We start from the raw sequence: 254,264 nt of genomic DNA, 5'->3' as shown, positions 1-254,264 counted from the left end.
AGTTGTGTTCCTGTTTCTCTCCGTGCAGTTGTGTTCCTGTTTCTTCTCCATGCAGTGTGGTCTGTCATGGTGTGGTTCCTGTTTCTCTCCATGCAGCTGTGGTTCCTGTTTCTTCCTCCATGCAGCTGTGGTTCCTGTTTCTCTCCGTGCAGCTGTGGTTCCTGTTTCTCCCATGCAGCTGTGGTTCCTGTTTCATCTCCATGCAGCTGTGTCCCTGTTTCTCTCCATGCAGCTGTGGTTCCTGTTTCTCTCCATGCAGTTGTGTTCCCGTTTCTCTCCATGCAGCTGTGGTTCCTGTTTCTCTCCAGTGCAGCTGTGTTCCTGTTTCTCTCCATGCAGTTGTGTTCCTGTTTCTCTCCGTGCAGTTGTGGTCCTTGTTTCTCTCCATGCAGTTGTGTTCCTGTTTTCTCTCCGTGCAGTTGTGTTCCTGTTTCTCTCCATGCAGTTGCACAGTCGTGTGTGGCTGTGCCAGTCCATTCACGCCCCCAGTGTCACTGTGCATCGCTCCGTGCTGAGATGTCACTCCTGTTTGTCCAGCCTGCACTGCTGGGTCCCGCTAGCTCCAGGGGCTCCTGGGGAGGTGGCAGCGCTGTGCTGAGCACACCTGGGCCCACCCCGAGCCACCTGGGCAGGGCAGCTGGGGCAGGTGTGGGAGCAGCGTGGGGAGCTGCAGCCAACAGCCAGCAGTGCCCGTACCCTGTGCAGGTGACACCGAGGGGACAGGGACCTGCCCCACGGGGAAACACCTTGAACACAGGGCACGAGCAAGTGACCAGCTGCAGGATTTGAACATCCCCACACAACAGGCCCAACACTGACTGCAATGCAGCTCTGGGAGCCCCAGCAAGGACAGAGGCTCCCAGCAAACTTCTGAAACAACGCAGTTTAAAAAGCCAGAGGAATGTGTCCAGCATCCAATGTAGGGCTTTCAAAAATGCCTGAGCCACAAGGGATTTAATTTTTTCTGAAGTTACTGGTTTTTTCATAAACACCCTCAGAGCTTTCTGAGTCACGTGGACCCTGCTGGACAGCCCTGCCACACTTCCCAGGCAACAGCACAGGAAAAGCAACGACAAATTACAAGAGACACCAGAACCAAAGTAGGAAATTAATGGGGTTGACATCAGCTGGAAATAAATCTTTTTTTTTTTAAGGACAGTCACATGTATCACATACCTGCTCATTTCAAAGCTACAGGAGTTAGAAATTCCACTCTGATCCTGCCATAAATGTGCATCCAGTCATTTCTGTGTCCCCTCTGCACCCAGGCATGATCTCCAGGCCAAGCCCCATGGCAGCTCACACGCCTCTGGGGCACAGCAGACACTTCCAGAGGAAAGGAAAGGAAAGGAAAGGAAAGGAAAGGAAAGGAAAGGAAAAGGAAAGGGAAAGGAAAGGAAAGGAAAGAAAGGAAAGGAAAGGAAAGGAAAGGAAAGGAAAGGAAAGGAAAGGAAGAAAGGAAAGGAAAAGGAAAGGGAAAGGAAGAAGGAAAGGAAAGGAAAGGAAAGGAAAAGGAAAGGAAAGGAAAGGAAAGGAAAGGAAAGGGAAGGAAAGGAAAGGAAAGGAAAGGAAAGGAAAGGAAGAAAGGAAAGGAAAGGAAAGGAAAGGAAAGGAAAGGAAAGGAAAGGAAAGGAAAGGAAAGGAAAGGAAAGGAAAGGAAAGGAAAGGAAGAAGGAAAGGAAAGGAAAGGAAAGGAAAGGAAAGGAAAGGAAAGGAAAGGAAAGGAAAGGAAAGGAAAGGAAAGGAAAGGAAAGGAAAGAGAAAGGAAAGGAAAAGGAAAGGAAAGGAAAGGAAGAAGGAAAGGAAAGGAAAGGAAAGGAAAGGAAAGGAAAGGAAAGGAAGGAAAGGAAAGGAAAGGAAAGGAAAGGAAAGGAAGGAAAGGAAAGGAAAGAAAGGAAAGGAAAGGAAAGGAAAGGAAAGGAAAGGAAAGGAAAGGAAAGGAAAGAAGAAAGGAAAGGAAAGGAAAGGAAGGAAAGGAAAGGAAAGGAAAGGAAAGGAAAGGAAAGGAAAGGAAAGGAAAGGAAAGGAAAGGAAAGGAAAGGAAAGGAAAGGAAAGGAAAGGAAAGGAAAGGAAAGGAAAGGAAAGGAAAGGAAAGGAAAGGAAAGGAAAGGAAAGGAAAGGAAAGGAAAGGAAAGGAAAGGAAAGGAAAGGAAAGGAAAGGAAAGGAAAGGAAAGGAAAGGAAAGGAAAGGAAAGGAAGGAAAGGAAAAGGAAAGGAAAGGAAAGGAAAGGAAAGGAAAGGAAAGGAAAGGAAAGGAAAGGAAAGGAAAGGAAAGGAAAGAAGGAAAGGAAAGGAAAGGAAAGGAAAGGAAAGGAAAGGAAAAGGAAAGGAAAGGAAAGGAAAGGAAAGGAAAGGAAAGGAAAGGAAAAGGAAAGGAAAGGAAAGGAAAGGAAAGGAAAGGAAAGGAAAGGAAAGGAAAGGAAGGAAAGGAAAGGAAAGGGAAAGGAAGGAAACTGAAGGAAAGCCTGCCCCTCCCGCCCTGCCAGGAAAGGAAGAAAGGAAAGGAAAGGAAGAACGGAAGAAGAAGGAAAGGAAAGGAAGGAAAGGGACCTCCAGGAAAGGAAAGGAAAGCCCAAGGAAAGGAAAGAAAGGCAAGGAAGAAAGGAAGGAAAGGAAAGGAAAGGGTAAGGAAAGGTAAGGAAAGAAAGCTTCCGTCCTTCCTTCGCCTTCTGCCTCCTTCCCTTCCCTTCCCTTCCCTTCCCGTGCCCCCTTCCCTTCCCTTTCCCTTCCCTTCCCTTCCCTTCCCGTCCCTTCCCTTCCCTTCCCTTCCCTTCCCATTAAATTCCCTGCACCCCTACCCATGCCAAGGCTGGCAACCGCAGGAGGGAGCTGATAATTTTTAAACTCTGTCCAAGCATCTGCTGGTCAGACCCGAAGCACAGTGGAGGCTCCCCTTGCCTCACCTGCTGTGCAGCAGCCAGCAGGCAGCCTCGCCTCCTGGCTGCAGAGCAGCCACAGAAAATTAATTTCCAGCAATTCTTTGTGCTCTGGCCCAAGACCTCGAGTGTGAAGCAGCCCGAGGAAAGCTCCAGGAGACCTACATCTGCTGCTCCAACCTGCATTCATGGGCCCAGGAAATCTTATTCAAACCCCTCTCACTCCAAGCACCTCAAAAGCAACAAAAAGCCATTTCTGAGGGGCTGTGCCTGCAGCAGCAGCCCTGGGCAGGCACAGGCTGCCCAGTGCCCAGCGCTCCCCAGGCTGGGTGCTCCCAGCTCCCCCCCCAGCCTCACAGGCTCCTCACTTGCAGAGGACACATCCTGTGTCCTGTCAGACACTGATTTGCAGGGCTGTATTGCTTTTCTGCTAAGTCAAGATTCTTTTTCCAAGCAGGTGTCAGGTTAGGGTTGGGTTAACAGCCTGATCTGGGGAGTGGAAGAATTACGGCTTTAAACACAACAAAAAAACAAGCAAACAAAAAAGATAGGGTAGAATCAGTGCTCAGCATTTGGGCAGTATTGCTGGCCCCAGGGGCTCTGGAGGGCACATCAGCCAGATTATCCCACACGAGAGCCCTCGGCCACTGCCCAGGGCCACACAAACACTGCAAGGCTGGGGGGCTGCTCAGAGCCCAGACCCTGCAGGTCACCTCGCCCTCATGCCCCCCATCCTGCCAACAGCCAGCCTGCCCAGCAGGGACCAGAGGAGCCCACTCTGAGCAGTTACCTGCAGGGCAGCACAACCCACCCCGGACCAGGAGCAGGGGAAGGGCCCAGCTTCTCCTTACCAGCAGCTTCTCTAATTCTCAAAAAAGCCATCTGAGGAAAAGGGATCCTTTGAAACAAGACAAACCACAGCAAAGCATGAGGGTTTTACAACTCGACTAAATTACCTCTCTTACAATTTCAGGAATTACACTCTGGCACATTGCAAGTCTCCAGTAAGTAATCCCCAAATGCAAACCTGATGAGGGAAGAGAATCAGAAGGGAAGAGCCACAGCAGCATATATTACCATTTTTTAAATAAAAACAAAGAATTGGAAGACTTTACAACACAGCAAATACAAGCAGAAGTGCTGGCAAATTACAGAGCACTTGGGGAAGATTTCTTTTTTTTTTTCTTTTAAGCATAACCCCGTGCTGGTGCTGCTTTGCCAGCGGGCTGTAAGGGGGCTGTCATGGGCCTCAGGAGGGCACCTGGACCCAGCACTGCCAGGCAGGCCCCTGAGCCAGCCAGGGGACGAGCATGGCACTGACATGGCACTGAGAGCCCCCTGCAGCAGTGCCAGTGCCAGGCTGTGTGGGGACAGGACCCCTCCCTCAGCCCGGGCAGGGTCTGGCAGGGCCCCCGCAGACCCCCACTCCTGGCAGGGACGGGTGGACAGTGACTGGGGGGAGAAAAGCTCAGGGGACCGAGTGAGCAGCCCAGCACACAGACTGAGCTCTGGCTCCATCCCAGCACACAGCCCAGCACACAGACTGAGCTCTGGCTCCATCCTGCTCCATCCCAGCACACAGACTGAGCCCTGGCTCCATCCCAGCACACAGACTGAGCCCTGGCTCCATCCCAGCACACAGCCCAGCACACAGACTGAGCCCTGGCTCCATCCTGCCCCAGCCCAGCACACAGACTGAGCTCTGGCTCCATCCCAGCACACAGCCCAGCACACAGACTGAGCTCTGGCTCCATCCTGCTCCATCCCAGCACACAGACTGAGCCCTGGCTCCATCCTGCTCCATCCCAGCACACAGACTGAGCCCTGGCTCCATCCTGCTCCAGCCCAGCACACAGACTGAGCCCTGGCTCCATCCTGCCCCAGCCCAGCTGCTCCCAGGCTCGTTCTCCAGGCAGCCAGCACACACAACTGTGCCTGGGGTTTACAGCCCATCCCTGTCTCATCACACACTTTTTTCTGTTGAGTTGGACTCAGTGACAAGGACAAAACTATCTATTAGGAAACAAATTACAGTTATTTAGTACTTCTAAAAAACGGCTGGCTTTTAGAATCACTTTGCCTTTTAATATTTAATGACCCAGATCAAGAACAGAACGCTCCCGGAGGAGCAGCCAGCTGGCAGGCAGCCCAGGGGAAAGAATTCTCTGGGATCATGGAGCACCTTCTCCAACAGCTGCGTTTGGTGGGATCTGGGGAGCGAAACTTCACTGGCTTTGGTTTCTGAGCTGGGGCAAGCACTTCACGTGGATAACATGGAGCCCTCCCTAAGCAGAGAGCAGAGGAGTGTGAGAGCAGCTCCGTGACCTGCAGAGAAGGGCAGCCCTGCCGTGGGGCTCTTGGCAGCATCTCACCCACCAACAGCACATACCTGGCACCAGAAACCACCACCAAACCAAAACACATCTCTAGCTGCATGGCAAAGAATTTACGGGCTAAAACTCTGGGGATTAAAGCATTGGGGACTAAAAATATAATGCCTGAGAGCTGCTGTTTCATCCAAAATGAGTATTTGATTGCAGTTCCTGTAGGAGGAAGAAAGTGGGTTGTTTCCCCACCAGGTCCTACGGCGCTTGTTTCCCACGTTAATTCATCCTAGACATGGCATAGGCTGCTGCAGGGCACCATCCTGTGTAAGAAAAGTGTGCACAGAACAGGACTGCTGAGGAAGAACCTCTGCCTGGGAGAGTACAAAACTGTGGCCAGGAATGAAACACAGAAGGGACCTGACTCCCCATGGCAAAAGACAATCAACATTCACCTGGATGACAAAGTGCATTGTAAAGCACAAGATAATTCAGTGATCTCAGATAATACCAGAACATTACTGCGACTTCCATACTAATACGAGTGCCAGGCTAAAGAAATACTGCCATCAACCTGGTATGAAAGAAAACACAAAGCTTTAGGCAGGGAAATTGCATTTTAAGGCTAACAGAGTTATCTAGTACAATTATGATGTGCAATCACAGGTGCTCCTAAACTCTGATATAACAAAATTCTGATGTAAAAGGAACCTTGTGTTCTAAGCTAAAAAGGTTGACAACTCCTGAAAAAAACTGTTCAACAAACCTAGCCCTTCTAGTTTTTCCTGTTGCAGAACACAAGTTGATTCAAAAAGCACAAGATTTTCAAGGCCTGCTCTGTACCAAAATTGGAGGCTTCTCCACTGCGTGCTGCTTTGAAATGGCAGTAGGGGCATAATTACATTATCGATGTAACTTGCTCTCTCCGAGGCCCAATCGTGTGAAACAAAGAGCCATTTACATAAATCTTTCACTAAATAGCAGGTTCTATTACCCAGGATTTAAACAGAAATAGACTCAATTTCCCACACGTAAGAGTGAAAGAAATAACACAGCAAGTCTGCGAGCAGATGTAATAATGGCTGGGAGAGGCAAAGAGCCCCAGAACCGGTGTGCAGCCAGGCACGGCCACCTGCAGGGTCCCTTCCCCGGGTGGGACGGCCTGTCCCCCTGTCCGTGCGTTCCGGGGCTCGGCAGGCAGCACAGCCCCGTGCCCGTGCCCGGCGGTGCCGGTGCTGCTGCCCCGGGCGGGCTCGGGGCTGGCACAGCCGGAGCCTCAGAGCCCCGGGCCCCCCGACCCCGGCCCGCTGGCCCCGCTGTCCCTCTGTCCCGCTGTCCCTCTGTCCCGCTGTCCCTCTGTCCCGCTGTCCCCCGGCACCTCCCGGGCAGTGGCTCCACCGTGTGGCCATCCCGCAGCGCCCGCGGGGGACCCGGGAGAGACCCGGGAGAGGGACACCCCGGGGAGAGGGACAGCCCGGCTGGCAGCAGCACACAGCCCAACACGCCATCCCACAGAATGCCAAAGGCTGGGAAATGGGGACAGGTATCCCAACACTTCTCCTAAAATCGTCATTGAGCTCCTGTAATGAATTTCTTTCCAGAATGATTTGTTTATTCCAAGGAGTTTTCTCCTCTGTCACACTGACTGGACCTAAAGCAACCACAGAGCTGACTTTGCCTGTAACCCACCCATGGTTCCAAAGGATTTTTCCCACCCCACTGTTGTCTTTGAGTGCTTCCAGAAATCCTCAGCACCTCAGCCCAGGGGTCCCGGGGGTTCCAGGTCCATCCCTCGCATTGCTGCAACCAGAACCAGCCGTTCCCCACTTGCAAAAACCCAGCAAATAAAACAACACCAGGAATTCCTGTGCCCTCAGCCATCATCCAGCAGATGCACGGACAGTTTTCCACTAACACCAGGCAGAATGGGTCGCGTTGGCCATTATTCCCAATCCAAGGAGTTCTGACCCCACGTACCTTCGCTGGCTGAACGTGTGCCACGTTTCCAGAAGCAGCAGGTACCAGCAGCATTTCTCAAAGTTGTTGCAGGGCAATCACCAGGCTGCACAGAGTTCTGCAGCACACAGACATCACTGCAGCTCACACGGAGCACTTCGTATAAAATCAAAAGATTTCAAAGCAATGAAGGGCTGCGTTTACATGTAGATCAAATGTAGCCCACATAAATCAAAACTACAGCCTCAAAGACTTGCAAAAATAATAATGTTTAAATTCATAAATATTCCAATTCTTTCCTTTTTAACTGCAGGGAAATAAGGCAAAGATATTGCAAATTCAGCTAAAGCTTTCCAGATTCCTCCACTTGTTTTCTGCTTTGGAAGGGTGGTGGCTGTGAATAAATGTAAATTAAAAACCCACTGCACAGATTAGTCACTGTGATAAAGATTGATAAATACAAAACCCTTTCACATAGGGACGTGCATATTTTAAATACAGGTCAATCCATCACACCTGAACAAAGTGTTTTGTTCCCAGGTCACAGACTCACTTTAAAACGACCCTGCAATCAATTAAAGGCCACCCAAAAAAACCCAAACCCCACAGTGGTGCTTTCCACTGTCCAAGGGACCTCTGTGCTCCATCCCCATGGACCACAAGTTGCAGCTGATACACAAAACCCCCAGCTGAGGCCACACGTGGGATTTCTGTGGGCCAGGAGGTGTTTTGGCACTGACATGGCCTTGAAGAACCCCAAGAGCTTTGGCTCTGGTGTCTCTGAGAGCCTGTCTGGTCGCACCTTCCCACCCTGATTTGCAGCACAGCAACATTCCAAGGCTCCACCTGCAGAGTCACAACAGAGAGAACCAGGGCAGGAGCCCTCCAGTCAACTTTAACCAAGGCATTTATTAGTAACTCTGGGAATCACCTCTTCAATGCCACTGCGTTCTGGGTTAGAGCCCTGCACCACCTACAAACACTCCCCACCAACAGGGATGATTTAACCTCCAGTTAAATTACTGAACCCCCCAGCTCTGCTCTCCTGCTGCTGCCAGCCCCACTGCCCCTCTCCTGCTTTGGCTCAAACCTTCAGAGCACCAACTCCGCTTCTCCTTGCACCTCGAACTGCCCAGCACTCAACAAAGTCAGCAAGAGGCGGCCCCAAGTTCTCTTTTCCAAGTTTGCTCCAAGTTTTCCCACGCCTTTCAGAGCACATCCATCGGTTCGCCATGGTGTGGCAGCCAACAACAGTGAGTGAATGAGGCTGCCCGAGCCTGCCAGAGCAGCTCTGGAGTTCTGCAGCAGGGCATGAGAAGAAATGGTTGCTTTTTTGCTCTTGAGTTTGTTTTTTTCTTCAGAGAAATGCTTAAACGCCTTTTTGTGTGCTCCTGTTCTAAGGCAAAACAAGAACAGCTGTAGAAGGTTAACAAAAAACATGAGAAACAGACTCTAGATTAAGCATCTTTACCTGTATTTACTGTTCAAAGTCCTGGCAGCTGCAGAGATATTTGGGTTTTTCCTTTGTAAAAGCATATCATACACAGCACAGTTTGGGTTTTGGTACAGGGCACATCACCACTCCAGGGGTCTGCTTCTATTACTGAGCCATTAAACACCAGAGCAATAATAGGTGCTTAGCTAAACCAAATCCACATTTTTAGAGACTCCTGTATTCCATCCACCATTCTCACCAGAGACACTTCAGCTGACCCCGCTGAGATCATTACAGGAGCCTGGTGAGTTCAGCAAGTCCAGTGTCATCTTTCCAGGCTTTCAGCAAACAGGAAAAACTTGTTATTTTTCAGCAGCAGTGCAACACGTCATCTTCCACTCCTACCCTGACCCATAAAGCAATCCAGTCTGTGAAGTTCTGACAGTTTTTGCTGGAAGGGCAGCAGCAGAGCTGACTGCCCAGCTGCAGGGTGGCAGCAGCAGCAGCCAGGCTGCACAGGGCAGGTCACGGTGGCACTGCAGGGGCACGGTGCCACACTGCAGGGGCTCTGCCCATCAGGGCTGGGCCATGGCCAGAGCCACATCTGTGCTGCTGAGCTGGTGACAGGAGCAGGGCAGCGCTGGGCTCGGCCTGTGCCCCCCACCCCGTGCCACCAGCCCAGGGGGTGCAGGGAGGGATGGGGCTCTGGGTGCAGCAGAAATGACACCAGCAGCACGGGACAAGTTGCCCTTTGCCTCGGCAGTCAGCTCACCTGGATGCTGTAGGAAAAGTCAAACTTTTGCCGTGTGAAATAAGAACATTTATTGGGTAAATCAAGCCAGCGTATTACCAAAAATGAAAGGAGTGCATTGGAGGCTGGGGAAGCAAATCCTTGCTCTGTTTGGTCCACAGTCCCCAGGAATCCGTGGGATAGGACTGAGCAAGGGCAGAGCTCAGCTCCTGGCTGCAGGCATCGCCCCTGTGACATGTGTACATGATGGGAACAGCTGACACAGCCAGGAGGAGTGACAGTGGTTGAGAAACATTATAATTACCAAAGAACAATAAATATTGATATTATAAGTGCACATTTGTGTCTAGTTTTATTGTAAACACTATCAGGCAATTTTGCCTGGTTACTTTTTTCTTATCTGAAGCCAGCAAACTCTCCAGCAAGCCCAACAAACTGAGATCAAACAGATCGTATTTGAGGGAAGGGATCTGCCTGACAGCAGTTTCTGATTTGGGAAGTCTCACCTGCCCTCAGTGATACCCCAAGGACAACATTTTTTGACATTGCAGATACTGATATGATGAGTGAAGCCAATCAAGTATCTCCTGTAGATTGATGTACTTTTAAAAAAAGAAACCCTCAGTTCCCACAGCACAATTTCAGCAGAAGACGTGGAAGTGTAGGAGCTAGAGCAGTATTACTTTGAATAATTTCAGTATTGCAGAGAAACCTTGTAACTACCACAGGAAAAGAGGAACTTGGCCATAAATTACCCTGCCTGGGCTTGCAGCCTCAGCGTGAAGCACATGTGGGCAGCCTCTAGCTCGTCAGGGTCTCAGGGGCAATACGGGAGTTAAGGCTGCACTGACACCACTCCTGAATATAAAAAGTAATAAATTAATGCTTTAGAGAAAAAATACCATTTCCCCTGTTTGCCTCAGGCTCTCACAGCACAGCCTCTGTGCTCTGTGCGAGGATCCCCATCGTTGCTTCATCTCACTAATTAGAGTTTACCTGCTGCAGATTACAACACGGGATTAGTGTTAAGCAAGAGCTGTCCTGCTCGCCCTCAGCCTGGTCCTGAGAAGTGCTGAGCAGCATCCAGGGGAGTGTTAATTCAGCCCTGCCTTGTAGGGAGGCTCAAGCTTAATAACTTCTATTCAGAATAATAAATTCACATACTTTTTTTTATACCTCCAGGTTTGGGAAGGGTTTTCAATTTCCCCATAAATCAGACCCCAAAGGAATCCCTGTGTCACTGAGGCAGGTGTCAGATCAGCAAAACCTGGGGAAATGCTTGTGACCCTGCAGGGCTCAGAGAGAGAGCTGCAACAGCAGTGCCACTGTTGGTGTTCAGCAAGTTAAACCCAGAGAGGACTGCTGGGACCAACGGAGCACAGAGCTGGGAATCCACTGGCACCAGAACCCCCGTGCACCTGCACTGGTACCGGCTGGCACCAGTAGTGACTGTGCACCTGCACTGGTACAGACTGGTCCAGTACTGACTGCAGCTGCATTGGTACCGCCTGCACAGCTGTGCTGACATCACCTGCACTCCTGCGCTGGTACCACCTGCACTGATACTGCCTGCACTCCTGCACTGGTACCACCTGCACTGGTACTGCCTACACTGGTATCACCTGCACTCCTGCACTGCTGTCACCTGCACTGGTACCGCCTGCACTGGTATCACCTGCACTGGTACCGCCTACACTGGTATCACCTGCACACCTGCACTGGTACCACCTGCACTGGTACCGCCTACACTGGTATCACCTGCACTCCTGCACTGGTACCACCTGCACTGATACTGCCTGCACTCCTGCACTGGTATCACCTGCACTGGTACCGCCTACACTGGTATCACCTGCACACCTGCACTTGTACCGCCTGCACAGGTACAGACTGGTCCCAGTACTGACTGCAGCTGCACTGGTACCACCTGCACACCTGCATTGATATCACCTGCACTGATATCACCTGCACTGCTGTCACCTGCACTCCTGCACTGCTGTCACCTGCACGCCTGCCAGGGCTGCCTGCCCCTCTCCTGCTGGAGCTCCCCATGGTCAGCACCAGCACCCAGGGGAGGAAGGGCAGTGCCAGCAGCACGGGCTCCATCCTGGCCGAGTCCCAGCTGCAGGAACACCTGCACGGGTGCTTTGGCTCCGAGCACTCCTCGGCTCAGGGGTACCCCGGGGGTGCCGTGCCCTGGGGTGGGGGGCACGCTCACCCAGCCCAGCCCGGCCCAGCCCGGCCCAGCCCGGCCCCAGGGCAGCCCGGAGCGCTCGGGGAGCAGAGCAGCAGCTCCCTGCTGGCGGTGGGATGTGCCCAGAGCGCCTCTGCCGTGTGTCCCCGTGTGTCCCCGTGTGTCCCCGGGGTCCCTGTGTGTCCCCCTGTGTCCCCCTGTGTCCCCGGGTCCCCGCGTGTCCGCTCAGGCCGCGCACACCCGGCACGGCTGCAGCCCGCTCTCGTCGCACGCCGGACAGCGCAGCGCCCGGTAGGACTCCCGGAATCGGTTCGCCAGCATCGAGAACTTGCTGCCGTGGCACAGCGAGCAGGGAGCGCAGCCCGAGCCCTTGCACTGGGAGCAGCCGTGCTCAGCATCGCCCTCCTGAAGCTGACAGCAGAAAAAAATTGTTAGTGGGTGTGAGGTACCGAAGTCGGGAACATTCCTGAGAGAGGGAAAGTTCCTGTCCCAGTCTTTGCCATCACGTTGCTCCTGACACACCACTGTGCCCATGACAATCAGTTCTCCACAGCAAGGACTTGGACAAAAAGGCTCCCAAAGGCTTGGGGACAATTTGTGGCTACTGCTAGAAAATGAGAAGTTAATGTGACTGGGCTTATAACACAAAACTCCAAACTCATCCTTCTCCTCTGCACAGCTCCATCCATCCTCCTGTCATTTCTTATCACACCATTCCCACTCTGTAGCCTCAGGTTTGGGCCACACTTCATTTCTTCAGGGGTTGCTCGTCACCCTCTCTGCCCAAATCCCTCATCACCACCATGGACACTTTCTTTTGAGCTGTCCTTTGTGCCTGCCTCTCTCCACTGTGCCAGGCAGCATCTTTCAAATCCCACCCTGAAATTCCTGGGAGCAGAAGGACTGCGGTGACCCACGCTCAGTTCCATGAAACTCTATCAGCTCCACGTGGCAGCACTAGGTTTTGTGGGAGCAAATCATGGTCAGACTAATTGGGATTCTGGCCAACAAAGACTCCCCCGTGAGAAAGCAAATGTAAGGCACAACCTTATTTCAGCTGATACTAAAATTTTAGCCTGAAGCAGTCTCAGCCACAGAGCAGCTGTGTTTAGCCTTGTCAGGCTGGAGAAACTCTGGCCTGCCCTTATCCCACTGGGAGGGGTGACAAGGGATGGAGCCCAGCCAAGCTCTGTAATGCCAGCCGTCTCCAGGGGAGGAATCAGTGGGAGATGTGAGCAGCACCGCTGCCCCCAGAGCAGGATCTCAGCAGTGCTGGTCGCTATCTCCTGAGGGAAACGAGGAATGGTGCTTTTACCCAAACTTAGCCAGCAGCCAGATACAGAGATGGATGGGGCCTGGGTGGTTTGACCAGGGCTAAGGGGAAAAAGCACTTTCCATTTTCTCTTACCTGCACATGCTGGTTGCAAGCGACCTTATTCTCCACATCTCTTTTATATCCACCACTAAGTCGTTCTTTCTTCTCCCGGTACACGAACGTCCAGTCATTTATTCCCTCAGTCTGGATGATTCTTCTCATGAGCTCTTTCTGGTCCATCGGTGCACGCACGATTTTCAGGTTATTGGTGTAGATGATGATCTTGCCAAAATCTACAACTGGGGAAGTCTGAAGAAGGAAGTTGCCAGTGTCTCACCAGTATGAATTCACTCTGCAAGCACTGATGGTCCCTGAGCTTCCAGAAGAGTGTCCCCTCCACCAGGCCAGCTCCCCTGACCACCCCCAGAGCATCCAGCAAATTGGTGGAGGTACAGCCCTTCTGGGTAAATTTGTATTTTTTTCCAGCCCTTTTAAAGCTAAACTTGGTCAAACATGTCCCTGAGGGCAGCACTTGGCTGACCTGGTCCCTCCCCCTGGTGTCATATGGAGTTACTGGGGCCTATTGCTTTACACACTCGTCATATTTCACTCCGAGTGTCTGTGTCAAGAGGCCTTGGTCAAGAGGCCCTGCAAAAGGAGACACTCTCCTGAGAGATGCCTCAGTCACATCAGCTGCTGTGGCGGCTGGTGCTCTCCTGGCAGTGGGGCTCCTGCTTCCCTGTGGGGGGAACACGAGGGGAGGCAGGTGAGCACGAGTGCTGCCCACCTGCAGCAGGTGAGAGCCTGTGTGTGCTGCACAGACACGGCGTCTCCAAGCACCAAGGGCAGCACAAGCTGGTACTGGACAGTGTGGTTACCCCAGGTATCTGTGGCTGGGGACACTGGGGAGGGCGAGGAGCCTTACCCAGGAATGCAAAACAAATTAACGGGCTGGATAAGATCACAGCAGTGCACTGTCCTTGGGCAGGGGAGATTCATTGTGGTCTGATGTTTTCAGGCAAACTGCATGTCCAGTGTGTCAGCAGGTCAAGTATCAGCCAGATGGGTTTCCCACACACAGCTTTGATGAGCACCAGGAATTAACAGACTTTCTGTGTGCTCAGATCAAGGCCATAAAATGTTTTACACATATTGTGCGTGTACTGCCTCTTTATAAGGACTAAAGAAGCACTTCTCTATCAGTGGCATTAATTATACGTTAAGAAAATAGCCAGTGAAACTAAGCTGTGGTTGTCAAAGTAGTCAAAGAGGAATTCTGGCTGCCAGAGGATGCAGACACCTGGTACCCTGATGGCAGCACTGGCTTCCTGCCAGCCAAAGTCACACAACTTTAATATTTTAAATATATCTCATTAACTTGACATCCTCCTTACATTTGACTGATCTAGATGCAGTAGGATTCCCATGTACAGATATCAATATGTATGGAAATGTTTTCTTTTACTCTGCCCAATGGACAGATGCAGACCAGGACCAGGAGGAGCCAGAGCACAGCTGGAGCACAGCTGGCAGATGCTGTTCCCTCCTGCAGACCCTGCCACGTGTGGCATTTTCAGCACACAAGATTCCCGGAGCAATGGCTGGAGATTCACAACCCCCCTTCTCAAGCCTGGCCTGACAGAACAGTTTTATGTGGATGAGGCTGCGGTGTGAGGCTCCTGTCACCATGTCCCACGAGCAGGATGTGGCTGGAGCTGTGCCCAGAGCGGGGACAGCCAGGGGCAGCACTTACCCTGCAGAGCAGGACTTGTCCCAGAGCTATGCCCAAAGGGGCACGGCCAAGGGTAAGGGCAGCACTTATCCTGCAGAGCAGCATTTAGCTCAGAGCTGTGCCCAGAGGGGACAGCCAAGGGTAAGGGCAGCACTTATCCTGCAGAGCAGCATTTAGCTCAGAGCTGTGCCCAGAGGGGTGAGGGCAGCACTTAGCCTGCAGAGCAGGATTTGACCCAGAGCTGTGCCAAGAGGAGGAAGGGCATCACCCTGCAGATCAGAATTTAGCCCAGAGCTGTGCCCAAAGGGGCACGGCCAAGGGTAGGGGCATCACTTACCCTGCAGAGCAGAATTTAGCCCAGAGCTGTGCCCAGAGGGGCACAGCCAAGGGCAGCACTTAGCCTGCAGAGCAGGATTTGTCCCAGAGCTGTGCCCAGGGGGTGAGGGCAGCACTTACCCTGCCGAGGCTGGCGCCGGGCTGGCAGTGGCTGAGCAGGGGCGCGCTGCCCAGGTGCCCGTGCTGCGGCTGCTCCTCGCGCAGGACGCTGATCCTGCGGGCGGTCAGGGCCGTGGGCCAGCAGCAGCTGCCCCGGGGCAGCTCTCCGGGCGCGCAGAGGGGCTCCTCTGGCTCGAAGCTGTGGCGCAGGAAGCGCCGCGAGTGCTCCTTGGCCGGGGGCTCCAGCTCCTGCCCGTCCTCGTAGACCTGCTTCAGCACGCGGCCGCTGTAGGCCGAGCAGATCTTGAACCTCACCTTGCGGGGCCGGCCCTCGTGCCGGTGGCCGGGTTTCATCTGGGGCTCATCCATCACTGGGACCGCAAGCTGCAGGTCCTGGAGATCAGCCCCGAGAGCTCTGGGTCCAAAAGAAGACACTTCCAGCCTCCCCCGCCGCATGATGTATAATTCAAGGTTTCTAGTAGTTGCTCTCATCTTACAGCAAAACTGACACCGCTGTATTAAATATTGATAGAAATTCACCAAGAGAAAATATCGCTGGTGGTGAAGTCAAGAGCAGGTTGGTGGGTGGGGGCCAGGCTGGACACCGCAGCAGGAAAGGAGTTAACCTGGAAGGAGAGGATTAAATGGGAAACTCTGCCCATGTTTCTGAAACCATGGAAATGCCTCTGCCACGTGCTGTGAGAAGAACTACCCCAAATACATCATCCCAGTAGCTTTTCATAATTTTCTGACAAGGTAAAAAGTTAAAAAGACAAATTCAGAGAAAAAGCAATCCAGCCTCACAAATTGCAAATGTGAATAATTCCTCTCCCATTCTCGCACTGAAACCCTCAGAGCACAAAGCTCAGTTTCATTTTAATCGAATGTGTTCCTCTACAGGTTGTGAGATCTAATTAAGATATTCTCTCGTTAGTGCTCAATCCCTATTTGTAATTCTTGATGCCTTTTAGGGCCTTTTGGACCATTCTGGGTTTGGTTTTCATTTTTAGGAGACAGTCACTGATGCAGCCCCAGCTGAGGAACTTCTTTTCCCCAGCACTGCCAATCATCCATCTGCAGGCAGCCATCCAAGCCAGACACCTCCCGGGACAGCCCATCCTCAGAGATCCCCCAGAGGTCACGCAGAGCTGGGACCTCACTGGGCTGGTCTGTCACAGAGGGTTTGGTTCCTGTGCCCTCCCTGCCTGGGCACCTCGAGCTCCTCTGACCTTTCGAGGGCTAAAACAAAGAGCACATGTGGTACCAAACACATCTACAGGTAACTGCTCTCCCAACACCTACTTGAATCATGTAGGTCCCCAACAGAAGTTAAAATCTCTCTCTCTCTCTTTGAGTTCCAAGATTTTAGTACAGATCCACATCAAGGGGGACTCTGCCTTGGCAGGATGTAGGCAGAGGGCTTCATTTAACTTCTTTCAGCCCAAACCCAGCACTGTTAAAGCTTAAAGCTCTCAACAGGTTAATTCTTTGTGTCTTTTGAAAGTTTGTTCCTGAAGTCCCAGGATGACACCTTAGAAGCTGCCTGCTGATAACTCCACTGCACAGCCCTTCCACCACCAAAGAGCCACCACGAGCAGTTTCTGTCACGACAGACGCCGCCCTGAGGGTCCCTTGGGCTGTGGCAGCCCCATCACGAGCAAACGTAGAAAATGTTTCCTGCACCAAGCGAGCAGGCCTGAACAGGCCCGGGCAAGCGCCCAGCACGGAGCCGCCCCTGGCATCCCGCAGCAGCGCTGCTGCCAGGCTCCTTCTGCTGCACGGCAGAGCCTCACCTGTGTGAGAGCTGGGATTTGCAGGGGCCACACTCGGCTCTTGCTGCATTCCCTGGGAAGCCAGATCCAGCCCTTGCCCCATGAACCCTACTGAATCTGGCTCAGACTGCTGCTTTTGAGAGGGTCCCCAGGGCCAGAACCTGACACAAATCGCACTGTGAGACACCTCAGCTGGAGTTCGCTTTCTTTTGACCGAGGGAACAACCAGGCAGGGAAGGCAGTTCAAAGCAGCAATGCAGCACAGAGCAGGAGCAGCGCTGCGAGCCGAGCAGCGCCGCTGCACAGCTGCTCACAGGTGTGCCACAGCTCAGAGCCACGCCGTGCTGCTGGCACAGCCCGTGCCCGGCCTCCTGCCACCCAGAGCCCTGCAGGACAGCTCCCGGGTCACCCCCGGCCCCAGAGCCACACGCTTCTCCATGTCTGTGCACTGACAGCTCCTGCACAGTTCCCCAAAGGGCCGGTCTGCACTGCTCAGCTGTTCTGAGCACCCCGAGTCAGTAAAATCCGAACGGGGACTTCCCGGTGCTGTTTGATGAGGCCATCCCCAGCGCCACCCGGGAGCGTGCGGGGCTGGCACGGCTGGGTGCGGGATGGAGGGGCCCTGGCACGGGTGGGTGCGGGAGCCCTGGCACGGGTGGGTGCGGGAGCCCTGGCAGGGGTAGGTGCGGGTGTGGGATGCGGGAGCCCTGGCACGGGTGGGTGCGGGATGCAGGAGCCCTGGCACGGGTAGGGGTGGGTGCGGGATGCGGGAGCCCTGGCACGGGTACGTGCGGGATGCAGGAGCCCTGGCACGGGTGGGTGCGGGATGCAGGAGCCCTGGCACGGGTAGGGGTGGGTGCGGGATGCGGGAGCCCTGGCACGGGTACGTGCGGGATGCAGGAGCCCCCGCCGCCCGCACAGCTCCCGGGGCCAGCGGGGGTTTTTTTCCCCACAGCCCGCACGAGCCTTACTAAAAATGCAACAAAAATAATTTAGCATTCAACAGTGAAATCATTAAGCTGCACGACCCAGATCATCACAGCACTATATTTGACTGCAGACTCCGCTCCGCTGCATTTTAATGGCATCTGTCTTCCGAGCGTGGGCCTGTGCCCCGCAGCAGGGAGCACGGGGCAGCCGGAGGCGCCGCAGAGCAAAGAGCAGCCCTCGCCCCCAGCAGCACAGCCGGGGCTCTGCGGAGCGGGGCCCGAAGAACAGCCACGGGGAGCTGGACTTTGAAGCGTGTTTCCACCTGCAAGTTTGGCTGGGAAACGCTTTGATGTGCTGTGCTTGCTCAGAGCAAGCCCTGCTGCCCTCCTCGCCCTGCACGGAGCAGCAGGATGGGGTTCAGCTGCAGCAGTGCCCTGCTCGCATCACCACGGGCACACAGCATCCGAGGATGTGTCCCAACGCCCCGTGTGACACAGAGCAAGGCCTGGCGGGGCATTCACAGCACAGCCACCACTCCCTCTGGCCTGGCAGCCTGCGCCTGGATTTCATCACTCCTTGTGCCAGGAGATACTGGCATCTGCAGAAGAGAACCTCAAAAAGTGCAAGTATTCTGCTAACAACTGCTCGGGAGTTTCCTATTCAGCAGCACTGAGACAGCCTCAGCTGGCACTCTTTTACAAACTGTCCACATGAGCCAAGACAGAGGTCTGCTTCCAGCTGTCTCCAATTGATATCTGCCAGCAGCTCAGAACATCTGTAATCTTTTATCTGACATTAAATAATACATTTTTTTAAATGAACAGTTTTAAAAGGGTGTAGAAGTTTTAAAATATGAGCTGCCCCAGCCAGACCTGACGGGTCATGCAGTGCTCAGGGCTGGCTGTGCCATGTTCAGGGTTTGGTTTGGGATCCCCAGGGTGGGAGGGCCCTCAGAGGTACCTAATGCAGGCCCCCCAAATCAGCCTGGTCAGTGTTCCTGCTCCTACAGAGATGTACTGGATCTGTTGAGTGTCATCTGCAGGAAAGAGGCACAAAAGAGCAGCACACAGAGCTGCAGTGGGTGGCACTGCACAAGCAGCCCTGGCACTGATGGCCCTAACTACAGCACAACTATTTCCAAACCATGGAAATCATTGCAGGATTGGCTCAGGTGTCAGCTCTGATGTTCAGAGCAGGAGACACTAGTTTGTCTCCAGGGGAAGCAGCCTGACCCACACCAAGCGTTTTTGGCATTCCTGGCCATCATCATCCTCTGCCAGGACTTACACAGACAGCTTGAAGCACCGGCCAGGTGGGTGGTTCCTGCTGTGAAACACAGGGGCAGGCACAGATCCTGTGAAAATCCGAGGAGCTGAAGCAGGAGTTCTCTTCCCTCCCAGTCAGAGCACAGCCTGGCTCCCACAGCCAAGGGACGGCTTGGCTGCTGCAGAGGGAGGTGGGTGGTACAGCCCGGCTCCCCCAGAGCTCTTCTTCTTCTCTGAGCTCCTGCAGCATCAGCAATCAGAGGCTGGTTGCTCACTGTCAGCCCTGGGTCAGCAACCCCCACCGCCGGCGTTCCCAAACATCCCTCTCGTGCCCAAATTCCAAAGAGGAATTGTTCCAAAGAGGGCTGAAGGCTGGGGCTGGGGCCGGCAGCGCTGCAGGGAGCAGCAGCCCCGTGCCCACAGCAGCACGGGCTGAGCCTCTGATGCAGACACCTCACAGCTCCTCGGGAGTCCTGAGCCTAATTAAGCTGAGAGTGATGTCATGCTGCATCACCTGCCCCCACGAGGGGCTGACACGGCTCGCTTTTGTGCTCAGCCTGCTGTTCCCACAAAAACGCCAAAGTCACGGGTTATTTAAAACTCCGGATGCTTTAACACTGCACCGAGCTGGATTCACAAGGCATGAGGGTGCACAGAGCCACACGCACACACCTTCACACACGCCGTGAGCCCACGGGACTCCATTTTCCAGCAATCCAAGGTAAGGTTTCCCGGAGCCGGCAGAAGGCAGGGCCCGCTGCACATTCCTGGAGGCTGAAGTCAGCGGGAGTGGAGGACGCCCAGCACCTCCGGGAGGGCAGGCAGGCTCCGTGATGAAAGCCAGCTTACTCTGCACCTGCCTCAGTAAGCACAAAAATCCTGAAGTCACAAAGAAACAAAGGAGAAAACAGGAAAAGGCGCTTCAAAGAGGGAAATTCCCAGGTGCTGAGTTTTATCTGTGGGCACAGCTCTGCCTGGGCTTCTCCTGAGAGCAGCAGCACAGCCTGGGACCAGAGCCCAGGAAAACACATGTGCAGTAGGCAAGGAACAGCCAGGGCACAGGGAAACGGTGCTTTGCTGGATAAACCCACCTGGTGATGGAGGTGAGCCCCCAAGAGCCTGCTCTGCCCTGCAGACATGCAAACTGCTCTGCCAGCCCAGGGCAGCTCCAGCACCAGGGCTCCAGCCCTGTGTGTGCTCAGCAGGCTCAGGAGCAGCCTGGTCTGCTCCCCAGACCTCCTCCCACAGGCAGCTCTGCTCTCTGAGTGGGAGAACCCAATTCAAACTGAGCCCCAGAGCTCACAAGCCCCAGGGCAAGCAGCTGAACCAGCCCCTCCTGCACCCGGTAAAGCAGCAGCACACCTGCAGTGCTTGGGTCAGTGCTCACCTCTCCAAGCTGCCCCTCTTGCTCTGCACCATCCCCTCCCGGAGCCGGGGGTGCAGAGCAGCAGGATTTATAGCCTGCTCCTGCCTGCAGCACTCGCTGGGGTCACGAGCACCTGGGAGCAGCGAGGGTGATGCAAGCAGCATCAAGGGCCGTTTCCATGTGTTTAATCAGGTAACTGCAGCCTGCTGTTTCTGCTGTCAAACATACATGGCCCCCTCTGGGGCCTGTGTTCAGGTCCATGCTACTTGGAAACCCTGAATTCTTGTCTTGGGGGATTAAACCTGCACCCCTGCGGGTTCAGCAGTGATGGGGCAGATCCCAGAGAAGCAGGATGCTGTGCTGGTGTTCGTGGTTCTGCTCTGCACTGCAGGGGAAAGGACAGTGTAGCAGAAAGCCCAGAGCAGGTGGGGGGCACTGGGCACTGCCTGCTGGGGGCTCACAGGCAGCTTCAGCTCCCAGCAGAGCGGGGGGCTGCCCTCTGCCCCCCTCTCCCTGGGGAAGCTCCAGCCCTGGGCCATGCCAGAGGTATCCGAGCTGGTTTTGTGTCTGCCCCACAGGCTCACAGGCCCGGTGTCAGCTGTAATCACATTCCTGCTAGGTGCAGGGACCAGGCAGCAGGAGGAGGAAGAGGAGGAGGAGCAGAAGGAGGTGGCCTGGGCGACCTCCCCAGTCACAGGAAGGACACGTCCATCCTCTCGCTGCTGCTCAGCCTGGTTCCACCGCCAACTACTCCTAATGACACTTCAACAAACACACAACAATCTGTCTTCATGAAAATCAGTGAATAAATTTAATTTAAAAATACTTTTCTATTTCTGGACAGGCACCACTCTGCTCCAGCTACTTCAGAATCAGCTGAAGCCTGCACAGTGCCCAACAGCCAGACTGCTCAAGGCTGTAATGGCAAAACAGAGCATTCAGCCCTCTGTGAGCTTAACGAACAGCTCCCCAAACCCCTCCTCTTTAGGAAGTGTACATGGGGTCTCAGTGTTTGCCTTCTGTCCTCCAGCTGATGTGTATGCACCTCGTGAAGGGGAAAAAAGGAGAAGAAAGCCTGAACCATGCAGGGTTTGTCCCCGTGGGGCCCTGGGGCTGCGGGGCTGGGGCAGGGCAGGGGTGGCCACTGGCTGCTCTGCTGCCCAGCACAGGACACCAGGCATTGGTTTGAGAGGTGGAGAATTTCAGAGAGGCTTTCTCTGCTGGCTGCAGGTCCCCACAGTCTGCACATCCCTGCAGAGTCACGCTGGCCTAATTTCGTCTTCAGGCAAACACAACTTATTTACCGAGTGTGCTGGGTCCTGCCGCCCCGCCGCGCGTTCAGAGCCCACGGCCGGCACACACTGCCCACAGGGCCGGCCATCCGTGCCAGGAGGGCACTCCCAGCCCGCCCTGGGGGGCTGGAGACACAGGCAGGCCCTGCCACTCGCCCCTTCCAGCACAGCGCTGGGCGCCGAGTTTGTGGGTGGGTGGGAGGGCGAGCTGCCAGCTCAGATCTATAATCTGTAGCAGCTTGGAAGAGGCACCCCCTCTCCCTGCCCTCCAGGAGCTAAAAACAGCCTGAAAGGTCCCCCTTCCCCCGGGAAGGAGGCATGTGGCATCCACTTGCATGGTGCAGAGTGGCTGAGGTTTTTGTCGGCCCTGGGGGTGCTGCCGTGCCCTCCCGTGGCACACACAGCCCCGGCTGCAGCAGTGCTGCAGGGCCACTGAGCCCAGCCCCTGCAGCTCCTGTGGCATGATGGACAAAGCTGTTCCATTGCTTTGGGATCCACTGGAGCTGTTTTCTGAGTCAGTGTTGGAGCTGGGGGAAGCCACAAGAGGCACTCCCAGGGGAGCGTGTGTGCAACCACTTGGTGTGGCAGCACAGGGGGAACATCACTCTCAACGTTGTCTCCCAGTTTCCAGCTCCATGATAAAGCTCTTTGAGTAACCCAGTCCTGTAACACATATTTCAGCAGTTCCATCCCCTCAGCACCAGGCATCCATCCCCTGGGAGTTGCAGAGGGCTCCCGTGGTCAGTGGGGCTGTGCCCAGAGCAGGCACCCTCTGCATCCAGCCCTGAGTGAATCACAGCATCGGCTCCAGACACTGCTGAAATGAGAGGCAAGGACGAGCAGCTTTCCAGCTCTGCCTTTATTTTCTAACCCCAAGTAAGAGTCACGTTGGAAGAGAGGCAGTGACAGATAGTACAGTTCAATGGTCTGAGTGTGAACTGGAAAACCAGGAAAGCCCCACGTCCTGATCCCAAACTGGACATTGATCTGCTGTGTGGCCTCATCTCCTGGTTTTCTCATGTAAACTGGGGAGTGGGGGATGCCCAGTCTGAGGGCATTCTGGAGATGAATTAGCTTAAATATAAATGTTAGCATAGACAGATTCTGTATTGCAACAGAGCCAGAGAATGCAGCCCGGATCGGAGCCTCTCTTGGCTGTCCGGGTCCCCTGGGTGATCAGCACCCTGTGCCCCAGGCACGCAGGAAGGGCCAGGGTCACTGCCAGGCTCAGGGGAGCTTGCCCAGGGCCTGTCCCTGGTGGCATTCCCAGGAGATGGAGAGCACAGGGGGCTTCCTGCAGCCACCCACATCACTGAACATCCCCTGATCCCCGGGCCCCCCGAGAGTGCTCAGCACTGCTGGGCTCCCCAGCCTGGCCCTCCTGAGTGCCTGCGAGGCACTCCAGCTGTGGCCAGTGGTGTCCCTTGGGAATTCGGTGGGAACTGTGCACTGCACTGTGCAGGTGCAGCCCCCAGCAGAGCCTCGGTCCCCCCGTTGCTCTGAGAGTGGGAGCCTGGCCCTTAGAGCCCAGGAAAGCCGAAGGATCACTCTCCAGACAGGCAGGAGGTGAGCAGGAGCCGACACGCAGAGAACCATCCGCTCCTGGTTTCCAGCACCTCCCCACTGCAGGGCACTTCACAGCTCTGTTTCCTTCCTAATCTAATCAGATGAAAATACAAACTGAGTGCTAATCACAGAGCACAAATAGGGAAGAATATGTTAAAAAGAAAAACAACCCTCACCACCTTTGTTTTCAGTAGAGTTTGTGCCAGGTGTTGTGTTTCAAACCTCTGGCAAAGGAGCTGATGCTGCTCGCAGCTTCACCCATTTCCAGTGTGCCCCCCAGCCCAGCACACAGCACCACGGGACAGGCTGCAGGGCAGCACCAAAGCAAAAGGAAACTTGAGGTGAAACAGAGTGGGGTCACTGGCTCCTGGCATTATCCTGAAGATGTCTGTCAACATTCTAGTTTAGCTAAATGGCCACTGTTTTACAGAAATATTTTGTTTTGATATAATCATGATCTGGGGGAATAACTTTTGAAAAAACACATTAACCCTTTCCACACTGTACTTCTGAAGATTCCTGAGAGTAGGGCAGGGATGGCTGCAGCCTGACTGCATTATCTGAGACATCTTCGGATTTACAGTCTTGTTCTCTAACATTTGTAGCACTCTTACATTGAAAACACAGGGCTGAACCACGGCAAGGTTTGTAAGGGAAATGGTCTTGGCCCTTAACTGCCCCTCCTGCTCTCCTTAGGCAATCCATCAGTATGTGCGAACGGGCAGACCCGAGACAGGAATTCAGCTGATGAAGGGAATGCAAATTACAGGTACCGGGGGGGTCCCTGGCCGAAGCCAGCGCCGCGCGGGGCAGGAAGGGGCCCCTCGGACCCCTCTGGCTGTGCTGGGCTCCGGTCTCGATGGCTGGGCTGGCACCCGGAGCAGGGGCTGGCACCCGGCTGTGGCCCCCGTGCCCGGGCAGCAGCCCGGAGCTGGGAGCTGCTGGGAGCTGCTGGGGCGCAGAGGGTCACCCGGCCCGGCTGGCACTGTCCCGGTGCCCCGGTGCCCCGGTGCCAGGGGCGGGCCGAGCCGCGCATCCCCCGAAGGCGAGGCAGGAGCGGCCAGGCGCAGGAGCCGGGTCCGGCCGGTCCGGCACACGCTGCCCCGCAGCAGCCCCGTGCCAGCCGCGGTGCCCGGGCTGCCCGTGCCCTCGGCACAGCGGCGGGGCCGCGGCACGCCCGGGCTTGAGCCGAGCCGAGCCGAACAGGTCTGGCGGCTCCGGGCTGTGGGAGGAATAATCGCCGGGGGTTGACTCGGCGAGCTGAGGCGGCCAGACCGGGCGAGGATGGCACTGCGGAGCCAGCTACCCGCGGCGAGCGGCGGCGCTTGAAGGACTTTACAGAGCCGAGCCGAGCCGGGCCGGGCCGGGCCGGGCCGCGCTCCCTGCGGCCGGGGGTGTGCGCGGCCAGCGGCGCTGCGGCCGGGGCCGGCACCAGCCGGTCGGGGCTGATGTTTATCGGCACTCTCATCTCCTGGGCGGTGAATTGCCGTGCCGTGCCAGTCCTGCGCTGCAGCCCGCCCTGAGCTCGGCGCCCGGCCCGGCTCCGCTCTGCCCGGCCAGCAGCACCGGGGCTCGGAGCTCGGCCCGGAGCCGTCCCCTCGCTCCAGCTGAGTCAGGAGTGACTCACTGCGAGCCGGCTGCAATTGGGCGCAGCGGGTGCAGTTGGCTGCGAGCGCGGCTCGGGATGTAGGTGGCTGCGCTGCGCGCTCCAGAGCGCAGCTCTGCTCCCTGCTCCCTCCTCCTCGCCCTCCGTCAGGATTGCTGCTCTGCCAGGCTCTGCTTCTCGCAGGAGGGCATCTGGGGCGGCTCCGGTGGATGTGGGGTGTGGATGGCCCCGGGCCCGCTCCTGAAGGGGCTCTGCACTGAAGATGGATGACTTGGCTCTCCTTGACCTGTTGGAGTGTCCCGTGTGCTTCGAAAAGCTCGACGCCACAGCAAAGGTGCTGCCGTGCCAGCACACGTTCTGCAAGCCCTGCCTGCAGAGGATCCTGAAATCGCAGAAGGAGCTGCGGTGCCCCGAGTGCAGGACCCTCGTCCTGGGCAGCATCGAGCAGCTGCCCTCCAACCTGCTTCTCATTCGCCTCCTGGATGGAGTCAGGTGTGGACAGAACGTCACCAGGTTCGGCTCGGTGCAGAGGTCGGGGGTCCTGTCCTCCCCCGCCTCCATCAGGAGGGTCCCCAGGGGGCTGCAGCTGCAGCAGCACCGGCTGGCAACCAATCCCCGGATCCACACGGAGGGGGTAAGGAGGCTCTCAGTTCTTTCTTCTGCCCATGAGCTCAGAAAGGTTCCTGCTGTGTGCCCAGAGCCAGGAACCTCCTCTGTTAGCAGCACTGCAGAGTGTTTGAAGTGGGACTGGGTGTTTTGTGTGCAAATTTGGCTGCTGTTTCAGTGTGATATTTGACTGTTTCAAGCTTGCTACAGCAGAAACTGACTCCCAGGCTGAGACAAAGCCAGCCTGCCCTTGTTACAAAAACTTCCCAGCAGTTCTTTTCTCCGAGTTTTCAGATGCTTCCTGGCTTTTGAGGGCATTTCAGGTGCTTGGACTTTCAGGCAGTACAGTGCTTTTGACTGATAGCAATTAAGTCAGTAATTGCAGAGCTGTAACTGTTAGTGGTGGGGAAGGTATTTCCATAGCTGCACCTCAGTTTCCCCGCACTGGAAAAGAAGGGGGGTGCCCAATGCAGCTGCTGTTGTTCTGTCCAAAGTTCTTGGAAGTTCACTCGTTAAGGATATTAAATTTGACTCACTTATGACTGTGCCTAGGGATGATGTACTAGGCTAATTTAAAAATTCTAAGTTAGTTCCATCATTTTCTTTAACAATACAAAAGCTTTTCTTGAGTAATGAGAACAGGATATTAGATCTGTTAAAAGAGCTTGGCTTAGGTGGAATTTAGGGTAGAGACTTGTGGCTTCACCTTTACCACATTATATTCCTGGATTTCCATTTCTCTCACCTGAACTGCTCCTCTATGCCTCTAAAGCCTTTCAATGACACTCGAAAGCTTGGCTGAAAGGGCTGTGGAGCCCCAGAGCCTGCTCAGAGCTGCAGAGGTCGGACAGGCACAGCCCAGGTGCTGTGTCCTGTGGGTGTGAGCTGGCACGGGCATCCCAGGGCATCTCTGTGCTGCTGATGAGGGATCGGGATGGGTCACACCAGGCATCCCTCGGGAGCTCCTCTCCCTGGTGTTCCCCTGTGCCAGCCTGAGCCCAAGGCACCGTGTCCCCTTCCCGGAGCCCTGCCTGGCACAGCACAGAGGGGCACAGGGACAGGGTGGGTGACACGGCCAGCCCAGAGCCCTGCCTGGCACAGCACAGAGGGGCACAGGGACAGCACAGGGACAGGGTGGGTGACAGTGCCCAGCCCAGAGCACTGCCTGGCACAGCACAGAGGGGCACAGGGACAGGGTGGGTGACACGACCAGCACAGAGCCCTGCCTGGCACAGCACAGAGGGGCACAGGGACAGGGTGGGTGACACGGCCAGCACAGAGCACTCTGCTGCCTGCAGCACAGAGGGCCACGGGGCAGGGCAGGGTGCAGCAGGTCCTTGGGCTGGTGTGAGAGCCCTGCTGGGGTGAGAGCCTTGCTGGGACCCCCCAGCCCAGGGGAGCTGCAGGAGCTGCTGGGGACAAACCATGGTGCAAGGGACAAACCGCCCAGCAGTGACAGCTTTCAGGCACTGCCACCCCAGGCAGCATTCCAGCTGACAAGGAGAAGGTTGTAGGTTTTCCAACTGGACTCTCCTGGCCCTGGATAAAAGAGCACAAGTACACTCGTCTTGCTTTCTTCTCTCTCACTCATTTCATGTTTCTTTAACTGGTTCTCAGGACAGGTAGGAACTTGATGCTGGTGTATAATGGCAACATCCATGCATCCATAGCTCCCAAAAGCTTTTAGGACCAACTTAAGACCAAACTCCTGGAAATCATCAGAGCCAGTGAGCACTGAGGGAGCTGTGGCTGGCTCCCTGGCACTGGGACAGCCCTCTGAGCTCCTGTGCCTCTCTGGGAAGGGATATAAAACACATTACGCTGAAATACTCTTAGACTTAATTAGTTACTTAATTATAAAACACTTTGGAATCCTCTGCTGCAAGGTGAAGAATGCAATGTATTAGTCACACTTTGGTTTTAGTGGTTTTAAATACCTGCATTCAGGACCAGACGTTACTTTGGGTGCTCCAGTGGGGCGTTAATGGATTTGGAGCCTCCCCTGAGCTGGCACTGGTGACAGCAGCACGTCACCCAGCACAGCAGGGACACATTTGAACGTGCCTGTGCAGTGCAAGATGATGAGGGTGACTTGTCATCACCCTACCCCATGGGTGCTTGAGTTCCAGGGTCACCTGAAGGAATCTGGGTAAGCCGAGACCTCCAGATGCTTGTGAGCCTCAGAGCAGATTGTTTTTGTCAGTGAGAGCAGCTGCCCTGCAGTGCTGCTCACCCAGCACAGCTCTCCCCTGGCTGCTCACAATTGCAGTGTCTGCTGCAGCCGAAGGTCAGGGCTCCCCAAAAACAGACTGCCCCAGCCTGCAGGGGCTGCTGACCACCCCGGTGCTCTCCACCACCTTGTGCTACAAAGCCAACACGCTGCTGTGCCTCACACAGCCCTGCAGCCAGAGCCACCCCCAGCCAGGACAGGGGCCAGCCTTTGGCTTTACCCAGGCTGTTCTATGAATAAACTCTCTTCGCTCTCTGGAGCTGAGAACATCGCAAGTTTGATCAAAGTTTCTCTCCCAGCAGAGATGTTTCCTTGCCAGCTCTTTGCTCTTCATGCTCATGAGCAACCATGGAGGCAGAAAACCAAATCAATCCCTCATCACCCAGCAAGCCAAGAGCTCGTCTCCTTTGGAGAAGGAGGGAGCAGCCCCCCGGAGCTGCTGGGTTAGCACAAGCACAGCACGGCTTTGCGGTCAGGAATTTCCCAGAGCCAGTTGTTAAAAAACAGGGAATTTTCTAATTACAGCCCATCCCAAGCGATTTATTTGCTGGCATTTAAATCCCTTTTGAATCCACTTCCTACGAGCTAGCGTGGTGTGGGCACGTGCTGGCTCTGTGCACGTGGAGCCGTCCGTGTGTGCCACGGCCAGCCCGAGCCCTGAGCCCCTGCTCTGCTCACAGCTGCTCCAGCTCCTCGGCCAGGCCTGCAGACCCTGAACATCAGTGCAGGAGCACCTTGGAGTTTCAGAATCTCCACATAATAAACTGTCTGGAATTTAAGAATAAAGGGACTTGCTGGGAGGTGTGTGCGTGGTTGAGCCACGCCGGAGCCTTTGAACTCTCAGGAGCCGCCCCTGGCATGTGCCAGGTGTGGTTCAGCTTGTGCTGGAGCTCCTCCTCACCTGGCTGCAGCCCAGCGTGAGCTGGTGAGCCAGCAGGCCGTGTGTGCTGAGCTGTGCAGGAACCTCCCTCACCCCCTCATGGGGCAGGGTGACCCCCTGCCCACGGCCAAAGCCCATCCAGGCACCCAGCAGCTGCCTGGCTGCTGAGCTTTGTCATGCAGCGAGCATGGGACAGTGAGCCAGAGGAAAAAAGTTCCCAGTGTGACAGCTTGCCTTAGGAAAACACGGACCACGCAGATTTAACTGTGACTTGGGCTATTTTCTCTTTGCATGAACTGAGTGCTCAACACCCCCTTCCAGCATTTCATGGGAGATAGACAGATAACACCTCTATTGGGATAAAAATACTCCGCACTCCAACGTCCCACCTTCACACGGACGTCTATAGATAGTGCCTGCGTCTTGGTATTTTCTTCTCCTCCAGAATCATCTCCAACTCCTTTCTGCCTTTGACAGACAGGGCTTGGATTGCTGGAGCTCCTTGGAGTCTTGTTCAAAGCAAGCTCCATGTTTGCACCTGGCAGAGTTTCCTGGCCTCCTCACTGAGCCAGCCCCCTTCCCACCCTCCCAAAAGCCCCAGCAGTTCCCGTGTGTCACAGCAGTGACCTCAAAGGTGTGTCCCACCCCTCAGGATGGCCGAGTGCTCTGGGGATGTCCCCCACCCGTGGGTGCTGCCCAGGCCAGGGCTGTGCCCGGGGTGGTGCTGGCTCCTTTCCCCCAGAGCATCCTCACAGCTGCTGGGTAGGTGGGGGTCACAGAGCCCCTCAGCAGGACACGGAGATGCTTCATTTGGCTACAGAATTCCGAGTGGTCGTGCGGCCTTTCTGGAGGAAGGCTTTGTCCCCAGTCTCCTCCACTGCCCTGTCCCATCCGGGTTTGTCTCATTCCAGCAGAACAGGAGCTGCTCCCGCAGTGCTGCTGGCACCCTGTGCCAGGCATTGGTGTGTGCTCTCCCTCCACACGCAGTTTTAGCACTTTTATCTGCTTCAAAGAGAGTGAGGTCAGCGTAGGCTGATGGGAGACAGCCCCCGAGAGCTGTGTGGGCACAGGGCACCCCTGGTGCCACCTCTGCTGTGGAAACCCAAAGACCTCCACGGCCAGCAGCAGGAGCCAGTTTCCCTGGTTTTACAAAATTAGGCACCGAGCTGCAAACACATAAAAGTGTTTTAATTTGTTTCCAAGGCAATGAGTCAGGCTCAGATGGCGAGTCAGGAATAGCACAGCAGGGCTCCTGTGCGAGCAGTGCCGGGGTCAGCCAGGAGCCCCGGAGTCTGGGTGCCCCCTCTCACACCCTGCTGCTCTCTGGCCGCTGTCCTGGGGTCCCTGGGCTGGTCCCTGGCCCGGGTTTGTCGTTTTCCCTCTGGAGGGAAGGGTGGGGAGGAGGCACCGTGCCGTGCTCTGCAGGGTGCAGGGCTGGAGGCAGCAGCGTCCCGAGGGATGGCAGCTCTCCCTGCTGCCAGCTCTGCCCCAGCCTGTCTCACCAGTGCCAGGCCCGGTGCCCACTGGCAGAGGTGGCCACGTTGCCCAGGGCTGGCAGGGCTGGCTGAGGAGCCACGGCAGCACTCCCTTTGCAGCACAGGGAGGGCTGGGGAGCAGCAGGAGCAGCAGGATGCAGGTTCCTCCCTGCACAATAAACAGCCTCTTCTGAGAACCGTGCTGCTGAGGCAGAGCATCATGACCGGGCACGCCAGGGGCTGACACAGTTTGTTTTGCTGCAGCTTACCCATGACACACAGCCCAGCCCCTGCCCGGGCCTGCTGACGGCAGCAGGGCTCATCTGATCCGAGCACCAGCCAGGAGCCTGAGAGCTCCGTGCACTCTGCAGCCCCAGCTGGCTGCGAGCCCCCGCCACGTCCTGTCTGTGCTCCCCAGCCCTGTGCCAGCCCTGGGCACTCCTCCTGCTCACCCGAGCGTCCCCCTGGCTCACACAGGCACAGTGCAGCCGGTGCAGCCGTGTCCTCCTGGCAGCCCTGGGGCATCACCAGCACCTTCCCCTGGGGCTGGCTGCCCCAGCATCTCTCATCCTCTCCTTCAGAGAAGCTGCTCTGAGTTTTCTTTAACCACGTCCCCCATTTTCCGTGTCACCTTTGCATTCCAAAGCCAGGCCAGCAGTGACAGGAGCCTTGATGCCCCAGGGCTGTGATGGGCACAGGGGGTGGGTGCTCCCAGCCCCTCTGCCATGGCCCCACAGCTGCAGGTGGAGCAGCACAAAAGCAGCTAAATCCCTTCAGTTCACATCTGCAGCATCTCCCCGTGGTGGCCAGCTGACTCAGGAGCAGGTGGCCACCAGCACCAGCCTTGGCCAGGGCTGGCATCCCTCTGGGCAGGCCCAGGGGCAGCTCCAGGGCTGACGTGAGCAGCAGGGACTGGCTCTGCTCTCCCTGGTGCACACAGTCTACGTGTGCTTGGAAGACAGGAGCAATCCTCCTCAGGGAAGGAATAATGCAGAAACCACCCAACTGTCTGAATCCTCAGAATATAATTACGTGAAGAGATTGAAATGACAAGTTCACTTTTGAAGGTTTTGTTCTCTGTGACAAGGCTGAAGTTATCTCCTCTGCCGAAATGCAGAAAAACAGAATTGTAATGGCAATTAATTTACATTCAAATAGCTCTTTTCATCCACCTGGATCCTGCAGAGCCCTGAACTGTGCTAGCTGAGCACACAAGAGGTGATGGGGCTCATTCATGCCGTGGAGACATGGGCAGTCGTGGCAGGATGTTGGAGGCAGCTCTCAGGAATCAGAGGGGATGGAGATGTTATTGATATCTCCATCAAAAGGCAGTGTGTGCACGTCCCTCGGGGTCAGTGGTGGGTGACAGCCAGCTCCAGGGGCTCAGTGCCAGCCACAGCTCACCAGAGCAGGGGCTGTGCCCTCAGATCTGTGCTGGGGTCACTGCCTGCCTCAGGGGAGACATTCCCAGTGCCCGGGGCTGTCCTGTCCTGTGGGGCAGCTCCTGTGACACCCAGGCTGGGACCAGTCCCCTGGGGTCACTGAGAGGCATCCGGCAGGACAGGCACGGGGGAAGCTGCTCCAGGGCGTTCCTGCACGGGGTTAGGACAGTCCAAGCTGGGCAAGCACCGGTGCAAACCCGACTGAGGCATTGCTGGTGCACCTGCCAGCAGCATCGCCGCTGCAGCCAGCAGGACAGCAGCTGGGGCTCGGGGAGCTGTGTCCCTGCAGAGCGAGGAGCTGTCCCAGGGCTCCCTGTGCTTGTCCCACTGTCCATCCTGTCCCTCTGCTGGCAGTGCTGGAGGGGTCGAGCAGGGGGCTCAGGAGGGTCCCACGGGTGTCACCAGCTGTGTGACACGGGCTCGGGGCTGGGGGCTCCAGCCCAGACACGTTCCTGGTCTCAGCCTGCCCTGGGGGACCCAGGCTGCTGTTGGCACCCCTGCTCCCCGGGACAAGGTGTAGGGGCACTCCAGCTGCCATCTGCAGCCTCTCCTCCCCGTGCTCCTGGCTTTGCTGCCAGTGATCCCCACCCCAGTGGCACATGCTGCTGCTGCTCCTTCTCTCTTTTGTGGATTCCCTTGCCCTGGGCAGGGGTCGTTCGTGGGTCCCCTGGTGCCAGCCGTGAGGAGTTATTTCAGCTCGTTTCAGACAGCCACAGAGTGCACTTCTCTGCTAGGAAGAGATGCCCCACATTGCTTCCTCACACTCATAGACGTATTTTTAATCTTTGTTTTGTGCAGAGGGAGACTCAAAGGCATTGGATGGCTGCCCAACACAACCGATGCCAAATGCCAAAAATAGTAAAAAAATAAAATCTTTTCTCCCTTATTGGCCTCAAATCCACTGAGAATGGGGACAAGGAGTTGAAGTACATCTGCCACGACCATCCCTGCTGGCAGAGTGGCCAAGGGCAGAAAGCATCTCCCCCAGAGGCAGTGCTGATGCAAGGGGTTCTGCCCCACACCTGGCATTCCCTGCTGCCTTCTCTCCCCAGGCTCCCCACGCTCTCTCCAGGCACCCCAAGGCAAGGGGCACCTGGGGCTCAGCTGCTCTGGGAGCCTGAAGTGACTCCTGGGTCTCACTGGGGCGTGATGGAGGAGAAAACAGAGGGGAAAATCAGGAACAGTGAGGCAGCACTGAAAACTGACAGGCACCCCCACCATGGGTTTCTTCGCTGTAGTTTCTCTCTCTCTGCTGCTGGCAGCAACACTGCACACAAACTTTGAGCAGCCTGCAGCTGAGCTTGCACAGAGCTGCTCCCAGCTCCTCTGCGGGCTGCCCAGCCCAGCGTGCCCCAGGGACTGGCCCGTGTGTGCAGCCCTTGGCTGGACAGTGTGCTGCCACTGCCACCCTGAAATGCTGCTTTGGGCTGACAAAAAGCACCAGGACAGCGGGCAGGAGAGGCTGCAGCCGAGCAGAGCAGGTCCTGCTCCCCTGCCAGGGCCACGCTCCGGCCCGGCACAGCCTCGCCCTCTGCCCTCAGCCACCCCCAGGCACTCCTTGTCTTTATCACAGCTTAATTAGCACCCCGGTTTCTGCCTTTGCAATTAACCTACTTTGAATAAAGCAAAACAGATCCCTCGCAGAGGATCTGGGGCAGCCGGGAGTGGGCAGAAACCAGCCCAGGTGAGAGAGGCTCAGAGCTGCAGCCTCAGCAGGGAGATGCTGGCCCTGGGTGCCCACCCAGGGGCTCTGCTGGCCCACCCCAGCTCCAGCTCTGTGCCTGGCACTGCAGGGCTCAGGAGTTCTCTTCTACACCCTACAAACACGTTAAAAACATGTGTGTTCTGCTCACATAACTATGTGCGTCCTTCTGAAATCCCCAGCTTGCAGCTTTATTTTGTGACAGGGCACTTCAGTTGCTGCCTGTGGGTAGGTAAAGGCTTAGTTTGTGTCCTACATGAAGTTGGGAAATTGATGGGATATTTTTGGCTCAGTATCTGAGAAGCCAAACAGAATTTATTTTAAAAAATTTGAATTATCAAAACCTACGGACTTTGGGAAAAGCTGACTTGGGTTGGGAGATTTGAAAGGGCAGAAAAGTGTGAGGAAAGGGTTAAAGAGGAGGAGAAGAGCTGCAGGTTGTGAGTGTGGTTAGAGGAAGAAGGAGCCCGTTCATCCGTGCATGGAGGGATGTGTCAGCCAGAGCTGCCCCCACAAACTCCTGTCCCACCTGGGCTTGGGTGTTTATCCCAGCCTGCCCCTGTCTCACCCCCTTGCCTGCTGAAGAAAGAACATTCCAGGCTCCCAGCACTCTGTTGCTTGCTCCCAGTTAGCACCTGGCATGCATTTCATTTCATTTCGTGGTTTCTCTTCCTTTTAATGCATTTCCATAACCCGTTCATGCTGCCTTTAATGTTCTGCTGCATCCTGCCGTTCCCTCACTCCCAGACGTTGCTGCTCCTCCTCCCCAAGCCCTGTTCTCACCCTGTGAAGGTCCCATTTGTTCTCTGGTGCTCCTGGGGCAGTGCCAGCCCCGTGCTCCTCATGCCATGGTCCCAGCGTGGCTCTGGAGGAGAGCTGCTGTCCCCAGCCCGTTCTCCCCATGGCAAGCTCACCTGCCCAGGTGTGTGTTTGCAGGGAGTTTCTGTGGCCCCACGGATGTGATCCTGGTTTTCTGGTGAGAGCAGCACTGGCCAAGCCTCCCTTGCCCCTTTCCTTTCTCCCAGCAATGTGCTGGTGGTGTCACTGAGCCAAGCACATGTGTTTACTCTGAGCACAAATTAAGACAGAGAATGACTTAATTAGAACTAAACATTAAACTAATTGCTTCCCATTTCAAAGACTTTGAAGTAAAAGCAGTATATGAGATTTTTCTCTTCTTGGTTCCTTTTCCTTACCAGGCATCAGGGTTTGGGGGTGCTGGAAGATGCCCTCTTTCCAAAAACTGAACTATTTCCATGGCAAATTCAATCTTTTCCACACTTCTGGAAACTAAGGTTGAGATTCTTGCTTCTACCTTCCTGACCTCTGAAAAGTGGCTGAGGGAGCTCTGCAGGAGTCCTGGCTGAGCCCTGGCCACAGGCACAGCTGGATTTGGGGAAATGCACAGGAAAAGGCAGGAAATCTGGAAAGTGTCACTGGCACAGAAACTGCTGTGAGATGAGTGGGAGGGGGTGACTGTGGCTTGCAGAAGCTGCCAGGCACTGTCCTCACCATGCCACAGCACCTGGCAGCCTCTGGAGAAAGGAGAAGGACAATCCAGAGCTGCAGAGCCCGGGCAGGAAGCAGCTGAGCAGCCTCGAGTCCCTGGGCACTGCACTTCAGCCTAAAGCTGGCCACGGCTCCAGAGCCAGGGACAGCCCAGTGAGGAGCTCACACAGCTGTGCCCAGCTGAGAGGGCAGAACGGGGCTCAGCATTTAGGTTATCCCTGAGAAGGCAGAAGGGGGCTCAGCATTTGGGTTATCCCTGAGGAGGGGGCAGAACGGGGCTCAGCATTTGGGTTATCTCTGAGAGGGTAGAAGGGGGCTCAGTATTTGGGTTATCCCTGAGAAGGCAGAAGGGGGCTCAGCATTTGGGTTATCCCTGAGGAGGGGGCAGAAAGGGGCTCAGCATTTGGGTTATCCCTGAGAGGGCAGAACGGGGCTCAGCATTTGGGTTATCCCTGAGAGGGCAGAAAGGGGCTCAGCATTTGGGTTATCCCTGAGAGGGCAGAAAGGGGCTCAGCATTTGGGTTATCCCTGAGAGGGCAGAAAGGGGCTCAGCATTTGGGTTATCCCTGAGAGGGCAGAAAGGGGCTCAGCATTTGGGTTATCCCTGAGAAAGCAGAAGGGGGCTCAGCATTTGGGTTATCCCTGAGAGGGTAGAAGGGGGCTCAGCATTTGGGTTATCCCTGAGAAGGCAGAAGGGGGCTCAGCATTTGGGTTATGCCTGAGAGGGTAGAAGGGGGCTCAGTATTTGGGTGATGCCTGAGGAGGGGCTGCAGCCTGCCCGGAGCCCTCACTGCGGGGACAGCAGAGCCCCAGGCAGAGCTCAGGGACAGGCAGGGCTCAGCACAGCAGCTCTCCTAGGGCAACTTGGCCATTTCCTCTGGCTCACAGTCAAGATCACAAGTCCCTGCATCTCTTGTGGGTTTGCCATGTCTCTTCTGTGTCACATTACACTGCAGCAATGGTAACATGAGCCCAGCCCTTCCCAGCAGCCAGGAAAGGCTGGATTAAACCACAGTCACACTGTCACAGCAGGGATGGAGCCAGGGGAGCACAGAACCTGCGCTCACCTTGCTCTGCTGCCTTCTCCTGGCAGATTACAGCTCGGCTGGGTGATGGCTGTGACCTCCAGTCCCTCTGAAACAGAAATACCTGGGCCATTAAAATAGATGTTGTGCTGGAGCAGCCCCTTATAGCAGGCAGTAAGATTCCATGGGAAGACCAGTTTAAGGCCTTAACTGTTTCTTAATATTCTTAAACAAGTCCAGCCTGCTTTTCATCTTGATACAAACTTAGCATAGGTATTTGGGAGCTTGTCTTCATTAGTACAACCCATCAAGGAAGGATGTGGGTAGCTAATCCTAATAAATGCATGCTTAAGCCTTAGACTGCTGCATTTTGTTCTCACGAACTCGGGGTGCTTTTGGGGAGGCCTGCGGTGCCAGCCGGGCTGCAGGGGCTGTTTCTCGTCCCCGCAGGTGCCGCGAGCCCGGGCGCTGTACACGTACCGCGGGCACAACCCCGGCGAGCTGCGCTTCAACAAGGGCGACACCATCGTGCTGCTGCGGCAGCTGGACGACGACTGGTACCTGGGCGAGCTGAACGGCAGCAGCGGCGTGCTCCCGGCCAGCTCGGTGCAGGTCCTCCCGCAGCTGCCCCTGCCGCGCCCCCTCCACAGCCTGGAGCTGCGGGGCCGCGACAAGGCGGGGAGCAGGGACACCCCGACCTTCCCCAAGGTACCCCCGGGCTCCCCCAGCCCCTCAGACACCCCCTGCCCTGGCACTGCCACTGTACAGCCTCTCTCCATGTGCTGGTGATGCAGCGGTACCTGGGAGAGAGGACAGCTGTTCCTTTTTCACACAGGATGTAAAAAGCTTTAAACGCATTTTTTTCATGGATGGGAAGCATTTTGCCAAGCAGCATCAATACATTCGATAGCATCACTCTGGCTGCTGAAGGAACAGTTCAGCCTTATCACAGATAATATCATGGTGACAGAGGGATGGGGATGGCCCCGACCAGTGCCAGCTCTGTGCTCACAGGGCACTCAGGACAGCCCCAGAGACATTCCAGCCCCCCCTCCCTGGCAGAACTCCAGTCTAGACATTAATTTTGCTGTGCAGTTTACCTTGAGATGCAGGGTGTACATGGCACTGGCACCAGTTCCTAGAAATAAAATTAATACTTGTAATGCCCATAATTACAGCAAGCTCTGCTTTGCGGCTGTTTTATAGGAGGACACAAGCAAAATAACTTATTTGAAGCTCTAATATATATTTTTTAATGACTTTTCATTAAATGAAATCATTCTAGCTTCAATAATGACTTATTCAAGTCTGGCGTTGAGAGACACAAGTTAGTTAAGGGACATATACAGCCACCAAGGAATTAGAAATTAATTCGAGAGAAGGCAAAGGCAGGGCTACTGTGGGAGACACGAGGCTCTCCTGGCTCTGACATGCAGTTTGTGCCCCACTCCATTGTGTTTCCTGGGATTTAGATAGGCAGAAAAACATTTCCAGTTTGCTCACACACAGAAATGACAGGATGGCCATGGCACGTGTGTACCTACATACACACTGTGGGCTTTAAGCCTTATTTTGGAGAGGGGAAATGAGAAAACCACCCCTGTTGTAAATGTCAACATCTAGAGCCACCTGTACCTCCCCTGCCATGATCTCCCTGTCCATCCCAGGCACTGAGCACATTGCCTCCCACGAGTGGGTGAGAATCTCAGGTTTTGCAATTCATTAATGTCAGCAGTAAATCATGATTAATTCCTCTGGCACCATGGTGGTGATGAACGCTGTCACCACATGCCCTTTGCTACTACTAACACCCTGATCAGCAGTTTCCAAGAAGTTCTGTGTGAACAGTGCCCATATGCAAACTCGGGGCCTGCCTCTCCCTCACCAGCCCCAGTCCTTGACAAGCCAGGGGTTTTCAATGGAAGCAGCATCAAGCCATGAATGTTCAGGCTGGCAGAGGTGGAACTGGGTAGATATAATCCTGCTGGGAATGCCAGCATCAATAAGGGCCTCTTTGAGCCCGTGCCATACCCTCAGCTGCAAGATGCATCCACGTGTGCCAGCACAGACAGGGAAAGGGCAACGAGTCCAAACATCCCTTCTAATCCAGAGTCAGAGTTATCACGTACAGCTCTCCTGGCACCTCTGCCAGCCAAAGCTCTGGACTAGGAGAGTGTCAGGGGCAGCACTCACCCTCAGTAACCCTTGTCTTAGCACAAGATTTAAAAACCAATTTTAATTTTGCTGTCAGCTTTGAATTGGAAATTTTATACCCAGAGTTTGTCACTGACAGCAGATGAGAGAAATGACAGAGCCCCAAGATTTTAAAGATGACCTGGTAAAGGTATCCTGGTAAAGACAACCTGGTGAAGGTATCCTGGTAAAGATGACCTGGTAGAGGTATCCTGGTAAAGGTGTCCTGGTGAAGGTGTCCTGGTAAAGGTATCCTGGTAAAGACAACCTGGTGAAGGTATCCTGGTAAAGATAACCTGGTAAAGGTGTCCTGGTGAAGGTATCCTGGTAAAGATGACCTGGTAAAGGTGTCCTGGTGAAGGTATCCTGGTAAAGATGACCTGGTGAAGCACCTGACCCCTGCTGCCAGAGGCAAGGGGAGCGGAGCAGGGGAGGGCTGTGTGGGGTAACTCCTGAAACCCCACCGTGCCTCGTGTTGTCTCTTCCAGGCGAGCCCCCAGCAGCTGCTGCAGGCCAAGGGCCGCTGGTCGCCCCCGCCCAAGGGCGCGTCCCTGCGCGCCAAGGCCAAGGCGGCGGAGCCGGCGGCGTTCCCCAAGGCGCCCGAGGCCCGGCGCAAGAGCCTGCGGCAGTTCTCCATCACCACGGCCCTCAACACCCTGAACCGCATGGTGCACGCGCCCGCCGAGCGCCCCGCGCTGCACATCAGCTCCCCCGTGCTCATCAGCTCCAGCAACCCCAGCGTGCCCACCCAGAGCAGCGACAAAGCCGAGCTGCCCTGCGGCCCCCCGCTCCAGGTAAGGGCTCAGCCCCAGCCCGGGGTGACCCTGGGGCACCCTGAGCCCGGGGCTGGGCTGGCACCCAGGCTGGCCTTGTGGAGTTCATCCGCTCCAGGCCGCGAGTCTCATTCCTTCTGCCCCCTCTGACTGACGGTCTGAGCACAGAATCTTCACAGATATCTGGTATGGGAGGAAAAGGGGGGTTTATGTTATATGACCTCTTTCATAGTGAAGGTTGCTCCAGCCTTTTTTAGAGCAGTCACCCAGCCCCTGGCAGTGTCCAGGCAGGAGCACCCAGCCGGCTCCTTGTCCTGGGCACCAGCCTGCAGACAGCTGGGATGTGATATCCCGGCTTACAGAGGGGAAAGCAAACCCTACAGGAGTTCCCTAATTCAGCTGGAACTGTATCCTCTCTCACACCCCCAAAAGGGTCTTTCCCAAAAGTCTCGGTGTGAACCACTGCCAAGAGCAGAAATGAGAGAGGGGACATGTCATGGCTGGGCCGTACAAGGGCTGGAAATCGCTTCTTTCCCATCAGCAGTGCTGCTCCCAGATGTTCAGCTGTGCTATTTCTGGGCTGCACAGATGCAGCTTTCCTTCTCTGCCCCTGGGTTTGGGCTGCAGTGACCGAGCTGCAGTGAGATCCCTTCCCAAGCCCGGGTATCCCTGCCAGGGCGGCGGGGAGCCGAGGGAGCAGGGGCTGCAGCCAGGACAGCCAGCGGGGCAGGGGCTGTGCCGGGGCTGCAGGGCTCCACCGCGGCTCTGCCTGCCTGGCATCCCTGCACCAGCCCCGGGACGGACTCCGCTCGCCCGTAAAGGGAATTCCCAGCGCTGCCCCAGCCTCCTCCTCCGGCTCCGCTTCCCCTCGGCTGCCAAGCCGGGCTCGGCCGGAGCCAGAACCGGTCTGCGGGGCTGCCGTGTCTGTGCTTGTGCCGCTTGTGCAAGCGGCGGCGGGGCGAGGGCAGCGGGGCACCCACGCCCTCCCTCTGCGCCGCTGGGATCTCTCCCGGGCACACCGAGCTGTGCTGTGCCCTGCAGCCCGGGGAAGGGAAGGGAGCACACCCCGCTATCCCGAGCCATGAACGAGGGGAGCCGGGCGGGCCCGTGCCCGGAGCCCCGCGGTGGCACCGGCAGGGACACTCCATCGGGGACACTGCCAGCAGGGACACTCCATCAGGGACACTCCCAGCAGGGACCTGCCTGTGTCAGCACAGCCGGGACACATCGGGGACACGCCAGAAAAGGAGATGGAGCCAGAGAGGGATCTCGGGAGAGGCAGAGAATTAAACCTTTTGTACTTACAAGGACTTGCAAGGTGCTCGTGGGAGATCAGCAAGTGCGCTGAAATCAGTTGTACGTGGCTCGAAAATATTTCTCCCAATCTTTTTTCCCCTCTGCGTGTTGCAAATGCAAAGGCAGTTTTGAGGATGCTCTAAATGATGGCTGCTCCCAGGCACAGGGGAACACAGAGGTGAAAAACATGGAGCTTGCCACCCAGAAAGGGACACTTCAACACAGTTCCATCAGAAAAACCAGCAAAAGGCTGTCATTTTGTTCCAATGCGGAAAAAAGAAGTTCCAAATATCCAAATTTCAAGCATCATGGTAATTAATAAAACAGAACTATAATTTCCAGTCAACTTTATGAGCACCTGGTCCAATCCTGCCTGGACTAGAAAACGAGGAATGCAGAGAGGGTTTGAAGCTGACCAGGTCCGAGACAGAAGCTGAATTGCTGGGGTGTTTTAATTAATTTAATTTACTGGAGAGCACCAGAGCGGGTGAGTCACTTTTCTTTTTCCCGAGGTCCTTGCCAAGCCAGTGCTCCAGCGCCGCTTTACAGACATGACCACTAGAAATTAGATTTGAAACGAACACGAGATTAAAGCCCGGCTTGCATCACTAGAGATGCTGCGGTCGTAGCTGGGCAGCGCGGCTGCAGCCGCATCCCGGCGGCGTTCCGCTGCCCCGCGCTCCGGGCCGCTCTGCCCCGGCAGAGGCCACGCTGGCACCGGCTCGGGCACTGCGGGGCACGGCCGGCGCCTTGCGGCCCGGGCAGGGCTGGCTCCGGAGCGGAGGGAGCCGCTGCTGCAGCTGCTCAGCCCGGGGAGTCACCCTGTGCTGCAGGAGGGACAGACCGGGGAAAGGGACAGACCGAGAGAAGGGACAGACCGAGAAAAGGGACAGCCCGGGAAAAGGGACAGACCGAGAGAAGGGACAGCCCGGGAGAAGGGACAGACCGAGAGAAGGGACAGCCCGAGAGAAGGGACAGACCGGGAGAAGGGACAGACCGACAAGGAGGGACAGATGGGTACAAGGGACAGCCCGAGAGAAGGGACGGCTGTGTATAAGGGACAGCCCGGCAGGAGGAAGGGCGTCCCGAGGATGCCGGGCTGCCTGCTCCCTGCCTGCTCCCTCCTGCTCCCTGCCTGCTCCCTCCTGCTCCCTCCTGCTCCCTCCTGCTCCCTCCTGCTCCCTCCTGCTCCCTCCTGCTCCCTGCCTGCTCCCTCCTGCTCCCTCCTGCTCCCTCCTGCTCCCTCCTGCTCCCTCCTGCTGCCTGCACGGCGTGCTCCATCTCCCCAGCCCAGGGCTGCTGTGCTGCCAGCGCCAATGCAAGCAGGAGGGCAAAGGCAGAGGGACACAAAGAGTGTGCCCAGGTGGCACAGACCCACGTCTGGTAGCTGGGACCCTGCAGAGCCCAGCAAGCACGAGGGACACAAAACCAAACTCGGAAGGAGAACAGAAACACCCCCAGGCAGGCCCTGGGTCGGGGGTCGTGGCTGGATGCTCAGCAGATCCTGGCACAGGACACCCAAGAGCCCACACCTCTCCTCAGAGACCCCCTCGGGGGGACAGCATCATCATCATCATCAGCCCAGCTGGAGATGAGGAGCACAGGGAGTGGAGCAGCCCGGGGCTGCTCGTGGCCTCAGAGGGGGACAAGGAGCCACCCTCTGGCACAGCGACCTCAGAAACGGGGCTGCAGCTCCTCCCTGGAACCCCAGGGACCCCTGTGACAGCCCGGAGGGGACACTGTGGTGGCTGGTACCTCTCTGCAGGTGCAAACACACTGGAGAAAGGACCAGGTGGGGATCACTCGATGATCCCAGAGGTCTTTTCCAGCCTAAATGACTCCGTGATTCTGGGTCTTCCTCTTGCTGCCTGGTCTTTCTCGAAGTCAAATTTTCCAGGCTCTTCTATTTCCTGAAAGGTCTCTGGGGGTTTTTTGAAGGGTGGGTGAAGCCAGTCAAGTGTTAGCTGCTCCTGCAGTGGCTGAAAGGAGCTGATAACCAGATTAATAACTTGTTTTCTTTGCTTCCTTTCTCCCACAGGTCAGCACCTCTTACTACCCCACAGCAGCACCCCTGGGGCCCCCGGCAGCCATCGTGACCCTTCCCCACCTGCAGCACCACGGGCCAGCTTACCTGTACGTAAGGAAACTGGGGTGCTTTGGGGTGTGGTTTGCTGCAGCCTCACCCCGAGCTGCTGCTGCCAGGCAGGAGGTGCAGGCAGAGCAGAGCACAGCCTGGATCCCAGCACAGATCCAGCAGGAATGTGCCTGGCTGGTCTTAGAGACCTGACCCCACAGCTGAGTGAATCCTTGTGCCTCACTGCAGCTTCTGTGGAGAAACAGTTCTGCCTGTTTGTGGATAATACATTTTAATTTTATTTAAGTGTAAAGAAACTAATTACTCCTTAAGTGCCACTAGTTATTTATCCTGAAACCTTCATGGCCACTGGTGTTTTGAACAATCCAATTTCTGAAAACTTTCACAGAGTTAAAATTTGCAGATAATGATTGCGTCAAGGTGAGATTCACCACCCTGGCACTTTAGTAAAGCATCTAAAATAACAACAGCATCACAGCACGCTGTTTACTCAGCACCCAGCACCCCTGGTGCAGGGCCAGGCTGTGGGAATGCCCAGAGCAGCACCCTCAGCTCAGCTCAGTGCTGGGACCCACACACACCAACATCAGCCAGCCAAGACTCCAGCACACAAAAAACCCAAAGGACAAGAGAATTCCTAAGGCCTTAAAATAATTTGCAGAAGGGTGGTGTGAGAGCATCCAGCAGCTGCCTGGTTTGCCCGGGTGCAGTGTCAGAGCAGAGCCTCCCCTCGAGGTGGCTCCTGAGCAGCTGCAGGGACACCCCGAGCCCAGCGGGGCTGAGCCAGCCCCCAGGGAGCCCCCTCACACACCGGCCCAGCAGGTCAAACCCTCAGATGCCTGTGCTGAACAGGGAGAGAGAAACCCTTCTAAGAGTTCTGGGGTAGCCCTGCCTGTCCAGACACCTGTCTGTAGTTTGTTTTGTAAACAACACCTGATACCTGGGGTGTTGGGCTGTAACTCACGGATTCTTGGAGCAGATCATGTTCCCCTTGAAAAAAACAACAGTGCAATTAAATGTGTTACACTGGAGACAAATTCAAGTTCTTTAAGGAACAGATAGGGAAAAGTTTTGAGAAATACACTATTTGCTTTTGCTGTTGTTTTGCTGTGTGCTCACGTGTGGGTCAGAGAGAGGAACAAAGCTTCAGCCCTTGGTCCCAATCCCAGAATCACAAAAGAGAGGTCTAAGGGGGATTTCAGAGTAATTTCTGGTCTGATTTCCTCACTGCCCTGGAGTGGAGTCATGTACCTCCTCCTGCCTCCTGCTCTGTCCATTCTCCATGGCCTCCAGTGGCTGGGACTCCTGTTCCAGTCAAGGAGAAGGAGGCAGGGAGCAAGGGAGGGAGGAAGGAAGGCACGGCAAGAGTGATGTTCTTCCCTGGCCTCCAACACCTCCTGGTGATGCTCCAGGCAAGCAGATCCAGGCCTCTGGCTACAAAGGCAGAATTGCCTGATGCTATCTTGAACACCATAACTGTGCTCTTTCAAGAGCTTTGCCTTAGGACAGGCACTTGTCAGCCCTGATCCGTGTTTCTGATGGAGCACTGGTTGTGTGAGGTGCAGAGCAGCAGCTTCCTCCTCACAACATTTGGCACCCTGGGCTGGCACTTCTGGGACAGAAACCACCCTCCTGGGGTGCTTTGCTCCCCATTGCTGCTGGCTCTTCTTCTATGCATTCCCCTTTGGCCTGAAGTGCCAGGCTGTCTCCTCCACAAACAAGGAGGAGAGGTCTTTCCACAAACAGCAGCACCCAAACACTCAGTGCAGCACTAGCTGAGGAGCATCCTCCCCCTGCAGGGTCACACCAGAGCTCCGGGATGCTCCAGGCAGGGCCAGCAGCATCCTCCCCCTGCAGGGTCACACCGCGGGGCTCCGGGGTGCTGCATGCCCCGCCGGGGGCAGTTCTGCCTCCCCTCATGCCCTCTCTCCCCAGGTGCGTGGCTCTCCACTCCTACGCGGCGCACGGCCCGGACGAGCTGGAGCTGCAGAGGGGAGAAGGGGTCCGTGTCTTCGGCAAGGAGCAGGACGGGTGGCTGCGGGGCATGTCCCTCGTCACCGGCAGGGTCGGCCTCTTCCCCAGCAACTACGTCGCTCCCCTCTTCAGGTCTGGCACGTACAGAAAACCAAAACGGGGAGAGGGAAGGGGGTAACACGTAGAACTTGGGGTGCTCTTGCTTCCACAGAGAACCCACTGCAAGGCATCCCCCCCGTGCTGACAAGGGACCCCCCAGAGCTGAGCAGGGCCAGGGGTCCCTCTCCAGGTGGGATGGCACCCGGCAGCCCTCGCCCTTCTTCTCCAACAGGAAATCCAGTCTGTCCGACTCGAAGATGCCTGCCCTGTACACCTCGTGGACGCTGTCGACCTCCTCGCTGTCCTCGCAGGGGAGCGCGGCCGAGGGCGGCCCGCGGCAGAGCCGGGCGCTGCGGCCGCTGCTGCTGCCCGTGCCCGTGCCCGTGCCCTCCCCGCGCCTGGCACCGGCCCCGCTGCGCCGCGGCCGCGGCAGCGCCAGGAGGAGTGAGTGGGGCCTGGGGGAGCGGGGACACGTTCCCGAAAAACACCCCGGCTGCTGCGGTTAATGGTCCCGCTCGGGAATTCCAGGGGCTGTGACTCAGCCTGGAAAAATCCCTTGCAAAGCTTTGTGCCGAGCTGGGTGGTTGTACTCCCTACAAGGAGGCCGCAAGGTTTATCTTCATCCCAGACGCGCTGTTTTGTAATGCACTTCCGAGAGTGTTTGGGAGCCAGGCGTGTGTTCCCAGCCCTGGCAGCAGAGCAGCCCCTGGGGGCAGCAGTGCCCGGGCAGGGGCCCCTGGCAGTGCTTTTACACCGAAATCGGGGCACAGGGGTGGGCACAGGGTGACCCCCGGGGGCTGCAGCCCCACACACAGCATGCTGTCAGCAGGGCTGGTGGTGCGGGGCTGTATCCACACTGTAACTCTACTGTAACTCTGCACATTTTGGACTCCTGACTAAATGCCTTTCCGCGCTCCTTGCTCCCCAGACGGATCCCTGCAGAGGCCAGGACAGGCAGGCACCCCCGTGCAGATCACCGGCTCGCTCAGGCGTCCCACGGCTGCGGGCCGAGCTCAGCACTTCCAGCTCTACCCGCACAGCATCCCCACCGGCGCTGCCGCGGACGAGACGACGAGGCCCAGCCCCTCCTATGAGGCTGCACCGGCGCTGCTGGTCAGGGCAGGGGAGAGCCGGAGCCCCTCCGTGTGCAGCTCGGTGATCCTGGACGCCAAAGAGCCCTCGGTGAAGAGCGAGGCAGCCCCGAAGCCGCCGGCGTCAGCCCCGCCGTCCATCCTGGTGAAACCAGAATCCTCCCGCAACAGCGCCGAAAAGGTACGGCCAGAACCCGCCCGTGCCCCAGGGCATCCCCAGGGCATCCCCCAGCCAGCAGCGACAGGGCCAAAGCCCCAGGGCTTTGCTCCATCCTCACCGATTCCTTCCCATGGAAATCGGGTATTGGTGCTGCCGATGCAGCTGCTCAGAGTAAGCCCTGGGGAAAGGCAGGGCGCTGCAGGCGCTCTGTCCCTGTCACCAAGCTCAGTCACAAGCAAATCTCTAGACTTTTCTGAGATCATAAATTGGGCAAGAATCAGTGAGCTTGGGAGCAAATTCCACAGAACTGGTGTCAGGCAGAGCTTTGCAGAACTCCCCCATCTCCCTCATGTCACTTGAGCTGAGCCATTGGGAATGGGCATTTCTTTCCTTTTTAGCAGCCAGAGAGAAATTCCATAAAGGTAAAATCATTCTGAAAATTGCCCTTGTGACAGCTTCCCTTTCCCACAGTACCCAAAGACGTGCCCAAATCGTCCCACATGCCCCCAGGAGCCAACCTCAGAGCTCGCAGGCAGCTCAGCATCAGCAGGATCTCCTGGTGCTGCGCTGCCTCCCGCTCCCAGACCCGCTCTCCCTGAGCTGCCAGCGCTGCTGTGCTGCTCCCCGGGGCTCTCTGCCCCTGCCACCAGCCGGCATCACCCTGGGCTGCTCTGCCCGCCTGCTGTGCCCCGCACACCCAGCCCATCCCCGCGGTGCCCAGGGAGAGGCGGGCGGGCAGCTCCGCAGCCCCCGCCTGACTCTGGCCCCCTTCTCGCTGCAGCAAGTGAAGACGGTGAGGTTCCAGAACCACAGCCCGCCGCCGCCCAAGCGGCACAGCCTGCAGCCCTCGCCGCGCCTGCCCCGCAGCAGGACCGAGCCCGGCCCCGAGGGGCTCCTGCCCGAGCCCCGCCTGGGCCCCGAGCTGCTGCTGCTGTGCTCGCCGCGCCTGGGCTCCAGCCCGCTGCACCCGCGCCGGGCGCTGCACCCCAAGGCGCTCTCGCTGGACCTCTCGGGGCAGCTGACCTTCCCCATCAAGAAGAGCTACAGCAGCATCTCAGCGAACTGAGCGGCTCGCCCGCGCCTGCCTTCCTCCCGCTCCAGCCCCGCATCCTCCCCCGCGCCCCCCGGGCAGGGGCCGCTCCCCTGCGCCCCCGCACTCGGCAGCTGCGAGCTGGGGCTTGCGAGAGCTGCGGGCACCTCTGCGGGCCCCCGCCGAGCCCCGGGCTGCCCGGCGGGGAGATGTGCGGGACCCCGCAGAACTCACCTCCCCTGGGGCGCTGCCGCGCTGCAGGCAGGGGAGGAAAGCGCGCAGGTATCGGAGGGAGTGACACTTGCTTTGATCTCCTCAGGGCTGCAGGAAGGCCCACAGAGATCAAACACCGGCTCATTACCTGCCGGCCTCAGGATAAAGAAACCATAAATCAGAATCAGTCAGCTCCTGGCTGATGGTTCATGCTGCCTTTGAGGGGAGGGGGTCACTCAGATTTTTTGTTAGGCTGGTTGCTTGCTTGCTTTTCTCATTGGTTTTAGCCCAGGAATTTTAACACAGAAGCCTAAAAGGTGATTTGGAAGGCAAAGAGCCAATGGAAGGGGCTTTGCCATCACTGCAGTCACGCAGGCTCTGCAGTGAGGGCACTGAATCTCCCTTCTCCTCACTGCTTGCTTTCCTCTGGTCACCTGTCAGCTACCTCCTGCCCATGAGCTCCTTCCAGCCCCCTCCCACCGCCCGCCCACTCAGATGTGGCTGCTGTAAATATCTTCAGTGGGATTCATGGGTTTCAGAAGCATGAAACACTGTTTGTGTGAGAGAGAGCAGAGCTCACCGTGCCCAGACCCCCCTGTGCCCCAGCAGCCCCAGCTCTGGCTTCCAGCTCGCCCCGATCCAAGCGTTCTCCTGTGAATCCCAGGGAAGCCAGCACAGCTCTGCTGGCTCACAGCTGTGCCTGCTCTCCGCCAAACCTCTGCGCAGCAGATTTTGGTTTTCATGCTCAGTTTCCCTCGCTGGTTTATCCCTCGCAGCTCCCAGCCCAGCTGCAGGCACGGCCGCCCTCTCCTGACAGGAGCTGTGCTCCCTCCCAAACTGCCCTGAAATCCCATCCTCGGCTCCCTGCCTACAGACCCGGGGAAGGAACTCCACTGTCAGTGGAGGCTCCTCAGAGGAGGACAACTTTTCCTAAAACTACACAGAGGGAGTGGATAAAACAATTCACTACACCACAGCCCCTGGAGCTTCCCTCTTCCAGACTTCTGTTTGTGGAGCAGGAAAGCTGGGTCTGCCTGTGGGGATTTTCTGTGGCACAGCAACCTCCAAGGCACAGATCTGTGCTCACTCTGTGCCCTGTCAGTACTCCAGCTCCTGCAGGAACACCCCGGCACGCTGAAGGCATGCTCTGTGCCCAGGTGTAGAAGGTGGCAGCAGCTGCAAAATGAGGGTGAGTCCAGCTCAGCGATGCCACCTCAGGGACAGCTGAATGCCACGGGGCAGACAGTGCTGGCTCTGTGCTGACCCTGTCAACCTTTTGATGAACCAGAAGGCAGCTGGCTCTGTCGCTGGGACACAGCCACACATCCCAGCACACCCAGAAATGAGCAGAATTGCACCCAGCCCTCCAGCCCCTCTCTCCCTCTGAGAACTAAGAATGCAAACACTGGCTCTGAAAGGTTTTAGCTGGAAGCACCAGAGCAGCCTGGGACTGTGTAAAATGACACATTTATCATTCTTAGGAGGTTTATTCACTGCCCAACAGCCACTGCAGTTAATTTGTGAAGCAGCATGTTTGAAGTGTAATCACAGCTCAAGGATTTTCAGGTTTTTTGTTATAAACTTCAGTACCTGTGCCACTTGAAAAGTAACACTTCCAAATATCCATGAAATCAGTGTTTAGAACCCCAGACTGCCCATGAAGCCCGTGGGAGCTGCCCTGGCTGCTCCCTATGTTCCCAACGGGATCCATCAGAGACTGCCTGGGGAACAGCACACAGGGACCCGTGTCAGGCTGGGGAGGGAGCTGAGGGGGGAAAGATCTATCCACACCAAAGTTACAGCCAAAATAGATCCTACAGGCAGAAGGGTCAACAAAAGTTCCCTAATTCTTTACACAACCAAACAGGGAGTTCCATTGTCTGCTTTCTGCATCCAGCCCAGGGAATGCTCCAGTGAAATGTTACAGCCAGGTCACCATCAGTGAGAAATCATAAATTACTATTTTTACATATATATATATATATCTTAGAAACAGTAGGATGCATAACATTTGCTTAGTTGGTGATGGGTAGGAGGAATAAATAAAATATGTTTAGTTTATTGTTCAGAGACACTTGTACAAATCCAGGGATGCTGAGTATTTTTTCCATGAAGTGAAGTTCATTTTTTAAAAAGGCTTTTTCAATTTAAGGTACTATTTGGGAGAAAAGTCAATAAACAAGAAGATATTAGTTTACTGTTTTGTATTAATCCTCAAGCTATTTATTTTGTATTTCTGTAAAAAAAAAAAAAGCAATGGTTTAAAGACATTTTGAGTTTTCAGAGGTTTATTCATCTAAGTTTATAGCACTAATGCTTAGCTCTGTAGCCTGTAGATAATTAAATTAATTGGGGTCAAATGGATTACAGCCCCTTATGCACTGCAAGCACTGGGGGGTGCACTGGGGAAAATGGGGCTCAGGAAAGCTTTGGCACCCACCGTGTGAGACACCAGCCCATGGGAGCTGCTGTGGCACCATTAAAACCTTTTGCATGAAAGCATGTTTATTTTCACTTTCTTATTTCAGGTTTTGCCTCTTGGGAACAGATGGCAAGGGGAGGGGGTCACCTGGCTGTGGGTATGAAATGGAACAAAAGCACCTGAGGCAGCACCAGGAGAGAACAAACAATGATGAGACCCTAGACATCCAATGTGCCAGAAGGCCTTTGAGGCAGCACAGGTGCCCATGGTGCTCCTTGCCTTGTGGCACTCCAGCTGCCAGGGCCACCCTCTCCCCAGGCAGGCAGCACCAGGCTCTGCAGTTAAAGGCTCTGGCTGGAGCAGCTTCGGGGGGAGCTGAATGCAGCTGGGAAGCAGCACAGCTCCCTGGAGGAAGGAGTGGAATTCTAAGCATGACATTCAAATTTGTTCCTGAAGACCCTGCCCACAGCTGGAAAAGAAGGGTCTCCAGGGTAACTTTCTTTTCAAGAGAAGCCGAAGCACCAGAGGAAAATAATTTTATTAAATCCCTGTTTAAATGAGCAGGGGCAACTCACATGGGAACTCAGGTTGCTTTGAGTGGGCTTTTTATTTTTACAGAACAATTTCTCCCCTTTGTTTAATACAAATGCTCCCAAGTCCCTCCATGAACCTTCTCACTAGACACACGGCAGTTAATGAACCAGGTAAACAATTGTGTCCCCAATGTCCCTTGTCAGGCCATTCTCAGTGACACAGACGTGCCTCTGGGCCAGGTCAATGTGGAAGATGGCTTGCTCCAGGATTGGAGTTTTCCCTGCTTCCTCTTTGCCAAGGACTGGAACACGGCGGGGCCCAAGCACAGGATCATCAAACCTCATCAGCTTCACTTTGGAGAGATCTGCACAGAGAGAGCAGCTGTCAGGCCATGGGAGCTGTACACAGACCACAGCAATGCTGAACCCTTGCAACTTCCACACCTGCTCCAGGGAAATGCATTCTCATGGGAATAACTCATGCTGAGGTTTCCACCAATCCAGCAATGTCCTTCAGGGGTTACACAGTGAGTTACCAACAGAAACAGGGATAAACCACACAGAAACACCAGCTCCTAATACCACATTCCAAGCACTGAATTTGCTTTATCTGGCTCAGGACAGGTCTGAGTAACTGAACAGTTATTCCTCATTTTCTGAGGAGTGAACTGCAGAGACTGGGAGGAAGGGGAAGGTGAGAGTTGATTTCAGTACAATTCCCCATCCACAGGCAGACTAAGATTTGGGATTAAGCAGACCAACAAGCCTGGGACCCTGCAGCTAAGGCTTCCTGCAAGTGCAGCCTTCCAGCCCCATGCCCAACAGCACACTGACACCTCCTGGGAAGGCAGGGAGGGAGTCCCTGCTTCACCTCAGTGATTCCCCAACCTCCACCCCAGGAGCTGGCAGTGACTCACATCCCTGCACACACAGGGCATGTCCCACCCCTGTGTGCACCCCCTCAGCAGCTGGCACAGCTGGCACAGCTGCACTGGTGGCTACCTTTGATCCCTCTGTCCATCTTCATCAGGCGCCTGATGATGCTCTCTCTGTTGTCCCCTTGCCTGATGTCCATTTTTGTGGAGAAGTGGCCGTTGGAGGGCTGAGGGTTCACCAGAAACACGGACACGCCAGGCTGTGAGAAACAACACAGACCTTAAAGGAGAACCCTGCATGTGGTCCCTCAGGAGAAACAGGAAACTAAACCAAACAAACACCTGCTGTTAATGAATCTTCCAGAGGGATAAAATCCCATTAGAACCTGCCTGACCAGGCTGGATACCAGCACTGCCCCAACTCTAAAATGCAGCCCAAAGTGTAACAAGGGTTTAAAACATATTTAGGGAAATCATGACATTTTTACTTTGAGAGTTAGAAATATTCATACATAAATAAACATTCATGTCTGATCAGAGTTTTTAAATGGCATGTTTAAAAAAACCCAGACAAAAGTACAGTTTCAATGTAAGTTTTTTAATGAAGTTTTCAGACTTTCAATATCTGAATTTCTGATATTACCTCAGTTCTGAATACAGAAAATGGTTTTCCAGGACAGCAGTCTTCTTTGATTTTATCTTCTGCTTCAGAAGCAAACTTCACCTCAATGTGATCCAGCTGTAAAAGAAAAAATGGGGGAGGAGGGAATAAGCAGGATTTTAATGGCTTTAGAGGGAACAGCAGAGGTTACAGTCCCATGAAACAGCTGTTAATGTAGGAAAGGGGAAAGCAAACCTGCACTGCCATAAAGCAACAAAAGCTCAAGTGAAGCCACAACATCTTGTTTGGAAGAGACCTCTGAGGGTCACCTACTCCCTGTGTGAGGTGCCCAAGACCCCACTGTCAGTGTCTGGGGACAGAGACCCCCAGAGACCCCCCAGCCCCTCTGGCTGCTCCCAGCAGAGCATTCCTGTTCTGAGGACACACTGCTCCCTCCCCCATGTCAGGGGGCTTTGAAGGTTTACAGAGAGTTTAAGTAAAAGCTGCTGCTCGCTCTCAGCTTTGCTCTGACATGGGACAAGCCCAATAAAGTCACACTTGTTTCATACTGCACAGGTTACATCCAGCCCTGCAATATGTATAGTTTCTAATTCTTAAAAAACAGTTGCTTTTTATTTTGGCTTTTGGTGTTGGGGTTGCTTGTTTGGGGTTTTTTAACACCACGTGCCTGAGCTGTCCCCTCATTACCATGCCCCTATTAAATTAAATTCTGCCCATCATATGAAGCAGCACAACTGCTGCCAGGCTGGATGCCTTTTACACAGCACAGTGTGAAAAGCCCTGCCCAGGGCCTGCTCCTTGCAGAGGGAAGCCAGCCTGCTGTGGCCAGCATACCAGTGTAGGTGCCCAAGGACTGAGGGGTCGTGCTAATGCCTTGAAGCAGCTCCTTCCCATTTCTTCAGCTGGAAATGTGAGATACAGACTGGCTCAGAGAAAAACGTGTCCTCAAAGTGGCAGTGGACGTCCCTGTCACAGCTGCACCAGTACTGCAGTGAAAAGCAGCCCTGGTTTCTGGGCCCATGCTTGCAGTGCACACCCACCCCTGTACCTCATGCCAGCACAGAGCAGATCCATATCCATCTACGTGACAAATGGAGACAAAGCTGATAGAAAACTGTTACCTGAGCTATGCACACCCAGAAGTTAATAAATAGGCTTAGAGCCTTAGGGAAGGCTGCTGCTCCAGCTACCCCAATAAATGCCAAGAGATAGGTGCCAGGTCTGTACCCACCTCCAGGGAATTTGTCAAATAGACAATGTTCTCCATGAGCACTGCACGCTCATCAAACTCCAGCTCAAGATCAAGAACACGAGAACCATTTTTCTCCAAGTTTTCCTGCGGGGGGGAGGGAAAAAGTATTAAAACCCTCTAAAGGCTGCAAGTAAAATGATGCTTCAAAATGGCAAACTATCCACATTAGTCATGAAAAGAATAGGCTTGTAAATCCAAGAGCTCTCTGCTGGCACAACATTAGCATTGGAGCAATAATTTTCTTGTAACAGGGCTTCTTCTTCTACAGGGAGCTGGTGACACTGATGGGAGGAGTAAGAGCAATTAAAACACATTTTTAATATAGAATTGAAAAGGTGTTTGACATTCACAGTTATTTAAATCCCTACTTAATGTGCAGGTTGAGAATTCACAAAATCAGTCAGCATTTCAGTGGTATTTCACAGCAGGAAACTCAGGCTTATGACCCAGTTTAAAATAAAGGACGAGCCCACAACACCTGGACGTGCTCACAGTGAGTTCTCTGCAGGGAAATAACAACCACTTTGCACGTTAACATAAAAGTAACTTAATTAGTCCAGAAAGCCAGCAGCAACAGTCACAGGAGACACAGTATTAAAGGCAGTATAAAAACCACACAATTTATTTTTTTTTAACTAAAACAGAACTTCCTCTTTGGAGTTTAATCTGTCCCTGCCTGGCTCTCACATGCTGAGCCAGCTGTCTCCTTTGAAGCTCTGCTTTGTCAGCCTCAGCATGGCTGTGGTTTCCTGGTTTCCTCATCAGTTTAATGTGAAGATTCCCTTTCAACATGGAACTGCTTCCCTTTGTAAATCACAGAGGTGCTCCTACATTTCAGCCCTCCTCTGATGAGTAGGAAGCACAAGCAGAGATGCTCCTTGTACCCTGGAATTGATGAATAATTGGTTTCAGAGAAAGACATTGCTCAGGGGAGTCTGAGCTCGGGAGTTTCCATGTCTCTGTGGGAAACAAAGGCTTCTGCTCTTTGGAAGCAAAAAGATGGATTTGAGGTAAGCCTCAGCTCCTTCCCCACTTGCCCCAGGATCATTCACTGCTGCCAGACTAAAGACACCAAAACACAGCAATGTTTCAGCCCTAACTCTTGGGTCTGAGAGCTTGTCTGACCTTTCCCAGCTGGATCAGTGGATCTAACACATCCCTACTGTTCTTACAAACTTAGGAAGCTCCAGAACTGCTCTGTGCTCTCTGCTCCTCTGAAGATTCCAAGCTCCCATGAAAAGGAACAATCAGAACAACCCCACAGAGACAGCAAAGAACAGCTCCACTCCACATGACAAAGCTTACAAAGAGAAGTAATTATTATGTGCATTTCAAAAATCAAGCTAAAGCTTAAGGACAAAAAGTAAATTTTTTTTTACACTCATTAAGATTTTCTTCCATTACTAATCCCTCTCAATTTCTACAGATCATGAAAAGTCATTAAAAAGGTTTTAAATAATACACTCCAACCCCTCATTTTTTTAAAAAAAAGATTTGTTAATTCTTTGCTTCTTGGCTCTCCCTAGTTGTTGTATTGAATTTTCATCTGCAACACAAGCACAAGAAAGTTTATTTAAAGAAATGGAAGCCAAGATTTTAAAAAAACTGAGAAGTCAAATAGGATGCATTTCAAATACAGAGGGATCCAGGTATGTTTGAAGTACAGACTGCATCACCCACAAAACACAGAAAGCACCAAGCCTCAACCAGATCCAGAGCTCACCTGGGCTAATTCACACAGCCACATTTTTATTATGTAGTTCTTCTAGAGATGTACAAGACGTTTATAAACAAACCCTTGAAGATGCCAAATAAGCAAAGGGCAAGGGGAGAGACACTGCAATCACAAAAGCTTTTCCTGTACCACAACTGTCCCTCTGACACTTACCTTAACCATGGCAACAAAAGGCATCACCTTCTTCATATACTTCTTCAGCTCTGGCAAGGTGTTCAGCTCACTGGCAATTACTTTATTATCTGGCAGCTGACCTCCACTGGCCTAAAACAGGGATGAACAAGCATTAAAGAGAACAGCTATCATGAACAACTTGCCTTTTAATATCATGTACTTTCCTGCTTTCCCATAAATACCAGCAAGGTTTGTCAGCATCATTGATTCCACAGATAGTTTTCTCATCCTTCTGAAACCCAAACAGCATTTAACACTAATAGAGAAAAAAAGCCTATACAATGCCCAAAGGTGAATACCCCCAAGAACAAATTCCACAAGCGGAATGTTGGTTTATCTCATTGCCACAAGCTGGAATAGTCAGGACTCCCGAATCTATCAGCTACAACCCTGGTGGGTTCATGCTGAGGACAGCTCATCAGGATCCCAAAAGCCACTCTCAGCAGTTTCCCCATGTCAGAAGCATAGATCCTTCTGTTCCCTTAATATACTACTTCTTATGACTGACTTACTCCATTTCAGCTATTTCTTGTGACACTGCTGAGCGGTATACACTTACTCAAGGACTAGAACAAAGCTTCCTAGCCCGCTTGCAGAGTAAGGCAGCAGCAGTCTGTCAGTCAACCATGTTTCCTCAAAAACATACTTGTAAAGAATATTTAAAAACTAACCACTTACAATTGAAAGAAAAACAGAGCACAGGCATGTTTTTTACTCAGATTGTCAAAACCAATGAAATGCTACTGTCAAATCAATGGCAGTCCTTGCGACATTTTCATTAAGCATCAAAACTTACTGGACAGTTGTAAAAGCATAAAGAAAATTATTGTACTGAAATAATTTGGTAACAAGGTACAGCTTATAAACTTTCTACAGATGAGCCCCCAGCCAGCTGGCAGGCAGCTGGAGGGCAGAGGAGGGGATGGGCACCTGGAAGTGCTTGCGCAGGACGGACAGGGTGGTGTGCTGCCAGGGTGGGTAGCTCTTTGCCACGTAGATGGTACAGTGAGAAGGCTTCTGGGAAGGCTCTTTTGTACTTTTCTGAGGAAATTAAAAAAAAATAAAATCAGGAAGGGGTCCCTAGGCACTACAGAATTATCACAGTGCACACGAGCAGAGCAGCCTCACCTTCCCCTTCACAGGTGCCATGTAGCTCTTGAGGCGGAGGCGCAGCTCGTGAGCTGCTTCCATCAGGTACTGAGAGGAGCGAATCAGCACCTCATCCACGGGCCCTGCTGCTGGCCACGAGGCCCTCATGATGGACTCAGCCTGTGGGCAGAGCAAGGCAGGAATGCACTGAGTGAACACACGTTACCTGGTGGGCTTCCAACCACTACAGCTTGATTGGAAAAGAGAGCTTAGCCAGTCTGGACCTCAGTGAGAGCCTACCCATAAGAGCCTAAAGGACAAGGCACACACTGCGAGTGTGTTCAGGAGTATACATACAATCACAACTACCATATGCCTATGGAATGCCATCTATGAGCAAAGGGCTTAAAAAACATCAAAACTAAGCTTTACCCAGAAGTGTAAGATTACTGCATTGTTGCACTAAATATTATATCACCTCTTTGTAGGCAGACAATGATAGTGACTGGTATTAATGTTGCACATATCATCACAGCAATAGGCCAGCTCTGTCCCAAGGACAAGGAGCCACTATGATTTCTTGGATTCTGACATTTCTACTTGTACAGGAATATCTGTAAGCCTGACATGAGTGTTACTGAAATCCATAAAAGCTCAGATCTGAAACAATGACAGAACTGCAACGTGAGTACCTTCCCCAGCAGGGACCAGATGTGCTCACACAGGTGGGGGCAGATGGGAGCCAGCAGCAGAGTCTGCACCTCGATGAACTGGAACACCAGCTCCCTGTGCATGCCCTCGATGGCCAGCTCCCGGTACTTGTCTTTGGCTGCCTGGAACAAGAACACAGCCATCAGCCCTCTGCTGCAAGGGAGAGTCACTCACACACACCTGCAGGCTCCAACACGCCTTCAGAACGTGAGCAGCTTGCCATAATCCATCATTGAGCTCTAAGAACTGTATTTTCCTGAAGCACCCACGTGTGAATCTGCCAGCTGGCCATTGGATTTTTGCATTTATGTGGTACTTTAAAAAACTGTTTATTGGCACAAACATAAAAGACAAAGACATCCACAGCTGTGTATCAGGTGCTGTCATCCCAAATAACTTACATACAGATACTAATAAGAACTAAGAAGAAGGCAATGAATATGATCTATCATTATACACAATTCAGCCTATTTAACCCTGCTCCTGAGTATCTCAAAGCAGCCACATGAAGGAGCATGTGTAATTCATTAAATGGAGCAGCATGGCTCTGCAGACACTCTGGAGACATGGTTTATGGAGGGTATCAAAAAGCACTATGCTTCCAAACAATTTTGTTGATGCATTATCTGGATTTCTTATGAAGAGTCCTTTATCACAAAAGATCTAAAGAAAGGCAACACTCTTTTTAATAGTGTCTTTTTTCAAGCAGCTCCTTGCTCATATTAGATATCAAGACTATTTGTAGAATTGCATTTGCTTTTCTCTGGACTTTGTAAACCTCTACAATTCCATATTTATTCCCTTGAAGTACTCTTGTTTCTTGACACAATTCTGATTCCAATTCAGCTGTATGATTAAGGATCAGAGACAGAAGGAGCAAAAGAAATTCACTAAGTAACAAATATTGGGTGTCACTTTCTTACACCTCCTACCTGAAACTCAAAGAAGCCAGTTTTCAGAGCTTCCTTAAACATCATCTTCTCATAATTTTGTTCTGTCTTCAGTATACCTGCATTCATCTCACTGGGGAGGGAAGGGAAGTGACAACATCAATACAGCATAGTCTGCCCCACGTAATGGCAACACTGTAAAACTGTCACCAATGCAGCCAAACCCCATAACCTATTCTGGAATGAGCTCTGTTTTATGGAATTCATTAATTTTTAGAAAAAATAACTACAAGATTCCACCTTGCAAGGAAAAACCTGGTCCAGACTGTATTATTAACCTTTGTACCACACCTGGCAAAGACTCTGTCATTGAAGGTGCTGGCTGGGCCACTCCTCAGGCTGTCTCTGTTTGCAATCATCTCCTTCACCCACTCCACCCACGTGTAGAGACGAAGAATACCAGCATCTGCCATGGCTTCCACAAAGTTGGCATCTTCAACAGTGTCTCCAGCATCAGCCAAGGCCAAACGCATGCCTGAAGGAAAGGGGATCAGCTGCAGGGCTGGGTGCCACGAGCTGGCCCACACCCCTGGGGTGCTGTGCCTCCTGCCCCTGTGACAGCTCCCTTCAGCTGGAGGTAACAAATGCAAAACCAGGTCACCAACTGCCTGGCCAGCCAGAGATGCCTCAGAGGAGGCACTTCTCCTGGGAGAGGAACACTGCCCTCCTGGGGAGGGGACCAGGCAGACACCAGCAGACCAGCACGGTCCCTGCCCAAACACAGGGGCAAGGGAGGAGCATGGCACACGTGGATACACAGGACACACATATGTACACACCCCATGCACACCAACAGTGTGTCCTGTGCTCTGATCTCTCCAGTGAATGTAGAGACCAAGCAGGCTGCTCCTGGAGAGCTCAGCCCCAGCAGCAGCTCCTGCTGAACCAGGTGTGCTAACACACATCCCAGTCTTCCAAGTGGAGTTCAGCTTTTCAACAACAACAGGTGGTAGGTGGCAGATTTATTGCCATTCAATACTCCAATAAACTCCTTTGAGAGCTAAACACTCATTTCAGTCATTTTGGCATAATTGACAATCAGATGCAGGTCAGAACACACTCACCATCTGCAGAAAACTTGTCAACAGCTTGAGTGAGGGTGAGGAAGTTGCCTGTCGATTTAGACATCTGAAAGAAAGATAAGAGTGTTTGTTTTTTCACACATCCCCTGTGTTGGTGGATAAGCAAGACAAACCCAGCAAGGGTTTGAGCAAACAACTTTCTCATGAATCACAGCAAAAAGCATTTGGTAAATCTGAATGAGGTCTCACAGCAAAAGCAGACTGAACTCTGTATGCACTCAGCAACAAAACATAATCCCAGAAATTCCCAAAATTAAACTTAAAAACTACTTTAAAACTGGCAGCTTCAGATCACCATGCATTGATTTTTCAAGAAGGACTCCACTAGGGTTTGTTTTGGGGGTTTTTGATTCAGACCAGACAGTATCCAAGGCCTAACTCCTGGGTTCAGGCACTTTTAATTCAATTCAGTGTCAGAACTTGCACATATTAGCAGGCTATTGGCAAAACTTTTTCCTCTCACTGCACCTACTCCAATGCTCTGAAACAATAAACTTAACCTAAATAAATGAATATTCTATAATTACCATAAAACTTAACAGAAATGCACCAAACTCTTCACTAAATTGGTGAGACTACACAAGAGCTGACTTAAGAGAAGGTGTTACATAGAATCACAGGCAAAGCAGGTCTCTACCTCTAATGAATGAAAAAATGGAGGGCACTAATGAAGAAATGTCACTCTATCCCCTGCTTACATCCCAAGATGAAGTTTCCAGTCGGGTTAGCAAATGCCTATTTTGACCACACAAAAGCCATGTCACACAAAACCTCACCATACCTTTTCAGAATTGAGGAGCAGATGTCCATTGGCTCTCACAGCTACTGGCCATTTTTCCCTGTTCAAAGGCAAGATAAAAATCTTTTGGCCAAGTAAATACATTTTCTCTTTTTTAAGAAAAGGAATAAATATTTTATGTTCCAGTTTGAGATGAATGCCTTGAGTGGAATCTTCAAAAAAAATACCTAAGGGTTGTCTTAAATATATTAAGGAGTGTCTCTGAAGATGAAAAGAACTACAGTATAAAGGCTAAGGATTATCATTGCTGAAATGCAGGGCAGGGAGCAGTGCACCTGCAATTACAGTTCATTTACGTCACCTTCTTCAGTTCAGGTATTTTTAATTTAAAGACCAAGTGATTGGCACTGCCCAAGAGCACACAGTAGTGCTGGGTCCATATTTCTACCCATGAAGGAAGGAGATATTAAATTATCCACAATCATCTTCACTATACATCAGAAACACACTTTTCCTATATACAGTTTTATACAACCCCTAAACCACAATTCAAGGGAATGCAAACAGTATCTTCACCATAAAAGCATCATGCAATGGGCAAAGATTGTCAACCAGTCCTGCACAGCCCATGGGAGTATATAGGGCTCTTTTAATCATCCTTTAGAAGGAATTAAGGAGACTTAATAATCAAGTCAAACAAATTCCAGTGCAGGAATACAACAGAACACTGGGAAATCCATAGGAGGAGATAATGCAGAAAAAACAGGGGAAATAATGGTAAAAAATCTTTCCATTTGAGTAACTTCTGTTACAGAAAACTATATCAAAGCTGCAATATGAAAGAATACATTTTCAAGACAATTCTAAATGTTGTACAGTCCAAAGACCATGAGTAAATGTAACAGAACTGCAAACTCTCCAGCTTTACCTGCATCACTTCCCAACTCACCTTTGCTCTGGCCACATGGCCACGTGATTGTAGAGGTAGTACGACAGGTGATTGGGAACAAGATCTTTGCCAGAAACTCTGAGATCCACAGGATACCAAAATTCAAACTCCTCCTTCAGCTTATCCAACTTTTCTTTTGGAATCTCAGTTTTAGGGAATGGAGCTGTCTTGAAGAAGATGTAATCCCAAACCTCTTTGCTCATTTGATGTGCCCTGCACAGAATCAGTCCCACATTGCAGTCAGTAAAAGCTCCTCAAGTTCTACAGCACTTTCTGCAAGGCAGCTTAAACCTGTGGCTCCATTCTCACACACAGTCCACCTGATCAGCAAACAGAGTGCCCAGGGCCTTCACCTGAGTTCAGGTGAGTGAATCCAATGTCAGAAACAAAATTCAGAACTGCTCAAGCCATGCCCTGCTTAAACTGCCTTTGGAGATTTCCCAATTAAAGACTCCCATAAAGGAAAAAATATTAATAATTCAAGCATAATTTTGAATATCCTGGAAACTGATAATTTCTTTTCCAAATGTCACCACCCAAGCCTCAGCACCACCTGTGGCCTTAAGTGAACACTGAGAGCCCCTCACTGGCATGCCTCAAGGAGCCATTCCTTCTGGCCTCCCAGAAGTCAGGAGAGACAGGAGAGAACTGCTGTGCAGTTCAAGGTTGTCTCCTACATGGAAAATATTTGTGGTCTTTTCCCACTTCAGATGGAATGAAAATTTAAAATTAACATTTACTGCAAGACACATGTTACCAATTACCAGAGGTAAGATCCACAATTTTAAAGGAAAGTACTGATGAGATGCAACTGATACTCACAGCTCTGTGGCCACTGGGCTGCACTGACACATCCTGCTTGTTTCTACAGAGATTCTTATTCCTGGCTCCCAGAACTTCAGTGGAGTGCACCAGATACTGCATGCATTCCAAATTAAATACTTTCAAGCCAAAGTTTGCTATGTGTTATCACCTGACCTGTGCTATGCAGAGAGGAAAAGCATTCTGGACCCCAAATACTTCCAGTACACATTAAAAAACACCTCAGATAGTGGTCTGTACTACCAGTCCAGAAGAAATCCTACAGGCACAGGTTTGCTGCTTTGGTTCTGGCAGGTCTTGTTCTAGGCTTTAAATTGCTGTGCTGTGACTGGGCTTGTGTTTGGTGCCAAATTCATTGTAACTGAAGGTGACTGAAAGGATGGGTCATAAATCCCCCTTTCCTTCACATCACAGAGCAAGTATCAGTAAAAAGCATTTTCCAAGGCTGCTAGATGTTATCTGCTTGCATAGGAGAGCACTCTAATTGTACATGCTTAATTACATCAGATCTGTAATTCACGGCCCAGGATGCTCACTTCAAAGCTTGTTTCTAGACACAACTAGCTCGTGCATAGCTTCTCTGTAATTACAGAGGTTTGAGCCCAAATGATAGCCTTGCCCAGTCTCAGAGGTATTGCTGTCTGTAAGTATCACAATCTTTACTTTGGAAATGATTTTCAGATTAGTTATAACATAAAGTAAGAAAAGTTTCCTTTCCAATATGTAAACTACTCCAGAAATTAGTCCACAAACCACACAGAGTTAAAGCAGATGACTCAAGGCACAATCTGAAGTGTTTTTTCAACTCCAGAGCGAGCTGTACTATGTCATCTCTCTGACCCCTCTCACCACACTTCAAAAGCCACCCCAACCAAGAGGTCACATGCCTTCTCCCCCTTGCTCTGAAGGCTCCCACAGACAAGTCGTGGTTCTGAGCTTCTAGGAGAGTGACAGTAACAAAACCCAAGGACTAAATCCTACTCCCTCTGTAGTAGGATTTAGTTGTGCACCACAATTTATTGTGCTGCACAGCAGACTCAGACACCTAAGCAGCCACTGAAACCAATCACCCAACAACCTGCCAAGGCCCATTTCAAGGCAAGTCAAAGCACTATTGAAAAAGGTGATTTACTCTCCACACGGTTCTTTCAGAGGTGCTTTCAGAAGCATTTTTCCCCTCTCGCTTTTTCTCACTGCCTGTCACACTCCTCTCTTCCCTTACTGGCCCTCTGCAAACCTGTTCCAATTCAGCTCATGGCTGGTTAAGTTCAATAAAGACACTTTTTACACACAAAAGCAAAGACTCAGCCTCCTTGGCAAGTCTTTCTGCTGAGCAGTTCAGGAGACAAGCACTGAATTAAACAAGAGAACGTAATGGTTCACTCTCCTTACCTGATGCCCAGAGGAGACTCTCCTTGGCCCCTCAGGTCCCCCCCCTGCAGCAGGTGAGCCACGGTGTAATAGGCCATGTAGATGGTGGAGTCAGAGAGAGACTCAATCAGCCACTGCTCATCCCAGGGCAGGCGGGTCCCTGCAGGAAGGCTGCGTCAGGCACCAGCACCACCCCGACCCACACACACAGCAGCTGGTGACTTTCAGTGGAACACAAACACACATATACCTTAGAACTCATGCTTATGGGTTTAAAAAATATTTGGTTTAAAAATTAAACTATGCATTTGAAAATTTTAGTCAAGAGCAAACAGTTGCTGATTTTCAATCTACTTCCTGGCACAGCTCAGCTCAAGAGCATCTGCTGTGGGTTACAGTGCACATCTAGCAGCTGTCCCATGTCAGGCTACACAAAGATGAAGGCCAATCAGGATTCAAGGAAAAAACTCAAGAAGTGCTATAAGCTCCCTCTTCTGATGTCCCTTCCAAATCAATGGCCCAGTAGAAAACTACTAAGATGCTGCACAGACTACCTGTAGTAGTGCAAATATTATCAGCCCCATGCACGTCCAGCAAAGCACACCTTCTCTGGGATGCTGGGCCAAGATACAAGTTGGAAAACATTGTTCCCACACTTCCCTATACCACTGGGGATGTTGTACAGCACTTAAGCCTTCCAAAGTAATCGAGGAGTACCATCCTTACAAAGAACCAACTGAGAAAGGAATGTTTTGCCTACCTAAGCCATACGTCCTGGAGCACGCATGCTCTTGTAGCCAACCTAAGGTAGCTTCAAAATTTCTCCTAGTCTCTTCACAGAACCTGTAAGAAAGAAGCTCTTACTGCCTTCAGCCCTCTCAGACCCCAGCAAGAGCAGCAAAGTCACTCTCCTCCTTTACAGCCACATTCACAACTCACGTCTCCAGATGCTGCAAGCACTCTGACGTCTGTTTCTTCCAGTTCACTTCACCATAATCTAAATACCTACAGTCAGGAGAGGTTTATTGTAATAAAGCAATTGAGAAGTAGTGTACAATTGGAGCAACTTTGTAACTGCAGCTTTGTTTCACTCACCACTGGTCACAAAGGGCCACCACACACTCATCAGCAGATCTTGATATAACTTGTTTCTCAGGTTCCATGTAAATCATGGCTTCACCCTAAGAGTTGAAAGGGCAACGGAAGCTGAGATTTAAGTACTTACCAAAGTATTGAAAATCCTGACAACTTACTAAAAAGCATCCCCTCCATTCTAATTTGGTTTACAGCATTTACTGCACAGCTCTCACCACTGCCCAAGCTCTCTGCCTCAGTATCCCCTTGGGCAAAATGAGGCAAGGCTTGACTCTGTACCCTAGGACCACTTCTCTAAGGTACCAGCTCACAGCACTTTGTGAGAATGCATGAGGAAAAGGAGGACATAAGCACAAAAAAATATTCCCCACTGACTATGCCCCCTGATTGAAACAGCTCCTAGGAAACTCTGGGGGACAGAAGGAGAGGGAAAGACAAAGGAAAATGGGATGCTGAGCTTCAAATCTACTTGCACACATCATGCTGATGCATTATAATCTGGACATAACAATGCCACAATACCAAGGGAATGATGACTACATGCCTGAAGCCTCTCTCACTCCCAATCCTCATCAGGGAGTCTCATTAGAGGGATGCCACAATCACTGTTTGTTTACTGCTCTCATTTTCTGAAACAGGAGCCCAGCAAGGGGGCATTTGCACATCACACATCTCCTTCACTGGCTCAAAAGAGACTTGACAGTCCAGGTTCTACACTTCTAGTATCCTCCCAGCTATGCTAAAGAATAAACTGGACCACCAAACATGTCCTAGGGAAGGTGACAGAATGAGGCAGGAAACAAGAGATCTCTAATGAAGCTGCTCAGCCCACGAGCCCAAGAACACCAGGTCCCCCTCTCTGCAGCGACCCAGAGCACCCCGAGGGCTGCAGAACCACACCAGGGGCTTCTCTGGCACCCAGCCCTGTGCAAAGGGCAAAGCAGACAGTTCAGAAGCAGCTGTGTGCCCACTGTCACTGACCTTATCCAACATCAGCTTCTGAATGTGTTTCTTGACATCCTGAACTTTTTGTCCCTTGAAGTCATCCACCAACATCACCTGCAAAGATGGGTCACAGGAGATAATTTTTTTCAAAATTCAGCAAGAAATAGGTGCCCCAGGTGTTCAAATCAATATAAGGAAGCAGCAGGTGCTGCAATCTTTGACAAGCAAAAAATAAGAGTACAGATATTGGGTTTTTTTCGTTATGTGCAGTCATCTTTACCCAAAACCAGTTTGTACACGTCAGCATCCACACAGATGACAGATTGCAAAGATTCAGAAATAAAAACTATTGCTTGCTTACAAAAAACAGCTGAGAAACACACATGGTGAGCTACTGAGGTAAAAACAGGAGGGAAAAAAAACCCAAAACAAACCAAAACAAACACCAAAAAAGCAAAACAACAACAAAAAAATCTGCAAACAATAACACCTTCATTTCATATCAGTTTCCCTATCTAAACTTGCAACAAAATGGATCAGCTCCCCAGAAGGTGATCACTTGCTCAGAAAACAGGTTATAATGACCAGAGAACACAGGAATGTCTGAGTGGAAACTTTCTCCAATTCTACATCACTCCTTCAACTGCAGAACCTTACTGCAGGAAGAGTCTAAATGAAAAGTCCTTTGGAACTTCTTTGGAAAAAAAAGGACAATATCCCTCTTTCCTGAGATTTTACTTTTTCATTCTTTACCTGCTTTTATTTTCTTGTAGTTGAACTCACAAAGACTTACCAAATCTTGTATTACTTACTCCCTCATAGAATCCTTTCAGGTACACTCTCTCCTTGGCCTCTGCAAGCTTCTCTCTGTCATTCTGGCTCTGGATTTTGAGCTCCTCACAGACAAATGGAGCACAAAGGCTGCCATAGCCTGGGATTTCAATGATGGGCACCTGAGAATTAACAGAGGGCTGTCAAACCCCTCCTGCACCACTGCTCACTCCCTACATTCACAGCATCCAACACAAGTTACACAGGGCTTACAACAGATTGCTGCAACTCCACCCACTGCCCAGAAGCTCTGGCAGCTGCAGGGGGACTCCTGAGCTGCCCAGGTGTGCCCCATACATGACACCACACAGAGCTGTGCCAGGACTGAAGCTGGCACGTGGAACCAAGGGTACTGCAGAGTACTGGGATGGCTTTACCTGCAACCTGCATTTCCTAATGAAAACTGCCTCAGCCTCGAGGCTGTGCTAACACTGAGGAGGGACTTCAGCTTTTTGCATTGAACAGATACCCTCCTCTGGCCATGAGGACACTCAGTTTTAATCAACCAACAGGTTATCAGGATAATGATGCATTCCATTTCCCAAAACAATAACTCCTATAAAAATTGACACTTTCCTTTCTCTTTGAAGTATAGCACAGAACAACAAATCTTGGTTGCAACCCTTAACAGACCAAATGTTGCAACTACAGGACAGTACTAAAACTTTTACATTTTTCAGCTGAGAAGGATGTTAAACAGAAACTCTGTTAGCACAGCTCCTGGCTTGTTTCTCATCAGGGAGCACATAACACATAACATCCTGTGTGCTGTAGATGGACACGTCTGGGTGCACTCACCGGCTCGAATGGCAGCACCATTTCATCCCTGATGCCATACTTCACCCTCAAAGCCTTGAAAGATGGAAGAAAAAAAGCAATAGAAGTCTTCTAGATGTAAAGGTTTTTATCCATTCATAATGGGCTTTTTGTACATAATGTTTTATTACAAATCAGACAAAGCCACTTCCCTGCCTTCTCACCATTTCTGACACCTGAGCTCAATCCCCACCTCATTTCCAGGTGATTCTTTTCCATAATTGTCTACATTTTTTAAAAGGGGAAAAACTGATATTGCTCTACCCTGAAATGAGTGGGCAAAATTCAGTAGCCAGGGATAGCTGTTCAGATGCTGATGTACTCCTGCAGTTAGTAACAACCACTTTCAGTCCCATCTGAAATTCAGAGAATCTTAATCTCATTTTTGGAAGTAATTTCTACAACAGGAATTCATTTCTGTTTCACTGGTGCTGCTCTTCTCTACCTTAACATGCAGCACAAGTTACATGATTCTCATCCAAAACTCAGACCTGAAGTCTGAAAAAAAACCCATCTGTCCTAGCCCAGTTTGTTTAAACTTCATTTATTTTTAACTGCTCTGATTTCAAGTTAGAGATGGCAAAATGCCAATTAAAGCAAGTTTCATATTACTCACTGGATATTCACTTTTGACCCTTTTCACTAGGGAAAGGAAACAAACAATTCAGTTAACAGACTGACCTGCTTCTTTTTCAGGTCTCTCAGGGCTGCAAAGTCATCTGGAGAGTCAGAGGGAACACTTGTCACCACTCCAGTTCCTTGGCAAAGGAAAAGATAAACAGATGAAAGGATTTGTCCCCACATACTGAATGCCAGTGCCCATCCAGCAGGCTCTGCTGCAGAATTACCTTTATCTTCCTTGATGGTGAGCATGGGCAGGGCATAGATGACCTTGTAGGTGGAGAGGGGTGCTGAAAGTGCAGCACCAAGAATCTCCTGAGCAGGACAAAGGAACAGCATTACAGTAAATCAGGGGCTTTCAGCCTAGTAGAGTAAGCTCTCCTGGCTGATAGTCTTCAAATTTTCTGTAAATTTTCCTGACACATTACAAACAAATTAAATGCATTTTATAAGCAGAGGGACAAGGAGGAAATACATATGAAAATGTGTGGTACTATTTGAGACAGGATATAGTTATATATATGGTAGAAAAGTCAAATACCAAGAAACTTAAACTGCAGGTATGTAGAATTGGGAAAGCACAGGAAGCAGAAGGGTAGTTTGCTTCCAAGTATCTGAAGCACAGCAGCACTGAGGCAGAAGTGGCTTAGGAAGCCAGCATCAAAAGTACATTAAACAAAGAAAGCACATTGTCAAGATATTCACACACTGACAGGAGGCAGTCAAGATGCAGCAGCTGTCTTCCACCTCACTAATTTGCTTGAATTCACATAATGTGTACTAACAAAGGAAAAAACCACATATTTTCTACTTCATTCTTCTAAAAAAGATCAGGAAATATGGTGACAAGTTGTAGTGAATGGAGATCAAGGGATGCAAACAGCTGAAGGTGCTTTGTATCAGGATGAATAAACGCCACTGATGACACTTGCACAAAGCACGTTAAGGAGAGCAAACCCCAAAACCCCTGACAATCACTACTCAGCTAAGAAAGCTTCATTCACACAGATGTACTAAAAACGTCAGTACCAACAAAAGCCTTTTCCACATAACCATTTCTAGCTATTACCTTTCCCCCTCCCTTTCCATTTACTCTTCCCAGCAAGCAGAAAAGCATCACTTAACACCATCCTCTCACCACATCATGCTGAGGGAACAGGAGTGCACCTGTCCCCAGCTAAGTGCACCAGGTTATTCTCCCAGCAGCAGCTCTAGCTTGGCTGCCATGGAAGCTGCCTGCTGCTTGCATTGTCACCAAAGATTTCAGTCACTCCACATTTCTGTAATCCCTCCTGTATTTGTTTACAATTAGAACCCCACCATCGCCTTCCTAAGCCCCGGAGGAGCCTGCGCACCTCTCCCATGAGCTCCTTGACCACGGGCACGACGCCGCAGTGCCGGGTGAAGCCCTGGTAGGCCATGTTGCGGGCGGCGCGCTGCGTGCAGATGAAGATGTCCCCGCCGCCCGTCTCGAAGCCGATGTACTTCATGTCCGGCCGCAGCCAGCAGTTGGTCTGCCCAAACATGGTCTCTGGCCTGAGCGTGGCAGCCACCAGGAAGATGTTCTTCCCTCTCAAGCCACTGCGGGGAAAAGGTATTGGGTAAGTTACCAGAAAAAAATCATTACGGCTCATGCAGAACAAGCTTTTAAACTAACATCAACTTCCAAGCAACGTTTCCTGAGAGACAGAAGTGGGTCATGAGTTCATTGTGGGTTTTCCTTTTTTTTTTTTAATTCCATCTTGAGGTCCATGCAGACACAGCAAAGAGAGCAGGTCAAAATTCTGACCAGGTCTTTGAAGTGATGGAAATAACCAGGTGAAATTAAATTCTGCACTAGGCAAAACAGACTGTTTAATTCAATGGTCAGTTCTGGCCGGGAGATAGAGCCCAGCTGCCACTAAAAAAGTCAAGACCTACCTCAATTTCGCAGGGTAAGGATCCAACACCTTCATTTTTATCAGTGTGTATTCTTGAGGCCCAACACCCTACAATTTCCACAAAAAATGCAATAATCAATAAATTAAAGTCACTTGAGCAGGAAAGAAATTAAATCCTATTCTGTAGGAACCTAATCCAAACACTATTTAAGGCACTGCTGCTTTCCTCAGAGTAAATCCTATTTCCATTAATGTGAAAGGCTGTTCACTAAAATGCAGACTGCAGAGAAGTTATACTGTGCTCCTACAGCCAAAAACTTACTAGTCACAGACACTGTCTCAGCAACATCTAAGTTAACAACAGCTTGTTTATTTAGCTTCAATAGAAAACAACACAATGGAGTAATGCTGCTGGCACAGATTGCCAAATGATCACAGAAACCAGCTACAATGGCAAAAACAATCCATAATTCCAGACAAATCTGCTCAAGAGAGGAGTTCATTTAATTTTCACATGCACTGACAGCTGAGAGCCAGTGACCCTGCACATCCAAACTGTTTTGCCCTAAGATACAACTTACTCTCCATTTAGTATTTAAGATCATAAGCAATGCATGAAAATGTCAAGTTAAAATATTACCTCTCCTGTTTGCCTGTCATGATCCATGCAAGGTTGTCCATCTTTAGGAGAATAAATTGTATACCTAGAAAAATATTTTCATTTAACAGTGAGTAAAATAGTGTATACAGCAAGAAGAAAAAAAAAATAGCTCTCTGGGAAAAAAAGACCTCTTAATGGCATTTTCAAATTTTGTGTGTATCTGTTTCCATCAGTGCCAATGCTCAGTTTTCACAAGAGCTTTCAGAATTGACCCTTTTTTGCTGGAGTTGGTACCCACAGGAAAACTAAACCTGGAAGCCAAATTTCACAGGCTTTGCTGGCACAACAACTACACTTCACTGTGTCAGGCAGAGCACCAGCAAGGCATGATTCTGGTTTCATGTGAGTTAAAAACGCTCCAGAGATGTGCCACAGGGCTCTGTCTGGTACAGCTGAGCTTATCCACACTCCCAAAATCCCAGAGCTCAGTGGCACCTTACCGTTTGCCAAACTTAATCTTGTTTCTTTCCTTTAGTGTAAGGAATTGCCATCTCACAAAGGAATCATAGTAGGGATTGACATTTGTTGTAATGAAGGAACGCCTCCAGTCCACCTGAAAATGGCCAAGAGGCTCTGGTAAGTAAGCACAACCAAGAAACCAAAGGAATCTCACAATACCATAACTATTATTTTAAAAATAAAAAGAGCTTTCTCTCCAAAAGCCCTCCACTGACTGAGAAATTTAGAGGTTTTTTAGTAGTTTAAACCAACCATTCAAGGCATTTCAGCACTGTCTTGTTTCATCATCTTTATTTCTCTCCATTTTCAAAAATCTGTTGCCAGCAGGACAAGTACTTTCAGGAAGAAGAATGATGTGATGTCAAATAGAACCACTGTCAATACTGACTACAGAAAAGTTATCTCACATGGGAACCATAGGTCATAATGTCTTTACTGGACTAATTTTCAGCTGTGACCACTGTACAGGGTACAAGCTCTATATTAGAAAGCACTTAATTATCACCCAAGACCATTAAATGTTAAATGACTAATTCCATAAATATCAGAAACATTCCTGGAATTATGCTGGTATTACTCAGAAAATCTCAAGGAGAAGCACACATTCACCAACACAGTAACAACAGAGGTATGGCTGCCTGCATAACTGAGGTTGGGATCACCCAGAGTCACCTTCAATCCCATGCTCTTCAGATCCTGGACAGCAAGGGGAGGGAAATAATCCAGCCAGTGCTCAGCTTCAGAAAAACTGACCACTTCTTCATCAGACAGACCCAAAGACTTCATGATCCCCCACTGGTATTTGGAAGAGCCAGTCTTGGCAGCAGCCTTGCTCTGAAAGAACAGTTGGGATTAGGAAGAAGCCCACAGTCTTGTCACAAGAGCATTTGCCTCTGTTAATGTTCTGGTTTCTGATTCCAGATACACAAGCTAATACAAACATTCTCACATCCTGCCTCTAACAGGGAGGATAATTGATTGGAGTTCCACTCTACACCCTGTGTTCACAGAGGTGCAGAATACAGGGTGTATTCTAGCACACCTTGTGTTCCCTGCTCATTCCCTAAGCCTCCTGTTCCATGCCAACGTCCAAAACACCTCCAGAGGCTCTGCCACAACAACCTGGCAAGGAACTGCCTGTTGTCAAGGCCCTGCTCAAACCCATGGGTTTTTGCACCGTGGAAAGGTGGATAGCCCTGCACCCCTGTACCAAAAACCTTTGCTGCTGTCACTTTGCTCATGGTACTTTTCCCAGCTGCTGTCCCTTGAGACTCTCCTGTCTTTCCCCAGCAGTGACCCAGGCAAGGTCACACCTTCTGTCCTGTAGAGCAGCCAGAACCCCAAACCCAGCAGTTCCAGAGGGACAATCTCCTGGGCATACATTAACAACATACAGAGCATCTCTAAACTTTGGTCAGACTTGATTCCTTGCCTTGCTTTGGGATACTCCCAAAAGCCTAAATCTCATTTAAATACCTGGTAAGTGAAAATAGTTTTTCAAGTCCACCCTAAAGGTAACTCAGCTACCTTGAAAAAAAAAAAATCTTTGTATCAAGGTTTCTGTGAGGCCAAAGGAAGAAAAGCCTATAATGTGCACACCAAAGTTTTGACAGCACAGCTCTCAGTCCAGGAAGGCTTGGTTTAAACTTTACCTTTTTGCCTTTTGCTTTGTCTTTGATGATAATTTCTTCCTCTTTTTTACCAGAATTTTCTTCCTCTTCCTCCTCCTCATCAGGAAATTCCGGTGGGCATCCATACAACTCCATTTCTCTTTTCAGCTTATCTGCACAAGCCTGAACAGAGTTATTGGGAGTGTGTCAGCCAGGGCACCAGCTACAATCACAGCCAAGGAGTGGGTTTTACTGATAACATTTCGCATTCCACACTCGAAACTTTTTTTGGACCTTGCATTAAGATCTAGGAGATCCTGCCACTTCCAGAACACCTTCCAGGGCAGGAAGAGATTTACCACAAGGATTTTCTTGCAAAGGAAAACAAACAACAGGTAAAATTCAGTTTTCCAGCACTTTGTCTTTTAAAGTGATGTTATAGCTCAAGCACAACACATGTTTACTACAAATTCAGGTTCCAAATCACACTGTCCTGGTGAGTTTTGAAATAAATTAAGATGATGTTGGAGATGGACAGCAAGCAAGGCTCTCCAAGCAGCCTTAGGGATAAAAACCCCATCAGAAACAACCCCCCAGCAAATGCCAAACTCTCACCTTGATGGGCATCCCCGTGCAGTGCAGCCCAAAGGGAAACAGGCAGCTCCTCCCCTTCAGCCTCTGGTACCCAACTGCGAACTGCAGACAGGGAAATGGAACAGCTGAAATGGGAACAGCCCTGGCTGAGCCAGCACCTGCTCAAACACAGCCCAGACTCCTCCTCTAACACAGCCACTGGCAGGTGACAGAGCTGGGGCAGCCCTGGCAGGAAGGTGAAGCCCAGTTTGTTCCCAGGTCTGCCCTGCACCTGCACCCAAACCTGCTCCCACACAGGTCACAGAGCACAGCCACCTAACCAAAGGGACAGGGCTCTTGTGAAGTTTGAGCCATTTAGCAGCATCTCCTAAAAATCTCATTGCAAAGAACAAACAGGGGAAACACCTGCAGCCTCATCTCATCAAATTAAAAATTACATTAATGGAATTTCCCTTCACCTAGCAATACTCCTACTGAAAATGGGGGGAAAAAGGAAAGTTTAATAAGTCATTACTAAAGCTATAAAGGAATTGACATGGCATCCTATTAGCTCAAAACTGAACTACAAAATCAGCATTTGTTCTACAGTAGTATGTAAAGTATCAGCAAAGGAGAATTTTTACCTCACATTTAGATAAGGAAAACGTGTGTCCCAGGTGCAGGCGGCCATTCATGTAAGGGTAAGGAAAGGTAACAAAGTACTTCCCTTTGCTGAGAAGAGAGCCAAAGAATTAAAACACATAATCAGCTTTGTAAATGACCATCGGACAATACACGAGCAAAACACATAACTGGAATGTTCAGCTGTTATCAGCCCAGAGTGATGTCAAAATATTTTCCTTGCCAGTAACTTGAGTATTTCATTTTAAAGAGCTGATACACTAACAGGCTTTATCATCCTGAAAAATAAACACAGAAGGAAAAACCCACAGAGGACTGGTATCAAACAGAACCATTGAAATAGACATAGCATGCTCCCAAAAGTAACAAATTCTAATCTTGCTTCTGCAAATTAATTACAGTAAAGGCTTAAAGTAATTTGTTTAATCTCCCAGTGTGTGAGTTCAAATTTTAAGGGCACACTGCAAGCAATCACTACTTTCACAGGGATATATTGTTGCAGGGTGTTTCAAAGATGTATTAAGTTGTTGGAACTGAGCTCTCAAAGCAGCTAAGAAAATATTTACATTTAGGACACTGAATTTCTACCTCTACCTTTGTACTTCACGCCTTGTCTCATGCCTTCACACACTCCCCCAATCCATTAACACACAGGAATAAAGGCCAAGTCGTTTGTTTGCCTGCAAAATCTACAATTCAAGAACCTGACACCTGTTACACCACTTCAGTTATTGCCTTGGCTCAGTCTGACTTTCCCACACACAACTATTAACCTCACAGTGCCAAGGTCACTGCTCTTCCAGCCAGAGACCTTCCCACAGGATGAATGCTGCTGCCCCAGCCAGCCCCCACACCTGTGAAGAGCATGGATCCCACCAGTTCCAAAGGACCTGTGCTTCCAAGCACGCTCCACACTCCCAGAGGATAAAGGAGTTTCCAGTGTTCACTCTGGGGCAGAAGCAAAGCAGGAGTGCTGTGGCCTTCCCCAGCAGAGCAGAGCTCTCTGTGCTGGGGCTGCAGCAGGGCTGGCCAAGGAGGCTCCCCAGGAGCTGCCCTGCTGCAGCTCTGCACAGCACAGCAGGCTGCTCCCCGCAGCCCTGGCATGCTGTGCAGCCCTGCTGTGCTCTGTGAGCAGAGCAGCACATGCCTTCCCTCAAGTGGAGCCTCCCAGGTGAGGAGGGATCCACTGCACAACCCCCTGCACGCCAAAGGGCCCCAGGAGAACCTGGCCCCAGCTCACAGAGGTACTGACACTGCCAGGGAATGGCAAAGCTTCTCTCGTCCTGCTGGAGCTCAGCCACACACGTACTCAGCTGCTCTGTGTCCACAAGGTGTGAGAACTCCCTCCAGCTGAGCCACGAGTGCTGCTCGCCACAAAGGGGCCAGGCTTCCCCCCAGCAGATTTTGAATGAAAAGACACTTCAAGCAGTGAAAAACTGAGTACAACGATACCTCCTCTGGTCCCTCCTGCCTGCAGCATCGATCTCAAACACTCGATCATGCTCCCACTTCTGCTGCACCTCCCTTTCAATCTTCTTCAGGAAATCCACTTTGGCTGTTCCTTTGCGCTCCTGCTCAGCAGAGGAAGGAAGAGGAGTCTGTTTGAACAGGGCAATGACAGAGCTGTAGCCCACCCCAGCCCATCCTCATCTGCTCGGGTAAGGGCTCTGCTAGCCTGTATCCTGAGAGCCAGCCCTCTGACACCAGAGCTCAGAGCTGCAGCAAAGCACCAACAGCCCACAGCAAAGGCTCCCCAGCAGCCAGGACACACACACACTGCCAGTAAAGAACCAGAGATGTCTGAACTGGGCAGGTAGAAGGATATATAAATTATAAGTGAAAACTCCTATAGAATTCTGGTTTTACTCCAGACTCCCCACTAACCCATGCGATGCATCCCCCTCTGGACGTACAGCACTCCTGTGCCAGGAGGAGGGCAGGTGACAGCTTTAACTGCTTCAGGAGTTCATGGGTAAAGCATTCCAAGCGATTTGAACTAAATCGGTGCTCAGCAGCCCTTCCCCTCATTCTTTTATCACATAACACATGCCAAGTACTAAAGGATCTTATTCTTTCACCATATAACACACAGGAATAGTTAAAGGACACACGCATTATAGACACACGCACTCTGCACTCATAAAGGTTGAGGATTTCGTTTTTTCCCATCAAAACCAAGACACTCCCTAAGACCCCCAAGGGGCCGCAGCCGCCGGGCTAAGGCCCCGCGCACGCCGCTATGGGACCCTGTTCCCGGAGACCGCGGCGCGGAAGAGTGAACCTGAGGAGAGGGCGAGCAGCCCCGCGGAGCGGCACGAGCCCGGCCCCGCTCCCGCACTCACCGCCATATTGCCGCGCCTGACCCCGTCCGCACGGGCCGTGCCAACGGCGGCAGCGGGCGGGGGCGCCCAGGCCGTACCAAGGCAGCGGGAAGGGGGGCATCGGGCCCTTTTTGTGAAGGGAGGGGACAGAAGGAGGACGGCAGGGAGAGCGAGCGGAGCGATGGCTCCGGGCTCTCGTCCCGGCCGGGGAGCGGGGAATGAGCCCGGTGCGCCGGGCCGAGGGATGCGCCCGCCGGCACGCTGTCCCTTTAAGAGCGCCCCCCCCCAAGATGTCGCCGAGGGTTCATGTGCTCGCTCTACCGAACTTGCTGGTTCTCCCTGACCCTCAGCTCGGGCTCTGGGCGGCTGCCATTGGTTGGCAGCGCGGAGCGGCACCTTCTGATTGGTGGCGGCGCGCGGCCCCGCCCCGGCCATGCCCAGCAGGCTGCGCTGCGGGCGGTGCCGGGCAGGTCGCGGCCATGGCGGCGGTGTAGCTGCGGGCGGGCGGCGCGGGGCCACCATGATCATCGAGAGCGTAGACGCGCTCAAGTCCTGGCTGGCCAAGCTGCTGGAGCCCATGTGAGTGCGGCCGGGCGGCCCGGGCGGGCGGGCGGACAGCGCTTCCCGCGGGCCGGGCCCGGCCCAGGCGTTACGGGCCTGCCCCGGGCCGGGCCCGGCGCGCCGGAGCGCGGGACAGCCGGGCCCGGGGAGCGCCGGGGCCCGCTGCGCTGCAGCGTGCAGCGGAGCTGCAGCGGGGTTTGGGGCACATGTCTGATGAGGAGCAGCTGGGGGGCTCGGGCTGGAGCCAAGGAGGCTCAGGGGGCCCTTGTGGCTCTGCACAGCTCCTGCCAGGAGGGGATACCGGGGGTCTGGCTGTGCTCCAGGGACAGGAGCAGAGGGAACGGCCTCAGGCTGGGCCAGGGCAGCTCAGGGTGGGCACAGCAGGAATTTCCCCATGGAAAGGGGGCTCAGGCACTGGAACTGCCCAGGGAGGGTTGGATCCCCATCCCTGGAGTGCCAAGGAAGGGCTGGAGGTGGCACTCGGGGCTCTCGGCTGGGGACAGGGTGGGGAGAGATTGAATTTGGTGCTCTGGGAGCGTTTTTCCAGTCTCTGTGATTCTCTGTGCTCCCAACTGCTGCCCCAGCTGTGCTGTCGAGTTCAGTCCAGCTCTGTCATCTCAGAGCAGAGCCAGGGGCTGCTGGAGGAGCTGACAAAACCAGGAATAGCGTTGAAACTGTGGGGACTCTGCATTTACATCCCGCTGCTGCTGCTTGCAGTGGGACTGGGATGGAGTCAGCGTGGACATGGGTCATGGTGTGCATTTGGTGGGTTCTGGTAACTGGCTGCAAAGGGTGCTGGAGGTGTGCTGGCCCCAAGCTCTGCAGTGCCTGGGCACAGCTGGTGCTGCTGGCACAGGCACAGCCAGGGGTCTCATGGGGGAAGCTGCCTGTCAGTGCCTGGCCAGGCTTGGGGCTCCCTTGCCTCTGGGAAGGGTTTTTAACAGGCCTTAGGTCTGCTCAGTTGCCATCATTAAGGATTAGGCTTTTGGAAGTTCTTCACAGCTTTCTTTTTCCCTTGTTACAATCAGGGTTGCTCTGGTGTTTGGTCAAACCCTGCTGAAGGTCTCTGGGCTGGAGCACGACTCCTGCTCCTGCACTTTCCCTGCCAGTCCAGTCAGTGTCCAGCGTTCTTGGGCATCTGAGCTGCACTGTGGAGTGTGAGGCAGAAAATCAAGGGATGGGCCAGTGGGCCCTGACACTGGTGTCACTGGAGTGGCACTGGAGTGGCACTGGAGTGCCAGTACAGATTGGCTTGCCTGGAGGAGGGCACTCACCTTGTGTGCCCCTGTACTGCACGATGGGATGGGATGGGATGGGATGGGATGGGATGTGTGCCTGGGGGGCTGACACATGGAGGATGAAGAGTGATGGTTGTCAAGTGAGGGATGGCTTCCTCTGTTTGAAATTGAACATTTGGAGTCAGTGGGTGAGGCCCCAGTACATCACACGCAGTGAATGCATCACATACAGGTTATTTCTCTGTGTGTGTAAGAATTGTAAAATCTGTCAATTTGTGGTTTCTTTGTTCTTAATTGCTCCATTTACCCTGGCTTTCAGTGGAGGTTGGATGTTGTTGGAGGCTATATGAGAGTAGAGCTGCTTGATTGCTGCTCATTGAGGATTTTTATTTCTTTCACCTGTTGCCCTCTGCTTGGCTTTCTGCCTTTTGCTTGTTTTTTGGATCTTTTTCTTACTTGAAATTATTTTGAGGTACACATACTTCAAATTTTTTCTTTCAATTTCCAGAGTTACTGTTCTCAGAAAATACACAATCACCTCTTTAAATGTTAATTTAATTTTTTTTTAAGTCTTTTGAGTATTTTAGGTTTCTGCCTCCACCCGATAGCTGGCATCTGCACACTCTGAGAGGCCAAACAAGGAACTGTAATTTAGTCATACTGTTACTCTAGTTCATACCTGGGGTACTCCTAGTAGCTGAATAATGGGATCTAAAGCAATATCCAATTTAAAGAGTAGTGATGAAGTATCACTGCACACAGTTGGTGAGTTTGGTCTCTGTGGACCAGACACGGGTGAGGGAGCACAAGGGGAGAGCCTGGGTCAGTAATTGCTCCCTCAAGGTGTTCTACCAGCCTTAAAGGGTTACTGTAAAACATGGCATGGGAGTGTCCTCGAGGAGGAACCCCCAGCACGGCAGGACAGCCACTGAAGCTGTGCAGAACCTGTCTGTGTGTATTGAAAATGGACCTCTGTGACATCTTCTGAACTCCTTTATAACAATGCTTTAATTTCTAAAGGCAGTTTAATCCTTGTGCAGTGCCTGCTCTGCTGTGCCTGTAGGGCCATTGGAGCTGTGCAGGTTCAGCAGCAGCGGGTCTGTCTGGCCAGAAGAAAGGTGCTTTTCCCTCAGCAGAGCCCAGGAGGAGCAGAGCAGGGCTGCCTTTGTCAGGTGTGGCTGGGGTGTCCCAGGGCAGCTGGAATGTTGGGCTGTGGTTGCAGAAAGCCCTTTGCTGGCCCCAGGACAGCTGTGCTGGTGCTGCAGGAGCTCCTGGGGCTCTGCAGTGCCTGAGCAGCAGCCAAGCACAGCTCTCTCTCTCACCAGATGTGACGCCGACCCCTCAGCCTTGGCCAACTATGTCGTGGCGTTAGTGAAGAAGGACAAGCCCGAGAAGGAGCTGAAAGCTTTCTGTGCTGACCAGCTGGATGTGTTCCTGCAGAAAGGTGTGCTGGCCACGGCTGTCTGGGTGGGAGGAGGGAGGCTGGTGCCCCACTACTGCCTTCTAAATCTTTCTTGGTAGCTGTGAATATTCCATACAGTTTGAAGGAATCCTGTGATTAAAAAAATAACAATCATAAGATGAAGTCAGGTAACTTGGACTTTTCACAGTGCGTGGGAAGAAATGTTCTTAAATAAAAGCAATTTAATTTAAAGTGTCAGTCGTGTTGCCAGAAGCTTCTCTGACAGGTGTTTGGTAACTTTTGAAAACCTGGTCCATGTTAGTCCTTCAGATTGCTGGGACTTTCACATGTGGCAGTTGGCTTCATAGTCAAGGGTTTAAACACCTGAAAGTCTGACACTCACTGGGAAGGTTATTGTGCATTTCTTGTGATGTTGAACTGCTGATGAGGGTGTTGAAAATTATTTACTCTCATAAAAATTGCCCTTGAGAGGCTGCTGAGTGTAGCTGATGGCACTTGTGGAGAGCTGTGGACTTGCTCCTTGATCACAGGCACCAATCATGCTTGCCTCTTAGAGCAGGAGAGTCTCTGTTGCTGTCTGTGGCATGCCTGAGGAATTTCTTTCTCTAAAAGAACATCCTCAAGTGCTACAAATGTAATTCCAGCTCCTTCAGTGGAGCTAATGCTCATTAATATGAGGGGCTGCAAGCAGCCCACCTGGCTGACTGTTTTCAGGGTCTTGTCTGGTAAATGTAAGCATGCACTTAAATGCATATTTAACAGTATTTTCTCGTGTTCTGTATCCTCAGAAACTTCAGGGTTTGTAGATAAACTTTTTGAAAGTTTGTACACCAAGAGTTACCTTCCTTCTGCTGAGCCCACAAAGGCAGAGGCAAAGCCTGCAGGGCAAGAGAAAGAAGAAGTCAAGGAGGAGGTAATGTTATTTATTCTGCCTGCCTTTTATTTTCAAATTAGCTCTTCAACATTTGCGTGGCAAAATGTGGCAGAAAAATGTGCTCTATTGTGAGTAACGATCTCTGTGTCCAGAGAACAGTGACTATTCACACAAGAACATTTTACATCCCTTTGTACAGTCTACCTTTGATTAAGCACTCAGAAATCCTATTCACAGCTCTGGTAATTCCAGTGGATGATTACTTGGAAGGGTTTGAGAGGTGGAAGCAGCAAAAACATTCCAAAACATTTCCCATTTTGTATATGCTGTGAGGAATGAAAATTACATGAAATGTTTTCTGTGATGCTGAAAATCCTTGAAATATGTCAGCCTCTGTATTGGAATAATTACTTTGGAAAGGTAGGTAGGGTTTTTATGCCAACAGGTATACCTTGATTTTAAGTTCTGTTGGCAAAATTGAAAGCAATCAAATTTTTGAGAGAAGGTGACAAATAATTGCAGAAATTTTCAGTCAGCCAAACCCAGGTCAGCCCAAGCAAATGCAGGTCCTTATTTACCTGACTGTGGTTCATCAACTGATAGAAATTAAAGTTGCTTTTTACTTCTTTTTCCTTTTCTCTGATGTCTTGTTTTACCTGAGGATGTGATGCAGAGTTATGACAGTTTATGGAAGTAGCTTTGCTTATGGCAGTTCATAATTTGAACAAGACTTTCACTGTAAGAGTTTCCCCTCTGTTCTCAAAGTACTGTCATAGTTTATAGCAAGTCCCATAGAACTACCTTTAGTTGACTTTACCAGTGCTCTGGTGGGCGCAGAGGAGAAGGTTTGAGGGGCTGGAGGGGAGTGGCAAAAGGCAAAAGAAGATATCTAGGACAGCTTTATGGGACAACGTTACGGAATTCAGGACATTAATTAGTTACTTTGACATCAGCAAGGCCTTCAGGATGTGTCATGAAGCTCTGTATGGTGCGATTCCTACACATGGAGGCCACAAAATAAACCACACTGTGTGGAATCCACATTGTGTGGAATCACAATGAGGCCAGGGCTGGAGGGGACCCCAGGTGCCATGTGATACACCTTGTGCTGGGAGCAGGACTGCAGGTGGAGCTCTCCAGAGCCCTGTCAAGCCAAATCTTGAGTATTTCTGCCAGTTCTCCCCAGATAATTCTGTTTTAGAAGGATGCAGGAAGCCTTCCTTTTGGTTTCAATTAGAAAAAAAAAGTATTTTAAAAATCAGTGCATGTAAGCTTTTTCCACCAAAATTTACAGTAACTTGTGAGCAGTGTGAAATGGCAGCAGAAGTACAGAATGGGTCAGTGGTTTGCAGTAGTGGTACAGCTGGCAGACTTCTGAACCTGCTGTGGTGGAGGCCAGCAAGAAATGTGACCAGTTCCACCATGGGAGCAGGTTTTTGCCCTGAAGCAGTTATTTAAAATGTCAGCTAGTGACTTCCCTGCCTGGAGAGGTGACTGCAGACTTTGTGTTTAAAGGTTCAGGAAATACCTCACTTATATAATTGCTTATGCTAAATAAGGAAGTAAAATGGAGAGAGATCTTGTCCTTCATGAATCCTGTTTAGAAACAAAACATCAAAGTGGTTTTATTTAGGGGCATCTCTTCTGCAGAAAAAAAAAAGGAAGTTTTGAGACCAAAACTCTTCAACAGACTCTAATGCTTGATTACTTGTAGTGCTTCAGTACTCTGGGCAAGTAATACTTGGATATGGTTTTCTTTGCATTGCTGTCTGTAACTTGAACTACATTTTGGTGTAATTTTCTTTAATTTTAAAAAGTGATACTCGTCCTTGTTTGGTAGTTGTGTGTTAAACAGAATTTTCAAGAGTCTGTTGAAGAAGAGCGGGAGAGCAGGAAGAAGAAGTATTCCAGTCCCCAGAGGAGCCGTACAGATTCCAGTGAGCAAAGGTTAGCTTTGAGCCACAATGTTAAGAAGTTTTTCTGTATTTGCTGTCAGCCTTTGACTGTGTTTTTTTACCTTGTAGGTAGTGATTTTTGTGAAAAATAGAGATTTTTCTCCTTCCTTTGACTGTGATACATTGTGCGTATGCTGATCACATGCGTGAGAAACCTCCACAAGAAGTTGGCCTCTTGCAAAAGAGGCCAAATATTCTTCAAATTACAATTCCTAGGAATGTCATCAGTTCCATTGTTTCCCTTGTTATGTAAATGAAGAACATTTTTGGGGTCTGTAGTTTCTGGGGGCAGTTGTTCACACTGTGTCAGCATCACTTCTAAAGCCTGTTCTGGTTTGAGCATCATAACTGTCTCACCTTGCCAGTTCCTACTCCTGCTTTCTACAAACCGGAGAATCAGCTTTAAGATTCTGTACTTCCCTGTGTAATTTGTGAAATTCTGACTTAAGTGTTTCACTGCCCAGATGGATGGGAAGGGTGAACAGTATCTTTCCATGTTGTAAGCTTCTTTTTTAATTTTGTTTCTCTTTTCACTGACATGGTCTACGTCTGTCTTTCCTAGGTCCAGAGAGAAAAAGCGGGATGATGGGAAATGGAGGGACTATGACAGGTACTATGATAGGAGTGACTTGTACAGGGAGAAGTCTGGCTGGCGCCGGGGCAGGAGTAAGAGCCGCAGCAAAAGCAGAGGGCTGAGCCGGAGCCGCAGCCGCAGCAGGGGCCGCAGCAAGGACCGGGACGGCAGCAGGAGCGGTGAGTGCCAGGGTGCTGCTGCAGGAGAGCCTCCTATTGCAGTGACAGCTGTCACTTCTGCATTCTGGATCATTAGCAGGCAGGAGATGCTCTTGAGAAGTTGGAGCAAATTCTGATAGCTTTGTGTTCTTGAAATTATTAGTTAAGAGGCCACAAAATAAACCACACGTGGAATCACGGTGAGGCCAAATTGATTGGCCATCAGATTTCTGAGTTCTACTCTGTTCTTCAGAGTAGAACAATTAAGGGGTTTGTTTTCTTATTTCCTAACCTCTTAGTTTATCTACAGATGTATTCCTGTGGATAGCAGTAGCTCATATTTTTGTGCTGTGTGTTCTGACAAGGCTGTTGATTTTATCCTTTTTTCCTCTTAAGGACTGAACATTTTGCAAAGCAGTGTTTCCCTCTTTCATTTTGTTACTGTGTATTTTTAGAGAAGGTTTCTTTGCAGTTGCAGGTAGTTACCATATGATTGTTCTTTTAGGGCTAGTTCAGGTCTGTCGGAAAAGTAGGTGGCACAGATTACAGCATTCCACGCACCCTGAGACCGCGTTAGTTAAGGGCAGAGGTAGGTTTGTTGTTTCAGGCTTTTGCCCTTCTTTCACCTTTAAAAGAGAGCTGTAAGCCAGAGTGAAATAAGTAGTAGAGGAATGAATGTGCATTTTGCAAAGAAAACTTGGATGTTACTGAAGGTAAACCCTTATTTACATTATATTTAGTTATTACTCCATTGGTAAGACTGAGCTCCTTCAAGAACAGCTCAATGTGCAGAACACTGAGTATTTCAGAGAATGTGTTATCTCTTGCTCACGGCTCTGATGTACAGAGCAAAACATGAAGGCTTTACTCAGCTTTATTTTTTTTAAACAGAGCACCGAGAGAGAGAGAGGTCAAAATACAAGAGTGAAAAAAATGATGTCGAAAGCTCATATAATCCGGTGTCCGCATCTCCCAGTAAATCCTCTGAGCAGTATTCCTCTGCACAAGCTATTCCCAGTGCTGTAACTGTAGTTGCACCTGCACACCACCTTGAAGGCACCACAGAGAGCTGGTCAAACTACTTCAACAATCACAGCAATCCCAGTTCATTTGGCAGAAACCCTCCTCCTAAAAGAAGATGTCAAGATTATGATGGTAACTGTTCCTTAGTTTTCAGTTTCATGCCTTATTTCAATGTTTCTGTTACTCTTTTTTTTTAGATATTCACTAAATCTGAGCAGCAAGTCACACTGCGGCAGCATGTAATGTATACTCGTATGTAACAGAGATGCCCTTTATTCTACTGGAGAAATAACTAGTCTTACTGCAAGCAGTTTGCATATGCTGTGGCAATTGCTGGATAAGGGCATATGGAGTTTTTTCACAGTTCTCTATGTGCTAGACAAATACCTCAACCACTGGCAGTCCTGGTGCAGATTGCAGTGTATGTTTAAAATAAACCGCAGTACTTCTGACTTTTTTTCCACAGCTTTTATGATGAATGCATGTAAGTTTGTATGCTTTTATGAAAGATTGTTCTAATTTTAATTATGTTGTAAAACTTTACCTTGCAATATAGTAAGGTAGCAGTGGATGCATGTTTTCTTTAGTGAGAAATTCCATGAAAACATGAAATGTTACAAATCGCTGAGAACTACTGCGTGTGCTTTCTAACGCGAGGTGAAATGTCCTGTTTTGCAGAGCGAGGCTATTGTGTCCTTGGCGATCTCTGCCAGTTCGACCACGGAAACGACCCCTTAGTGGTGGATGAAGTCTCCTTGCCCAGCATGATCCCGTTCCCGCCGCCGCCGCCGGGGCTGCCGCCGCCGCCGGGCCTGCTGCTGCCGCCGCTGCCGGGGCCGGTGCGCGGGCTGCGCCTGCCGGTGCCGCAGCCGCACCCGCAGCCCCCGCCGCCCGTGGTGCTGCCCGTGCCGCGTGAGTGCCGCTGGGCCCGCTGCTCACAGCACTGCCCGAAGCTGCAGCTCCTCTGCTGCAGGGCGCCGCTCACAGCACTGCCCAAAGCTGCAGCTCCTCTGCTGCAGGGCGCTGCTCACAGCCCTGCCCGAAGCTGCAGCTCCTCTACTGCAGGGCGCCGCTCACAGCACTGCCCAAAGCTGCAGCTCCTCTGCTGCAGGGCGCCGCTCACAGCACTGCCCGAAGCTGCAGCTCCTCTGCTGCAGGGCGCCGCTCACAGCACTGCCCAAAGCTGCAGCTCCTCTGCTGCAGGGCGCCGCTCACAGCACTGCCCGAAGCTGCAGCTCCTCTGCTGCAGGGCGCCGCTCACAGCACTGCCCGAAGCTGCAGCTCCTCTGCTGCAGGGCGCCGCTCACAGCACTGCCCGAAGCTGCAGCTCCTCTGCTGCAGGGCGCTGCTCACAGCACTGCCCGAAGCTGCAGCTCCTCTGCTGCAGGGCGCTGCTCAGAGCACTGCCCAAAGCTGCAGCTCTTCTGCTGCAGGGTGCTCTTCAGAGCAATGCCCAAAGAATTCTGAATATTCAGCTGGTAAACTGTGATGTTCCAAGCACTGCAAACTGAATTAAATTGGGCAGGGCAGTGGAGCTTGGGGATCTTTCAGCTCACCTCAGTGGCAGTTGGTGGTGATTGGATTGGTCACTGACACTTACTGGCAAGGTTTTCCCTGCTGTAATGCAAGAAGTGTTGGGATACAGTCTCTTAGAGGTTCTAATAAAGATCTAGTGTTGGTGCTACATTATCTGCATACTAGAAAGCAATATATTATTGACACGCTTAAGAGATTTCTTAGCTCAGCAGTGATCTGAGATGTTGAACCTTTTTGTGTTATCCTACTGCATCTTATAAAGTCTATGAAGAAATAGCATATTAGGGGCATGCTTACTCTGTTTCCGTGCTGTCTATTCCAGGGACAAAATGGATGCTGTGATACTTGTGTCCAGTATCAGCAGTTTTGGGATGAGGAACAATTTGGTACAGGATGAACCCTAAACTTTGCATGAGCCCTTCAGCAGGTGGAACTGACTTGCTGTGGGAGAACAGACACACAATGGGCTGTGTAGTGTCACTTGGGGTCCTTTTGGATCCTACAGTCAGTAGGAATGTCTATATGGTACGTGGGGAAACCAAAGCACAACCAGCTAGAGAAATTCCTTGTCTGGGGATGCCTCTTGCCCTGCAGTTCTTGTTTCAGAACTGCAGTCTGAATGCTGCTGAGGTGATCTCTGAGCAAGCTTTGGCTCTCCATGGTAGAGCTGAGGGAGGAGCTGTATGGTTAAGGCACTAACAAACCACTGGGGAAGAAAAGACACTTATCTTTTCCCTTAAAGCTTTGTCTCTCCTGAGAAAGAGAAAATGTGTTGGACTCAGTAGCTTACCTGAAGAGGCTTCTCAGTTTACTGTTACTGTGGTGGGATTGGGCATACTTGCAACCCTGACCTTGCTCAAAGCAAGGCATAAACACAGCACTGAATTGTTTGCACGTTCTGCCTTTGGGCTGTCAGTGTGTGATGTGTTCTGTGGTGCTGTTGTTGCAGGGCCACCTTTAACACAGTCCAGCTTGATAAACAGTCGTGACCAGCCGGGGACAAGCGCAGTGCCCAGTCTTGCACCCGTGGGAGCAAGGCTGCCTCCTCCTCTGCCTCAGAACCTGCTCTATACAGTGTCAGAACGTAAGCAAATGCCTTTTGGTTTAAATCTGTTTGATGGAAACACTTTACATTTCCTCTGTTGATGTGTGATTAGGAATTATGATCTGTCTTCCTCCAATATATACAAATCTAAAAAGAAGTCTGATGGCTCTCCCTGGGTCAGCCCTTCATCCGTTCTGGATGGAGTGGCAGCAGTGCTCTGCCCTGGTCTGAGGAGGAGCACTGTGGGGAGCTCTGGGTTTCATGTGCTCGCAGCAATCCCATTGTTGTGTAAGAAATGTTCCTTTCCTCTTCAGTAGGATTCAGTAGGACATTAGTAGGTGAAAGATGGATCTGCAAACCTGTAATTGCTGTTGAACTTGGGTTTTATTCCTCTCCAGTTTGGACTAATACAGATGAGAGCTTCTTTTTCCAGAATCATACTGATTCTAGCTTTCTAAAGGTTGTTAGCTTTCACTGGACACATCTCTTTTCCTTAACAGATCTCAGAAATTTCAAAAGTATGTTTTTACGAGGGAAAAATATAGCAAAATACCTGGAAAGTCCTAGATTGCTCAATTTAAATACAGCAAAATTTATTTCTTTTATAATATAAAGCATTAATGGCATTCCCATGTTCTCTATCACCAAAATAAGATAATTAAATGTCAGTGTTTTATAATATTCTCATCTGGGTTTTTTAACGTAAATATTCTGAATTTTATTCAAAGAGGGGATCTAGTTCAGTTCATGATCCATGTCATTTTATTTGTAACTTCCATGCTTTTCAGAACTTGAGACATCAAATTTCTTATTAGATAATCTGTTCAGTTGTCCCCAAGTCCTGTTGGGTGTTCAGGTGTCACCATCTGATCCTTTCAGCTCCAGAACTTCTAATGGGTGATTCTGCCTGTTGGAGCTCACAGGGCTCCACAGTAATTCTGTTCTCCAGAGCCTCTGTGGAGGGTCTCATGTCCTGTTCTTGGGCTGTTGTGGTAACAGCTGCTGGTTGCCCTCTTGCAGTCAATCATGTTCTAAATAAGGGAAGAGGAGCTGGTGGTTCTGCTCCTTTGAGGTTAGAGAAAGTTCTTGTTTTACAGTGTCAGGCCCTGCTATCAGTGTGGATGTTGGGGGGCATCTGATTTTAACTGTAGAGTTGTCTTTGTTGCTGCAGAATAAGGAGCTGAGATTTTGGAGGCGTTCATGTTTGTCAGGTTCCCTTGTACAGGCATTTGTTCTGCTCCTGTGGAGGCTCTTCACAGACTTCATTCATTCTAGTTCTTGTGCAGCTTCTCCTTTTTAAGGTTAAAAAAAATGTGTTATCCTCAATTTGGACCTTGGGCTGGAGCAACAATAGGAGTCAATTGTCATCTTGTATTCTTGTGGTGACCACTTCTAATGGAAATAATCATTAGTGCATTACCTAAGCTAGGCAGCTGATCTCACTCTTAAATAAAGAGAGTTCAGTAGGTAAGTATTGGTTCCATTACCTCATTTCTCAGCTTTCTTTGATTGAAATCATTTAAGTATGTTCTTTGCCTAAAATTCTTGTCTGAAGAGACCCAGACTGTTGGGCAGCAAAGGCTGAAAATCTCTTTGCATCTTAGACTCTACAGTATAAATGCTGAAACCAAAACCTGTGTTGCCCTTAAAACACTGCCAGGCGTTGTGCACGCTGTCACAGAGACACCTCAGGCCTTCCCAGGCAGTGGATCAGCACTACTCTGTATTGTGACTTGTGTGCTTTGGACAAACAGTACCAGAACAAAAACCAAAGGAGAATGTGTCCAGATAGGCTAGGCCTGGAATTCAGGTGAGGGTTTGCAGTGGCTGCACAGGTTGGCTGTACCACCTCTCTTCTCTTCACCCAAGAGAGCTTCTGACTCTTGGACATCCATGCACTTCCTTGAAGGAAAATTAACCCCGAGTCTTAAACTCACTTGAAAAATTCTGTCGTTTCTCTCCTTTTTTTGTAGATACATATGAGCCAGATGGCTATAACCCTGAAGCTCCTAGTATTACCAGTGCTGGTAGATCTCAGTATCGGCAGTTCTTTACGAGAGCACAAATGCAGCGTCCAAATCTAATTGGCCTAACATCTGGGGAGATGGATACAAACCCTCGAGGTAGGAAGGGTTCTGGTCATTGCTGTTGCTATTTTTGTCCAAGACCGTCAACACTTTTCCCTCTTTTCAGGCTGAAAGCACTAGTTTTTCTCACTGATCTAGTGTTTCAGAGCTTTTTTTTTTTTTTTACATTTCTGCCTTTTTTAAGTGCTAACATGCCCATATTAAAGTCAAAGCAGCCTTTTTGATTAAAAATAACCACTTGCTTGGGAATGCTACAAGGGTTTTGTTGGTTGGTTGGGGTTTTATTCCTCTTAAGCCTGTGAAGGTCTTTTCCGGGTACTGGTAGCTCCTAGAAAGAAAAATAGTGCCTAAAGATGGATTTAGCAGCACAGTCTGCAGACTGCTTTTGATCAGCCGAGGGCACAGAGGTGATGATCCAAGCTCCTTGCCTTGGCTGTTGTGATGGTAGTGAAGAAGGGAGCTGCCATGGCATGTTTTGGTGCCTCATGCTCTGACTGTCAGCCAGGTGTTCCCTCTGAAATGAACATCACCAGTGTCATTCCAGTTTCCCAGCTAATGGGAATCCCAGTCTGCACCTACATAATTCCTAGCCCCTGCCTGAACAGATGTGGCTGCTGTCTCTTAGTGGTGATTTGCACAAAGCATCTTTTAAGGAAGGGCACAGGTCAAGGCTCTTCAAAGTTTAGTTGTAGTAGCAAAACTTTCTTTCTCCCCTATGTTTTTCTGCCCTGATTCTTAAAACCAAAAATGTTAAGTTTTGGGTATTATTGTTCTACTTCAGTATTTCTTACTTAGTAGATAAGAAAGATTTATTTTTTTTTTCCCCCAGTATTTCCTTCCAGTGACTCATCTTATAAGGATTATGGTTAAATATTATTGTAGAAATTGCTGTTGCTGTTTGCATCTTAATGACTATCATAGAGGCAGGGTTGGGGCTTCATTGAGAGCCCATCCCAGGTAAGGCAGGGGTGAGTGCTCAGTGTAGGGCCTCACATGACATGTTTTACTGTCTTTATCACAGGTATGAAAGGTTTGCTCTCAGACCATCCTCCAAAATGAGGATGCCATGCCCAGAAATACCCAGTCTCTGTTCTCACCAGTGTAACCAGCAGAGCCCTGGCTTATACAAAAGCCATAGAAATTGATGTGTAACTCAGACTTCTTTTTAGGGGTTGAATATTTGGCATTCACAGGAGACTAACACAAAGGGCATAATCTTGAAAAGGTTGCAAATAAATTTCTAGCAAACTTTGTGTTAGTAGAATTTGCTTCAAACTTTAAATCTAATGTCTTAAAAGAGTGTAATAGTGGCGCTTAGTTAACAGTTTGTTGCTGAAACCTGGCTGGAGGGCTGGCAGTGGGATAGCAGTGGAAAGAAGGGGTTGGTTCTCGGTTGCCTTTGGTCTGTCAAGGGTTAATACATGGCAAGCTGGTTGTTAATTCAGCCCCTGCCCATTGCAGGGCTCTAACTCAAAGCCTGGGGATCCATCCATGGGTTCTTTTCCTCCTTTTCTGTTTTGTTGGGATTTGGGGTTTTCTTTTTTCTTTCTCTCCCTTTACTGTGGAATCTGAGTTTTTAGTACCTGAAGAATGAAGCTTTAGCTTTGTTTCTTCAAGCTAGTACTAGCCTTAAAGGTCAGAACCCATCCCTCCCAGCTGGACCATGTGTGTTTCTCTTTTCAAGATGTTTAGTTGGGCTAGGGAATGATCTGAATGGTTTTGTTCAGAAACAAAACTGACCGATTTGATAAAGTCATCCTAATGTTTATGTTTTTAATCTCAGTTCTGTTTTGCTTTGTGAAAGCTTTTCCATGTGTGGTGGAATAACACAGGCCTTTTTCCTTCCCTCCAGCTGCCAACATTGTCATCCAAACTGAACCTCCCATTCCCATTACAAATAACAGCAGCAATGTCACTAGAGTTGTCCTGGAGCCCGACAGCAGGAAGAGATCTCCAAGCAGCATGGAATGTCCACCACTGAAGAAACCCTGGCTGGGAAAGTAAGAGTTAGCTACAGATGTTAATTCAAAAGTACTCGATTGCTGTCAGTGCTGTGGACATTGCTATTCACCAGTCTCTGTAATTTGGGATGGTTGGGTCAGCAAGTCTGTGTTCCCATAATGTGGAGACTAAACATGGGGTCAGGGGAAGCTCTCTTTTGTTAGTGGCTGGAGGATGTACTTTTTAGAGATACAATTTAGATCTATGTTAACATTTGCTGCCTTAGTTAGGCATTTACGTACTTATCTGAACTCTTCCTATTCTGCTTTTCTCTAGGCAAGTGAATAACAGCCAGAATAAGCCAGGGTTTTTGAAGAAGAATCAGTATACTAATACAAAATTAGAAGTTCGAAAAATTCCACCAGAATTGAACAATATTACACAGCTCAATGAACACTTCAGCAAATTTGGAACTATTGTAAACATTCAGGTAAAAGACCAAAATCAGTTTTATGTCTGTGTGTGGATATTTTATTTTCCCTGAAGCCTGCTTGAATACTGCAAAGTTCTTTGAGAAATCTTAGTGGAGACGGATTGGGAGAGGAGGTAATCAAGTTCAGAGAAAGCTTTTCTTGGTCTACTGTGTATTATTATCTTAATACTGTAAAACATATTGGTTTCAGCCTTCATGATGACTAACTACATTTGAAAGGCTGGCAGGTTTAACAGTGTCTAAACCAACTCAGGTTTTTGAGCAACTTGTGTATAACTTTTCAAAGAGATGATCTGACAGTTTGTCGTATATGACAGTCTTTATCTGCTTCAGTTTGTTACCACTTGGCATCCTAGAACTGGCTCCAACTCAGGGGTGCCCTTGCCTTGTAAAAAACAGAAAAAGCACTTAAAAATAGTAGGTAAAATAACATTTAATTTTTGTTTATTTTTCTAGACAAAACGGTTGCCTCTCAAGTCCTCAGTTAGAGGTCTAAATAAGAGAGAGATACCTGGGAAGCCTCTGTATTTCTTGATAACTTTCTTAGCCCAAAAGATACTGTGGTGCTTTCTGTACCTCTCTGATGAAATAATGTATTTCAAACATACCATCTCAATCACTACACTAGAAAGTACAAGGTACATTTTTATTGCTATGTATTTTTTCAGAGGAAAAAATGCTTATTCAAGACTCTGAGATGCTGCTGCATTGAGGATGTGGTGAGGCTTTGCACTGTGCACCCTCAGGCAGCACTTGTCCATCAGGAGGCTGGAATAAAGAGCCTCTGGGTCAACACCAGTGGTACCAGACATACCCAGGGACACTGCACAGTTCTCTGAATATGTGATGCTGTTGGTGGAGGAGATTCATTCATCTGTTTATTTGAATGTGTATAGACTTTGCTTTGCCAAAAGCTATTTTGCTTTAATTGCATAGTGTCTTACCAGTGTTTTGAGCTGTTAATACACTGGATACTCAACTCATCATTGCACATTATTTGTAGATGGTTTGCTAATGATTGTTTTCCTCCTTGAGAAATAAAGCGTTTGTGAACATTTGCTTCAGGTGGCTTTCCAGAACGATCCTGAAGCTGCCCTCATTCAGTACTTGAGCAACGACGAGGCGAGGAAGGCCATTTCCAGCACGGAGGCAGTGCTGAGCAATCGCTTTATCCGGGTGCTGTGGCACAGGGAGAGCGAGCAGCAGCCTGCATTGCTGCAGCAGCAGCAGCAGCAGGCGCCCAGCCCGCAGGCCCTGCAGCACCTGCAGCAGCAGGCCCTGGCCGCGCCGCCCGCCGTCACCGTGCACAGCAGCCTGGCCAAGGTACGTGCTGTGCAGGGCTCAGCAGCCTTCCCGAGGGGCACAGCAGTATCTAACCTGGATGTTTTCAAATCTCTGGGTACACAGGTGATGAACAAGCCCCTGGCATCCGGTGCCTACGTCCTTAACAAAGTCCCAGTGAAGAGGCGCCTGGGAGCAGCGGGTGGGAGCCAGCCTGAGCTCAGCCAGCCCGGGGCTGGGGTGGAGGAGTCTCAGGTATGTTGGGAGTGAACCATGGTCATGCTGTGAGGTACAGCTTTAGCTTGTCAGCCAGGAAGGAGCAAGCAAAGAGAACTTGGGAGTTGTTTCCTCTTGGTTCTGTTCCTTTTCAGTAATGTTTCGTGCAGCCATGGTCAGTCACTTCTTCCTTGTTTCATCAACTGTTTGTATGGAATAGGGACAATGACTTCAGGAACTATCAACTGCAACACTATCAGTGTTGTAAATAGCATAAAGTATTTTAGCAGTGCTTGATAGTTAACAAGTCTGACAACCAGTATGTGAGACCAGCCTTTTGTTGACAAATGGAATGGCTCTCCCAGTAATTTTTGAGCTTTTGCTGTGCTTTAACAGCAGTGCTAGAAGCTTAGAGAGTATTTGTACCCAGAGTTCAAGCTGATAAGTGTTCAATTCACACTGATACCATAGTGCAGCATGTGTTCTGGGCTGTGGGGAAGTCCTTTTAAGAAAGGAAGCATGGAGTGGCTTTTGCTGCCTTGATCAGAAAGTGGGATTTGGGCTGTGACTGCAGAACTGAAATTAAGCAACAGGCAGATCATCACCTTCAGCAGGGTCCTGGTGGGAATCAGGATGCAAAGGGAGTCTGCCATGGAGCAGGAAAGACAGTAGCTTTTTCAGAAATCCTTTTAACTGGACTGATGTCTTTATCAGAGTGTTTAATTGCCTTGGTCTTTCTGCCTCCTTGCACAAATCTGGACATCTGAGTTGGGGTTTCAGGAGACATGATCTACTGAAGTTCCCTGCTGGTATATCACTGTTACTTTGAAATATTCCATATTTTACTATGTGTTTTTTACTATTTCAGGTGTTTCCTACTTCTACAAGCCACTCTAAAATGGTTTACAGTTCTCCAAACTTGAAGACAACTCTGAAGTCTGGTGCAGGGTCTAAACCTCATGATGTGCAAGAAGCCCTTAAAAAAAAGCAGGTACTTAATGCTTGATGGCTGCTTGGCAGTGTAAGGAGCAAGGTGCTTTAAATGCAAGGTTTGATGGGCACCTGAAACCTCAACCACCCCTCTAGAGCTTGCAAACACACCTGGGGGTAATCATATGTGGAGTGTCCTTTTGGGGTGTCTTACTTGACACACTTGGCCATGTTGGGTTTTCTGGGTTTGCTTGGATTTAATCTCTACAGGTATGAGACACTTGCATGACAGTGCACACAGTGTGTTTCCTAAGAGGTGTCTGAAAGGGGCAAAATGTTAGTAAAGTACCTTGCAGTAGGAAATGAGGATTTTATTTATTGAATCAGCTGCACTTCTTACTTCTGCTTTTTGCAGACAGTACTTTTGGTTGTGGGTTTAACTTCCATAGCTTGAAGAGGACAATATGATCTGTATGAGTACCTGCAATGCTAGACTGCTTTTTACTGATGGAAAGAATTTTCTCCTCTTATAGGAGGCAATGAAACTCCAGCAAGATATGAGGAAAAAGAAGCAGGAGATGTTAGAAAAACAAATAGAATGCCAGAAGGTAAGTCTGGGATGTAGCTAGTAAATACATTCTGATTTTGTACATACCTGTCTGTTGAAGGCTTTTTCCTGGATTTTTATGTTCCTTTTCTTTTATTATTGTATAGATGTTGATATCCAAGCTGGAGAAAAACAAGGCCATGAAACCAGAAGAGAGAGCAGAAATTATGAAGACTTTAAAAGAGCTAACAGGAAAAATATCTCAGTTAAAGGATGAATTAAAAACTTCATCTACAACCTCCACACCATCCAAATTGAAGTCCAAGACAGAGGTATTTATTGTGCAACACACTTGCCTGCTTGGTTTTTGTAACTATTTCTATTAATGTGTCTTAAAAATGCAACAGCATCAGATCAAATCACTTGCAAGCAACATTTTAATGTGAGTGATAACCATGGACAAACAAGCCATGGTTGGAGGAGCTCCATGACCTAGTTTTGCTTGTAGCTCATTCATGTTTGTTCCAGTTCTAAAGTAGAGAATTGTGGGCCCTTCAAAAATGGGGGGGACCACACCCACACAGAGGCAATTAAAACAAAACTGAATTTAGAGAAAAGTATGGCTATTGTGGTCCTGATCGTTCTGTATCATTTGCATGAATGTACTGCTGAAGTGGAATAAAACATTACAACTGTCCTTACCATTCTGCCCTTTGCTTCTGTTTTCTCCTCCCACCTCTTTTTCTGCCAGGCACAGAAGGAGCTGCTGGATGCAGAGCTGGACTTCCATAAGAGACTGTCCTCTGGAGAGGACACGACCGAGCTGCGGAAAAAGCTGAACCAGTTACAGGTGGAGGTGAGCTGGGCTGACTGCTGCTGTTGGTGCGGGTGTGACTCCCGGGCTGCGCTGCGGGGGTCACCCCTCTCACGGGGCTGTGCTCTCTCCCCAGGCTGCCCGCCTGGGCATCCTCCCCGCCGGCCGAGGGAAGGCAGCGGCAGCCCCGGGCCGGGGCCGGGGCCGGGGCCGCGGCGGCAGGGGCCGGGCCATGCTCAACCACATGGTGGTGGATCACCGGCCCAAGGCGCTCACCGTGGGAGGCTTCGTCGAGGAGGAGAAGGATGAACTGCTACAGCACTTCTCTGTAAGTGTGCCTGGAAATTAATACACCTTGCCTTTACTGCTGTGCAATCAAGCTCGTCTTAGAGTAGCAATAAATCCGAGCTTTTGCCCAAAAATACGAGTGCTACAATAGTGATGGCTGATGCAGCTGGGAGTCCTCTGGCTCTCACTTTCCTGCCCAAAAAGTCAGATTTCACTGTCACTTCAGTACACTACAGTTGTACCACAATTATGGAAGTGGAGGAGAACATTACTGCCAGTCATAATGATCTTTTCCTCACAGAAATTTGGAGATATTGAAGATCTTCAGGAAGAGGATTCCCCATTAAGTGTTGTTGTAACTTTTAAGTCCCGCTCAGAAGCTGAAAATGTAAGTAGAATCGTGGATATATTTTTTCACATATCTAAAATAAGAGTGTTTAACTATTTGTGTCTGTCTTTGTATTTTAAAATGTCAAAGGCTTTGATCCCCCAGTTAGAGCTTGATAGTGCCTGGTGCTGCTGCAGGTAGTGCCCCTGAAGGGAAAGTAGCTCCTGGTGGTCTGAGCAGTGGCACAGGGCTTTCCCTGGTAAAGCTGCATGTCCCTGGCAGGTCAGAGCTCTGCTCCTCCTCTCACAGTGCCGGGGCAGGAGCAGGATTGGGCACATTTGGGTGTGGCTGAAGTTGCTCTTGGAACACTGAAGTGGGTGGTCATGGTTTATATATTTGAGGTCTTCAAACATGCCCCTGTACCACGTGCTCTGGCTTGTTGCTGATGTTAGAAGTTCTTTGCTTGGTCCTCTCTCTGAATCTGTGCCCTCGACCCAGGCTGCTAACCAGGGCTCGCGCTTCAAGGACCGGCGGCTCCAGATCTCGTGGCACAAGCCCAAGGTACCCTCTGTGTCCACTGAAGTCGAGGAAGAGGAGCCCAAGGAAGAGGTATGGAAATCTCTTAATAACCTGATCACTCTTACTGGACTCTAACAGCTGAGAGCTCTTAGGATACAGTTTCCTGTGTGCTGAAGAAATGTCATAAAAGATGTTTTTACAAACCAGGAACTGAACTGGTTTTGAATAGTCAGGTACATTTCCCACCTTTCAAAACAGAGAACATGGGGGAAAAAAGACACTTTGTGGATGGGCTGTTAATTTGCCAATGATGTAAACAAGCCTCGGGTTCTGTATGTGCAGGCTGCAAAGCCTTTTACTTCTCACTCTGTGCTCTACTCTAGGAGTTGTGTGTTGTTCCCTGTAATTCACCTTAACACCTTGAGCTTTTAAAGGTTATTTTGTTGTAGCATTTAACAGAAACCTTGTTTGGGAGAGGGTGAGTGGTGGTTTGTTCCTGCTTCCTCTGAAGCTTTGCTCTCTTTCCTGGCCTGAGGCTGCTGTTCTTCCCCTAAAATTGAATTGTAACTATGTGAGTTTGAGAGAAACAGCCAGACACCAGCACAGCTGGTGCAGTGAGCTGGGATGTGTCCCTGGGCATAGCTTGGAACTTGTGTCTGAAAGTTCATTTTTTCTTCCTCCAGGAGACTGAAACCTCAGATTTATTTTTGCACGAAGATGATGATGATGATGATGAAGATGAGGATGAATCCCGTTCTTGGAGAAGATGAAACTTGATGTTTGAAATGTATAATTTTAGGAATATAGTTCAAACTACATCTTTTAAATGTTTATTTAAGGAAGTTGATGAGCCAAAAAGAGCTTTACTTTCTTTTCAAACCACAAAATTTACCATGAGCAGTTTGGTATGAAAACATTTGGGACACAGAGCTGTGAGACTGAGCTAGCCAAGGGCCCAGGAACTTCTTACAGGATTATCAAGCTCACCAGGGTGGTGATTTTTTTCTATTTAAGAAGGATAAAAAGCGGGGAGGGGGTTGGAAATCAGTATTTTCTTGTCCTCTTTTGTGTCACCTGTATTACCTTGTTTTGGGTTTTTTATAATGTGATCGGTTTGTTAGTTTATAATTGAAAAGATATTACAGGTTTTATTTAGCAATATTACGAGGTTAGGGGAAAGACAAACTTTCATTAAATATTATGAAAGAAAAACTGGCCTCATTTGCTCGTTGAAAAAAGGGAGCATTTTATTTCCTGTGGAGTCTCATGTTTTAGGAATTACTTGTGGCTAGATTCTTAAATCATTTACTTCAGTATGTGTGACAGCCACACTATCTCTGTGTTGTGCTGCTTTTTGTGAGGAGGTGGAAGAAACAATTTAACAGGGTACTGTTATAACATTGTCCAGTTCACTCTGTTTCCCCAGATTCTGCTTCACAGAAAACATCAGCAGGAGCACACACTGGAGTGCATTTCCACTCCTTGATTTCCTTCTGTCATTTCAGTGTAAGGCTCAGTGTAGGTCAGGCTGTTTATTGCATTTCAGTATTTGTGAGCAGCATGGAAGGAGTTCCAGTCTTCCTCAAAGAGCTGCCCTGCTCTGGCTGTTCCCAGCTGTGTCCAGGCAAGCCCTGGGGCTCAGAGCAGGGTGGGTTCACCCAGGACTGGGGTGTCCTGGCCCCAGACAGGCTCCAGTGTGGCTGGGGTGCCCTGGGTGCCCTGTGTCCCATGGCCATGCTCTGCTGTCCCTGTCCCTGGGCTGGGCTCTGTGCCTTGTGCCTGGGGCACCCAGCAGCACCTCCCTGACTGCCCACTCGCCCTGGCCACTCCTCAACACGCTTTTTGTGCATTTCTACACAAAAGCAGCACCATGGCCATGCACAGTGCTCTTCTCTCTTGCATGGCTGCCAGTGTAGGCCCCAGTACCTCCTGACTCAAGGGCAGCATCCACCAAACCCTTTCCCTGCCTGAGCAGGGCAGGTGCTGAGCACCCTTTGGGGTCACAGCCCTGCTGACTCTGTCCTTGTGCTGTGCTGAGGTTTCCATCCTGTGTAATGTCCTGTTTCTTGTCAGCTGAAGGGAATGTCTCCAGTATTCTGTCTCTTTCCAAACCTCTCCTCTTCCTAGAATTAGGACTGTCCTGCTAATGCTGAAACTGAACTCCAGGCATGAAGAAATGGAGGAGAAACCCACCCCATGAACTTACAAGAATGTCTTGCTCTTCTCCCACCACCTCTAGGGGTTTTAATGTCTGTGGCACAGTGTGTATCTTGAGAAGTCCATTGCAGCAAACATGTCCGAGTCCTGACAACTTAAAAAAGGAGAGAGGGATCAAAAGGATTTATATATTTTTTTGTACAGAGTTTTTTCTTAAACTGTATAATTTTGTAAATATTTTGCTTTTTTGTGTACTAAAATTACCGGCGTATAGATTTCAATAAGAATTGTCGTATTTTTGTATTTGGAAAATGAAAATTACAGTGGATTAATTAAGCTGTAAGAAAAACTGCGGTAGCCTTCGACACACACAGAATGGATTCCTTTTCATATGGTTTTAGCTCCAAAGTGACCCTGGGGTGGCACCTGCGTCAGGTGAGGCAGCGAGGGCCATCTCAGAGCTGTCCCCAGCTGCAGTTTGCCCTCCAGTGCCCCAGCAAGGCTGGCCTGAGGGCCAGGTGCCACCCCAGGGCTGGCAGTGCCCCCGGGCTGGCAGTGCCCGGGCAGAGGGGCTGGAGGAGGAGGAGAGGAGCTGCTGGCACTGGGCTGCCTTTTGCCAAAGCCTCTGGACACCTCTGTGTTTTAGGGCCTGTCTCGGGGTGGCTTGGCTTAGGTTTCTGTGCTTCCAGAGGCAGCAGGGCAGTACAGCCAAGTTCATTTCGTGGGGATGCTTTTCTGGGAAATGCCCCTGCAGCTCGGGCAAAGCAGGTCCTGTGTGTGCCAGCCACGTGTGCCAGCCACTGCAGGGTGGGGGCATGGGGAAAGGAAGTCACTGCACACCATTTCCTCCCTTTCTGTGCTGAATTAACCTGAGCAAAATAGACAAAACCACCTCAAATCTGAAACCAGGCACCTGCTTAGGAAAACACCACTTTAGCAAAATCATGTGAAAAGGAACAAAGCTCCTCTTGGTGTATAGTAACCTTGTACTATAGTTTTTACAGATTGTGAACTTGTGTAATAGGATAATAGCAGATATTGTTGAATTTCTAATTGTTTACACATTAAAATTCATATATGTAACGTTTGTTTTATTGATTACAAGCCAAATTTCTAAGATGCATGTTGACTTTTTTGCAATAAAGTTATAGTATGGAATGGTTCAAGATTTAGAAAAGACAAAATTCTAACTGAAATAAATTGGAAGGAGAACCATTCAAGAAATTACAACATCCAGAAAAAGAGCATTATCACTTCTTTGGGGGAAGTGGGTGTGTGAAGGGGGATTTATGTGTGTGATGTGTGTGCAGGTCTGGTTTAGGTCAGAGCCGAGAGAGAAATCTTCCAAGGTGTTCAGACAGGTAAATGGGTGTGGGAGGAGAGGGGTGGAGGGAGTCAGTAAAGGCTGTGTGACACTTGTGGGGGGCTCAGAGTTTAACAGAAGCTGAGGAAGCTGTGCAGTCTGGGCTGGTTCCCTCTCTTACAGGTTTGCAGTGTTCTGGGCTGTTGGACACAAATCCTGGCAGGACACACCTGCCAGTTCTGGCTCCTTTGTAGAGTGGGGTGAAAACTAATATGTTCTATTATTAACTTTATTTTTGGTCTTTGGCCCTTTCACCAGCTCCTGTTGTTCCCTCCTGCAGCCCCTCCCTGTGCCTGCCGTGTCCAGGTGCTGCAGGCTGATGTAAAACCTGTGTTTCTCTTTGTGCTGCTGAAGAGGCTCTCCATGAGCAACCTGTGCCTTGAGACATCTCAGTGCCAAGAGTTAAACTCTGGAGTCTGCCTCAGGCCCTTCCCTGTCCACAGCCACCAGCCAGCCCCGTTAGCAGCAAGCTCCTTCAGGAGGCAGATCCTGGCGTGGAGCGGGAAAGGTTTGGTGGCCAAAGCAATGCTGCTTCCTACACGATTAAAATTCATTTCGATGGGAAAAGGGTGTACAAGGAATTGGAAGGGGAGCAGCATTTGTGTGTGTGGCTTTGGATGTATTTTTTCCCCCAGCCATTCCAAATGTGCTCTGAGAGTTCCCTGAGCACAGCAGCAGCGTTCAGCAGGGTGGGACAGCTCTTCCCCCAGCCCTGGCCAGTCCTGCCAGGAGCCCTTGGAAGGAAACAAATGTCGGCAGAAAGTATTTGAAGGGAACAGTCACATGAAGGTAAATTGTTGGTGTCATTGTCAGGCCAAGAATCTCTTTGTTGTCTCCAGTGGAGGCTGTAAGGAATTCAGCACTAACTTCTGGGGAGGGTTCCCAAAGGTGACAATCTAATTTTAACTTGTCTGGAAACGGGGGACCCAGTTCTGTCCTCTGGAGCAGGTTGTGTAACATGCCTTTACTGGTGAGATCACTGATACAAGGGGCTTTCAAAAGGGAAAAATGAGTTTGTCTGATGTTTCTCTGGAGGTTCTCATATGCTTCCACTGCTTTATTCCGTGACAGACTTACAACTGTGATGATCAAAACCCAAATTCATAAACTAGAGCACTTTCTTTCTTGCCAGGATCATTCCACAGACAGTTTGCAGGGGCTGTGTGGTGGTCTCAGGTAGGCTGAGCCCTGCAGGGTGCAGGGCTGACAGGGTGGGTAAGGCCTTGTGCCATGCTGCCAGGTGCCTCCTCCACCTGGAGCTTCCCCCTTTTCCCACAAAAAAATCCAGGGTTGTTCACTACTTTTTCACAGCATCTGGAAAACACTTCTTTTTTTTTTTTGTCAGAAACATCTCTTGGATTTGAAGTTCAAAAACACGTTTTACCTGATCAAGAGTCTTCAGCCCAAGCAGAGCCCATGACAGGGGCTGTCACCACTGGGTGCCTCCAGCCGGGCAGAGGCAGCGACCCGGGCCAGAGGGGCCCCGGGAGCACCAGGAGCAGCAGGAGCAGCACCAGGAGCAGCAGCAGAGGCAGCAGCAGGGGCCTCTGTCACTAGAGCGGGTCCCCAGCAGTGTCCCTGTGCCTCCACCGGGGTCACTTTTGCCGGGAGCCGGGCTCAGCCCGGGCCGGGCACTGCCGGGGCAGCTCCGGGGGAGCCCGAACCCTGTCCCGGAGCCCGGGAACACCGCATCGCCCCCAGCCCAGCGCTCTGACACTCTGCTGTCACTCACCTTGTTTTTAGGAGCCGAATTCCTCCTGTGCCCCGTCGTGCCGAGCCCCGGCGGTGCCGGGCGCTGCTGGAGCAGCCCCGAGCTCCGTGATGTGAGTTAATTATAGCCCGTCCTGCGCCGGCAGCCTGAAAGCACTCCTGCCAGTGATTTATTTAAACACCGATAAATTATACATTTCTTTAGTAATTCATGTGAAAATTATTTGAAGTCAACATCACAATCCTCTCCGGTGCTCTCTCGTGGTGAAGGCTCTGTCAGACAACGCTTCCATCCTCTTCCCTTTATCTGCTTCTCGTGGCTCTGGGTTACCTGCGGGTCGAGAGGAGCGAGGGGGCTCCTGGAGCACCCCCAGCTGCGGCTGTCGGCACCCAGAGGGAGCTGGCTCTGACTTTAAACAGCCTGAGCTCTCCTGCTGTGGGATGGGACTGAGCCTTCCCTCTGTCCGTGCTCCCCGGCCAGCCCCGTGCCCCTGGCTGCAGCAGCAGCGTGTCAGGATGCAGAGCTGCTGCTCCGGGGCACTGCAGGGCCAGCACTGCTCCTGCTCCCACGCTCGAGGCACCTTTGCTGGGCTGGGAACAAATACCCTTCCCTGAGCCAGAGGGTGAGACTGGGGCAGCCCAACGTGTCAGCGTTGTCCTTCTGTCCCCCCAAGACTGCCCTGAGAAGATACAGATGTTTCACTTGTTGATTAGCAAAAACATTAGGAGACCTACTGTTTCAGGGCATGAATAATTAATGCCTGTTCCTCATTAACTTCTTGTGGCACAGTCCTGTTAGATGCATTTAGATGTATTTCTGAATTAGGAGCAAATATAACCAGATGCCTGGCAGCTGAGTGTTCTGTTCCACCTGTGGAAAGCACTGCCCCACTGCTCCCATCCTCTCTGGCAGGAAGGGGGGAGTTTGTTCTGATCAAGGACTGATGTGTCCTTTATTGCAGCTTTAATTACAGTGAAGGATGCATTTAAAAAATTCTATAATTCATGTATACTACAAGTGAGTAAAGGATGCCACTCCCAAGAGAGTGGCCTCCTGTTTTGCTGGGATCTCAAATCAAAACCTTGCTTCCTGAAAAATGCAAAACTAAGTTGATGAGCTTTCCACCTGCTGCTGCTGGACAAGGCTGCTTGTCCTGCCCCATCACCCAGCACAGCAGAGCTGCAGCACAGCCTCAGCACTTCTTGTGTTCTAACGGGGCCACAATGCTCTGCTAGTGCCAAAGGCTTTGGGCTTTGGTCTGGGATTAACACCCACAAACACCCCCTGAGCCCTGGAGCCACCTGTGCCACCAGCTGAGGCCAAGGACCTGCCAGGGCTGTGCTTGCCAAGAGCCCCTTTGCAGCCAGCAAATCTGCTTGGATTTTAACTACACAAGAGGAGAGAAAGTACTTCTGACTTAATCTGAAGCGATGCACAGACCCCATGGGTTTGTGTGGGGTGGCCCTCACTGTGCTCCTGCCAAGTGCTCCCTGCCTGCAGAGGAAGCCTGTCCTTGCTGTGATGCCACTGGCAGCTGTGCTCTTTTAAACACTTTCCATCCCTTCCTCACCTGCACTAAAAGCTCCCCAGAGCGATGGGACCTGCCCTGGTCCCTCCCTTTAACCCTCCAAGTTCTGCCAAACTCCCTTTCAGGCCCCAGGGTTCCACACAAGGCACAGTCCAACTCGAGCTGCTCTCCCCAAGCCCGTTCTCCCAGGCCTGCAGTGGGACGGGCTCCACAGAAGCAAGAGCTCTGGAGGTCACTCTGCAGACCCAGAGGAAGTGTCAGTGCAGCCCTTTCCTTTGGAAGCCAGACACTGCCTCAGCAGCAGACAGCTTCTGTAACTTAGCAACTTTTTTTTTGCTCTGTTAAGGTGGGTTCTTCAATCTCCTTAATGAATAAGAGAATCAGGCCAGGTAATTGATGCTTGGCCATTTAGCTGATGAATAATTGACTGTCTGGGTAACTCGAGATATTTCCTCGATCAGATTGTGCAGTGGAACAACTGCATCACCCATGGTGCAGCATGGGGTGCTGGAAATGTGCTCTGCAAGCTCAGGCTCTAGAGGAACCTTCCAGAGTCAGCTCTAGCCCTCTTCCTCCACGTGGAGCAGGCACAGGAGCTCATGCAGTGGGCCCATGGAACCTCCTGAGGTCCAGCAAAGCCTGGGGATGATCCCTTCCAGCACAAACCATCCCCTGATTCTATGGTTTTGGTAACTGGCTGCATTTTAGCAACAGAAGTTATTTTATCACATAAACCTTGACTCAGGTCTGGAAACAGGATTTCTTTTCCAGATCCACAGTGAAGACAAACACAAGGGCACAACAATGAGACCTGGCCAGGCCTCGAGGTGAGCAGGGGAAGGGAGCCAAGCCTCCAGAGCAGGAGCAAAGGGCTGAAGGTGCAGGGAGCTGTCCCTGAGGGAGCTGTGTGTGCTTCAGCTGCCTCACAGCAGACGCTGCAGCACACAGAGGAGCTGGGCGTGCAGGACATCGTGTGCTTGCTCTGAACAGCAGCTGAAGAACATCCAAAGAGGTGAGCTCTGTCAGCTTGGTGACTGTAACACATCGTGCTGCCCCCAGCCCGTGGCTGAGAGGGTACCAGCAGGAATTGTGGATTAAATAACTCATGGTTTTATCTCAGGAAACTTTCACAAACTTTCACAGGACATCACTCCTGTGTCAGCATGTACTGCATATTTTTTAAACTACATGGAGTTCATACAATGAAACCTAGAACCTATTGGCACCACTCTGTCTTGAGCTTTGAATTAAAATCGAAATAAGAACAGAATATTTTGATGTATTAAGAAAATTGGTAACAATCCATGAACTGTGACAAAGGATAAAATAGCACATGTTTTAATCTGACTTTTGCCTTCAGATTTCCAGTGAGTCACCAGCAATGTTTCATCAGAGTATGGGTTTGGGTTTTTTCTTCCAGAAATGTCATTAATTATTTACCAGTAGGTGAATGATCTCTGAAATCTATTGCAGTGACACCTCTGAGTCTGCAGACAGTTTCTGATGGCAAACCATCTGGGCTCCTTTAACTTGTTATTGTTTATCCTTTGGACTCCTCTCCCGCGGCTGTAAGGTGTAACGGCAGCAGACGGGGCCAGGAGCATCAATATTTCACAGCATTAATTAAAGGGAGCTCAGCAGCTGCATTGCCCAGCCCGGCTGCCTGCGGGAGGGGCGGGCAGGACCGTGCCTGGGGCGGGGGCCGGGAGAGCTGTCCCGGGACGGGCCGGGACAGGGACCCTCTGAGCTGGGACAGCGGGTGATGCTCGGCGGTGGCAGCGACCACGGGACCGGCAGCAGGAGCGTGCGGGGTCCCGGCAGCCTCTCCTCGCCTGGGAGAGAATGAGGCAACAGCAGAGGGACGGAAAAGCTGCCAGTGTGCGAGCAGCCTCGGAGCCGGGCCGGGGAGCCGGACTCTGGCGCTAGTCGGGCTCTGCACCCGCCCTCCGCATCTTCTTGTTTACTGGCACTAAATAAAGGTTAAAACCAAAACAAAACAAAGGCCTGAAATTTATCCCTCTATTAATTACTTCCAGCAAGCAGGGCCGCCTTTAAAGCGGTGCCACTTCAGATAAAACTTTCATGCAGCTATTTAGGGCCTCTGAAATATAAATGATTTCCTTTAAATGTTTTATCATAAATCAGGGCAGGCAGCTTCGCCACAACGCGCCGGTTCCCCCCGGTGGGAGGGAGCCGCTAGCCCGGCCCGGCCCGGCCCGGCCCGGGAGCAGGACGGGAACAGGAACAGGACGGGAGCGAGGAGGGCGAGGAGGGGGTCGGAGCGGGTCGGAGCGGGTCGGAGCGGGTCAGAGCGGGTCGGACCGGGTCGGAGCGGGTCGGAGCGGGTCGGAGCGGGCCGGAGCGGGTCGGAGCGGTCAGAGTCGGTCGGAGCGGGTCGGAGCGGGTCAGAGCGGGCCGGAGCGGGCCGGAGCGGGCCGGAGTGGGCCGGAGTGGGTCGGAGCGGGTCGGAGCGGGTCAGAGTGGGTCGGAGCGGGTCGGAGCGGGCCGGAGCGGGCCGGAGCAGGGCGGCCCCGCCGCCGGCGCTGTCCGCGGTGCTGCTGCCGCGCTCCCGCCCCGCCGCCGCCGCTCCCCGCCCCGCCGGGCCGGCCCGACCCGCGGTGGGAGCCCCTTCCAACCCGAGCCGCTCCTTGACCCTGCGATCCGGGCTCGCTGCGTGTGTCCCAAAGGAACCCGTTTCACCGCAGCAGCAGCGCTTCTCTTCTCTGCCCGCCGTCAGAGCCAGTACGTTTGTCAGAAACCAGAGAGCAGCTCTCCGGCTCTTGGTCCGTGTTTGCCGAGGCTTATTGGACTTGGAAACTTTAAATCTCGGAGTAGGTTTTATTTCTGCTTAAGAACTTCGAATTTTGCGAAATATTTGCATCTCTGGTGCCTCAAAGCACAGTAACGTCTGAAGATGTGTGAAGACTGGGAGAGCAGAAATGAAAGGGCGGCTCAGCAGCAGAGCGATGCCAACTTCAGAGCCGCTTTCCCGGGGTGGGTGTGCGGAGTCAGCCCGCGGGGTTTGCCCACGGGGAAACGCCCGCTCCTCCCTGTTCCCCCGGGACCTGCCGGCCGAGGAAGAGCGGGGTTCGAGCGGGGCTGCGAGCCGCTCCCGGCGCCGCGCGGTGCCGGACCCCGAGCGGGGCTGGGGCGGCGGGCCCGGGGGCACCGGAGGGTCTCCCGCCGGTCCGTGCCGGTCCGTGCCGGTCCGTGCCGGTGCCGCAGCACGCGTGCGCGCCCCGGGCGGGCGGGCGGGCGGCTGTAAGATGAGCGAGGGGGCGCGGGGGGGGCGGGAGCTCTGCCACCCAACCCCGCCGGCTCGGGCAGTGCCGAGGGCAGACGCAGCCCCGCGCCCATGCCCGGGGCCCGCCGCCCGCGGGCCGCGCCGAGATGATGGCCATGGACGCCAAGCAGCCCTTCGCCGTGCCCGCCGCCCTCCAGGAGCCCAAGTTCCCCGGCCTGCACGCCGGCAGCGAGGCGATGCGCAGAGTTTGCCTCCCGGCCCCGCAGGTACGTGGATGCAGCGCAATTGCCGCTCCGAGCCACATTTTCTGACAGGCACCGGGGTAATGTTTTTTTCATGTCGGCAGCAGCATCGCGCGTCGCGGCCCCGCGCCCCCCCGTGCCCGCCCCGATCCGCGCCGTGCGGAGCGGGGCCGCTGTCTTCCTATTAATTTTTATGACCTGAGCTCCGGGGAGGACCCGCGGTGCCGGGGCCGGTTTTTCAGGCGGAGATGACAGAATTCCCCACTGACCTCGCCATGCGTGCTCTTGCTCGCAGCTGCAGGGCAATATATTTGGGAGCTTCGATGAGAGCCTGCTGGCCCGCGCCGAGGCGCTGGCGGCCGCGGACATCGCCCCCCACGCCAAGGGCCACCACCTGCACCCTCACTTCAAGCCCGACGCCGCCTTCCACGCCATGAGCGGCGTCCCCTGCGCCGCCGCCGCCCTCCCGCACCCCGCCGCCCTCGCCGCCCACCCGCACCCGCTCCCGCACCCGGCGCTGGACGGCGCCGACCTGCTGGAGCACCTGTCGCCGTCGCTGGCCGTGGCGGGGCTGGCCGAGCCCCCCGCGCTGCCCGCCCCGCTGCCGCCGCCGCCGCTGCCCGCCGCCGCCGCGGGACCCCTGCCCGTGCCCGCGGGCGCCCCGGGGGCTCCCGCGCCCGCCGCGGACCCGCGGGAGCTGGAGGCGTTCGCCGAGCGCTTCAAGCAGCGGCGGGTGCGGCTGGGGGTGACCCAGGCCGACGTGGGGGCGGCGCTGGCGGCGCTGAAGCTGCCGGGCGTGGGCTCGCTCAGCCAGAGCACGATCTGCCGCTTCGAGTCGCTGACGCTGTCGCACAACAACATGACGGCGCTGCGGCCGGTGCTGCAGGCCTGGCTGGAGGGCGCCGAGGCCGCCCGGCGCGCCCGCCCCGCCGGCCCCGAGCCGCCGCCCGGCGCCGAGCGCAAGCGCCGGCGGACCTCGATCGCCGCGCCCGAGCGGCGCTCGCTGGAGGCGTACTTCGCGCTGCAGCCGCGGCCCTCGGCAGAGAAGATCGCGGCCATCGCCGAGAAGCTGGACCTCAAGAAGAACGTGGTGCGCGTCTGGTTCTGCAACCAGCGCCAGAAGCAGAAGCGCATGAAGTACTCGGCGGTGCACTGACGGCCCGGCCCCGACACCCGGGACGGGACGGGGATGGACGGGACGGACCGCCCTGAGCGCCCCCCGCCCCGCCCCGCCCCGCCCCGGCCCGGCCCGGCCCGGCCCGGCTCGGCTCGCCTCGCCCCGCCAGCCCGGGACAGAAGCCCGGCGGGCGCGGAGCCGGGGAGCGGAGCGGCGCGGCCGGAATTCCGCGGGTCCCCGGTCCGCGTTGGCGGCGGGCGAGGCAGAGCCGCTCCCGCCCCGTCCCGCCGCTCCCGCCGCTCGCTCCGTCCCGCCGCGGCCAGCGAGCCCCGCTCCCTAATAAAGCTTTATTTTTCAACCTGCCGGGACGTGTCGTTCCTCGCCGCCCCGCGCCGCAGCGCCGACGGGAATACCCGAAATAACCTGAACGAGCAATCGCACCCTCGATAAACGCCCCTGAGCGGGGCTTCGCCCCCCGGGCCCCGCGCCGCCCCCGCCCCGGGCAAACGGAAACATCCCCCCACCCAAACCGATGCCGGGTTCGTTTCTGAATGTGTTCAGGAGCGGGAAAGGGCTTTTATTTGCGATTCCCAGAAGCACCTTAACGATTAAAGATTAATGTTGGAAGCGTGAGCCTCCTCTGGATATTCCACTTTAGCATTTCAATGAGTGACAAACATCGAACTTGAGAACCGGGTCTCGTCCTCCTCCCCCGCCAGGAAACGATCTCACGAAGTCACCTTTTCCTCGCGGGTAACTCGCTCTCACCGCGTTTTCCCAATCATCCTCAGTGATTTTTCCCCAGTCAAATGCCCTTTAACAAAAACTGCCCTTATGCCATTGCATTATATTGTGGGCTCTGAAAATTTAGAATCAGGGCGACGCAATAATAATTGCCTTCCTCATTATAAAGGCATCTCCGACGGCATCTTCCCCCGCAGCTGCGGATTCCAGGCCCGTGTTTTCACAGGTGAGATGTGCCTTTATCCCTTCCCTCGTTCTCGTGTGTGTCCGGGAGCTGCCCCCGCCTTGCCCCGGGCTGAGGACGGGTCCCGCGGCCGCCGGGGCTCCGGAGGAGCGGGCGAGGAGCCGGGAGCGTTTCCGGGCAAGGGAATGGAGATCCAGCCCGGATCCCAGGCGGTGCCGCTGCCCCGGGGCACCGCAGCCTCGCGTCTTTGGTGTCCCCGCAGAAATCAGCGCTAGCGCTGCCCTGGGGCGGGATCAGCCTCTCCCGGGCCCGGGTCACACCCGGTGCGAGCCCGCCGAGCCCCGCTCCAGCCGGCAGCGCAGGGCACCCCCACGGCTCCCGGCCGCTCCGCCCTGCGCACCTGCAGAAGGGAGATCGGAGCGGGCTGTTTCTCTTGTGGCTGTCCTTGTGTTGCCTAGCTTTGTGGTTTGGACGTTTCCGCGTTTGTCCCTTTTGCACAGCTCTGGGGAGTGCCTTAAAGATGTAAAACAAATCCTAAACGAACTTTCCCAAACCCGCAGCTACTGTCCCACAAAGCAGCTCCTCTGAGCTCCTCCTCACGTCCAACAGGTTCAGCAGGGACACCCTAAGCCCCCTGACCTTTTAGCTCACCCTCCCCGCCGGCTCTTTTTCTCCCGGCAGGGCTCTGTACAGGGGGCTCTGCTCAGATTTCACACAGGACCTGATCGCTTCGTTTGAGATTTACTTTGGAGGTCAGGCACGTCCCGGTTGGACACCACCGGTGCCTCCGTCTGTCCCTGGGTTTGGCTCCCAAGGCTCTGGTGCTCTGGGGCAAACCCGCTGCGATGCAGGAAGCTCGTCTAATCATCCTGGAGCCGGGGATGAACTTCTCTCAGCCTCGGCGGAAGAGTTCGGAACCGGTGCTTAGTGCTGAAGGGGCACAAAGGAGCTGCCCACGTTTTTCCTCCGGATCCAGAGCAGCGCCCCGCAGCCAGTGAGCGTCGCCAGCAGGGATGGGAGGCAGGATGGAGCCGGGGCTCGGAATTTCTGGTTTGTGAGAAGCTGCCCCACATCACAGCCCCACACTCCCCGCTGCCCCATCACTCTCTCCAGGTGCCTGGGCATCAGACTCACAATTTTCTTGGGGCTGGGGCTCCTTGTCCTGGGCAGCAGGTCTGTGGGATCCACCTGGGACACTTGATTCTTCAAAACACACCCCATGCACAAACCCATCTCCCACAGGTAAAATGGAAAATGCAGGTGAAATTTGCTGAGAAAGGGAATTCCCTTTCAGTGACAGCCCAGATAAAGGGGAAAGGGAAACCTGCTGAAACAGGAAATGCCCAGTACACGTGTGAGAGACTCAGCAGGCAAACTCCCTGTCTATGGTATCTGAACCACTAACCATTGATTTATTATTTTTTTCCATTCCATGCTCGTTCCTTAATATCCTGCTCTCTGTCTCCCAGGACCTGAGAACAGGAGATGAAAGCAAAGAAAACCAAACAAGCCATTGGCACTGCTCACTCAATTGATTTTTACACAAAATTTGCCTTCACGCACAAAGGATGGAAAAATGATCCCATTAATAATGAATAACAAAAACAAATGCAGGGAGGAAATCAATAGAAGCACATCTGATAACACGAGGGGGCCGAGGGAGCTCCTGGATGTACAGAAGCATGTGTGAGGAGGAGGGGGGAGAGAGGAGAGGGGGCTCAGGGTCTTGGGGGGTCCGGGAGCAAGGCAGCAGGTGCTGTGGGGCAGGTGGGAACAGCAGACGGCCCGGCAGGAGCGTGTGAGTGTGTGAGTGTGCATGTGTGTGAGTGTGTGTGAATTTGTGAGTGTGTGTGTGAATTTATGAGTGTGTGAGTGTGTGAGTGTGCATGTGTGTGTGTGTGAATTCGTGAGTGTGTGTGAGAGTGTGTATGTGTGTGTGTGCACACGTGTCCCTGCGTGTCACTGGCGGTGCGCATGTCCCCATCAGCCACCCGAGTCCCCTGGGAGTGGCAGGACCTGCTGAGGGTCCTGGCTTGGTGTCACCCCAGGAGAGCCTGACACGGGATCCCGAGGCCCTGGGGATGTCACTGGGGGCAGGGGCTGTGGCATGGGGAGCAAATCCTCCCCCAGGTGCCAGCTGGCAGGGCCGAGGGGCAGCACATGGGCTGCTGCAGGGAGATGTACCCTCCAGGCTCCACCAAGAGCCACAACTCTGCTCACCCAGATACTGCAATCCACACCACAGAAATAATACAGGGGGTCACAGGATAAACACACCAAAAATCAGAACATTATCTGGGGAGAGGGACTGCATTTTCAAGACCTCTGTGTGATGCAGAGCTAAGGAAGGTTCAGCTGGGCATCCTGTGCTCACCCCTCGTTTGCCAGAGCCTCGAGGATTGTGTGCAGCATCTCCAGAGCTCCCCACAGCCCCCCACAACTCCCTCAGCCCCTTCAGCCCCCCATGACTTCTGCAGCTCCCTACACCTTTCCCCGCAGTTTCTTTAGCAGGGGTCAGGGGCAACAAAGGGACCTGAAATATTTTGGATAAAGCAAATGTTTTCCTTGCGGGAAAAACATTCCTTCTTAGTGAGGAAACCTGAAACGTTGTAAATTTGGGGTCAGCCCAGGCAAAAGGCAGTGGAGGAGTGGCACAGCATGCAGCCCTGTCCCCTCCAACGGGGCACATGTGCCAGTCATGTAGTATTAGTGGCTCCATGTTGCAGTCAGGTTGGATGCCACGTGCAGGCACGTTAACATGGAAAACACATTAGCCCCCGCCGAGGAAACCCGAGCAAATTGGCCATGAGATGAGGCATCCTGGGATTTCACACCGATGCCATTCCTGAGGCAGGACAGCGGAGCTGAGGCCTGAGGAGCGGGCTGGCTCCTGTTCACCCCGGTCCCAGCAGCCGAAGCAGCGCCGCACGGGAGCAGCGCTCGGGAATGGCACGGAGCTGTCACCTGCCGCAGGGCCGGGCCCCTGGGCCACTGCTGCGGGGACGGGAGAGCGCGTCTGCCCTGAAACCTCATGAAATATTAACCGCGAGCCGGAGCGTGCCCGGTCTCTGGGGGAAGGAGGCGCATTTGCAGCGCTCCGAGGATGATGTCCTCGCCTGGCGCGCTGTCACACGGGGCCAGCACAAACCCCGCGTGTCCCGCGGGGAGGGGACACCGAGCCCCGTGTGCCCTCAGCCCACCGAGCCCCGTGTGCCCTCAGCAGGCTCCGGGGAGCCTGGCCAGCCTGTGCCGGACCGGGTGCGCCGCGGGCTCCTGAGCTCCGGCAGCCCGGAGGGGAAGCCCGCGGCAGAAGGGCGCTCGGGGGGACCACAACTCGTGGTCAGGAGCCGGAGAAAAGCCTCGCACGAGAAGGGGAGCGAGCGCGGCATCTCCAAGGCCGTGGGAAGCTCCCGCCCGCTCCGGGCGGGAGCCCCAGCCTGCGCCCCAGCCCCGTCCCCGGCAGCCCGTCCCGTGGCCCGTCCCGTGTCCCGTTCTCTAGCCCGTCCCGTGTTCTGTCTCGCAGCCCGTCCCGTGGCCCGTCCCGTGTTCTGTCTCGCAGCCCGTCCCGTGTTCTGTCTCGCAGCCCGTCCCGTGTCCCGTCCCCGGGCCGGCGCGGCCGCGGCAGCGGCGCGGAGAGCACGGGAGAGCGGCAGCACCTAAGCACATCAATATTTCATAAAACGCCAGCAGCAACAGAGGGAGAGAGGGACCGGGAGAGAGCAGAATATCGCGCAGCTTTTTAGCGGTCTTTTTCTATTAGCGTCAGCTCTGCGGTGGTTTCAGACAGGAGAACTCTCCCCGGATGCTCCCACAATGCCGGGATGCGGCCGCTGCAGTCACAGGACTCCGATGCTTTCAGAAGACTCGCAGGGCCCGCGGCACCGTCCCCGCTGAACAAGGAGCTGAAAGAGGTGCTGTCTGCAGCTCTGCAGCCGGGCTCTGCTCTGCTGGGCTCCTTGCAGCCATCGCCTCCAAGGAGCTCGTTTGGGCTAACCCTGCTCTGGCTGGCTCGGCACCGCCCAGACCTCCCGCCCATCTGCTGCCCTGGCCATGGCTGAGTCGGCACGCTTCTCCCCGTGTAGGAGGGAATCTGCAGCCTCCATATGTAGAGAAAAATGGGATGTTTTAATGCAAATACAGGGAAAGCCTGGCACCAGACCAGGGAGCTCCGTGCCCAGAGCCTGGGTGCAGCACACCGAGCCGTGCTGTGCCGTGCCACAGACACGGAGGAGCCCTGTTAAATTTCAATAATGCCCAGACCCATTTGCTCCCCACAGTGCCCAGATGATGCCTCACATGGCCAGCCCAGCTCCAGGGCCCAGCAGGGGCACAGCAGCCATGGCCCCAAGCCCCAGGGCTGGAGGGATGGGGGCTCCCAGTGGCTGCAGCCGCAGCTCCAGCAGTGAGCCAGGGGCCAGGGGGGCTGGGAAAGCGGGGGCTCCTCGGTGCCAGCAGGAGCCTCCCCCCAGCACGGGATCCGGGGCTCTCCCTGGCAGATGCTGGCACCGCAGCATCCCAGAAGCCCTGCAGACAGCCCAGGGCAAAATTTTAAATTTGTCATCACACTTCAACCTGAAATCTGAAAAAAATTAAAAAGAATGGCAGGATGCTGGCGTCTCTGAGACAACAAAACCCCACGGCTGCTGCAGCTCCACAGCAGGGGCCAGACCCAGCAGCGGGAGCCCACAGCAGCTCAGGGGCTGCCACACTGCCCCAGAGGGAGCCTTGGTGCTGAAACCAGCTCATGGCACAGAGCTGCAACGAGGATGAAGAAGGCCACTCACCTTGGACCAAGGAAACACAAGAACATGTGGCAGGTTTGAGAGGGAACATCCATGCCGGGGGGGTTGCAGGACTCCTTCCCACATGCCTGGCAGAGAAGTCAGACCATGTCACAAAGAGCCTTTTAAAAATTACAGAGATCCAAATACTTGAGAAGTTTCCCAGTTTAAAGCCTCCCTGGGAACAATTTCTGGGGCAGCAGCAGTGACAGCAGCTCTGTGCTGGTATGTGACACAGCTTAGCCAACAGCATTCCAGCCAGGGAACAAAGGCTCTGGGGAGGACTGGCAGGACAGATGGGGAGCCAGGCCTTCTCTGGAAAACCTGGATTCCATGTGCAGGATTCCATCAGCAGACCCACTGGCTCTGCAGTGCGGGTGGGCTGGGATTCCCCCGGGGAGAATCCCTGTCTCCAGGGCTTGCCCAGCCCCTTCCCGAGGAGCATGGCCAGCGGTACCCTCGCGGCTCCGGGAGCATGCACGGCTTCCTGAGGGGATTAACAGAGCTCCACCGGCACCCCCTGAGCCCACCGGGAGTCAGGGAGGCTGTCCAGGCAAACAGCCAGTTGAGCCATTGGAATTCTTGGTTTCAATGAAACCCAGGGAAGTGCGTATCAATCTCAGCAAATTGTACCGCGGCCCAGAGCCCCGTCCTGCAGCACAGGAGCTGCCAGCAGATTCCTCAAATTGACCCGTGCTCTGCAACTCACCGTCAGCTCACCGCTCCTGAAGGAGCTGCAGGCCGAGAACTCCTGACGGGAGCGTTCTGAGAGCACAGAGCTGAGGGGGCTGGGGTACAGCAGCAGCCGCAGCCCCCCGGAGCTGGGAGAGGCCCTGCAGCTGCTCCCGCCTGCCAGCTCGGCATCAATAAAACATGGACGCGAGCGGGGAACTCGGAGATAAAAGAGGATGAAAGACGCGTGGCAGACAGGCAGCCCCACTGTGCGCGGAGGGTTCGAGCACTCTGGGCAAAACCCATGGCCGCCCGGGCAGAGCGGGCACAGCGACACACAGGCTCCGGGGCAGCACCGCTGACCTGCCCGCACCCTCACCGCGGCACCAGTCTCAGGCACAGCTCATCAATAAAGACCCCGCGGAACTCGGAGCGTGTAACAGCCTCTGTGCCTCAGCACCGCCAAAAGGCCGCCTAGCAATTCTTTATTGTCATATCTGCGAAAAGACAGATCTTTTTATTGAGAGCAGGAGGGGAACATGTGGGATCACGGAGCCAGCTGGAAAGGCCTGACGGACGGCCGCCCGTGTCCCGGGAGCGCGTCCCTGTCGTCGGTTCCTTCGCGCGGCCGCTGCCCAGCGGTGCCTGATGCCCCTCACAGCCCCCCGGTCCCTCACAGCCCCCCGGGTCCCTCAGAGCCCCCTCAGAGCGCCTCGGGTCCCTCAGAGCCCCCGCGCGCACAGCGCCCCCTGGCGGCCGCCGGGCTCCCCCCTCCAGGATCGCTCATTGGCTCCGTGCCTCCGTGACGTCACGAGGAGGGACATTCCCTATTTGGTTTCGGGGGGGCGCGCACCGCCGGCTGCGGGCGGTGATTGGCGCACGTGGTCCCGAGCGCTGATTGGGTGCTGCTCCTCCCCTTCCCTTTACGGCACGAGTCACTTCCGGTTCCCTCCCCGGGTCGCGTCGCTCACGTGACCCCAGGCGCGAGCGGCGCGGGCCAATCGCGGCGCGCCCGGCTCCCCCCATTCAAAGCCGGCGGGCGCGGCGGCCAATGGCGGGGCGGGCTCGGCCCCGCGCGCGCTGACGGGCGGGCGTGCCGGCCAATGGGGCGCGGCGGGGCCCGCGCGGGGCGGGGCGGGTGCGCGCGACGGCGGCGGCCATGGCGGAGCGGGGCGGCGGCGGCGACGGGGAGGCGGCGGCAGCGGCGGGCGAGCGCTTCGGCACCGACCTCCGGTACGGCGGGCCGGGCCGGGCCGCGGCTGGTCTGCCGGGCGGGGCCGCGCGCGGCGGGGCGGGGCGGCGGGCGGGCGCTCGGCCGCCGCCATTGCCGGCCCCGCGTGCGGCGGACGGGCCCTGCTCCCGCTCGCCGGGCCGGGGCCGCTGCCGGGCGGGTGCGCGCGGAGCGGGCGCGGAGCGTGTCCGGCGTGCCCCGCCGCCCCGTAGCCTTGTGTTTCCCCGAGCCGGGCTGCTCGTGCGCCCCGGGGCGGGCGCGGCTGTGCCCGAGCCGCACGGAGCCGCTCCGGCCGGTCCTGCCCGCTCCGCGCGGGCCAGCCCCGCCGCGGGTCCCGCGGGCGCCGGGGCACGGCGCGCTGTAGGGCGCGGCGGGCGCGCTCGGGCAGCGCCGGCACACGGGAAGGGTGCGCTCCCGGGGCTGCGCGCCCATGCCAGCCCTGCTTATCCGTGTCCGGGGGCAGAGACCCGCAGCGAGGCGCGGCAGCCCTGAGCTGTGTAGCAGAGCACCCTGAGGCGGTGGCACGGGTGGCTTTGCCCGCTCGCACGGGCCGTGCTCTGCCGCCCTGGGGGTGTCCCCTCGTGCCGCCGCGGTTTCCGTGGCCGGGCAGTGACCGTGTCCGTGTTCTCTCTCCCCAGGATGGCTCAGCAGCAGGCGCTGCGGTTCCGCGGCCCCGCGCCGCCCCCCAGCGCGGTGCTGCGCGGCCCCCCGCCCCTGCTGCGGCCGCCCCCGCCCTTCGGCATGATGCGGGGCCCCCCTCCGCCCCCCCGGCCCCCCTTCGGCCGGCCCCCCTTCGACCCCAGCATGCCCCCGATGCCGCCCCCGGGGGGCATCCCCCCGCCCATGGGGCCTCCGCACCTGCAGGTAAGGAGTTCTGCTGCGTGTTTAACTGGGAGTTCGGGATTTTTGTTTGTTCTCACACATGGAAGTGGCCAGCTCTGGGCCCCTCAGTTTCAGGAAGGACATGCAGGTCTGGAGAGTGTCCAGAGCAGGGCAGCAAAGCTGGTGGAGAGTCTAGAGCAGCTGGGGGATCCAGGGGGGCTCAGCCTGCACTGAAGGAGGCTCAGGGTGGTCCTGGGGTCCCCATCCCTGGAGGTGTCCAGGGGAACAGTGGGATCTGGCACTCAGTGCTCTAGGCTGGGTGACAGGGTGGGGATTGGGCACAGGGTGGACTCGATGGGCTGGGAGGTCCTTTCCCATGTAATTGATTCTGTGGTTGTGTGGAAGTAGTACGAGAATGGACATGAAATGGGTGAAGGATACAGCAAGGCAGGAGGAGAACGCAGGGCTCAGGTGTGTGTTAGACACCACTGCATACTTGTGGTGTGCAAGTACAGCTTCTGCTCAGCTCCTCTGCTGCTAAACTGATGGATCGTTTAAGGTCTTGTGTCTGATTTTCCGAGGCCTGAACAGCTTGCAAGGGACAGCCCCTTTGTGAACGAGGAATGGATTGTTTTAATTGCCTTGTGCTGTTGTTTAATTGCTTTGTGGGGGTGCCTCCCCATTAGGGCAGTGTTAGCAGCGTGTGGCCGTGGGCAGGCTGAGGAGCTGAGTGGTGCCACGTGCCATTATGCATTAAATCCACTTTTTGTACTGGCAGTTTGGAGAACCAGCCGGAGTTACTTTGGGTCCCAGGCCTGGCTGTGGGTGTCTGCTGTGTTAGATTCCCATCCAGGCTGCTCCCAGCTGTCATGCAGGCCGTGAGCTGTGCAGCTCCTGAGCTGGGTGCCTGGGGCTGGGCTGGCTCTGTGCTCTGCTCCTCGCTCAGGGCTGGGCTCCCCTCCCTGCCCGGTGCCCAGCCAAGGGCAGCTGTGATGCTGAGGGGCCCTGGTCAGAACGGGGAGCTGTGCTCAGGATCTCAGTGCGGGGACCCTGGCTGCACTGCTGGCACTGACTGCCCACGTGGTGCTACTGCTGGGCTGGGGAGAGGAGCTGCAGCAGGGGGAAGGTGGGCTGCTTCTCACTGGCCCCTTCCTACAGGCTGTGAGAGCAAGGAAGAGGAAGCTCATGGTGGGGCAGGTGCAGGAGCTGTTGGGGAGGAACAAGGGAGGGAAGGCAGGCTGCAGTTGAGTTGGGGGCTTTTTTTGTTTGTGTGGAATGCCATCCATGCACTCTTGGCTTCCTGTTTTAGTAGTATTTAATGCAAATAATTGTTACTAGTTTGGTACGTGGATTTAAGGAGCAGTTGGAGCAGAAAGTTGGATCTCAGGGCAGCTCCCAACAGAAGCCAAGGCCGTGGCAGCACTGGCAGCTGTGGGTGCAGGGGGACAGCTCAGGGCCCCTGTGTGCAGTTTGTCACCCTGCCTGTGGCACGGGGAGTTCTGGGTGTCCCAGCCCCAGGCAGCCACGGCTCGGGGTGAGTGTGGCACTTGAGGGGACATCCAGTTAGGGCTGGAGTGATGGGAACAGTTAGGGCAGGTGTAGGTGTTTGCAGAGTTAGCTAAAGAACTCCCTGAGCTCTGTCATCTGTTTTTACAGGGAAGTGTTCGCTGTACTTGTTGTATATAGGGAATTTCCAACAGTCCAAGTAAATAAGTAAAATGAAAGAACTGAATGTACTTTGAGTTACAAACAGGTGTTCAGGCTTTCAGGTAACTGTGTGCAGGACAGGTCAGGATTTCTTATCGTGCAATAATGAACATGTAATTTCATCTTATTTTTATTTTGATTGACACTAGCTAGAATTTTAGTTAGTGGGAAGTTTAGGAGTGTAATGGATTTTAATTAAGCCCACTGCTCAGCTGTACTGACAAACTGGATGCTTACTTGTAATTTAGTTTTTTTAAACATATCTTTCCTGGGAGGGTCGTTGGGTTTCTGGGGTTTTTGGTTCACAGATGGCGATGTCTGAGCAGCAGCTATTTGGGAACAGCTCTTCCATTCTTTCTCTTCCTTGCATTGAAATATTTTCTGCTTTTCAGGAGAGGACTTTTGGCCTTTGACCACATTTCTGTTCGTGCCACCTTGTTTAGGTGCCTGGATGTTTGTGTCTCAGAAGTGGTGGCTTCAGCGGTTGTGCCCTGGGTGGGGGGTTGGCAGGAAGCACATTCCCTGAGCTGGGAGCACTGCATTGTTAGAGAAGCTTCCAGGCCTGGCACGGCCGTCCTTACTGTTGCTGTAGTGTCTGTTGGCTCTCTAAGAAAGGAAAACTGCTTGATATTATGTTGTTGTTATCATTGTCATCATTATTGTTATTATATGCCTTTAGAGACCACCATTTATGCCTCCTCCCATGGGTAGCATGCCACCACCTCCTGGTATGATGTTCCCTCCAGGAATGCCTCCGGTCTCTGCGCCGGGAACACCAGCAATGCCCCCAGCCGAGGAGATCTGGGTAGAGAACAAAACCCCGGACGGGAAGGTGAGCTGGGCGCCGTGCCCTGGGCCCGGGCAGCTGGCGGGGGGTGCCTGGGCCGGCGCTGCCGCGGGCCGGGGTGACGGGGCCGCTCTCCCCAGGTCTATTTCTACAACGCACGCACGCGCGAGTCGGCGTGGAGCAAGCCCGACGGCGTCAAGGTCATCCAGCAGGCAGAGCTGACGCCCATGCTGGCGGCCCAGGCACAGGCCGTGGGGGCCTCCACCCCCACCACCAGCAGCCCTGCATCTGCAGCATCTCCATCCACCTCCTCCAGCACGCAGTCCTCCACCACCTCCACCACCACCACGGCCACCTCAGTGTCCCAGACCAACTCCAGTGAGTACCTGGGGCTGTCTCGGCTCGCGCTGCTGGGAGCAGGTGGTGGGGCTGCTGCATGGGGAATTGCTGCAGCAAAGCATGGGTATTCAGGACAAGTTGTTTCAGCATGGAGTGTGAATTTAAAGGACAGGGTTTAGTCCAGAAGAACCTTGCATGCAAACTTTTTTCTCCCCAGTCTCAAAGAATTCTTCAGGTCTTTGTATATTTTTCTTCTGCTGTTATCACATCATCTCAGAGCTATTACACGTCTATTTCCTTCTGACTATACATAGAGCTAAATTGTTTTTAAAAGTGTTTCACAAGAAGCGTTGATCTGAGGTAGGAGTTTAGTTGTAGCAATTTCCTCATTTTCTCCATGGCATCTCTTTCTGTAGGTTGGATCTCGGAGCTGCTGCTCTGTGAGCATTGGTTGATTACAGAGTAGAGTTTCTTTGTTGTATTACTTTTATTAGCATTATTCTTCTGCCTAAGCCTTCTCAGTTCCTATTCTCTAGAGTTCCACAAAGAGGAAAAAGAAAGTCCTTGGAGCCATTTTTGTTTATTTATAACCTTTGAATGATAGTCTGGAGATTACTGCTGCTTCCATGGACTGAGCCTTTGCTTGTAGGGGTTTTCCAAGTAAGGAAAGGGAGCTGAATTGATGCAGCATGCACATAAATGCATGGCAGTGCACACACCAGCATGGTTTGCACTGCACTTTGGCACGTGTGTGCTGCCCAGGTGCCTCAGTGCATGTGGATAGAGCTGTGTGTTAAGCACTGTGGGTCTGTTTGCTGTGAGTGTGTCAGCAGCAAACAGCGAGTGAGGTCAGTCCCCGTGCCCAGAGCGAGGTGTGCAGGGCAAGGAGCAGCTCAGGGAGTGTCCTGTCTTGCATGCAGGGCTACAGACAGCACTGAGCAGGAATCTGGCACTGGGACACTGGGCATTGTAGCTGCACTGGCTCAGAGGTGTGCACTGAGCCAGGCCAGAGAGTGTGCAGGAGGTGAACTGTTCCAGCTCCTGCTCTGGGGTAGAGTTGCATTCTCTGGAATTCATCTTTTTCCTGTAACAGGTGAGACAAGTCAGCTGAACTCACCATTTAACCTGAACTTCAGAACCTGTGTGTAAAAGGGAGTCAAATTTAGGTAACCCTTCAATTCTGCTTTCATTAGGGCTGGAGGGAGGACATGTCACTAGAGCAGCAAAGAACTTGTATTGCTCAAAGCATTTTTGGGCTTTTGTTTAATTTGGAAGGTAACTCAGAACGGTGTTAATTCGCTGTGTTGAACTATGGTCTGCTCTAATTGCTGTGCTGAGTAACAAGTCAGTGGGAGGTCAGGGCCAGCTCCTGACCCAGTGGCAGGCTGGGGAGAGCTGCTTTGGGAGCAGCACTTCATGCACCTTCTCTGAAGTTGAATTTCCTGATGTTGAATGCTGACAATCTGTTCCACTTCTACCTGTCCTATCTGCTAAACTTTGTCTTTGCTTTCAAGAACTGTTACTGTTGGTGTCTGTGCCTAGTTGATGAAATTTTATAATTTAAAAAAACTTTATAACTCTTAGACTTGGCCTGTAAAAAAACCCCTGGGACTTCTGGCTGAGCTTCATTCTTGCCTTGTACTGATTTGACCTAGGTCTTACAAATCACATACTGACTGTCTGCTCTGTTTCCCTAAATGTTAGGCACTGCTAAGAACTTTCACCCTTTCTGAAACGCTTATCGAAAGATTAAAAATCTTTATTTAAATATGCTGATACTGGTGTGTTGTTTGGAATGTTTCTGGTAGTAATAGAAAATGCACGGTGTGCCCATTGGAATATGGCTGTAAATTATTATTTATTTAAAATAAAATTTTTTTTTCTTTTTCCCTTCACCTCTACACCAAATCTTACAGAGTGAGTTTACAAGTTTAAGCAGACTTGTCTCAAGTTCCTCTTGGCCTGTGCTGTGAGACTGTTTGCTCCCAATTAAAACAATTTGAAATTGAAACCAGTCATGCTGCAAGGATTATAGAACTGAATGCCAGTTGTGTGTTTTCCTGCTGGGAGGCACTGAAGACTAACTAAGAAAGTTCTTGCGGCTCTTGAAGAAAAGTATTTTCCTTTTCCTTGCTTATTTACACATTTTTATTGATACTTTCCTGTTCTGGGAGCACAGCCCAGCATAGTTTAAGGCAGACTGCTGTCACGCACATGCTGCTGCTGTTAAAAGCAGAACCTGTGTTTGTGTAACACAAGGACAGCCTGTTGCCATTGGAAACTTGCTGTAATGTTCTGTTTCTGTGAACAGAATAAAACCTCATTTCAGCCTGTGTTTGTCCTTTGATACAGCCCTGCTTCTGCTGTAGGGACATGTTAAGTGTAAAGAATGGGACAAATTGAAATTGGAAATTGACTTTCTTTGTGAATATTTAATGTTCCAGAGAAGGCAAAGTATTTTTTGTCCAGGAGTGTCTTCCTGCTGGTTATATCTGAGCGTACCTGCTACGTACCGGGAAACAGAGCGCCAGTATGTTTGCAGCAGTATATTGCAGTGTCTAAGATACAAGGTGTTCTTTGTGTTTTTTTATCAGCACCTACCACACAAGACCAGACCCCGAGTTCGGGTGTTTCAGTTGCCACACCATCAGTCAGTGTTTCAACCTCTGCTCCTTCTGCTACACCTGTGCAGACTGTACCCCAGCCAGTCCCACAGACATTGCCTCCTGCAGTTCCTCATGCAGTACCTCAACCAACTGCAGCAATTCCTGCTTTTCCACCAGTAATGGTACCTCCATTTCGTGTCCCCCTTCCTGGCATGCCTATTCCACTTCCAGGTAAATTGGCAAACTGTAATTGTCTTGTCTGCTACATGTCCATGTTGTCAGTTGTTTGCACTCATGTGTCCACTGTGTACAGAACTTGCCTGGATCCTCTCCTCAGAGTATCTCTGAAAGAATTCAGGGTTAGCAGACAGACTTTTTAATTAACAAAGAACATATATTTTTTGACTTCTAGTTCTTTGCTATACTTGGCAGAAAACAGCTGCATTTAAACATGTAATGTTTAAATGAGAATATTGAGCACTATATTTTACTAATTGCATTATTGCTTTAATTTTTTTCTACTTACTTGATTTAGATCTGAAGTCTTGTGCATAAATATTCACTAGGACATGGATGAGCAGGAAGAATTACCCTGGAAATCATGACCCCAGTGATATCAGGCGTTCCTAGTTTTCTTAGGCTGCAGCCATTGGGTAGGATGCTGAGTGTTGAGGTGTGACCTGAGGACCATCATGAGGCCTTTAGGGTGCCAAGGTTTTGTTATTCACAGGCTTTAGGTTTAAAGAACCTAGAGCTGGCAGCACACTTCTTCTAGATATATCATAGTTTCTTAAATTTTTCTGAAATATTTAAATACCTAAGGAAGGAATTTTAGGCTGGCAGAATGTTGGACTTGCAGTCTGTAGTTGTTGCAGAGGGCCTCCCAGGAGATCACTAATGACACTTAGCACTTACACACCATGTTCCATTTGCATGGATACCACTGAGTTCCTGTTGAAACAAAATTGATGTGTTTCAGTGCCCAGGGGCACTAAGCACCACCAGGAACTGATGATTTTGTGTCGCAGAGGGAGGTAGGAGACTGCAGTTGTAATGGATCCAAGTTAGTTTCAGATTTAAAAAGACAAAAGAAGCAGCTCTGAGCAGCGCCTTCATGTTTCTCACTCTTTGTACAAGCTGAGTGAGGTGACTTTGCTGCTGTCCTAGTGCAGCCACCCAGTGGATGTGGAGGGAGGCCTTCACCTCCCCACTGAATTGCATGGATGAAAAGTAACCCTTCAGAGCACTCCCTTGATGAGAGGAAAAAAAGCCTGAAAGCAGTTAAAGTGCTGACTGGAAGAGAGCACCAGCTTTTAGCTGCCTCTGCTTTTAGAGTAGTTTTCTAAAATAACTGGGCAAAGCTACTTTAATCTGTATTGGCCTGAAAAGGAAACTGCAGTCTAGTACACTGGTTTAAACCAGGAGACAAATATTGTTCTGAATGTGATATTCCAGGCTGAGCAACAAATGAATAAAGGGTAGGAGAAAGAAGTCTGTTTATTGGTTTGGAAGAATAATAAAAACAGTTAAGCCTTAAAGATGATTGGCTGAGTGCTCTCAATTGCCATTTCTAACCTTGCCAGCAAGGGACCAACATGGAATAAAGGGCCCTTACACACTGTGAGGGATATGATCTATGCAAGTGTGACCTGTGGAGTACAATGGGATGGTCAGGACAGTGTAGAAATGTGCCAGTGGAAATGGAGATCCTGGGTGTATGCCTCGGGCTTTATTGTGAGCTCTCAGTCAAGCAGTTCTGGGAGTAGTGCAGTACAGGAGCAAAGACAGAGTAGGAACATCAATCTCCTGAAACTCATTTTTGAAAACGATTTTTTTTCAGAACTTCCCTGGTAAGAGGGTTTGCTCTGACCAGTTTTTCCTGTGAGCTGGGCTGCAGGTGGAACCCATAGTGTGTGGGAAGAACACCTGGCAGCAAAGTGCTGCTTCCAGTAGTGGGTCTGATTTGTCAGTTTGCTTAGTTACAGAATGAAATCTGTCAGCTAATTCTGACTTGAGTTGGTTGGGATGGTTTCTAAGCACCGTAAAAGAAAAGGAAAACTGTAAAATATTTTACAATAACAAGAAACAGAAGAGAAGTCAAATGACTTCAAGACAGTATCAGGTGAAGTCAGAAGGTTGTATGAAGGTTAGGCTGTAGATGTTTGGGGCTTTCAACACCAGGTATGATATCAGTCAGAGGATTTGAAGTCACAGGGACAGAGCTGAACAATACCAATGTCAGGTGATTTCAAAGTTAATCTCTGTGTTAAACTGTAGTAAGAAGGAGTAATGGAAGAGTTTGTTAGTGATATCTCATAATCCCAGATCTTAAAAAGTAAGTCTGCTTTCTCTCAATTCCTATGTTTTAAGTCAGTTTCATGTTTGGGAATGACCTTGGCAGCAGAAACAGCTTGGGTGTTTGCTCAGTCTAATCTGTGCTGCAGCATCCCTAACTCCAGCAATCCCCAGACAGTGTTATTGGTACTGACTCACGTTGGAGACATGCTGTAACTTCCTTAACAAAACGAATTTTCAGGTCCATTGTCAAGTATATAACATGACCACCCTTCCAGTCCAGACAAACACTTCAATCAGTGCTGTTTGAGTCAATGTTTTCATGTCTCAATTCAATACTTTTAAAAACAAAATTAGTTGCAATTCTCTCATTCAAATTATTTTTAGAAAACACTACAATTCTGTCTTCTCACAAATTTATTTTCAAATAAATTGGCAGTATTTATGTATACTTTGCTTACTTGATCTCTAAATGACCAAACCCAGAAATTACTTTGGTTTAAACAGGGGTTTAATTTCACTTTTCACTGGAGCATTTCCCACCTCACATGATGAATTTGAACTTGGAAGGGAAGTGTTTCAGTTTCTGAGCATCCAGACTGGACCAGCCAGAGAGCACTTCTACAGTTGCCTTCAACACCCAAAATGGAGGTTTTGGAAATGCATTCCCCTCAGCCTTGTCTGATTTCCCACTGATTTTGATCTGATCAAAGAGGATGAGCTGCTCGCCGTTTTGTGCCTTTTTGTATCATTTCCTACTCAGCTGGAGAGCAGACCAGTGCATGGTGCCACCTCTTTCAGGGCGAGTTTTGGCTTTTAAAGCATTTTCAGCTCATGCCATTCTTGATAATGAAAAATAAAGAAAATGCCCCTGACCTAGTGCAGCTCTGTGTACCTCTGTCTGCAGCTTCATTGCTTTGATTTCTTTTACCCCTCTCTTTGACCTCCAGCCTTGCTGCAGTGACCTCCTACCCTCAGCTTTCCCTCTGGGTTGCACTTGGCTGTCCTCCCTGCCCTGCTTTGCTGCTCTGACTAGTTCAGACCTGTCCTACCCTTACTCTGCTCTCTAACTGCAGCAGCAGCCTGGGAACCTCAAAGCCCGTTTTGTTGTGCTGCTGCTCCCCTGCTCCCCACAGGTCTGTGCCAGCACAGGCTGCCTGTGGAAGCAGCCCCATAGTGGGATATTTTCTTGTGGTGCTGCCCTACAAGGGGAGCTGCATTCCCCCTTGGATGAACTTAAACCCCTGAGTCTTCACTGAAAAACATTTTTTCTTTTTAATGACATCCCAATAACTTGCTAAGCAGCTGGTTTAACATAGGTAGAGACTGTTGCTGCAGGTTAAAATTAGTTTTATATTTGATCTGGCATAAAATGTTGGAGCAAAAGTAATTCACATTTTCTTGCTGGAAGGCTTCTTCTGTGCCAGCTGCAAATGGCATTCCAAATTGTGGCAGGAAGTCCGTAGCACCCCGTGGTAGCTGACGTCCCATGGCAGCTTTCCAACATGCTTCCTATCCGTTTTGCAGGTGTAGCAATGATGCAAATAGTCAGCTGCCCGTATGTAAAGACAGTCGCTACCACCAAGACCGGTAATTTCCAAACCCATCCTAGTTCGTTTTGTCTGTAAGTTGGCATGGTAGTGAATGTGGTTGTTTCTTTTATTTCTTTATTTGCTTCCCCACTTCAGTGATTACATATACTTTATTTTCAAAACCAGTATAAATGAAATATCATATTTGGTCAGGAGATAACTTCCCCAGGTAACTGTTAGTGTCAGCTTATTCTGTACCCAAACTCCCGTACACTTTTCTGTAACCATTGAGTTCTGTAACGACTGTGACTCTCATGCCCATATTTAGTTCCTAGTTTCTTGTGTGGATTTTTGTTTTCCTGCTCCACATGTGCAGTGGCTGGCTGTGCTCGCATGTTGTGTGCGTGTCTGTGTGTCTGAGTGCGAACGTTCATATTTCAACTGTGGATTTACCAATAGTCACTCACTGAGAACACGTTATGGCAGTGTGTAGTGTGTGATTTCTGTTATTTAAAATGAGACTTTCTCAATGTTAAAGGCTCAAATTTATGATCTTGAAGTTCCAATCCTATCTAATTGGTTTTTTTAGAACTTGTCATTCCAAATCTATTCGTTATCCTCAGTTTGTTGGGAGGAGTGGAGAGATAATAGGATACTGCAGCATTCTGGCTTTCTTATCTTTGAATATTTACTTGCCATTTTGCTTTAGGATTTCAATAAAATGTTTTTTTTTCAATCAGTTTGCTGTATTAAACAAACCCAACAATCTGATACTGTTTCATTGTCATCAGGTTTTATCCAAGGCTATGAATTAATGCCAGTGTTTAAGATTTATCAGAGTTCTGTTCTATGTTCTATGGCTTAAATTCAATCCATTCTTGCCTTTTTTAAGAGCAATAGGAATATCTTGTACAATGGCAGCGTAATTAAGCTGTGGAGTAGACTTAACCCCAATTATTTGCTGCAGGCATCTGATAAAGACTTTTCTAAAAAATAGAGAACGTAATTTTAAAACAGTACAAGAAATGTCTAAAAGCTAACAAGCTTTGTGCTTTGCAGAATTAAACAAATTATTTAAAATCCAATTTGCCTGGGAATGGGCATTACTGATTGCAGAACACAGGAAGGAAATTTGGTAACAATGCCTTGCTTTCCAATTAAACTGTGAAAACAATCCGATGGGTTGAATATTTGTGAGTTAAATCAGTGACGTGCTAGGCGTTGGTCCTGAGGCCCTGCATTGCCACTTACATTGCCTTTGCTTGTCCCTTTTGTCCCTGTGCCAGGAGTGCTGCCGGGCATGGCTCCCCCCATCGTGCCCATGATCCACCCGCAGGTGGCCATCGCCGCCTCCCCTGCCACGCTGGCCGGAGCCGCCGTCTCCGAGTGGACAGAGTACAAGACAGCAGATGGAAAGACCTACTACTACAACAACAGGACTCTGGAGTCCACGTGGGAAAAACCCCAAGAGCTGAAGGAGAAAGGTGCTTTGGGTTTTTTTACTACAGCTTTGTGCTGGGAGCGTGGCTCAGGCCATCAGTGGTGGTGTTTGCAGGTGCGAGCGGGTGCATTTCTAATCCCTGAGCTCCCTTAAACATACTTTGAAGTTCTGATTATAAGGATCCATATGAGTTGGTCTTCAGTCTGAAAGTTGCATTGTGTTTCCCACTGTACTGTAAGAGTGTTTGGTTCTAGAATTGCTCCCAAATCTTGTGCCTAGGGCCAATGCATGTTCCTGTGCCAGTAGGAAGAGAGTACCTCCCCTGCACACTTGTTGGAGAAGGTTCCAGTTGCAGACAAAAAGTGAGGGGAATTGAGGGGAAAAGCCAGTCGTACTAAGGGCTGCAGACCAGGAAAAAATGAAGATCATTGTACTGAATTTCAGATCTTGAAAAACTAAATGTATAAATAGATTTGGAGTATGAAGTAAAATAATGTCACCTCCCCCTGTCCACAACTCTATATTGTGTTCATGTAAATGCGCGTTAGATCCATGGGTGGGTACAATTGCTCTTGTATCATAAATAAGGAGGAAGGGGCAAAAGTCCTGTGGCTCTTATTCAGTTCATAGAGTGTTTTAAGAAAGCAAACCAAACGGTTGTGCCTTTTATTGTCTCCTGAATTTTTAGTTACAAGAAGTTTTTGTTTAGACAAATGCAGCACACTTACACTGTTGGTTCAATTAATGCCCATCTTCCTAATGGATCAGGTTAAATAATAGGTCTTTTTACTGAGATAAAAGTATCTGAGACAACAAATACTAATTTTGCTGAGAAAAGATTGTATGTTTTATACTTTTTGTAAATTAAAAAATGGTGTGCAGAGAAATCCCCAGGTGGTTCTGCATTGATTTTTATTTGTTTTTGTCCACAGTATTTAAAATGTGAAAGTAGTCTTCAGTGTTGCACTGTTGATTGAGAATTATTATTAGTTTAGCATTTCTGTTAGTACCTTTTAGTCAGCCTTTTAGTATAATAGCTTCATCACAACATTTCATTCTCCAGTACCAAGTAGTATCTTGGCACAGGAGATAACTTACAACTTCATAAGCAGACACTGTAAAGCCCAAGAGAGACAGAAAGTGGTGAGAATATATTGAAAATAAGCTTTGGGTTGGTGTTGTATTTGGAAAATTATACCAATAAAAAGAAATTTGTTATGGTTCCATAGTGGTTTCTTATTAATACTCAAGAAGACTCTTATCTTTATTTAGAAAAAATGGAGGAGAAGGTCAAAGAGCCAATTAAAGAACCCTCAGAGGAGCCTTTACCAATGGAGACAGAAGAAGAAGAGTCTAAAGAAGAACCTATAAAAGAACTGATAAAGGAGGTAAAAGACCTTGAACCCAAAAGCCAGTCTGAAGTCTCACATCCCTCAGCTCTGGCTGCATCTTAGCCTAGGCAGGTTGTCAGGAGCCATGGTTACTAATTCAAGTTCTTAAATTCCTGAGGGGATTTGAAAGCCTCTATTTTTGGATTCAGATCTTTCTTTCTTTTGTTATTTTTTTTACATAAGGAAAAAAGAACATTCAAAAGAAACCTACCTAATATGTTTATTAAAAAGTAAGAGCATGGGACAGAGGTTAGCTTAGTACACACTTCTGATGTTCTCTCACTGATTTTATGGTACTGAGAAAATGGAACTTGTCCTGAATGTTTGGAATATTTGATATTTAATAGGTTTTTTTTTTCTCTAGTTCTTTGCTTCATTATTTTTAGCAGTTTGACACAAAGCTCACATGTTCACCCTGTGCTGTAACTGCTAAGTTTAGGCTGTTAGGAGCACGTGTCCTAGAAAGGGCCGTAGTGTTTTCAGTAAACAAAAGTAACTTCCTTTTGGAGGTATATTGCTGTGCTAAACAGCATAGTTTTTGAGGATTTTTAAATAAAGTTTTTAAGGGATGTTTAAATAAAAATTAAAGCTTTTATCCTGATTTCTGTGAACTTCAGTGTAGTTTAATGGGCAAAACCACAGAATTCAGTTACTGGGTTTTGCTGCCACTCCACTCTGTTTATTTGCTGATTTCTGCTACAGAGTTTATTTCAGGTTTTCACTGTTTTTGTGTGTCATTATCAAACAAACTAATTTAACAAATAAATGAAAATTCCTTTGTCAGAAAATGCACCCTTGTGCCTGTATCCAGGCCCTCTTAGATTTCCAGGTTTCATACAGATCTAGGAAGGTATTTAAGTAAGGCTTTGTCAAAGTCAAAAGTTAATTAAATGCTTAGAGGTTTTGGAATTTAGATTTTTGGAATATCAGCTGCTGTTGTAATTCCAGTGCTTCTGTTCTAGGCATGGATGAAGTGTCATTGTGAGCTGCTTGTCAGCATGGTTTCAGTAAAACAAGTTAGTTACTGTGTAATAAATAATTAGCCAGCTGTCATTGCCTGATCCTCAAACTTGTTTTTCCTTGAGGAGCCAAAAGAGGAAGAAATGACAGAGGAGGAGAAGGCTGCTCAGAAGGCCAAGCCAGTGGCCACCACCCCCATTCCTGGCACCCCGTGGTAGGTAGCTGCTGCTGTTGCTGGGCAGTTAGAGCAAGTGACAGTGTGTGGGGAGCGTGCTCTTAGTGTGCTGCATTTTTAATATTTCAGTTTCAAATTCCAGTCGCTGCATTTTCAAATCTGGCGGCAGAGAAAAGCAGCAATTGAGGGTCAGAGCTGGGCAGTAGGAGTGTCTGGCAGGTGTGCAGTCGGTGGAACGTGGGTCTGTGTGTGACCATCGTGCTGCAGGCTGTGAGCACGTGGCAGCTCCCCAGTGGGTGAAGGCAATCCAGAGGTAATCCAGGCCCTCCTTTGCATCCCCAGGTGTGTGGTGTGGACTGGTGACGAGCGTGTGTTCTTCTATAACCCCACCACCCGGCTGTCCATGTGGGACCGACCCGATGACCTCATTGGAAGAGCTGATGTGGACAAAATTATTCAGGAGCCTCCTCACAAAAAGGGAATGGACGAAGGAAAAAAACTTAGTAAGAACAACTTATTGTCTTCTTAGGAAGCATAAATACGACTTCACACTTTGCTTTCCAAAGCTTGTAACATTCAAATAAGTGGCAGAAATGTAAGGATCTACTGGAAAGGTGTATAAATGTGAAATGCAGATTGTGGAGTCTTGGCAAAAAGATAGCCCATTGAAGAAAGTAGATACTAACAAAGTTAATTGTTTTGCTAAATGCCAACAGGTTGAAAAACCCCATAGTTTTTACTAACTTAAAAAAGGGATTGTGTTTGTTCTATAAGAACAAGACCAGAAAAGATTGATCATAATGTACGAACAGGTTCTCACAGAGGAGTTAATTTTGGAATCATCAGTTGGAATAGAGTTTGGAAATAGCTGCTGAGAGAGAGAATGTTCAAAAGGCTGCTGAGATGAGATTTCTCTCTGGCCTGAGTTCTAGGAAATTGTCCTGGCATGACATGTTGGCTTTGTAGTTGGAGGAGAGCAAAGTGCAGGTAATCAGGTAGATCCAAATGTGCTTCATTAGACTGTTAAGCCCGAGTTGTTTTCCCCTAAAATAAGAGCTCAGTGTTGGTCATTTTAAATTTCAAGTTGGCTGAAGTCCACTGGTCCTGTCCCCAAATTCCCATAGCATCACTCTGAAAGTGACCGAGAACCACAAGTCTTCTCCCTTTGCCAGAACACAATTGCTGCACATGTTGTCCTTGGTTCATGCATGAGGTTTTGTTCATAAGTGTAAAAATTGTCACCAATATAAAACCTAAAGTCTTATTAAAATCTTTTACAGTTAGAGAAGAGCATGAAGCTGCAGAGGAAGCAAATGAAGACGAGCCTATTAAAATAAAAAAGCGCAAGTAAGTTTTTGCTTTTTCAATACCAAGGGATCTGTGTGGTAAAATAACTGAAGTTTGTTACTTGAGCCAAGTATGTTGTGTCCAGCAGAGCAGAATTGGAAATGAGAGGGTTGGTGAAAAGAGTCATCAGCTTTGTGCTGCTCAGCAGATCAGGTATTTGATATTTTCCTGAGATAGCTGAAGCCTGTGCATAGAGTAAATAGCTATGTTTTGGAAGTAATTTGAAATGGAAATAAATGGTGTAAGTTGGTGAATCCAAAGATTGTTTTGATTGTAGTGTGTCTTAAATAGCTTGCTTCTGTTGTTTGTTAATTTCTGGACGTAAGACTTTGTTGTCAAAATATCCTGCCACCTGTATTTTCATAGTGGTTCCTCTGTTTTCACTTGTTATGAATGTTTACAAGTTTGGCTTATGTCTTTTGGTCTGGTTTGCCTTTTGGAAGTGATATATGAGATATACATGCTGTTTTAAAAGTGATTTTACCATGTTGTTTGTGGTTGTGTCATCTTAGGAATGATCATGGAGCTGTTAGCAGTAAGGGCTGGGGGTTTGTTTGGGATGAAGTGCATTTGCTCTTGTAAACCTAAATCAGCACACTTCTCTAGAAGCTTTTTAATGAGTGAGGTCTCACCTGTGGCTCAGTGTTCTTGGTGTCATGATTGTGAGGTTTTCCCAACCTGCACAAACTCCCTTAGTGCCTCATGGCCCAGAACAGAAAGTAGAAAATTAGTGCTGTTGATGTAAAATTCAAAGGCCTGTCTGGTGAGACCTTTGAATGCAGCCAGACTGTGCTGATTGCTTTGAAGCCATCTGTTGGCACTGAAGTTACTTGGAATACCTCAGCTCCTGAGCTCGGGGTGTGAAACTATTCATGTCCACCTCTGAGAATGGCTGTCTTGGATTGTAAGCCTGTTCTTCTGGTATGATCAGTGATATCTGCCCTGTCCTTCTGACCTTCAGGGCTGGCATTTTACCTCTCAGCTTACACTTTGTGTGTTTTTTTTCAGGAAAGATGATATCAAAGACATTGATTCTGAGAAGGAGGCTGCTATGGAGGCTGAGATTAAAGCTGCTCGAGAGAGAGCCATCGTCCCGCTGGAGGCTCGCATGAAGCAGTTCAAGGACATGCTGCTGGAAAGAGGGGTCAGAAACCTCTGTGTGTGTGTTTGTGTGTGTGAGGAGGGAGAGAGGGAGGCTCAGATCAGAGCTGTGTGTGCGTGAGGAGGAAGAGAGGGAGGTTCATGCAGAGCTGTGAGTTCTTGGCGAATTGCAAACCTGCGGCACTTTGTGTACAGAAACAATCTCATCTTTCCTCTGATCAATGAATGGTCTTGGTACAAAACTCCAGATTTCAAAGAAACTTACAATTACAGCAGAGATTTTGTAACTGAAATGACAGGGTCAAGACAGATAATTTCCTCCCCCCACCTCTGTTTTTTCCCCAAATTAAGTAATTATATAAGTGCAAATTGCCATCGAAGATGAATAGGACACACAGACTGGACACATTGTTAATGTTTTTGGAGATGTTCCTACTGAGAAAAGCAGCAACTTCCATTGTAGTCTGTACAGTCTTATCCTTAAATGAGACTTTTTACTTTTAGTTAACTAAAGAAATGTACTTGATGCCAGTCAATTTTGATAAATTAAACTAGTTGAATATAAATTTGGATAGTAACTGAAAAATGGAAGTGGTTCCAGCTGCCTATGGAACACAGTTTCTCAAGGCTTTCTTTCAATGTACATTTTATTTTTAATGTCACACAGCAGTAGTAAGTGTGTATTATCCTTTAGAAGTTTTCAGAGGAAATTGATGTTGAAACTTTCTATGACAGCCTGTGTCATCCATTAGTGATGAGAAATCCAGGATGAGTCTGGTTCCCTCACATCTTTGGTTTTCATCACATCTTAGGGTTTTCAAGGAAAAGTGTACAGCTTCTGTATAATTTGTATATTCATCTTCATTTAATTAAAGGTCTCTGCCTTTTCAACATGGGAGAAAGAGCTGCACAAGATCGTTTTTGATCCTCGTTACTTGCTGCTCAACCCAAAAGAAAGGAAACAGGTAAAGAAGTTAAATTCACTTCCCATCCAGACACAGCTAGTACAGGCTTATCTGAATCCTCAGTCCTTGTTTCTGCAAACCTTTCAGAGTAATTAGTGCTGCAAGGGATTTTTGTCATGATTAGGGTTTGCCTGGAAATGAAAGAAACCAGCAAGGCAAAGTGTTGATAGTTGCTTTATTTGCTGTGGTTGGGAGGTCTCATATTTTGACACAATGGAAGTTGTATGTCTACAGGGCACTGCTGAAACCTGAATGAAATAGTGAGAGTCATCAGTGTCTTGTCAAAGTATTGGCATAATAAGTTATCTAGCTATTTTCTTTTTAAAAAGCATTCGAGGGGAAATCTAAAGTGCATTTTTATTGTTCAGCAAGTTCTCACTTCACCAGCTTTTCTTCAAGTGAACGTAGGGAAATGGAAAGCTTCAAGGACATGGGAAGTGTCTGAAACATGGGACCCAGGAAAATGTTAACTGGAATGTGTAAGGAACTTCTTCCCAGGTCTCAGATGGTGTGTTAGGTACAGCACCCTGCATGTGCAGCAGCTTGGATCAGTTCCATACTGAAATGCAAAGTGTCTCTAAGATTTCTGCCTCCTCTGTGTTGATTCTGTGGTGAGAGGAAAGGAAACAAGAGGGAAGGAAAGAAGTGGGATTTTCCCTCCCTTATCCCTAGAGCTTCTGTGTGTCACTTGTGTGTTTGCTGTGGGTGACTGGTGTTTCTGTAGGTGTTTGATCAGTATGTGAAAACCCGAGCAGAGGAAGAGCGCAAGGAGAAGAAAAATAAAATAATGCAGGCCAAGGAGGATTTCAAGAAAATGATGGAAGAAGCAAAGATTAATCCAAGGTAGGAGTTTCTTTGTGGTTCGTGTGCATAAGCTCTACTAGGATGCAGTGTGTTGGGTGGTATTGGGTTGATTAATCTTTTCAAAATGGGCAAAGAGGAGAAAAATCATGAGATATTGTTGAAATCTTCCTTTGTTTGCTTGTATTCACCTAATCCATTAAAAAATAGGACTTGTGATTTACATATTTCAAGTTGAAGAAATCTGCAGCTTGCTCCCTGGATTGTGAGAAAGGCCTTGGATCCACCACAAGTTTCTTTAATAACCCTCTTTCTTCTTCATAAGCCTTTGACAAGTACTAGGGAGGTTTCTTGGGTTTGGAGGGGGCTGAAAGGATTTTTTTCTTGTTACAAACTATGTCATTGATGATATGATAAAATGTTCTGGTTGCTTTAATAGAGCACTGATTACATCCCCCTCACATTCAGACCACTGGCAGCAGTAAGAGTGAGGGGATGACAGTGAATGTACATTCAAGATTCCACTGCTGGCATTATTTGTTTCACAGCTTCTGCACACAGAGGTCATGAGATTCATGCTTATGTCACCAGATAAGCTCCAAACTGTCCTCTTTCAGCATCTCTTGGCTCATCTGGCATTAATTCTTTCCCAGTGAAATAACAGCTCATTTGTTTCACTCAGCTCAGTTTTTTTCAGTGACTCATTTTGGAAATTTGGTGACGGTGCTGTGGTAACTTTTGAATTGCTTCAGAGCTGACTAATAACTCAGTAGTAGGCTGGAGGCATGGAAATGCCTTAAGAAACAGTTATGTTAGCTTTAATATCCTCAGCTTTCAGCATATCTTCAGTATGTTGTGTTGGGACTGATTCTTTACCTGAGTATGGGCTGGGGTGGGAAAGAGAATTCCAGCTGAAGTACTGTCTTGTTTAATCTTATCCTTTGTCTTCTGGTTTCAGTGTTTGTCTAAAGATATTGCTGTACTTCTGTGAGTGCCACACTGGTTTTTTATCATCTATCTCAGTCCAACATGCTCAAGAGTTTGTGTTCCACTTCACTTGAGCAGCTCTTGTTCTTCAATCTAGCTGTACATTCACTTTCTAATCCTTTTGAATAAGCTACCAAATTCTCTTCTTGTTTCAATTTACCCTACAGCAACAGTAGGCTGGATTTTCCAAGTCTAATTATTTCCATGCTGTGATGAAAACATTCGTATGATTATAAGTGTCTCACGTATTCTTGGGGCCAGATTTGCATCAGAGCTTGGAAAAAGCACAGTAGTGATTTTTTTCCGAGGTAAGTGGCAGTAATGTACCTACTGCACAGGTTGGAATCTGGCCCTGGAGGTGAGAGAACGGTCAGGGAAACGCTGTGGGATGAGGGGTTGAAAGCCCAGTGTTGCTGCCTCTGCCCAGAGTGTTTGAAGGGGTTTCAGCCCTGTGTGTTTCAGCTCAGGCTCTGCAATGTGCACTGCAGGGGGAAGAGCTGGTACAGCCAGTGTTCTGTGGGGACTCCTCTCAAAGGCTGGCTCTCTTGGTGACCTCTTAGCATGGTTTGGCTGCAAGTGAATGCACCTGAGATTTTCGGTTTCACAGCTGTGAAATACCCGGACAGACTGGTGGCTGAACTGCTAACCCACAGAAAAGAAGAGTTTTGTAGACAACTGAGATTTTTTTTTTTTTCCATTTCTTCTCCTTGGTTGTGCTGTAGTCTCTCTCTACACCTGCCCCTTCTGCAGGTGGCTGTATCTGAACAAACCAACCCACCCTTGTAAGTCTGACAAACACCTCTTGTGTGAGTGCTGACTCTTTTTGTAGAGTTCATTGATCGAGCAGCTCGATAGTGAGACCATAGGATTTGCCTTTTGGGTTTTTGTCAGTTGTGCTCTGGCATGTATTGCAGCAGAGGAAACACCTCCCTGCTGAACCTGCCTCACAGCCCAGACAGCTCTGCCAAATGAGTTCACTTGCCATTTTGTTGCAGAACTACTTTTAGTGAATTTGCAGCCAAGCATGCTAAAGACTCGAGGTTCAAGGCAATTGAAAAGATGAAAGATCGAGAGGCCTTGTTTAATGAGTTTATCACAGCGGCAAGAAAGAAGGAGAAGGAAGACTCGAAGACCAGGGGAGAGAAGGTAAGGGGACTCTTGAGTTCCAGCAGTGTGAGTGGTGTGAGTGAGATGGGACAGAGCCAGTGCTTGGCTCCCCTGAGCCTTCCCCAAGCCACGGGCCTGCACTTTCCTGGAGCTGTTACAGGCAGACACTTCAGGGGTGTCCCCCTGGTCTTTCTGAACAATTTCAAGTTTGCAGTTTACTGACTTTTAGAATATTTAGAACTGAATTATGTTTATCTGTGAAGCTGAGTTTGCTTAAATAGCACTGGTTTCTTTAATTTACCCAAGCAATAACATTATCTTCTTAACTGAAGTAATGCTTGATTTTAATTTTTTTATTAACTTCTTTTATCCTGATGCATGAAAAGGCAAAGGAGTCTTGCCCTGTTTGGCTGGAGCCCCAGAGCTGGTCATTACCTTTCTGTTCCCTCACTGGGGGCAGGCAGGACTTGCAGTTCCCTGAGCATAGTCTATTCAAGTTTCAAACAGTTCCCTTTCCATCTCAAAGCAGGCACTTAGGGAGGGACTTTTTAAGCTTTGAATAAGTAGATCTTATGTGTAAACTGCTGCTTACTAGATTTAAAGGTCAGCTTTTAGAGATTAGTGAACTCCCAGTGTCACGTGCCTGCACTGCCAGGGGTGGGGAGCAGCTCTCCCCACTGGGGACAGGACTTCAAACGGGGTCACCAGAACCTGGGGCCACTTACTGCCACGTCCCTGTGTGTGTGAGAGTGGGGAAGGTCACTCTGAAGGCCAATCATTTTGGATGTGGAAGTCTGCTATCTTCATTGCATAGTGTGAAGTCATTGCAGGTTTCCCTACCTGGAATGCTTGCAGGAGAGAGGAATGCTGGGGGACAGGTCAAATCTGGGGACAGTTTCATTCTTTGAGAAGCTTTGTATATTTTTAAAATCTGGGTGATCTGATAAAATTTCTGTACTTGATTTTCTCAAACATTGCCTTATCGCTGCTGTTTTCCATAAATGATTGTGCTTTCAGAGGGGAACCGGTGTAGTTCAAGACTAGATTTTACATACTGCAGTTTGATTGTGAATATGGAATTTGAAAGCATTTTTGCAGCTTAATAGTGCAGTTGAAGACTTTAAAGAATGAATACTAGTTTTGTTGTTGCATGATTGTTCTAAAGTTGAAAAGTTAAGAGATTGTATTTGTTTGCTTTAAATAATGTTTTTTTTTTCTCCAAAAGCCTTTTGTAACCATTTTATGTATTCTGTTTTATAACAAGTGGATAGACTTTACAGTTATGTGCTGTGCGGCCTGTCAATCAGTTCAGTCTGACAGCTGTCAATCACTGACACGCAAATATTATGGGATTCCCTAGTGAGGAAAGCATTGGTATCTCTGTGTGGTGACTTTAGCCTCCCGCAGTTCCGGTACTTTACATTTTTTTAGTTTTTTTCCTTGTGAAGTGATGAGACTTGTACCTGCAATGTGTTAACTGCCAAAAAAAAAAAGACTTCTAAATACACCTGAAATGTTTTCAGCCTTATTTTCCTTTGATTTTGAAAGTGTTTAAAACATAAAACAAAATTTAAGGCATTTAACCTGAAGCTTTCTCAGTCTGTCCAAAATCTTTACTTAGGGAGAATCAACTTTACAGAAATCTTTAACGTAAGGGTTTTAGATTATGTATATAATGTTTGATTTTGCCTTATGGGGTTATGGTTTCTGGGATGGGGATGGAGCAGCCAGTTTCTCCAATGGCCAGTTTTATTCCTGTGCCTGATTTCAGTGAGTAAATCCTATTTTCAGTGAGTAAGTTCCATGCCATCCCAGGCTTCTCGGATGGCAGAGAGGAGTAGCAGGGGTTGAGGCTGTCGGGGTGCCCAAGCTGCTCCTCTGCCCTGTCCCCGGGATGGGCTGTGTGAGCTGTGCAGGTGGCACAGCCTGGCTGGCTGTGGGGCTGCAGGTGCCAGCACCTCGTGCTGCTGCTGTCCCCAGGCCAGAGCAGCCGTGACACTCCCCTGGTCCAGCGAGTCCCTGTGTGCAGACACACAGAGCTCACTATCCTCAGCTGGCATCTGGAAATGTTACTCCTTGGTGAGATGCTTCAGACTCAAGTATTCGAGACATTTTCATCTTTTTAAAATTTAAAATGAGCTGGCAATGCCTGTGCTGTGTGCAGGACACCTGAGTGGAGTTAAACTGCTTTAGAGCCCCGAGGCCTGTAGTGCCATTGCTTTTCCTGGGGAGGGAATTGTCTGTGCCCTCCTGTCTCCTGCCCAGTCCTGCAGCTGGTGCCACTGGCAGTGGGCAGGAGCTCCAGAGGGATTCAGGGAGCGAGGGTCTGTTGGCAGCCCAGCTGGGCACGGGTGCCACTGGCAGCTCCCACAGGAGCATCTTTGCAGCCCGTGGTGGTGGCCTCGGGTGAAGCTTTGTGTGGCAGCTGGTGCCACGGTGCTCCTGGCAGTGTGGCACCTCATCCTCTGCAATACACACACAGGTGATTTGTGCAAGAATTCGGGGACACCCTTACCTTAGAGACTTCTGTAGTAACAGCTGGGAACTGTTTGGTTTCTAAAAAATATTTCAAATGCCATGGCTTAGAAAGCTTCATATTTTGAAACTGCATGCATGTTTTATGATGTCTTGAAACAACATTCTTAATTTTACAATGAATAAACAGTTTGCTTAGCATTTTGTTGAGCTCCCTTAAGATAAAGCAGTAGTGCTGTAGCTGTAGCACAACATCCCACTGGCACTAAAGGGCTGGTTTCTGATCTCTGCTTTACTGTCTTAGTCTCCTTTGATATAGTAAAGAAAGCCTATAGAGCCTTTATGTTTATATGTTAATATTTTGAAGAACTAAAAGTATTGGTGGGCAAGGTTGCAGAATGTTGGTGCTGATCTTCATTACGTTCTTGCATTCTGTAACTGAGCACATTTTGGAGGATAAGGATGTGCCAGGTCTCTGGCAAGCTGGAGCCTGCTCTGTCCATCTGCTCCCTTCCCTGAGGAACCCCAGTGTTCTGCAGCCAAACTGCTTCTCCTGGCTTCCCTTTTTTAAGGGATGGGGAGGGGAGATAAGTAGCAAGTAACAGCAGTCCTCCTGGATTTTGGGTTTTTAATCTATGTGCCATAAGGCTGTGTTGAGTTTGGCCTGGCAGGGTGTGGGGTGCTGTGGAGGCAGAGCCCTTTGCCCTGGCCCAGCCCCTCGCTCTGCTCTGGGAGGGGAGGCTGAAAGGCCAGCCAGCCCCCAGCAAGGTGTGAGACCTGAGAGCTCAAGTGCAGCAGGAGCTGGGAGATCATCGCCCCAGAAATCAGGCTGTCTAATAAAGGCACAGTAGTTGCCCTTACTGCTGGTTCTGGGACTTTGGATGAAAACATGTTGCCAGTTGTATTGAAATAAAACCTGCTATGATCCATCCTCTGCCAGCCCTTGCAAGGGCTGCTGCTATGGGCAGAAACATGACATGCCATTTCCAACTGACAGAGTAGACTAAAACATTTTCTTTCAACTTTTATGTAAATGTGCATGTCCATCCTAAATATAATTTACTTAATTACCATATGTGGATAATTCTTTATTGGTTAGATCCATTTTAAGACATCAGTCTTTGCTGGCAGATCCAAGCATTTACCTCTGCTAATTGTACACCCGAAGGATGATTCCATAAGCACCTGATTCCTCTAGAACCTTGTTTCAAGCTGCATGGCTTCTGGAGTACTGATAGGCAAAATGCTGTCATGCAGCATCAGTAACTTGTTAATTTGACATATATAAAAGCTAAAAAACAAGCTTAAATTGGAGTAAAATAATAAAAAGCGTATTGGTGGATCATTCTTTATAGAGTTCATCTTAGATGTAGCAGATCGCCTAAATGTATCTGCTTTGGCAAAATTGTCTCAAGAAACAGTGCATTTGGGCTGCAGTTATTACTAAATTCAGAGTTTTGGTGATTGCTCTAAGTTGCAATGGTATGTAATATTAATGTGATTCCTCTGATGAAGGTAAGTTGACTCCTTTTGTCATAAGAGCAAACTGTGGAATATTAAAGTGTCTTTCTCAAGTGTTGTCTTTCTGTTTCTGTCTGTGTAACAGATCAAAATGGACTTCTTTGAGCTGCTGGCAAACCACCACCTGGATAGTCAGTCTCGCTGGAGCAAAGTGAAGGACAAAGTGGAGACTGACCCACGGTACAAGGCGGTGGACAGCTCCTCACAGAGGGAGGACCTGTTCAAGCAGTACATCGAGAAAATAGCCAAGGTGGGCAGGGAGCCCTGGGGGTGTGGCTGCGGGTGTGCTGTGGGCAGACTGGTCTGTGCTGAAGAGAATTCCTTACCAGAGCTACTGTAGGAGTACCCCAGAATGGCAGCTTGGCACTTACAAGTTCTGTCCCTGGTGGGATGTTTATGGGATCTATGTGCTTTCACACACACGATATCTGGGAGAACTTATGCCTCAAAGATTCCTATGAAATCACTGGTGGTAAAAATGGCTGTAAAACTGCAGCAGATACAGACACCACATTGATTACTTCCTCCTAGGATGGGCTCCATTTCCTTTGCTGTGATTTTCCCTGTCAGCTGAGCTTCCTTCAGGGATGTGTGTTCATACCCAGTTCCTTCAATGCTGCTTCTTTCTTAATCCAATATTCCTGCCTTTCTCTTTGAGGCAGTTAATGGTTGGGAATGTAAAACTGGGCCAAAAAACAGTGATCCCTTTGGCCTTCCTTACTCAGAGTCTGTCAGTGGACACAGCTCCTGGGAATAGTTGATCTGTGACCAAATGTGTCTCTCCCCCATGTAAACCCTGTAATGCTTCAGCATGGCTCTTGAAGCAAAATTCTGTAATCCCTTGAACGTCTTTTGTTCTGAGCTGCCTTTAGCTTGATAGCCCTTTCGTTCTCTTTCTAATGAGCACGTTGCTTTCACTGAGCAGTGTGTTCTGGTCTCAGAATTTAGATTCCGAGAAGGAGAAGGAGCTGGAGCGGCAGGCGCGCATCGAGGCGAGCCTGCGGGAGCGCGAGCGGGAGGTGCAGAAGGCGCGCTCGGAGCAGACCAAGGAGATCGACCGCGAGCGGGAGCAGCACAAGCGCGAGGAGGCCATCCAGAACTTCAAGGCACTGCTGTCAGACATGGTGAGGCACTGACAGCCGCCTCGGCTTTAGCTGCTGGGTGCTCCCTGTCAAAGCCCTTTGGCATTTGGCGCTCAGCTCCAAAGAGGTGAAATCCCACTAAGAGTTTTGCCTTGCTTGGAAGAGAAGGCTGTGCATTTGGGGTTCTCATGCAGAGGGTGCTCTCCGGGCTGGAAACAGGCTCTGGAAACACTGGTCTCTCTGGAAATAATGATCTCTGACACTGCCTTTCCAAGCACTCTGGTGAATGCAGAGTGTTACAGAGCAGGAAGGAAAGGAGGGTGCTTGGATTTTCTGGTTTTGAGAATGCTCAGCCGGGTCAGTGGGACATCTCCCTCTGCTCCAAACCAGTGCAGAGGGATTCCTTCTGCTGCTGCCTGTTCAGTGTTTGTGGGGAACCTGCTACGGTCTCTTCCTAAAAGCTGAGAGTTTCTCTTTTATTTTAACCTTAACTTCAAAGAAGATACAAAAATAAGTGTATAATATCTATCAGTGAACTGTGGAAAAGCTGGTTTCAAACGAATCGTCCTTGGCTCAGGTGCGTTCCTCAGACGTGTCCTGGTCTGACACCAGGAGGACTCTGCGCAAAGATCACCGCTGGGAGTCGGGGTCCCTGCTCGAGAGAGAGGAGAAGGAGAAGCTCTTCAACGAGCACATTGAGGCACTTACCAAAAAGAAGAGGGAACATTTCAGGCAACTTCTGGATGAAACTTCAGCGGTGAGAGCGGTTGATGTTCAATTTGACAATCTTTGCAGCCCACTGGGGTTTCTCTTTTTCTGTCCCACGATCTAATTGGTTTGGTTTTTATTTCCAGGGCCTTTTTGCTTCATTGCTCTCTTTTCTCCTTTACAACAAAATTTGTGCCTTATGTTTCCTTACCTGTTTATCTGGAATTTTACTTTGATTGAACATACAGTTAATTTGCATAGAAACTTCGAATCCGTGATCTTTTCATCTTCTTTTTATTTCTTCAGTACTGAGTTATTTGATACTCTTCACTATCTGGCTCCTTCAGATACTCAGGATGTTTGCCTTAATGGCCATCAGTGTGGTCTTACCCAGTTCATCTGTTTTGATGTTCTCCTGCTGAACCTGAACTTTTACTGTGCTCATGCTGTGGAATGCATTCTGTGCATTGGGGCTTTAGTGAGGTTTCCTCTTTTTTAGTTCTGTGCCAACTTCAGGCATTTAACCTGGAGGTTTTTAACCTGATTTTTAATGCATTAGTTACTTTAGTTTAGAGGCAAGTTTTCTGCAGGTAATTTTTAACACAATATACATAATTGTACTAGAAAAATACTTTGGAAAGTAAATGATATTTGGAGGACCTTGATCTGAAAATGCCATCTCAAAATATGAAAGAAGAGTCACTATGTAAAATCAACTCGTTTTAAAAATACAGCTGTAATAGTATAAGTAATGAGAACCCAGCACTTCTCAGCAAGTTCATCAGTGGATTTGGGGTATATTTAAAGGCTTCAGAGGTTAGTAGTGCTTGCATTCCTTATTATTAGAGTCCAATTTACTTGTAATTTAACTATTTTTGCTTCTTTTGAAAGATAACCTTAACATCAACATGGAAGGAAGTGAAAAAAATCATTAAAGAAGATCCAAGGTGCATTAAGTTCTCTTCGAGCGACAGGGTGAGTGGTTTGCTTTGCTCTTGCCCATTTCCAGTCTGGTGCAGGGTACAGGAGTGACTTGGTGGCTGCTGCAGTGGGTTCAGCTCTGTGTGGACACAGGTGTTAGTAGTTAAATATGATTTTTTAAAAATTTAAAATGTAGAAGGTAAGGAATAGTGTAATTAACATGTAATTACTGCTGGTGTTCAGTTGCAGGAAGTACTGGAGCTGCACCCAGTGACTGGTGTTATCTTTCCTCTTTCAGAAAAAGCAGAGGGAGTTTGAGGAGTACATCCGGGACAAATACATCACTGCCAAAGCCGACTTCCGCACGCTGCTCAAAGAGACCAAATTCATCACTTACAGGTGGGGACTGCCGTGCTAGTGCACCACGTGGCTGTTACTCTGCTTTGCCATACAAACAGCAGCAGACTGATTGATATCTGTTACTGAAGTCTTTAACGGTTCTTAATTAACACAGCCCAAGTGTAGGCAACGAGCCTGTGTTTTCTGTGCCCAGAGCACTGTTAGGTGCCCAGTCCCCAGCTGATGTGGCATCCTTCTTGCTCAGAAGATGCCCAGTCCCTGCAGCCTTCCCTGGCTGGCCTGTCTGTGGCTCCCTGTGCCTCCTGAGGGTGGGGAGGTTCCCCAGGCTCCCTGCCTCCCCCGCGCTGCAGCCGTACTCTCACGCTTGCTTTCAGATCCAAAAAGCTGATCCAGGAGTCCGATCAGCACCTGAAGGACGTGGAGAAGATCCTGCAGAACGACAAGCGGTACCTGGTGCTGGACTGCGTGCCCGAGGAGCGGCGCAAGCTCATCGTGTCCTACGTGGATGACCTGGACCGGCGCGGGCCGCCGCCGCCCCCCACCGCCTCCGAGCCCACGCGGAGAACAACCAAATAGCCACGGGATGCTGCTCGGCCAGGGGGCTGGCAAACCCAAACGCTTGCATGAGCCATCTGTCAGGTTACACACATCCATTGCCGTGAATATATCCAAACATCTGAGGAGCAGAGGCAGAAGCAGCCTTAGTGAACGTAAAATGATCTCTGGGGGGAAAACCAACAACACAAACTCACATTAAAGATATTTATGAGTTAATTGGAGTATGAGTGACAAATCCCAAGGTGTGGGCTGTCTGGTGGGTCTCGGGGGGTGTGTGTGAGGTGTGGGTGTCTGGTACCTGGGGCTTTCCTCTCAGCAGTGTCCTACACGTGAGCCCCACGCGTGACGGCGTTGTGGTTTGAGTGTGTCCCACGTGTGTGCCACCAGCTGCCTCCTGGTGCCTGCACTCCGGGCAGCAGGAGGTGACACACTCTGGTAGCTTACATTGCTGATCACTGACAGCCCACTCTGGGAACACCAGTCCCAGCTCTCTGCTTCCACCCTTGGGAATGGAACTAAGTCTGTTAGAGCCAGGGTTAGAGCTGAGTGGAGAACAGGGACTGGGAGACTGAACCAGGTTTATTCACAGGCTGCTCTGTTCCTGCCCCCAGCCATCGATTTGCAGCAGTCAGGTTGCTCTGCCCAAGTGAAGTTCTGTCTAATGAGTTTTGCTCGAAGCTGGAAATCCCAGAGGTGACCGAGCAGGCCAGGACGGTTGTATAAACACATTTTTATTTACGATAAAGTGATCTTTACATACTTCTGGATTAGACTGTGCATACCCCTCTGGGCAATTCTTGTAAACTATACTCCTGTTTTGAATGTTAAACTTGTGTTTCTAAAGTTTAATTTTGAAATGTTGGGATTGTTCAGTTTATGTATTTGAACTACAATAAACCAACCCTTTTTATATATGGATTGTACAGGCCTAATCCCAATTTCTGTTGGATTTTGTTGGACTTGTGAATTTATGAGTAAAGCAAATGACTGAAGTGATACTGCCTACATTCTTGGCTGTGCTGAGCAGAACAGGGCCTGTGGCACTGAGCAGTGTGGGGTCAGCATGTGGGCCGGGGGGGTGAGCAGAATGATTTTCCAGTTTAGCTCTTTTGTCTGGTGCTTAGACATGAGCTGGCAATGCTTGCAGAGCCAGTTTCTTTTTGCTGGTTGTGTTTACACATGGCTCTTGCTCTTACAGGAGCAGAGGCAGAAGTCCCTTCTTCCCTCATCCTGACAAGTGAATTCTTGTCAGCAGTTGGTGTTGGTGGCCAGGGCCAGGACTTGCAGGCTGAGCCCCAAGAGAGAAGGGTTGTTTGACAAAGGTTGGGACAGTCTGGGTTGACGTGTGGCACTGACAGCAGAATGTGGAGCTCTGAGGTGCTCCTAGTGAGGGTGAACACCCAAAGTCAGGGCGAGTGTCCCTCCCCTCTTGGTATCTGCCCCTTCCACTGGTGTGAGGGTACTCAAACCATCTGAAACCAGTGTCAGTCAAAGCCTGTGTTGGGACTGGAGCAATGAGGATTGCAGCTAACACCAAAAGTGTGAGAGTCTGTGGGACATGAAGCTGCCATCTGGAAAGTAAAATCACAACCAGCCAGGGAGGCTTGCAGAGCTGGGGGAGCCCTGGCTGGGCTGTGGGACAGCCAGGTCAGCTCATTCCAGGGCTCAGCTGCCAGGACAGACCCCCCTGACTCCCCAGCACAGGGTGGGCACAGGGGGACCCTGCTGCCCTCCCCACATCTGCTGTGGCCCATCTGCCCCTGCCAGCCAGCACGGTGCCCTTGGTCATGTCTGGGACACAGGTGGTGCCCAGAGCAGGATGCTGTGCTGGGGTCCTGTCCCTGTGCCCACTCCCTGGCTCTGCCAGTGTCTGGATTTCCTCTTGTTCAGCACAGCCCAGTGGGAAGCTGTGTGTTTGTTATGGCTGGTTTAGAATATCATTAACTTGTTCATTAAATAAGATGGCTATTAATTTTAATTGATCTGGTTTATGGAGACCAGATGTTCATAAAAATTTATTTGCTTATTCTGTGGATAAAAGGATCATGCCCATGTGCAGGGCTCCTGGCTGGGCATGCTGCTGGTGGACCATGGAGCTGGTCCCCCCTGGCAGCCCCTTAGGCAGAGTCCCCAGTTTCCCCAGAGGCAGGGGGACAGCCTGTGGAATCCTCATCCAGAGAGAAGGCTGGGTTTAAGGGATGCTGACATCTTCCCTAGCACCATTCCTATGGCAGCCCGGGAGGTCCCCTGCCCTGCCCTGCCCTCTGTGGCCAAGCACTCACAGCAGGGCAGTGGTTAAATCCCAGCAAGCTTAAGAAAGGGAAAGAAACTCTGCTTTTGAAAAAAAAAAAGCTGAACTAAGTTCTGCCTTGTGGAGCAGCCAGATCCAGCAGCCCAGAATGTCCTGTACAGGATGGAGCAGAGCCAGGGCTGGGTTCCTCCTGTTTCAGTTGATTAAGGTCCTGCAGCTAATGTGAAGGTAAATGAGTGTCTGAGGAACATGTCCCTGACTGCACAGTCCGTGCCCTGCAGCTGCTAATTAAGGGCTGCAGTTTGAATTCATCACCAGGAGCAGCCCAGAACTGGGGCAGGGACTGGGGAGGGGCTGGCAGCTCCTTCCAGGGCTGTACCCAGAACCGAGGCTCCTGTGCAGTGGGGACCTGCGAGTGCTCCCCTTACACAGTGCCCCACTGCTCCACACCCTCAGGGGGCCCCAGAATCCGGGGGGGCTTGGGGATCCTCTGTCACCCCCTCAGCACAGCCCTGGCCCCCCTCAGCCCAGGAGCCCTGGGCCACTGCAGAGCCACATCCCCGGCACACGAGAGGCACAACAGGCACCGAGTCCACACAGACACGTTTGGGACAACTTTACTTCTGACACCGCAGCGCAGGCTTTCCTTACACAACCAAAAAGGAGCATTTTCTTATAAAATGGTGCATTTACTCTTGCTATTTTATTTTACCATTTCATTTTTAAAAAAAGTTACTCCTGAAAGCCATCCCTCGGAATAAATCCATAAGCCAGTGCACTTTGTTCTTCCCTTGGAATGGCTCCTCTGAAAGTGGCGTGTGGGGGCCCCTGCCTCCAGCCAGCTCCTGGTTTTCGTGCAGTCCATGAGCTCTGTGGGTGTGTAGCAGTTCCTTTCCCTGGTCGAGGCATGCCGTGATCCTCATGGTGCCCGCAGAGAGGCTGTCCTGGGGGACACCTGGCCTTGGTGACTCGTGTCCGATCCCTGAAGGCCTTGGGTGCTGGGGGTGCCAGGTGCCCCCTCGGGACGGATGGCAACAGGGTCACCCTTGTGGAGCCACTGCCGAAGTGACGGTGTTGAATTTTGGAATTGATTTCATTTGCTTCTTGCTGCAGGAGCAGTTTTCAGATTTACAGAAAATCCAGTCAGTCTTTTTTTATGGAACAGTTGCTCAAGTAAAGAGGGACCTGACCAATCTGTAGAGTAGAAAGAGGCAGCCTCGCCATGCAAAGAGAAAGAGTTACCGGTTTTATTATTATTATTATCATTGTTATTATAATGTAGGACTGCAGACAGCCTCTCTCTGACACAGTCAGGGGCTAACAGCAATATACAGTTGGATTTTTTTTAGGTCATAAATTAGGAACTTATACTTTATCTTAAAAAAATTGAATAAATAAATAAATTAATTAAAAAAGAGAGAGAGAGAAAGAGAGAGAGAGACAGTCAGTCACGACATGCAAGAGCTCACAACAGAATGAGAAAAATGACCAAAGCAAAGCCCAGAACTGCAGCAGAGCCCAGGGTTGGTTTGGTTTGCGATCAATGCAGGTCGGAAGCATCATTTATAAAGGTATTTCATATACCAAAGAAGGCACCACAGTATCTACAAAGCCAAATCCTCAGGAGGGTTCTGGGGCTGGGGGAGCAACCTGGCTGGAGCAGACACATCTGGAGGTGCAGCACATACCCCCTGCCCCTTAAGCTTGTCCATTGCAAAACTGAACTTTTCCATTTTACGTTTGGTTTTGCTGTCTCTGTTGGTAAAACACAAAGTAATTGTAATAAAAAGACAAATGTGGAAAATGGCAAAGGGAGGCAACATTCCAATCTTCCACACAACAGGTGGAATATTTCTGGGATCAAGTTTAAAGCAATTGGAGTGGGACCACTGCCACCAGAGCTGGCCAGAGCCCACGGTGTGTTACCCCATCAATCCCTTCCCCAGCTGACAGCTCCCTCCACATCGCCTCCTCAGCCATCAGCAGAGGGCTGCTGCCACCCCAGCACTGCCTGGGGACAGGGGACAGCCAGGCCTGACATCCTCACACTGCCCTGTAAGAAGCCTCAGCTCCCCCTGTGTAAATCTGGTGTCTGGGGGTGCCCCCAGTGGCCCCTGGGCCGGAGTGCTCCACCGCGATCTGCAGAGCAGGAACTGAACAAAGAACAGGAAGGAAAGGAAAACAAAGAAAGAAGGAAAGAAAGAAAAGGAACAGTTGAAACCTTGTGTTTACTGGTATCAGTACATGAGACTCCTAAAGAAGACCTGGTCCTCCTAGTTAACCTTGTCCTGGAATATGTACAGGTTGTTCGTGGCTGCCACAGCGATGATGTTCTCAGAGGGGTGCCAAGCTGTGTGCAGGATCTTTTTGCTAAAGTCCAGACTGTCCACACTGATCTCGTCTTTCCTGCGCTTTCCACCCACGCAGACCTTGCGGGGTTTGAGGATGGCACGGGGCTTGCTGTTCTCCCGCGACGCCTCCAGCGTCACATCGCGCTTGGTGTTGCGGTCGAACATGCGGAAGAAGTTGTTGTAGGAGCCGGTCATGATGACACTGCAACGGGGAAGGACAGATGATTTTCACACCTTTTCAGGGGCAAACTGCTGGTACCAGAGCAAGGCTGAATATTCAGAGGCATAATGAGATTTGGGTAAGCATTGGAATTTGTCTCAGGCCCTGTTGTGCTTTGTCAGCTCACTGTGATGGCTCAGACAAAAGCCACGACAGCCCTGCCAGGGGCTCACACACTTCCTGCCACCTAGCTCGGTGTAAGTCACCCCTGGATACTCATCATCCCCAGATTCTGGCAATCTGAAGCTAAAGCCACCACCACCTTCCTCCAGCGGTGGGTGACAGAGAGGCAGAACTGATTCTGTCCAGGAGAGAGTGGGATCCTCAGACATTCCCACTTGCATACAGGCTGCAGGTGTAGGTGGTCCCTGCTGCACCTGTGCAGACCCCACACCCAGCCAAAGGCCAGGAAGGGGCGGCCACGGGAGCCCTTGGGGCAAAGCAAAGGGAGCATCCCGGGCTGAGGGCAGCCACGCCGCACGTGCTCACCTGTCAGACCCGTTCCAGACGCACTCAAACTTGTCAAAGATGCAGTCGTTCTCGTAGAGCGAGCAGAGCTTGCTGCGCAGGTAGTCGTGGACCTGCCGGCGGGAGGCACAGGATGAGCCCCCACGGTGCCCAGCACAGCCCAGGGACTGGCAGCCTCAGCCTGGCTCACAGGGTGTGCTCCACACTCGCCTCAGCCGAGCTGGCAGCATTGGGCACTGCCTGGCACCCTGTGCCCTCCCACACTGCTGTTCTCACCTCCAGCCACCCTGAACACGGCTTGGGCACCCCCAGGCAGTGCCAGGGCACATCCCCTGGCAAAGGGTGACAGTGACAGGCTCCTGCTCTGCACAGGGCCTCCCACATGGCTCTCCCAGCACCTGAGCTTTCTCTCCTCACCCACCTTCAGCCTGGGGACATGCTGACAACCCACCAGGCCACTTGAGCCCACATTTAACCACTCTGCTTTCCACCATCTAGGGGCATAAAGCTCCCACACAACAGGTGCACACCCACCCCTCCTGCCACTGGCCCAGAGTGTAGCTCAGGAAGGAACTCAGCGGGTGCCCCACTGCTGCATGCACCTGGCTGTGCCACGCTCACCTGGTAGGTCTCAATGGGCCGGTTCTCCATGTTCAAGTCCCACACCTTGACAGTGAGGTAGTCCCGGGTCATGATGTACCTTCCACTGTGGCTGAATTTGACATCAGAGATTGAGGAGATGATCTCAGAAAAAAATGACCGGTTACTTGGGTCTTCAGGCTCTTCAAAAACTGTGCAGGAGGAAAGAACAAGCCCCAGCATTAGCTGAGGTGGGAGCTCCCTGATCTCAGGCCAGGGAACTGCCACCCTGTCCTGGCACCACAGGAAGCTTCTGGGAGAGAGCACTTGCATGATGCTGTACCCAGCACCCACATGTGCTTAGGTTTATCACCCCCCCACCAAGTCCTGGAGCTCCACTATAGTGGGAAAATGTCTGAAGTGCCCATATAAATGATCTCTACAATGCAGAACAGGCACTGCCCACAGCAGGACGCAGAGCTGCGGCCTTTCACCACCAGCAGAAACCCGGAGGCTTTTTCCATATAAGAAGTGATAGCAACAAGAAAAAACAAAGATCTCAGGCAGGCAGGAAGCAGCTGAACCCAGGGCGTGTCTCTGTTGCTCACAGCAGGTCAGTCATGAGGCACTGGTCTGCCTGTGAGGACTCTGTCCCTGGGTGCCTCTGGGGATGGGCAGTAGGGCCATGGCCACCAGCTCTGCTGTGGGATGTGTGCACCCTGCACTGGCAGCAGCAGCAGGGGCTCTGCTGGTCTGGGGTCCAGCACACAGGCAGGGCCATGACCAGGCTCCCAGCACACACACAGAGGAGATGCCAGGATGGGGGTCCCAGCACACAGCTGGTGCTGCCCGTCCCTCAGTGGGTCTGTGAACCAAAGCCAGTGGCCGGGCAGGGGCTCGGGCCAGCTATTTTTGGGCTGAAGGCTTTTGTGTGGCTTTGCTCCTGCTGCAGAAGCAGATCTGGGCTGCTGAGCTCACGGAAAGGATTTCTGAGCACTAATTCCCTCTTACACAACAAACCTACTTTCTCTGGCACTGAGCAGGTGCTGCCCTGCCCGCAGCAGCTCCTTCTGCCAGCTCCCTCCTCCCGCAGCAGCCTTCCCAGCTCCCTCTCCAGGGGAGCAGGCTGCACCCCGAGATGGCCCTGGAGGGGAGCTGAGTGGCCGTGGGGATCGCAGCCCGGGACACCAGGGGAGAATGGAACGGGGCACCAGGGCAGACCCAAGCCTGCTGGGCCTCCCCACTCCCTTTTTTGCGCTGTTTTCACCCGAGGGCCGCGGGGCTCGCTCACACTTGGCGTGGCGGTCGCACAGGGCCGCGGTGCGCATGTCGCACAGGCGGATGGTGCCCTTGCTGCTGCTGTACACGAAGGTGTTGCAGTGGTGCGGGTGGAACTCGGCCGCCGTGATCACCTCCGTCAGCTCCTCCATGTTGGCCGGTTTGATGTCCACGATGTCTGGCAGGGCCAGTCAAGGAGCCCACGCAGCCAGCCCAGCCCAGCCCAGCCCAGCCCCTGCTGATGTCTCTGGCACTGGTGCTTCCCCTCACCCATGCAAACCGTGTGTTCCAGGCAGGCACCACCATCACAGGGCCAAACTGCAGCATGGAGTGGGACCAGCCCACTCCAGCAGGGGAAGGCCAACACCCAGCATGTCTTCTGCTAAACTGGGGACTCCTGCTCTGGTACCAGCCTGAAGACCCTCTGTGGCACACGAGACCTGATCTGCCCACCCGTGCCAGGCCTCAGTAAACGTCTTTTAGTGCAACATTGTGCCATGGTGAGTAGCCATACTGAAAACACCAATGGCAGCAAAGGCACAACAACCAACAGAAAACCCCTATGTAAGTCCCTTGGGCCATGTGAACTCCCTGAGGTTTGTCACAGATTTAGCACTCCTCATCCTCATCCATGCAAATAAGCAGGCACCACAGCACTACTCTCCTGCAGCTGCTCAGAGCTCCCATAGCCACATGCCTGTGACTGCTGAAATCCTCTTCATCTGCCTAAATCATGCCCCAGGGATTTCTCAGCAGGAAACACCATATAAATACCCTCAATGATTCGTGCCCTGTTTATTATTTCCGATGTGGCTGTTACAAGCGTGACTGTCACAACCTCATTTGTAGAGCAGTGACTGGCAGCCTGTCACCACTGCAGGGTGCACCGGGACCTCAGCATTACGGCTTCCATCTTCCCCAAGGCACCATTACTGCTCCCATCTTCCCCAAGGCACCATTACTGCTTCTTCCCCAAGGCATCTGTCTCCTCCATCACCTGCAGACCACCCCGCCTCTGCCTACCCCACCAGACCCTGCAGGCAAATTCAGAAATGTGTCACCCACACATCAGCTGATAGCAGCAGTGGTGGCAATGCCAGCTGAGCCCTGTGCCATGGAGGGAGCAGCCCCATGGGAGTGCTGGATGCCTCATCTGGGCACGGCCTGGCATCCCACCAGGGGCACAGGAGAGATGAGAGGGCAGTGCCTTGAGAACAACACAAGGGTCTGGAGACTCTCAGTGCTCTGCAGTCAGGCGCACAGCAGGCAGCAATACTTCATACTCCTGAACTCCTGCCAGCCTTGCAGAGGGTGAAGCTCCTGCAGCGAGGCACCACAACTGGTGTGGGGCTAAGGAGCTGTGGCACTGCCCTCTCTGTCCCCATCCCCACAGGCATGGGCACAGCCTGGCTGCTTCCCTTGGGGCTGCACCTCCCTGGGACCAGGGCCATTCCCAGAGCCACACACACCAAAGGATACTAAAACTTTGATTTGTGATTTCAAAATTCCACAGGTTTATCCTCAGGTCGTCCGCTGACATGTAGGTCTCGTAGTCGCTGTTGACGGAGATGGAGTTGATGTGGTAGGTGTGTGCGTTGGCAAACACCCTCCGGGGAGTGGCCTCCACCATCAGGTCCATGGGCCGGAGCACGGGCACCTGCAGGGTGAGGAGAGAGCGTCAGCACCCACGGACAGGGCAGCCCAGCCCAGGCCAGCACCTGGCAGGGGGGGATGGCCGCACAGGGGAGACACCAATAAATGCGGCAATGTGACAGCAGCTGGAACTGGTTCTTGTGTTTTTTTGAAGCAGGCACAGGCCAAGTGAGCTTCTGCCTAAGCCACCTGGATCAATCAGCGCTGCCACAACAACCCTGAACAGCAGAGACCTCCTTGTGCCCCCTGCTCCAGCTCCAGAGCCCACCTCAGGACAGGCTCTGGTGTCACACACACCCATTATTAAATGGTAATTCAGTTTAACAAAGCTCATCAAGTACACAGAAAGACTGTGTCAAAGAAAATAAAACACTAATAAATTCAATTACTTTCTGTTTTCAGGAAGGGGGGGGCGATGCCAGTCACTTTTAATTTAAAACAAAGTAAATCTTAATTTTGATTCCTGTTTTTAGCAGGTACCCCATGCCAAAGACCTGCCACTCACTCCAAGCACACATGGCACTTGTGCAGGACAGACATCCCCCTCTGGTGAGAGCTGAACAGCGCCAGGCCAGCACAGCCCTGCTCCCCCAGCCCAGCCCAGCCCCCTGCTGCATACCAGCACGGCTGGAGTTCAGCGTGCTCCACAGGATTTGGTCAAGTGGGATTAGTTAAGCTGAAGCTCGGATTGACCCCAGCCTCGAGTCTCCAAGAAGGAAACTGTAATCCGGTCCCTGGCAAATCAGGGAGCAGAGAAGTGCTCAGGGATAAATCCAGTGAGTTTCCCACCTGCCCCAGCAGCTGAGCTCCTCCAGGCACACTCCCCAGAATTCATTTCCTACCTACATAGGTTACATTCTGTGACTGCCCAATGCCACTTCAAGCTCAGCATTTTGCAGACAAAATGAGCATCAAGCACTGTTTTCATGGCAGACTTCACAGTGCAAAGTGACAGCTTCACACTGCTCAGAATTCTGTCACATTTGACCTGCCCTGTGACATGCAGAAGGGACCTTCCTGCAGGAGGACAAAGCTGCTGCCTCACTGCTCGTCCACGCAGCTGACGGAGCTGCTGCCTCCATCTCTTGTCCCTGCCTTGTCACTGAAATGCTCTGCAGAATGTGCACAAGGCAAAGGGGCAAATCTCTTTGCTGAGGCAGAAAAGCAGCAGCAGCACAGCCGACCTCCTCCAAGGCATCTGCATCAGAGCCCCTCTGGGACTGCTGTCAGGGGAATCAGAGGCAGAGGGGCACAGCTCAGCCTCCCTGGGAAACTGCACAGGGGCCAAGAGATCCGAGGGCTTCCGCAAAATGGAGACACAAACCAGGACTGATCATGGAATTTGCTGGAACAGAGAGAGTGGAGTGGCAGCTCTTTGGCGAGGGCTCTGTGGCAGCCACAAACACGAGGAAAGCGGCACACACACTGCACCCCAGCAGCAGAGCCTGCAGCAAGCACCCACAGCACCCAGCACCTGCCCCGGGGCAGGGCACTTGGGGTGTCACCCCAGACTGCCCTGCACTGGGAGCGACCAAAGCCAACACATCCTCTCTTTGGAAAGGTTTAAGCCCTGGATATCACTTGTGTTAATTATCTCCTAGTATGTCCCGAGGCACAGGTACAGCAAGTGGAACTCAGGAACACACCAAGGCAGCTACACAAGGTCAGAGGGCTGCAGCTGTTAGACTGGGGGTGATTCAAGTCACCAGAGCTCTTCTAATGGCAGCAAACACCTCACTACACAGCCTGAGCAGAGTTAAATATTCTTTTTGCGCTGTGTGGGTTAGAAATTCCTCAGAGGATGATGCTCATCAAGTGCATTTAAACCATTAAGCCAAATGGATGAGAAATTATGGCAGCAAGGTGCATTAGAACCCTTTTTTCACTTGTCTGTGGTTGAAAATTAAACCATGGATGGATGTGGCTTTAATTTAAAGCATACCCATCACAGGACAATTACTTGTCAGATTTACACCAAGCTGCAGCAAAACGCTTACAGCCATTGTAAATATCTGTCTAAGTAAAATCATCAAAACATTAGATCAAATGGGGCTGGTGGAAGACTCCTCAATCTCCTGTCCTCAGGGACCACAGGCACTGCACAGCAGACACCAATAAGCATCACAGCGAGCACTCAAAGCATGTCTGACCTCCCAGTGCCCTGCGCTACTCGCCAGGGGCAGGAGAGACAGCACTGACCCCAGTGCACACACCAAACAGCAGCTCCTCCAGCCACACAGCACTGAGCTGCTGCCAGCAGCGCATGGGCTGAGGCAAAACAGAGGCTGAAACTTTCAAGGCAGTGAGTGAACTCCAACGCTGTTCGGTTCTCTGATATTTCAGTATGACTTTCTACGGGGGAGAAAGAAATCCCAGGGCCTTCCCAGTGCCTTTGAGCAGGGAAGGAAGCACCACCTGGGATGATACCCTTAACACTGCTGCCTTTCAAATCCTGCCTCCCAGCCTGCCAAGGGCTGACAGCCCCAGCTCTGACAGCCAGGCACTGAGCAAACCTCTCCAACGGGCTGTCAGGTACCATGTTAGGGTGGAAATGCTGCCTGAAACTTAACAGCAGATACACATCTACATGAAATATACACTGTCTTGCTGTGTAAAGAAAAACACTGCCAGTCACCGGGAACAACCCTGTACAGAGACAAGAATTAACTGCCTGCCCAGGGTTCTCAATGGCTTCATGCACAATGAACTGGGGCCCATAAAATGAGTCATAGTAATCATAGCACAATCATAGTAATAATTTCATATGTATAAATATAAAACCCACAAGTACTCAAAATGCAAATTCTGACAGGGTGTTAGTAAATTACAAGCTGCTGTGGTCTGATTAAGGTCATGACCAGGAGGAAAACTCATTTGGAGGAAGTACTTCTGTTCCTACAGAAGCAGCAGCTACATTTGGGAATGCTCCAAGCTGGGAGAGCTTCTGCCCTGCCTCCTCACTGAGATGGGGGCAGCCCGTGGGGCAGCACAGCACACTGTGGCACCAGACATGGGTACCAGGCACGGGACACGCTGCCCAGCATCAGCACAGCCCAGGCAGCCCTGGCAGCTCCCATGCACCAGTCACAGCACCAGAGCTGCCCTTCAGCACCAAACTAGCGCGGCACGACGGCACTGCAGTGCCCACGGCAGCCCCCATGGCAGGCCCCACGGCACACAGGGGACACCAGCAGCAGTTTCCATCCCAGACCCACATGGAATGGCTCCTCAGCCACCACGGTCCCCCACACTCACCCGCAGCACGGTGATCATGGAGGGGTCTCGGAGACGGCCATCCTCATCCTTGAGGTTGTATCCCTCCGGCCTCTTGTCCCGCTCGCTGACCTTCCATAGCTTCACAGTCTTATCTGGGGAGGAGAGAGGAGAGCATCAAGGTGGCTGCTCCCCGAGCCGCCCACTGACAGAGGTGCCAAGGCTGGAAAACCTCCTGTGCACCAGTGCCACTGCTGGCAGAGGTGACAGAGGTACCTGTGCCCCCAGTGCCATTGCTGGCAGAGGTGACAGAGCCATTGCTGGCTGTGGTGACAGAGGTACCTGTGCCCCAGTGCCATTGTGGCAGAGGTGACAGAGGTACCTGTACCCCCAGTGCCATTGCTGGCAGCAGTGACAGAGGTACCTGTGCCCCAGTGCCATTGTGGCAGAGGTGACAGAGCCATTGCTGGCTGTGGTGACAGAGGTACCTGTGCCCCAGTGCCATTGCTGGCAGAGGTGACAGAGGTACCTGTGCCCCAGTGCCATTGCTGGCAGAGGTGACAGAGCCATTGCTGGCTGTGGTGACAGAGGTACCTGTGCCCCAGTGCCATTGTGGCAGAGGTGACAGAGGTACCTGTGCCCCAGTGCCATTGTGGCAGAGGTGACAGAGGTACCTGTGCCCCAGTGCCATTGCTGGCAGAGGTGACAGAGGTACCTGTGCCCCAGTGCCATTGCTGGCAGCAGTGACAGAGGTACCTGTGCCCCAGTGCCATTGCTGGCAGCAGTGACAGAGGTACCTGTGCCCCAGTGCCATTGTGGCAGAGGTGACAGAGCCATTGCTGGCTGTGGTGACAGAGGTACCTGTGCCCCAGTGCCATTGCTGGCAGAGGTGACAGAGGTACCTGTGCCCCAGTGCCATTGCTGGCAGAGGTGACAGAGCCATTGCTGGCTGTGGTGACAGAGGTACCTGTGCCCCAGTGCCATTGTGGCAGAGGTGACAGAGGTACCTGTGCCCCAGTGCCATTGTGGCAGAGGTGACAGAGGTACCTGTGCCCCAGTGCCATTGCTGGCAGAGGTGACAGAGGTACCTGTGCCCCAGTGCCATTGCTGGCAGCAGTGACAGAGGTACCTGTGCCCCAGTGCCATTGCTGGCAGAGGTGACAGAGGTACCTGTGCCCCAGTGCCATTGTGGCAGCAGTGACAGAGGTACCTGTGCCCCAGTGCCATTGCTGGCAGAGGTGACAGAGGTACCTGTGCCCCCAGTGCCATTGCTGGCAGAGGTGACAGAGGTACCTGTGCCCCAGTGCCATTGCTGGCAGAGGTGACAGAGGTACCTGTGCCCCCAGTGCCATTGCTGGCAGAGGTGACAGAGGTACCTGTGCCCCCAGTGCCATTGCTGGCAGCAGTGACAGAGGTACCTGTGCCCCCAGTGCCATTGCTGGCAGCAGTGACAGAGGTACCTGTGCCCCAGTGCCATTGCTGGCAGCAGTGACAGAGGTACCTGTGCCCCAGTGCCATTGCTGGCAGCAGTGACAGAGGTACCTGTGCCCCAGTGCCATTGTGGCAGAGGTGACAGAGCCATTGCTGGCTGTGGTGACAGAGGTACCTGTGCCCCAGTGCCATTGCTGGCAGCAGTGACAGAGGTACCTGTGCCCCAGTGCCATTGCTGGCAGCAGTGACAGAGGTACCTGTGCCCACAGCCAGCTGCGGATGCACAGCCCTGTGGAGGAGCACAGCCGTGGAGGAGCACAGCTGTGCAGGGCACACCTCAGGGCCCTGAGGCCTGACAGGGTGTCTGTACTCACCCAGAGCCACGCTGACCTTCCCCTTCCAGAACTGTGCAGAGCCAGGACTCACCAGGACTGGAGGCATCTCCCAGCCCCAGCAGCTCCCTGTCTCCTCCCAGCATCCCACTCCCTGTGCCACAGAGCCCCCGCAGAAAGAACGCCAGGAACACGTGGGGTAACTCTGAATAATGGTGTTTTCTTCACTCCCTCCTGGCAGGGACTCCATCCATAGTTTATCATCACTTCCACCAGGTTTCATACAAAACCCCATCATCCATCTTCATTTTCTCTCTTACACAGCAACTCCAAAGCAGTGTCAATTAATTTTGTTTTTATTAACATGCCCTATTTTGGGGGGGGTTCACTATAAAATCTTAGTGTAATAGTAAGAGCAAAAAGAAACAGTATAACACAGGAGTATTTCCAAACTAATTGTTTTGATAACCTGCCTGCATATGGAACACCACCCAAATGGAAGGGTAATATCCCTGTTAATCAAAGAACTATTTAAAAACTCAATTAACAGAACATTATGCTGCATAATTAATCTTCATTTCATTTCAATGATTCTCCCCCAAATGAGTTTAATAAGTCTTTGAATTTTATTACAATGATCAATAGAGTCAATTCTATAACACAAGGTAAGTTGGTTATGGAATATAATTAGACCCCTCCTTTTCCCCTGAAGAAATTAAGTCACATCCATCTTAAGGTCCCATTCATCCCAAGTAATATTCCTAGATCCTCATGATACTTATCAGAACATAACATGGAACTGCTGAGCCCAACGTGACTGCAAATTGAAACAAAACACCTGCAGTTTGTCTTAAAAAAAAAAAAAAAATCCCAGGATCCTGAGAATAAAAACCGTCAGTTTTTGTCAGGCAGAAGCCTCCCTCTCTCCCTCAAAGGGAGGGGCTGCCGTGAAATACACCTGGGGCAGAGGGATTGAGCTCTGCCAGACCCATTGCCCCAGGACACCTGTGGGACCATGCAGGGAGAGTTTTAACAATTATTTCCCCGAATAAACAGCACAGAGAGGAGCAGGCGGGTGGTGGGAGCCAGGGCTGAGGCAGCGTGCCACATACCGTTGGTGGAGAGCAGGAAGTAGGCCGCGTTCTGCTGCGGCAGCCATCGGATCTTGTTGATCTTCTCCTCAATCTCCAGGCTCTTCAGGTAATCGAACTCAGGCTCGTGGCTCTGGAAGGTGCTGTAGACATTGTACTCTCCCCTGCGGTGGGGCTGGTTCTTGCTCTGGAGGGACAGGGGCGCAGGCTCAGGGCGCGCTGGCGGCAGCGAGCGCGGGGCCGAACGCCCGGCACGGCCTCGGCCGCCACCACGGCCCCTGAGAGCGCGGTGGGAAGGGAGCGGGGTGAGAGGGAATGGCAGGGAATGAAGCAGAAACACAGCAAGAACGGAGTGGCAATGGAGGGGGAACAGAATGGGAACACAGTGGGGATGGAGAGGAAACGGAGCGGGAACGCAGAGAGAATGCAGCAGGAATGGATCCCACCCCACTGCCTGTCCCCAGTGAACGGCTGGGACCGAGCGCCAGCTCCTGCCTGTGCTGAACCCAGCCACACAAGAGCTGCTGGCAGAGGTAGGGGTACGGGATGGGCAGCCTTGGTCTGGGCGGGTGGGTGAAGCCCCACATGTCCCCTTGAACAGGAGCTGAGTGGATGCATTCAGAATTATGCTGGAGGCTTAAAGTTCAGGAAAAGCAGTAGAATAATGAAATGAGAGGAAAAGGAGAAATTGACTAGTACTGGAACGGCTGATGAGGTGTCTGCACATGTGATGGTCAACCACTGAGTTATCTTCAGTGTATGTAGAAATAATGTTAAAGTGTTAACTTTGACAAAAATTTAAAACTATCATCGGACCATGACCTGTCTCATGCCCAGGTCTGATGCCTTCCTTCCAGCACAGCTGAGGACAGGTCCCACTGACTCAGAGCAGAGCAACTAACTGGGACAGCTTTGGAAATGGTGGGGGCCATCCCAGGTGGCAGGAGCAGGCACAGCTCCCCCAGCCAGGCTGGCAGGGTGCCCGCCAGCACAGGGCCATGCTGAAGGCTGAACACACGCCTCTCCAGCAGGCACAACCTCCAGCTTCCAACAAAGCATTTGCTAGCACTTCTGAGCAAAGTTTTGGAAGGGAAACTTAATTGTTGCATCCATCTACACTGGTGGATGGCAGAATTTTGGTGGTATGAGGGGTTCTTGGGGTGGTGTCATCCCTAAGGTGTGCACTTGCCACACACTCAGATGCGCTGCCTGGTCCCTGTTACACCTGGAGCAGAAGGATGCAGGCAATGTGATGCTTGGAAGGTGTTTGGCAGGAGGAAAACTGGCCCTGCTGATGCTAACAGCTGCTTTTCAGCTCGTAGTATGCCAGGAGAGCCCTGAGCTTAGGAGTGACACAGACGGATTAGGGAACAGCAGGACGCTTCACTTAAAAGGATAAAATGGGCATTTTGCATTCACTGGCACTCACCTCCTGCTCACGCTGAAATATTACAACCCTGCCCCCCTTGTCCCCTGTTGCCAGTAACTCTCCAGTGTGGTTGAACTCAACAGTGGAGATGATGTCAGCTGGTAAAGAGAAGACAAAGACAGTTTCAGTAACTGCAGCCTGACTTCCACAGGCATCCAGGAAGCTCCATGCCCTGTACAGCGACGTGCCTTGTTGGTACCCTGTGGCACCTCCATAAATCCCTGTTTTTCTACCATCTTTAACACTGAACGGGCTCAGCATTATGCTGTCATGGCCCCCTGCCCTGGCCTGTGTCCCAGCTCTGGTTCCAGTGGATTTCCAGGTACTGTGCCTGTGCTCAGTGCAGCCTGAGGACTGCTGTCACAGCAGGGGCCCAGGGCTGGGCAGTACAGTGTGGCACGGCACAGCATGGCACAGCATGCTCCCCTCGTGCCCTGGGGAGTTGCCCACACCATTTGGGGTGACACAATCAATTCCTGGGGCCTGGGGAGGGCTTGGTGCTGCGGGTGCCCCCAGCATCTCCTCTCAGCACCTGGCTGATGGGCAGAGCTGGCTCCCACCTGGCCCTCGTGCCACCCTCTGCCTGGGTGATGGTTTGCCTTCACCCTGAGGAGAGGGAGCAGACAGGTTCACCTCACCTTTGTCCTCTCTCCCTGAGCTTCTCAGGTAGAACAGCTCTGGTGACTGCATCAACATTGCTGCTTTCCCCTGCTGAAGCTACCATCGCCTACCAAGGTGATGCCTTTCAGCCCCCCCTCAGCTGAAAAAGCCCTGCACTGACACCACTCCCCTTCCCCACAAACCAGGGTCCATCTGCAGGATTCTGGGCTCAGTGGCAGGAGAAGCCAGGGGACACACAGAGACCTGTAAGTGCAAACGCTTTAATCTGCAGTGTTTACCCTCCAGGCAGCGCAGGGGGAGCTGCTAATGATTGGATTTATTTGGCCTATTTTTAGAAGAATGTCAGAGGTTAATTCCACAGCAATTACTGCCCAACTGGTGCTCACCCACTGCCTGGGGAGCCACTCTCCAGCAGCATGAAGAAGCTGGGGAACTGGAAGAATGACTGCAGCCCTGGAGCCTCAGCACTGGGCGCAGGACGGGCTCTGTGATGAACACTTGGCCATATCAGCTGCCAGCTCAGCTCACTCCTGCCCTTCTCACGTCTGCAGCACCAGGGCTGGCAGGGCTGCAGCCCAGGGCTCAGGGCAGGGTGCTGGCCATGGCTGCAAGCACTGGCTGTGCCCACAAGCCATGGCACTGCCCGGGCTGTGGCCACTCAGAGCCCTCTGAGCAGTGCTCTGGTTCCTCCTGCATGTTAGCTCTGGTGTGTGCCAGCAGAGAGAGCCTCAGAAACATATAACCTGAGCTGCCCCCTCTCCCTCCCCAGAGTTTTATCCCAGATACAGAGTAGAAAGCTACCTCAGCAAACGAGAAAAGACCAAATGCAGCAACTGGCCCAAGCTCGTGGTGCAGCTCGGAACACCCCTGGGGTCTGTCCTCCAGGATGCCAGCCCAGACAGCATCCCCCAAACCCACACCCCCTGCTGCAGCACCACCCAGACAGGGCACCTGAGAGCCCCCTCACACACCCATGGGCTTCCCCAAAACAACACCTCTGTGCCCCAGACAGCGTCCCAGCTGAGCAAGAAGCTTCTGTGTTTGGCACCAAGCCTGGCTAGCAGCTCCAGCTCAGCCCTGGCTCACACTGAGGTTTCACTGCTGCAGCAGGTGACCCCACCCTGGAGAGCATCACTGTGAGCCATGGGCTGAGCCTGGTGTCCCCAGGTGTCACACGGATGACGCTGGGAGCAGGCTGGGAGCAGCTGCTCCAGCAGCAGCCAGGGGACTCAGGCTCTGGCTGGGCAGTGCTAACGTGCACCTCATAATGAGACATGCTGCTTCCTTCTAAAATTACTCAATTGAAAACGTACCTGTTTTGCTCTATTTAATCCTCTCCATTACCAGCTGCTGGTTTTAGGTCATTCCCTTTTCAATGAATTAAAAATAACTTTGTGCGCTGCAGTGAGGTGCTTTTCAGACATGATCTAAGGCACCAGCCTGAGAGCAGGGCTGTGGTCTGAGCCACCAGGGCCAGGCACCACAGACACCCTCGTGCCACCCCAGCCCAGCCCCCATGTACACTGCACCCATGGACAAGGGGGTTTCACATCCACACATCCCCCAGACCTGAGCTGTACTCATGCCCATCATCAGGACTTCAGACAAGGATACCAGTAGAGCCTGGATAACTACACTTTCACATTTAAAAAAAATACCCTAAATATTAAAAAACCCTCTTGTGAGTAGAAGCATCTAGCCCAAGCCCAAATGCACCCCAGCTGACAGAAGCACCATTCCCCCAGCACCCATGGTCTGGGCACTGGCTCTTTCCCTGGTGTGTCTGGGCAGTAACAGCAGCCTGGCACAGAAGAACATCCAGAGGGCAGCTGGGGGAGTCCCACAGAGGAACCAGCTCAGGATCAGAGAGTGACACCAGCTCCTTTCCAAAGGTGTCTCTGAACCAGCCAGAGGTTGGTCACGGCTGCTGCACACCCCACCTGCACCCTCGAGAGACACGACAGGGTGGTTGCTAATGAAAATGCACATGTACTCGTGTTGAGATGATCAATAATTTATGCCCATTTCTCCTAAGGTTCCTTCAGCAGTTTTGTGACAACAGAAAGGAAAAAACCTTGCCTCTTTTTTGCTTTTTCCTTTCCTTCATCACCTCCTACACACCCAGTGCCCCAATGCGGGAATTTAAAGCAAACAGTTTCCATGGAGACCCAGCCCGCCGTCCTCCCTCCCCTCCCATCCTCCCTTCCCTCGGCATCTCTGTGCCTTCATGCTCTCATGCTAAAAATATCCAAGATGGGATTTGATTTCCGCCGTAGCGATACAGTTTTATCAGAAAAATGGGAAATTTACAACACACCCCCCTCCCCCTCTCCCAGCGTGGAGGAAGGCATGCTCTCTGCCAGGAACAGGGAATGAATGTTCTTAAAAAGAAAGAAGATAAACTGGGGAAGCTGCAGTCGGTGCTGAGACCTCCTGGATCCTTGGAGCAGCCTGCTCTGCAGCAGGGAGCTGCCCACACAGCCACCCCTCTCCTTCTGCCCAGCTGGGCAGGGGCCTGGCTGTCACATCCCTGCTCCCAGAGCACCCCAAGCACCCTGTCCTCGCTCCCAAAGCCTTCCAGGCACATCATCCCCGCTCCTGGCACATCCCATCTGCTCCAGCAGCTCCATGCAAAGGGCCCCGGTCCCGCCTGTCCTGGGGAGGCCACGGGACACCACACCTGTGCCAACACCTGTGCCAACACCTGTGCCAGGAGCTCGTGGCCCCAGTGTGCACAGGATGACACCCCTGTGAGGCCCAGGCCACAGCAGCCACTCCATGGCAGGGACATCCCTGGAGTCAAACCCAGCGGGCAGAGGGTGCCCCCAGCCCTCCAGGGCTCTGCCCTCTGCCTGCTGTCCCAGTGGAACATGCCTCCTTTGGGGTAGGAAGTGAGAGGCAGGTCTGTGACCACACACAGTCACGGAATCATTTAGGTGGGAAAGCCCCTGAAATCGAATCCAACCATTCCCCCAGCACTGTCAAGGTCACCACTAACCCATGTCCCCAAGTGCCACATCTACACATCTGTTACATCCCTCCAGGGATGGTGACTCCATCACTGCAGCCTGTGCCAGGGCTGGTCAGCCCTTTCAGAGAAGGAATTTTTCCTAATATCCAAACTAAACTTCCCTTCTGGTGCAAGAAGAAACTGTCCCCTCCTGTCAGGAGCTGTGCAGAGCCACAAGGGCCCCCTGAGCCTCCTTTTCTCCAGGCTGAGCCCCTCCCCAGCTTCCTCAGCTGCTCCTCATCAGCCTTGTGCTCCTGACCCTTCACAGCCCCGGTGCTCTGCCACAGCCCAGCCCCAGGAGCTGTCCTGATGACACCATCGAGCCAATTTCTTCCCCAGACAGAACTCTGTGTTTCTAGGGCAGCCCCTGCCCTCCCCTGCCTGCTCAGCTCTGGTGCCAGGGGACAGGAGGGGTCTGGGGAGCATGGCTCTGGATGCTCTGCTCTCTTTACTGTGCATAAATCACTCGGTGGACAGCACCATGCACAAAGCCTCCAACTGCAGATGATAATAAATTGGGAAGCACCATAAATAACAGCAAACCAGGCTGCCAAAGGAAGGATTTAGGTCATTCAAATCCCAGGCTATGAGTTGCCAAGTCGAGTTTAACACTGATAAGTGTGGGGTAATAACTCACCACAGCCACATCCCTCATCCCCTACTGGACCCCCCAAGGGAGTGGTGGCTGCAGGGTTTGCCAAGGAGATGGAGATGTGGCCCCTGGCTGGGAGCACAACCAAGCCATGGCACAGCAGCCACTCCCTGCTCTGCTTGCCCATGAGGGACAAAGCAAGTGGGACAACAACGGGTCCTGTTAATTGAGGACAAAACCCCCATCTGAAACCACCCAGGATGAAGACAGCAAAAGGGTAATGAAAAATTAAGGGGCTTATGGAGGCAACGTCTGGTAATAGGAGAGCCAGAGCACAGGTCCACCCACAGATCCCCTGTGGAGGTCTCAGTGCATCCCACCTTCTCTGCATCCCACCACACCACAGCAGGAGACAGACCCTGAGCTCAGAAAGGGGTTTTGAGAAGGACACAAACATTAGAACTACAACTGACTAACGCAGCCCAATCCTCAGCTTGTCAAGGATGTCTGACCCTCAGTGACAGGCTGTGGTCTTGCTTTGCTCAGAAAATGGTGAGACTCTACATTTCCCTGTTTAAAAGAGATCTCTTTGGTCTCCCTTTCTGTCTGCCTCTCTTAAAACAGACAAAAAAAAGAGCCAGCACAGTGTTTACTCTGAAAGGCATTGCCATCAGTGCTGAGGAATTCACCTCCACGGCCGGGCTTTATGTGCAGTTTGATGGGAGCTGTGGCCCTACCAGAGCTCAGGCCTGGACACTGAAGGCACTCTGAAGGAGCCGGGAGCTTCTCTCCCCTCTGTCAGGCCAGATTTAACCCAGCAGCTGCAGCAGAGCTGGACCCTCAGCCCCCAGCCCAGCAGGCAGAGCAAGAGGCTCATTCAAAGGCTGGAATGCAACTCCCTTCCCTGCCCATGAAAAAGTGTCAGAGAGGGCCCCTCAGGTACAGAAATGGCAGGATAGAAAGGAAGAAAGCCTGGGCGAGGCCATGGAGCTGAAGGGGACAAGGAGCTGGCATCCAAGTCCACCAGAGCAGGGCTAGGCACAATGTGCAGGGCAGTGTGGGGAGCCTGGGCCATCAATCCTGCCCCAAACTGTGTGGTCCACGGCAGGGGGGCATGAGGGCAAAGGACAGCAGAGGTTAAACTGCAATCTAACAGCATGCAAAATCACACGTGATTGATTGGCATTGATTATCCCCTGCTGAGGTGAATCATAGCCTGGGAAACAGAAATCAATTCCACTGCATTAAGCCCAGTAAGGATCTGGAGCATCAGCAAAACGCCCTGAAACACCATAGCTTGCTGACACCACAAAGTGAAGCACAGCAAGCCAAGGTCCAGCATGGCATGGCCCAGAATGGCATGACATGGCACAACAGAGCATGGCATGGCACAGCATGGCATGGCACAGCCCAGCATGGCACGGCAGCTGCCCGACCCCTTCATCCCAGTCAGGCCAGGGCTGTGGTGAGCGAGGGATGGGTTAGTGGAAAGCACCATGCCTGAAGAGCTCCCAGCTCCCAGCCAGGGGCAGGCCCATCCCTCTGGCCATCGTGAGTCCTGCTCCTGCAGGGATCAGGCTGGGGTCATGGGGAGTCAAGACTCACTCGGGACCCCCAGCAGCTCGGGCAGGGCTGGACCCTGCTCCTCATCACAACATGATGCTGCAGAGCTACCAACAGCTGCTCCTCTTCCCCAGCATGGAATAACACTCCTAGACTGAGCAGCTAAAAATACTGGCACATTCCAAATTTCTGTGCCCTTGTTACAGCAAAGAGGAATTTCGTGCTACCCAACGTGGATGAAAGAAACTCCCATCTGGCATCAACCCTTGTGTCACTCAGCATCCCCCACCAAGGCACACATTTCAGAATGCCAGCGTGCAAGAATGTGAACTTACATCATTCCATCATCCTGGCCAGGTGTAATTTACTGGAATTGATGGAAAGGAGAGTTCAGGAGGAAATTACCTCATGGAAGGGGTCAGCACAGAGACTCCCAGGGAGCAGGGGCTCTCACAGCCCCAGGGGCTCTCACACCCCCAGGGGCCCAGGGCGAGGACATGAAAGGAGTGGGGCAAGCGCTGCTCCAGAGCCCAGTGCACCAGCAGAGACCAGGGGATGTGATGGGCTGGGCCATCGACAGGAGCAGAACAGTAAAACAGAAAGGGAAGGGAGGGGCAGCTTTCAGACAGAGCCACAGCTAGCCCACCTGAGCAGGTGAACAGAGTGAAGCAGGGCAGGAGAGCTGCCTTTGGCCCAGCTGCCCTGGCCCCACAGAGCACCCAAGCCTGCCCACCAGTCCTGCTGGGTCCTGGGCATGCACACAACACAAAACTCTTCTGTCTGCATCAAGATGCACAACCCATTAACTCTTGGATTAATGGCAATTTTTAATTGGTCAGGCTATGAACACCTGAATTAAGCTGTTACACATCGCACCTGTGGTGGCAGGACAGCACGTAAATCAAGACAATTAGCCTGGGACCCAAGAATGTCTCTAGCAGTGCAAATAACCCTCACTTTGTGAGGAAAGCCAAGAGCTGCTCTAGGGTGCCCCAGAACACCCTGCTGCCAGGAGAGCCAAGCAGCCCCAGCATCAGCCCCAGCTCTGGGTGGGTGGGAGAGGCTCACAGGTCCTACCCCAGTGAACAGTCCAGGCTGTGGCAGGACAGACCCTCTGCATGTGCACCTGAGATAACCACAAACCATGGTCTGCAGGCAACTTCTTTTAAGAAATCCCAGAATATTCTGAGTTGAAAGGGATCTGCAAGGATCTCTGAGTCTGTGACTGCCCCATACAGAGACTGAACTCACAAGCTTGGCACCATGCTCTAACCAACAGAGCTAATCTTAGGGGCTTAAAAGCAAACTGACTGAGAGTTGGGCAGTTACTGAAACCCACAGTTTCTTGAATGACTTTTTTTCTCTGTTTACTATTCTTTTCTACATTATTCATCTTGCATTCACACACGGGTTCATCAGGGCAGCCCTCCGTGCCTCCCTGGTGTTCCCAGGGCTGGGCTCAGGGGACAGCACTGGGGCAGTGGCTCAGGCTGGCAGCAGCCTGCCCTCCTGCCCGTGCCCCCCCTGCCCTGTGCTCGGCTGCTCCCCACACTCACTGCCTGTGCTGGCTCACACTGCCAGAGCATTCCAGGCAACTCATCCGACTGCTCTGTCCCTTGGCTCCCTGCAGGATTTATGCTGCATCCCTGTGCCAAGAGGCTTAGCTGCACAGCAGACACAACCTCCTCAAAATGGCTGATTTGGGCTTAGGAATAGTGATGGAAAATCCAAGTCCATCTGCAAAATACACCCTTAAAAAAAAAAAGAGAGACTTTGTAAAAAGCAGCTGAGCATTGATCAAGTCCTCCACCCTTTCCACAGTAAAACCTTTAAAAATTCTGATGATTTCTGCCACAGAACTGTCAGGGCACTTCTCATGCTTGGGCATAAAGGCATAAGCAACCTAAAAAGTGGCCTGGTTCCAAAATACCTTCTGAAAACCTATGATTTCCAGGGACATCACTGGTTGCTGAAAACCTGAACATCTGACACAGGGAGATACTCACAGATGGTAACAATACTGAGCTCTTACTACTTACAAGATCTTTATCTGCAGCAGGAACACAAAAGCTGCTTTTCTCAAAAGGTAACGCCACCAGGTCTGACCCTCAGCACACCCCTGAGTCCTGGGGACAAGCCCAGGACACTCAGATGCACACCCTGCACTTCTCCTCTGGCAGACGAAGGGTCGGTGTGCAGACACGGGCATGGATGCTTTCCAGCACACTTCATGTGCCATGCAGTCTGTCTTTCTGGTCATCCTGCTGCAGCCATCTGTTAGCTGATCAGCAAAAACTATTGACTGTTGAAAAATTTTAATTAGAAGTACCCAAATGTCAGCTAAGTCAGTAAAATTCAGAAGCAGCACTCTTTGCTCTCATGTAAAGCAGCTATTTTCAGCTTACAACCCAATTTTGCTGCCATCTTGCTCTGATGTCATTCTCTGTCACATTATTCCAGTTTGGTGCCCCTGGAACAAGCCCCGTGGCTGAGCAGGGGAGGCACAACATGCACCTACTGCAACAGGAGCTTCTCACAGAAAGCTGGCACTGGGTTCCACAGGGGATCCCAAATCACAGTGCCCACGTGGAGACTCCAGTGATGGGTGCCCGTGGGCAAACCTGGGCACAGGGTGACTGAATGAGCTGCCTGCAGGCGGGTCAGCCCGGGAGGCAGCACCAAGACACAAACACAGGTGGGTCAGCAGTGAGACACCGTGGGTCTGGCACATGAAGGGGAATGGGAGGAGGCAAATGGGGAATGTGGCTGATGGAATATGAACACCTTCTGCATGGGAAACTGACCCTTCTCTGCCATAGCCCACCTCCCTGCAGTGAGCACCCGCAGGATCCATGCCCATCAGAGTGGTGGCATTTGAAAAAATGTTCTTAACGCTCCAATTCCAACGGGAAAGAAAACACACCAACACTGTGCAGACAGTCCCTGGCATTTGTTGCACAGATTTGAATTTAACCAGCCAAAGATGGCTTAATCCAACATCTGGGGCTGTACTGAGTAAGATGGCAGCACAATGGGACTGGGGCAGGCAGAGCCCTGGGCAGAGCCACCCCCTCCTCAGTACCCATGTCTGGGCAGACAGGATATTTCAAACTGACATCAGCCACCAGAGTGCTCTGCCAGCAGCATTTCCCCTGCCTCGTCCCAGTGCCCACAGACCCCTCTCTGGAAGGTCAGCACACCCCACTGCCCTCCTGCTGCCACTCAGGGTCCTCCCTCCGGGATGTGCCCATTCCCAGAGTGCCAAAGACACCCGTGGCAGGTGGCCACTGCCAGGTTCTGCCCCCACATGTGTCTCAGTGCCACTGCCTGCCACTGTCAGCACTCCTTGCTGGGGCACCAACCCTTCACAAGGCTCTGCAAGAGCTCACAGTGACCCAGAGCCCCTGCATGGGGCCAGACCACAACACATTCTTTATCTGCTCCCTCTAAAACTCATCACAAACTAAATTTTCTGCCGACTTTAACATTTCTTCCCATGGAAGACAGATGTCTGTGCCATCATTTTCAATCTGCTCCTGGAAGAGCTTGTCTCAAGACATTTCCCTTGCAGTATTTTAATTAAACTTTCTTTCTTTCAATTTAGTTGGGTTCATTAAGTGATGTCCTGAGCCGCTGAAATGAATTGCTTAAAAGTGATTTGTGCAGCAGCTTGAAGGAGCAGATTGCAGCTATAAATGAGCCTGTCTTTGAACTTTACAAGTTTTGCCACTTGGGGTGCAGGAAGCACCCAAATGCCTCAAGTCCCTGGGGAAGGCCCAAGGTCTCTGTGGGCAAGGCAGCATTCCTGGCTCCTGCTGGTAAGTTACAGAGAGTGAAAACCACTTGTTTATAAACTGCAAGTGTAAATAACAAATATTTCTGCTTGAAAATAACAAATTTCGTATATACAGCTTCTTTAGTGGAAACAAAACCCTTGTTTGTTACAGGGAATAAATTCAGGGATGTTAGAGGCTTCCAAATAGAAGCATGGACAGTCACTGGATCCAGTGAAAACCCTCTTCCCGTCAGAGGGGATTTAATTACGTTGATTCTGACAGGGAATTAAAAGTCTTTGCTGGAAGCTCTTTTTCTGGTGTCAGGGCTGTATCATTGAAGCTAAACATGGTGCTTCCCCAGGCAGGATCAGTGGAAAATATTTTTGACCAAACTGTTGGGCTGAGATAATCTTGACATTGTTCATCCACCCCAGTGCAGGGACCAGAGTCAGAGCTGAACCTGGCTGCTCCCAGCAGGGTCTTATCATCAACACAGCCACACACCAAAGTCAGCTAGAGTGCATGGAAAAGTGATTAGTCTGTTCTAAACTAGCGGCAGATGCAGAGGCACACAGAGGCCAGGCAGGGGCAGGGAGCTGTCCCTTGCCCAGTCATGGCACAGTCCTGCCAGCAGCTCCACGAGCAGCAGCACACCTTGGGGAACACCCAGCCCTCCGGCCACCAAGGCTCCTGTTGATCAGTTTGTGACTCTGCCACGGATCTGCTGTCAGGGGCTATCACTGGTTCTGCTTCAAGTGACTGCCTGCCCAGCCTTCCTACCCGTGTCCAAGGGGAACGGGGGCTTCAGCTTTGCCCTGGAGCACAGCAGCTCCCAGCAGGCTGCAGCATCAGGCAGAGGACACAGCTAGCACAGGACAGCACTTTGAATGAAGCTCTGGTTTGTCGTGAGGATTGTGACTCCACCTTAATCGCAGGTGAATGGTGTGACACCAAGGCACAACAACCCTGAACACAAGGCTGTTTCTGACACGAGAGGAGTGGGGTGAGTGTATGCTGGGGGCAAGGGTGTGGATTTTAACAGCTCTGCTGGAAAACTGCTTCCCATTCTGATCGAAACCTAGGCATTATTGAATTCAAAACAGAAAACAAACTGCACTGTGGGCTGTGAGCAAGTTTGGGCTTCATTCAGAAGGGGAAAAAGTGAAAATGCTAATTAACCTCAGTTGTTGGAATAACGCCCTGCAGAAACATTATTAGAATGGGTCACAAATCATAAAATAATAATAATAAAAAAAGCCACAATGCTCTGGGGACATTAAGCGATTACAGAGAGTTGTTATTTGGCTGATTTTCACACTTCATTAGCATGTGCATAATTTAACAAGTGAACGTGCTGAGGGCTGGCAACACATAAGAGCCACTTGCTTGAAACACGAACTGAAAATTGGGACACCACAGTTAGGGGGCTTCTTCTAAATCATGATGGAAAAGCAACGGACATCAATTCCAGGCCTTCAGCAGAAGAAATGGATGTTCAGGGACCACAGGCCAAGCAGAGAGGTGCTATGGGAAAGTAGCTGCCCCTTTGGACATGGCCCAGAGAGCCCAGCTTCACATGGCTGGGAGCCACCTCAAAGCCATTTAACAAAGAATTAGGTAAATCTGGATAAAAACAGCACAGTGAATCTGTGACCTTCTACTGCTCCCACTTGCCTCACCACAGAGCAATGGGGACAGCACTGGAGCAGAGGGCAGACAGACTTTGGGAGTTACCATCAGAACAGGCAGCCTTCCAGCACACTCATTCCCCTTCCAGCAGGGAGAAACCAGGGCAGGAAACAAAGGCCATTTCTCAGTACCAAGATGGCCACATCACATGGAGGGGGCAATGCCAAGACAAGCCAGACCAGGTGCCAAACGATGACCAGACGAGCCAAACCAGACAAACCAGACTGCCCGGGGCCCAGGCTGCTGCCAGTCCTCGTTTGCACCACAATGGCTGAGAGCCAGGGGCATCCACGCCAGGGGCTGACACTGGGGGACTGGGGGCTCCACAGCCACCAGCCACGGACCAGGACAGCCTGGACAGCAGCCCAGGGCACGCGTCGTCCCTCACAGGGCTCCCACAGCTCCCAACAGGCTGGGCACTCACAGCAAGCAGTGTCCAGCACAAGGAGACCTGTGAGCTGCAGGCAAAGGGATGGTTCAGATGAGGGAGAGATGAGACCTTTGCAAGAGAAAAAAAATCTCTTGCTCCTTTTCCCCATAGTATGTGGCAGCCACATCTCCAACCACTGTTCCAGCTTGTAATTTCCCCATATTTTAACAGAGATTCTGTTTATGAAACTGCAAGAGGATTTAGTACTTATGAATAATGCCATGAGGTCTGGGAGATGTTTCTTTACATGATTAACTGACCACAGGCCATTTGTTTTACAACAAAGAGGCTCAATGATCCGTGCACACTGATTTATTCAGCCCTCATCTAATGCAGTGGCTGACATCTTCCTGGTACCCATATTTGCACAATGGTGGGAGGAATGCAGACTCTGCCCAGTGCTCTGCATGACAGTCCATCAGCTGGGGCAGAACTGATGGGCAGGAACCCCAGACCATGCTGGGGGAACCCAGCTGGCACACCAGGTATAACAGTGAAGGAGGCCAGGGTTCTGCTTCAAAGTTCTCCCTAACACTCTCCTCACTGGGGCATTGCTGCATGTTTCACCCACATTTCTGATTTCAGATACAATATTTGTTACAAAGATAACAGGTCTCACAAAATGAACTAGGGGAATCGATATTAGCCCTGTCATATCGGGCACTATTGACACTGTTTGCTGATGAAATACTGCTGCACTGAAACTGTGTGAGAACTGGCAAGTGGATTTCACTCTGAATAAAAGTGGAACTGACAAATGTACTGTAATTGTCCAAATTGAACAGCTGATGGCAAGTACCTGGCATCCTCTGGGTACCACACACTTTCTCTCCAGAAGCACTCCTGCATTCCAGGAAAGGATCCTGGAAATGTTACCTTCCTTCTGAATTTGGCTCTTAATAATTGAACAAGAAACGATATGGCTACAGAAGAAGTCTGAGTTTCTCCATCCAATGAAACACAGCAATGCCTGGTTGGCTCTTACTGTTGTTTTGTTTCGCTGTACATAAATAATGAGGAGTGAGGATGCAGTACTTTGAAGTTGAACTTTGGGGTATGAGCAAAGCTACAGTGAGAGTAATAAATTATGCAAAACTATTTGTGCTTGGAATGTTAATGTTTCAAGATGATGCAAAGAGGCACTTTTTAAACCTCTTCTAAAAACCCAAAGAAGCCTTGGGACCAAACCATATGGTTTAAGTCAGCGGCCTATAGCAAGCTTAATGCTTCTGCCAGCCAGCAAGGATTTGGGCAATTAGTTTATTAATGTGTTTATGTAAACAAAGAGAAGAAAAGTTGGGGAAAGTCTCATCCATTTCTCTCTGCCAAACTTATTGAGCATCATCAAACAGAGGAAATGCAAATATAAAAAGCTTTAAAACCCAACAAAGCCCCAGCCAGCCCCAGCACCCTGACAAGGAGAACTGGTGATCCCATCAAATGTACAGGGCTGAGTGGTATCTTATCAGATCCATGAGGAATGGGCAAAATGGTCCCTTCCAACCTCAAGAGTCTATGGAACCTCAAGCAGAAAACTACCATATCACATATAGTTTTTTATTATATATCCCTGACTCAGGACAAGGAATATCTAATTATCCTAATTGCTTCTGCTTTGGGAATGGGCCCTTTACACTTGGATAAAGGTGCCTATAAACAGCAGCATTTCTGCCTGCTCAGGCTGCGGGTCAGGTTTTATATGCTCTGAGAAGATTAACTTTATTCTTAGTGAAGAATTTAATTACAGGAAGCGATTAGCCAAGTGCTCCCAGTCAATACAGATGCAGTACAAGCTGTGCAGGAGTGGGCACCTTTGCTCCTGTGCAGGAAGTCCAGAAACACTGACATTATTGCAAAGCCATTTGGGTTTTAAGTGACACCAGCCAGACCCGGATCTCCACAGGCCAATTACAACATGCTGACTTAAGCAACATTCAGCAGGGCTGGGAAACCAATAAAAAGACAGCAGGAGACTGAAAGTCCATTTTAAAATGCAGGAATACACCAGTTTAGAGGCTTGTTTTCTAACTGCAACACTGCAAAAATCAATGGCTTTTGAAAAGTAAAAGAAACACAGAAAACTGCTTGCAAACTCTGTTAGTCAGAAAACAGCACTTGCTGATAAATGTAACTGTTTTCTCTGTCTTTTGGAGGACAAGACAAAAGAATGCCTTGAATATTTGCCATCTCCTGTAACCCTTTCCACTGTATGTTAATAACTGCAGCTATTCACTAAGCAAGAAAAAACTGTAATTAAATATACCTAAAATAGCCTTCCAGCCTCCAAATAGCGCTGCCAAGGACTAACAGAGGCTAAATCCAGCAAGCCAGGAAGCTGTCTGTTAGCACGCTGACATGGGAGGCAGCGCTGGTGGAAACACCACGGTGCACTCTGAGCACCCAGCAGGGACAGCTCGCTCAGATGATGTCATGGTGTGTTTTTCTACTGCTAATTACCACCCACAGCTCCTCCCAGCCCTGCGTGTGCACTGAGAAGGCACTGCCTGGACCCACTACTCACAAGACCACCAGCCCAGGAGCTGCTGCCCTGAGCCTGACACACAGGTTTTCCAGAGGGTTGGTTTCATTTGAAGGCCTGAGACTGCATATGCAGAGGAAAAAACCCTTTTCCTGGCAAACTCTAGTCCTCTGATTTCATCACCTCATCAATAACTTTGCACATTGTCAGAAACAGATGGCAGGGAAAGAAAGAGGTTTGGTGAGGCAGCAGCTATCAGGAGATCAAGAACAAAGTGCCTCCCAAGTCTGGAATTCAGCTGTATACCTGTACCTCAAACCAGGGCAGGGCTCCTCTCTGGAGCAGGAAAATCACTCCCAGGCAGGGAAGAGAAAACCACATCTCCCCAGCCTGGCTGACCCACCCCTGTGGGACAAGGCACTGCCAAGCAGAGCGGTGCTGTGGTGCCCTGCTGGGACAGGAGGGCTGCACTGGCCGTGCTCACTGCTGCACTCACCCCCGAGGTCACCCCACACTCTGCAAACACACTGGGGAAGTGGGGCAAGGTGCTTTGCCCATCCCCAGCAAATGCTGAGACAGGGCAAGACGCCCAGCCTGACACGGACAGACGCTTCCTGCACACGGGAACACGAGCATTCCTCCTGGGATGTGTCCCTCCAGAGCATGCAAGGCGTGGTAAAATTAATCTGAAAACAGCCTCACATCTTCCTTTCTCAAGAGAAAGCAGAGCCCTCTCAATTAAAGAACAAAGCCTTTCAGAATAGTACTCCAAAGCCCCTCTGGTTGCCCAGGCTGCTCGGGTCCCTGGCAAAGGCAAACACACCAGACATGAGCACAATTTGGAGCAGTTCCTGGCAGTTCTGTGCAGAATCTTTCCCTCTGTGTCTGAAGGAGGGCTCTGGCTCACCCTGCACCACTCTCCTGCTGCTCCCACATCAGCAGGTCCGTGGCTGCACCCACCCACTTGTCCCATGAGAAGCTGGGGAGCTGGGAAGGGGCAGGGGTGAGTGAAAGGAAAAGACAAGAGTCATGACTCCAAGCCCAGAAGGTTCACTAGAGGTACTGACAAGTGTGTGTGTTTGTGAGTTTGTGTGTGTGTGTGCAGCCAAGCACACAGACATGCACAGCAGCAAGTGGAGACACAAATAACTGCCCACAGCCATATGGGCTTTTCAGTTCACAACTGCTCATCCCCAAGAAAAGAGATCCCCAAAATGCCTGTGAACATTCCTGTGTCCTTCTGTCTCCTTCCACAGGTCAGGAAGGGGGAGATGGGTCTGCCTGCCTGAGAGAACCTTGGTGCAAAGAGGACACCTTGCACTGTGGCTGGTTTTGGCTGCTCAAGGAGATGATGGGATAGGTGGTAAGTCAAAGGCCTCAAAAGACAACATCCTTCTGTAACACAGACGTAGAAGCACAGCCCTCCCATCCCTGTAAACCACACAGGACGTTGGGACCACACAGCCAGAGATGTCAGGGATGGGATCCCACACCTGTATTTAGCAGATGGGATCTCACACCTGTATTTAGCAGACAAAGCACCACGGCTGTGTCCATAATCAGCCAGGGCAAGGGAACATGTGGGTTGGGATCTACAGGCCATGACACTCCCAGGCAACCTTCACATGGAAACTGACAGCAGCATTTGGCCCTGGGAGACTAACTTAGAGCAGGGCTAATTGTATTAAGGACCACACAGCGTATTGCTTTATTTGTAATGAGTTTTAGGCTTCAGAAGCTGAGAATCCCATCTGCAAGAACAGACTGTTGCAGGATTCATCTATTAATAGCCACTGGTACACACTCCCAGCTGAGGGACACAAGGAGGGAGGAGACAACCAGATGGAGATAATGCATTAGGGTGACACAAAGCCAAAAAAAGGATGATCCACTTCCCCACATCCTCACACACATCTCAGGCCTGCAGCAGGAAGCAAACGAAGTGTCACATGTGATTAACTCATAAACATCCTAATTAGAAAGTTCTTACATTCAATCAAATGTCCGAATATGACCAGACTTCAGTGTCCTCCCCAGAGCCTCATGCAAACGAGGTAACACAGCAGACTTCAGCTCCAACTTCAAAGCAAGACCCATGCCCAGCCTGGCATCTGTAAGATGCTGTTTATGAAGGGCTTTGAGAGCTGCTCGTGAAGGTGTGTTGGATCAGAACCAAGAGCTACTCTTCTCCCTTCTAAGCTATACCCAGATCGAATTCTCAAGCGCCTGACTCAGGCTGACCTCCAAATCAGTCTGTCAGCAGAAACTGTTGCCACTGATGGCAATGATGAGGAACTCTGACCATCTAAAGATCCAGGGGAGACGGATCTGGCCTCACCGCCACCAGAAACAGCCCCAGCTACAAGGTAATCTCTGCACAGCATCATCTCCACAATCTCGGGTGAATTCAACCATTCAGTGCCACAGGTACTGATCTCTGGCTTTGTTTTATGCCCAGTGTTTTTCTGCCTGATGACTTCCATCAAAAAGCCAATACCCTGTTATAGCTGGAGTTGCTCCATCAGTAACACCTTGCTGCTGCACTGTGCAGGACTCCTGATGAAAAATATTACATCAAGTTGCCAAATGACAGCGTGAAACAGGATCCATAGCCAGATCTGTGCTGCAGAAGAGCTTGTACTGAGCTCCACAGAGACAGAGGGGCTTCCCTCAGGTACCTCCAGGATGCCAGCAGCATGACAGCCCATCAGCACTGGGTTTTCTCCAGCACCACAACACACTGCCTAGCAAGAGTCCGGAGACTCCCCACAGTGACTGTGCCTCTGGAATGCTTTCCACTCAACACAAAGAGCACAGCAGAAGCACAGCTCACAGCTCAGAGCATTGCTGAGCAAAGCCAGCAGAGCTCCTGGGACTCCCAGGCAGCACCAGGGGCTGGCAGGGTAGCCATGACCTAGAGATGGAAATCATGCTGGGTCTGGGGGCTGCAGAATCCCCAGACCAGAGCCCCCTCCTAAGGCCAGGGTGGAGAAACACCATCACCAAAATTTAGCCAGAAATCAATAGTTTGTCACTGCTGAGAGGTGCAGGTCCCTGTTTGCTCTGGTGCCTTCAAACAGAGCAATTTGTAGAAGGAAACTGCTGCAGAGACACTTGCAAAGATTCTGATGGGACTCTGGCTTCTGCCAAGAAATCAGGCAAACAACCAGACTGCCCCTGGATCCCTACATGACTCGTATCCTCCAGCTGAGAGTGCTACCCGAACAGATCTTCCCAAGCAGAGGCAATCACAGGCAGACATCTGGCACACCATTCCTGCTAGCCAGAAATTTTCAATGGGGAACCAGTTACAAAGCAACACTGTTCATGCTGTTATTATAATTAAGAATCTGTCAGCCTGCTGAAACGAAGGCCAAGTTTATTTAGGGATTGTGAGGGAGGGCTCTCCAAAACAGCCTCTCTAATTCTCCCTCTTCCATTCCCCAGATCCCACAGAGATGTGTGTTTCCACGGACAACTTGCTAGCTGAGGTTGAAGCAACCTCCACCACTGCTGACATCTAGCCTCCAGCAGCAGACCCCATGCCCTGCTCTGGATCACCAAGTGCAAGGGTCCCCCTAATCACTGCAGGGGTTTCCAGTGGAACTGGAACAGCAGGCACGTCCCACCCGCAGCCAGGTACAGGCGGGTGAGCTTCCACTGGTGCTCCTCCTGCCTCGGGGGCCATGCCATGCCCCTGCCTTCACTGTGACACAGCTGCAGCCAGCCAGGGGACACCAGTCTGGAGCTGGCTGACCGTCACTGTGCACTGCTGTGGCACAGCACTGCTCCATCCCCAGCAGCAGTCAGGGCGCCAGGGCAGGGTGAGAGCAGGGCAGCACCACAGGGGCACGGACTGTGGAGCCACACCAGCTCAGGTAACACGTCAAATCACTGAGACACATCTCTCTTGCCATGAGCTTGCTGTCAGCTGATGAGGGCCCAGATAGCAAGAATGAAAACACCAAGATGAAACTTAAAAAACCCATTGGTCTCCCAAAGTCTACAACAGCTTGAAAGTGATCACATTTAGGGAGCCCTGCTTGTGTGGCTGTGTTGGGCTGGTTCACTGAAGCTACAGCTGAACCAGAAGCTATTTTGGGGTCCAGGGCTTCCCCCGCTGTTGTACATCTCAGTGAGCTCGTTATCAGCATTTGGAGAGGTTCAGCTTTGATACCCCTTGCACTAAAATGAGTTGCAGATCAAACCAGGCAGTCAACAGAATTTTTAAATTAAACTACAAAATTATTTAAAATCCCCTTTGAGGACGTTATCACAGGGTTAACACCCACTCTTGGCTTGAGATAATACAGCAGCAATAAATGGTAATGTGCTCTATGAAACATGATTTATTTTTGCTGAGCAGGCTTGGCATTATAAATCTCAGCACTCTTAACATTTAAAGTTGTTATTCTAATGACAAAATAGACATGAGGGAGATAACAGTCTTTATCTCCATTAATGTTTTATTGTTGTTCAGAGAATATGGATATGGACTGATCCAAGCATAGGAAAATCACAGCAATTTGTTTGCACATTGGGGAAGCTGAGATAATGGTTGTGTTTTATGACCACACCAGGGAATCAGCTGAAATGCAGGACAGAGCAGATCAAAATGAGGGATTAATCGGCTACTTTGGTTTCTGGTTTGTATTCCAGTTACATTTCCCCTCCCAGGACCTGCCTTAGCATGACATTAGAAGAGATGGCCCAACAGCTGACTCGTGGCACCCGAGGAAGTGAGGAAACAGGCTTTGAAGGAAACAAAAAGGCTGCACAGCAGTTCTGTGCAATGCAGACAAGCAGCACTGCCACGGAGGCAGGATCCTCCTGGATATTCAGCTGGAAGTGACTCTGCTCTCCCTGAGCCGGGCTGTGGGGGCCCTGCAGCTTCCTGTGGTGTCCCAACACAGAGCTCCTGACCTGCCTGGCATCCTACCTCCTTCCCCAGGTACACACCACACCTCAGAGGACCAGAACACCCTCTGTGAGCTGAACCTGAAACAGCGAGCTGGAGCTGCAGTGAGGGCTGTGCTGCTGGAGGCTGAAGCGGATAAAAGCTGAATTCCAAAACAACAGAAACCCCAGACAAACCACACAGCCACCTGCCCCATCCCGGGACCCCCTGGGCAGGACAGGGCGACCCCTTCCCCTCAAGGAATCAGGCACATAATGCATCAGGGAAAAACAACAACCAGCGCTGCCCTCAATGAGGATATTGACTCCAACAGCTCAATCACACCTTTTCTGGGAGGATGGCAGGGAGGTGAGCTGGGGACAGCATTCCTGACAGCACACAAACAACCCACCAATGTGCACACATCTGGCCTCCAGTGCCCAAATGCTGGGGTGGGTGGCCACGGTGGCATCTCACCCTTCCCCAGAGCACTGGGGTCAGACCCCGGCCAGTTCCAGGTTCACTGTGCCTCAGGTGCCCCTCTACAGGGCAGGGCAATCGCCAGCTCCCCAGGTCGTGGGGATTTGGGGGGGCTGCAAAGAGCTCAGGTGCCCTGCCCAGGGCTCCAGTGCCCGGCAGTCACAGCAGCTCTGCACAGGGATGCTGAGCTGAGAAGCCTGGGGGTCTTTTGGTGAGCTCCAGGCGCACCGGCTGTGCAGGAGCTGCAGCAGCACTGCCTGCCCGGAGCCCCGCTGCGTGCCTGGGCTGCTTGGGCACTGCCGGGGTGCCAGAGCCGGGGATCACCGGGCACTGCCGGGGAGCCAGAGCCGGGGATCACCGGGCACTGCCGGGGAGCCAGAGCCGGGGATCACCGGGCACTGCCGGGGAGCCAGAGCCGGGGATCACCGGGCACTGCCGGGGAGCCAGAGCCGGGGATCACCGGGCACTGCCGGGGAGCCAGAGCCGGGGATCACCGGGCACTGCCGGGGAGCCAGAGCCGGGGATCACCGGGCACTGCCGGGGAGCCAGAGCCGGGGATCACCGGGCACTGCCGGGGAGCCAGAGCCGGCGATCACCGGGCACTGCCGGGGAGCCAGAGCCGGCGATCACCGGGCACTGCCGGGGAGCCAGAGCCGGCGATCACCGGGCACTGCCGGGGAGCCAGAGCCGGGGATCACCGGGCACTGCCGGGGAGCCAGAGCCGGGGATCACCGGGCACTGCCGGGGAGCCAGAGCCGGGGATCACCGGGCACTGCCGGGGTGCCCGCGCCCCTGCCAGCCCTGCCCGCAGCCGGGGCTTTGTGCCCGCCCAGCACATGGCCGCGGGGCCGCACAGCCGCCCGGGGAGGAGCAGGGAGCGAGCAGCCGCTGTTTTCGGGCTGCCTGCTCAGCATCCTGCGCGGTGATCCTCCGCTCCGTGTGCCTCGCCTCCGCCCAGCCGCACACCTCTCACCGGGCACGGGCGGCACCAGCTCCCGCAGCAGCTCCGAGCGATCCAGCGGCTGGCACGATATACTCAAAGGAATTTTTCCACAAGCATTTATTCCCCCAGCCAATCACTAACAAGCAAGTCCGGACTCAATAATCTTGGAGGTCTTTTCCAACCTTAATTGTTGTATGATTCTGTGCCTGCTGGCAGGGGTGCCCCTCTGCTCCAGGTTGCAGAGCTAGGGAAGCTGATGATTACCTTGTCTGCCACGGCATTGAGCCCTCCCACCTACTGACCTTCCAGGCACCAGCTCTCACCAGCTTTTTTGGGAGGAGGCGCCAGGGCTTTGGCAAAGCCCTGCAGACTCCTGTTCCCAGGAGCAGCCACAGGAGCAGTCTGCTGGGTCAGATGAGGAGCACATCCCACCCAGGGTCCTGTCTCCAACAGACAACAGGTGATGCACAAACAGCAACCGTGCAACGTTCCCACTAATATCTCCTACCCTCTGCAGTGTTCAGCTCGGGGCTCATCAACCAGAGGTGGTCTCTCTACATTTAGTAAATCCTGACCACTCCACCAAGGCCCTCAATTCCATTTCAAAACCTGATGACAGGGCTGTCCTGGCTGGCACCCCAAGGATCACCTGCAAGCACCCACAGCACAGCTCGGGTCCTGGGCTGGAGGGCCTGACCAGCGCTGGGTTCTGACCTGCTGCAGCTGGTCCCCAGAACACACAGACCCCACAGCAACGGGGACCAGGGTCACTCCAGGCTGTAAGGCCAGAGCCCTCTGCGTGCTCTTGGTGCCTGCAGGGAGGGACCCAGCTTTCCCCAGCACTGGACAGGCAACAGCTTGGTTCTTGCACAGAACTGAGGAGACAGAAACAGATGCAAGCTGCCACCAGTGACCAGGCACGCTCCTCACAGTCCATCTGCAGTGGGTCAGTCTCATCACTACCTGCTCCCAGTCCTATCAGTAATCTCTAGATTACAGAGCCCCTAGGCACATCTATTCCCTCATTAATCTGGAGATTAAAGCATCCCCAAATCGGCTTTGACGTAGAGCATTGCAAACACTTGAGTTATGCTGTGCTTCTGCAGCAATCCCAAATTACAGTACAGGATGGACCCACAGGTCTGTAGGTCCTTTCCACCTGGGGGAGGAAGAGGAAAGGATGTCTAAACACAGTACATGTGTATAAGGAAAAAGCAGAAAGGATGTGACTGTTTTGTAACTGAGTACTCATGTGATAAAACAACTTCACAGAGGTTCCTGGATTAATTCAATCTCAACCCAGATGATCTCCAAACAACAACTTGCATCGTTTGCAACAACAGAAATACCCAACAGCTCTTGCCCTAACCCAGCACTGGGAAATGCTTCACTTGGTGCTTTCCTGGAGACCACATGCAGATTTTTAAAAAAGCAACCACTGTACACAGAGAGCTTGAGGTAAACTTCTCTGGCATCAGGGCAGAGAGGCACTGGCATCAGGGCTCTTCCTGCAGCACGATGGCAGGGCAGGGACACAGGCAGGATGGGAATGACTGAGATGCTGACAGAGAGTTACAGAGGGAGTAACAAGATTAAAGCAGGAAAAGGAAATATAGGCTTAGTGATAGATTTCACAACAGCAAAACCTACTCCATTTGGGAAACACTCCCCCAGGAGATTAAAGACTTGCAGGGGCACCCAGGGAAGGGGTGCAGGGAGCAGCCATGCAGTGGCCCAGGAGAGGCTGCAAGGTGCATGACTGTCCTGCCCAGCAGGGTCAGCCCTGGCACGTCCCCAGAGCCATGCAGCTCCAGCAGGGTCAGGCCTGGCACGTCCCCAAGGCCGTGCAGCTCCAGCAGGGTCAGCCCCGTGCCTGCAGGGGAGCAGGTCCCTTGGCAGAGCCATTGGGAAACACAGACGTCCCTCAGGGGATGCCAGGATGGTCCCCCATAGCAGCCCCACACCACAGCCATGGGACATGAGTACTCCCAAGGATCCTGCTCCAACAGCACAACCACCTGGCCACGGCCCCTCCCCAGGAAGCCCAGGTGAGACCACTACTCCTCCTCCCATTGCCATGCTGGAAATCATGGCTGCCAGGGTGGGACCATGCCGGTGCTGCCCACGGCCATTGCTGGGCCCGGGACGGGTGCACTGTGCCCATGGCCAAAGCACACACCCCAAAATGCACACCCCACTCAGAGACTCCTGCCAGTGCCTCCCCAGAGCAGGTCCCAGGGGTGCAGGCACCCCTCACACCCTGGAAGAGTTCCTGCCTGTGGCATCACGCTGGCAGGAAGGGCCATGTCTCAGTGTCTCCACACCTCCATGTGAAGGGTGACTGCCACAGCTGTTGTGCAGCCAGGGCCTGTGGACTCTCCACACCAAGCCCAGGACATCCAGCCACAAAGGAGGGAGCAGGGATAGGGCTGGAGAGGTGAATTCCATTCCAGCAGCCAGGTGCCTGTGAGAAGGTGGGCTGGGCTCCTGGCTGAGCTCACAGATGGGGACAGGACAGGCAGGGCCAGCTCGGCCCTGGCCCACCCAGCCCTGCCACCAGAACCCCCAGCCCCAGGAGGGATCACGGCCCCCAGGCCAGCCTGGTGCTCAGCACCCCTCCCTCATCAGAGGACACCTGCACAGGGCAGATGTGCACAGGCATGGAGAACCAACACGAGGCACTGTCCCACTGGGATGAACCACGACCGAGCTCCTGAACCTGCTGAGCACAGGGCTGGGCAGGGCTCAGGGCAGGGCTCACTGAAAGGGTCATTCATGCCATTCCTCTCTTGTCTGGAGGTATTTACCCAGCTGCCAGCCACTGCAAGGACTCTGAGAATGCCAGGTGAGCAGCACTGCTGCACAAAACAGGAGACACCACAGCTGGAGCCCAGAGGAGACAGGTGTTTTGGGTCCAGCTGCTGAAATGGGCCAGCTTGGGGCAGGGGACATGAAGGACCCTTAAGGACACATCTCCAACAAGCACATCTAAAAGTGGAAGCTGCTCCAATGGTTGTATTCAAATGTCTCAATTTGTCCTACTTTTCTCTGGGCACTCAGCAGAATTGCCAATGAAGACAGACTTAAGCAAAACAAGAACAAATCAAGCACATTTTCTGGACATTTTTCATGTGAGATCTGCCATTCTGCAGCAGTGCTCTGAGATCTGAGCTGGCATGGCCCTGGAACCCACTCGCCCTGCTCCCTGTGCCCGGCAGACCTTGTGACACAGCTGGGGACACGGGCTGCACCTCAGCACCTCCCTGGCAACCCGAGTCCAATCAGTACAAGGGCCCCGTTTCTTCTCAGCAATACTCTGAGCTGCACGAGAACAAGGCATTCAAACGTGCACTTGTGAAATACCATCCTCACCCCACATTTGCATGAAAATACCAGACCTATTTAAGTGACAACGACACTTCACTAAAGCAAATTACATAACCGGCTATTTCCCTCAGCTGACACACCAGAGACACCTTCATTTCCAAAGCAAGTCTGCACTTGCTGCACAGCATTTGGAAGGATTTTCTTCTTTTTAAACCAGATACCACTGCGTTTTAGGCGTATGCTGCTTTCACATGTAGAAAAAATAAAACTGAAAATTTTTATCTTCGCAGAATCTACCATTTCAAAGTGCAGTCAGCCTCCCTGTAGCAGAACCACTGCATAGAGTAAGGACAGCACGAAGGGAATAAAAACTCCCGGCTGATACACAGCCATTAAATCCCCTCCTGTACTTCCCCTGCCCTGCCACCGCAGCAGGGATCACGCCGGCTGATTCGGTCATCTGCTGCACAAATGCCTCTGTCTGCTTCATTTCTGCCGAGAGGATTGCTATGGTTCCCTAGTACGACGCACAAGGTCCTTCTGAAAATGCCAGCGTACAGCCAGAGATTACAGACAGACTGGATCTTGCCACTGAAAATCCCCAGCCTCCCCAGGCTCACCAGCAGAAATCACTGCGGGCTCATCTCAACCCTCCACCCCTTCCCACCAGGAAACCTGAGCTCTCAGCAGGTCACAACAAGGTAGCATAGCCTCATTTTACATTTGCTGGCTGTTGCAGCTGCCTTTTAGAATGCAGCAACAGCAAAATCATCCTTCAGAGAGCACAGCACATGGTGATGTGAGCCAGACAGCCGGGAGGTTTGGGAGCTCAGTCCCGCCCTGGCCACAGCACCCTCCTGGAAGCCCTGGCCCACACCACCCCTCTCAGCAGAAACGTGCTGTGGCCTCACGGGTCCATCACTCAGCCCCAGGGCAGGTCTGCCCACCCAGCCCCACAGCACGTCCTGCTGACCCCAGCCCACAGCGTGGAACTCCCAGGCAGAGCAGCAGAGCCAGGGATGCCCAGGACAAGCCCTCCCCAGCACCTGGGGACTGAGCACTCCCATTCCAGCTACACACAGGCAACACAAACAACCATTTCTTTGCTCATCAGGTATTCAAAGCTTTCCATTACTATATCAAGCCAAAGATTTTCCACTAGATAAACCCTCCTTTAGCCATGTGACAAAATTCCCAAAGTCTGGCTTCCTCTAAGTCTCATGAGGATGACACAGTAAGTGAAAGCCTCTTTGGCTACTAATTAAGCTACAAATAAGCCTGCTCAATCTCTGGTATGGAGTCTGGTTTTTGAAGCCACATTGAAGGTGTCAGTGCTACCAGAAAGGGTGGGGGCTCCGTTTTGCTTTACATCAGCTGCACTTTCCTCCTGAAGCAAGAGAGCAAAGGGAGGTTGTGACAGAGCTGATGTGAAGTTGACAGCTCTTCAGCTATCAGGGAAGATAGCAGAGGCAACAGCAGCTCCATCCCCATCCCTCCTTCACCCCTCGCTGCTGGAGCTGCCTTTGTGGTGGCTGCAGCAGCATGTGCAGGCTGAGCTCATGTTCTGATGCCTGAACTGAACATGGCCACACCATCTTCCCTGCTCTTGAGCTATTATGGGAAACCACTTTCAAATGCACCATGAGCCTCACCAGGGCTGTGACATTATCCATGTGCAACAGCCTTTGCATCTCCTTGCATCCGCAACGCACCAGTCAGGATGCACTTCACCACACCTTCCCGAAGCGGCTCGTAGTGAAAATAACCCCGAAACAACTGCTCCATTGACGAGATCTGCGCCAGCGTTTGCCGTATTCCCGCACCCAGAGCGCGGCTTCAGCCACCTGCAGCACCGCGAACGCCCTCAGGGGCTGAGGGAGCGGATCCGGAGCCGCGGCCGCCGCCCGCATCGCTCCGGCCGCGGGGGCTCCGCATCGCTCCGGCCGCGGGCTCCGCTCCAGCGGGGAAGGGCTCGCGGGAGGGTCGGGACCCCCTTTCTGCCGGGGCGGAGGAGCGAAGGCGCGGAGCTCCTGGCGGGCCCGGCGGGGCTGCGTCCCGAGCGCTGCCGCGGCGGCTCTCGCTCGGTGCCCGGCTCCGCCGAGGGACCGGCCCGGCCCGGGAGCCCACCCGGCGGCACCCGGTGCTGCTGAGTCACCGCAGCGGCTCCGCCGCGCCCGCAGCGCGCCCCGGGGCGGCCGGGGGCCGAGCGGCCGGGCCGGGCAGCGGCGCCGGTCCCGGGACAGCGCGGAGCGGCGCTGCGGGCGGCGGCCGGGGCGCTGCGGGGCGGCCGCACCTGCTGCGGGCGGGCCGGGGGCTGCGGGCCGCGCTCACCTTCCGTGGCATAGCTGTGGTCTCGCAGGAAACTGCTGCTGATCTTGCGGGTCTCAGCGTCCTCCTCCATTGACGGCGGGCAGGCGGGCGCGGGGCGTCAGCAGCCGCAGCCGCGGATCCATCATCCCCCCCCGCGCCCTGCTCCGCGGCGGCGGCCGCCAAATGCGGCGGGGGGGGCGCAGGGGCGGCGGTGCCCGGTGGCTCCTCCCATACGACACCGACCGGCACCGCGCGGGCGGGCGGAGCGCGGCGCGGCACCGGCCCCAGCCCCTGTCCCAGCCCCAGCGCCATCCCCGGCCCCGGCCCCGGCCCCTGCCCCTGTCCCGGCCCCGGCTCCGATGACGGTCCTGCTCGGAGACGCACCTGCCCCAGGAACGCTCCCGCCCGGGGATGCTCCCACCCCGGGAGAGGCTCCTGCCCGAGGGATGCTCCCACCCTGGGAGAGGCTCCTGCCCAGGGATTCTCCCACCCCAGGAGAGGCTCCCGCCCGGGGGATGCTCCACCCCGGGAGTGGCTCCTGCCCGAGGGATGCTTCACCCTGGGAGAGGCTCCTGCCCGGGGATGTTGCTGCCCCGGGCCGCTCCTGCCGCGGGGTGCTGGCATACCTGGTGACGCACCTGCCCCGGGGACGCTGCTGACCGGGGATTGCTCCTTCCTGCCCGGGGCGTCACTGCCTCTGCTGGACCCCTGCGCATGGGGAAGCTCCTGCAGCCGTCAGGCAGAAGGACTGCAGCTCCCTGACCTGCCTGCCCAAACACAAGACCCCAGGCGAGGCTGGCAGCAGACCCTTTTTGGCAGAGCCAGAGCATGCGAGCGCTGGCAGTCCCGGGACAGGGGATGCAGTGGGGGCCGTGGAGGTGGCCATGCCAGCAGTGCTAAGGAGGCGTGTGCCCACGGGCAGTTGGTCCAGGCTCACCCTGTCTTGGCTTTGGAAGGGGATGGGAATGGTCAGTGACTCATGACCCCAGCCACGCAGCAAAGCACACCCTGGGCAGCAGTGAGAGGACAGCCACTACTCCCCACTCTTACCTCTGACCCGCAGTGTCCCTTCTGCCCCCTCCTCCACTGCTCAGGCAGCTGCTGAAGGGAAACGGGTGCACAGACCCAGCCGGGGTCTGACCCGGGGCTGCACCCCACTGCTCCCCACTGCTGTCAAGACCCACCTCAGCACTGTCCTGGTTCACTCTGCACAGGAACATCATCGGTGCTGGGCACTGGCCGGGTGCAGCAGGGAGCTGGCACATGTGGGCACAGGCCTGTGGCACCTTCCCACTGTGTGCCCACCCTCCCAGCACCCCTCGAGACCCCCACTCCATGGAGGAACTGCAGAGCCATGGCACAGGAGCTGCTTGACAGCCCAGGGCCACCTCAGCAGGGAATGTAATTGTTACTGGAACAGGAGGATGCGGAGGGAATGGACAAAGATGGTGGATAACATTGTAAACACAGTGGTGCACTGCAGCTTGATTTCCTCTCCCAACTGTAGTATCATAATTAAAATCTCATTGGGAAGGTGCAAGATTTATTATTATTCTGCTGAGATTCACTGCCTGCTTGGGGGCTGCTTATTCTAGGGGAAGCACAGGAGAGAGCACTTCTGAGCAAGAGGGCTCAAGGCCTCCAGTATGTCCAGTATGTACATCTTTTGGACAGCATGTCCCAGACCTGTGCTGCACCCAGCACACCCCCACAGCAGCACACCTGTGCTGCACAGCCACAGCAGCACCCCAGCACACCCAGTACACCCCACAGCAGCACACCAGTGCTGCACAAGCACAGCACATGCCTTGGAGGAGTGTGCAGACACTCTCAGACGAGAGGCAAGAGAGGGAAAGCTTGCTCTACCCACTGTGACCTTATGAGGAAAGGTGAATTCCCAGGCCCACAGCTGCCTGCCTCCCCAGGATGTTTTCTGACACACTGTCACATAGAGGCTGATACAAGACATTGTAAAACTGCACCTTGGAGAACTCTGGCACTTACTCATGTGCATATATAACTTCAGGATTTGTCAGCCAACTACATCATGTCACAGGCCACTTATTAATACAGGGATTACTAATGTGACAAGCCAGAAGCATTCATCAGACAGGCATAAGCCTGAAGTCTCCGTGCCCCAGCCTTCACTGAATTATACTAGGATGTGATTTATTTGCTATAATCACCAGGCATATGTTTAAGTCAAGAAAACACCTTGTATTTGAGGCTGAGGTTGCTCTTGGCTGCAGTGGGTGGGAGCCACAGGCTAGTCTGAATTCAGTCCCTGTGGAAAGGCACAGGACCTGGCCATGGCTTTGCAGCACAGCACAGATATGCTGACCAAAGCTCTCCTGCAGGCCAAACACAGCCACAGCACTAACATCATGCTTTAGAAATAATTTTTATGTTGCTGGCAGCTTCTTGTGCGTGCAACATCCCAGGGGAGCAGACCCCAGCACACCCCAGGACTGGAAGTGCTGCTGGCTCTGCAGGCAGCTGGCTCCTCTGTCTGTGGGGTCTCCCGAGGGAAGGACACGGACCCCCGCAGGAAAAGAGAGATGGAGAAAGATTGAAACTGCACCACAACACTGTCCCCAGGAAATCCCTCTCTGTCTACAAGCTACACTCACCTGCAGGTGTCCTGTAAGAGGCAAGAGCAGCTTCAGACAAGAAAAATAAAGACAGATTTTGAATAAGAAATTGTTACCACATTACCTCCTCCCACCAGACCCCAGATGCCAAACCTCAGGCCAAAGGCAATGCCCAGCTGTGTAACAAGCCCCTGCAATGCCTGGGAATATCATAAACACAACCAGGGACCTCTTTCCCTTCCTTTTCAGTAGACACCATCTTCAGTGTATTTTCATTTTAACAAGTGCCAAGGCCCTTCTCCTTAAGTAGCAAAAATCATTCCCCCGTTGTGCATGAACTATACTTATGTATTCATAAGTTCTGCAAAGTTTCCCAATGCACTGTATCATTTAAACAGATCCAGAAGTTACCTGTTTGTTATGCAACACGCATAGGAGCTGCATCATGAAATCCATTTATTCTCAGCTTTTTAAAATCCAGGAACAAGCCTTTACAATAACTAAAAGCATTAGCTGTCCTAAGCAGGAATCCATTTGCAGATTAAATTTGCCAAAGGTCGGCTTGTAGCTGTCACAGTTTCCCAAACCCCCAGGTGTCTGCCATGTTCTGTACTTTGACATCTCCTGAAGAGCCAGGACACTTTCCACTCCAATGATTTTTGCTTCAATTAGAGAGGCTGAAGAGTTCCATGCTCAGCTTTCTGTGGGATCTGAACAATGTGTGAAGAATAATTGAATCAAACTTCCAATTTTATGCTCAGTACAGGACTTCCTTCACAGCGTTTATTTTACTCTCCCATCCATGAGCACTCAATCTATTTTCCTAATTGCTCTTTGAACAATACCCTCATCGTTTAAGCATTACATATAGATAACAAAATTTCCTTTAAACTTGTAAGAATTATTTCTGTTGGTTGACTGGGCTCAGTGCCCTCAGTGGGGCACCAGCTGGTGGACAGAGCCAGAGGTCAGCCTGTGTGTAGAAGCACTGGTGACAGCACCTGCCCATGGCACAGGGGACAGGCTGGCAGTGAGAGCTCCAGGGCCCTGTGCTCTGCCTGCCACAGGTCTGTGAGCAGCACAGTGCCCTGGAGCTGCACGTAGACACTGCTTCCCCTCTCTGTCCCTTCCCCTGGGTGGGACAGGGAACTGCTCCTGGAAGCGGGACATGCTCTCACTCTGCAGCATCTCAGCTGGGAATGCCTACAACCCCACACATGTTAATAACTTCACTAGCCCCTGTGCACCCTCTGCTGTCCTCTGGAGCTCAACCTTTGTGCTCCTGCAGTGCTGGAGCTGGAAATCACAGAGCTGACTGTGATTTCACTGCACTAAGTCAATCTGGTTTTCACATTTTCTCCTGTGTAAGTCACATAAGAAGCTGGGGAAGCCCACATCTGTGATGAAGTCCCGATCATATGAACCTTAATTAGCATGACTTGAAGGAGGCAAATAATTTACCAGATTAAACCAAGATCAAGAAAACTGGGAAGCCAGGTTGCATGCAGAGGACAAGCTGCAGCCCTCTTCTTCCCATATGGTGAAGAACAAGAGTTGGGACCTCGGGGCAGAAAAGGGAAGAATCAGTTCATTGAATGCAAAGTAGGTGAAGACTTCTGCTCCCCAAAGGTCAAATGATAAATTGATCTCCTTGGCCTTGACCCCTGCGGTGCTGTTACAGGTGCTGGTACAGGCTGTACATGATTAACAGCGTGCCAGTAACGAGCACTGCCACACACCCAGCCTGGCTCGGGGAGCAGCTGCTCCCCAAGGGCTTTCCCTCCTGCCTGCAATTAGACCAACCAGCTTCTGCTGCATTTTAGCAGCTTTCTTCAGATGCAGTCTTCCCCTACTGAGCACTTTATGCCAGGCTTTAGAAAAGCCCAGACATCTTCCTGCTCCTCAGATTTCTGCTATAATGCAACAGCTGCACAGCAACAATATAATGCACCTGTGCAACAGCAACATAAACATGGTCCAGGAAAAACTTCCTATGAATTATTTCTTATTCTATTCTACAGATGATCCAGCCATAACATACTTATTACCTCTACATCATTGCTAAGTTATACTATTGCTAAATACACTGCAGAACACATACAATATGCCAGGAATGGAATGAGGCACAGAATATTTCATGAGGGTCTGAGACATCAATGTCTTTTAAAGGATACAGTGTGAACAGTTTGTCACATGTTCCTCACATCAGAGATATAATTAGCTTAAATACTTACACAGTAAATAGGATTTGCCACTTCTGCAGATTAAGGCCACATGCTCCAGCACTGGAGCATCTGAGCCAGTGTAGCACAGTCTACGCTAAGGAAGAAGTTTTTTCTTGAAAACAGCTACTCTGAGCCACGCTGCAGTCGAGGCTTGTCCATGCTGGTGTTTTGTCTGCTCCTCTGGGTTTGGGTTTTACCTGGAGGAACAAACTCCACCACAGGTGACAGTGGAAGGCCAAAAAGACATTGGCTGGGTATCTGGAGGGCAGCACATTGCAGGGCACGGGTTCAGGTCTCCTGGGAGCCCTGGGCACCCAGCACAGCCCAGGTACCAGCAGTGCTGCAGCAAAACAGAGCTGGGCTGCAGGGGATACAGGGGGACATTGCTCACGAGAGAACCAGAGAGGAAGTCTCAGGCTGAATTACTAAATCGAGCACAGAATGCAGAAATAAAGGCAGTGTTTTGCTTCTTGGATTCTCCTGTTTTATTTTCAGTTGGGGAAGAAAATCAGTGCGTTAATTTGACTATTTCATGTGGAAATACAGCTCTCAAAATGTTTTTATTAGGTTGGGTCACCCTGTGGGAGGGAATATGTGAACTCACACGTGCACTTGAGTGGAACAGCTACAGCTGGCTGCACACCCAGCCCCTCCACCAGCCACAGCCCAGCCAGACCCTCCCCATGGCATCAGGGCAGTGCCTTCCCCAGGCTGAGCCTCCTAACATATCAGGCACCAGGACAAAGGAAAAACCAGCTCCACAGGGCAAAGATGGCAGTCACACCCCACAGCAACAAAAACAAACAAACAAAAAAACCTGTAACCTTTAAAACTATTACACAAACAACAATCTGCAAACTGTTAATCCATCAGCTGATGATCAGAAGAACCAACAAAAGAGAAACAGGGATCAATCATCTGAGTACTGAAAAAGCAAACTTTGTCATGTAATGTATTTACATTGGACGTTCAGACGATTCCCCACATACCCTGGGATATTATTTGCAAGAATGACTATTTAACATTTATTCTGTTAAATTAGCAATTAATATGCAAAATTTCATATGGCCTCAAAGGTGGATTTTATTTGAAAGAATGTTCACCAATGAAACACCAACACATCCAGGTCAGTGTGAATTGTAGTTCCTAAACTGCAATTACTTCACAGCCTTCAGTTAATTGAATATGTCCCACATCAAAAAGTAGTGAAACCATGCTATAAATAAAAATAGGGCTGCCCAAGTCTTGAAACACAAACACAGTAAGTTTCAGAGCACTGGGGACCTGAGGCTGGGTTTACTATCTTATAAAAATCATTCTGCTTGTTCTCAGATGTCACCAGCAGCAGCAGCAGAGTGAAGCCCACACAGACACAGCCCGGCCAGCCTCACAAAATGGAAAGCAAGAAGGCTAATCAGTCAGAGTTAACTCCCCAAAGGAAAGAAAACTGTGTGTCTGGCAGAGCAGCACTTCTGACCTGCACAGGGATTAGCTGAAGTTCCACAACTGTCAGAAGGATGGATGGTGACCCAAAATCAGCCTGGTGGAAAGTGCAAAATGGGATACAGCAAAATACAGCTGCTGCTGCAATGCTGAGAGCTGGGGAACCAAGAGAGCCTGTCAGGAGTGATCAACTCACCTGCTGTTTCCACATTAACAGGAATTTGTCAATTTTTAGTGGCACTTCACAAAGCAACAGCCAACATGAGCAAAAGGCCTGCCCCAGTAACCGTGCTCCCCCCGTGGTGCCCTGGCAGCACCCCAGGACAAACCAGCCTGGAACCCAGCAAGGCACAGGACAGCCAGCCTGGCTCATGAGTGCTCTGGTTAACCCAGAACGTATTCTAAGCATGAAACTCTTCTGGTATTTTCTGGGGGAAATAACAAGGGGTCGTCACAACGTCTCTGATTCCCTGTGGTGTCTGTGGCCCAGGAGCAGGGCAGTCCTGCCCTGGTGACAGCACCAGGGCACTGAGGGGGCACCGAGCCTGCAGCACCCAGGCAAGCCTGGAGCACGGCTGGAGGCTGCAGGGAGGCTGCAGGGAGGCTGCAGGGAGGCTGCCCTGCTCTCCCCTCACAGCCTCATTTGCCATTATACAGTACATTACAGCAGATCCTCCCACAAAACACAGACCCCAAGAAGGGAACGTGCCAGCTTAAACTCAGTTTGTGTTCGAAGCTCATGCATTGCCAGAGGGTCAGGCAGTGTTACACTGATCCTGTTCAATGTTTCTTATGTGCACATGGTCCTAAATCCAGTTATGTGCACTACTCCTCTGTGACTCAGAGCCACAAACGGGGAGCGGCCAACGACAGCAACTGGAGCAGCTCCAGCCTTTCAGCTCCAGCTCTGCCCTGCCCAGCCCTGCCCTCCACCTCACCCCAGGTCAGCCATTCATTCTCTGGGATCACCTGAAATTCAGCATTCCAGTGTGCCCCATCATTCCTGGGGCCCTCCAGGTGTCTCCAGGAAAAAACGGCAGCTTGGGAAAGGTGGCACTGGGGCTGGCCCAGGTCCCCATCCCTGGGAAGGTACTGGGACCTGCTGGTCCCCTCCCAGGTAGCAGAAGGAGCTGCTTCATCACAAAACTGAAATATACCTCCTTTCTGAATTCCCAGTGCGAGGGGCAGCTTTGGGGAGCCCTGCCTGGCACTGGCAGCCTCCCACCGCTTCCAGGAAAACTGACCTCCTTCCTGCAGGCTCCTCTTCAGCCACGGAGCAGGGACAGCTCCCAGGAACAGCCGTGGCTGCAGGGAGAAAAACTTTCTCTTTGTGTGGTGCACAGCCTTCCCACTTGTTTACACTGATGCCCACTTTTGGAGATCTCCAGCAGGGAAGACGGGATGATAGTGTCACACGAGGACAGAAATGGGCTGGAAGAACACTGCACTGGCAGGGTGAATATAGAGGATGGCCTAGGACATCAGCCAGGTCTAGGCTTTCCTTACACTAAGGAAAACATAACATAACAAAACATAAACATAAACAAAACATAAACCCAATTGTGCTACCTAAGAATCTTCGTGAAGTACAGCTTAGGGGAGGGGAAAAAGAAAAACAAGAGACACCACGGGGAGCCTTAAAAGTTTGCCCGAGTTCTCAGAATGCCAATGCTGTAAAACTAATATTTGTATGCCACTAATATCTACATGTAATCTACCTCATGTCATTTGAAAAAAATAAACCTGGAAAACTGTTACTTAATAAAAGATATCACGTCTTATTAACGTTCATATAGTAATTATGAAAATCACATATCCATCTGTTACGCAGTCAGCAAACAAGACAAACGACTGTGTTATGTTAAACAGATTATAAAATGCCTGGGGGAAGGAGATCTAATAGCCCCGACCCAGCCATGAATCAAGCAGCAGCACGGGCTCCAGCACACTGGAACACACTCGTGCCTTTCCCAAGGCTTTTTCCTGAATTACATATAACAACATCAGCAATGAGGTCAGTATGACATTAGGCATAGAAGTCTACATTGAAATGTGATGATGTAATCATTAAGATTTTATTGTCCTTTAAAAAAATTACTTCCTAAAACAGACAACTACTCCCAGGAAGATGAGAGTGGAACAATATGCAAAGTAACATTAAATCCAATTGTCCTCGTAAACATGGGAATACAGCTACTTTAATCCAATTGAAGAAACAAAACTGATTCTATTCTTGTTATGTTTGTGAGTGATTTCTGAACACTGAAAGGGAGAAACATCCGTGGATGAAGAGTAATTGAAGCGTTAGCATGAGCACTGCCAATCCAGCCGTGTGCTCTGTGGACACCCAGTGCAGTCCGTGGAATGCTGCACACCCACCCTTCACACCCAGCCCATGCAGCCACTGGTGCCAGCTTGTGGCAGCCTCACCTTGAGGGCTGACTTAGATCTTGTGCTCATTACAAGGAGGCAGCTGTATCTCACAGGAGGTCACACATATTAGCAACTCCCTGCCTCCGCCAGCAGCACACAGAGCACTGCCACAGCAGCATGTCCTGGGCAGAAGGCAGAGCACCCTGCTCCCCCACACGGACCACAGGCACCTCTGGCAACTCCTGCTTCCCCAGCTCGACCCCAGCACCTCCCACACTTAGCTGTCTCAGCCCTTCCACTCCAACCTGCCTTAACTTACAAGGAAAATCACCTTTCATCCTGCTGACTGCAGTCTGTTTTAGATCTATCCACCACCAGCATACACATCTTTTGCCAAGGGGCTTTGATAAAGATGCTCTGGTGCTTGATTTCCTGAGACCCAAATTTATGGGAACAGAATGTCAAAGATGTAACAGCAAGGTTCCCCTCACTCCTGCCTTCCAAAAATGGGTGTCAGAAAAATATGGGCATGACAGTCCATCAAAGACAATCTCTGTGGCCTTCACAGACTCAGATGTGAAAATTCATCAGCGTGAATTTTATGGCTTTTAAGTTTCAACAACATGGGGATTGAGGTCAAGCACAGCAAACCTGAAATATCTTTCCTCTCAAGGACAACTACCCTTGAGAAATTACAAAGCCAGCACAAAAAGGAGAAGGAGATTTCAGAGCAGCCCAAGCAGCAGGGGACTGTAATTCTGCAGGCAATGCCTCTGCTGTGCAGCTGTGCATGTGCTCGCAGTCAGGACACAGAACCCTCAGAAAAACATGGGGAACTGTTTGCCTTCAGGAAGGCACAGGACACCCCTGGCAGCACACAACAGCCCTGGGCAAGCCCTGCTCACCCCACATGGGGCCAAGCCCTGCTTCTTGCTCTGCACCAGGTGTCCTAGGGCCAGGAATTGTCACTGCCATCCTTCATCTTGTGAAAATGAGCACCTCCCAGCAACTCTTGACTTTCCCCAACCACAAGCTGCAGACCTTCAGGCTGGTAACTCTCCTGAAGTCCCCCCAGGGCCCCATCCTGGGGACACAGGCTGCCCCACCACGGGGAGCAGCAGTGCAGCCACAGCTCTCAGCCACACAAGCTCCCACTCTCCCCAAACCCCACAGCCATGATGGGGACTGGCTGTGCCCTGAGCTCACCTGCCTGCCTCCTGAGCCTGCTGCCCAGCACTGGCTCTGGACACAGAGCCCCCTCCCTCGGGATGTGGCCACCCCCTCCCCACGGAGCACAGGGAGCATGTCCCCCTGCCCACGTCCCCACGGGGCTGGTGCCTCTAGACCCCAAGCCCAGAGCTGGACTGGCCAAGCAAGTGCCTGGAGCAGTGGAGGACAGTGGCTCTGACAGCCAGACACACTCCCCATGCAGGGTCTTACAGCCCTGTTCCCAGAAGAAACCAAGCCAAAAGTTGCACTGTTGTGCAACGCTGCACAGAAAGTAAAATAGCAGCCAGCAGCACTGGAAACGGGCAGGGACAAAACTGCTGATGAAATCCACAGGAGCTGGTAAGAACTCACTAATGTAAGTGCTTAATTGTACTGCTGAGTGTGCAGTGCCAGGACAGGAGGTGGCCCGTGGCCGCAGCCAGCTGACCGCTCGAGAGCACACGCTGCAGGAGGAAGCACAGAAAACACAGTGCTGAGCTGTATACTGGAAAATGTATTACTAAATGACATGAACTTGCATTTGAAAGGAACTGCTGATTGTGAATAAATCCGCCATATGGCTTTACAAAGCTGAGTGTTTATTTCCCAAATATAGCCAAATCAGCCTCTGACAGCCTGGTTTTCTTTTATAATCCATGTCAGAAAATTATTTAGAGTGTAGTATCAAGCACGGTTTGTGGAGTGACTGGTGTAACACAAGGAGTTCACAGGAAGAGCAGCATCTCATGTACAGCAAGTAGACCTGCACAGCTCCACCACAACAACATATTTAAGGAATTTCAGAGACCTTTTTGGGGACCTTGTTTTGCAAAGCTGCCTGCAGAGAAAAAAATGGTTAAATCTCAAACCATCAGGTTTTTAGTGTTTTCATTGGTCCCATGTGTGGCCCTGTGACCCTTCATGTGGTGACCTGTGACAGTCCTGGGTGGGCTTGGTGGAGATGGCACCCAAAACCCAATGGGCTGCAGGCTGTCGCTGGGTGTTTCCCATCTGGTCTGCCGAGCCAGGACAGCAGCTAAACACGTCTGTGGGTCTGACCAGAGACACTGAGCAGTGCTCATGGCTGTGGAAATGCAGCCCCTGATGCTGGGCAGAATGGGCACCCTTGGGTCTGGCCCTGGGTAGGAGAATGGTTTCAGCAATTCCACCGATATACAAAGCTGAGTGTGGCACGGAGAGCAGAGACAATTTCCCTGTTCCTTCCTATTGGCAGGTCATCCTGACCACACCACACTCACCATCCTGCCTTCCCCACAAGTGCTCAAAACAACTCCATTTAAAGGCAGCCGCAGCCCGAGATCTGCTCTGAAGCTCAGCCCCCGCCAGCTGCTCTTCCCTCTCACTCTGAAGCATTTCCCTGCAACCTCCATCAGGTCCCTTCCGAGTGGGAGGGATGACAGAAGGCACCTTTGTGCTGATTTAAGCACTAACTAAATATAGACAACAGGGGAACGCTGGGAAGCTACAGCTGAACCCATCTGTAGTGAGGAAAACACAGTCACAGAATGGAAATATCTCCAGAGATATCTTGGAAATGTGCTTATAATTCAGCTTATGCTTTTGTTGGAGCCGTTCGACATGGAAAATTGCAGGAAGTCTTAGCTCCAGGACGCCTGTAGAGGCCGATGGTCACACAGGAATTGGATCAGAGTGAGAGGGGTGGGGAGCAGCATCCCGACACAAACCGGGGGAGAAGAAAAATAATGTTTTAAAATCCTCCAAAGCCAGGATGGAGCACTCACAACTAAAATTTTTGGGAAAAGAATCCCTGAGCGAAATTTCGTGTCATTAAAGCCGAGCGCTCGTCTCGGTCAGCGCCGGTCGGGGCCACTCCGAGCATCCCCGCAGCGCTGTCAGACCGGGGGGGTCAGACCGGGGGGGTCAGACCGGGGGGGGTCAGACCGGGGGGGGTCAGACCGCGGGCCGAGGCCAAAGGACGGAGCCGGAGCGGCCGGTGCCCGGAGCAGCCGGCGTGCACCGGGACGCGCCGCTGCCGCCACCGGCCGTGGGGCGGCCCTGCCCGTAGGACCCCGCGGCCGAGGCTGCCGGCACTGCCCGCAGGAGCGGGGCGCTCCCCGGCACCGGGACCCCGCGGGCACCGGGACCGCCAACGGCACCGGGACCGCCAACGGCACCGCCCGGCGGGGCGGGGCCCGGCGGGGCGGGGCCCGGCGGGGCGGGGCCCGGCGGGGCGGGGCCCGGCGGGGCGGGGCCCGGCGGGGCGGGGCCCGGCGGGGCGGGGCCCGGCGGGGCGGGGCCCGGCGGGGCGGGGCCCGGCGGGGCGGGGCCCGGCGGGGCGGGGCCCGGCGGGGCGGGGCCCGGCGGGGCGGGGCCCGGCGGGGCGGGGCCCGGCGGGGCGGGGCCCGGCGGGGCGGGGCCCGGCGGGGCGGGGCCCGGCGGGGCGGGGCCCGGCGGGGCGGGGCCCGGCGGGGCGGGGCCCGGCGGGGCGGGGCCCGGCGGGGCGGGGCCCGGCGGGGCGGGGCCCGGCGGGGCGGGGCCCGGCGGGGCGGGGCCCGGCGGGGCGGGGCCCGGCGGGGCGGGGCCCGGCGGGGCGGGGCGGGGCCCAGCTGCTTCAGGCGTATCTTTGGGCAGAACTCTTGAGTCCCTGCCCTGTCCATCAGACATCTCCCCACAGGTGGAGTTTGTCTCCTGCAAACAAGTAATATCTAATTGGTTTTTTTAAGATAAAATCTGCAGCTTCGTGGCCTGGAGACAAAGCTTCAGCACAGATCACACACAACGCCCCCAAGGAGTAATTTAAGCAAACCACAAACATGTTGTGACCCCTTCCTGGCAGAGCTAATTGAGAGCCACCATTTCAACTGCATTTAGTCAAAACTTCCATTACTCCAACCTCAAAGACTGATAAAGCTCGATCTTAACTCAGTGCTCTCCTCCATCAGCCTTACACTAATGGCCTCTCTTCATGTAATTATAGACTATTAATTATACCAAACCACATCTGTATGCTTTCGCAATCACACCGTTCCTCTAATTCACACACCATCCTGTAGAATTAGGACTGCTGTAAGCTTAATTTCTGTGGTTTTCCCTCCAGAGTCATAAGGACTTCCATGAAACTCACAGCTGCTGGTGTCTAATTAACTCAGGTTGGAACCATTGGAATGGCTCACCAGGAAAATAAACCCACTTGTGGTCAACACAGCAAGAACAAAACTGACAATCTGGTAGTAAGTGTAATAGTCATCATAAAAACAAAGGCAGTCTCCAAACCAGAAAATGAATTATTTTAGGTTCACTCCAGGTGAAGGATTTTGTGTGATTTTGGCTCTCCTGCATGTGGACAGGGGCTTGCTCTGAGCCAGGACTGAGGGCAGCAGAGGAGCCTGTGGGCCCCCAGGCATCTGGTCCCTTCAGCACTCCATCCCACCTCCAGGCTGGGGCAGGGACAGGAGCTTTGAGGCACGTTTGAAACAGTTCCCAAGCAGAACCTTCCTTCCAGTTGTTAACTGGCCTGTACTACTGATCCCACTGAAACCTGACCACACTTTCTGTGGTTACCCATGCAGGAATCTGCTGGCTGGAACATATGAGGAAATAATTATTACTTTTTACATGCATCACTCAAAAGTATTTAAAAGGCCAAAAGCCTAGCCTAGAGGCACCCCTAAGGTAAAGAGCTTAGTTTTAAGGTGCCTCTGGGTGAGCGTTCATCTTAAAGATCCCTACAAAGCTAACCATCTAGCTTAAGGGCACCTTTGAGCTCAGCTTTAGTATCAGCTCTAACATAAGTGACTGAACATCCTGGCTTTCATGTCACCTCCACTGGAACCTCCTAAAATGCTGGTTCAGAGCCTAGACACAAATTGAGAGATGTGAAAAACCAGAAAATTTTAAAAGGATTCGGAGAAAAAAAAACAGAGATCTACCTCAGGGCTACAGGCATCGCTCCACTCTGTGGAGCATTTGTGAGCCAGATTTACACAAATATTCTGTAAATTACACAAATATTCATAGAATGTTTGTGTAATATACACAAATATACACAGAAATTATCATAACTTCCAAACAAGAAAAGACGCAGGAGCTACTCAAGAGATGACAGAGGAGTTGCTGTGACTTATCAAGCAGCAGGGATCAGAATTCACCAGTGCTGTGTCCTGCGCCCTCGGGAGAGCTCCGGGGGCTGTGCCCTCTCTGGGGGTGCTGCAGGACAAGGGCTGAGTGTGCCCAGGGGCTCACAGTCCCTGCCCTGTGTCTCGGCAGCTGCAGCCCGGGCAGAGCCTCGGCGCGGGGCCAGCCGTTCTTCAGAGGCCCTGAAAGAAACATTCATTGCCAAACACATAATATTTACCCCACTGGGTTTTTTTAAGCTATTTATTAAACTGCCTTTTCAGGAGGCAGCTCTGACCTGGGCTCTCTTTTTGGTTTTGCTGACGAGTTAAGGTGGAACAGGGTCCTTTAAACTCTCCAGACCTCAGTTTTACCCCAAGTTTATCATGGCCACTAATCATGGCCTAAGAAAGAGTGCCGTACAAATTTCATTCTTTCTATATTGTTTGCTATGGAGAAGAATGAGTAGCACATCAGTGCAACATTTTTTCTTTAACTCTTTTTTTTCCCCTCAGTCCTGTCATATGACCTCCCTTAAAACAGCACACAGGTGTGCTTCTCCACTGAGTTACTCGTTCCCGTACAATAATTGAGAAGTGACTTGTTCAGGACATCTTAAGGAACTGTACCTTTGGATACAGTCAACGCGAAAACAAAATAAATCTTCAGGAAAATTCTCAAAGAAAGAAGTTAAGAGTCAGATATCTATTTGGATAATTTGATCTGCTTAGAACTTCAGAGAAACTGTAAAACAAAAAAGTTTATACTGTCTACTACAGCAACCCGAGTAGCTGTAATAACTTAGCCTGGAGTGTCATCGTCTGCTGCCAAGTGCTCCTTGCGTGCCCCTTTCATTCCACACCCTCAGCAACCAAACCTCCCTCCAGCGTTCACCTGGATTTTCCTCTTGGGTCAGGCTGGCAATTCAGTCGTGTTCACAGACTGATGGGTCTGCAGAAAACTGGGTGACAGGGTGATGGTTTTCATCATTAACTGTTTTTGTTTAGGGCAAATGAGGAAAACCGCCGCGGTTCCACACGGGGAGCAGCAGTGCCGGGAATGTAAATCCCACGGAGCTGTTTGGTGCCTGCGGGTGATCCGTAGCCCCGTCCGACAGCTCTCACACCGCGCCGCACGGGCATGAATCCGCAAGAACGGGCTCTCCACTGCGAGAGTCCCACGGCGGTCTCGGCAAACACACTCCCGCTACTTTGCATTCCTACCATGGAAATGCAAAGTTGAAACACTGCTGAGAACACTTCCTTTCCCCCAGATTGCTGCAGAGCCGTTTCGCCAAGACCTGGAACCGCGCTCTGCTGGCGGGAGAGGGGTCGGTGCCCGGGGGCGGGCGGAGCGCGGCAGGATCGTTCCGTTTCCTCGGGAATATCCGGATGCGTTTAAAGCCACATCTACAGACCACACGCGCCTGGAGCCGTGCAGCCCACGGCCGCAGCTCCCGCGGCTCGGCGTTTGCCGAGCGAGGGAGGCCCCGCCGCTCCGCGCCCGCCCGCGCCCCGCGTACCTTCCGCGTGGCAGCCGGCGGAGCGGAGCGCGCCCTGCGGCCCGAGCAGGTACGGGAGGTACCGCGACAAGCATTTCATCCTCCGCGCCGGCCCGAGCTAGAACACCGACCGACAGCGGCGGGGAGAGCGGCCCGCGGCCGGGGGAGGCCGGGCCGGCTGCTGGCGGAGCGGAGCGGAGCGGAGCGCCCCGGCCCCGCCGCCGCAGCGGGTGCGGCACGGCCCGGAGCGCTGACTAAGCCCGTCCCGCCCGCGAACACACCCCCGGCGCCCCGCGCCCGGCCCCGCAGCAGCCGCAGAGCCCCGGGCCGCCCCAGCCCCCGGAGCCGCCGCCGGGGCCGCACCGGGAGCGCATCCCGGGAGGGCATCCCCATCCCGGGAGCGCATCCCGATCCCCGGAGCGCATCCCGCATCCCGGGAGCAGCCGTGTCCTGACGCTGCCGCACGCCCGGAGCCCAGCGAGCCACCCCCGCGCCGCACCAGCCCCCAGGAGGTTTCACCTCTAAAGCTCGCGCTAATCCGTTTTCTACAGTAGACTCCTAAGAGTCAATCTATCAGAACAGGGCAAGATCTCTAAAACTTGTTTGCTTTTGGCAGTACTGAATGTAGTTGAAAGCACTGTGATATGACAATGGCAGTCAGAAACATCATGTACTTCACGTTTAACACTGAAATCAGTCTTTGAGCAGCTGAAAGATGTCTCGGGCCTCCCCTCTATGCACAAGGGAGCTCATTCATCCCCACAGTTGCTTTAGTTAAAGGATCCATTACACCCCGGGTTTCATCGGGACAAGTACCACGGACTGTGACACCATTCTCCAAGTCAAAGCAAGGAACAAGGAGACAACAAAATGAGGTGGTTTATATAGATCTGTTTGTGTGGCTTCTGTGTGGTTAAGAGCGCAAAATTTCCACAAAATTAATGCAGAATTATAGTTGGCAATATTTGAAGTACCATTTGAAAGTCAGAATGACAGTCTGTTCTGCTGGAGGAGGTAGACTCTGCTACATTCAAAGACACAGAACATTTTAATAATAGTAACATCTCTTCTCACCTGACCATACACAACTGTGTGCTTCCTAGTCACTAAAGAAATCACACTGTGCAAGTTCAGGATATTTGGATATTACCAAGAGTTCTGAAAGTCAAAAATGTGTTGCAAAGACTAGCATAATAGTAGCTAGTTATGGATAAACTACAGATGAAGGTGAGGAATCTGTAATGCCACATTTATGACTTCATACACGTGTGCATTCACACACCAGCACAAGAACCAAAGCCCATCCCACATGTAACACTTGTGTGAGCTTCCTCCTCATGGTCATTCTGTTTGTGCCTGTTCAGGTTGGATGCATAGCATCACCTTTTGATTACTAGATTTAAAGTATTATTCATCAGCCTCTACTGTTGTGTGAGCCCAGATTACCCCAAGAAAAAAATTGCAGGAGTCCTTTCCTGCCATCTTGCCTCTGGGTTTATCCACTAAATCTCCAGTGGTAAAAAAAAAAAAAAAGAAAAAAAAGAAAAAAAAAAAAGCAAAGCTTACAGCCCTCAGCTGATATGATAAGTGGTTACATTAAGAAAATAATAGAGAGCAAGAGAGGCAACCTAACATTTCATTAATCCTAAAGCAGCAAACAAGTATTCCTGATCAGTTACAATGATCTGCAGATTCTACAGTAAAAACTCAAAACACCTGCAAATAATTTTAAAACCCAGAACAACAACAAAAAAAAATCAGTAAAAAATATTTTGCTTTAATAACTATGGTGGTATTTTTTTCTAGAGATTTAATATATTTTTAGATATTCTTCAGTGTTGTGCCCCACTGTAGTCTCTAGAGATTACAGACTGAAACCCTCTTCTGCAAAAGCAGCGTAACAGAAGTGCTGCTGAAGCAGGACAGGTGACAGTGCTCCAGGCAGAGCTGCCTTCCCACCAGGAGAAGCAGAGCTCTGCTCTCAGAAGCCTGGGCCAACTCAGTCCTCTTGGTCTCACAAGACTGCTTTTAAAAAAGTCATCACATTTCACGGACCACAACAAAATATAAGGAGAGTGTCTAATAACCCATCTCAGTTCCAGAATTGATTCTGGTAAAGGTTATAGTGGGAGAAGCTGTCTCATAATTCCCTGAAAACTCTAAATAAAGCACCTGAAAACCAAAAGAAAATCTATTTCAAAGCCTATTGATATGATTAAGCTATAATGCCTTCAAATGAATTCTTGGATCAATAGCTAATTTAAGAGGCCCATCTCTTTCAGATGCACAAGTACACAAAGAGAGCAGAAGTCAAGGAGCGTGGCTTAGCTCGGTCCCAGCAGCTCCCAACAGCACACAAATGACCTCCCTGCACACCAGCTAGGCAAGATGTATGTGACAAGTTATTTTAGGTCACAGCAACAAAAGGAAAAATAAACTTACATTCTGTCACCCCAGCATCTATAGTTCCTTTTACTTGACCGAAGCACCACAGCACATCCTGCATGAGACTGCCAAATCCTGCCAGGAAAACACATTCAGAAGGAAGACACAATCACATTGGTACACAGCTTGTCCTTTTTAAAATGAGCATACACGCACACACACGCACACACATGCACATACAAGGTGCAATCTCTGCATGAAATGAATATCTGCTCACCTGGTGTCATTGTTCCACGCTAAGCGCAAAGCCAGCACTGCAGAGCCAAGGGCATCGTGCCTGCCTTATGAATCAGCCTCTGTTCTCTCGTGCCACGGCAGGGCTGTTGGGAAGCGGAGCCATCAGAGTCAGTCCCCTCCACATCACTGGCAGCAGCACAGGAGTCAGGAGGCCCTGTAGTCATGGTCTTTGTCACAGCCTCCCTCCATCAGAATACTAATGCTCCCAGTCATGTCCAGCACAGTTAAAGAAGGAGTGAAACAGAAAAAAAGAACTGCTGCTACTACCACAAGAAATTTTTTTCACATTTGTGGTCAGTGCAGTTCTGAACTGCTTGGCAATGAACCTGAGCAGCATGGAGCTGCTTTACAATACATTATAACACTTTCCTCAAAATCTGCCTGCAATCACAAGTGTCTTATAGCTGCTTTAAAATGTTACTACAGACATTTCTATTGAAAGGCATATTATTAAGCTGTAGTGATTTCAACTGTGTTTGCTGCTGCAGCATACTCTGTGTTAAGACTCTCTGAGAGAAATTAGGATTTCATCTACCAATGCTCCTTGTTTTCTTGACAGCTCAGCAGAATTTCTCTTTCTGTAACACAGTTTTCACTGTTCCACAAAAAAAAATTCACTGCCTCAAAGGACAACTTGTTTCCTTTCATCCTAGCACACATTTTATCTCAAAGAATTTCCAGGCATGAAGAAAGAAGGAAAATGGAGCCATGGGGACCAGTAAATTTCATCTCAGCTGTTTTACACACAGGTGAAATGTGTAACAGAAAATGTAGGTATTTCACAGTTGGCACATGTGATATGGGCTCAGTCTGGGGTCATGCCATGGAGAACAGACCTGTTACTTCTCTACAAAAGTAAAAGAAAACATGGGGTTGGGAGACAATGTCCAGTAGGGGATATGACCAAGTTGTATGGACTATGCTGTAGCCTAACTGGATGTCTTTGTGAGATTTCTGTCTGATTTTATTTAGATTTTTGTATATTAATACAGGTATATATCAAAAGTAATGTAATCATCTGGAATACATAATAGGTACAAAGTCAAGAGTGAGCTTTATTGGATTATTCAAACCAAATACAAGGAAAAGATGGAGCTTTAAGGGTATGAAATGGGGCCCTCTTTTTGTATGTTGGAGATGGGTGATTTAAAGGAAATTGTTGTGGTTTTTAAGGTTTATTGCTAACTTAATTTGTGAAATTTCTCTCTGGACCATGCAGACCTCCCCTGTAATTTTTTGAGTTCTTTCTCTTGGCACACCAGTTCTTGCTTTAAGGATGGAATTTCACTAATGAAGTACATGTCTATGATATTGATGTATGGGAAAATCTTGCCTGCAATCTTGGTCTCTCTCTTGCCAGTATGCAAACTAAAAGCCTTTTCATCCTAAGAATTTGAAAAAATCTTTTAAAAAATCAGGTATGCCTGGGGAAAGGCTGCACATGGATATTGATTCGTTTTATCTGTACTGCATCCAGCCCTGGGACTGAACGAGTCCAAATGCTGGGGAAGATCATCTGTTTGAGGTGCACACGACAAGCCTGGAATGCTGATGGGAGTGGATGATGGACACAGGGATCCTGTCCCAGTGGGAGAGATTAGGACACATACTAGAGAAAAGGAGTGGGGAACCCTTTTACATCCCAGCCACCCATTGATGCCTTGTGTGACAATGAACCGGTGTTAACTAATGTGAACCAGTGTTGACTAACTTCCATTTCTCTGCAATGAAAAGTTGTTAGCCACTGTTAACAACCCAGCTTGCTGGAGATGAGCTGTCACTTTGGATTCTGAAGTCCTGTCCTGCCTTAAATTCTAGTGACCCCTAGCTGAGGAATCCTAGTGCTTCACATTCTGCAGCCAGGAAAAGACATTCCTCAGTGTGTTCTCTGAAATGGAGCTCAGATTCTATGGAAATCTTGCTGGGATTGGTGTGTTTAAAAATGCAGGTTCTGGAACACTGCGGTTTGCACTGTGAAAAGGATGTCCAAGCTATTTTCAGAAGCAGCCACCTCACAGATATATCAGAGTGGGTGCAGGTGCCATCATCTGTGCTGAGTCAGGGGCCAGGGAAACTGTGCATGGGATAAGGCACCAGGGACAGATTCGCCCTTCCAGAAAACACTTAATCCCTGATCATGGGCGAGCCCCCGCTACAGGAGGGCACCCCTGGGTGGGCCACACCTCTGCACAGCCTGCAGTGAGTTTTAACCTTGATTAAGTATGTATATCAGTGCCTACACTTTGGCACTGGCAGCCACCTGCAAAGCATACAAGACAATTCTCATTCAGAAGGAGCTGTGGGCAGTGTGTGGAGGTAAGCCCGCTTTAATCACAGGAGATGCCAGCAATGGCTATTGAAATCTGACACCTTACAGGCATCCCATCATGTAAAGTTTGGTGGAAGATTACAGCTGAGTTATGGCTGCTCAGTATAATTCCCCTTCTTTAAAGACTTATGGTTCCAGAAAATACATAGAATAAGCATAGCAAAACTTCTCTGTTTTTGCAAGCCATTGATAAAAATTAGTTTGATAGTTGAACCAAAAGTATAGTTAGCTGAATAGTTATAATTATAAAGGTGAATAGAACTTAAAAAAATTATTTTTTAAGTCAGTGGCAGCCATGAGGGTCTTTGCCCCCTGTGACCTCTGCAGACCCCAGGGGCTTGCCTGGCGTGCCCAGGCTGGGGGAGAGGTGGGGTTTATGTGCTGGAGGGGTGTATGGGTTGGTGGCAGGAGCCTCCTGGAGGAGAGGAATAAGCTGTGCCTCCTCTCCATTAGAAGGCACCAGAGATCCACCACGGCGCTCCTGTTTCTCAGGCCAGGAAAGCTGGTGGTGGCTGTTGCACATGACAGAGAGACCACTTCAGTCCCCTGAGTTTCTTCTCTGTATGAGTGAAAAAATTCCCCAGCTTGGGACATGCCTCCTGTTTCTGAGCTGACACAGAAGAAAAGCTCCATTTCTTGAGAAAACTGGGGGACACGTTTAACTGATTTTTTTTTCCCCTAAGTGTGCTTTCTTTTTATTGCAGACCTAAGCCCCAGCTCTGGGACAGGAGGGTCTGTTTTCCATGGAAAATGAATCCTTCTGCTGCACCAAGCAGAATGGTGTTTTCCCACTGCCCAGTGGGGAACAGAGTTGGCTGTTTCTCAGGAGCTGTTGCAGATCTGCCTTCTGTCCTCTCATTTGCTTTTTCTTTGGCCTACTCAATAATCAGGCTTTAATATTTCATTTCTGCAAACATACAAGATCCTGAAACTCTTCAGATGACCCACTCTGGACTACTACTTTTGTATTATCTCCACTACTGATTCCACTAGATTTACTGGGTTTGTCCTGGATTATAGTTTTTGTTGGAAATAAAATCTGAATAATAATGTTTAGAAAAGGATTCTAATTACTTAAGGTAAAAATCTTCAAGCTTCATGGAAGTCACTCACATGAAAAGTCGAATAGAAAGGATTCTGCATCCAGCAAATTTTAGTCTATTCAGGAAAAGCTGCTTTGGATAGGCAGAAAACCAAAAGTGGATGAAACTGAAAGGCAGAGTTTGGTCTTGGGCTGGGAAGGAAATCTTGGGCATCTCCTGATGCAGGAGCTGTGGATAAATCACTGCAATTCCCTGCAGCGTGAACACCTTATCCTACCCACCAGAGATGGTTTACTTCAAAGCACTTTGTTGCTTGATTTCTGTGTGGTAACTGCTGGTCCCCCATCCTGGCTGTGAGGCAGTGCAGGTCATCTCCAGGACAGGAGCTGGTGTCCCGACCTGGAGCCCACCTGCCCCCAGAGCCCTTGCACGTGTCCTCACCTCAGAGCTGGGTCCTGAGGACAGATGTCCCCTGGCCCAACCCAGCCCTGCAGGAATCCAGCGTCTTTCTCCCTCTGCTGTCCATGGGTCTGTATTTCAGACGATCTGAATCGGTTTAGATAGTTTGGAGAGACCCAGCTGTGTTTCAGCTTATTGGTTCTTCTCTAAGTAACACATGAAATTGCTAAAATTGGGTAACTGCTCTGACTTCTGTCTGCCCTGGGGCAAGGACGGCTCTTCCTCAAAGCTCTGGGAGTCTGAGCCTGCTCCTGGCACTCAGGAATGCGAGCAGAAAAGCCAGTGTCGGAAGAGTATGGACAATGGGGTGGGAAATGCGGTGTCTCTCTTCTTATGGGATCCTCCCAGGGGGAATGCGAGCTGGCCAGGGAGGCAGCGAGCCCCGAAACTCGGCCGTACCAGGATCAGAGGGACCGAGGCCCCGACGGGGCTGGCCCTGGAGCTGCCCCCGAGGCGGGGCTGGATGCGCCCGGGCACGGAAGGCGGAGCCCGCAGCCCCCCTTCCAAAAACAGCAGAGGGCCAGGCAGGAGGCGGATAGAGGAGAAAGGAAAACCCCGCCGCCAGGGGCGGCAGAGCGGCCGTCAGAGGGACTGTCGTTCCTCGCAGCAGGACTGGGACAGGGACAGGCACAGTCCCAGGCAGAGGGACAGGGACAGGCACGGGGACAGGCACGGGGACAGGCACGGGGACAGGGACGGGGACAGGGAGAGGACAGGGACAGGCACAGACAGAGGGACAGGGACAGGCACAGGCACAGGCACAGGGACAGGCACAGGGACAGGCACAAGCACAGGGACAGGCACAGGGACAGGCTCGGGGACACGCACAGGGACACCTCCCTGGCGGCGCGGCGGCCCCGGGGGCGGTGGCGTGTCCGTGGCCAGTGTTGCTGGCGGTGCCGCAGGCTCCTCCCGCCGCACCGGGGCCCGGCCCGGCCGGTTCTCGGCTGCTCTGCTCCCGCCGGCGGTGCCCGCTCCCTGCGAGCCCCAGGTAGGCGCCCGCCGGTCGCGCTTTGGGGCGGTGTGACGGCGGGCGGGGGGCTCTCGCTGCTGGCCCGCTGGGACGCGCGGGGTCCGGCGGCAGCTCCGCAGCGCGCTCCGGCCGGGGTCGCGCTGCCGGAGACCCGGCTGCGGCCGGGAGAACGCAGAGACACCCTTCGCTCCGGAGGAGACGCCCAGCGCGCTGATGGTGAAACTCAGGGCGCCTCTCCTCGCCCCTCCCGAACGCCGGGGGAGTTCGGGGTCATCGCTCGTTCCTCCGGGACCCAAGCGCAGGGTGATGTCCCTCCGGGCTGTGCCGCCGCGCAGTCCCAGCTCCTCGGCGGAGCGGTGCTCGGGTAGTGCCGAGGCGGTGAGAGAAATTGCCTGTGAACCCCTGGAGGCAGCCGTCCCCTTCCAGCGTTTCGGCAGTGCCCATCAGGGGTGTCTCCACCGGCGCTGCTGGTGCCCATCCTTCGGCCGAGCCCCCAGCCCGTCCCCGTCCCCCTGCGCTGCCGTCCCCTCAGCACACCCTGCTCGCCCTGCAAACCTCGCAGCTGGCTGCTTTCCTCCCTTTGGCGTGGGGCTTCCATTCGTCGCTAGTGGCCAGGGCGTGCTGGCGTGTGCGGGGCCGGGATGCTCGGCCGGTGCAGCCCCGCGGTGCCCGGGGAGCCCCGAGCGCTGCGCAGCGCAGCTGAGCCGGGCTCCCACCCCGCATCTTCTCAGCGTGGAAGCGCCAGGAAATCTGGCCCAGGAAAGGTAATGATTTTAATAGTTTTGTGACTTTGCAGCGTGAAACAGTGAAAGATTTATCATTTCCATCCCCCGGCTACACTTTGTAAAGGTGGAAATCCTTGTAATTATTACTCAGGCTAGCTTAACTTCAAGGAATATCTGCACTCCTTCCTCAGAGCTTGTATGTATGGATGTATTTTCAAAAATGAACTTGGCTCCAAACTGCTGTGCAAGGAAGTTTCCTTGGGAACCTGTGATATCCTTTATGGCTGTTGCATCTGAAGGTCTATTTTTATTCTGAAGAGTAAGTTTTGGGGCTCAAAAAGAGTTACTACTGTGGGTTTGTTTGAGACTGAAGGCTCGATCTGTTCCTGCCAGAAGCACTGATGGGAATTGTAAACATTTGCTCCTTCATTTGTTTTATTGCTGGATCTTGTTTCAGTTCTGAAATGGGAAATTAAGATTTTGTTTTGGTTAGCTGGAGAAAAGGAGCTGTGTATGCTGGTGGGGTAACTCACTGTATCCCATGACAGACCCAGTTCCCAGTAATTCTCTTTGCTCCAACATCTTTCTTATGATTCCTCCCTTTTCTGCTTCAGTACCACAATTTTGTTAATTTAAAGAAGTGAAGTTAGGTAGTAGACATTTCCAAAGCATAGATCTGAAAAAATGATCAGTGAACATATGGATGCCCTGGAGAATGCTCTGGGCTGGACCCAGTCCAGATCTTGCCACACTGGTACTCCCTCATTTTGTTCTTTTTAGGCTTTGTACTTGCAACAAGGAATAAAGGTGTATGTCACAGGGATGTCAGTATCAAAACAAGCACATAAAGGTGCATTGCATGTGGATGCTTTAAAAATATCGTGGTTGCTGTACCTTACAGAGAGTGTTCAAGCTCTCTCAAGTGTCAGTAAACCCTACAGACATGTCAGGAAAGATTGGAAAATTCCTGTGCTCCCTGCTAATGAACAGACCTGTCCCCTTGCAGTGGGAGAGGAAATCCAGTCACTGCAGCCAGCAGCAAGCCAGAAATCAGGTTTGCTGTTCTGTTCATAGTTCATATCCAAAAATAATCTGAAGAACCTGAGTGGAAACTATATCTTGATTTTACATGGAATCTTTTCGTTAGAAATACCAGAATTGTATGATTTTTTTTTCCCAAATGAAAGACGTATGCAACTGCTTAAATCAAAAGGTTGACACTGTGAATTTCTTCTTCCGTAGCTTTTACCCTTCCACATGACCTCAGTAGTCAAAAGTGCCTTTTGGCTTTATCTAGCCAAGTCAGTGTGTCCATTTATTTTGGATATTGGTCTCACTACAGTTAGTCACCCCTGAAGATACAAAATACATGCTGGATGATACAGAAAACATGAGCCAGATCCCTGGGTCTGCTGCTCTGTTCCTACCTTTCCTGCAGCGGGCAGCAGTCCTGATCTGAGGTACAAGGTTATGGCGTTGCTGGTTCTCCAGTGAGCTCCATTGCAATGTGCTTGTCCCTGACAGTCAGTCTTGTCCCCAGAACAGAGAACCTCCAGTGAGACATTCACAAGTTAGACATTCACAAATGATGAACTTTTGCTTCCTGCCCTCTGCAGGATGCGTCAGCAGGACATTGCCAAGGTCTGGCAGGACTGACCCACAGAACTGTACCAGAGGAGCAGAACCCAGAGGAGTGGAGAGTGCTGAGCCTGGGCTGAGCACACCATGGGGGCAAACACCTCCAGCAAGTCACCACCCTTGGATGGGAATGAGGAAGGTAAGGACTTTTCCTGTTGTTGTCTGGGGCTGCAGAGCTCTGCAGTGCAGACTGGCTGCGAGGGTGCCGGCCAGCACTGTGCTGAGCCTGCAAACCCCTGGGTGTCCCAGGCCAGCACAGTGTGTGGAGGTCAGCAGCAGTGTGCCCGTGGTCCCTGCAGAGCTGTGGTCTGGTCTTGGGGTCCCTTTTCCCTCCCCTCCCAGCAGCTCCGAAAGCAAAACTGTCAGCAGAGGAGTCCCTGGGGCACTGCCAGGCACCTCCGAGGCAGGGACAAAATGCTGCTGCTCTGGAGGCTGGAGAGGTCTGTTCTGGAGGTCCCAGTGTAGGGAGGAGTGGTAGGGAGAATGGTGGGAAGGTGGCTGGAGCGATGGATGCTCCCATGGGTGTTCCTGGTGGCTGCCCAGCTGGGCAGGACTGCCTGCAGGCACTGGGAGGCCAAGCCTGCAGGCTGGGTTGGCTGGAAAAGGAGCTGGAAAACTACTGCTGGGAGCAGTGCTGGAGGCCAGGGTCCCTGTGCTGCCAAGATCACAGAGACAGTCATTAAAAGATTGCTCCATAAATATATTTGCTGTTGCATGAGTCAGCTTGCTGACTGCCATATGGGCTTTCACCTAGGTACAACAACAATATGCATATGTAGATAAATACAAATACACAGTAATAAACATAAAACATAAGAAGAGCTGGATACCCCACCAGTGCTGTTCCAATGGCAGCGGTGTCCCTGCCAGTCTGCAGCTGCTCAGCAAAACCAGCTTCAGTTTCCAAATTATTAATGCAACTGCTTACAGTTTTTCTTTGGTTTTCATATTTTTTCCATTTCTGTAGTGCAAAAGAAATCTGTGCTGTGAAGTTTTCCTGAAGATTTTATTCCTGGTGCATCTAAATGCTCAGTATTGGCATTTCTCATAAGCAACCACTTACGCTTGCTTGGGTTAATGAGCAGTTCTGTTCTTCAGGGTGGTGTGCTCTGGCTGTGGGATTGCCCTGGGAGTGGTTGGTCTCTGCTGGGTCTCTCTCTGGGTTCAGTGTTATACAGCACCAGCTTCTGTGGCTGAGAAACACAACACCAGGAAAGGCCCTGTCCTGACCCTGCCTGATCTGCCAGTGACAGAGGCTGACCTAAGGAACTTGCCTTTGAAGCTGAACCATAGAGAAAAAAAGCCCTGTTAAACACACTAAGTTTAAACAACACCCAAATCTCCAAAAGGAACAGAATATTTCTGGGGTATCCCTCATTTTTCTCAGCTCATAGGGATAAAGAAGTGGAAATAACATAATATTCTCAAATGTTTGCTCAGCCATTTACTATTGAAATGTTGCTCTTTCTTACAGTTACCTTCGACCATTTTGAGATTTTGCGAGCTATTGGGAAGGGCAGCTTTGGAAAAGTGAGTGTTTTGGAAACTAATCACCATGTGGGCAGCTGGAGATGTAACTGGGTGGAAATAGATGAGTTGGAGGCTCACATGAGAGTACAGAACAAAAGCCCATGCACTATCAGTGAGCCTTGACCTTCAATTCCTGGTAATCAGAAAGGAATCAGCGCCCAAATCCTTTTCTATTCTGTAGCCAAAAATCAAAGCCCAGTACCTCTTAAACAAAGCCCGAGATTTCCTGTGAACTGAGTAACACTTCTCAGGAGAGTGAGGATCAGGTGCTGGTCCCAGTGTTTGACCTGTAGCTCTGTGCTGGAGGGGGCTCCCAGCAGTAACTAGTGTGGGAGCAATTGACATGATGGTTAGTGAATGGCATTAAATAAAACGTTGACTTCTCTGTGACTCCTTGTCTCCCAAGCTGTGATGATAAATTCCTTCCTCTCATCTTCCCCCCACAAATTTCTCTTTGTGTGAAATTCCCAAGAGATTCCCAGGCAGTGTCCAGTGTTGCAGCATTGGTGGATGGAGTTGTGCCCTGGCAGTGTCAGCACTGCCAAAGCTACAGGAAAACACTCATGTCACTGGGTTTTACCTGGCAAAATTTGCTGACAAATCGTCTCTGTTTTATCCCCTGATTGCTCTCTTAGGTCTGCGTGGTGCAAAAGACTGACACCAAGAAGATGTATGCCATGAAATACATGAACAAACAGAAGTGTGTGGAGCGTAATGAAGTGAGAAATGTTTTCAAGGAGCTGCAGATTATGCAGGGCCTGGAACACCCTTTCTTGGTTAATTTATGGTAAGAGGTGGTGCCTTGGCTCCCTGCTTGAGTCAATTAGAGATGCTTTTGGGATCAGACCCTCCTCATCTGCTTCAAGCCTGTCTTGGGAGCAACTGGTGAATTCCACTGACTGGGGCTCTTTTTCAGGAGAATCCTGTTTAGTTAAGCAGTTATCTCCCTTGTCCCCTCAGACAGCACAAGGGAGTTTATTCATGTGTCCCTTTGCAGTGTCCCCCGGGCAGGTATTGGCTATCACCATAACCCCACCTGTATTTAAAGGAGCTCTTTGCAACCACCAGCAACTTCTGGCAGCATGGGATTGATGGCCAGGCAGGGCTCTTTGCTGGCTGTCCCTTGACATTTCTTTCTTCTTAAATTTGTGAGTAATCAGTAACAGTTTAACCAGTAACATTCCAAGGGGTGTGAGCTCACATATTGCATGATAAAGTGGCCAATATCCTGTAGTTTCAGTATTCCTCTAGGGTCGTGGGTAATTACATTTATTGGAAATTGGATTTTTTTTTAGAATAAAATATAAATTATCAATGCTAAACACACACAAAAACACAAAAAAATAGTCTAAAAGACATTGAAGATCAAAAATCCTTGATTAATTCTTCCTTTTTGAAATCTTCTGTAACCTGAGTGTAGTTCAGTGAACTCTTGGTATTTTGCTGCTATTGCCATTTAGACTGGTTCTTATTGGGGTATGAATGGTAAAGATGCAGCTACACCTCCCATATAATATCTCCAAACTTGTCTTTCCTCCTTGAGCACAAAGCTCCAGGCAAAGCTCACTCAGCAGCTGAAAGCTGACCAGTGTGTGTCTATGCAGGGATCTGTACAGAGCAAACCATCCAAGTGTCCCTGCTCCTGATCTTGCCATGCCATCCCTGGCTTCAGGATGCCTTTAGCATTCCTGTGTCTTTCCTGCCCTCTGGGTGATACACAGCCTACAGTCTTCGTGTGGAGCAGTGGTCTGGCTGGTGTGCTGGTCACCCATCAAGAGGCAGTGTGTTGGTAAAGTCCATGAGGAAAGGGCTCACAGCTGGTTGTCAGCCCCTCTCAGGGAGACACAGCCCATCCAATGAGATCACTGACAGAGGACCAGCAGAGAGCAGCTGCACCCCTGTTGTGCTGAGCACATGGGGTCACAGGCAGGCTGCTGCCGTGCCTGACAGGGGCACCTCCAGTCCAGGGCTGCAGGTCCAGGGCTCCTCTGCCCTGCTCTTGTGGTCAGCTCCTGTTGGTGCTGGGAGAAGGCAGCATGCCCATCCTCAGTTGTTCATACAATCTGCTCTGACTCTTATGGATCTGAGACTAAATTATTTGTTGTCACAAGTGTGACAATAGTGGGGAAACAGAGCATGGAAAGGTCGTGAAATTTGGAGTGAAAAATTCCAAGAAATGATGAGTGTTCCCAGAGGTACCATATGTTCCTTTATTACCTGTCATTTTTCAGTGCTACTGTCCTTGAACCACGCGTGTGCTGTTTTAGGTACTCATTCCAGGATGAAGAGGATATGTTCATGGTGGTCGACCTGCTGCTCGGAGGGGACCTGCGCTACCACCTCCAACAAAACGTGCGGTTCCAGGAGGGAGCTGTGAAACTCTTCATCTGCGAGCTGGTGCTGGCCCTTGACTACTTGCAGAGCAGGCACATCATCCACAGGTCAGCCAGGCCACAGGCTGTGCTGTGGGCAGGCTTGTTCCTCCTTGATGTGAAACACAAGGCATCCCCCAGAAAAGTATTTCGTATACAGCAGAGACCATCTGATTTGTCCCTCTGGGGTAGCTGTGAAATAGCATATTTGATTGCCCACTGATCCTGGGTTTTAATTACTGTAACTCATTAATGTCCATCCTCATGCAGGGAGTGTGGGTGTCAGCACTCAGAAATCCTGTGTTCATGCTTGAAGGTGTCTCCCTTTGCCCCTCTCTGTATTGCACCAAAATACAAGGACTGGGCCCAAACACAACTTTTTCCTGTATGAGGTAAATCCCTTTTTAGAAGTGCTGAGAGTTTCTTTTTGGCTACCACAATTTCTCATGGCCAGTGAAAAAAATGCATGAGTTCTTCCCGTAACTTTGAAGACCTGCAGAATGGCAGAGGTTTCCCCTGGCTGGGAAGCAGGGTTTGGCTGTGGATGGAGAGACACATGGCTCCTCTGCTGGTGTCTTTTGCTCTTCTGCAAAGCTCAGGGGCCCAAGAGTTTAGCCACGCTAGCTGCTGTCAGGGAGGATGATCAGAGAGGGTCTGTGAGGGTCAGTAATTGCAGGGAGAAGGTCACTTCATTTAGAAATACCACTGCAGATGAGCATTCTTGTGCAGTATATAAAAATTAAGCATGGAAAGTGTAAAATTGAAATGGTTGTTAGTGGGGAAGGCACACCCTGGTGAGGGTTCCTGCCCACAGTGCCATGTCCAAGGAGTGAGGGTAGAGTGACCCCTTGCCTGTCCCTGCAGCCACAGGAGCTCAGAGCAGTTCTGCTCTGCTGCACCCGGGCCAGGCCCAGGGGACAGCTGCCACCTCCTCGGGGTCTCCTCTTTCACACTGCTGCTTTTGTGCTTTACGTGCAGGGATCTTTGCCCCAGTGGGAATAGGAGTGGGAGAAACTGCAGGTGAGGTTGCAGTGTGCTTTTCACACAGCTGCATGTGTTTAAGGTAAATCAAGTACAACAAAACATGTATGGCAGACTGTAAAATTTGCAAGTTATTTAATTAACACTGTAATGCAAGTTGTTTAATTAACACTGTAACCCAGTGGGACAGTACTTGATTGATAAAGTGATTTGGCTGAGGCAATTACACTGCAACAGCTGTAATTTGGAACATCAGGAGACAGGGAAGCAATGTTTTTGTTTGGCTGAACAAAGCTGTGCAGAGACAGCAAACTCAGGCTGTAATTATTTCCCACCCAGTTGTAAAATAATGGGAAACATTAATATCATTTAGGTTAGGAAATTATATAACCAGCTTATAAAAAAGAAATATACAAATGAACGATAAGCAGAATTATGTCTAGTATTTGTTTGCATCCTGAGAATGATCTTACTGTGCTGGTGTAATTTCAGAGGCTGTATGCCAGACTGAGGGAGATCAGAAAGAGCCACTAGAAATTAAAAAGTAATAACTTAAAAAAGAGTTCCACTGTACTGAGGGGGAAAATCAGCTGCTTACCTGCCACTGCCCTGTGCTCTGCTAATGATGCCTGTCCCTATACTCACCTCTGTGATGGGATGGCACCAGGAAGGGAACCAGTGTTTATAACCCACTGGAAGTTGTTTGGGTAACAAGATGCCAGAAACCTGTAAGCTATTAGATGACAATTAGATATACTGTGGGGCTTTGATTCCAGGTGACTTGGAGAACTCAAACTGTATCCTAATGATTGAATTTCTAAAGATAAAATCCTAAAAGTGATCATTTCTTCACTGGGAACTCCTGGGCCTGGTGGGGAGCACCACTTGGCACAGGGTCACTGTGCCTGTTGCCTGCCTCCTGGCTGGGACCTTTTCTCTGGGGCATCAGGTGGCCAGGTGCTCAGTGGGAACTGGTGTAATGAGCTCATTAAAGCCAGGTAATAGCTTGTAAAGTCACTCAGGTGGACACTGTGGCTGTATCAGAGTATCAGGTGTACGGTTTCTCCCTTCAGTGAAAGTGTTTCCTTACAGCATTTTTATAGGTATTATTTTGTGGGGTCCTTTTACTTAGGAATAAAACCTGTGGGTAACCCATTTGTATCTAGAACAAAGACATTAAAATGCTTTAATTTGTACTGGGGACCCCTTCTCATACAGTATTGAAATAGATTGACAAGTAACAGGAGGAAAACAACAAAAAGACTCTCTAACCGAACTGTGGGTGGGCTTAGGTGAGTGCTGTGGCCCGAGCCCCTGCAGCCTGCAGTGTACCCGTGCTGCTGGTGCTGGTTACTCACTCTCTTATGCCTGAATCACACGGGAGCATCAGAGCTGAGAAGCCCGAGGCTCGGGGGTGCCGTGTCTCTGCCAGTGCCCCAGAGCCTGGCTTTCCTGGGTGCCAGCAGCGTGTTTCCTTCCCTTCTCCAGGCTAATGGCTGTCTCTCCTTCTCTGCTTTGTTTCTCAGAGATATCAAGCCCGACAACATTTTGCTGGATGAGCACGGTAAGTGCCAGGCGCTCTGTGTCATGCACGAGTGCAGGAGCAGCTGGAGGCAGGAGACAAGCTGCAGTCTCGTGCTTGCTGGTGCCATCCTTTGGTGCTGGGCGCTCCCGCTCAGCCCAGCTGGGAGCAGGATCATCCCATCCTGTGTGCTCCAGCTTTTTGAGCAGCAGCGTCTTGTACCCTCAGGGCACTGGCAGCCTGTGGTGCTGTGGTGTTTCTGGGCTTGCCTTGGTGTTTTAGCCAGTGCCTCCTTTGGCTCACTGGCTGGATGGTGTCCCTACAAGGCACTGGCAGAACCATATGTTTGGTACTGCTTGGGGCCAGTAGCCCAGCACACCTGATCTTAACATTTTCTTTGTTCTTGTTTAAAACTGACTCAAAATGCATCATTTGAAGGGCAATGCTTGTGTCACTGCAGGGTTTGTGCACAAACAGAATTAATTATGGTGCAATGGATAAGCCTTGGTCACGTATTTTCTTTTTCCTTGAGCATTTGGCATGGGGAGGGATCTCTGAAGAGGATTAGGGGTTAGGTATGTTATAAATGTTCCTATTGGTTTTTCTATAGTGTTTCATAGGCAAAACTCTTAACTATATTCTTGCATGGCTCTTCAGTCACATTTTTTTCTTGGCACAGATCTCGCAGTGAAGAGATGTCTGATATTCATGTGTTTGTAACTCATTAGAGAAACATTTTTTATGTAATATTTTTTTTAAAAATCCAAGTAACTATATTGTTGTGAGAAATCTTCATAGCAGCTAGAGCAAGGTGCTGGAAGAGAAAAGTCAGTGCAGGGAGGAGGCATACCTGCATTTGTTATGACTTGAGATGCTGCAGCTCCCGAGGGAGGCACTGCCTGGCCCTGTGACAGGCTGTGTGTGACCAAGGTTGCCTGGCAGCACCGAGCCAGACTAGATCCGTTTGCATATGACCTCTAATTTCAGAGGCCTGTCTGATAATTTATTTAGGAGCTGGCAGCAAAGTGGCTTTGACTCCCGGTGCTGGAGCCCCTGTCCTGCCTTGCTCCGTCTTTTTCCGGCTGCTGCCCCCCACACAGACCATGGAGAGCCCCACACAGACCATGGAGGGCCCCACACAGACCATGCAGAGCCCTGTCCTCCCTGGAGTGTTGGGGCCCTGGCACTGCTGGGGCTCAGGGCTGCCCATCTCGTGCTTTTGGTCAGTCCTCACTGTTGGAGGCTTTGGTGACCCATCACCATTCTCCCAGAGCTCTGGGCCATTCAGACTGGGATGGCACAGCTTCCTGAGAGGAGCTGGCATCACCATGGCCATGGGAGGGTAGATCAGCGCTCCCTAAAGAGGAAAAAACAAAAAAAGGGGAAAAGGCTCTGTTCATCTCTGCAGCTGCATTCAGCCCAGGAAGACACAACCTACTAACTTTTATAATGATGCTACAATTCAGAATGAATTTTGAGTCTATTCTCTGCTCACTGTGATTTTTTAAACTCTCTCTTGCAGAGTGTTTTTTTTTTCTGGGGACATACCCTTGGTTGCAGTGTCCTTTTGTCTGTGACTTGTAGTATTCCTTTTCTTCATCCACAGCAGCAAAGGTTTGTCTTCCGACAAACTTAGAAAAGCTAAGAAAGCTTTGGGCATACACAGAGTTCATTTTCTTTTCCAGACTGATCCTAAAATATAGGAAGACTCAAAACAATCATCACTAAATTACTTTTTGGAGAGCTCTTGTATTTTCTGGTTCCCCAAAGGGAAAACAAGGGGACATTTGAAGCAAGAGACATCTGCAAGCAGCCTGCAAGCTGAAATATTTTCTATCAGTTCTCCCACCAGATTTTTTGACCTGGAGACTCCTTTCCATTGAGTATTTCACTTTATGTTTTTGATTCAGAGCTATTTCTGGTGTGCAATTAAAGCCAAGCCTGTAACACGTTAGCCTCTGTCTTTCAGGACACGTGCACATCACTGATTTCAACATCGCCACGATGCTGACGAAGGACAGCCCTGTCACCACCATCGCTGGCACGAAGCCCTACATGGGTGAGAACCAGGGGCAGTTACATGTCCTTGAATCCCCATTTTGTGGGCTTGGGTGGACTGCTGTGGTGGGACACAGCTGAAGACAGTTTTGGTTAGAGCTGGGACTCTTTTCTTCTTGATCCCCATCAAAACATACCCAGTTTGAAGTGAGGAGCACCCTGGAGAGGGGATGCAGGGTGGGGACAGGCGTGCCTCCCCAGAAATGCCTCAGTGCAGCTGGGGAGTGTGCGTGTCCTACTTCAGGGGAGAGGTGAAGAGATACTTAGGCCACCTTATGCCTAGGTTGGGTGAATGTGCTTGTTCTGGAGCTCGTTTGCTGTGAATGGTTGGCAACTCCTGTGCCAGTAAAAGGAATTTGTCTTTTTGGGCTTTGGGGCAGAGAAGCACAGAGAGTTTCCTGTGGGGCTGCTGGGTGGCCTTGCTGCAGGAGCCTGGCAGCACGGGAAGGGCAGGGGTCAGGTGTTCTGTGCTGCTCATTTCCACTTGGGATTGCAGCAAGGCAATTTTTTTCCCCTGTATTTCACAGCACCTGAAATGTTCAGCTCCACAAAACCCACCAGCTACTCCTTTGCTGTGGACTGGTGGTCTCTGGGAGTCACTGCCTACGAGCTGCTCAGAACTCGGGTATGTGTTTGGCTTGTGGCCTGGCTTGCTCTGCCCTTGGACATGCTGTGGGGAGGGTTAATGCTTTATAGCAGAGATGACATGGCCAGGCTGAATTCAAGGCTTAGGACTTACTACAGCAGAGGAGATCTTCACCAGGGTTCTTGTGATCATGGTCAGAGAAGCTGCTGTAACACACAGCAGCATGTTGTGGCAGTTCCCTGTGCAGCTGGGGGCCTCTGGGTTGATAAAAGGGGGCAAGGCAAACAAGCAACAGCTCCTGAAGTTTGGGGTGCAATACCCTTTACTTGGAGCTTCTATCCTGCAAGGAAAAAGAAAACTTGAAAAAAACACTTACTGTTGTAACAAGACTGAGCAGTTGGAGCAAATGATGGGAAAAGCCCAATCCCTGCCTGTGCCATCAGGGCTCTGCTGCTGACTTGGGCAAGGCTGGGAACTTTGTAGCTAGACAAATACATCAGTGTTTTGAAAGTGTTGTGTAAAAAAGTGGGACAAAATTTTTAAAATTATGTTATTCTAAACAAAATAATGTAATTTAAAGAGGAACATTTAAGATCTTGTGAGGCTCGGAAGCTTCTTTCAATATGAGTATGCAAAGCATGGTTTTTAAAACCTCTTATCTGTCTTTGCAGAAGACATTTTGATGAACAGATTTTTTCATTTGAATTTGTGTGTCTCAGTTGCAAGAGATTAGTTTAGCAGATATTGAGGGGATGTGGCTGTCTGTCCTGTTGGGTAGCTGAAGCAATGTACCCTCTGTAAACATGTTAATGTAATATTTGAGTTTTCCACTCAAATAGCACTATAATGCTAAATGAATGGCTGGACTGTGCATCACGTTGGTTTTTGACTTGATGGCACTGTTTCTAAAGGCAGGAGCAGAAATGCTGTCTTGTGCTCGTACATGATGGCACAGCCGTGGTGAGATGGGGGCAGCTGGGTGGCTGCACGCAGGGGAAGGGAAGGGGGGCCTTGAGGTCCATCTAGTACCGGCACAGGTCAAGCACACTGCACCTGATCTGATCTCTATTTATAGCTGCTATTCTTTAAATGCACTTTTAGTACGATCCTGCCTTCTTCCTCCCAAAATAAGGTAAAAATCTGTGAATCAAAACTTTCGAGATAGAAACACTCTGCCATTTTAAGTTATTTGTCCAGGTAAATTGGCAGAATTGTAGATGGAAATAAACAGGGAGGTGACTTCACCTGCGCTGTACAGTGCATGTGTCACTGTGTCACTCACTGGCTGTGCACTGCATGTTGATGCAGGAGGAGTCCCTGGTGCTGCACTGTACCGTGTGCTCCTCTGCAATGGCTCACCTGTCCCGGTGACATGACAGTGGCCACAGGGCAAAAGGAACTGTGACCCTGCATCCTGATGCCCACCTGAGACTGATGACCCCTCCTGGGACATCCTTTTCTGAGTTGATTTTATTGTTGGGGGATATTTGTCTTCTTTTCACTGGCATTGTCCCCAGCATGAGTGAAAAATGTTTTACAGGGCGTATCAGGAGTGCTCTAACCACAGCACTATGTGTCACAGCCTTGTAAGATAAAAACACTGACCAAGCAAATTCCCACTGGCTGATAACTGACAGGGTTTGCTCCTGCCTGTCCTGCTGTTAAATGCCCAGTTATTAGTGTAGTTCTTGCTGACATTTTGTTTTTCGACTGAACTATGGTCGCGCAGGGAGAGATGTCCCACAGGAGGCTGGGGACTGGACAGTGAGACTGTGTGAAGCTTCTGTGTTCTAAGCAGATTTCTCAAGAAGTCTGAAAAGCAGATAAACTGACGCTTGTCTTGCGGTGTTCCCCACAGAGGCCGTATCACATTCGGTCCAACGCTTCCACGACTGAAGCGGCTCAGGTGTTCAGGACAGCTGCCGTGGTGTACCCGGCCGCCTGGCGCCCGGACATGGTGGCGCTGATCAGGAAGGTGAGGGTGCCCAGGCTCCTGCCCTGCACGGTGGGCAGCGCTTGCAGCTGGTCAGGGCCAGGTCAGTGACCTTCAGAGCGCGCTGTGTGGTAAATGCCAGCTGCACAAGGGCGGCGGCAGCGAGCAGCGCTGCGTCCCGGGCTGGCAGTGCTGACAGCTGCTGCTGCACCTTCTCTCAGGACTTGGGCAGCCTTGGCTTCCACAGTTTCCTCTATAACTTTACACTCCAATTGACTGACTTAGAAGCAGATATTGATATATGTGTCAATAAATTTGGGCCAAGAATCACTTTTTTTTAATCCTCAAAAAACATTTTTTCCAGTAATGGAAATATTTGCAAGAAGTGCTGACACTGTTGTAATCCTTTGATGCCGTGTGGTTTATGCACCACTCCAATTTTTTTTCAATAAAGCTGTTATAAAAATTGCTTCAAAATCATTACTGGAATAATTTTGAAGCTGAAATCCCTTTTGAAATGAAGCCATAGCTTCAATAAACAGGACTATGGCTTAACAGTGGCAGCAAAGCTAAGCACTTACACCCTGCATAGCAGCACTGGCAGCAAATTTTAAGGAAGTATGTTAATAGTTTTTTAATTTCAAGAAAGTGTTGACTTTCAACTGTGTGGTTTTTCAACATGTAGCTTTCAACTGTTCTTTGTTCCAAATAATATATATATATATGTATTTTGTAATTTCTAATGAAATAGACTATCAAAGATTTTAACGAAAAGAGGCTGTCAGTTCTTTGCTGAGACAGAATCATGGCATCTTTTCCAGGAAGGAAATTGCAGAATATCTCCATTTGCTGAAAGTTCCATGAAGCCATTATTTCATTAAGCCTAACAGTAATACAGGAATATTTGCTGCAGATGTCCTATGTGTTGCTATGCTGGCGACTTTTTCCTGGACCACAGCAGGCAGCAAGTCATGGAGGCTCCCTTGTGAATAAATAATACAATGTCACAATTATTTAAATTTCCCAGTGCTCCTTTGCATCTGGTTTAACAGCCATATGTATTATATATGAGCCCCACTGTGGCTCCTTCCTGGCTCAGCCACCCCCTGTGGATTTCTGGATTTATTACCAGCCCAGGCAGATGTTTGTCCTCGCGGAGCCGCAGCGCTGGCGTTGGGCTGGAGGCCAGAGCTCTGCAGAGGGAGCTGGCCACTGGGGACAGTGCTGCTGATGGCTGCACGCCAGCACGAGCAGGGCTGTGCTGCTCACCTTGCCTATAAATTCCCCAAAGGGTTTGGATCATCTGGTTTTCCCGCTGAGTTTTAGGAGTGTAAGGTGTCAGGAGTTTATGCAATGTATAATCCTTGAACAGAGACCACTTCAACCCTTTCCTTCCACACAAGTAATCCCTACAGCAATGTTAAAAAATTATGAAAATAAGGAGTGTGAAGGCATACTTTCACACTGAAATAAGACTATTACTTTAGTAGAGTGAGAAAACAGGCTGTTTTACTGATCCAGTCTTAAAAGTAGAACACAAACACCTGAGTGGAACTTCTCATTCCAAACAAATGCTTATTTTTAACATTGGACAAATTGTTTAATGCCACTGTACTGCCCCATTGCCTGCTCCTACAATGGGGATAGAAGTAATTTGTAAAAATGGGAATAAACAGAGGCAGAGCTTTTGAGCCTGCTGCATACTCTGGTGAAGGGACTGAGCAGGAGTGGCACTGGTCCAAATGCCAGTGTTGATGCGGTGTCTCTGGCACTATGTGTCCTCAGCCATGCTCCACAGAATGTGTGCCCTGTGGGATGGTCTCATCTCTTCCCTTCATCTCTTGCTGCAGTTGCTCGAGCTGAACCCCAAGAAACGTTTTTCTCAGCTGAAGGACATCCAGTCCTTCCCGTACCTGTCTGATGTGAACTGGGATGCTGTTCTCCAGAAAAGAATAATTCCAGAATTCATTCCCATGGTAAGGCCATTTGAGTGTAAAGGTGCCTCACATCCAGCACTGGGACATGGGACATTCTGACAAATTTCCACTGAAGCATCAGGTATGACAAGGGGAAAAGAGAGACCAGGGCAGAGCTGTCTCTTCCCTGAGTGTGTAGCAAAGAGTAATGGAGGGACATTACAGTGTGGGTTCCCCAAAACTGATATGCCCTGTTTGTAATGTTCCTGGAATTTCTGGGTGCAGAACTGGTGTTACAGCCCGCTGGGCTGTGCATCTGTGTGGGATGGACAGTGCCTGTGAGCCCTCTCGTGCTGACCCATGCTCTGAGCCATGCTGATCCCCACATCCAAAAATCTAGTGCACCAGGATGGGCTCAGCAGCAGCCTGGAGATCACCCACCATCTTCTGGGAATTGTTTTCTCCTGCAATGCTTCCCCCAACAAGCTCATTGTTAACAGTAAATAGCACATACACTAGATTTGTGTTTATGGGCCTTTTTAAATTGAATTAAAACAGCACATAAGTAACATAACCCTTATGAAGAATAGTCCAACTACTCCAACTGGTTTTCAGCAGAAGGCACATACACTAGATTTGTGTTTATGGGCCTTTTTAAATTGAATTAAAACAGCACATAAGTAACATAACCCTTATGAAGAATAGTCCAACTACTCCAACTGGTTTTCAGCAGAAGGTGGGCTAAACTATGAATATTTGTTAATTGTATATCCGCCCTTGTTTCTGGGTTTCTCTGTGGTGGGTATGATTCTGTACTGCTTGAAGACCAGTTCCACTGGGCTGTTGTGCTACTCTCAAAAGGCACAACCCAGCCAGGACACTGTCCTCATCCTCATTGCCACCCCAAAGCAGCCAAAGGGCAGAGTGAAGCAGGAGCACAAAAGGAGGCACTGTGACACCTTGAATATGGCCCATAGCTGAAGGGACTGATAAAGAATATCAGGAGTATAGCCAGTGCTCTTGGCTGCATGTGCAATTATAATTAGTGCATGTTTTTTACAAAATTCAGCTCCCAGATGCAGTCCAGGTTATAAGAGACTCCTTAAGACAGTGTCTCACTTAAGGCCACTTCTCTCTCTCCTCCAGAAAGGCAGACTGAACTGTGACCCAACCTTTGAACTGGAAGAAATGATCCTGGAATCCAAACCTCTTCACAAAAAAAAAAAGCGCTTGGCTAAGAAGGAGAAAGACACAAGCAGAAGCAATTCGTCCCAGGTGAGAGCCATCAGGTACAAGCATGGTCAAGGAGGCCTTTCATTTTTCAGTGACTGCCATCTAGCAAGACCACAGTAAACTGGACAGAATATTTTTTTTCCATTGTGACCAACTTTATTCCTAAAACTCTCCCCATCTTCTTTGAGGTGAAGGGCAGGATGTGTATGCACTGCTTTACTGCAAGAGGAGAGCCTTAATTCCATTTTCCCCACTGCAGGGCTAAAGATGCTCTGTGCCTAAACATATTGCCATGTGTCATTGAAACTGTCCTTGCAATGTTTTTGTATGTAAACTGTGAATTTATTCCCTCTTTTATTTTTCCATTCCAATGTGAAAGGCCAGCCACCTTCAGAAGCACCTGGAAATACTCCAGAGGGACTTCATTGTTTTCAACAGAGAAAAGTAAGTTTTGATCCAGAGGCAGCAGAAGAGGCACTGGCCCTTGCCTAAGCCTTTGACAGTTTTGGGGGGCCCAGGGCAGGGGGGCTGTGGGGGCCCTGTGTTGGAGGAGCTGTGGGCTGAGGGGCAGCTCATGCCAGGCAGTGGGGAACTCCAAGACAGCTGTACTTCTGTGGGGTCATGGCACTGCCTGGGCTTTTCCTGACAGCTCAATCATCCTTTTCTATCCCCAAGGGTAAGACCCCACCATGACAGCATCCAAGAGACCATGACAAAAAGTGGAGGCCCACACAAGGAGGACAATCAGAACAACCTCTGAGAACAGCTCAGCCCCTGCAGGCGACCTCCTCATGGGACTGGGGCTCACCCACCCATGCACCTCCACATCAGGCTGTAGACTTGTCCTCTGCTGCTGGGACCCTGCCAGTAGCCCAGGGCACAGAGGAGAGCTGGGGCACCCCCTCCCTCAGCTTTCCCCCCACAGCCAGAGGGTCCTGAGCACGGGGGAGAGGCTGTGGGGGCTGCCTTCCAATTGGCCACAGTTGGTGAGACTCAGATCCTGCTATGTTGCCTTTCCTGGGGCAGGAATGGGACCACAGGACAATGGGTAAGACAGTGTCCACCACTGTGGCTTGGCTGGCAGGTGCCACAGCCCTTGGTGTCACCATGCAGGAATGCTGCAGTGTGCCAAGGCTGAGCTGCCTTGTGCTGAGCCACAGGGCTCGGCTGAGGCTGGCATTCCCCCATGCATGGGCTCATGGCTGGCTAACCCAGGGGAAGAGGTGGCTCCAGACGCAGGGTCTTCACCAATGTGACACAAGTGGCCTTTGCTTACAGACAGCTCCTGCAAACATCCTGTGAGGGTGGGCACAGGAGGCTGGAGATGAGCTCCTTCCTTAGCTGGGAGGAGGCAGCAAAGCTGTCCTGCCCATTCAGTGCTCTCTCTATGTACCCAGCAGGGCTGGCATGGTGGGTGGCCATGTGGACAGATGTGGACTGTGACAACTAGGTGATGGTGAATCCAGGTGCTTTGTAGTGCTTTACCAATCTAGCCTGAAAAATGCATTCACCATCATGTTAAAACTGCTGCAGCTCACTGAATCTGACGGGGTTTGGCTTCCAAAACCAGAGGGGAATTTGAATGTGTATTTTGAATGTCTCTACCACTGAAATCACACTTGATATAAGCAGGAACTGCCCCTGCCAAGCAGCAGGGGCCTGAGGAAGAGAAGAGTCAACCGACAACATGAGCTGTTTGAAGGAACAACTTTTTTTTTAATAAAGTGTACAAAGTAGTAAAACTCCTTACACAAGGTGCTGTGACAGCTGTTACAGAGATGATTTGAGCTCCCCCACAGGCCTCATGATGAAACGCCAGAGCATTGGGTGGAGATGAAGGAGATGAATGTGACAGACCCACCTCTCCCTACGAGCTCAGTGCACCTGCCCTCCCCATCTGACATCCTGCCTCCGGCCAGACCCTGCCTCCTCACCTGCCTGGCCGGGTCGCCCTGTGGGCCATTCCCACTGTCCCACACCACGGCATCCCACACACGTTCAACACCAATAACATTGAACTGAGCAACCTGTCCGAGCAGCATGCATACAGAGAGGAAGAGCAAAACACAACCCAACCAAACCCACAACAGTAACAACAACAGAACTTTAAGGCTATGCAAAACCAAAATGAAGCAACATCTTTAAAGCTAGGTAGCAAGTAGCATTTGTGAAACATAAGGCTTGAGGCTTATTGATTCTTCAGAACAGGTTTATTTCTTTTCATTCTTCAACACCAATGTACCATTTTTCTTCCTTTGCTTGAACAGGGATTTTGTTTCCTCCTCAGCCGGGACATTTAGCTCAGGGAGGTGATGTTGGAGCGGCCTCCCGGGGGTGCGACAATGCGCTTGCTTGCTGAGCGCATGCCCTCATCAACCTGGGTACCTGGGATAGGATGAGAAAGTACAAAGGGAACAGGGAAAGTAATGGTAAGAGCATCTTCTTCAAAGGACTGAGCAGTCAGGCAGCCTGGAGTCTTGCCAAGGTCCTCCAGAGGCTACCTACTGCAACCTTCTCCCTCTCCAACTCCAGTAGCAACTCACAGCTGCAGTGGCTTTAAAGCCTCTGCAGATACTTCATGAACAGACCCGCCCAGCAAGAACAGCATCAGATGGTGGCCTCCAAGTAATCTGCCTGGCTATTACTGCAAGGTGCAGCTCCAGCCATGTCCTTTAAGGGACACACAGATCTTGCCCTGCCATGATCCACTCTTGTACTTTACCTTGGCCGCAGGCCACCTCTAACTGCCCCCTGCCCCAGGCCAGCCACCACATGTATTCACCTGACAGGCTGAATCCAGACTGATGGAGATTCCTGACAGGCGGTGTCTGACGTGTGGGGGACCCCCTAGTTGACCCCGCAGGGGTGCCCCCCTTGGGGGTGGTGGTCAGGTCAAACACGGGTCCGTCATATAAGCCCCGGGGCACAGCATGCACCTCTGCCATCTGTCACCAGAGAGAAGAGGACAATTACACTTCTCTGAGCCCAGGGAACATCATGCTCCAGCCATCCACCAGCTCCTCAGTCCCCCTGCAGAAGGATGTCACGTTGCTATGTACCATAAGTCCTGCAGCACTGAGATCTGGCACAGCCCCACTGCCCTGTAAGGTGTGCAGAGCCAGTGCAAGAGGCTATCACCCACATGGGTTTGTGCTGCACAAATCAGGGAGGAGAAGGCAATTTTGGCTAATCTCTTCATTTTAAACAGTGTTTCCCTCCAGACTCCTGCTGAATCAGGACAGCATGAAGAGAGACATTACCACTGCTAACCTTAAGGAGCATCTGTCTCCACCATGGCACATCACTAACACAAAGGGCTCCCTATCCAAGCCTCAGCTATTCTGTACATTCAAAATACACCAGCAATTTGCAGCACTGCTTACAGAGTCCAGCAAGAAGAGCAAAGGAAAACCAACCAGTTGTTAAGGGCAATTTGGGCTAACAATAATCCACCTCTGTCTCCTGGCATCCCCACCTCCTCACCTTCCTCCTGGCTTTGATGCGCTTGTAGACGTAGTCAGGGAAAGGGCTGCTGGGCAGGAATCGTCCAGTCCCCTGGGTCACATGCAGGTTGCCATCCTCCAGCATGATCTTCCCCTGGCATATGACAACCAGTGGGGCCCCACGGAGCTCCATCCCCTCAAAGATGTTGTATTCAGCCACCTGCAGCAACCCCGGGATGATGGTCAGGAGGGAGAAGAGCACTGCCTGCCCCCTCAGGGTGGGTCAGTCCCCACACCTCATTGCTGGAGTCACCAGTGCAGGCAGAAAACACCTCTAAAGCCTTGCATGTTCAGAGGCCTCCTGTAGCTCACTAGCCCATCACAGTAAAAGCCCACCAGAGTTCCCAACACAAACCAGGACCTGCTGGTTTGAAGCTCAGTGTGAGGAAGAACTCCCAGAGCAGATAAATGCAGGACCTAGGCTTGAGGTAAGGCATGAACAAAGCACTGTGGCAATACCAGGAAAAATATTTGTGTCTGGAAGAGGAACCAAGTTAAGGAGAAATGGGTGTCTTTCCACCTGCATAGGCCAGGGTCACGAGAAGAATACTCAAGCAGGGTGAAAAAAGCCCCATGTGCCTAGGGCTCGTGGACATTCAACCCCTAGTCACAACAGGCACTGCCTAGAGCTTGGGCTCAGTCCCTACTCCTCAGAGCCAAGCAGGACAGTACCAAGCTCCCAGCAGCCAGGCAACCTTTCTACAAAGCTACTCACACGCCACCCTCCAGCTTTCACACAGATGAGCAGAGGACTTACAGACTGATGGGTTTTTGCTGTGATGATTTTTACGGCATCAGGATCCCATATAACCAGATCGCTGTCCGAGCCTACTGCTACTCTCCCTTTTCGTGGATACAGGTTGAAGATTTTGGCAGCATTAGTGCTTGTCACAGCCACAAACTGGTTTTCATCCATCTTTCCAGTGGCCTGCACACAAACAAAGAGAACTAAGTCCATCTGTGGGGAAAGGGTGAGTAAGAGCCCTGGGAAGCATCCTCACTCCCACACAAGGTGCAGGCTGGCTGGGCCCAAGCTTCTGAGGCTGATCTTACTAGCTAGTGCCAGACAGACCAAGGCCCGGGGGCACAGTTACAGCTGCTGTATGTTCACCCCAAGCCTGCAACAACCACCTCTCCTGCCCCAGCTTGATTTGACTCTCAAAGCCAGAGAGGGAACAAGCTGGGTCCCCAGCTCTATGGGGCAGTAGCATGGGTGTGTGAGATGGCAACCACCTCTTCCCACTCTGCCCCTTCCCTGGTTGGACTCTCACCACTGCCTTGTCCCAGATGACAGACATTCGTTCCTCTATGCCGTTGGTTCCTTCTGGGATGGCCGTGAAGTTGTCTTTCCCAATGGCTTTCTGCGCGGTGCTGAAGGTACAGTGAGCGCTTCCCGACACCTGCAGATCACCACTGAAGAGGGGTGCAACAAACCCACTGTCAGTCTTTTGCAGTCAGACAGCAACAGAGACATGAGGGATATGGACTTCCTCTGGCCACAAGCAGCCCCCAGCTCAGGTTTTTTCACTCTGCACCCTCATTTCCACAGTCCCCCAGCCTGAAGACTTCCACCTGACCAGACCCTGGGGCAGCTGTGTCACATGGGAGCAAGGCCGGGGGTGGGCCACACTGGAAGTGGAAGGTAAGGAGTAGAAAACCAGTTCAGGAGCTGGGCTCACATTTCCTTGCCACTTGTTAAGACCTGCACCCATATCATACATCCAGTATGCACTGAGGTATCTCTTGTTCATTGACAAATGAACACCGCATGCAAAATGCAGGGTGAGCTGCATACTCAGACTGCAAATGCACTGGCACTTCTCTTACACCCAGACACAGCATCTCCACTCTGGCACAACGCAGGTTTATCCTAACGTGTCCTGCTGGAGACACCTCTTAATGACTCCTCATCCCTTGTTCATCTTGGTAGAGATGTTTCCAGCATTACCTCAGAGGGTATTTCCATTTACAATCCCCTCAGTGTCAGCCGTCCCCTGGCTAACAGACCAGGCAGCACACGCACAGCTGATGTACAAACATGGGCTGAGAGTGGAGGGGGATGGTCACATGGCACACAGACAGGGCAGGAACATGCCGTGTCCTCAGCTGCTGCACTGGCCTTGCAAGTGAGAGGATGGAGTGTAACCGTGAAAGGTCATTGCAAATTGCTGAAGTGCTTTTTTTGCTTGTCTTTGTTTTCAAAAAATCCTTTCTTTACCCTCTTGCCTTCAGGATGAAAAAACAAACTGCCATCTAAGACAGAAGTGCAGGAGCTGCTCCCGAAGGTCTCCTGCACTCCGCAGGCTCTGCTACTGCTCACCTGTATAGGTATGTGAATGTATCTGCTTTGTATTTGACTGGGGTCCCCACCAGCCTGTCTAACCTGTAACGCTCTCCACATTGGTGCAGCATCCCACATCATCATGCAGCATCCCAATCCAAACATCTATTCCCCACTTCTCCAGCTCAGTGAATCCTTCTGTTGACAAGTCTGTTTTAGCTTGTCCTCATTTCTTTGTCTTCTTCAGGACATTTAAAATGTTTCATGACTGCTGGTATTTTTCTCTTAGTGATGTTAAGCTTAATGTGTCCTCCCTCCACTCTTGAGGACAAACCAAAATGGCTGGGGGTCAGAGCCATTTCACTGCTCACTTCATTACATACCTGTGCACAGTGAAGTGGTTCAGGCTGGACTAACCTCTTTCTTCCCTATCCAGAGTCCACTTTCCCCTAGAGTACCCCCAGCAGAGCTGTGACTCACCTGGCCAGGAGGGAGTTAAGGTAGTCAGGAGTGGTTGGGTCTGGGCTCAGCGGTGGAGAGACCACAAATGCCGCAGCCTTCGCCCAGTTCTTGCTCCAGTAGTGTGTTCCATCAGTGCCCAGACTGGCCGTGATGGGCTCACCAAACACCACAATGCCTGGAGAAGGGCACAGAGAGAACAGTGTTTTGGTGGAGCCCGGTGGCATTCTCTGCTCCACCACACTACCAACAGCCTGCAATGTCCTGAGAACACCCAGACCCATGCCATCACCATAGGGTCCTCCTGCCCAAGGGCACAAATCCTCGTGCACCAGAATCCCCCTTCACATCTCCTGGGGCAGGGGCACAGAGCCCACTGAACAGAGCCGTGCACATGCCTGCACTCGTGGGCCATCTCTGTGCTCCAGCACCAGGTGTCTGGGAGCTCCATTTGTCAGTGAAAAGACACCCAAGCACTTCCAAGGGGCGAGCATTTCAAAGGGAGGACAGAACTACACACAGCAGCTCAACCCACATGCATTGAACAAGTATTCTCATTGAGCCCTTCACAGCTGCAGACAAACTGTGGTGTTTAAAACACTGCTCCTACCTGTGCCCCACATATTGATGTTACCTGACTGTCAACAGGAGGTGGCTCCATGTGGCCTACTGCAGTGTCACCCTGCCCTTCACAAGTCAGGCGAACTCCTAAGACTCCCTAGCAGAAGGGGAAGCACTAGACAGCACTTGAAGCACAGTGCTGATCTTGGCAAAACAACCACAAGGACATGAGGACCACAGAATCCAGCATCCTGGTGGCAGCAGCAGGGCTGAGTGTAGCACCAGCTGCCACTCACCTTTTTTTCGGGCTTGTGAGATGAGGTCAGCAGCACTTTTGCTCATCACTTTAGTCACGTAGAGAGGACAGTTGGTCTGGCTGGCAATAGTGATGGCCCGAAAGACAGCTTCTGCTTCCAGCTGGAAGAGAGGATGGCACACAGCTGCAGAGGAGCACTGGCTGGGCAGGGATGAGCCCCTCTTACTCCCACACACCACTGATTGCTGCAGATACCCTGTGCCCTCGCTTCAACCTTTGACTCCTCCAGGGCAGTTTCATCAGGAAGACCTGGGGGAGGAAGCTTCTGTCTCCCCAGGGCCTGGCCCAAAGGCAGGCTACAGCAACACAATGCCTGGCACAGGAGCCAGGCTGAACCCTGCTCAGGGGCCAGCAGAGCTGCATCTGCTGTTTTTTCCACTGCCTGGTTCCAGCTCTCATGACAGCCCAAGGAGCCCAGGGACTGCTGCCCAGCCTGCCAGCACAGCTTGCAGGCTGATGCCAGGCAGAGGGAAGGCCCACCCTTTCACAGCACTCCCCTGCTCCAGGCTGTCCTACAGCTGCAGCAGGTTTAACCAGATGTCTCCTGTCACCCCCATGGCAGGGTGCAGAGGGCTGCACGCTGGCAGGCTGCTTGTGTTTGAGGCCTGGCCATCCTGTAGTGCAGCTTCTGCTTGCCCCAGCCTGCTGACAGCTGCCCCATCTCACTGTCCTGCTGTTAGTGGAGGTAGATTTCCACCAGGAGGGATATCTTTGGACCATTACATCAGCCTGTGCTCAGCCTAAGCTCAGCCCCAGAGTTCTCCAAGTGCTTGCTCCACAATTTGGCTTCAAGTGTTGGCTTCAGAAAGTTCAAAACAGAAGCCTTAAAAAGACACAATGATCCAGCCCCCAGGGCAATGCCTGGGACCATGCCAGCCAAAATGTCCCAGGGCAGAGAAGCACAGCACTGCATCCAGACACACATGCACTTCTACTCCTCTCATACTTCTGCAGATCTATTTGCTGTACAGTGAAAAGAGGTTTTTCTCTTCTTAAAGACTCCTTAAACAGAAATTTAAGCAAGATGTGATTTTTTACCACCATACTTATGGGCTGTAGTAGTTGATGGGGTTTAAAATGTGGACAGGAGCAAACAGCCATCACTGCATACCCTCAGAGCAGGTTACAATCTGGAGTTGCATCATCCTGTCCTACCAAGTCACCACCATCACCTGACAGAAGAAGATGCCTTTAACCCCCACAGAGGTCCCTCCAGGACAGAGCCACAGACCTACTCTCCTAATGCTTTGCCATCTGCCTGCAGGCTTTATGCGGTAGCAGGGTCATTTGTGCTCCACCTAACATCTTCCAAGGAAGAGTGTGTTCTGGAAGAAGGACACGGTTTATTTTCAAAGGCAATGAGATCTGGATTTGGCTGACTGCATCAGCCTTGCACTGTTCTCACTTGCCTTATACTTTAATGGCATTTCAAGATCTAACAATGTTTTATTGGCTTTGGATGAGATCTACACTGCTTATGGTAACAAGACAGTTCTCAAATCTGGGCACAACCACAGCTTCCTGTAATTGCACTTTAGCTTGCCAACTAGTGGCAACAGATTAGAGTCAGAAAAATAAGAGGGACTCTGAGCCACTGTGTTTGACACTGAGACTCTTCCCTGTACAGGAAAATGCTTTACACTCTTGTATTTCAAAAAGAGTGAGTACTGTTATTACACTAGGCCATTTATGTTGTTACTAGCCCAAATACAGCCAACTTCCTACACTTTTAATTTAAGCCAAGTGATTTTATTTCAGAAGGCCCTGAATCTGTCCCTGTGCTTCCCTGCTCAACTTTCCTATTGTACCAAATTCTGATTGTTTTCTTCTTTCACATGCTATGGGAAGTCAAAGCACCTCTCAGCAGGGAGCTATGAGAAGGGAACCTATCTAAAATTAGACTCAACTCATATTAATGGACCAAACAGAAAAATCCATACAAGCTAAAATTAGAAGTAATCTCATTAGTGTTCTGACAATGATTTGTAACCAGGGAATTCCCCTTCTCTTTCCCTCCCCCTCCTTCAAACAATGGCTTCGTCCATCTGCCTCTGAAACACACTTTAGAGACTAAGCAGATATAAAGGAGGAAAAGGCTGGAATCTGTCAGCACTTAGATGTGAACAGTGAATTCTAAAACTCATCAGTAGATTCTTCTTAGGCTTCTCACATCTGTGGAGTCACCTATGTAAGACAAATGCCCCCAAAGCAGCCTCACAGACTACTACAGCCATACACACATTTTGGTTGATTGATTCCTCTCTGTGAGATCAGAACAAGGGCTTCTGTCTCTGCTGGGCAACTCAAGCACAACTAAGAAATTTCTGTCACAAACACGCACCTTGCTCTTTCCTGGGATGCTGATGAAAAAAGACAGCAGTGCCCGTAAAAACGGATACCCCTGGATGTACACACACTCTCCCCTGCCCTGATGTTTGCTTGGCCCCACTGAACACACTGAACCCTACTGTGACTGGAAAAACTCTTCAGTGAAGCAAGGCTGAGCTGTCCTCTGCATCTTACCTCCTCAGGTCTGCTCAGCACGTGGCCTTCAGGGCCTGTTATTCCCATCTCCAACATCCTGGCTTGTTCCTAGGACATCAAAAGAACAGAGGGATATTACAGGACTGAAACTATCAACCAAAAAAGCAGATCCCTTCTGTGTCAAGCCCTTCCCTCAGGACCATCAACACCCTATGTCCTGTGGAACCACCAGGCATGGTGAGAGGCTGCTGGGCCCTCAAGGGATTTGAAAGAGAAGGAGGGAACATGGGGAAATGGAAGGGGAGGCACTGAGTTAAACCATTTCAATGAAACAAGAACAATGTGGCAACAAAAAAGGGCTACAAAACTCCCAATTCTCTCCAGTTCCCAGGTCTGTGAAGTGCTACCAATTACTAATTTTGGGGCATTTTATGATTAGGCGGTACTAAAACATAGATAAGCTCTGGCCAATACAATTCCTCTGACCACTTGGTTCTCATGTGAAGGAGCCATCCAGCTGTGCACTGCAGCTCTAAAAAGTCCAAACAAAAACCAATTCTTGACCTCTTGGTTCATGCTCCTTCAACTCCCAAGAACGAGAGAGAAAACACCAAACAGTTGTAGAGCTTAACTGAGCAATGTCTTCTGTGTCTTAATGAGAATCAAAAACATTTGGACCTTCTGCCACCCAGCACCAACTACAACACAGCAGGCCAATACACACTCCCCACCTGATCACTGAGCCACGTCCCTCAGAACATCTGCACTGCGAATCCAGCTTCATCAGCTCCCTGTTTGCTTACAGGGAGAAATCTCTCTTGCCAAGGCAGTTCTCAATGGACTTCACCTCTCCTGGTTTGTTATGTGCAAGGCAAAGGTCTCTGCCTCTCCACACTGAAGGCAGCTGAAGCAAACGTATTTTACTTGATGGACTCTCACTTCCATTTAGGTAATTGCTAATGGCACTATTTCAGATTTGCTTATGCACAAGGTATTCACAACAAAAAAATCTTGCTAACTTTGATATTGCTGCTGAACAGCAAAGATATTACCTTGCGCAAGATGTCCAGCTTCAGAGCCATTTTGCTAATGCCCCACACCAAATCTGCCTGATACAGATTTTCAGTTCTTGCATGCCAGTAGTTAGTTACCTGTGCAATTATATCCCCGTTTTCTGCATGAACTTGAGCTATGGCACCCAGCTCTGCCAGGCAGCTGAAAATCTCATAGAGCTAAAAGAGAGACAAGAAGAATTGATTACTGAGGAGGCTGCCCATGGCCCTGGCACCCCTCATGGCCCTTCCACCCATGGCCCTGGCAGCAGTAGGACCCAGTGTAGCCATGCCAGGCAGAGCTCTGCCTGTACAGGGACCAGCTCTCTGAAGGATGCAGTCACCAGCAGATGTTCTTGGAGATCTCCACACTAGACTTTTCCTCCACCTGCAATGCAGGAGCCCAGCCAGCCCACAGCACAGCCTGGAGCAGCCCTGCACAGGCAGCCAGGGTAGAGATGAAGAGCAGCGAGGCCTGGCCAGAGGCAATAGGCACCAGCCTTAGGAGCTGCCCCACGTCCACCATGGCAGTCACCCTGCACTGCTCCTTGAATCAACACAACCATGGCAGTGCAGGCGGTCTCACCTCAGTGTTGGACATCTGGTACAAATCCTTGTAGGCCATATACACCATGAAGGAGTTAACACCTAGGGCAGGGCAGAGAGGAGAGAGAGGTGAGCTGGGTAGGTCAGGCTGCCTGCTCTGGCCACCCTCCCCACCAGCTGCCCTGTGGGGCACAGCTCCTGCTGGCAGCTGTGCAAAACCCTGCAGGCACCCAACAGCGCAGCCACCTCCTGCCCTCCCTGGCCAGGGGACAGGGCTGGCCAAGGCCAGGCAGGGAGCCACAAGACACAAACCTTTCTCCTGGACCATGGTGTGCAGCTCCTGCCTGACGCGGTCGCTCCAGCGCGGGATGTCCACGTGCAGGGCATAGTCGCAGCAGGCCTTGCCATCAGCCCACTCGCGCCACCGCTCCAGCGCCTCGGCCAGGCTGGACTCGGGCTCTGGCGCCACGTGATCTACTGCAGGGGCACAGCAGAGCAAGGGCTGGCAAGGCTTCCAGCCTGGCCATCCACCGAGGCCTGGCAGCTCCACCACCCCAGGCTGGCCTCTTCAACAGCTTCAAGGCACCTCACCTTCACAACATGCCTTGGCTCCTCAAGTGCATTTATTGGCAGGGAAGTGCACAGAGCCTTTGTTTAATGGCCTCTGGCACAGGATCAGGGGCTTTTACATGCTTCTGCTAAGAAACTGTCTGAAAGCTGAAGAGCCTTGTCTTTCCCCATCCCCACTCCCACCCCATTAGCACACAGCCTTCTACCACACTGCAACACTAATGGGCCTTTTATTGCACAGCACGCAATCTACACACCTTGCCACAGACCATTTCACAAAACTTTTTTTTTGGCATAGAGGAAGGAAAAATGGTGGGCAAAGGACAAGGAACTCAGCCCTTTATTGGAAGGATCAGCACTTGCTCCTGCATCCCAAGAAACCCTGCAGTGCACACAGCTGCAACCACTGCACAGGACAACATCTGGACCTCAAACCAGTGCACAGACATAGCATCCTCCAGGGAAGGACCTCAGAATGCCCTTTCCTTTTTCGTTAGCACTGTTTATTTTTGAGCAGTGTGGGATGCCAGCATACTGCTCTGTTCCTCTGCTCAGAGCCATCTGAGCACCATGCTGCCCTACTGTTATTCAATACAGAAGTTGTGCCATTGGTCCTTTTTGAGGGTCCCAGAGGCAACAGTGGCTGCAGACAAGCACTGCAGAACACAGGATCTCCAAGGGCAAGGGGTCCTATGTACATCTCCTGTGCTATCACTTCATCATTATCAAGGATCAAAATATTCATCCCAATCCTTACTCCCTAGACTGCATTGACAGAGATCACAGAAAATATGAACACACTGTCATGGACTTTGAAAACACAGAAGACTGAGAAAAGCACATAAAACACAAAGAACTGGGTTGATCTTTCAGGAGTGCTGGGTGGTGTCATGCACAGGCCATGCCTGCTGCACTTACTAATCATGGTGGTTCCACCAGCCAGAGCTGCTTTTGTTCCTTGGAAGAAATCATCCACAGAGGTCATTCCCTTGTATGGCATCTGCAGGCGAGTGTGGACATCGATTCCTCCAGGGATCACCATCTTCCCATTGGCTTCTATGGTTTTGACCCCTCCAGGAACAATCAGGTTGTCTCCGATCTGCCTGATGAGATCACACCAAGACACTCTCACAAAGGAAAACCTGCCACAATTTAACCTCTGAACAGCTCAGCGAGGGACTGCCATGGCAGCTCCCTGCCAGCAGGAACACCCCACTCTGTCCTGCTCCCAGCTGCCTGCAGGTGACTTGGATGGCACCTGCTGCCTGGGGCACGCACTGGGTTGGGGTAGCTGGGGAGTATGGTCTGATGGCAATCTCTGCAGTGTGTGGTGAGAACCTGCCTAGGACACCTCATCCCATACAGGCTCAAGAAACAGGCTGCAGCATGCATTTCCAGAGTAGCAGCCCTAACTGCTATCCCAGGGTGCATGCTCACCAAACCCGACACCAGCCCTGCTTCCAAGTGAGCTACACCCCTAATCTCTCCTGTCTCCCGTCCTTCTGCCCACCTTAAGTAAGGATCAAGTCTGAGCTTACTTACAGATAAAGATGATTTCCACTGTAATGCCACAGCTGCTAGACCAGCTCAGGGCTTATCAGGGACTTGCAATGCTGCTCACAGCACAAAGTCCCAAGAGTGGAGGGACTCCTGGGAGCTGGGAAATAGCTCAGCAAGTGCCCAGCCTGACTGGCTGCAGCCTGCTGGGCTCATGGCACAGCCTGTAAGCTCTGGGCTCACTGTCTTCCCAAGAAGTGCACAGTTCCCCCCTCTCACCTTGTCTCTTCCGTGACCCTGAAGTACAACTTTGCTATCAGCAGGGCCACACTGTAGTGAAGGCAGCTAAAATCACAAGTACCTAAAAATGTCTTCTGAAAACAGGAAATCTAGAGAGTTCCAGCATAAATGCACTAACACACAACTATAGTGCTCTGGACCCTGTCCTGTTCGAGCACAACTTGACGTATCCAACCCTCCTGCAGGCCAAGTCACCTCAGCAATCCCTTTTTCAGCCCCTGTTCCCTCAACCCCTTTATGTGTCCTGTATGTTCAAATGAGCCTTCAAATCTCTTCCTTCAGAAATACTAGTTTCATCAAGCCTTTTTCTCAGTGTTCCTTGATAAATCAAGATTAAAGGTAAGTTGGTTTTAGTGGAAAACTTCTGATTTCCTTGGACTAAAAATGAGAAACAAATTCCATTTTTGCATTTCATTCAAGCTGAGTCACTTTGCAGGTTTTTTTCCCTAGTGTAACAAAAATTCTGTGGACAGAACTGCTCACTTTACTGTCCTCACAGCAATAAATCAGCAGTTCTTCCCACTGCTTTTATGGAGATGAATCTATCACTAAAGGTTTTTAATTGCTCACTGTATTCTTCACAGAATTCACTTGTAAGAGCATTTAGCTCCCAGTGCAGTGAAATTCTGTGCCCTTCAGGCTGTAGATGAGGTTCAGTAATTTGCCCAAGAATACTCAGAAAGCATGCACCACAGCAACGCCAGAAGCTGGGCCTGATCCCTGCCTCTGTACAAGCACTTGCCAATCACAAATGGTCTTGTCCACCAGATAAAAATACAATTGCACTTCTTGGAGTATGTATCTGCTGCTGGATATTTAACATATACCACCCTGGGAAGCTAGATATACAACTCTTACCATAGAGCAAGCAATGCCTTTTCAAGTCTCAGGGCTATAAACGATCATGGTTCTTTCACTTCACCCAGTGTGGAGCTGGCCCAAGCACAATACCTCTGCCAAGTTTGAATGGCAGCCTTTAAACAAATGAGCTATTTCTGCAGCTCTGACACATACACGAAGAAGCTGGGGGAGCCCAGAGGTCTCCCTGCAATTCCTGGAAATCTCAAGGATGCAGATGATTTGCAGCACAGCACTATCCTTGTAAGTACTAACAAACAGGATCCTGTGTGGGGTCATTCATGCTAATACGGTTAACACAGGACAAAAGAGAAGTCAAAGATAAACCTCATTCCTTGTGCAATTAGACACAACTTTGCTGTACAATGGACATAGTATCACAGTCCCACAAACCTGACTGCAATTCAGTCACTGTAGTTCCTCTGAAAACACATGAGACAATCACATATGTGCTCACACACTGCAGAGAGTCGAGCCTCTGAACAGAGAGGGTTATCAAGTTTTACTGCTTGGCAAGTTGGGCACAGACCACATCCACAAAAAGCCCATAACCACCCAACCTGAAGCTGGTTTAAGGGGAGATGAAGATAATAGAAATCCAATACTTACTTTATGAGGCCATCCTCAATGTAAATGTCAGCATAGAATGACTGGTCATCATTGACTATTCGCCCTCCTTTAATAAGGAGACGATCACTCTGAAAGGGAAGAGCACAGCAGCTGTCAGTAACATAACACACATGCTTTGTTCACTTTTGACTGAGAGGGTGGTTAGACACTGGAACAGGTTGCCCAGGGAGGTTATGGATGCCCCAGTGCTGGCGGTATTCATAGCTGGGTTGGTTAAGTCCTTGAGCAACCTGATCTAGTGGGAAGTGTCCCACTAGAGGGGGTTGGGACTACATGATCTTTTAAGGTTCATTCCAACCCCTCAATATATTAAGATTTTATGATTCTCAGCATTCTGTACAGGTGCTCTCCCACTGCTCACCTCAACCACAGATGCTGCAGAAAGGTCACTGGACCTGTGTCAACACTCCAAACAACAGTGCAAGAGCAAGGACTGAAAATATCATATTCCTAAAGCTGTTTCTAAGTAGGAGGGGGGGCTGCCAGAAACACTACCTAGGCAGACTGAGCACAAGAGAGAGTCACAGGGGACACAGCAAATATGCTTCCATAAAATATAGAGAGAAGTCAAAAGCTTCCTACGCCATGACATTATGCTCATAACTTGGCAGGCAGCATGAGCCACACAACAGCATTTACAGCAAGTCTGCACTAAGGGCATGTCTCTAATGATACCATGTAAAGTAAGTTGCATTAAAGGAGACAAGTTACTGTCTCCTCTGTTATCACCTTGCAAAAACCACCAATAGGACAGCCAACTAGCTATTAATCTGTCACTCTCCTGCTGTGCTTGGGGTAATGCTTCTGAGACATTTCACAGGTCCATACAAAAACCAGGAGGCACTGGAGACTGCACACCAGTCTCATGATTTACTACCTCTTCTGTTCTTTCTATTAACCAAGATGGCCAGGAGCCTTCTCCAAAGGAGCACAACCAAACAACAGAAGAACACCCCAACCAGAACTGTTCTTATGCTCTTCTTGCATTCACACTTTTGGACCAGACAACTCGGCACACACTGATGGGAGAGGATGGGCACTGTCCTGTGGGGAACAGGCCCTGTCCAGAGGAACTGGGATGGCTGAGGTCCTGCTCTTCTACCTACCTCTACCTGCACAAGTCCACACAAGCAGCTGCAGGCAGTACAGGAGGAAAGCACCTGATCTCACATATGCCTGCTATGGATTCAGGTGACATAGACCGACTGCTGTGCCAGAGAACATGTTGTCTAACTGACTGCTTAAAACACCTCCAACAACTCTTCAGCTGCTGATCACAACTTACATTCCTCTCAGTTACCCCTGCTGCCCACAGCTCAGGTTTTGGCATGTGAATACACTCCCTTTCCACAGTCTGAGCCTGGACAAAGGCCGACCAGAGCCTTCAGCAGGGCTCACATGCCAGCCTCACCCTGTGACGCCCTGGCATGGTTAATTGCCCTGCAGGGAAATAGGCTTGCTCTCCACCCGCCGCCCTTGGGGTCATTTCTGAAGTATCGCCACCATGATGGGCATTTGCATTTCCTTCCTGTCAACAGAAGGATGCAGAGAATACTCCTGCATCCCGGCAGCAGCCAAAGCCCAGAGCCCCGCGTGCGCTTTTACAGCAATCTCATCCACACGCAGCGGAGACAAAGGAACTGGGTGGGGAAGGAGGGGAATGCGGGCGCGCTCGCCCCGCCGCAGCTCGGCGCGGGAGCAGCCCGGGCCCCGCAGTGCCCGGCGGGGCTGCCCCAGGCCCTGCGGACGGATGGCACCCCGGCAAGGGGGATCTGCCTCCCCCGCCCAGCACAGCCCAAGGGGAGCCGAGCCGCTCCTCCCTCCCACCGGGAAAAGGGCCCAGCTGAGCTGCTCCCGGTTCTCCAACAAGCCGAGCCGGGGTCAGTCCCGCTCCTTCCCTGACCCAAGCTAACACACGGGCAGAGCTCTGCCCAAGCTGTGCTAACGGCGGCCTGGAAGCAAGGGCAGCCACAGCCCCCCATGCACAGCTCCTTCGGACATCGTGCACTCCAGGAGCACACAGAGATCCTGATCTTGACCAGCGACCTGGGCGCCACAGCCGCCTCTGACGAGCAGCGGAGGCACAAGGACAGCTGGTGTGCGCTGCCTGGGCAGCCCCAGCGCTTGGGACAGAGCACAGCTGGCTACGTCTCTCCCATGGGACACATGCTGGGTGATGCTCAGCTTTGGGGCTGAGGGCCCTGAGCACAGACACGATAACAAAAACATCTCTCTGCCCAGATCCACTAACAGCCCTCCATTTTTTTTGTCTTGCCCTCTCCAGCTCACTTTCTTGAATTCCTGGAGCTGGTTCTCACTAGTGTGGGAGCATCAGCAAATACTGATGCTGGCCTGCACATCAGACCGGAGGAAGCCAAGGGAGTCAGGCAGAGGTGGCACAGGTGCAGGAGACTGTCACATTGACAGCTGCTGAATAAAGTGTTAATATGAGCTCAAGAAATATGCCTGCTCCGCACTCACAAGAGGTCATTCTGTGGTAGATGTGAAGGGCTGCTCAGTGCTAACTGTCAGTACAAAAATTTGAGAGATCCCCAGTGGCTGAAGCACAAACAAGGCATCCATTCAGGAGATCAGGCACTGCTAGAACCCACCGTATCCACCCAACAGTGAAGGGACTGCACCAGCACCCACCCACTGACTGCAAGGAAAAAAATGCAACTAAGTTGAATAAGGAAAATCCATGCATGCCTACAGGCTCTGGTATCGTTCAGGAGTGCACCGAGGTGTCAAGAGGCAGGGAAACAAGAAAGGAAGAGAATGAAGCAGTTATGAGGAAATGAGTCTGACTTAATAGCCAGGCTTCTTCAGTGCATGCTACCAGAGCAGCCCCAGACCACAATAAATGCACTGTTCCCATATCAGGGCTCACTGTGCCTCTGTACACCCACCACAGCTCTTGCCAGCCAGTGTCAGGCTGTGTCATCAGCCCGTGAGCAGAGGGAAAAGCCCTCCTGCAGCAGGAGCCACGGGGGCATGGCCAGGGAGGGAACGGCCAGTGCCCGAGCTCCGGCCACTGCCCAGCACAGCCTTTGGGCACAGGGCGCCAAAGCAGCCGCGAGCACGACATGCTGCCCACAGCTCTGCCTGACACTGGCACTGACCTCCCGTGCCCACTGGCCTGGCCCCCAGTGCCTCCAAAGCACTCGGGCAGCCAGCGACAGCTCACCTGCCACCCGTGTGGTGCCTTCTGTGATGATACATTTCCGTAGGCACAAGAGATGCTTACGAGGCCAAGCCTGGAGCTTTCCCTCCAGCACAGCTCTGCCAAAACCTGCCAGATTCACCATCAGCCCTCAACACCTCTCCATGCTGGTAAGCCTTGATGCAGAACTCTCCCTGCCTCTCTGCCTGTTTGCATTTGCGATCAAGCTTTCAAACCCATTACCCATTCCCTCATGCTCACACTCTGCTCCTGATGCCCTTAAGCATCATCTGGTTATTTTGAGATCCCAAAGCATCAGGTGGTCTTCAGAGTGATGCTGCAGAAAGAAAGGCAGGCAGCACTTCCAGAAGGCTGCTGAACCCAGCCAAGAACAGTGCTCACCTCGTTTACAAAGCACAAGGGCATAATTAGGGGAGCACAGGAGGTGTATGGTTTTACTGCTTTTTCCCCTTGTAAAAGCAGAGACACTAATTGCAGAGGTGTTTCATCAGAAGCTTATGTTTCCTCCTTACTAATGCACCACACAACAGCATGGAAGAGCCCTGGCTAGTGTCACAGGGAGAGATAGCTGCCAGCTACACTGTGATTCCCTACGGTTTGTGGCTTAGAAATTACATACTGATAGCTACCAGTTCACCAAAGCCTGTCTAGTCACTAACTGAGGCCTCCTTCCCCATGTGTACCTGATACAACACACTGGCCAACACCATACTGGACCGCCTTGTTTTAAGCCCACATCACAGAGATGATGCTTGTGGGCTCCGGCAGGGGAATTGGGGTGGGCATGTCTCACATCAAGAAAAAACATGGGATCTCCAGTCTACCTGGCCTAGGAAAGGATTTTATGACAAAAGCACAAAGACTGAGTAATTTTGATTCAACCAACAGTTCTGTTAACAGGTATTTTGTAAAATCAGAACAAGATTTTAGTCTTCCACCTCTCTTCCTGCCGGAAAACATACTGCAAGAGGGGAAATGCTTTGATTACCTTTCCAAACAGCCAAAGAAAAGGAACCAATAAAAAGTCTCTCAACAGACACACAAGATCTGAAATTGCTATTCTCCTGAGCTGGGCACCCTAGAATCAGCACATGTGAAAAGTAATACGGTGTTTAGTGGTCTCTGATGCATGGTGCACAGCAGGAGACAGTGAGGAGCAACACATCCATACCAAGCTGATGGAGCCATCACTGAGAAAGGCAAAGCTTTGGCTAAACTCCCCTCCCTGTGTTTCCTCCACGGCACAACTGACAGACATGCCTGTACTTCCCAGCCTTCCATCAATGACTACAGTCTGGCCTGTCACCCTGTCACATACAGCTTTTGACCAGGCTTTTACAACTCATGTTGGGAATAATCCGCACAGAAATTTATCTCACACTAACACATGCACCACTTGCTCGTGCTCCTGGCCTCTCCACTAAAATGGCTGTCCTGGAAAAGATGAGAAATGCTGCAAACAAATACAATAGGCAAACTCTGATTTTTCAGATGTTACTGGCAGAAACTGACTAAAAATACTGACTGTAGCACTGTTGAGTACAAGAGGAACCAGGAGGGATTGTTTCTGCATCTCCAGAAACACACTAGGCAGTTGAAACAATAGCTGTTGGCAAGTACAAATACCCAGTTTTCCAATACATCCTTCATGAAAGCCCAATCTGCCTATTGCTTGGGTGACAGAAGTGCAGCATTTTCAGTTTCAGAAAAAAAAAGCAAAGGATTTAATAGGGATAAATCAAGCAGCTTGGAAGATTTTGTTACCACTGAGGGGAGAGAGCTGCCATTGGATCCCAGAGGAGCAGACACAAGCTCTGCATATTGATAAAGTATATAATAAAGAAAAAGCCCCTGAGAATGAGAGAAATCCCACCTGCAGCAGCAGTTGGGGTGTCTCCATCATGGTCTAAGGATAGAGAAAAGGCAGTATGTGTAAAGCCATAATATTGCTTGTGAAAGCATCTTAATCTAGGTTGACAAAGGAATTTCTCTTTACAGTGGTCAAGATCTTAATGCTTCTTTGAGAGCATTTTGTTCACATTTGTAAAAAAGAATAATGGAAGTCAAGTGCTTTGCTTTTCCTTTTTCTTCAAAGGGCCAGAACTGTCCTCAATAGAAAAATCAGGAGCTACAATGAAGCCAGCAAAAAAGCCAACAAGATGAAAGACCAGCCAGCCTTCCCAGGAGCAAACCCTCTGCGGCTTCCGCAGGGCGAGCCGTGGAGCAGAGCTGCCAGGCAGAGCTCAGAGCAGGAGAGCCCCAGAGGGAGCGCCACGGCACCGGTGGGACCGGGGCTCCGGCAGCTCCAGGGCCGGGCCAGGCGGGTCCCGGAGCGCCGCAGCGGCCCCGCCGCACCTGACACGGCGAGACCGAGGAGCTGCCGGGCGGGGGCACCGAGCGCGGGGAGCGCCCTGCGGGAGGCTGGAGCAGCCGCCCGCCCCCTCCGGCCCCGCACGGGAACACCGCACCGGCATCGGGCAGCGCCGGCACCGAGCACCGCAGCCGCTGCAGCCCGCGGGGCGCGGGTTCTGCCCAGCCCAGCTCACCAGCGGGGCCGGGGCACCTGCGCGGGCGGCGGCTCTTTGTCTGCGCGCCGCCGCCGACCCGCAACGACGGACGCCGGCACCGAGTTTCCCCCCGCCCCACGGGGCGCCCTGCCCCGCCCGCCGCACCCACCGTGATGCGCGGGATGTTTTTCTTGCCCTGGTACGACATGACGCCGCCCGGTCCGGCCCGACCCGCCGCCGCTGCCCGTTCTGCCGCCGCGCCGCTCCTCACAAAGGCGAGACCGAGCCCGCGCCCGCCGCACCGGGACGGCCGCCGCCCGCCGCGCCCCGCCCACCGCGCCGCCCGCCGCCGCCGCCAGGGGGCGCCCGGCCCGCCGCCGCGCCCGCCCCGCCCCGGCCCGGCCCCGCCCGGCCCCGCCCCGGCCCCGCCCCGGCCCCGCCCCGCCCGGCAGATGTCGGCACCGACCCCGGGCACCGACACCGACCCCGATCCCAGGCACTGGCAACGAGCACGGACACACTGACACCACGCACCGGCACCAGCACCGAGCACCGATTCCGGCGCAGGCACCAATGCTGTCCGCTCTGCGTCTCCACCCAGCCTGCAGGGATCGCCCACGGGAGCGGCCACGGTCAGGGCTCTGTGCTGGCCAAGACCTTCCATGTAGCACTGGCAATGAACAGGTCTGTAACAGAACAGGCTGCGCCTGCATCACACCTCAACTTTCTTCCACATGCACAAGAATTGGAAACATTAAAAAATAATAAAATACACCACACATCTGGCTCCAGGAATCCTACATGCAACACAAACATTGCAAGTGCTGGCAAGGACTCTTCCAAGGACTTATTTCCTTTCCTCTGCTGTGACTTTGGTAGGAAGGTGTAAATGGTGGAATTGTTTGCAGGTACTCAGCGTGTGCTGAAACAGAGGATGCTGAGCTGGCCCACAGCTGGCCAGGACCATGCCAGCAAGAGCTGTACCACAATGGGACAAATTTGTCTACCGTTTCCTGCTTGCCACAATCCATTGTGTTGCCAGCAGGTCCTAAGACCCATGGCCACCCTCTACCTTGCTTTCTCCTCCAGCTGCGATTCCACTCTTGCACAGAGCTTTGAACACCATCAGCAAGATGCTCCTACAGATCCTGCTGCCAGGCAGCTCCACTAGGAAAATCTTACAGCCACGCCTGGCAAGGACATTGCTGTAAATCCAATTCTACTTCCTGGCAGAAAAACAAGCCATCTGACCTGGGTGACCAACGCAAAACCCTCCCTCCAGTTTGCTTTCTGAACTGGAACCTAACAACCAGGGGCCTGACAAGCACCCTGCTCACCAGTGTGTGCACAGGCATCTCACAGCACATCCCCTCACTCATCCCCATCTCACAGCACAACTCCCGACACTGCAGCCAACCTTGACTGCTACGAAGCCCTGAGAGAAGAGGGTGACAGCAGCACGGACTGTCAGTACCATGTGCTCTGCAGTAACCCTGCCTAAAGCTTTTAGTACCCACTGAGTCTGTTACTCTGTGTGCTTGGGCTGAAGTTCTTGGCTAGTTTTACTGAATTTCTATTTATTCTAAACTCAAAAACCTTTCACCAGTTTGAAGTCAAAGCCAGCAGATACTCAACAACTTATTTATTATTACTAGGACTGTGAGAATACTGACAAAATTTTAAGGGCTGCTTGGCCCTCCTGTTTCCCTGTCCCAGCCACCATGCCACTGCTGGTGAGCTGCTGCACCCCTGTAGTCAGCAAGAGATGGCTGGAAACCTTCCCCTCTCTGGCAGATCCATGGCAGGGCATGTCTGCAGGCACCAGACAGAGAACAGGGGAGCAGTGCTGTGCCAGAGCCTCTGCAACTAAAAGCCTGTGGGGAGAAGATCAGGTACCTGACCACACCATTCTTGTCACTACACTGCAATGCATCAATAACAGGTCCTGGTCTCTACTGAAATTAGGCTGGCTGGGTCTGGGGGGTGAGAAACAGCCTCAACTCCCATCACCGAAACTCCCAAAACTTCACTCACACATTTTCTGGAAAGCTTATGAGTATCCCCATGCCTGGTGGTGCCACATGAACTTTGTCTAGACTCAGTAACAGAAACAGCAGCAGTTAATTAGTTAATAATAGATAAATGACTATGCAGATGCTGCTGACTTCAACATTTGGACAATTTCAAGAGCCAAGCTTGCATCAGCCCCCTGGATGCTGGCCAGCCACAGTGACTTCAGATCCCTAGTTTGAAGAGATGTGCTTTCCTCATGGTTGCTATGTGACACTCGCACAAATACAATCAAACACCCTGCCCTGGGCCCAAAACATTCAAAACAGAAAAAAACTTTTTCCATAGGATCTCTTCCAGATGCAGTGTGTGAGGCGCTACTCACATGCTTTAAAATATTCCCCATGAGAAGCATGGTCAATCTGAAAGTTACTTAAAATGGCATGCCCCAGAGCTCAAAAGCTGCTCATGGCTCCAGGTGTTTGTGGACAGCCACAAATGAGAAGAGCAGGGTGAGGAGCACCAGTGGCGTGAAGACAGAATAGAAGGCCCATGCTGCTGCAAGGACTTTGGCACCAAAACAAACGCAGCTCTGACTGTGGCCCAGCAATGCTCAGCAGCCTGGCTCAGCCCCCCTCTCTGGGGACCAGGAGGCGTCTGACCCCACTCTAATGCAAAGGTAAAAAGCAGATCCCACCAGCCCTATGTGTCTGTGACCAATGACGCTTATACAGGCGCAACCAACATTCAGTGGCTATCACCAGTCATGGAACTATCTGGGCTCAAATGTCATAATGTTCAGCAGATTTGCCAGGCCAGCCTGTCCCCATGCATACAATCTCCTCCTCCCATACCTATTCTTTGCACGAAACCATCCCCTCTGCTCTCCTAGCAGATGAGTTTTCAGGGGTTAAGTTACCTCAGAGGCAGTGAATCCAAGGGACAGAAACACCATCCCTGCACCAAAGTGGGAAGTCCTGTGCCCCCAGAACAGTTCCTGCACACCCAGAGCCCTTGCCATGTTCCTGGAAATATCTGCTTCAAGCAGGCTGAAAATTTTCTGTCAGTGCAGGGCTGGCTGGCTGTTCTATACCTGGCTGCAAAACCCAGTTTCTTTTCTGCTTACAAATTCCATAATGACCAACATGTCCTGAGAAGAGCATGATGTTTTCAAGACCACATCAGCCCAAATAACGCTCACAGCATCATATCAAAACCCTGGCAGCGCAGGACTGGCCTGGCACCTGAGTGCCCCAGATGCAGTGGCCAGGTGCCCCAGAGCCTACTCCTGCCAGCCACCACTGCACTGCCCACACGCCAGGACCAGCCACTTCCAAAGCCGTGACCACCCAAAGCTGAGAAAGAGGACACGAGGAAACCAAGGACTATTGCCACAAGGTAGTGTGAAAAATCAAACTACTTCCATGCTAGGGTAAGTTTTGTGGTAAAACATAAGATCTTTGCAGCAAGCAGGAACTCTTTAACTAAATCCCTAACTTCTCTGGCAATCTAGCCCTGCTGCATAACTCCCATGGAATCCAATATCTGTCTTCTTAAGCAGGGGGGTGGGATAACAAACTCAACAGTTTTGCTTAAGTGCTGGCAATAACCTCTGTCCTAGCATGAGAGCCAAAGAACTGACTCTTACTGCTGTGCTTCAGGCATCAGATTTCTTAAAAAACACAAACACATATATGTGGGATTTTTTTTTCAATAAAAACCTGAGTATTTAGTATTCAACTCCACAAACTGTAAGGCAAGTTTAACTGTTGCATTTGTTATGCAGGAACTAGTTCAGTGGACTGGATTTGTTCCTATTGTTTGTAAAAGTAACAGATATGATGTAACTCCAAATTATTCTCTTATAAAAAGAACAAGTAAAACCAAAACACAGACGCTGAATGGGGTGATACTGAGGTGATGAATTAATGCTATTGAAGTGCTTTAGGATTCCTTCCACAAATTCAGGATTTTAAACTGCTAAGGGCAGTGCACAACTGCAACTTCAGGTTGTGCCAAGCTGCCTCCTGAGCCACAGACTGCTGTTGGCTTGGTCTTCCTGCTATAAATTGCTGGCATTGGAAACCAAAAAGCTGAATACTGAAGTCAGAGCACATTTTACAAGTGTCAGAAAAACTAAGAAAGGATCAAGTTAGTCCAAGCTTTGTTCTCCATTTGAGACAGCCCTGCCTGTATTTCCAGGGTGTATCACAAGTTATATATCAAGTGGTATCACACACACCAGGAAAAAGCAAAGGACTGGCTCCTGCTGGTCTTCGGGAGGAGACAAACTCTTTGCCTGCTTTCACTGCCCACTAGTTTCCCTTGCATTTCTTTTCCCCTTCCTCCCCAGCCAATGGAGCTGCCCCAGCCTGAGGTGAAGCCACAATCCCATGTTTGTGGGACCACAGCCAGCCAGTTGCATTGGAAATGACAACTGAAGCTGCAGAACCATGCAGCAAGAAGGACCAAGTGTCTGGGGGTTAGCACCACGTGCTCCTGCCTGTGTGACGGCACAGGAGGGTGAAAACGCAGGGTCTCTGCATGGCTGAGCAGTGAGGAGGAACGTGGAGGATGCCTCCACAGGCTTCTGGTTAACCTTCCCAGGCACCAGGCACAAAGTGTAAGGCTCCTTCCCCACTCCTCAAAGCCCTGTTGGCTCTGTGGATGTGTAGTATTTCAGCCCTCCAGTACCTGTACACACATCACCAGCCTCCTGGGAACATCCTGGCCACAGGAATTCAGAGGGTGTTGTCTGTGACCTACAGAAAAACTCTCTTTTTACTTCATGATAGTAAGTGAACACAGTAATCCACTCTGGCTAAACAAATGGCTAAACAAATGACAGCTCTCAGAGAAAACTACAGGACACTTTAGAAGGCTAGAGTCCACACTGGCTACTACTGATGAAAACCTGCACTGACTTAAATCACTCTTATTAAAAACGGTCTCTGCGAATAGCGCAATCAGCACAGAATCTGGCTCCCCAGTGTTGCTCCTCCAAATCTTAAGTCTTGTGTGGCCAAAACTCTTGCTGCAGCACAACTCAGTAGCAGGGAAATGAACTTCCTTCTTTGAGCAAAGAGCACCTGAAGGACACATCTCTTGTTCCTGAGGAAGCCCACCAGCCCACAAAGGCAGCTCCCCACAGCCACGGCCTCCACAGTAGTCCCCTGGGCCCCTACCCTAAATCCACTGGCAAAGCTGAAACTCCCACTGACAGAGCAAAGGTACAGCTCCCAATTGCTTTGAGCTACATCCCCACTATGACTTCAGTGCGCTCCAATATACAGCCAAGATTTTGTCCTTCCAATAGACTTTGTGATAAAACAAAGCAAGGTTGGACCATGTGCCTGGGTCTGTATTATGCTGTCCAGTTGCATGACACCACGTGTTATCACCAGGCATTTATTCACTGGAGCTGTTTCCCTGTGGAAATGTTGGGGTTTTAATTGTAATTAATGTCATTATAGGAAAACAAACAAACAAAAAAAAAAAAAGGTGTGTTGGTCTGTTGTACTTCCAATAAACTGCTCACTGCAAAAATTAGAAGACAGATCTCTGTCTGTTGTCCTGGACACAGGTAAATCTCTTACTTTCAGCTTCTCTAATAAACAAGTTGCTTGGGCAAGAGTAGATGACTCGAGCTCTCTCACCGTTTCTTAATCTGTGAAATTATTCAAAGTTCATTTTGCCTTGACAAAAGTGCCTTTGTGTGCCCTGAATCTGCAGAGTCCAACACAGGGAAACTCCCCATGGCTGTGCAGGCAATGGGGCTCAGTGTGCACAGCTCATTTCCCATTGCACTGTCCTATTCTGGGTCACCCAAAGCTTGAAAGCCACAGTACCAAGTCATACAAACAGTTCCTTCTAGCCATGCACACACAAAAACACATGTATGAAGTTGCCCACCCTTTTAGGCAAGATGTGCAGACAAGAGGGGTTACTTACTGACCCCTACTTTCCTGATGCTTATCAGCTGAAGGCCTCGGAGGAAGAAATATAGAGGCAGAAATCATCAGGAAGAGAGGAGCTGCTGAAGGAAATCCTCAGCTACAAAACACCGGAGATAAGGGTCTACATAAGACCTTAAAAGGGAACAAGGCATTTTTTTTCATTTTTGGCACAGCTAATAAAGAAAAGCTCACAGCAAAGCATGCAGACAGGCTGTCAGGAGCTTCAGCTCCTTTTCCAACAAGCAACAGCATAAAATTGTTAATGCAGTGGTTAGTTCTGCAGCTGCTACTTAAACCACATGGACAAGGTTGATACTGACAGGAATAATGCTAATTTTGTTCCTGACTCTGTAAAACAGCTGTAAAGGAGAAAAGCTCAAGAACATGAACTGAGAACCATGCCAGTAAGAAAACAAAAAGCAGAGGCTGAAGAAATTAAAGTGCAATGAAGAAAGCTCAAATTAAGCATTGCCTGGTTAGACATTCCTATAGATGACAGTGGACACTTAGGACAGCCTAATGCTTTTCTCCAAAATTGGCACAGCTCAAGTCACCACAGTTCACTGCCGTGCTTCCACTAGGCTCATGCTAGTGAGGTTAGGCTTCCAGATCACCAGTGTCTGCTGTTTATCAGGGTTTGCACTCTAGACCCAAGTGGAGGTTTCTGCTGAACGCCAAGACAATCACTACACCTCTCTGTGCTAAGATGCAGGTGATTTTTTATTTCATCTTCAAAAATGGGGAGGTGGGAGGAGGTTTGCCCCTGTTCACAGTTCAAAAAAGTGACCTTAAGATGGCTATTAAAAAGTTCAGCTCCTAACAAACTCATTGACCAACAACAGCGAATAGCTTTACTTGCCTGATGCAAAAATGAGCCACAGGACCACTGAAATCCCAAACAAGATATTCACTCAACACTATTAACCTAATCATCTTCTTGCCCAACTGCTAGTGCAAATAGGACCAGAACAAGCAGAGCAAGCCATCGCACCCTCCAGCAGAAGGACTATACTGTGGAGCTGGATGGATTAGTTTATCACTTTCACTTTGGTGTAAGTTGAGAAACTTTGTGCCTAGTGATACCTTCAACGCTGTCAATTTCCAGATCAATGTGCCGCCCCCCACTGCTGGTGTGGTACTTCTAGTTTGTGTCCATGAGAGACAAGGATCTGCCTGGTTTGAAACAGCAGCTCCAAAATCCCCCGGTTTTGTTTTTCTTCCATGTTCGGTGGCGCGGGAGTAGCTATTCTTTCATAAAAGTATAAAAGAGCTCCTGCCGCAAACCGAGCCAGCGACTCCGAGTGTGCCGGTGCCGCGGCGAGGCCGCCGATGCCGCTCGGCGGGCGGAGCTCCGCGCCCCGGGACGGCCGCGACGGTGCCGCGCCGGGGGGAGCTGCGGGCAGCCGGGGCGCAGCAGCCCCCGCAGCCCACCAGCGGCTCCTCCAGCGCCGGCCCGGGGCCGAGCGGCGGCCGGACCCAGCCGCGGCCCCACACCGCCCCCGAGACCCGCCCGGGGCCCGCGCCCGCTGCCCCGGCCCGGCCCCGCCGCGCCGCCGGCCCTACCCTGTCGTCCGCGGGGGCTGGGTCCTGGAGCCGCTCTTCACCGGAGGTGGCGAGGAGGCCGCCAGCGGTCGGAGCGGGGCCGGGGGCCGCGCCGGGCGGAGGGTCGGGGTCGGGGCCGGGGCGGGTGGGCGGCGGGGCGCGGCGCTGCCCAACGCGCAGCGCCCCGAAGTCGAGGGTCTTGCTCTCGAAGGCGCCCTCGACGTTGCAGAAGAGCCCCCCGCGCTTCTGACGCGGCACCGCCGCCGAGCCGGGCCGCGCCAGGTACACCGGCAGCTCCTCGTCGTCGCGCCGCCCGTCCGCCGCCATCCCCGCCGCGCCGCCGGGACGGGACGGACGGGGCGGGCTGGGGCGGGGCCGGGCCGCGGGGCGGGCCGGGCCCGACGGGAGGCTGAGGGGCGGTGGGGCCGGGGCCCCGCTCGGACCCGGCGCCGGCTGCTCCGGTGGCCTCCGGGCTGGACGATGCTGTGCGGGGGGCTGCCGCCGGCCGCCTTCCCGGGACGGAGCGGACAGACGGGAGCGCCTGGCTGCTGACCGTGCGGAGCCCTCGGCAATGCGCCGTGCCCGGGCGCGCCGGCGGCAGCCGCGTGTCAGCGTGCCCCGCCGGTACGCGGAGCGGCCCGCGAACCAGCGCTCGCTCTCGGGCCCGGGGCCCCACCCCGTCCTGCTTGGGCCCTGGTTCCTGCCGACCCACCGCGCTCGGGTGGCCGCTGCAGCCGGGCGTAAGCGATGTCCCCTGCACAAAGGCTTCGCTGCTCCCAAACGCGGCCGCGGCTCTTCCCGACGGACCGCACCAGCCAGCTCCGTGAGTGGGCTAGGTTGAGGTTGTGCCTTGAGAGCTCCATTGCGACTTCATTTCAAAAGTACTGGAGGCCCGAAGGACAGACAGACAGCCAAGACTGGCTGTATAACAGTAGTAATGTGTGAAATCTAACATGAGCACCAAAACTGGAGCTTTGGCTAAAATCGTTTTGCCAAGTGCTCATTTCTTTATCTACAACAAGTGTGCATGGTACCTGGGCTCTACATCCGATCAAGTGATTTCTCACACCACATTTTTGTGTTATGAGGTATTGTCAGTCAAACAATTTCCTTTTCTGCAAAAACAAAACAGTGCCATTATCTCTGCCAATCCTCCAAGGACTGGTGGTTCTTAAGTAAAATCCACATGGAGTCTGACCCATCCTGGGTCAGAAAAATGACCCTGTGATTAAACCTGGAGAGGCAGTCTGGGGGCACTGGCTGACTGAAGCTTGAGGCTGTGTGGGAGGAAATGGTTTGGGATAATTTCCCTCCTTTTGCACACTGAAAAGCAGTCTGCTTTTGTAACTGGACTTGTACCAGTGTCATTAACTGAATCCGGTTTTTTTTCCTCCATCTAAGTGGAATAATCTACAGTAACTTGAATTTTTGAATAATTATTCAGCTCTAAAGGATTAGGAGAAGAGAGGATGGACTAAATACAGACTGTGTCTGTAAACTTGAAAGAGTTACTTTAAAAGCCTTGTGTTACACAGCATGGTGAAATACTGGTCAGTGTCTGCCCTTACTTTCTCTAAAGCAGCACCAGAGAGGGTTGCATTTGTTCTTGGGCTCTTACGTGAACTTTAATATGCAGCTGCCCCAGCATTGTGGCTTCACGATGCTCAGCACCATGAGTGTCGTGCCCGCACCAGAGCCCCACTGCCACCTGACCAGGATGTGCCAAGAGAAGAGCCCAGCATTGTCACGTTTCACATGCAGGGGCAGCAACAGTGGCTGGCAGCTAGAGAAGGAATATCCCTTCAAATAGCCAGAAAACATTTGTTCTGGAGGTTTTTTTTTCTGTTATTCTCCTGGCAAATGCCCCTCCTCTGTAACTGGATGCTTAGCAGCAAGACCGCCAGTCCCGGCCAAGCAAATGCCCACAAAGTGGCTGTCCACCAGGTCTTTACCTTCCTAAGGGACTGCCTTAGCATAAAGGAATTGATCCTCCTGCTGCACGTGGGATCCACTGAGTAGGAGAGGAAACCCCCTGTCAGACAGCTTCTGCCCCGGTGAGTGGGATGTGCTGATCTTGGAGGTGGCATGCTTCACGCAGCGAGCGAGCCCCTGCGGAGTGAGCCTCTCCTGGGAGGAGCAGCGTGCCCTGCACTGCAGGCTGCCCTGTGCCTCTGCACTAACCCCGTGCAGTTAGAGCAAACCCCCTGTTTTGGCTGGGACATCTCCGTATCGCTGTGCAACTTTATGGGGAATTAAAATTCTTTGGAACAGGGCCTGGTCTTTGTCTGATTCTGCACACATGCAAAAATTTCAGCATTGTACTTTAATAGCAATATTTATTTAAATCCTGATTCCAATGTTTATCTTTCCTAGTGCCTTGCTGTGTACATGGTAGCACTGAAATTATCTGCACCAGTAAAGGAGTATGGGGCATTTCTGGGGAGTGAAGGCTTTAAAATCTGACTTTTAATGAAAATTATTCCCTGCATAAAAGACAGTTCTTGATTTATACTTTTCAAGTTGCTGTTCACTTCTAAGATCTTTTTTGTTAGGTGTTGTAAGACTACTAGTTCAATAATACCATGAAAATTGAAGTTTGTTTTCAGTGTGTGTTCACTGCACAGTTGCTTTTGAGCCCAGCAGAAGGCATTTATATTTCTGTATATGTATGTCTTGGATCAGATGTGAAGCTTTTAATTATACAGCGACAAAATGTCTGCCTCCTGTAGTTAAGTAAATTTGCTCTTCTTTAAATCACATGTTTATATGGTCATAGACAAAAATGTTTGTCAGGCAAGCAGTCATGAGTGGTGCAACCTCAAATCCTGCTGGCAAAGCAGCTGTCCTCTCGCTTCTCTGTACAAAGTAGATTGAAGATAGAAATCAGGGAGGGGAGCCAGTGGGAAGGCTGCTTCCCCTGCCTGAGCCCAGGGAGCATGGAGATGGTAGGCATGTGAGCTCACATGCTTTGTGCTGCCACGGACCCACCAGAGCCAACC

General features: G+C 51.2%; 9 protein-coding genes and 2 long non-coding RNA genes across 21 annotated transcripts; 6 read left to right on the top strand and 5 right to left on the bottom strand.

Moving 5' to 3' along the window:
- Positions 1-11,759: 11,759 nt before the first annotated feature.
- Positions 11,760-16,660, bottom strand: GRXCR2 (glutaredoxin and cysteine rich domain containing 2). Of its 2 annotated transcripts, XM_064388119.1 has the most exons (4): positions 15,149-16,660; positions 13,382-13,403; positions 12,949-13,181; positions 11,760-11,945 (listed from the first exon to the last, which is right to left on the bottom strand). In XM_064388119.1, the coding sequence occupies exons 1-4, from the start codon at positions 15,506-15,508 to the stop codon at positions 11,760-11,762; spliced, it is 801 nt and encodes a 266-aa protein (XP_064244189.1). In that variant the 5' UTR covers positions 15,509-16,660. The 2 variants fall into 2 exon arrangements, 1 of the variants encoding a protein (XP_064244189.1); XR_010347317.1 differs by lacking the exon at positions 15,149-16,660 and having other exon boundaries at positions 11,840-11,945; positions 12,943-13,561.
- A 1,693-nt stretch (positions 16,661-18,353) lies between these two features.
- LOC135280309 (uncharacterized) lies at positions 18,354-20,480 on the bottom strand. Its single transcript, XR_010347318.1, has 2 exons — positions 20,371-20,480; positions 18,354-19,862 (listed from the first exon to the last, which is right to left on the bottom strand). It is a non-coding gene; the product is annotated as an uncharacterized LOC135280309 (long non-coding RNA).
- Positions 20,481-23,834: 3,354 nt separating this feature from the next.
- SH3RF2 (SH3 domain containing ring finger 2) lies at positions 23,835-49,003 on the top strand. Its single transcript, XM_064388099.1, has 8 exons — positions 23,835-25,447; positions 36,133-36,390; positions 38,364-38,669; positions 41,983-42,077; positions 43,975-44,145; positions 44,345-44,556; positions 45,041-45,384; positions 46,145-49,003. Exons 1-8 carry the CDS (start codon positions 25,076-25,078, stop codon positions 46,427-46,429), a joined length of 2,043 nt encoding a protein of 680 aa, XP_064244169.1. The 5' UTR covers positions 23,835-25,075; the 3' UTR covers positions 46,430-49,003.
- A 544-nt stretch (positions 49,004-49,547) lies between these two features.
- Positions 49,548-74,564, bottom strand: LARS1 (leucyl-tRNA synthetase 1). 2 transcript variants are annotated; one of them, XM_064388094.1, is made up of 32 exons: positions 74,408-74,564; positions 73,518-73,636; positions 72,068-72,155; positions 71,466-71,546; positions 70,893-71,033; positions 69,913-70,074; positions 69,222-69,334; positions 68,761-68,824; positions 68,161-68,228; positions 67,596-67,821; positions 66,468-66,555; positions 66,301-66,377; positions 65,602-65,655; positions 64,785-64,925; positions 64,009-64,086; positions 63,028-63,113; positions 62,872-62,937; positions 62,693-62,775; positions 61,954-62,092; positions 59,740-59,952; positions 58,833-58,890; positions 58,034-58,097; positions 57,261-57,444; positions 56,952-57,042; positions 56,001-56,141; positions 55,348-55,488; positions 55,150-55,260; positions 54,199-54,309; positions 52,290-52,394; positions 51,080-51,175; positions 50,564-50,696; positions 49,548-49,926 (listed from the first exon to the last, which is right to left on the bottom strand). In XM_064388094.1, exons 1-32 carry the CDS (start codon positions 74,411-74,413, stop codon positions 49,721-49,723), a joined length of 3,534 nt encoding a protein of 1,177 aa, XP_064244164.1. In that variant the 5' UTR covers positions 74,414-74,564; the 3' UTR covers positions 49,548-49,720. The 2 variants fall into 2 exon arrangements, with proteins under 2 accessions (XP_064244164.1, XP_064244165.1); XM_064388095.1 differs by lacking the exon at positions 74,408-74,564 and adding an exon at positions 74,196-74,338.
- A 253-nt stretch (positions 74,565-74,817) lies between these two features.
- On the top strand, positions 74,818-97,616 carry RBM27 (RNA binding motif protein 27). 3 transcript variants are annotated; one of them, XM_064388096.1, is made up of 22 exons: positions 74,818-74,965; positions 77,511-77,629; positions 78,397-78,521; positions 80,323-80,429; positions 81,000-81,190; positions 81,675-81,758; positions 82,061-82,324; positions 82,871-83,104; positions 84,678-84,812; positions 86,747-86,896; positions 88,713-88,860; positions 89,138-89,291; positions 90,360-90,617; positions 90,702-90,830; positions 91,660-91,782; positions 92,255-92,329; positions 92,436-92,600; positions 93,020-93,124; positions 93,219-93,410; positions 93,672-93,758; positions 94,197-94,307; positions 94,901-97,616. In XM_064388096.1, exons 1-22 carry the CDS (start codon positions 74,820-74,822, stop codon positions 94,985-94,987), a joined length of 3,189 nt encoding a protein of 1,062 aa, XP_064244166.1. In that variant the 5' UTR covers positions 74,818-74,819; the 3' UTR covers positions 94,988-97,616. The 3 variants fall into 3 exon arrangements, with proteins under 3 accessions (XP_064244166.1, XP_064244167.1, XP_064244168.1); XM_064388097.1 differs by lacking the exon at positions 81,675-81,758; XM_064388098.1 differs by lacking the exon at positions 86,747-86,896.
- Positions 97,617-104,296: 6,680 nt separating this feature from the next.
- Positions 104,297-105,740, top strand: POU4F3 (POU class 4 homeobox 3). The gene is made up of 2 exons (XM_064387893.1): positions 104,297-104,486; positions 104,758-105,740. Exons 1-2 carry the CDS (start codon positions 104,367-104,369, stop codon positions 105,616-105,618), a joined length of 981 nt encoding a protein of 326 aa, XP_064243963.1. The 5' UTR covers positions 104,297-104,366; the 3' UTR covers positions 105,619-105,740.
- Positions 105,741-113,086: 7,346 nt separating this feature from the next.
- On the top strand, positions 113,087-142,091 carry TCERG1 (transcription elongation regulator 1). 5 transcript variants are annotated; one of them, XM_064387364.1, is made up of 21 exons: positions 113,087-113,193; positions 113,830-114,055; positions 116,400-116,552; positions 116,648-116,885; positions 119,441-119,683; positions 123,275-123,337; positions 124,566-124,763; positions 125,993-126,108; positions 127,200-127,285; positions 127,589-127,749; positions 128,527-128,593; positions 129,602-129,737; positions 130,570-130,659; positions 131,384-131,502; positions 133,443-133,593; positions 137,636-137,800; positions 138,492-138,674; positions 139,210-139,389; positions 140,232-140,315; positions 140,560-140,660; positions 140,996-142,091. In XM_064387364.1, the coding sequence occupies exons 1-21, from the start codon at positions 113,120-113,122 to the stop codon at positions 141,195-141,197; spliced, it is 3,036 nt and encodes a 1,011-aa protein (XP_064243434.1). In that variant the 5' UTR covers positions 113,087-113,119; the 3' UTR covers positions 141,198-142,091. The 5 variants fall into 5 exon arrangements, with proteins under 5 accessions (XP_064243434.1, XP_064243433.1, XP_064243437.1 ...); XM_064387363.1 differs by having other exon boundaries at positions 127,197-127,285; XM_064387367.1 differs by lacking the exon at positions 119,441-119,683 and having other exon boundaries at positions 127,197-127,285.
- A 1,940-nt stretch (positions 142,092-144,031) lies between these two features.
- On the bottom strand, positions 144,032-201,716 carry PPP2R2B (protein phosphatase 2 regulatory subunit Bbeta). Of its 2 annotated transcripts, XM_064387504.1 has the most exons (10): positions 201,692-201,716; positions 201,472-201,549; positions 157,476-157,573; positions 156,068-156,233; positions 153,235-153,347; positions 149,806-149,983; positions 148,340-148,504; positions 147,091-147,260; positions 146,491-146,582; positions 144,032-145,983 (listed from the first exon to the last, which is right to left on the bottom strand). In XM_064387504.1, the coding sequence occupies exons 1-10, from the start codon at positions 201,699-201,701 to the stop codon at positions 145,704-145,706; spliced, it is 1,350 nt and encodes a 449-aa protein (XP_064243574.1). In that variant the 5' UTR covers positions 201,702-201,716; the 3' UTR covers positions 144,032-145,703. The 2 variants fall into 2 exon arrangements, with proteins under 2 accessions (XP_064243574.1, XP_064243575.1); XM_064387505.1 differs by lacking the exons at positions 201,472-201,549; positions 201,692-201,716 and adding an exon at positions 183,614-183,807.
- Positions 156,624-160,410, top strand: LOC135279924 (uncharacterized). The gene is made up of 3 exons (XR_010347063.1): positions 156,624-157,797; positions 158,282-158,341; positions 158,432-160,410. It is a non-coding gene; the product is annotated as an uncharacterized LOC135279924 (long non-coding RNA).
- Positions 201,717-203,911: 2,195 nt separating the features above from the next.
- STK32A (serine/threonine kinase 32A) lies at positions 203,912-225,119 on the top strand. The gene is made up of 13 exons (XM_064387630.1): positions 203,912-204,027; positions 208,857-209,017; positions 210,353-210,408; positions 211,044-211,195; positions 212,676-212,849; positions 215,288-215,325; positions 217,253-217,342; positions 217,869-217,966; positions 219,786-219,902; positions 221,711-221,836; positions 222,923-223,051; positions 223,389-223,453; positions 223,685-225,119. Exons 2-13 carry the CDS (start codon positions 208,966-208,968, stop codon positions 223,767-223,769), a joined length of 1,182 nt encoding a protein of 393 aa, XP_064243700.1. The 5' UTR covers positions 203,912-204,027; positions 208,857-208,965; the 3' UTR covers positions 223,770-225,119.
- On the bottom strand, positions 224,703-251,616 carry DPYSL3 (dihydropyrimidinase like 3). 2 transcript variants are annotated; one of them, XM_064387628.1, is made up of 14 exons: positions 251,287-251,616; positions 238,046-238,134; positions 235,700-235,884; positions 234,524-234,688; positions 234,252-234,313; positions 233,765-233,845; positions 232,653-232,721; positions 230,110-230,230; positions 229,274-229,430; positions 227,784-227,925; positions 227,270-227,440; positions 226,493-226,672; positions 225,792-225,954; positions 224,703-225,394 (listed from the first exon to the last, which is right to left on the bottom strand). In XM_064387628.1, the coding sequence occupies exons 1-14, from the start codon at positions 251,590-251,592 to the stop codon at positions 225,306-225,308; spliced, it is 1,980 nt and encodes a 659-aa protein (XP_064243698.1). In that variant the 5' UTR covers positions 251,593-251,616; the 3' UTR covers positions 224,703-225,305. The 2 variants fall into 2 exon arrangements, with proteins under 2 accessions (XP_064243698.1, XP_064243699.1); XM_064387629.1 differs by lacking the exon at positions 251,287-251,616 and adding an exon at positions 243,927-244,084.
- Positions 251,617-254,264: the final 2,648 nt, after the last annotated feature.

Source organism: Passer domesticus, chromosome 13 (assembly GCF_036417665.1).
Source record: "Passer domesticus isolate bPasDom1 chromosome 13, bPasDom1.hap1, whole genome shotgun sequence".
NCBI classification, from domain to species: Eukaryota; Metazoa; Chordata; class Aves; order Passeriformes; family Passeridae; genus Passer; species Passer domesticus.
The sequence above is the reverse complement of the archived record's forward strand: the minus strand, read 5'-3'. Positions and strand labels throughout refer to the sequence as shown.

What these genes read in the sequence shown, in the direction of transcription:
- TCERG1 (XM_064387363.1), top strand. Translation starts at nt 113,120, where the DNA reads ATGGCGGAGCGGGGCGGCGGCGGCGACGGGGAGGCGGCGGCAGCGGCG. An exon ending in TAAAAGAACTGATAAAGGAG is followed by an intron (nt 126,109 to 127,196) that starts GTAAAAGACCTT and finishes TTTTTCCTTGAG; the next exon opens with GAGCCAAAAGAGGAAGAAAT. An exon ending in CCCATTCCTGGCACCCCGTG is followed by an intron (nt 127,286 to 127,588) that starts GTAGGTAGCTGC and finishes TTGCATCCCCAG; the next exon opens with GTGTGTGGTGTGGACTGGTG.
- POU4F3 (XM_064387893.1), top strand. Translation starts at nt 104,367, where the DNA reads ATGATGGCCATGGACGCCAAGCAGCCCTTCGCCGTGCCCGCCGCCCTC. An exon ending in TTTGCCTCCCGGCCCCGCAG is followed by an intron (nt 104,487 to 104,757) that starts GTACGTGGATGC and finishes TCTTGCTCGCAG; the next exon opens with CTGCAGGGCAATATATTTGG.
- SH3RF2 (XM_064388099.1), top strand. Translation starts at nt 25,076, where the DNA reads ATGGATGACTTGGCTCTCCTTGACCTGTTGGAGTGTCCCGTGTGCTTC. An exon ending in CACCACGGGCCAGCTTACCT is followed by an intron (nt 42,078 to 43,974) that starts GTACGTAAGGAA and finishes CTCTCTCCCCAG; the next exon opens with GTGCGTGGCTCTCCACTCCT. An exon ending in CCCGCAACAGCGCCGAAAAG is followed by an intron (nt 45,385 to 46,144) that starts GTACGGCCAGAA and finishes TTCTCGCTGCAG; the next exon opens with CAAGTGAAGACGGTGAGGTT.
- RBM27 (XM_064388096.1), top strand. Translation starts at nt 74,820, where the DNA reads ATGCCCAGCAGGCTGCGCTGCGGGCGGTGCCGGGCAGGTCGCGGCCAT. An exon ending in CGCGTTAGTTAAGGGCAGAG is followed by an intron (nt 81,759 to 82,060) that starts GTAGGTTTGTTG and finishes TTTTTTAAACAG; the next exon opens with AGCACCGAGAGAGAGAGAGG. An exon ending in AACAAATAGAATGCCAGAAG is followed by an intron (nt 92,330 to 92,435) that starts GTAAGTCTGGGA and finishes ATTATTGTATAG; the next exon opens with ATGTTGATATCCAAGCTGGA.
- LARS1 (XM_064388095.1), bottom strand. Translation starts at nt 74,234, where the DNA reads ATGGGAAAAAACGAAATCCTCAACCTTTATGAGTGCAGA. An exon ending in CACCATCAAGGAAGATAAAG is followed by an intron (nt 66,378 to 66,467) that starts GTAATTCTGCAG and finishes TCCTTTGCCAAG; the next exon opens with GAACTGGAGTGGTGACAAGT. An exon ending in TGGTGCTGCCATTCGAGCCG is followed by an intron (nt 64,926 to 65,601) that starts GTGAGTGCACCC and finishes GTTAATTCTCAG; the next exon opens with GTGCCCATCATTGAAATCCC.
- PPP2R2B (XM_064387504.1), bottom strand. An exon ending in CTTCCTGCTCTCCACCAACG is followed by an intron (nt 153,348 to 156,067) that starts GTATGTGGCACG and finishes TCTCCTCCCCAG; the next exon opens with ATAAGACTGTGAAGCTATGG. An exon ending in AATCACAAATCAAAGTTTTA is followed by an intron (nt 148,505 to 149,805) that starts GTATCCTTTGGT and finishes TGGCCCTGCCAG; the next exon opens with ACATCGTGGACATCAAACCG.
- GRXCR2 (XM_064388119.1), bottom strand. Translation starts at nt 15,508, where the DNA reads ATGAGAGCAACTACTAGAAACCTTGAATTATACATCATGCGGCGGGGG. An exon ending in GCAGCTGCTGCTGGCCCACG is followed by an intron (nt 13,404 to 15,148) that starts GCCCTGACCGCC and finishes ATATGACACCAG; the next exon opens with GGGGAGGGACCAGGTCAGCC. An exon ending in AGGTCGCTTGCAACCAGCAT is followed by an intron (nt 11,946 to 12,948) that starts GTGCAGGTAAGA and finishes TTCTGCTGTCAG; the next exon opens with CTTCAGGAGGGCGATGCTGA.
- DPYSL3 (XM_064387628.1), bottom strand. Translation starts at nt 251,592, where the DNA reads ATGGCGGCGGACGGGCGGCGCGACGACGAGGAGCTGCCGGTGTACCTG. An exon ending in ACCAGATGTCCAACACTGAG is followed by an intron (nt 233,846 to 234,251) that starts GTGAGACCGCCT and finishes TCTCTCTTTTAG; the next exon opens with CTCTATGAGATTTTCAGCTG. An exon ending in TCATCTGGGACAAGGCAGTG is followed by an intron (nt 227,441 to 227,783) that starts GTGAGAGTCCAA and finishes GTTTGTGTGCAG; the next exon opens with GCCACTGGAAAGATGGATGA.
- STK32A (XM_064387630.1), top strand. Translation starts at nt 208,966, where the DNA reads ATGGGGGCAAACACCTCCAGCAAGTCACCACCCTTGGATGGGAATGAG. An exon ending in CCTTTCTTGGTTAATTTATG is followed by an intron (nt 211,196 to 212,675) that starts GTAAGAGGTGGT and finishes GTGCTGTTTTAG; the next exon opens with GTACTCATTCCAGGATGAAG. An exon ending in ACGAGCTGCTCAGAACTCGG is followed by an intron (nt 217,967 to 219,785) that starts GTATGTGTTTGG and finishes TGTTCCCCACAG; the next exon opens with AGGCCGTATCACATTCGGTC.